Source organism: Lotus japonicus, chromosome 4 (assembly GCF_012489685.1).
Source record: "Lotus japonicus ecotype B-129 chromosome 4, LjGifu_v1.2".
Classification (NCBI taxonomy): Eukaryota; Viridiplantae; Streptophyta; class Magnoliopsida; order Fabales; family Fabaceae; genus Lotus; species Lotus japonicus.
Genome location: NC_080044.1, coordinates 67,756,190 through 68,021,679, shown reverse-complemented (window position 1 = coordinate 68,021,679; position 265,490 = coordinate 67,756,190). Strand labels below are relative to the sequence as shown.

General features: G+C 35.5%; 21 protein-coding genes and 2 long non-coding RNA genes across 39 annotated transcripts; 11 read left to right on the top strand and 12 right to left on the bottom strand.

Moving 5' to 3' along the window:
* Positions 1-15,642: 15,642 nt before the first annotated feature.
* Positions 15,643-25,160, bottom strand: LOC130710140 (putative inactive cadmium/zinc-transporting ATPase HMA3). Of its 4 annotated transcripts, none has more exons than XM_057559294.1 (10): positions 24,958-25,160; positions 24,345-24,571; positions 22,153-22,410; positions 20,331-20,428; positions 19,630-19,885; positions 19,401-19,538; positions 18,684-19,011; positions 18,315-18,517; positions 17,879-18,081; positions 15,643-17,582 (listed from the first exon to the last, which is right to left on the bottom strand). In XM_057559294.1, the coding sequence occupies exons 2-10, from the start codon at positions 24,535-24,537 to the stop codon at positions 16,083-16,085; spliced, it is 3,177 nt and encodes a 1,058-aa protein (XP_057415277.1). In that variant the 5' UTR covers positions 24,538-24,571; positions 24,958-25,160; the 3' UTR covers positions 15,643-16,082. The 4 variants fall into 4 exon arrangements, with proteins under 4 accessions (XP_057415277.1, XP_057415281.1, XP_057415278.1 ...); XM_057559298.1 differs by having other exon boundaries at positions 18,684-18,894; XM_057559295.1 differs by having other exon boundaries at positions 24,345-24,574; positions 24,958-25,111.
* Positions 25,161-31,002: 5,842 nt separating this feature from the next.
* LOC130713220 (uncharacterized) lies at positions 31,003-31,946 on the top strand. The gene is made up of 2 exons (XM_057563008.1): positions 31,003-31,888; positions 31,930-31,946. Exons 1-2 carry the CDS (start codon positions 31,012-31,014, stop codon positions 31,944-31,946), a joined length of 894 nt encoding a protein of 297 aa, XP_057418991.1. The 5' UTR covers positions 31,003-31,011.
* Positions 31,947-47,735: 15,789 nt separating this feature from the next.
* LOC130715116 (protein ROLLING AND ERECT LEAF 2-like) lies at positions 47,736-52,869 on the top strand. The gene is made up of 5 exons (XM_057565161.1): positions 47,736-48,527; positions 49,205-50,359; positions 50,789-51,000; positions 51,405-51,628; positions 51,899-52,869. Exons 2-5 carry the CDS (start codon positions 49,306-49,308, stop codon positions 52,584-52,586), a joined length of 2,178 nt encoding a protein of 725 aa, XP_057421144.1. The 5' UTR covers positions 47,736-48,527; positions 49,205-49,305; the 3' UTR covers positions 52,587-52,869.
* A 1,489-nt stretch (positions 52,870-54,358) lies between these two features.
* On the bottom strand, positions 54,359-58,365 carry LOC130714958 (mitochondrial outer membrane import complex protein METAXIN-like). Its single transcript, XM_057564944.1, has 6 exons — positions 58,119-58,365; positions 57,617-57,954; positions 57,409-57,485; positions 57,196-57,256; positions 56,120-56,282; positions 54,359-54,767 (listed from the first exon to the last, which is right to left on the bottom strand). The coding sequence occupies exons 1-6, from the start codon at positions 58,261-58,263 to the stop codon at positions 54,589-54,591; spliced, it is 963 nt and encodes a 320-aa protein (XP_057420927.1). The 5' UTR covers positions 58,264-58,365; the 3' UTR covers positions 54,359-54,588.
* A 3,576-nt stretch (positions 58,366-61,941) lies between these two features.
* On the top strand, positions 61,942-75,213 carry LOC130709980 (pumilio homolog 6, chloroplastic-like). Its single transcript, XM_057559117.1, has 11 exons — positions 61,942-62,098; positions 62,612-62,964; positions 63,064-63,230; positions 63,577-64,910; positions 65,009-65,150; positions 65,244-65,351; positions 66,066-66,278; positions 66,359-66,469; positions 67,254-67,448; positions 73,756-73,927; positions 74,817-75,213. Exons 2-11 carry the CDS (start codon positions 62,679-62,681, stop codon positions 74,837-74,839), a joined length of 2,751 nt encoding a protein of 916 aa, XP_057415100.1. The 5' UTR covers positions 61,942-62,098; positions 62,612-62,678; the 3' UTR covers positions 74,840-75,213.
* Positions 75,214-97,602: 22,389 nt separating this feature from the next.
* On the top strand, positions 97,603-98,425 carry LOC130714391 (uncharacterized). Its single transcript, XR_009011264.1, has 2 exons — positions 97,603-98,067; positions 98,143-98,425. It is a non-coding gene; the product is annotated as an uncharacterized LOC130714391 (long non-coding RNA).
* Positions 98,426-103,122: 4,697 nt separating this feature from the next.
* LOC130713218 (spermidine hydroxycinnamoyl transferase-like) lies at positions 103,123-115,939 on the top strand. Its single transcript, XM_057563007.1, has 6 exons — positions 103,123-103,470; positions 105,279-105,510; positions 105,578-105,777; positions 106,108-106,206; positions 106,250-106,274; positions 114,573-115,939. Exons 1-6 carry the CDS (start codon positions 103,123-103,125, stop codon positions 115,937-115,939), a joined length of 2,271 nt encoding a protein of 756 aa, XP_057418990.1.
* LOC130714956 (uncharacterized) lies at positions 108,154-110,994 on the top strand. Its single transcript, XR_009011528.1, has 6 exons — positions 108,154-108,207; positions 108,299-108,359; positions 108,442-108,494; positions 109,402-109,460; positions 110,685-110,779; positions 110,957-110,994. It is a non-coding gene; the product is annotated as an uncharacterized LOC130714956 (long non-coding RNA).
* Positions 115,940-117,971: 2,032 nt separating the features above from the next.
* On the top strand, positions 117,972-119,327 carry LOC130715652 (spermidine hydroxycinnamoyl transferase). Its single transcript, XM_057565770.1, has one exon. It carries the CDS (start codon positions 117,972-117,974, stop codon positions 119,325-119,327), a length of 1,356 nt encoding a protein of 451 aa, XP_057421753.1.
* Positions 119,328-124,188: 4,861 nt separating this feature from the next.
* On the top strand, positions 124,189-133,546 carry LOC130716253 (villin-4-like). Its single transcript, XM_057566461.1, has 24 exons — positions 124,189-124,605; positions 125,525-125,638; positions 125,823-125,922; positions 126,372-126,440; positions 126,550-126,786; positions 126,915-127,092; positions 127,181-127,313; positions 127,622-127,784; positions 127,873-128,020; positions 128,157-128,257; positions 128,740-128,895; positions 129,140-129,208; positions 129,313-129,381; positions 129,484-129,621; positions 129,748-129,876; positions 130,215-130,362; positions 130,479-130,489; positions 130,586-130,726; positions 131,076-131,201; positions 131,287-131,352; positions 132,166-132,493; positions 132,592-132,794; positions 132,935-133,100; positions 133,183-133,546. The coding sequence occupies exons 2-23, from the start codon at positions 125,583-125,585 to the stop codon at positions 133,046-133,048; spliced, it is 2,883 nt and encodes a 960-aa protein (XP_057422444.1). The 5' UTR covers positions 124,189-124,605; positions 125,525-125,582; the 3' UTR covers positions 133,049-133,100; positions 133,183-133,546.
* A 1,550-nt stretch (positions 133,547-135,096) lies between these two features.
* LOC130715136 (protein FAR1-RELATED SEQUENCE 5-like) lies at positions 135,097-138,658 on the bottom strand. 3 transcript variants are annotated; one of them, XR_009011559.1, is made up of 6 exons: positions 138,424-138,658; positions 136,043-138,177; positions 135,863-135,954; positions 135,703-135,777; positions 135,517-135,598; positions 135,097-135,436 (listed from the first exon to the last, which is right to left on the bottom strand). XR_009011559.1 is itself a non-coding variant. In XM_057565181.1 (5 exons), exons 2-4 carry the CDS (start codon positions 138,168-138,170, stop codon positions 135,709-135,711), a joined length of 2,289 nt encoding a protein of 762 aa, XP_057421164.1. In that variant the 5' UTR covers positions 138,171-138,177; positions 138,424-138,658; the 3' UTR covers positions 135,097-135,598; positions 135,703-135,708. The 3 variants fall into 3 exon arrangements, 2 of the variants coding, with proteins under 2 accessions (XP_057421164.1, XP_057421165.1); XM_057565181.1 differs by having other exon boundaries at positions 135,097-135,598; XM_057565182.1 differs by lacking the exons at positions 135,517-135,598; positions 135,703-135,777.
* Positions 138,659-140,763: 2,105 nt separating this feature from the next.
* On the top strand, positions 140,764-144,369 carry LOC130715139 (putative glucose-6-phosphate 1-epimerase). Of its 2 annotated transcripts, XM_057565190.1 has the most exons (9): positions 140,764-140,988; positions 141,061-141,138; positions 141,293-141,349; positions 141,913-142,073; positions 142,231-142,371; positions 143,123-143,225; positions 143,450-143,549; positions 143,889-143,893; positions 143,935-144,369. In XM_057565190.1, exons 1-9 carry the CDS (start codon positions 140,896-140,898, stop codon positions 144,088-144,090), a joined length of 894 nt encoding a protein of 297 aa, XP_057421173.1. In that variant the 5' UTR covers positions 140,764-140,895; the 3' UTR covers positions 144,091-144,369. The 2 variants fall into 2 exon arrangements, with proteins under 2 accessions (XP_057421173.1, XP_057421172.1); XM_057565189.1 differs by lacking the exon at positions 143,889-143,893 and having other exon boundaries at positions 140,768-140,988.
* Positions 144,370-144,799: 430 nt separating this feature from the next.
* On the bottom strand, positions 144,800-150,689 carry LOC130715137 (membrane-bound O-acyltransferase gup1-like). 6 transcript variants are annotated; one of them, XM_057565185.1, is made up of 20 exons: positions 150,438-150,689; positions 149,899-150,144; positions 149,743-149,801; positions 149,473-149,654; positions 149,331-149,379; positions 148,742-148,845; positions 148,592-148,656; positions 148,141-148,211; positions 147,583-147,642; positions 147,305-147,418; positions 146,774-146,898; positions 146,628-146,679; positions 146,451-146,513; positions 146,254-146,363; positions 146,081-146,173; positions 145,897-145,978; positions 145,727-145,807; positions 145,441-145,516; positions 145,318-145,367; positions 144,800-145,229 (listed from the first exon to the last, which is right to left on the bottom strand). In XM_057565185.1, exons 2-20 carry the CDS (start codon positions 150,026-150,028, stop codon positions 145,188-145,190), a joined length of 1,608 nt encoding a protein of 535 aa, XP_057421168.1. In that variant the 5' UTR covers positions 150,029-150,144; positions 150,438-150,689; the 3' UTR covers positions 144,800-145,187. The 6 variants fall into 6 exon arrangements, with proteins under 6 accessions (XP_057421168.1, XP_057421166.1, XP_057421170.1 ...); XM_057565183.1 differs by having other exon boundaries at positions 149,899-150,127; XM_057565187.1 differs by having other exon boundaries at positions 145,727-145,804; positions 149,899-150,127.
* Positions 150,690-151,294: 605 nt separating this feature from the next.
* LOC130710869 (glutamine--tRNA ligase) lies at positions 151,295-160,041 on the bottom strand. Its single transcript, XM_057560255.1, has 23 exons — positions 159,771-160,041; positions 159,633-159,683; positions 159,447-159,518; positions 159,124-159,223; positions 158,826-158,921; positions 157,904-157,965; positions 157,704-157,802; positions 157,521-157,613; positions 157,220-157,372; positions 157,065-157,120; positions 155,796-155,886; positions 155,627-155,713; positions 155,086-155,283; positions 154,900-154,998; positions 153,624-153,755; positions 153,388-153,524; positions 152,855-152,954; positions 152,683-152,778; positions 152,375-152,475; positions 152,185-152,290; positions 152,003-152,092; positions 151,778-151,907; positions 151,295-151,687 (listed from the first exon to the last, which is right to left on the bottom strand). Exons 1-23 carry the CDS (start codon positions 159,906-159,908, stop codon positions 151,593-151,595), a joined length of 2,382 nt encoding a protein of 793 aa, XP_057416238.1. The 5' UTR covers positions 159,909-160,041; the 3' UTR covers positions 151,295-151,592.
* Positions 160,042-165,730: 5,689 nt separating this feature from the next.
* LOC130715884 (uncharacterized) lies at positions 165,731-167,733 on the top strand. Of its 3 annotated transcripts, none has more exons than XM_057566035.1 (3): positions 165,731-165,978; positions 166,829-167,099; positions 167,315-167,733. In XM_057566035.1, the coding sequence occupies exons 2-3, from the start codon at positions 166,847-166,849 to the stop codon at positions 167,347-167,349; spliced, it is 288 nt and encodes a 95-aa protein (XP_057422018.1). In that variant the 5' UTR covers positions 165,731-165,978; positions 166,829-166,846; the 3' UTR covers positions 167,350-167,733. The 3 variants fall into 3 exon arrangements, with proteins under 3 accessions (XP_057422018.1, XP_057422019.1, XP_057422017.1); XM_057566036.1 differs by having other exon boundaries at positions 166,813-167,099; XM_057566034.1 differs by having other exon boundaries at positions 165,736-165,978; positions 166,810-167,099.
* A 2,446-nt stretch (positions 167,734-170,179) lies between these two features.
* Positions 170,180-172,715, top strand: LOC130714903 (peroxidase 16-like). Its single transcript, XM_057564880.1, has 4 exons — positions 170,180-170,442; positions 170,778-170,975; positions 171,404-171,569; positions 171,952-172,715. Exons 1-4 carry the CDS (start codon positions 170,230-170,232, stop codon positions 172,356-172,358), a joined length of 984 nt encoding a protein of 327 aa, XP_057420863.1. The 5' UTR covers positions 170,180-170,229; the 3' UTR covers positions 172,359-172,715.
* Positions 172,716-173,543: 828 nt separating this feature from the next.
* On the bottom strand, positions 173,544-176,664 carry LOC130715092 (uncharacterized). Of its 4 annotated transcripts, none has more exons than XM_057565133.1 (3): positions 176,249-176,664; positions 174,794-175,134; positions 173,544-174,317 (listed from the first exon to the last, which is right to left on the bottom strand). In XM_057565133.1, the coding sequence occupies exons 2-3, from the start codon at positions 174,830-174,832 to the stop codon at positions 173,697-173,699; spliced, it is 660 nt and encodes a 219-aa protein (XP_057421116.1). In that variant the 5' UTR covers positions 174,833-175,134; positions 176,249-176,664; the 3' UTR covers positions 173,544-173,696. The 4 variants fall into 4 exon arrangements, with proteins under 4 accessions (XP_057421116.1, XP_057421113.1, XP_057421114.1 ...); XM_057565130.1 differs by having other exon boundaries at positions 174,810-175,134; positions 176,249-176,662; XM_057565131.1 differs by having other exon boundaries at positions 174,810-175,095; positions 176,249-176,662.
* Positions 176,665-191,594: 14,930 nt separating this feature from the next.
* LOC130710192 (uncharacterized) lies at positions 191,595-192,294 on the bottom strand. Its single transcript, XM_057559373.1, has 2 exons — positions 191,933-192,294; positions 191,595-191,800 (listed from the first exon to the last, which is right to left on the bottom strand). The coding sequence occupies exons 1-2, from the start codon at positions 192,203-192,205 to the stop codon at positions 191,708-191,710; spliced, it is 366 nt and encodes a 121-aa protein (XP_057415356.1). The 5' UTR covers positions 192,206-192,294; the 3' UTR covers positions 191,595-191,707.
* A 1,188-nt stretch (positions 192,295-193,482) lies between these two features.
* On the bottom strand, positions 193,483-196,224 carry LOC130714444 (uncharacterized). The gene is made up of 3 exons (XM_057564341.1): positions 195,922-196,224; positions 195,598-195,768; positions 193,483-194,020 (listed from the first exon to the last, which is right to left on the bottom strand). Exons 1-3 carry the CDS (start codon positions 196,089-196,091, stop codon positions 193,771-193,773), a joined length of 591 nt encoding a protein of 196 aa, XP_057420324.1. The 5' UTR covers positions 196,092-196,224; the 3' UTR covers positions 193,483-193,770.
* A 3,279-nt stretch (positions 196,225-199,503) lies between these two features.
* On the bottom strand, positions 199,504-201,175 carry LOC130716304 (transcription factor bHLH146-like). Its single transcript, XM_057566509.1, has one exon. The coding sequence runs from the start codon at positions 200,767-200,769 to the stop codon at positions 200,149-200,151; it is 621 nt and encodes a 206-aa protein (XP_057422492.1). The 5' UTR covers positions 200,770-201,175; the 3' UTR covers positions 199,504-200,148.
* A 6,375-nt stretch (positions 201,176-207,550) lies between these two features.
* LOC130715133 (plasma membrane ATPase 4) lies at positions 207,551-214,087 on the bottom strand. The gene is made up of 16 exons (XM_057565177.1): positions 213,888-214,087; positions 212,121-212,240; positions 211,793-212,029; positions 210,892-211,653; positions 210,675-210,797; positions 210,490-210,594; positions 210,255-210,399; positions 209,985-210,149; positions 209,625-209,863; positions 209,500-209,532; positions 209,318-209,399; positions 209,059-209,219; positions 208,803-208,970; positions 208,493-208,675; positions 208,223-208,404; positions 207,551-208,019 (listed from the first exon to the last, which is right to left on the bottom strand). Exons 1-16 carry the CDS (start codon positions 213,945-213,947, stop codon positions 207,923-207,925), a joined length of 2,862 nt encoding a protein of 953 aa, XP_057421160.1. The 5' UTR covers positions 213,948-214,087; the 3' UTR covers positions 207,551-207,922.
* Positions 214,088-245,084: 30,997 nt separating this feature from the next.
* Positions 245,085-250,049, bottom strand: LOC130710156 (lysine--tRNA ligase, cytoplasmic-like). Its single transcript, XM_057559317.1, has 16 exons — positions 249,844-250,049; positions 249,675-249,750; positions 249,508-249,576; positions 249,256-249,421; positions 249,055-249,148; positions 248,740-248,825; positions 248,415-248,536; positions 248,271-248,330; positions 247,438-247,563; positions 247,071-247,353; positions 246,858-246,957; positions 246,614-246,770; positions 245,929-246,072; positions 245,774-245,842; positions 245,530-245,673; positions 245,085-245,450 (listed from the first exon to the last, which is right to left on the bottom strand). Exons 1-16 carry the CDS (start codon positions 249,900-249,902, stop codon positions 245,412-245,414), a joined length of 1,794 nt encoding a protein of 597 aa, XP_057415300.1. The 5' UTR covers positions 249,903-250,049; the 3' UTR covers positions 245,085-245,411.
* A 1,213-nt stretch (positions 250,050-251,262) lies between these two features.
* LOC130710157 (homogentisate phytyltransferase 1, chloroplastic) lies at positions 251,263-256,653 on the bottom strand. The gene is made up of 13 exons (XM_057559318.1): positions 256,408-256,653; positions 256,265-256,318; positions 255,866-256,143; positions 255,618-255,701; positions 255,448-255,522; positions 254,950-255,033; positions 254,775-254,864; positions 253,772-253,873; positions 253,358-253,453; positions 253,180-253,251; positions 253,001-253,096; positions 251,992-252,096; positions 251,263-251,576 (listed from the first exon to the last, which is right to left on the bottom strand). The coding sequence occupies exons 1-13, from the start codon at positions 256,475-256,477 to the stop codon at positions 251,535-251,537; spliced, it is 1,248 nt and encodes a 415-aa protein (XP_057415301.1). The 5' UTR covers positions 256,478-256,653; the 3' UTR covers positions 251,263-251,534.
* Positions 256,654-265,490: the final 8,837 nt, after the last annotated feature.

The following is a 265,490-nucleotide window of genomic DNA, read 5'->3' as shown; positions in this document are numbered from 1 at the left end:
GAAAATCGGGAGAGTGGTGGTGTCGTCCCATTCTCATGGTGTAGATAAGATTTTGTGGATGGGAGCAAATGACGGTCGTTACTCGACGTCCTCAACCTATGATCTCCTCGCCGGGAATGATGCTCATCTGTCCCGTTTCTGGAAGCTGCTTTGGAAATGTAGAGCTCTAGAGAAGGTGAGGTTCTTTTTATGGTTGGTCGTGAGGAAGGCACTTCTGGCGAACCAAAGGAGGCAGCGGTGCAATCTTGCTACGACGTCTGCATGTCGCCGTTGTGATGCCCCGGTAGAAGATGTGGAGCACATTTTGCATTCATGCCCAATCACTCAACAGGTTTGAGATCATTTTCGAGCCTTATTGCCTTCGATTCCAGGAAGCTTGGTGTTTCGAGCATGGTTGGTCTCTCACTTACAACACGCGGACCATGCTTTGGCTTGTGCAGTGATGTGGACCTTATGGACTTGAAGAAACAACGTCATCTTTGAGGCTACCCCGTGGACGATGGATGCGGTACTTCGGAAAATCCAGATTGCGGTAGTTGAGTTTCAGAGATGGGGCGTATGAATGGGAGTGGGGGGGACGCACTGGTAGCCTTGGGGAGCAACAAGGATGGTGTTGTGGAGCTTTGTACGGATGGAAGTATAGTGTCAGGGTCAAGTGTGGTTGGGGGCGGGGGTGTTATTGTGATCGAGAGGGACGATGGATTTCCAGGTTTGCGGTGTCCTTTGGGGTTGGTAATGCTTTCTTAGCCGAGGTGCGAGCTCATTATGAGGGATTGCGCCATGTGTGGGAATTGGGCTTTCGCAAGGTGGTGTGCTTTTTAGATTGTGCTGAGTTGGTTGAGGTGGTGATCGGTGGGGTCGCAGGATGTGACTCACTTCTTGCATAGGGACGTAATTCAGCAGGTTTGCGAGCTTCTTTTCGTAGTTGGCATGTTTTTGTGCGTTATCTTCCTCGGGGGTGAAACATGGTGGCATATGCACTAGCCAAGTTTGCCACTTGAGTTAACTACAGCTGGCGGGTTTTGAGATTGCCACCGTCAAACGTTGTGTCTCTGCTCTGTTCGGATGTTCTAGTTTAGTTTGTTTGTTGCAACAACAACAAAAAAAGACAGGGGAGTGAGAAACGTTTTAGGATTGGAGAGAGTTACTACCTTGCTTGTGATAATGTGATGATAAAGGAGAAATTTGGCGAAGGCTAATGGTGTATGAAGTGGTGGAGGAGATTGCCCTTAAGTATGCAAATTCTGAGTCGGTCTATTGGGGCATAAAATGGAAAAAGACAAAAGATGCACTCAGCTTATTTATTATAATTAATAATTATAAGAATTCAATAATTATTAATAAATATGTCAAAAAAATTTATTAATCACTTTTTAATTTATATTTTTTTTGAAAGAGAATATTTTAATTAATAATAATATAAAGCTTCATTAATATAATTAATAATATAAATATTAACTAATAAAATTAATAATTTTTTTTGACACATCGGAAAGGTAAATTGCCCCCTTTAGGGATTGAACACTAGACCTCCCCCACCCATTTCATATGTCTCTTAACTCTTATTTCTTGAGTTATCATTCGGGGACATAAAATTAATAATATAAGACATCACTAATTCCTAATTAATATTATCTTTAACTCTTAAATAATATTTTCATTTTCTTAAACTAATTGTAATTAATGCTCATATTGTCTTTTTGAAAGAATGCTTACATTATCACTATTCACTAATGTTAGGCAACATTCATGAAAGAGCCAGAAGCCCTAAACATCTACCCAATTCTCAATAACTTGAAAATGGAAAGCCAAGAGCATGGTTTTGCCTACGTTGGTAAGTTTCAAAACTGGCCCACCGTGATCCAGTTCACTTATCAACGTAGGATTTAATTTTTTTCTAATTTCTAGGTTCATATCAATTAATAATAAAAAAATTCATTTGATAAATATATATTACTTTCTAAAACACCATTTTCCCTTCTCACACTTTCTCCACCCCTCCACCGTGCTAGATCTTTCAACCATAATGGAGCCAACAACGGAGGCCAACATGTCGAGTTTGTGGCCCTGGCCCTAAGAGAAGAGGAAGGTGCCGAAGAAGACGACCTCGAAGACCAGAAGCTTCTCAGCCACGTTGAAACCGAATGGCTGCATGGTGGCATGAAGCCCGATCTGTGGTGGGGGATCAATTGACGTTGCGGCGGACTATTGTGGGTAAGGGTTCTTAATACCAATCAGCGCGAGGAATAAGAGAAAAGGAAGAACACAGTGGTGCGTGCGGCAGCATGCGATGGAGAGAAAACTCATATTTGAAAACTATCATTGTGTCTTAGCCATTTAATGTGACAAAGATCCAAATTAGAATGCACAACAACAACCACCACCTCAACATAAAATGGCAACGTGCAGATGCAATGTCATATGAAAGGGACTGAAAACTGAAGGATATATGAACAAACGGAAGCAATCGTTACCAGTAAAGCAACGTGCTTAAATCAATGTCATCTGAAAGGGATTGAAAACTTGTCACCACAAATTCACCCTTTGTTATGGTGCCAGTTTTGTCAAAGGCCTTGATATTAATTTTTGCAAGTGTTTCAAGATTTTCACCCCTTATATTAGAAGACTTGATGTAGCTGCTTTAGTGTAAGTACAAAAGTTGCAATTGGATTTGAAAGGACAAGTGCACATGGACACGCACTCACTAAAATCACAAGTGCAAAGCCAGTGCTTCTCATTATGTACTTTCAACATTAATGGAATAACAACCACAAGAGTGAATATGACTACAATAGCTGAAAACATTACCACCAAGAAATAAGAACAATGAAGTTGAATGCAGGCAAGAAAGGTATTAAAAAAATAGTAATGATCTCATTCATTTCTAAACATAAGAAAAGTATATGAAGTTACATATGATAACTTCAAGGACGATGTGCGACAACATGCGGCGACGTGCAACAGCGTGCAGCGGAGTGAAAACTCATATCTGAGAACCATCACTGTGCCTTAGCCATTTGATGTGACACTTATATTTTCCCATTGACCTTGAACTATAATGTCACCATAAACATAAATAGGGGAAAGGCATTCACCTATTTCAAACTCTGCTCTTGTGGATATCTTTTTGTTTCCAATGTAAAGGACTCTCTCATCAATTTTCGCACAAATTCCTTCTCTAGGAAAATTTTAAAATTCAGTCATCTTTTCTGGCTGTGGTTCAATGGAGAGAGACCTTTCATAATCAACAATTGCTTCAGCCAATGGATGGCTTGAATTGCTCTCAATGCTTGACACCCTGAAAAGTTGAGTTTGTTGAACTCATTATCCAACCATCTATTTGATCCATATTCAAAATAAGCTTAAAAATATTCTAACAAGATCTATCACCATAATTCACTAAATTCAATATGCTTTTCAAATAAATCTTAAAAACCCTTTGTTATGGTGCCAGTTTTGTCAAAAGCCATGATCTTAATTTTTGCAAGTGTTTCAAGATTTTCACCCCTTATATGAGAAGACCTGATGTAGCTGCTTTAGTGTAGGTACAAAAGTTGCAATTGGAGTTGAAAGACAAGTGCACATGGACACGCACTCACTAAAATCACCAGTGCAAAGTGAAGCTGGTGCTTCTCATTATGTATTTTCAACATTAATGGAATCAAAACCATAAGAGTGAATATGACTACAACAACTGAAAATATTACCACCAAGAAATAAGAACAATGAAGTTGAATGCAGGCAAGAAAGGTATGAAAAATTTAGTAATGACCTCATTCATTTCTAAACATAAGAAAAGTATATGAAGTTACATATGATAACTTCGAGGACGGCGTGCGACAACGTGCAACAGCATGCAGCTGAGAGAAAACCCATATCTGAGAACCATCACTATGCCTTAGCCATTTAATGTGACACTTATATTTTTCCATTGACCTTGAACTACAATGTCACCATAAACATAAATAGGGGAAAGTAATTCACCTATTTCAGACCCTTCTCTTGTGGATATCTTTTTGTTTCCAATGTAAATGTCTCTCTCATCAATTTTCCCATAGATTACTTCTCTAGGAAAATTTTAAAATTCAGTCACCTTTACTGGCTGTGGTTCAATGAAGAGAGACCTTCCATAATCAACCATTGCTTCAGCCAATGGATGGCTTGACTTGCTCTCAATGCTTGACACCCTGAAAAGCTGAATTTGTTGAACTCATTATCCAACCATCTATCTGATCCTTATTCAAAATAAGCTTTAAAATATTGCTAACAAGATCTATCACCATAATTCACTAAATTTAATTTGTTTTTTCAAATAAAGATTGACAAAGACAAAGGATGAACAAACGGAAGCAATCCTTACCAGTTATCGCTTTTGTCGGGCCGATTTTGACCTAAAAGTCTCCGTCGCAGAACCCTATCAATATTACAGTCAAAACGCTCGTAATTCCGCGTACATCGACGTCCAGACATGAATAAGGCCTAATATTTACTCTAATAAGAAATCAACTTTTATAAAGACATTATATCACATATAGCACAAGTAATTCATAGAATATTATTAAAATAATATGCCCTAAAACGGGTTCTTACATTCCATATCATGAAAATCTTCTTAATATATAAACTTACAAAAGCAAGCTTGTTGACATTATTGCTTATTGTGGAGTCAGCTACACTTATTCTATAACGATCTCTGATAAGCCTCCTACAAAACCAGCCCCTGAGTGTCCATGCTTGGCACAACATTCTTTCATGTAGCTCTTGCAACATCCACCAACTTATCTCTTGTCCAAACTAATACAAGCATACTGCATAATTGAGGATTCCACAGATTCTTTCAAAGATCCCACATTTCTGCAACAAGCACTCACTTCTCTCTCATTTAAACCCTCACAGTCAATTTCAGTAGGCAATTTGTGACATGTGTCTGAGAGGTTTCCACAACAAGAACCTTTTTTTTCCTCTTTCAAAGTTGAACATCCATGTTTGGAGGCTGAATGGACATGTCCATCGATGTCAATGGATATTTCACTTGACCCGTGCTTCTTAGAATCAGAATCATAACCTGATTTTTCATGCTGAATGCCATGGTCTTTCAGATTTTCACAAAGATGGATCAAGTGACAATGTTGAGAAGACTGTTGGATTTCTTTTTCATCATTTTCAGCACATTGGACATGACCCTCCGAGATATTAAGATGCTTAACACTTCTGCCTAGACTCGAATTTGAAAGGCGGGGTGGACTCTTAGAGGAGCATGTCTTGGTGGCACACTTCTGAGGCTGAGATATCTTTTTTGCTTTGTTTGAGCAACAATGCTCATGGCTATTATGTTGATGCAGATGCGGATGTTTGTGCTTATGCCCGTGATGATGGTGATGATGAGGGGAATAACCACCACCACATCCTTTTTTGTTGAACTCATTATCCAACCATCTATTTGATCCAACGTGTTCAAATCAATGTCATCTGAAAGGGATTGAAAACTTGTCACCACAAATTCACCCTTTGTTATAGTGCCAATTTTGTCAAAAGCCATGATCTTAATTTTTGCAAGTGTTTTAAGATTTTCACCCCCTTTTATAAGAAGACCCGATGTAGCTTCTTTAGTGTAGGCACAAAAAGTTGCAATTGGAGTTGAAAGGATAAGTGCACATGGACACGCACTCACTAAAATCATCAGTGCATAATGAAGCCAGTGCTTCTCACTATGTACTTTCAACAATACTGGAATCACACCCACAAGAGTTGATATGACTACAACAGCTGAAAACATTACCACCAAGAAATAAGAATAATGAAGTTGAATCTAGGCAAGAAAGGTATTAAAAAAATAGTAATGACCTCATTCATTTCTAAACATAAGAAAAGTATATGAAGTTACATATGATAACTTCAAGGACGGCGTGCGACAACGTGCGGCGGTGTGCAACAGCGTGCAACGGAGAGAAAACCCAGATCTGGGAACCATCACTGTGCCTTAGCCATTTAATGTGACACTTCTATTTTTCCATTGACCTTGAACTATAATATCACCATAAACATAAATAGGGGAAAGGCATTCACCTATTTCAGACCTTGCTCTTGTTGATATCTTTTTGTTTCCAATGTAAATGACTCTCTCATCAATTTTCCCACAGATTCCTTCTCTAGGAAAATTTAAAAATTTAGTCACCTTTTCTGACTGTGGTTCAATGGAGAGAGACCTTCCATAATTAATCATTGCTTCACCCAATGGATGGCTTGACTTTCTCTCAATGCTTGACACCTTGAAAAGCTAAATTTGTTGCACTCATTATCCAACCATCTATTTGATCCATATTCAAAATAAGCTTAAAAATATTGCTAACAAGATCTATTACCATAATTCACTAAATTGAATATGCTTTTCAAATAAAGATTGACAGAGACAAATGATGAACAAAGGGAAGTAATCCTTACCAGTAAAGCAATGTGCTCAAATCAATGTCATCTGAAAGGGATTGAAAATTTGTCACCACAAATTCACCCTTTGTTATAGTGCTAGTTTTGTCAAAAGCCGTGATCTTAATTTTTGCAAGTGTTTCAAGATTTTCACCCCATTTTATAAGACCCGATGTAGCTTCTTTAGTGTATGCGCAAAATGTTGCAATTGGAGTTGAAAGGACAAGTTCACATGGACACGCACTCACTAAAATTATCAGTGCAAAATGAAGCCAGTGCTTCAACATTATTGGAATCACACCCACAAGAGTTGATATGACTACAACATCTGAAAACATTACCACCAAGAAATAAGAACAATGAAGTTGAATGCAGGCAAGAAAGGAATGAAAAAAAATAGTAATGACCTCATTCATTTCTAAACATAAGAAAAGTATATAAAGTTACATAAGATACCTTCAAGGACGTGTGCTATGCGATAGAATTACATGAAGACAATAAAGAATATATTGATGGAGTAATAGAAGATTTGCATTGGAGTATTACAATTAATCGTAAAATACTTTTTGTTACTTTGCTGTCTTTCAAGGGTAGAATTTGTTGGGAAGAAAACTTAAGAGTATGTAAGTGATATTTTGCATAGACAAATACTTCTCATGCAACGTAGTGGTGAGTATATTTTTAATCAAGACTCATAAAAAAATATGGACAAAATCCACAAATAAATAAAATAATTGTGTTTCCACAAAATAAAAACAAACACATTCATCACAGGAAAAAAACTTCAAATTTTATATTTGTTTATATCTAAAATTTATTGTTTTCTTTTAATTCATACTTTTTCTTTCAATAAACATAATAAAAATAACACAAATTTAAATAAAAATATACACAATCGATAAACAAAAATGAATTCCCTCGTGCATCGCACGGGTCACAAATACTAGTTGTGTGTGTGTGTGTGAACAAAAATGAATTCCCTCGTGCATCTCACGGGTCACAAATACTAGTTGTGTGTGTGATGATCACTATAATTGTCACATGAAGATGATGGACTTAAATTTGCACTTTGCTCTAGGGTAAGGTGATGGGAAATTCAATACAATAACAACGACAATCTAAAAAGAGTAATATGCGGCGGATAATAATTTTTGCAACTTGCTAGAATCTATGAGGAATAATAATAAATAATTACAACAACTAATAATCACAATAAAGATACACAAATACTTTAACGTGAAATTTTTTCTCAAAATGAAAAGTAAAAAATCACGGGCACAAGTCAGTCAATCAAACTCCACTATGATCAAAATAAGGGTACATAAGAGTCTCAAATCACACCACAAATTATGCTAAACAACAAAGCAACAAACATAAAATTGAGAACCAAGAAAAACCAGAAAAACCATATTTCGTTGCTACTATATGAGGCTGATTTCTCCCACCTCAGACAACTTCTTTCCGATCCAACTATCCATATTGAAGTACCAGAAGTCACGAACATGTTGTCCAAATTTCAGCCCGATCCGACACAGAACAAAGTCGTAGTGATGAATCTCGTGCGACTGCTCAGAGTTTGTGCGAAAATCCTTTTCTTCTCTTCTCTCTCACTATTCTTTTGCCTCTTTTGCCAAAGTGAAATCTCTCTATCTTGCCCTAGTTTTACACATCTCCACTAGAGTAAGTGAGACAAGTGGACTTGACATATTTGAGCATTTTTTCACATAGAAAGGAAGGCCAAAATTCCAACAAATCTCTCAATCGCAACTCTATGGAGAGGACCACCAAACCGGAAATCTCACAACAAGTTTCAAACTTGCTTCTCAGTAATGCTTTAGCCATCATATCAACACCGTTATATATGTATGGACCTCGGCCAATTCCAACAACCCAGCACCCAATGTATCATGTATCCAATTAATGATACGTCACATAATGAATTTGGACCTAGAATGTAAAGTTTGATTCTTACCAAGATGAATCGCACCTTGACTATTATAAAATAGCAAGTATTTGTCCTGAACAAAACCAAGCTCCTAAAAGAATTTCTTCAACTAAATCAATTTTGTGCATGCTTTTGTAATAGTAATAAACTCTGCTTCAGTATTGGACAATTCAACACATCTCAGCAGTCATGCCACAACTCCCCCTACAAACTTAATCAAGTAGCCGGAAGTTGACCTTTGGAATCAATATCTACTACCATATCAGGATCTATATAGCTCACATGGGTATGCTTATCACCTCCAAAATAAAGCCTCAAACTAGTAGTACTACAAAAATTCCTCAAAATTCATTTTCATTATTTCAATGCTTTCTACCTTAATTTGACAAAAATCTACTTACTATACCAACAACATGCACTACATCCATAGCTAACAAAGCTAAGAGGTTACAAACTAATCCCTCAAAAGGGGATACAAATTAAATCAAAATTAATTATATTTAAATATTAATCAAATAATATATTCTTCACAATATCTTTTTGTAATTTATGACACTTTTTCTTGTTTTCAACATAAAAATATTCCTTAAAAAAAAACATAAAAATCATTAACAGTTCTGTCAATTAATATGTTATATTAAATATAACTATGTTAAAATAATTCATACTCTTAAAAAAAAACTATAATTTATAATGTAATTTTATTGTGGACTAAATTATTATATAGTTTACATTTTAAGAACACGGAAATAAATAATGATTTATTTTAGAGAAAAAGTTTGATGCACCGACGGTGTAAAGTTTTTTTACACCGTCAACCAATCAGATTTCAAGAATGTGAGAAAATCTCTTTTTATTTAATTTCATTAAGGTGAATTCTGTGGTGCCTCCTGGTTTTTGTGGGTGTGGTGCCTCCATGCCTATTTTCAAATAGAAACGTGACAGGTGTATCATTTTTTCTAATTTTTTCTTTTTCGTTTGTTTTTCTAAATCAAAAATAAATTATGTGTTTAATTTCAGGAAGGGTTTTTTAGCAAATAATTGAAAGTTACATCTGATTAGTTTGATTTTTACATGAATGAGATTTAGTTTGAAGATTGAAATAGATTGCTGGTTCATATTCTTTGTGTTCATCTTCAACTCCCCAATAACCCTAACTTCACACTTCTTCAGAAAGGAGGAACCCAAATAACATTATTCTTTGTCTTTCATTTTGATTCTCTTTCACCGATCAAGGATTAAGGTGCGTTTGTTTGTATTATCTTCGTTTAGGATTTAGGGTTTTCGTTTATTATGAAGTTGAATCGAAAGCTCTAATTCTGTTTTTTCCTTCTGGGTTTTCGTTTCAAATTCTTGTTGAAGTTGAATCGGCGAAGCTCTGAAGCGTCTCATAGAGGATCTTGCGGTGGTGGTGGAGTTGGTGAATTAAAGCTCCTCGACAAGGAAAGAAGAGAGGAACTGGCGAGGCTTCTCGAAGGTTGTAGCCTGTAGGAGAAGGTTTCGGCGACGACGTGGTCGATGATGATGGTTTGGAAGGTGGTGGCGTGATCGAGCTCGCAGATGTGGATGTTGGCCTCTGTTGTTCGCTTGAGTTTGGGAATTGGGTCGAGGAAGACCTCCTCCGCCCCAAAAGGGAAAGCTAGGTCTCAGTCATATGGGCAGACCTTCAATTGTGAGTGTTTTTCTATGGAGTAAGATCTAAAAGAAATTGTTTTTTATTTTTTGCATAGAACAAGAACAACACTACTTGGTTGGATCATCCACTGTTCTCCTCATTATAATTTGAGACACCTATTTGAGCTGCTCAATCTTTTAAGAATTGGGACTTGGTTAGGGGGAAACCGGAAAACTAAGTGGGCATTGGTTTTTCAGTTTTGATTGTTACTTGTTCCTTTCCCTAATGTGATATTTTGAACCTTTTCTTGTACTGTTAAGTGTAGAATAAGATGCGACTGATCTGAGATAGATTTTTGAACTCCTCTGACTTGAATTCTACACAGCTGTCTACATGCTACTTGAATTATATTGCACGATTATCATGGTCTTTTTAGTTATCATGGAGAGAAGCATTGGAACTGTTGTTACTCATGGCTTAATTAAATTGATAAAACTCAAGAGTGGGGAAGCTTATCTCAGTCCCACACTCTCACTGGTAGCTAAAGGTAGTTGATGGTGAATCATTTCTCTTGCAGCTAGTGGGTGTGCTTTTTCTTGCATTGTTCTACTATTGCTCATGGACAGTGTCGAGCAACAGTGTTTGTAAAAGAAAAAACATGGAGAGAGTTTGACCTCACAGTGTCAGTGTCACCATATTTGGCGCTGTTGGGGATGGGATCGCTCTCAACACAAAAGCATTTCAGAATGTCATCTATGGAGGTAACCAAAATAAGTCATTTATTGCACTTTCATTTAGTGAAGTAATCACCAATTTACCAATACAAACCCGATAAGTATTTCATTACACACTTTATTTCACTTTGTACTTCATCTATGGGGCATAAGTATCCACAACCAAAGTACAAGCTAAGTAATTTTTTAAACAGAGAAGCATTGTCACTTCTAATAATGAAGTTCCACTAAATAGTAAATACTTTATCTATGGAATTTTTGTGCACGTAAGTACATAACCGAACTAGTAAATCCTCATTAGCATTTTGTTCTGGTGCAGGGTCATACCAAGCTATTTGAAAAGGACACTATGAAGGAGGGTGTGTATGTTGCCCACGCATCTCATCCCAATTAGAACAGATTTTGGTTTTGTACTATGTAGTGAGCTTTTGTGCAGTGTTTGTTTCTCTGCCTGAACAGATTTAGAGGTTGTTTGCTTTGTTATAGAATTCTCTGTCACTGGTTCATGTGTAGTATAGTTAGAGTTGTTTTTGATTAACATGTAGCTCTTTTGTTTGTACCAATGAGAACTGGGGGATATGATTATACTAAAATTTGTTAAAGGACAAGTTTGAGGAAAAAAATGAGCATATTAGAACCCAGGTTCTCTTGCTATTGCTTGGGGTTGAGGCTTACTGCAAGTATTATGGGCTCAAGGAGGGAAATATTGTAGGAGTTACTTATGGGAAGCAGTTTCTTTTATAACCCCAGAAACTTCAATTTTATAGCTATATTAAAAGTTTGTGGCGGTTTCAAACCCCCACAATTTGTTCAAGACCTCCACTAAATGGCGTTAGCCTATACCACTGACGCTTTCAAAAATACACTGGCAACCTTCATCCTCTGGAATTCCAGGTTGCCAACCTTATAATTCATCACATTCATACACACAACCCACATTAAGTTAGAAAAGGAGAAAAAAATAATTCTTATAAGCCAAGCAATTGTATTTAATTATAGCACAAGGGTAATTACTAATTAGGGTTGAATTAGGGGAAAGACGCGGGTCATTTCCCACTCTTATTTTAAATAAAAAGAAGAATTTTACCGCTAACAAATTCATATATTAAATTAAATTTTCAAATAAAATGTATTTAGGTTATTCATTTTCTCATATAAAAACTTCAATTCATATGCCTTTTGAAAAATCAAATAAAGTTTTCAAAGATAATACTAGTAATATGTCTAATTTTTCTTCCATAAAAAAAGTCTAATTTTTCATATATTATATGAGTATTTATAAATACATATAAAAGATATAAAAAACATCATTGAAAATATATCAAAAATATTTATTTGCTAAATTAATATTTATTTGATCATTTTAATACCAGAATAATTTCAAAGTTTAATTTTACAATAAAGTTTTTAAAGTAATTTTAACATTTCAATAATTATTTGAATGAAGATTTGAAATTATTTTTAATTAAAAAATATGTGGTCACCACTAGGTCCAAAAGTTCCATAGAAACAATTAAATCAAACTTTGAACCCTAACAAGGTCCCAAGTCGACAACCTAAAAGTCCTTCCTTTATGTGTTCACTTCAATTGAACCCTAACCCTGGTAAAGTTCCAAAAAAACAATTAAACCATACTTTGAACCCTAAAAATAAGGGTTCTCGTGTGACAACCTAAAGGATTATTCCTGTATGTGTGTACTTCAACTAAACACTAACTCTAGTTGTCACCCTTGAGTTAGGAAGTTCCACATAAACAACTAAACCATACTTTGAACCCTAACAGTAAAGGTCATCATGTTGAAGACCTAAAATACTTTCCTTTATGTGTGTACTTCAACTGAACAATAACCTTAACCCTAACCCTTGGGACAAGAAGTTCCACGGAAACGACTGAACATGTTCTTCACGGATTCTAGATTGTTTCAGATGTTGTGCTCGGTGGCGGAGCTCTGTCATGGCTCCTAAGAGCGAGGTGGTCCTAGCCTCGAGCATAGGGGGAGTACATATAGTAGACAATCTGACGCTCAAGTCAGTCTGTGAGCAAAGAGAGAATCCACAAGTCTTAGAAAAACTTAAGAAATTCTAATTAAGAATGAATAACATATGTCTATGTTCTGAGTCTCTGACTCTCTACAAGTGTAAGTGAAGTCATTTAAGTGGAGCTTCTGAGCGCACAATTAGTCCATTATCAAATTTAGGGTTAATGATCAAATTAGTACTTAATTTTTTTAAGTGAGTTTGATTTTAGTGACGGATAAATGACGTTTATGGACAATCATTTTTATAATTACTGGGTGCTTTTTACTGCCACTAAAAATCATTTTTCCGCAGAATGACTAAAATGAAACTCATTACGAAATCAATGACTAATTTGACCATTAACCCTAAATTGACTTCAATTGAAAAAATTATTGAATTCAATTATTTTTCAAAATATACACAATATCAACATTTATTATTATTAAAATTTTGGTACAAATTCAATTTCAAAAACTTATTATTTAAATTAAGAAATTACGAAGACAGATTTTATTTATTTATTTGGAATTACTTTTTGGCTTAAATATGTTTCTTTTGGCAATCAAGGTTCAGGTTCTAGCGGTCTCAAACCGCCACTAATTACACAAAGATAGTTTTACAATTTTTTGAGCCACAAACTACCCGCTACATATTGTTCCATGCTACCACACTTGCTATACATTTCAATCAGCGCACAAGCGAGAAAACTATCTCCACCCACTCCTCTCTTCAAAGCACACGAATAAATTTGTCCTCCGACCTGAATTTGTCCACCATCATTAAACTCCTCCCACACACAAAAACATCCCAAATGCTTCAGAGCAATTCCCAGAGTCCACAAGTCCACCTATCATGGTCATCCAAGAAACAACATCTCTCTCATGCATATCACCAAACAGCTTGCACGCATAAAACATGAGACCGCATCTCACATGTATAAGCAAAATCCTGTTCCTCAAGATAGAAAAACAGATTAGAGTAAAAGGAAGCTATCTATTCATTTAGATGTCAATAGTTTAAATATACATCAGATGTATAACAGAATCCTATAATTGACAAGTGATAAGGAAGTTATCTATAAGGGATTCTATCATAAAGGAAACTGCATTCCTAAATACCAGCAACAGAATTACTAAGACCTGAATCTGTAGATCAGAATCTGTTATGTTAGACAATAGAAACTTCTATTCTTTAACTCCCCTGATCTCCAATGAAATGAATGTCAATCTCTATGTGTTTGATCTGGTATGCAGCACAGGATTGAAAGCTAGTGCCTTTGCAGTTTGCACTTAAATTGGTTTCCTTGGCATTGGCAACTTTAGCTCCTCTAATACGGACATAATGCACTTCACTTCAGCTGCCAAGTCCGCAAGTGCCTGGTACTCTGATTCAGTGCTTGACCGTGAGACAACTTTTTGCTTCCTTGATGACCATGCAATGAGAGACTCTCCAAGATAAACACAATTACCTGCCATTGATTTTCTATCCTCCAAACTTGTGGCCCAATCTGAATCAGAGAAGCCTGCCACATCTAAATCAGTTGAAGGTTTTATATGTAGGTAGTGATTTCAAAACTTGTTACTAAACATGACAATTTTATCTGAAACTAATTTTTTTATCAAGGAAAATCAAAGCTGCAAACCAGGCGTTAACTGAAAACAATGCAGCATAGAGCATAGCACATGCTCTCCCAATTTAGAACAAATGATGAACATAAACCTCAACATCAAGAAGAAAAAAAGTTGTATTACAATGCCCTTCCTCTCTCACACACACACAAAAAAAAACCCTACATTTACATAGTTCAACAGGGGCTTCTTTAATCAAATCGGAGAAGAAGAAAGAGTGAGTCAATAATAGAAGCATAGGGGCTTCAACATAAACCAAATGGTTCATCAAAAGAGCATAATAAAATTCCTAAACAGAGTTCAAACCAAACACCGAAATTTTTAAAAGAAAGTGCAATAAAGAGGATGCTCACCAATCTAGGTTTGGGAACTTTGATGATGAACCCTTCACCAGTAGAAGACGACGACGGTGTTAAGCGGCGGCGGCGACGACAGAGAGTTTCAGCAGAGAAACTACTTCACGGCTTGCAGAGGAGGAAGTGAATGGTATTAACGAAGGTGAACGACGTGCTGGAGCTTCTTAGGGTTTGCGTCGGAGGATGAGCTGCATCAAGGCCACCGAAGGTGCTCCAGGCCACTGCGTTCAGAAAAGGTTTCTTGGTGGAGGCGAACAACGGTTGTGCGAAAAAAAACCATGGTTGACAGATGAATCCCAGAAGAGAAGAAGGAGAAGAAGAAGAACAATTCCAATTTCCAATTGAGAGAGAAGATCGATGGTCACTGACTTTAAAAGTTACCAGGGTAAACTCACTCTTACATTTAGGTGAAGGGATCTATTAGCAAATAATAATAACTATATTTTCAGAAATAAAATTATAAAAAATACATTATAAAAATAAAATATACTTGCTGACTCATATAAATGATATAATATATGGGACTTTTCTATTGGTCCAACTAGGGGGAGGCACCATACCTGCATCTGGGAGGAGGCACCACAGCAGGCACCTTTCATTAATTGACATGACACATCCTTGAAATCTGATTGGTTGACGGTGTAAAAAAACTTTACACCGTCGGTGCATCAAAATTAAACTCTTTATTCTTTTTTTCGATACATCAGAAAAAGTGTATTAAAATTGAAAATAATATTTTTAAAGGAAACGTCTGGTGAACCGCTTCTGAAATCTTGTTTTGTCCAAGAAAACAAATACAACTCTAAGATTTGAATTTTAGATAAATAAAAACAAAAGCTAATTCTGGAAATTATAGTGTAAACAAAATGTGTCAAAGGTAGGAATCACCTAATCAGAGTGTGTCACCACATGCAACAAAACGTAACAGAAGTTATAGCTTTGATGTTAACATCTACCAGTATATTAGGCAACATACATGAAAGAGCCAGAAGCCCTTAACATCTACCCAAACAAGTGCTAAAAGGAGTGGTTTCCCTTCTCCTTACAAGCCCAATTCCCTTAACAAAAAACTTGAAAATGAAAAGCCAAGGTGCCCTACCAGAGCAATGTTTGTTTGCCCTGCAAAACCTTCAACTCATACCACAGGGCTGTTTATCCACCTTATTAAATGGAGGTCACAGACATGTTGTATTACATCCAACTACCTGTTCAAACAATATACAAGACTATTAACAGTATGTTGCCTGTATAAGCACTTACAGTTATTAATTTAAAGGGTTCCTTTCTTGTCATTCCACACCATGAAAATCTGCTAAATACAAACTTGTTCAAATCTTTTGCTTATTGTGGAGTCAGCTACACCTATTCTGTAATAATTTCTGATAAGCCTCCTACAAAACCAGCCCCTGAGTGTCCATGTCCATGTTTGGCACAGCATTCTTTCATGTAGCTCTTGCAACATCCACCAACTTCTCTCTTGTCCAAACTAATACAAGCATGCTGCACAATAGAGGATTCCGGGGACTCTTTCGAAGTGCCTTCATTTCTGCAACAAGCACTGACTTCTCTCTCACTTAAACCCTCACAGCCAAATTCAGCAAGCAATTTGTGACATGTAGCCGAGCGGTCTTCACAACAAGAAGAAGCTTTTATTTCCTCTTTCAAACTTAAACAACCATGCTTGGAGGCAACAGGCTCATCAGCGATGTCAATGGATATTTCACCAGTCCCATGCTTCTCAGAATCAGAATCACAACCTGATTTTTTATGCTGAATGCCATGGTCTTTCAGATTTTCACAATGATGGTTCACGTGACAATGTTGAGCAGACTGTTGGCTTTCTTTTTTACAAGAGACATTGAAATGGCTAAGAGAACAAATTGAAGCACTATCATGAGTAACCATGTCAACATTTTGGGTGTGGCAGTGTTTTTCCCCATGGGACTTGTGTCCTGAACAACTACTATGCTTGTTTGTTGTAACTGCACCATAACTTTCTGCATTTAGGATCAAATTGTGTGACTCCAAACAAGCCTTGCTTTCGGTATCATGCTTATGGACTCCATCTTGACTCTTGTCACATCTTCCATGATGGCAGTGATCTGATTCCTGGAATTCATCATTTCCCTTACATTGATCATGACCCTCCGTGGTATTAAGATGCTTAACACTTCCACATAAACTTGAATTTGAAGGGCAGGGTGGACTCTTAGGGGAGCATGTCTTGGAGGCACACTTCTGAGGCTGAGATATCTTTTTTGCATTGTCTGAGCAACAATGATCATGGCTTTCATGTTGATGCTGATGTTGGTGTTTATGCTGGTGATCATGGTTCTTATGCCCGTGATGATGGTGATGATGAGGGGAATTGCCACCACCACATCCATTTTTGTGGACATGTTTCTGAGTTGAAGTTTTACAACATTTTCCTCCATGCTTATGTCCTCTCTTCAGAATTAACATGCTGTTTAAGATGACCAAGAGACATGTTCCAACATCAGCAAGAACTGCTGCCCAAACAATTGGATGACCACCAATGGCCAAACCAACAATCGCAGCCTTAGTAATGACCGACAAGATAATATTTTCGATCACTTTCCTCCGAGCTTTTTTTGCAAGCTTAATGGCTTCTGGTACCTTCCTAATGTCATTTGACATGAGAATTATGTTGCCTGTCTCACTTGCCAGTGCAGAACCTGAAATTCCCATTGAGATTCCTATATCAGCTGTAGCCAATGCAGGCGCGTCATTAACACCATCTCCAATCATGGCTGTTGGGCCTTCAGTTTTTAACTCTGAGATGATTTTCACCTTGTCCTCTGGCAAAAGTTCTGCATGGACTAAATCCAGAGCATTTCCAAGCTGTAAATGAAATCAATGTTCCCATTAGTATTTATTTCAGGTTATATGACTCCAACTGATACATCATACATGGAAAGTAAATGTAACACTAGAGCATATTCAGATATTTACACATAAAAAAATGAATGGTCTTGTGACATCTTAAAACATTAAAAGTAAGTTCAATTCATCAGTCACAGCATATAAGTTCACTGTGTTTGAAAATATAGAATTTGATACTCATACTATGATATAGCCAAATTTTAGAACATAGCCATAATATATGCATAGGGGTTTAACCATGTAAAATCACATACCTGCTCCTGTGCTTGCATTGCGGCTGATTGACAATCCCCGGTGAGCATAGCGGTTTTGATTCCCAATGACTTAAGCTGCGCTATTGCTTCCTGAACCCCTGATCGGCAAGCATCGGATAGAGAAAAAAATCCAACTGGGCTCCCTTCAGAGTATATGTACCCAGTGGTCTTTCCTCTTTGATCTTCACCTTGTAAGGTCGGAACTACAAAACAAAAATCATTACAATGAAAACTTCATCCAGTTCCAGTAAACAGAAAAATTAATAAGGCTCCATGGTAATTGTTAGCTAGAAGGGATATTGAAATGAGTTATAATTTTAGTGTAATGAATCTCTCTCAATAGCAGTATAGTATCATGACCAGGTTTACACTTCTACTTTTAATTGACCTTAAAGAGTAATGTCACCATAAACATAAATAGGGGAATGGTGTTCACCTGATTCAGACCCTGCTCTTGTGGCAATTTTTTTGTTACCAATGAAAAGAACTCTCTCATCAATTTTCCCTCTGATTCCTTCTCCAGGAAAATTTTCAAATTCAGTCACCTTTTCTGGCTTTAGTTCAATAGAGAGAGACCTTCCATAATCAACCATTGCTTCCGCCAATGGATGACTTGACTTGCTCTCAATGCTTGACACCCTGAAAAGTTGAATTTGTTGAACTTATTATCCAACCATCTATTTGATCCATATTCAAAATAAGCTTAAAAAAATTCCTAACAAGATCTATCACCATAATTCACTAAATTGAATATGCATTTCAAGTAAAGATTGACAAATACAAAGGATGAAGAAACAATCCTTACCAGTAAAGCAATGTGCTCAAATCAATGTCATCTGAAAGGGATTGAAAACTTGTCACCACAAATTCACCCTTTGTTATAGTGCCAGTTTTGTCAAAAGCCATGGTCTTAATTTTGGCAAGTGTCTCAAGATTTTCACCCCCTTTGATGAGAAGACCCGATGTAGCTGCTTTAGTGTAGGCACAAAAAGTTGCAACTGGTGTTGAAAGTACAACTGCACATGGGCATGCACTCACTAAGATCACTAGTGCAAAATGAAGCCAGTGCTTCTCATTATGCACTTTAAACACTAATGGAATTACAGCTACAAGAGCTGATATGACTACCACAGCTGAAAATATTACCAGAAAGAAATTAGGACAGTGAAACTGAATAAAGGCAAGAAAGGAATAAAAAAGGAAAAGAAAAATATATTAAAGACCTATATAGCATCGACTCTGACACGACACTAACACCACGACATATGGCTAACCTCCAAAAAGTAGAACACCACTTATTCAAAGTCAAGACATGTTCATCTCTTCACAACGAAAACATAAAAACAATTTTCTAAGCTCTATGACAACCAGCTACAGAAAAAAATACACTATTTTGGTCTAACAAGTGTCGTGTCGGTGGTGGTGTCAACACCGTCACTCTTCATGGGTGAAGACTGTGATTGTAGATTAAACTTTTCAGGCTCAAGAGTGATTAAAGCAAATAGTCTTGAATTTAACTAACCTGGGGTATAAAACTTGGCAAACTTGTCAATCAATCTCTGAGTGCTGGTTTTACTGTTCTGAGCATCTTCCACAAGCTTTGCCATTTTAGCAACCACACAATCTTCAGCCAATGCAGTGGTTTTCACACTAATATAGCCTTTTAACCAATAAAAAGAAACATTAGTTTCACCAATGATACATATTTTCTCTTTTACCAATGATACATATATTGGAGATGAAAAGTTTACCATTTAAATTGATGGTGCCAGCCCAGACAGTAGAATCCCTTTGCTTGGCTACTGGGAATGATTCCCCAGTCAAATGTTTTTCATCAACTTCACAGTTTCCATCTGAAACAACCCCATCAATGGGTATCACCTCCCCTGCTTTAACTGCAATGATGGTGTTAACTTTCACTTCATCGGCATCCACAACTTCTCCTGTTTCAGCTATGACTGCTTTTTGAGGAGTTATGTTCATCAGTGATGACATTACTGCATTTGCCTGAATTCACAAAAATTGCAAATTTAAGAAGGTTTCCAATGCTGAATGTCAGAATTGAAGCAGAGGACCCTGCTTTTGTATTCTACAGCTAGAGGAGAAAATCACATGCAAACACAATACCAAAATGGACCAATTCATTGAGAATGTAAAATCAGTAAATCCCACTTTTTTCATAATTTTGTGTGAGCAATAAGGAAACAAGACTATGATTTTGACAGCTCAGAATTGTTCACAGTTGTGACAAACATTATACATGATTCTAATGGTAAAAAAAATGGTATGATTTTGAAATAATGTCATTTAAGTTATACAATAAGAAGCATCACCACTCATTTGATTAAGGCTTCACTGTATAATCTGGATCCACTAGTCTCTTGATAAATTAAAGAACAATACTAGAACTAGTGTTAACTGTTAAGCTTGAAAAATGAAATAACAAAAATACCTTGTAGCTTGCCCTTGTTTCTAGCCATTCTGCAATTGAGAATAGGAAAACAATGGTGGCGGCTTCCAAATAATCATTCATAGCAATTGTGCCAATCACTGTCAAATTAAAACACATTCAGTGGAACTGCAAATTAAAAATGCGTGGATGTTTTAATGATATCTTTAATGATTAATACATAAAGTTAACTATGCTCTAGTTAAACATAATTTTCTCATTTTAGATTTTTAGAGGTGTACATAGCCTGTTGTGGATGAATAATCTGAAGCAGGTTAAATATGTAACAAATATATTACATGCTTAACAAATAAATTGAAGACTTGACTTCACTGTATATGTTAATGTTTTTGAAAAATAAGGTCTTAATTATATTAAAGAAAACATCTTGAAAGAATTATTTTTATATGAGCATGCAGTGTCTATACTCTACAGTCACAAATCACAATCAAGCAAAAGTTTTAACTTAATATTAAAATAACTTGGCCCCAAAAAAATATTAAAATAACTTTAACACAACTTTTAATGTAAATTTTTTAATTTTAATATATCCTTGAACTTTCAAAAAAATTGCATCAACTCATATGCACTGTTAATTTCTCTACTTAATATTTGAGTATGTACACTACTTAAGAATTTCTCATCCAATTTGATTCCATCCTGGCATCACAAAAAGAAGTTAAAAACATCTTTGGTACCTGTGTCTTCACATGTTTAATAGATTACTACTAAGTAGCTAAGACATTCTAGAGGTCAAGCTTGACGCTTTCACATGAATTATAATACAAGGAGAGAGCCAGAATAGGCAACAAGACAGAAGAACTACTGCGAAGGACCGTTTCATTTAACACTTTTGTTTCTTAAAAAATGAATTTTGGATAGCATGTCAGTTTTATGAGCAAACGGCAAAGTTATTAATTTCCTTCTGGGAAAAGGCAGGCACGGATAAGTATGAGTATAGATGGATTTTCTTCTTCACAAGTCAATTTTGACACATTTTTTGCAAAATTCAAATTCTGTGGAGTTTTAGTGTTTTACATATAGAGAGTTTCATTTTTTTAGTTTTTATCTCTTATCAAAGGATAAGATTGCGGACAAAACATAAAAAAGCTATATATATCTTTCTTTTGAGTAAAAAAGACTTCTAAATTAAAATGGATTTAATTTTTATATATTGAGTTTACAGTTAATTATTTTACACCATATCCAATTATATCGTGTCATATTTTTTCTAGTACTTTCTTATTTATTTTATGATAGGGAAAAATACATAGTTGCTAGTGTAATTAAATTTTACTTTTTCTAGTATTTTCTTATTTACCCTACTAACCAATTAAATTTTAAAGATGGGCTAAAAAAATTAATTTAATTAGTTGATGTGATACATTTTAAAAATATGATTGACCAGCAGGCATATTCTACCCTTTCACATTATTTATTAAATTTTCTCAATTTAAATTCTAAAGGGGGAGGCATAAAAGAAAGAAAAAAAGTCAAAGAAGAAAAAAAGCCCTTTGTTCCCTTGTTAAAGTCATAGAAAATCATGCATATTGTTATGAACATTAATTTTGTAATGAGATTGTCTAAATTACCTATAAAAGTAATTTAATTTAATCTCTTCTTAGTAGATCAATAAAATCATTTATAAAAAATATTAAATTTCTTAACCACTTGTCTTAAATTCTATTAATGCACTTAAAATGGGACACGACCTTTTTTATAATTGCTCAAATTAAAAGACTCACTAGAACTATCATATTGCATGTATACTTCTATAATATAAGCACTAAGAAATAAGCATTAGAAAGTGCAATTGGTTAGTTACCTGCTATAATCATGAGAATGTTGATGTCAAGTCTTGCGTTCCGAAGTGAAGCAAAAGATTTTAAGATAATTGGGAATATGCCCGCAGCAACTGCTCCAAGTGCCAGAAATTTCAGTGGAGAATAAACATACTTGAGAAACGAAAGCAAAAGTAGCAACCCAGAAGCAATTGAATATGGACTTGGCCATCTCTTTTGGTGCTTTTCATTCCCATACACTCTAGCATTCGCTTCTAGCCTTGCTTGATTCAGAGCCTTAACTGTCACCACAACAACAATAATTTTAACTTTTAATTTCACTTTACAGAACCGGATTAAATTATAAGAAGGAGAAAATTTTACGGACCAAGAGATCATTCCCACATATATTCTCACAAATCACAATCTCAATATTTCACATGTATGATTGCGGAACATAAAAAATTAATTACATATTAATTGCATTTAAGATTGCAGGAAACAATTTATACATTTTGCAATTATAAATTCGAAATATTGAAAAAAAGGTGGTGAGAATAAGTAAAGGAGTTACGTACCCCAATAGTTTTGTCCTATTAGCTATTTGAGGAAACAACGTCTAACTAGAAATAATATGTAGAAAACAAGCTCATGAATAATAATAAAAAATTAATTCACCAAAGGAAACATTATAGTTTTTTAATAGGAACAAATTAAATACGACATTTAAATATTTTACATAGAAAAGCTTTGGGTTTAGTTCATGAATGTGATCGATGGCTTAGTAGAGTGAAAGGAACTCCCTATCTTCATTCATAAATTAGTGCAGAAATGCAAAAAAATGACCTTTTCCATCTTGGTGACCCACTAGAGTCACAAGTGGGGCCCACCAACATACTTCTTTTTATTCAAGCTATATATGAATGAATGCGATGGATTTAGTTATATATAGTAGCTATATTGTAGCGTAATGTGTTATCAAACTTATATAGTATCTGATGATGAAATGAAATCAGAATAGAAAGATGGAAAAATGATTTAATTGCAACAAAAAAAATGTTAATTTTTTATAACTATGGTATAAGAGCTAGGGGCTAAAGAGAGCACAATGTTTCAACTTTCAGGTCCCCGAATTCAATATTTTTATTACAAAAATTCAATTATTTTGTATTTCTTTCTTATCTTATAAATATTTATATATTAGTACCATATTTGTTCTTGTTCAGTCAATTTATGATGCAGGAATCAGGATGCTAGAATGGGGATGTAATTGGTATCAAGTACTCTAATAATGCATTTACTACTTCAATCGTCATTCCTCTGTCCAGGTGAGAAAGTAAGATAATTGGGGCATTTCGTTTTTTTTTTCACTATAATGTATCTTAAATATGAATTACTTGATTATGTGGTTAGAAGTTTCATAATCACTTCTAAGAAGAATTTATAAAAATGCAGCTTCTTTTTGGATTCCATGTCACTCCACCCCATCTAAACCGCCATTGCGCATTTTTAAAAGCAAAAGCATGCTTTGTGCAAAAAGATGATTGTAGTGCTCAATCTTATTTCTTGGAAGAAAAAGATCATGACGCAAAAGCCATACTTTCTTGTCCTAACTTTTGACACCGTTAGAGACATTGAATAAATTACTAATTAATTGTAAAAAAATTCTCAAAAAAAACATTTAATTATATAAAAATAAGGGAGAACCTAATATGCATCATTTTTAGGTGGTGTAATTTTACACCACCTACTTTGACTGGGTATAGCAGGTCAACACATTATATTTTTTAAGAAAAAACATCATTAAAAATTTGTCATATATTAAATATCTTTAAAAAAAGATGTGTTGACCTGTTATAGTAGGTTAAAAAAAGTGGTCTAAAATTAGACCACTTTAAAAGTAGCCCACATTAGGGGTCACCTAAAAATAAACTACAAAATTAAAGTTTCTCCCAAAATGAAGTTATGTAATGACACTTAATTTCCTGCTTAACAAGTATATTAGAATTTGAGACACTCAAAAAGCTAGTTTTATGGTGACAATTGTTATACCATATTCGGTGGTATCTCTAGTTTAATTTGTGGTGAAATTTGTTATACCAAATTTGCATTGATTCTCTCCCTCCCATGTGATAAACACAAAGTTGGTGGATGAAAAAAACAGAGTAACACACACACAAGATGGTTAAAACTTAAAATCATGATGATGATGGAGGAGGAAGAAGAAGAATCTTACCAATCTGGAGCTGAGAAATGATGAGACCGTCATGAACAACGATGACGGTTCGTGATGGTACGATGACAGAAACCTCTTTGATTCCTTCCAGAGGTTTCAGGATGCCCTCAATAAGCGGCACCTCAGAAGAACAACACAAACCCAAAACATCGAAGTAGCTTTTCTGCAGCTTCTTCTTCTCCTGGGAAGCCATCACTGCCACAAAATTTGCTACAGAATCAGATCACCTGCTACACAATTTCCCACAAATGACCCAGATCAATTCAGAGCCAAAATGAAGCTCTTTTTCAATTCAAAAGGCAAATTCTGAAGAAAAACTTTGTGACTTTGGTGTCTGAAAGAGCAAGAAATTTCATAAAAACAAAAGGGTCACTGAGAAGTTGAGAGGGAATGATTGAGAGAAGGGGAAATGGAGCTGATGAATCACAGGGAGGAAAGAGAAAAAAAAGGTGACAGGTTTCAGAAAAACAGAACAGGGAAATGAAAAGCGTGTTAAATAATTAAGAACGTTTCATAAATAAAAGTGTGTGTTTCGTGTGTGAGTGAAAGTGTGAAACATTGTGGAAAGTTTGGAAGAGAAACGTTTTAGGATTGAAGTGAATTATTATCATACCTTGTGATAATGTGATGATAAAGAGAAATTTGGCGAGGCTAATGGTGTGAAGTGGTGAAGGAGATTGCCATCTTAAGTAGGCCAAATTCTGAGTGGGGGGTATTGGGGTAGAAAAGGGAAAGAATAAAATCTGCACTAACTAGAGATTTGGAATTTGGGATAGAAGAGAGAAAAATGTTAGGAAATCGAAAAAATTCATTAATTTTTCTTTCTCTTTGTCAGAAGTTTTATTTTATTTTATTTTATTTTGGGTCTTCCTCTCGTGTCAATATAGGACAAGGGCGGTAGTGGAGGATCAATAAAATTAATGGAATCCACCTATGAATCCATTTTTGGTTTTTTTTTTTTTTCTTTTGATTATTTACAGTAAACTTAAGGGTCCGTTTAGTGACCAGGACATGATAGGATAGGACAAGATAATATTCATATCATGTTATTATCTGTTGTTTGTTGCGTCAGCATGATAGGATAACACTATCATGTCTCATATCCTATCTTGTCAATCATGTGTAAAAGTTATCATGAGGGGAGCTAGGATAGAACAGGATAGGATACCCGTTATATATTTTCTTTCAGTATCATAACTCCAAATTAATTTATTTTAATATTATATAATTTATAATTTATAATAATATTAATTAATAAAATATAAAAATATTAATTTAACTAAAATAAAAAATAAATAAAATTATTATTCATAAATAGTAAAATACTACTCACTTACAAATATTAATTTAATAATAATAATAGACTAATTTAATATTTTTATCTCCTATTATTTAAAAATTAATTATCTACTTATATAATAATTTAAATATAAAGTATTTTTGAAATAATAATATTTTTAATTTGGTTAATTTTTATTGTTTATCACGTGTCACAACTAAGTGAAAACCATTGATTACAAATATTGATTTTTTTAATAGTAATAGATTAATTTTTTATTTTCATCTCCTATTATTTAAAACTACTTATAAATTATTCTTAATTTTAAAAGTACTTCATATTTAAATTATAAATTTATAATTTAAATATAAAGTACTTTTGAAATAATAATATTCTTAATTTAGTTAACTTTTATTGTTAGTTATCACGTGTCATGACTAAATGAAAACCAATTTGTTAACGGCATAATTTTATTTACAATATATGCTATCTTCAAAACAATAAAATAGGCTAATTAATAAAATTTAAATTAATTTTATTTATTTTAAAATATAGTCTCATTCGTGAAAATGTAAATAAATTAAATTTAATAGAATGATCAATTTTTAAATGTATTTTTTATTCAAATATAAATCTGATACATTTTTCTTTATCATATCATATCCTTATCATATGCACCTCAAACACATGATATGATAAGAGTATTCTGCTCTTATCTTAACCTGTTGATATCCTGTTCACATATCATATCATATCATATCATATCATATCATATCCTAACCACCAAACGAGCCCTAAACGTGGTAAATAACCCAAAATACAGGTTCATGTAGCTTCTTTCATTTACTTCAACGGTGACATTCATTCATCACGTGGGGCATGAAATTTATAGTTTAGTTTAGGGTCTGTTCGGGGTAGTTGCGAGTTTTCAGTTTTTGGTTTTCAAATGCAATTTTAAAAACAAAACGTGTTCGGCAAAAATGGAGCTGAAGTGAGTTTTTATTGATTTTCAAAACCATTTTAGCCTGTTTTTTAAAACCACAAAATATGGTTTTGTGATTATGGCTTTTAGTTTCAACAGCATGTAACTTAATCACCATCACCACCCACCGCCATCACCACCACAACCACCTTCACCACCACTACCGCAGTCGCCACCACCACCACCACCGTGCCCGCCACCACATGCATCCTCCACCCATGTCACCAACATGATCATCACCATCGTTGTCGCCATCATCGCCGCCACCGTCGCCGCGTCCACCGCCACCACCTCCACATGCGTCCTCCACCCGTGCCACTGCCGCCACCACGGCTTTCACATTGTCACGTGCGCCACCACCACCCCCATCCTCATCGTTGCCACCACTACCACCACAACCTCCAACACCACCACCATCGCCGACTCCACTACAACCACCACCACCTCCACCACCACATCGCTGCCACCACCATCATCATCATGAACACCAGGTAACACCTCCTCCACCACCACATCTTCATTGCCACTACAATCACCACCACCACCTTCGACGTTGGCACCACCACCTGCACTATTACTTCCACTGGCATCACCACCCCCAACACGGCCACTGCCCCCACCTTCCACCACCACTGTCGCTTCTGCCACCACCACCCTCCACCACCATAACCGCCATTGTCACTGTCATTAGGTAACATCAAAACTCTACCACCGCTGCTATCCAACACTTCTATTATCGTGTCACCACTACCACTCATTGTCGTGAATTCATAAAGTTAATAATTGTTGTGACTATTGTGAATTTACAAAGTTAAAACAAAGTATTTTAAAACTCAAAACCACAAAAAAAAAAAATTTATAAAACTCTAAACTAGTTTTATTTTTTAAAAATTTCAAAACATAAAACCAAAAACCACCCGAACGGGGTGAGTGGAAACTATATGGTCTTGCAACACACAACAACAAAAGAAATGATAAAAAATCAAAGAAATAGTAGAAAAACAAAGGAAATAAAATATTTATTTTGAATCATATATGAGTAAAATTTACTCTAAGGAAACATTAAAATTAATTTTCATACAATCAACCATACATTAACTTGAAGAAACATTAATGAAAGATTAATTCTGACTTAAGTTAAATAATTTTAATTTATTTAATAATATTTATAATTACATATATACTAATTGTAAGATGATAAATATTAAATTTATTTTAAAATATTTTCTCTGAAAAGTATGTTAAAATAATGTTAATAATTAATATAAATATGATTAAAAAATAATATATACATATATATAAGAAAACTTTAATTATGCTATTGATTCAGTCAAGAGTTTTAAATTTGAAAATCATTGTTAAATATTAACAAAAATTTAAATTCATATACATATATAATTATATTCTTTTCCAAATGTAAAAAAAATATTTATATTATTAAATATATTAATTATTACTTTTTATACAATAAAATTATTTAACAATAATGTTGACAATCAACAATAACCAGACGAAAAAGTGTGAAAAATAATATATATTAAAACCACTTCAACCCTCTTTTATGAAGGAATCATGCGGTTGATTACCGCAGCAAAATATGAATTTTCTATATGAGATGTCTTGTGAGATCATACCTAGAAGTGAGCTAATTCTATGTAAAATTCTAGTTCATGTAGGACAGATGTTAAACACTTTGTCCAAGACAACGTGTATAACATACAAGAGATAAATCACAAAAGCAACACAAAAACAGTAAAGCAATAAAGAAGGACACAAAGAATTGATAACTCAGTTCGGTACCACGTCACCTACGTCTGGGGGCTTCCACCCGAGAAAGGAAATCCACTCTCAATAGTATTGGTACACCCGATCTTAGATGAACAAACCTTGTGTCCAAACCTTCCTGCCTAATATTACTCGTGTCTTTCTACTTAGTATTCCCTTAAGTATGAGACTCTCTCACTTTCTCTCAATCACTCATCATAGTCACTGAACATACAAACAATATAAAAAATAAGAGAGTACAACTCAATTAAAACAAACAAACTCTATGTCTTATAATGATCAATGGCGGCAGTAGAGTGGTGTACAAGAAAAACAATAAGGACTCACAAAACACAATTATTTGGTGCCCAACGAACACTCAACAACTAGGGTTGAAACTCCTTAAATTGTCATTCTTCATGCATTGTCTTCAATGGGCTTGAATGAGCTCAGAGCCCATAACATAAATATGAAATAAATCTTTTGCAAAGATTTTATCCCATAAATATTTTCTCCAAAAGGTAAAACAATAACAAATCTCTTTTTACTAGATTTGATCACAATAAAACAATCGCCACAGATACGCTCAAGAGCTACACGAAGCACAACTTGATGCGCACGGCAAATAAATCAAATCTTCTAGAAAACACATGGAATATTTCACAACACCGTGAAACACACATGACAGACATCGTGTTATAACATCTTATCCAACATCTTGTTTTAGCTAAGTGCAGTCAATCAACCATAAAAAAACAACATTATGCATGTGACCCTATAGGTATCTCTTACATCTGTAATATTTATATATAAATATTAAGCTACTAGTGCATATAATAACAACTCAATCCTCATTGCCTCTATAAAATTCACACCCAAACCCACATCGTCGCTTGAAGATGACACAACTAGTACCTCTTGCATTGCGAGCATTAGTGTCGCGATGTCATGTCTCTTCCCACAATCCAAATCGCGCCTAGACCTCCCCTTGACTTGTAACCTCCGTTTTAGCTAGGGATGACAATGGGTAGAGTCTGATTAGAGTATTATAGTACCCATCCTCATACCCGCGTTCTTAAAAATTACCCATACTCTTCCTCATATATAACTGCTCGGGTAGCAATTTGAATACTCGTTCTCGTACCCTCTGGGTACCTATATGCGCACGTACCCGTACCCAATACTCGATATTTAGTTAATCAAAATACAAATTTCACTATTTTTAATTTTCAATAAAAAATAAAAATAATTAATGAAATATATATAAGAAAATCCAAATACTTAACAAGTAAAATCAATCAAGTATAATTATTATAAAAGATTGCTTGGAGATTGTGGAGTCCTTATCATATAAGAGGCCCAGGTTTCATTTATGTTCCAATGACCTAGTTGTTATTCGCGAACTTCTGAAGCGGAATCGAGAAATGTCTGTGTGTCATATTCCCAGAGAAGCTAATACATCTGCTCATTGTTTAACTAGTATTGGAGCAAGCCTTTAGTTTGGTCTCTATAATATCGATGTTCATCCATAGAGGATTGACCCTTTTTTTGTTAGGGATTTTCTAAGCTTGTATTTTTTGATAGAATAGGATATTATTTATTCTCTTTGTAATTACGCCTGTAATTAGGGTTTAATATTTATTGTTAGTCAACTAGGTAAGTTGTATATATAGGGTATTTCATTATCAATAATAGTCATGGAAAATATTTCCTTCATGGTATCATTGAGCAGGTTCAGATCCCTCTCTATCTGACCTAGTTTTCTTTTTCCCTTCCTCTACCTCTCTCTCATCAACAGCCGCCGCCGCTCCCTCCAAGTGCAGCCGTCGCCACCTCCTCCTTCGCGCCGCCGGACACAGCCAGCCACCGCGCCCCTCCACGACGTCGTCGCTCCTTCTTGTTCATTCCCAGCGAACCACAGCCACCCGCCAGCCGCACGTCCAGAACGCCACCACGTTCGTTCGCACCGCCACGCCACCGCCCGCCGACGCCTGCCCGTCGACCGCCGGCCCCTCCCGCGCGCCTCCTTTCTCTCACAACGGACCCGCGCCGCCGCTCCTAGGGTTTGCCACCTCCTGCAACCCGGGTTGGATCTCCCAAGCAGATCCGACCCAACTCATTTTCGGGTCTGCCTATTGCTTCCGGTTCGCCAGCAACCGGTGTGAGCAGACCGGTCCGGTTCAATCCCACCCGGTCCAACCGCACAGCCAAAAAAAAAAAAAACAAAAAAAAACAAAATTTATTTTCTTTTATTTTTTGTTTAATTATTTTGTTTTGCAATTCCTATGGCTACCTCCGACTCGACCACTGGCTCTCCAACCGGCGACATCACTATGGTCCCTACGCCCACAGCGCCGTCGGCCTCCTCTCCCAAGCCAGATTTTCATCTGGCCCTTGCTGTCACTAATATCAAAAACAACATTCCTTTCAAACTCGAGATCGACAAGGATCATTATGCTATGTGGGCTGAATTGTTTGAAACTCATGCTCACGCCACTCAGGTGCTCCACCACATCATTCCTCAAGCTGACTTGGAGCCTCCTGCGCGCACCGATGCTTCCTATGCCCGGTGGGCTACTCTTGACTCTACTGTCAAACAGTGGATTTATTCCACCATCTCCTTTGACCTTCTCTCCACTGTTATGGAGAAAGGTTCTACTGCTATGGCTACTTGGAACCGTATCGCTTCTATGTTTGAGGACAATCAGAACTCCCGTGCTGTCGCCCTCGACCAGGATTTCATCTCCACTCGCATGGAGGATTTTCCTAATGTTTCGGCCTATTGTCAACGTCTGAAACATATCTCTGATCAGTTGAGGAATGTTGGTGCCCCTGTTAGTGATCATCGTCTTGTTCTCCAGTTGGTCTCTGGTCTCACTGAGCCTTTCCGTGGTGTTGCCACCCTGATCCGTCAGAGTGAGCCTTTGCCTCCTTTCCTCAAGGTCCGCTCCATGTTGATTCTAGAGGAATCTGGTCTCGCCAGGATGTCAGGTCCGGCCTCTCAGACTGCTTTGCACACCTCTGCTTCCCGTCCACCGGCCTCCGTTGACTCCTCTCAGCAGCGCCCCACCTACCGCAGCGATCAGGGCCACTCCAACCATCGTTATGGGTCAGGGCAAGATCGCAATTATCAGGGTGGTTCTGGTAAACCTAGGAAGAAAGGTGGCTCCCGTTATCCTGGATCATCTGGCTCCTCTGGTTCCTCTGCTGCATCTCCTCCACCCTGGCGCCCACCACCGCAGGCATCCTGGAATCCATGGGGTTGGGCTCCTCCCCCTGGTTGGGCTCCTTCCCCTTGGGGCATGCCTCCTTGTCCTTACCCCACATCTCAGTGGTCGCGTCCCATGGGTGTTCCGCAGCAACCCGGCGTTTTAGGTCCGCGTCCTCAGGCCTACACCGCTACTGCTTCTCCAGCACCCACTGATATCGCTGTTGCCATGCACACCATGTCCTTGACTCCTCCAGACACCACGTGGTACATGGACACTGGCGCCTCGTCCCATACTGCGGCATCTCAAGGTACTCTCACGTCTTATTCTAATTTAAGTCATTTAAATCAGAAACTGATAGTTGGTAGTGGTCAGGGCATTCCAATTCAGGGTTCAGGATACACTTCTATTCCTACCCCCCACAAACCTTTAGCACTCAATCATGTCTTGCACACTCCGCGAATTATTAAAAACTTAATTTCTGTGCGACAACTCACTATTGACAATAATGTTTCTGTTTCTTTTGATCCATTTGGATTCTCGGTGTCTGACTTCAAGACGGGGATGCCTCTCCTGAGATGTAACAGCCTCGGCGACCTCTACCCAGTCACTCGTTCCTCTCCCTTTGCTGGTCTTGCTTCTAGTGTCTGGCACAATCGACTTGGTCATCCAGCTTCCTCAGCTTTAAACCATCTTAGGAATAATAAACTTATTTTTTGTGAACCTTCGCGTTCTAGTTCTGTTTGTGACTCTTGTGTTTTAGGCAAACATGTCCGGTTGCCTTTTAGTTCATCTGCAACTATTACTTTGAGACCATTTGATATTTTGCATAGTGATTTATGGACGTCTCCTGTTTTAAGTACTGCTGGTCATCGTTATTACGTTTTGTTTTTGGATGATCACACTGATTTTTTATGGACGTTTCCGATTAGCAAGAAATCTCAGGTTTATGAAATGTTTACTACTCTTGCTACACTTATTAAAACACAATTTTCAGCAAATATTAAATGTCTTCAATGTGATAATGGACGTGAATATGACAATGAATCCTTTCATCGGTATTGTGATGCTAATGGCCTTACTTTTCGCTTCTCTTGCCCTCACACTTCTTCTCAAAACGGCAAAGCAGAACGGAAAATTCGCACCATTAACAACATGATCCGCACCCTCCTCGCTCATTCGTCAGTTCCTCCTTCATTTTGGCATCATGCCCTTCAAATGGCAACATATCTTCTGAACATTTTGCCACGCAAGACTCTTCAGAATGATTCTCCTACTCAGCTGTTGTATCATCGCGACCCTTCCTACTCCCACTTACGTGTCTTTGGTTGTCTATGTTTTCCTCTATTTCCTTCCGCTACAATAAACAAATTGCAACCACGATCGACTCCGTGTGTTTTTCTAGGGTATCCGATGAATCACAGAGGTTATAAATGTTATGATTTGTCACACAGAAAAATTTTAATATCGCGGCATGTCATTTTTTATGAAACCCGATTTCCCTTTGCTGACCTATCCTTGACTCCTGCCCCTTCTTATGAGTGTTTCACCGAGGACCTCCCTCCTTCCTTGATCCACCATTGGCAAACCGTATCCTCCCGCCCACCTGACCCTCCGGTCCAGCCGTCGAGTCCCACTGACTCTTCGCCTCCCTTATCGGCTCCCGTCTCCCCTACCGCTTCTCCCTCACCTTTGCCCTTGCCTCCGGTCCCTCCTGCACCACCCGTACGGACCATGACTACCCGTAGCATGCACGGCATTTCCAAACCTAAAAACCTTTTAGTCTTTCGGTCTCTATTGATGACCCGTCCATCTCACCCTTGCCTCGTAACCCAAAACAAGCCTTATCCGATCCAAATTGGAAGTCCGCTATGCAGTCTGAATTTAATGCTCTTATTCGAAATAATACGTGGGAGTTGGTTCCTCGTCCTTGTGATGTTAATGTTATTCGTTGCATGTGGATTTTTCGCCATAAAAAGCAGTCTAATGGTTTGTTTGAGCGGTATAAGGCTCGTCTTGTAGGTGATGGCAGGTCTCAGATTGCAGGTGTGGATTGTGATGAGACATTCAGCCCCGTGGTGAAACCGGCTACCATCCGGACAGTTCTCAGCATTGCTCTCTCCAGATCTTGGCCCATACATCAGTTGGATGTCCAGAATGCTTTCCTGCATGGTGATCTCCATGAGACTGTCTACATGCATCAGCCTTTGGGTTTCCGCGACCCTCACCACCCGGACTATGTCTGCCGTCTGAAGAAGTCCCTTTATGGTCTGAAACAGGCGCCTCGTGCTTGGTATCAGCGATTTGCTGATTATGTTTCCTCTATTGGATTCCGGCACAGCACTTCAGATCATTCTCTTTTCATCTTCCGGCAGGGTTCTGATATTGCCTACATACTTCTCTATGTTGATGACATCATCCTGGTTGCATCATCGCATGATCTCCGCAAATCCTTTATGGCACTTCTTGCATCCGAGTTTGCTATGAAGGATCTCGGTCCTCTGAGTTACTTTCTTGGCATCGCTGTCACTAGACATGCAGGTGGCCTTTTCCTCAGTCAGAGCACTTATGCTACTGAGATTATTGCTCGCGCCGGCATGGCCTCATGCAACCCTTCTGCTACACCGGTTGACACCAAGCAGAAGCTCAGTTCTTCCTCTGGGACTCCTTGTGAGGATGCCTCCCTATATCGGAGCCTTGCTGGTGCCCTACAGTACCTCACATTTACTCGTCCTGACATTTCCTATGCTGTTCAGCAGGTTTGCTTACATATGCATGCACCCCACACCGAGCACATGCTTGCCCTCAAGCGGGTTCTCCGCTATGTTCGTGGCACATTGACTCATGGGCTACATTTGTATCCCTCCCCGGTTGAAAAACTTGTTTCTTACACTGATGCTGACTGGGGGGGCTGTCCTGACACCAGACGCTCCACTTCTGGTTATTGTGTTTTCCTCGGTGACAATCTCATATCTTGGTCCTCCAAGCGGCAACCCACTCTCTCTCGCTCTAGTGCTGAAGCTGAGTATCGCGGTGTTGCTAATGTTGTCTCCGAGTCCTGCTGGATCCGCAATTTACTTCTGGAGCTTCATTTTCCTCTCTCTCAGGCAACATTGGTCCACTGTGACAATGTTAGTGCCATCTACCTCTCTGGGAATCCAGTGCACCATCAGCGTACCAAACATATTGAGATGGATATCCATTTTGTTCGGGAAAAGGTCGCGCGTGGCCAGGCTCGCGTCCTTCATGTTCCTTCCCGTCATCAGATTGCGGACATTTTCACCAAGGGCCTACCTCGGTTTCTTTTTGATGATTTTCGTTCCAGTCTCAGCGTCGGTGAACCTCCCGCTTCGACTGCGGGGGTGTGATAGAATAGGATATTATTTATTCTCTTTGTAATTACGCCTGTAATTAGGGTTTAATATTTATTGTTAGTCAACTAGGTAAGTTGTATATATAGGGTATTTCATTATCAATAATAGTCATGGAAAATATTTCCTTCATTTTTTGCTTTCTTTGTTTAATTTTTCCACTCCACATGTTTTTTTCAAAAGAAGTAAGTGAGAAAGTTATAGCTTTAAATTCTAAATTTTAAAATTTTTAATATAATCAATAATCATAAAGTTATAGGTTACTAACTTACTTATTTAAAAAATAAGTAGAATAAATTAATAACTATATGTAATATTAAGACATTATTTCCTAACAGTTTTTAAAGAGTGAGTTAGATATATAGTTATAGCTTTAAGCTCGTTAATATACAATCAATATATGTGTATATAATAAAAATAACTAATAATATATGTGTGCTGTTATGGGGGGTTGGATACTCTATAATATTGATACCCGCATCCATACCAATGACTTTTACAGGTATTTATCCATATCTATCTAAAGAGTTTTTACCCTATTCATAGTGAGCATTTTTTGTGAATACCCCATGATTTTGAGACCATTGGCATGATGGCATCCCAAGTTGTAGCTGCAACCTCTCCAGTAGAATAGAGGAACCAAGTGACAACTGTACCCATAGATGATGTTAGGTGATTTAGATTTTAGGTGTTTATGTTGTATTTCCTATATTAGTGTTGATTATTGGTTTTTACATTTGTGACGAATATGTTGCATTTAGTGTCTGATTTAAGACTAGAAGAAAACACTGAATTATCAATGACTTTTTACTGACGGTCTTAACTTTTTTTGCAAAATCTCGCTATTAACGTGTTTTAAAAAACAAAAGAAAATATTACTGACGACTAACGCTATCCTATTTTGGAGGCAATTTTTTTTTAGGGATTAGTTACCACCAAATTACTGACGGTTTTACTAATAGCCAAAGCTTTCAACATTTAAAACCGTCAGTACACTATAACTCCTCCTCCTCCTTCGTATAAATTATAAATAATGATGATTATAAAGACCGCAAAATGCTTCTTTTGTTGCGGGTAGAAATGTCACTTCGACATTTTTATTCTCAACTAAATGACTTTTTGTGCAGACCAAATGAATTATCATCAAAAAAGTCATCAGCAAGTTATATTGTGATGGAAAAAATGTTAATAATTACCAACAAAAAAAACGTCAGTACACTAGTGACGGATAAAACCGTCGGTAATTAACGACAGAAAAAGTTGTCAATAAGTTACTGAAAATTTTCAGAAACCGTCGAAAAAAGTACTGACGAGCCAAATAGCGACTACTTTTTAGCTAATTTGTAATTAACCATTATCAATGAATTTTTTGGCTTAGCCAAACTTTTGACCGTCAATAATAAACATTTTTTCTCGTAGTGCAATGAATGTAGTATCTAATGTAATCGATCCTTACCTCCCTCGGTTCTTCAAATAAAAAAAGTTAAATTTTAACACGTAGTGGGTGAGTCTATCCATTAATTCTTCATGTTTTAAGTCCAAGTAAACTCTAGCGTGATGGAGCATATTAGAAATTAATCATTTAAATGTGATTTATTCAACAACTTAAACTTTTGACATAATTTATTACTCACATAGTATCAGAGGTATCTAATATAACCAAGTATATATGAAGTATATCAAGTTCTACCTCCAAAAATCTCAGGAGGTGGTCTTGAAACACCATTATTGAGCGAGTGCAAGAATCAATATTGGTCAAGAGTCAAGACACTTTTTAAGATTCAATCAGTTATGAGTCACACTTATATATCTTCCGGATCAACAAAATAGTATACTCTTATTTTCATTCAAAAGGGGATCGATCTTACTTTCCCATACAAAAACGTGAAAAATCAAAGTGCCTACCTCAGCCTAGCTAGCTAGTGTTCAATTGGATTTTACGTAAATACAAAACACAGATGTAAAAGAGTACGAGACATTATTGAACATGAATTTTCTTAGCCGGTCTAATTTGAGGAAATTGAGTTATTATTATATATTTCAAAAAAAGAGTTAAAAAGAAGATAGTTAAAGCTAGAAACACTATGAAAAGGTATCATGGTGTGGTGCTTGCATGTGTGTGCCAGCCACGTATAGTGAGGTAGATATAGAACTGAAAGAATTGAATTCTCGTGCTGGATAGGGATCGAAATGAAATATGAGAAACTTCAGTGGTGGTAGGTAATGGCATTCGGTTCCGCATAACGTACGTCTTCCTCGACCAATTGTAAGAAGAAATCAGTTAGGCTACAATACTCTCTCTTTTTATTAGTATCGTAGCCTAACTCAATACTCTTGCCTCTCTTTTGATTTAACAACTTCTTCAATAAGAAAAAAAAATATGAAACTACAAAACTAGAGCATTTCTAGACAATAAAGGAGCAATAATATAAAAGAGCTTACACTGTCAATTAGCACCAAAGGGGGCAAATATTAATATATCGTTTTGCTAAATTTATCTAAAAAAATCTTAATTTAACAAGAAGAGATCATAAATTAATTTTAATGAATAATGATTATATGAAAGGTACCAAAAAGTAATTAATTAAATATGTCACTCATATTTTTTTTCTTTCAGTCTCTTTTCTTTCTCGCAATTCAAACAATCAAAAGTCACCTCACTTTATTTTTCTTTTTTATTGTATTTTTCTTCCTCTCATTTTCACTCATGTACTCATGTATCCAAACAAAGCATTAGAAAAATGTAAGCCCAAATTGCACGGAAAGGAAGACAACTACTATTTATGATATTTTTTGCAAAAGAAAATTTCATCAAACAAATAAAAAAATTAGACATCAAGGCCATTGCATCACGAAGGATCATCAAACCGAGGTCAGGACCCAGACAAAGGTAGAGAATGAATGAGATTCTTTGGCAAGAAAATCTGTGACATCAATTGCTACTTCTAAGATTGAATGAAAGAAAAAACAATAAAACCAAAACTAAATGAAAGGTCTCAACTAATCCTAAGTAAGAGGGACCAAACACAAAACACTGCAAAACACATAAAAGAACAAAATTGTAAAACATATTTCATCTATTCCTTATTAACGGTTTACTTAGAAGAATTTTTTTATACATATGTATATGCTCATTTAGCATTTTAAGAGAACATTAAATAACTGTTTTTAAGTAATGCCCTTGAGAGAATAATAAATGAGAAAAGATAGCATACATTAGAGGGTAAAATAGAAAAATAAATAGTATAGTTTATGAAAATCAAGAAAATTAATTACACTATTGAATAAGAATATAGGGTGGGAAATTTCAGCACAGTGGTGGATTTTATGGCGGAGGTGGTGAGGTAGGGGACACCCACGGTGGTGGCTGCGGTACAAGCATTGTTCTATGCTAATTGGGAGGCTCGTAATGAGTTGATCTTTCTGGGAAGAGCTTTCGAGGTGTGAGGCGTTCTGGCTCGGGCAGCGGCGCTTGATACGGCGAGAGGTGGTGTGCAGGCAGTTCTTGGTCCTGACCGTGAGCTTTCTTCATGATGGAGGAGAGGAGGATGTGGTAAAGCTTAACTTTGATGCGTCAGTGCGTGATGGTGAGGCGGGATTTGGAGTGGTGGCAAGCGATTGGGAGGGCGAGGTGTTGGCAGCAGCATCGTTTCCATGTCTGGTCCTATCCCCTCTCTTGGCGGAGGCAACGAGCTTCAGGTGGGCGATGATCTTACTATCGTAGCTGAGGTTTCGACGAGTTTTGTTTGAGACTGATTGCCCCCAACTGTATTAGAGCTGGTTGAGGAACGATGATGGATACTCTTACTTAGCATATTTGGTGTGGGATTGTCGTAGGCTTAGTTCTTCTTTTGATTACGTTTATGTTTTGTTTGTTAGACGTACTGATAATTTAGTTGCCGACTTTATAGCCAGGAACGCCTAAAGTTTTCCCAATGTTGTATGGGTAGAAGAGGTTTCACCGGACTTATGAACGATAGAATATTGATATCTTTGTCCGCTTCATCTTAATTCCAATTGCATGTTTATTATAAAGACCGAATTTCAAGAAAAATAATTATTATAAAAATACGCAACTATTTCTTAAACAAATAGCTAGTAACATTCCTCAAATACTTATTGACTATAAATTAAAAATGGAAGACGTTGAGCCTAGCTGATATGAAATGGAATCCAGACCTATTTTTACTAACCAAAGCTTCTTCTTTAAATCATATACAAAACTAATGTCCATTTGTTGACATTTTCTATTTCTATTTGGTATATTCTTTTATCTGTTGTGTAACCAAAGTTGATCCATGTCAGAACTCAGAAGTTTGAAGTTCATCTTTGTTTCACCGCCTGCTGCCAGCGGTTGCATATATACTTTTAAATTTTAATAACAACCAATCAAATGAAACCCCCTTTTCTTTGTGTTTATCAGAACCGAAAAGGAGTGATAGTAAAAGGTAAGAAACGAAAAATGTTTATTTAATAGAAACGAAAATAAATAAATAAATCATTTGAAAGTGGGCCTGTGAAAATCTTCCAATAAAAATTCACTCTACTATTTTATTCGAAATTCAAATACAGAAATCATAAAATTAATATTTTTTAGCTTTTTGTTTCAGTATTTTATACTTTAAATTTTTAAATATTAGACTTCATTCTTATTGTTTTCATCCTTTCCGTATTTTATTTATTTTCCTGACTTTTTTATTTGACTTGTACGGAATTTTTTTTTATTGCTTACCCAAGACAGCCAACAGACCGGCCCAACTAATTGTCAGACCCAAAATAAACCCCATTGGCCTTCCCTTTTCATTTTTCGATGTCCATCTTATTTATTTATTTTTTAAAAAGGAGAGTTTCTTTGATTGTTTTTATTTTTTTGAAAGGAAGAGCGTTTATTATTCTCATTTTTTTTTTTGTTCTCATCTGATAGTATTTATATTAAATTCACTTCACTAAAAACATAACATGTCTCAGTGCAGAATTATAAGTTAAATACCATTCTAGTACTTATAAAAATTATTAAATTGAATATTAATAAATCCACGTATTAAAGTACTTCACTCAAAATAACATGATACTATAGTTTTCTTTCTTTGAAATTCCTTAACTGGACTATCTTTTGACCACACGGTAGCACCCCTAATAATTAAACCCCTGTGGGGCATAAATAGCAAAAGAACAATGACAAAGATGCTTTAATGATTAATGCAGCTAAGTGGTTATAGTGGATTTTGGTTTGCAATCCACTATCTGTGGAATCTCTTATATATAGCACATATATATGCACAATGGACTTGTACCTGTCAGATCAACCATGTATATCTTGATTCGTTTTTTAGCTATGCTACAAATTAAATTTGTAGCTATGATTATTATTATTAAATAATGTGAATAATGTGTTCATCATGAGAGTATGACTCACCCGCACAGGCTGAACTAATAAGAACCAACACTGCTTTGTCATTCTCTAATAAAATATATTATTACTTTTTTCTTTTAAAAACTGATAAATCTGTTTAGAAGAAAATGATCTTCACTAGGGATGGCACCCGCGAGGGGCGGGGGCGGGGAGTGCCTCCTCCGTCCCCATCCCCGCGTCTCTTTCATGTCCCCATCCCCACTCTCCATTCCCGTGGCGGGGTGAATTTTCTCCCCATCCCCAATCCCCACCTCCCCACGGGTCCCCGCAGATCCCCATGGGGACCATTAACACAACATTAAAAATAAAATAAAACTAAATTAAATATAAAAATACTTAAATTTCCACGTGGACTACAAATAGTTAAATATGAAAATCACAAATGAGAATGGAACATGTCAAGTTCTATGAAAATATATAATGAAGTTCAAATAACATTTAATTTACTATTAAGGGTATTATTGATTTTTTACCTATGTATACAGGGCGGGGATTCGGCAGGCCGGGGAGGGTGATCCCCACCCCCATCCCCAAATTTATCTCGGGGGAATTTTTGTCCCCATCCCCATCTCCACAGGGAAAAATTCCCCAAGATCGGGGCCCCAAACGGGGCAGTCCCCACGGAGATCCCCATATGCAGGTAGAAATTGTCATCCCTAATCTTCACAACAAACCATTTTAAATGGATAGAAGATGATAACACATCCACCACATTCTGCCAATATGATTCTCGACATATCAATTCTGTTGAAAAACATTCAACAATGGCATATATGCATCCATGAATCATGATTTGGCTATGATGTGTTTGGCTCTACCACATTTTAAATCTAACAAACATTTATTAGTTAAGAATGAAAAAAATGAGCATCATGTTTACTGTACGTTTTGTAAAAAAAAATTGTTTTTAAAAATAGCAAAAGAGAAAAAATCATTTAATATGAACTTTTTTTAATTTTTTTTAGCAAGTATCTCCAACGTCTCTATTTTTTCCTGTATATTTTTACATTTAAATTTTAATTGCACCAACCTATTTAACCTATATTTAGGATTTGTTTGAGTAAGCGGTTGTGGGAATACGTGATTGTGACATAAGTGTTTATTCATAGTTAATTTGAGAAACTCATTAAAATAAGTTGAAAATATGTTATAAGTAAACATAAGTTATTATTTATAAGCTAATTTGAGAAAATGAGTTCAAAATAACGTATAGGTTAATCATAAGTTATTCTCACATACGTACAGTTTGGTAAGCAATTATGTCATACAAAATAAGCTGAATTACTCTTCCAAACGACACATTAATTAGTCTATCTATGTTCACTAAAATAGTGAGCTGTATTGAATTGACTCACTTTTTAACCATCTCAAATCTAAACCGATTATTTTAAAAGGTGATAACATGAAAAGTGTTTCTGATAACTTATCATGTAGACATATAAGCTAAGTTTCTTATAGTCTCCTATAATCCAACATAGTATTGCATATGCATTTTTTTATGCTTACTATATGAATTCTTATTTACTCCACTGCCTGCACGAAGGAAACATATAGGATTCATGTAGGCATTCTCCTTGCCAAACACGACGTCATCTATTTCATTTTACCCTTTTTTTACTTTGGGCAACTCTAATCCTCCACTTAAAAAAGTCGCGTAGAGCAATGGTGGGCTTTATTTCTTCAATATAATAATTTCTTTTTGACAAGTTTCAATATAATAATTAAAGATGCTTGCAACTTACTAAAAGGAAGAAAGAGACGACAAAAGTATAAGTATATTAATTGCTCACTACATGCGCAGGATAACGATAAATGAGAGATAATGTACTTAATTTATAATGCAGAACTAACCTATATAATTGATTGATATTGATATACATTTTTAGGATCCATTTTATTTTTACTAGCAGATGTTAAATTAAATCATATATATGGTACTTTTTTATGGTTAATCTTTGTTGATTTTTTTTGTTAAATCTTCTGTCAGTATTTTTTTATGGTAAAATTTATTCCATTATAAAAAACTTTAATGAGAGACAAGAAGAGGAGACAACCCAAATAAAAAATTGGGTCCAAAAATTACGTAGCAAAAAAATAAAAGCGCACCAAAGCAATATATACCAAACATAGGCCCCAACACAAAAGCAACCTAGAAAGTAAACTGCACAAAAAGAAGGCTTGTGAAGCTAGCCAAGAAACAAGCGAGCAAAACAACCCCACCCAAATACTAAGAAGTGAACATCATCCTAAGTTCTTCCTCCAACCCACGAATAGAGATCGCTCCCGGGGTACTCAAGACCTAAAACTTTCCGAAAAAGCAATGCCTTTTTAGATCTAGTAAAATACACCCCAGTAGAACCCGCATTATTTTAGGGTCCAGACTCTAGAACCTCTATAGAGATATAAACATCAAACAAACCATTCCCCCACATCCTCTGTCAGTATTTTCCAACAACTCAGTGTACTGTCAATGTCCCTTTCTTTCTTTCAAAAAATTGTCAATTTTTTACTGACTTTTTCCATGGCTGAGCCAATTATGTAAAAAAGAAAATAAACTTAAAATTCAATTTTTCGTCTGAAACCACTGGTTTTCATCGAATTAACTAGTTCACTCGGTGTTCTAAAAATGACAGTTTTACTTAATTTGTAAGTCTGACACAGTTTTAATTTCTACATCTGACACTGTTCTTCCATGCCACAAAATTATTAAAACGGTGTCATTTAAACTTAATTTGTAAGTTGGTAGTCATTTTTAAGTTTTTAATTCAAATATTAATTATTAATTGTTTCTTTTAATTTACTATGCTTATACTTTAAGTTGTACTATCACATAAATTTTTCTAATCTATATACTATAGAAAAGAAGAACTCTGTGAGACCCACTTAGATGAGTTGGCACTCCCAAGTTCACTCTCACCCACCCTCCTCTTTAGCTGACAAGTGTCAAGCTCTAATTCATTTTAACTAATTTATGGCCAGATTAATTTCTCCTTGATTTTAGTTTTATGCCCAATCATTGTCAAGCATTCAAATAATCTTGAAATAACTTATTAATTGTTGTTTGATGATTATTTAAACCGTTCATTAATGCTGAATCGAACATCTCCACTCATCACAAATTACTTATGGAATAATCACTCAAAATATTATTCTTTTTCGTATATTTTTTTAAAACTATCCTTTAATGCTAAAAACAAATTTTGGCTTTCGTTATACGATTTTTAATATTCTATTTTCTTATACGTATATTGCATTAATTCATTAGTATTCTTATTTCAAAAAAAATTGTTATACGGATATTTTTTTATGTTGTTCACACCGTTTTTCGCTCCAATTATAGAAGTTATATATCTGAAATAAATATTCAAATTTGCTTCGTTAAAAAAAATCAATATTCAAATTCAAATAGATTAAATCAATCAACCATAATTAATCTTTCTTTTTTTTTTCTTTATTTAAAGATAAATTATGCAAGATTTGCTTTAATTGGGATCAACCTGTATACAATGTTACCTTTAATTTTCTTTACAACAAATTAGGAAAAGTCAAGTTTTTATAATCCTATTTTTGTGGAGGAACCCACGTTTTTTTGGTATATGAGGAAACATATATTCGAATAATATCTAAACAATTAATTAAGGTTTGACTAAAATTTTAAAACCTGATTTGTATTTATGAAAAAATGAATTTTTTAAATGAATATCATAGAAGGATTATTCAATAAGTTTAAAAAAAATCTAATTTTAAGTAATCAGGTGGTTGCATCTATTATGGAAGATAAATTATGCAAGATATGCTCTATTATTGATCAACCAGTATTCAGTGTTACCTTTAATTTTCTTTACAACAACTTATGAAACTTCATTTTTTTACAATCCTATTTTTTGGAGGAAATCCACGTTTTAATGGTAAAAGTATGATTAATATTCGAATAAAATCTAAATAATAATGTGAAGAGTTTTATTCTATAATCAAAATAAGTTGGAACAACATAAATTTCGTAGATTAGGAAACCTAATATTGATATATTCACATTACCTTATTTATTTATTTATCATTCTTTCCCCTACATACGGTCTAAATTTCTTTTCCTCTGACCTATTTGTTACTTTGTAGTTTCTAAAAGGTTTGTTTAAAATTTTCAAATTATATACAATTTATATTTGTATTGGTTACTGATTATTACTCTTATATAAATTTTTTCCTTTGTAGGTTCTATAGCTCAAATATGCTTGATTGACAACAAGATCGGTTATGAAGTTTTTATCATTGATCATGGACTACAACTTCTAATAAGGGTTCATGTTGTTTTCATTGTTATGTTTATCTTATTTCAATTTCAATGTAATGCATTTCTTAAAAACTTGGTTCTTATTACTATTCAAATGTTGACATTGTGAGGTCTATACAACCTCATCAAATTAATATATTTGTTGTGGTCCATTCATCTACATGTTTGTAACATATATTCGGTTCCATATCTGTTCTACTTACTTAAAAGAGCTTAAACTAAGTCAAAACATATTTCTACTGATTCATATTTAGAATAAATTTAATCACCGTGTAACGCACGGGTAAAGAACACTAGTTTCTTATAGATAACACTGAAGAAGTCTCATTAATGTAAAGTACTATTAGGATATAATTGGACCAGATATATTAGTATGATTGCTCAACAACGTGTAGTGGACAAGTGTCACAAATCCACTACCTCTATTGTGTAAATTTTTGTGGCTTGAGCTGGGTAATTACAATAACATGATCAATTTGTAAATGACAGATTCACCATTTTCTGAATCTAAGGTCACAGTACTGGTTCGTTCTTATTAGTTATTAGTGTGTGGGAAAAATGGTGGAGACAAAGGCATGGTGGAGTTCAAATCAGTGCGTGTGAATGGAGACACAAAAATCCAATTAAAGTGATGTGTAAGAAGAAGTACATCACGTAATATGGTCGGGGTCTTGCTGAATCACCTTCCAATTCTGGTACTTGATTCATTATTTGTTGGAAAAATTATTGCTATTTCTATTCTACCTCTATATCATTGCTCCATTTACTTTGAAATTATTTTATTTATTATATCCAATTTTATAATACTTGTGTGAAGTAAAATAAAAAATTTAATCGGTATGTAATGGCTTAATTAATAGAAAAAATCTACACACAAAAAAACGAATGTCATGTTAAGCTCTTGAAATAAAAAAATAGCTATATGAAACCAGTATATAGTACAAAAGAAATGGAGAAAGTTTGGTAAATATCCTACAATCATATATACCCAAAAAAAAAGGAAAACATAAAATTGAAGAACTTATCTTGCACTGAAGGTATACCATTATCGTGAAGCTCTTCGTTTAGCACCGGTCACTCGGGTGATCCAACCGAGGGTGACCACGCCTCACATCCAGTGGTTTGCGCCAGCAAAGGGGTGGGTCAAGCTGAACTCGGATGGGGCTTACTCCTCCACGTCGCGTATGGCGGCCTGCGGAGGTGTGGTTAGGAACCATTTTGGGGCGTTTGTCATGGCGTATTCTAAGAAACTTGGTTCGTGCTCGGTGGTGCAGTCTGAGTTCTGGGGCATCCTTTGTGGCCTGCGTATGTTGGTGGAGAGAAGGTTCTCGCGGGTAGTGATTGAGTCTGACTCGTCGTCTTGTATTCGACTGGTCACGGTGGGTTGTGGGGAGTACCATCCATGTGCTGGCCTTGTTGGTGAAATTCGGCGGTTACTGCAACATTTTGAGCAAGTTAGTTGGGGACATGTTTTCCGGGAAGCTAATTCGGTTGCGGATGCCTTGGCAAAGCATGGGATGGGCCAGGAGTTTGGGTTACGAGTTTTTGATTCCTTGCCTAGTTTTTGTTCTGTTCCTTTTATGTCTGATAGTGCTTCTACCGTGTACTTTAGAGGCTTGTAGTTAGGGCTGCTGAGCCCGCCCAAATCATCGGAAAAAAATTATCTTGCACTGAGACTTATCTTGCATTGAGACTGTTTGTATATTTATAATTTTATCACTATTTTTTTCTTCAAATCTTCAAACAAGTAAAGTAATTACAAATGGTATTTTTTTAAGAAAAAACGAAGACAGTTCAGTGCTTATAGAGTTGTGATTTTTTTTAAGAGTAAACAGTGTTGTTAAATCAGGTTGGACCAGCCCAAGAAGCTATAACTTTTTGACTCAACCACAAAACATCAGCAATAGTTTTTAAGCATAACCTTAAAAAATAAAGGTAAGATATGTTTAATTTTAAGTTCATGTAAAATTATCAATTTTTTATTTTAATATACCTTATATAAATTTTAAAAATAGTATGCCAGCCTAGTATGGTCTTAGTCCCCTAAAAGCACCTGATTTTTGAAAATATTGTTTTTGCTTTTGATGGTGGAATAGTTCCAAAAAAAAATTCAATAGTTTCATTTTTTATCAGGAAAACACATATTTAAATAAAAAAAAAGTTAAAATTATATGAAATATTTTTCTATAAGTAAGCAGAGTAATAACTTTTTTTGTTTGTTTTGGTAATAAACTTCTAACCTGCTCTGTCAAAAAAAAACTTCTAACCTGCAAAAAGTTGCAAGAATTATCATAAGATTGGGCCTTAGGTACAGCCCATCAAGCAATCAAACTGGATCATGTGTCCAGACATATTGAACATGTCATTGGGATCACACAAAAACCAAGTCATTATGTTTCAGTGTACTTAAACCTTAAAAAAAAACGTTAATGGTTAAACCACTTCAAGTTTCAACTAACACAAGTCCAAGTCCAAGCTCACCATCAAGGTTTTGCACATATTCATCAAGTAATTAAAGGTACTGACCACCAAAAAAATCAATGGAAGCCTTAGATATAGGAGTAGTTTCTAAACAGCAACACACTCTATGGCCAAAGAATCAAGGACGTCCCATAACAATCACCTCTGTCTGTACTGATTGGTTGATCATGAAGCTTTAAAGGGTCATGAAATGAAGAAAGTACTACTACTATCAAATGGTTGTGTTTGTTCTTGTCTCTGGCAGGCAAAACTGCTATGCTTCTTTGCTCTCTCTGTACTTTCAACTAGCATAAGTCCAAGACCAAGCTAACCTGCAAGGTTTTTGTACATAATACATATCCATATAACTATTATGCTCGTTTCTTTACCCTCTCCGTCTTTCGGTGTAATTTTATTTACACATACATCTAATTTATTTTCACCAAATTAAAATATATATTTTAATTTTTTATTAAAACTTTAAATGAATCTAATTATTTCTCAAACGTGACATAATATGATTAGATGTTAGTGTAAAGTTGTTTTACACTGACTGTGCATCATAATTAAACCCTAAATTTAAATATGAAAAAATTTAAAATTGAAAAATGAAGAGGTATGATTGAATGTTTATGTAAATCTTTTTACATTGTCAGTGCATATAAACTAATTCCTTGTAACAAAAAAAAAACTAATTCCTTTTTTCAACACGAAAATAAAAATTTATTGAAAATATTCAAACTTTACACATAAAGATTGATATTTACATTAAAAAAAAATCTTCAGCTCTCTCATCAGTTCTTGAATCGGGTCGATCTGGAACAACTAGTTGTCCTTAAAATTAACATGTTGTATTTTAGAGCTTCTTGCATACCACTAATACCAGTGTCATCTTTACCTAGTGTGCGTTGTCTGGTATTTTAAATTTTCTTATTCTTATGCTTAGTTTTTTAATGCAAGATTTTACTAAATGAAGAAGATTCGAATCTTCAACCTATGAGAATTAGTAGAAAGTTAAACTCAGAACATGTAAATAGTGACAACCTCTTTAATGCAACTTCGAATATCAATTTGGTTTTCATGCTTTTAAGGAACTCCGTGATATCTTATGTCATTGGGAAAAAAGGTTTTAAGTTTGAAAAATTTATTAATTTGTTAATTTTTTTTTATTTTTTTGAAATTGACCTAAAATAAGAAATAGTAAAAGACATTGGAGTAATTGTGGCGGTGAAGAAGTTGTCGTATATTGTTTTTTGTTCTTTATTTTAAAATTTGTGTTTCTCTGTCTCTGTGTGTGTTTTGACCGTTGCTTTTTCTCAACGTCTCTCTCTGTTCCCCTCTCTGTCTCTCTCTCCCTGATCTCCTCTTCGCGACCAAAGCTTCTTCTCGTCTAGTTCGCTCCCGTCATCTTCAGGTACAGTTCTCCATTCTAAGCTTCACTCCACTTACCAAACCCAATAACTGTTCACTGCTTGTTATTATTTTCCCATTTTCTTCTCCTCCCACCATCACCATTTAGTTTCTTTTTATCATCAGTTCTTAACTGCAACAAATTGAGTGAAGCTGCATTAAGATTTTTGGTCAAATGGGTTACCTAATCTTATGTTTATCAACTCTTTTATAACCCCTTTTTATTCAAATTCCTTCTAGTAACTCCATTGGTTACAATTTAACTCATTTTTCTTCTAGTTTGTGAATTTATGTCTTCTTCTTCTTCTTAAGCTAATTTTCCTAATTTTATTATTTTCATTTCCAGTCATCTCTTTCATTGATGTATTCAGCTGGGTTTTGTCACATTGGCTAAAATGAAAAATTCCCACATCAAAAGTTCTATGCTTTCTTAATGTTTTCTAGTAATTGTGTTTGTGATAGAGCATAAATTAGGTTTCTGGAAAATAGAGAATGGAAGGGTAAGGCTTAAGGAATCTGAATCTCCATTACTTGTTTCTCTTGGCCAAGTCTATATTAGTATATTTTCATTACCCTACTGACTTGAAAATAAAGAAAAGCATCCAAACTTTATTAACATTCAACAGTAATGGTATTTAGTATATACATATTACATATATTGAAATTTTCCTATTTCTGCAGATTGATTTGTGGTAAATAAAAGGTTGTAGTTTGATTTCCATTTCAATGCAAGCTTGAGAAATTTGCATTAAGGGCTTAAGGAAAGCCAGAATCAATTAGAGATGGGATGTTCTCAATCAAAATTGGATAATGAAGAGGCAGTTCAGCTTTGTAAGGATAGGAAGCGATTCATCAAACAAGCTGTCGAGCAAAGAACTCAATTCGCTACTGGTCACATAGCATACATCCAATCTCTGAAGAGAGTTTCAGCTGCACTGCATGATTACTTTGAAGGAGATGATAAGCAAGCTGAGTTATCATTAGATTCATTCATAACCCCTTTGAAGAGAACACTTGAGTTTGGACCCAATTCAACTATGAAAGTGAATTGTCTTAGGGCTGGTGGTAATCCAGCAATTTCAGTTGAGGAAAGGCCTCAATCACCGGAAATGGTTCGAGTTGAAGCATATTCACCAATGCACCAGTTTGGTATTGATGGTTTCTTTACAATGCAATCCTCACCTGTGAATGCTTCAATTTTTGCTTATTCTCCCAATAACAGGCCAATTATCCCTTCACCACAACATTCCCAATGGGATTCCTTTTGGAATCCATTCACATCATTGGACTATTATGGTTACCCCATGGGAAATAGTCTTGACCACACTGTGGTGAATGATGATAGTAAAGGACTGAGGCAGGCCCGAGAAGATGAAGGAATACCAGACCTTGAAGAAGATGAAACTGAAAAAGAAGATTCTGTTGCAAAGAGAATTGTAGCAGAAGAAAAAACCAAAACTGACTCTTCCAAAGAAGAAGTCACAGTTGAAGATGTTGATGAACATGAGGAAGAGGAGGCAATAGGAGCTGAAACTAAAGCTGAGAATGGAATCTCAGATTCACAAGGCAATGCTAGTGAATGTTTCCAAGTATCAAAAGCTCAAAGTGCAGGTCATGTTGATTCCAGCCATCGGGAAATGGCAATTGGTAAGGAAGAAGCTAAGGAAGAAACACCTGGTTTTACTGTTTATGTAAACAGAAGGCCAACAAGCATGGGGGAAGTGATAAAGGATCTTGAAGCTCAATTCACAGTAGTCTGCAATGCAGCTAGTGATGTCTCAGCACTGTTAGATGCCAATAAAGATCAGTATTTATCGACATCTAGTGAACTTTCAGGTTTGATGGAATTATACCAATTATTATATCTTGACTTTGTTGAAAGTATTCTTGCATGATCCTGTATTTTGCAGTGTTCAGAATTGTGAGTTAAACCTCAAGTATCAAGCATAACATTCATTCTCAAAAAGTTATTTATGCAGGAGACATTAACATTTAGATGATGTGGGCAAATCTTGTTATTGACATTACCATGAATTTTTACTCTTGTTACTGTAGGGGAAAGTTATTAATGTTCATTTGACAACTGCATTTCTTTTCACCAAGTCAAACCACACCATAGAAATTGTACTTTTATTGTTTTAGATTACTTGTTCCTAAGTACTCAGCTTCTCATTTGATTTTTGTAGATAATTAATTTGTACTCTCTCATATCCAGTTGTAGTAATTTTTAAGGAATATAAATTTGAATTTATATTTCTTTTGCAGCATCAAAATTGTTGAATCCAGTAGCTCTTTTCCGCTCTGCTTCTTCACACTCTTCGCCATCAAGATTTTTAACGAATTCTTCTAACACAAGGGATGAAGGTTACAAGAGTACTGATGATCCATTAATGGAACATTGTGCGTTATCTTCTAGTCATCAGTCAACATTAGACAGGTTATATGCATGGGAGAAGAAGCTCTACAAGGAAGTTAGGGTATATCGCTGAGCTCCTATACATGAACGATTAAATGCATTTTGTCATTATTTCAATAAACATGCTGCTATGTAGACAATCCTATAGGGATAAACAAATCAATATTCACTCATGAAGCTATCAATCTAATAAAGGGAACTAACTAAACTTGCTTATAGTTATTACTATCATCCAAGAAATTTAGCTTCTCGTTCTTGGTAATATGAAAAATCAAATTACCTCTCTAACTGATGATTATAAATCTTTCCATTATACCAGGTGCCAGCTTCAACCTTATTCAATAATTTTACTCTCAGTGTATCTGATTATTATTGTTGTTACCTGGTCATCGTGCTTATTATGATTGCGCACAATTTCAATAATAGGAAAACTGATGATATGCTCCTTTTCTTCTTCTTCAACAGTCTGGAGCACGTGTTCGGCTTGCATATGAGAAGAAATGTCAGCAACTAAGGAACCGTGATGTAGAAGGAGAGGAACCCTCTTCTGTGGATAAAACAAGAGCTGCCATTAGAGATCTACAGACCCAGATAACAGTTTCAATGCACTCAATTGAAGCTATTTCCAAAAGAATTGAAACTCTAAGGGATGAAGAGTTGCATCCCCAACTTCTTGAATTGTTGCAACAGTACGTATGAAAATCATTACTCCCACACAACCTTCTGCCAAAATTTGAAGTATTTTCACTTTCATACCTCAATCATGCTGCTAATTTTGCATTTTGCTACATTTGACCCTTCTTTAGACAAACTAATGCTAGGGTATGTTGTGTACGAATACAACAATGCATAGTTATTCCAACATAGAATTAATTGTTAACCTATATCATTAATTTTGCGATACTTAGTAGTAGAACAATATATCATGCTTGCTGATTCTGACAATACATAAACTACAGGCTGGCACGGATGTGGAAAGTGATGGCGGAATGTCATCAGACACAGAAGATAGCCTTAGATGAAGCTAAGATTCTCCTAGCTTGCATTGAAGCTAAAAAACAGTGTGCCATGCCAATAGCTGATCCACAGAGGCTTGCTCGTTCATCCTCCAATCTTGAAATTGAGTTGAGGAATTGGCGAAACACCTTCGAGTCATGGATCAAATCTCAGAGATCCTACATTCATGCTCTAACCGGCTGGTTTCTCCGAGGTGTGAGATGTGAGCCTGAAGCATCGAAGTTAGCATGCTCTCCTCGAATGACCAGTGACTCTCACCCAATGTTTGGACTCTGTGTTCATTGGTCAAGGCGCCTAGATGCCATTCAAGAAACAGCAGTAGTTAATGGCATAGACTTTTTTGCAGCTGGTGTAGGGTCCCTCTATGCGCAACAGCTAAGAGAAGATTCTCGACGATCGAAAGAACCAAATGAGAAGAATATGGAAGTGGTGGAAGTTGGTCAAGTAGAAGAGGTGATGACTACTGAGCAAATGGCTGAGGTTGCTGTGAAGGTACTTTGTGCTGGAATGTCAAGTGCTATGAGCTCAATGGCAGAGTTTGCTATTGATTCTGCTAAGGGATACAATGAACTTGTTAAGCAATGGGAGAATGTGAAGTTGCAGCAGCATGCTTGTGAGACTGCAACATAGATGGATTACATTTTGTGGCTTATTTAATTTAGTTAGCTTAGCAATGGTGTTAGTCAATTTAATTTATTCTTGGGGGGTACATTTGGATGAAGGGGAGGGAAAGATTTTGTGCAAACCTCTCACTGTGAGTTTTTTTTTGAAATGAGGGAAATGAGGAATTTTGATGTACTTCTCAAGACCCTTCTTTAATTATTAGTTTTCATGAAAAAATGTAAGGTCACCCCAATTTGGGGAAAGAGACTTGTTATTTAATCTCCTACTTTGTTAGTTCTTTTTAAATTAATTCTGTAAGAAATATTTTAGTCAATTTCAAAACAAACTGATCCTAGAGTCCTCAATATTTGCAAATTAATGAAACAACTCATTGTAAGTTCATTGCAGGAGGGAATCTGCAGAAGTCTTGCTGCAGATGATACATTTTCAGTGAAAAGTTAGTACACAATCAATCCAGTTAGTACTAGACAGTCTTTCAGAGTATTATTTAGAACGTAGAGTGGAATTGCGCAATCAATCCACTGAAAAATTAAAAGAACATGCTTACCTCATAATTTTTAACTCTATCGTACCCTCCTTTTGTCATGCTTCCTGTGAAATTTTGACATGATAGAACCATGCATTTCCTGAGAAACATGTAAAAATAGTTTGAGAGGTTATAATTTAAAACTCTGGTAGTTATTGGTCAATTAGTAGTACTAGTTTGAAGTGTAATTATACATGTATTTGATGACAGAAGAATTAAGAAAAGCTTGGTGTGAAGGTTTATTAGAAATTTATTATTTGTGGTAACGAATGAAATGAATTGACAGGTTGTAATTTATTTGATAGGACAACAGCCAAAATCCTACCTGAATTGTTAGTTTCCTAATATCCCAAAGAGCTACTTAGTAATCACAATCTACCAAAAACCAGCCTAACAAAAGTGAATAAAATCTGTTCAGTTTGGTTCAGATCATGGGGTAGGTATAAAAAAATAAATCAGTTTTAAATAAAATGGCACTTTGCATAAATGTTTAAAAAGGGCTTTGATGAAGATGCATAAATAATAGCCACTTTTTTCCTGATTTCTTCTCATGGATGACAAGACTACAAAAAATAAAGGGCTCATGGTGTTCATTAGCTCGGTTTGATCCGACGAATCCATTCGTGTAATTGGTTTGAAATAGTTATGTTAATTGGTTTATTTTATGCTAAATTTGAGCCAAACTAATCGGTTCGGTTCTCAAATTTAAGTTTTTGAAGGACCAAAACAGATTTGAAAAGTCCACATGAACTAGTTGATAAATAAAAATGTCAGGTATTATGACGCCATGGACCATTTTAAATCAAGTAAATATTTTCAGGGACCAAAAAGGGAAATATTTTTTTCTGAGACCATTTTAAATTAAGATGTATAAGTCATAGCCAAAAAAACATACTCAACCTTCATTTTTTTTATTAAAACTTTCTTAGTAATATTCACACTTAATTATTTTGACCAAGACTTTCTTAGTTAATATTAATGCTTTCTCTTCTAGCCATTTCAATTTTTTTTTTCTTCCTATATGCCTCTTCTTTTCACATTATATCAATCATGATATCTCAGTTCTCAATTTTTTTATTCATTTATCACTGTGGATAAGAATGAAAATAAGATGTTTACGAAACATTAGTAATAATTCATTTACAACAAACTTTTCTTTTCTTTAACATCCTTTGTAAACTTATCTCTATTAAGAAAAGGGGAAAATGTCAGAAATCTTTAGCATCCCCATCTCAACTAATGCACAAAAAAATTGAATCTCCCTTCCAAAACATGTTTAAGCCGACAAATCCAAATGTTGAGTCAGGGCATGGTTCCTTTCCTATAACTCAGTAAACTAAACAGCAGCAGCATGTTCCAATGTTCAATCAACTAGTGTATACAAAAATGGATCATATTTTAGTAATTTGGAATGGATGGTAATTTTCTAAATTTCAATTTGCATTGTAAAAGAGGATAAAGGAGACAAATTGAGATGAACTTTCATTCATCGTAGTCATAACCAGCTTCATCTGCCTCCACACCATCATCATATGTAGTCATAAGTGTCAGGAAAACAACAATTGTAACCAACTGTGCAACCACAAAATACGTGGACCTTCTTTTATAGCTTTTCTCCTCCTTAGTTTTCTCCCTTTTGGGTTTGCTCTTAGGCTTTGAACCTGGTAAAAATATGACAAAATCAAACTTCATGAAGAGTACCAGCACATGAGTTTAAAACAGTAGATATATATTTTCTCACAAGGACTGCTAGCAGCACTCTTTTCTCTCTCTGACTGGTCTATTTACAAAATAATCAACATATTTCACTCACTTATTAAAAAATTTGTTGTCTTTTTTAAAAATTAAACCAATCATGTTGAAGTGTGTCAGAACTTAGAGGCTTGTTCAAAAGTGTGTTGCTAGCATTTCTCATTTCCTCATATAATTAGTGATATCCTAATAGCACAACATATTTTTGTCCAAAAAACTAAATAAGTACCAGTGCACCACAAATGGAAACTACTTCACTATGATATTAATATGTAGTGTTGTAACTTGAAAACTCACATGCTTCTCTATATTTTAAATTGTTCAATGTTCAGAAGGTTGAGCAGTCCTATTATTCACATTACGAAATTCTAATTTCTGGTTTTATTATGCAAAGCATGAGATGGATAGACAGGGTTAATGATCTATGGAATCATTGATCAAGTTCACCCGAATTAGTACGCAACTACCTTAATACCAGTGTTATGCATGGGATAAAAAATGATTTTAGTTAATAGGTAATATTGTGAACATGCCGACTGACATAAGTTAAAAAGTTTCAAGTGATGTTAAAAATTTAAATTATGTCCTTCACCATTAAAATAGATATTTGATTAAATTTAATTATGCAAATGAGAATGATTAACTTACTGTTGCCAAAGAAGTAAACTTTTTATCTTACCATAAACATGATATCAAAGTACTTATAACTAAAATTTGAATTCAATTTGAGTTTCGAAAAATTTGTACATAAAAAAATAGCTTTAGTCAATTGATTACGTGACTTTATCACGGATCTATGAATTTGGAGGGGTAAGAGTGTACCTATGGCATTGGTTTCCATTGCCTGTACTGTGTTTAATATAATAGCATATAGATAATAAACAACTAATTTAACCAGGAGATTCCACATCAGGAGTTGCTGAAAGATCACTCATTTTATGAGTTAATCACGCCCATGCTGTAACATCCTTAGTCACTGAAAACCTAAAAATTTCATAATACTCCACTTCATAGTTCATATTTTGAATTTTATGAAAAATTATTAGGAATAGTACTATCCTCAAGATATTATGCAAGGCCAATATATTTCCAGCCATTGTTTCTGATTATAATTGTTCTGTGGTATATGTAGTAACATCCCCCCTCCCAAACAGAAAAAGAAAGAAAAGGAAATGAAGTACCGGTTATGCTTATCAAGGCAATCCTATCAAACAAAACTAAAATAAAACTGTGCATCTACCAAATCCAGAAAATATCTTACTCTTAGTTGATTGACTTCTGGATGCTGATGATGATGCATTCGTATGAAAGTGTGGGCCAGAAGAAGGAGATGTATCAGCTTCTATAATTTCTGTCTTGCAATGTTCCACGTACCTAACTAAATTAGGGTGTTCCAAAAAATTGATCCGCATCATTGAAGATTCCTGAAGGTATGCCAATGCAGGATCCAGATTCCAGAGTTATAATTTTGTCAAAAGAAATGTCTTGTAGAAGAATGCAAAAGTAACAACTAAGTGTAAAGGATTACAAGGCTTAGGTATCGAACATGGCTTTCCTTGTTCGGTAAGTACTAACTACTAAGCATTGTATAAAATCAGATTATGCCTGAAAAATAACATATTTCTCAATAAGAACATTGGGAATGTAAAATCATGAAATTTCCGTTGGCTTAGTCATCTCACTAGAATAAGCCTAAGTTGCAAACTTCCCAACCAGTGAGCCTCATTGCAACTAACTTTTAATTTTTATGGACATTCTCATCAATTTTCCTATATTTCTTATACCAAATACCAAAGAGAAATACAAAAACCTCCAAATGGATCTGATGACACAAAATATCTATGTCAGCAGGTCTAGAAAGAATGGTGGAACTGAGAATGGTAGACAGATTGACAGCTTATAGCGCAGTCTTGAACAGCTTTTGGCCAGCATTACTGTGTTTTTAAGCTGAAAACTTCTCAGTATCAACTTTAATTTGTTTATAGAAACTGTAGTTAATTGACATTCATTAAATGCCAAAGTTTGGCAGGCAAGCATTAAACACACTTTATACATATATTCTCTAAATGAGTTCCCAAGCATAACTCCTTTTCTTAGTGTATCTTTCTTTCACCTAAACCTAACTTTTGCCTAATATGCTTTAGTGCTTCAGTCAGTGCCAAAAAAAAACGTTCAAGTTATTCTGTGAATCTAACCAACTTCATGATAAATTCCCGCTGTCAAACGTAACCATAACTACCTACCCTAATTTTGATTGACTGGGACAACCCAAGCAGCAACTAGATTATTCATAATTATCTAGAAATGAACATCAGAGAAATTGATAGTAACGCTTACAGGTAAAGCTTGAAGAACAATGAGTCCATGGGCGAGAAAAATAGCATCCAAGCTTGATGGTCTGCGTAAACCAAATAGAGCATGTGAATACATCAACAGAAGTTCAGAGTCAATAATTGCTCCAAAAATGAAAAATGAACTGCATGTTCTCACATATTGCTCTAACAAAATATGAGACCACAAATTCACATATAAGTCAGCCAGAGGAGTCACCTGTTCTCAAATAAGTAGTTCTGTTCCCCTAAACAATTCGACAGGGCCTCATACGCAGAGCTTGCTCTCCCGTAAATCTGTCCACCACCACTATAGCTATTCATAAATATCAAATACCAAATTAAAGAGAAAATCACATAAAACATTAAAACCACCATGCACAGAAAAACATGAAATCCTTGCACATAAGGCGAGAAGAGAAACCGACCTCTTTCATCTTCACTTGAGCATTGTCATCAGTGATCCCGAGTTTCAGCTTTACCGAACGAGCTTTCTGCTGGGAGAGAATCCTCCCCATGGGCCAGGGAAGATCAGAATAATAGATGCTATGAGCAGATGAGCTTTCACACCCAATCCAGAGTTCAAATGCAAGTGCATCAGCAAGCCAAGTGGTGAGAACTGCTTTTGTTGATATCCAATCAGGAAGGGAAGACACCCCACTGTCTAAATCAACTACCCCAACATCTTTCTTCAAACACTCAATGATGCCCTCTTTCTCATTGTTATAAGCCACACAGTCACCATACTCAAAGTAAGGAATTTGATCTAAACAAAACAAAACCATTGAAAAAACAAGGCAAGCATTAGTAAAATATATACCTACATGCCCAGAAGCAAAAAATGGTAAAAAATGAAACTTTATGAGATGGGAGTGATGACCAATGATCATGAAACAAGAAAAGGTAAAAGGGGGGAAATGGGGGTGTTACCGGAGTGAGGGTTGTTTAGGTGGAAATCCAATTGGAAGGGAACTTGAGCGAACTTGAGGTAGATGAAAGCGGAGAGGCATTGAGGGCAACCAGTTGGGAGACCAAAACAGGGCTTCCTCACAACCAGAGTGTTCAATTCCGCCATGAATCAACAGTTACTCGTGGGTTTAGGGTTCATGGGAATTGGGATTGTATCAAATTTCTTGTGGCGATTTTTTGTTTTTGTTGCTTTTGTTTGGTGATATGGGCCTGGAATTGGCCTTGCCTTGGGTTGATTTGGATTTTTTAGCACCAATTATTAATTTATTATGATGAGTTTTGTATTTTAGAAAACCCCCTCCTAATAACCAGTTAACCACTAAAGGGTTTTAGAAAATTTAATGGAGTGGTTTTTGTCTCTTAGATAAATTTAAGGATTTTATAATTTTATGATTAACTCTCGTGTCCCAGGCCGTTTCTTGCTAAAACCAAGATTGATCTCACACAGATATCTCATCAAATCCGCCTAACAAATGATCTTTCGGAAGTTCAAACTTTTGCCATACACTTATGAGAATAGCTTGTATATCATTTCAGTAACATATTATTTTATTAAGATCGCGTTCAACATGAAATGAACCAATTGACTAAATAAATTCGAATTAATTAGATTGATTTGGTTTGGATAATTGAGTTCACTGGATCGATGCCTCTATTAAAAACTAAATTGACACCTCAAGAATATCCACTTACTTTGTTTCCTATCTTTATTTTCTTTTCATATGAAACATTCAAAATTTCTTGCGATGTATATACTAGCCGCATTTGTTAACCTACACATACTGTGATGGTTAAAAACTGTCATCAACATGTACGTCCTCAAGAAAGGTTGCCCACGAATTGGAATTGTCAGTGACATGCTCGATAGGCCAGTAGAGGCTCACTCCTAGTAGGAGCAGGGACGGATTTATGTAGGAGAGTATTGGGGCATTTGCCCCTACTTGGTTTTAAAGTTTATTTGTTAGTAGTATAATATTGATAAAATGTTAATTATATTTTCACAGTTTATTTACCCCCATTAGATATCATACCAATTTATTTACACTATTTATATTTACCCCACTAGGTATTAAGTTTAGAATTAAGGTTGAAGTAAAGTGGAGAAAAGAGAGAAATAAGAAGAAAAGATAAAGAAAGTAAGAGATGTGATAAGTAATATGATCAGATGATAAAAGAGAAATCTATGAAAAATAAAGGTGAAAATAAAGTGAGAGTATAAATGAATCATACCTCTAAAGTTTATTAAAAGGTGAAAAACTTTACTAGTGCGTAACACATTGTTACTAATTAAAATTTTATTGAGTGTCAATTAATTTTTTTATACACTACTGTATTTTAAATATGTCTTTATTTATATTAAAAGTAGCTTTGAAAAATGCATCAATCTAAAGAGTTTTCTCCATATATTGTAAATTAAAAATGCATGAATTAAATATTTTTTCTTACTTATTTGTGGTTTTTAAAAATATAAAAGGGAATTAATTCTTTGTTTCTGAACACTCTCGTTGATTGATTGAAGTTTTTTTTTGAAATATAAAGATATAAATCAAAATTGAACAACATTGTTATAGCTACATTGAGAAGATTTTCATGCCCATATTGCGAGCGAGGACATTAATCCAGCTCCAAGGAAAAGCATACAATAAGACACTATCTGCAGCCTAAAATTACAACTCATTCTTTTGTTGAGAACATCGGCAACTATCAAGTCTACTAAAGCCATGTACACTAAAATCTTTGTTGACAACGAGTCTAAAATCCCTTCCGCCACGAGCGCGCCGGCACTGTAAGGGTTATACACTGAGCAATGCCGGTTCCAATGCCAATACCCACCGGCGTAGTCAGAGCAAAAAAACACGCCATGATTGTTGTTGATGAGGCCTTGAACTGTGCCTGTGAGATGCAGCCTCCAAGTGCAAACCCTTCAAAGAATTGATGGAAGGATAATGCAGCAATCAGAGGCCTTATGGTACAAGGACTCTGTGAAACTCTCAGAGACAACCCAATTATCACTTAATGTGATACAATCCCAAGCTCCAACACCATATATATATACACACACACACACACATGTGTATGCGTGCGTGTGTTTGCACAATTATAATACTCTCGAAAATTGACCCGAAAATCCCAGAAGAAGAAGAAGGGTGAGACTCTTTGGAACCAAAAAGTTCAGCAGTTATTGAAGAAGAGGTACCATTTTGCTTCTTCTCATCCATTCTCCTTGTATCTCCCCAAAAACCTCTGTATCAAAATCACTACCTGAACCACTTGAACCAAAGTGAAGTTATAGTCATTTTTTTTATACATAAAGACAATCCCATAAAGATACATCAACCACAGCTTGAGAAGGGCCTCAAAACCATAAAGCACAATTGTGTTTTTTTTTAATTGCATGAATTAAATATTTTTTTCTTACTTATTTGTGGTTTTTAAAAATATAAAAGAGAATTAATTATTTGTTTTTGAATACTCTTTCGTTGATTGATTGAAGTTATATATACGTGTATGTGTGTGCGTGCACGTGCGTGTGTTTAAAAATCTTAAATTCGTCACTGAGTAGGAGCGTCGAGGAATCTCCTCAAGAGAGATTGTCCACCGACTGAGATTTTACGAATCTCAGGGGATTCAAACTCTCAACCTATGGAGATGTGAGAGTTAAACCCGAAACCTAAAGTAAGTTATGTCAACCTGACGTGACGTATGTCAGATTAGGGGTGTTCGCGGATTGGATTGGATCGGTTTTGAGGAGAAAAATCATCCGATCCGATCTCATCGGTTTTATGATTTTGTCATCCAATGAATTTTTTACTAAATTCAAATCTGAACCAATCCGATCCAATCTATAGCGGTTTGGATTGGATTGGATTATTCGGTTTTTGTTTCACTTTTTTATATTTTGAAATTGTGTTGTATAAATTTTAAAAATATATAATATATGATACATAATTTATAATATTAATATAACATTCATAAATTATAACATAGTAACAAATTTTTAAATTGTGATTATAATTGTTTACTTTAATGCATGTATATAGTTCAAATAATTACTTGAACTTTTTTTATTAAAACGTAATTTTATAAATAAGCATGTGTGATATAATCAATATATAAACAATAAATATGTACTATGTAAGTGTAAATGGAATGATATATGTATAACTAAAAGTATACATATTTGTGAATGTTCAGTTTGGATTGGATTGGTTCGGTTTTGGAAATCAAATCCGAAATCCGATCCGATCCAATAAATAATTTCAGTTTTTTCAATTTTCAGTCCGTTCGGTTTTCGGTTTGATTGAATTTCGGTTTTTTTGATCGGTTTGTCGGTTTTATTTGAATTGGTTCGGTTATGAACACCCCTATGTCATATAACAATACAAATGATATCTTTCCTTCTCTCCCCTCCTTTTCTTTAAATCTATGTATGGATGTGGGTGTGAACGTAATGGCAACTAAACTTGTTTCCAAAATAGGAGGTGTTTGGCTTACTCTCCCATCCCATCCCATCCCATCCCCATATGGCATATATGCGTGATTAGCCATTTAGCCACTAGGTTAATTGGTTCCCACCCATGTCCTATTCTGTTTATGCCTCTATCAAATCTTACTCTACACAAGTACTCACCAAACCAAACCAAGGTCCAAAAGGCGCGACACGACACAAACCGAGAATTAGCAAAACGGTGTTTTTCTCACACAAACAAACAAAACCACTTTTTAAAATTAAAATCTTGTTGTACACATACACACTGCACTTTACCACCATCATCATATAATAATATCATTTCACATTCACATTAATATATGAATTCAGTCACACTCATCGTTATCTCTCTCTCTTTCTCTCTCAATTTCTTCTTCGAAACAGAATCTAGGGCTCCAAAACTCACTCAATTCTTCACCACTTTCCTCTGCGTCCAAACTCCGATACCACAGTTAGTCCCTTTTCTTCATACTTCAACTACTACTCATTCCTTACTCATCAATTTGCATGCATTCAATTTTGATTCTCCTTTTTCTTCCCCAATTATTGTGAATTGCACTGTTTTTTTTACTCTTATTGATGCAAAACTATGATTTGGTTATTGATTTTGGGAAATTGTGCTTGCTGGTTGATGTTACTTGTTTCATCACTGTCAAAGTTGATGGGGAGGAAAATATTTGGTTTCAATTTCACTTGGAATGCCCCAATTTACTATGAATGATTTCAGGAACAATACAATATCATAATTCAACTTTCTGTGAATTTTTTGAGTTTTTTTTTTGCATTATACTTCCTTAATTTCAAGTAAATTGTTATTTTTTCGGAATTATTCGCTTTTGTCAATGTTGTTTCATTAGTGTTCTTTGTTCTTGTGCTGTACTTGCTTACTTTTCTAATGTAATAAATTTGTCTGTCATTAGAAGTTTAGACTGATCCAATCCAACAATTTTTTGGTGCAATTTAGGAGACAAAATATGACATTTTTCATTGCCAAGACAAAATAAAGGGGAAATTAATCTTCCATTAGTAGTATGGCGACTGAGAGTCCGATTAGAATCTCGGAAGCCGGGGGGAAATGGCCAACTCTTAAGGAAGCTGCGACTTTCGGTTCACCGTCTCGTAACGTGGCGACGGAGGATTTGGCTGTTCTTTTGAAGAGCCATAGGTTTTGTGGCAATGGAAGGGATGCGGTGCCCAATCGCAGCGGTAGTGCACCTCCGAGCATGGAAGGGTCATTTATGGCCTCGAATAACCTCTTATCCCAGAACAAGGCCCAGAATGTGGACTTGCTAACTCTGAACAGAGCTATGAAAAAATGTGAGTCTGAAGACCAATTATTAACTGATCTTTCTTAATTGACAGGGCAATGATAGTCGTAGGCTTCTTACTACAGTAATTGGGGATTGTCTTTTGCAGATGATACTGGTAAAGATTCTTTTCATTTGTCACAAGGAACTCTTGCAACACCCAAGGAGGAGTCTGAGGATGATTCACCCCAACAGCCGTATGATGATGAGTTGGATAAGGCTAGTGGAATATGGCATAGACAGGATGCAGCTTCAGTGACATCTCAGCACAAAAATGTAGTCCTGATTAGTATTGTCATCAACTTCTGAATTTAAGAAATCAATTCAATTTCTGCATATAAAACATAGATTTAGGCCCATTTCTCATATCTTATTACATGTAACTACTTTAGTTGTTAGAACTTTGTCCTTTTTCTCAATTATTTTCTTTTCCTTTTGCCTCTGCGGCTACAGTGGGTACTTGTCACTGACTACTAATTCCTTTGTCTGTGGTACCTTTTCTTTCTTTCTTCATAAGTGGTTAACTTCATGGTATGAATGGAGTCAATCACTTTATTTTATTTTTGCCTCCGGATTATTTTTCTGATTGTGACTTTTTTTATATTAAAATTCAAATACTCAGGAAGATCTTCCCCACACCATGTCACCTGTATATAATAAGTCTCTTGGAGTGGTGGATGAAGTAATTGATTTAGATGCTGGTTCCAGCTCTTCTCAAGACCCTGCTGTCATCACACTAGATTCTGCAAAACCTACAGTAGGTGCAGATGATATAAGGCTGTCAACAAATGTTGATTCCCCTGCCCCTATCACAAGTTCATCATCTCTTGAATCCACTGGAAGTGTGGGCTTTAGTGACTTAGATGTTACAGTCATTGAATCTCAATTAAGGGCTCTTAGTGTATCTAATCTACCAAATTCAGAAAGGCAAAGTTGTGAAGATAAATGGAACAACAGCTGCCAGAATAAGTTGATTCAACATCAGCAACAAAACAATCCACGTGAAGTTCCTAGCACTAATTCTCAAAGTGAAAAATATACATTTGGTGGTACGGTACAGTTTATTCACAATCCCAGCAAGTTTTCCTCTGATGTCCATCCAGTATTGCAGTCATCAGGATTAACACCACCGTTACATGCCCCGGCAGCAGCTTATATGACCTCAACAAATCCATTTTATGGTAATTTGCAGGCTTCAGGTGTATATTCTCCACAATATGTAGGGGGCTACCCTTTTAATCCCGCGGCTGTTCCTCCATATTTTGCTGCATACCCTCCTCATGGTACTGTGCCATTTCTTGTTGATGGGGCTATTGGTTCCAGTTTTACTCTGCAAGCACCGGGGATTTCAACTGGGGGAAACATTTCACATGGAGCTGAAATGTTACCTGCAAGCAAGTTACTAGGACAATATGGATTTCCTCTGCAGCCTTCTTTTGGTGATTCTATGTACATGCAATATCACCAGCAACCTTTTGCGGAGGGATATGGTGTTTCTGGTCATCTGTTAACACCTAGACCGAGTGTTGGTAGCCAAAGTGACCCTTTTGATTCTCAAAAGTGGCCCAATAGTGGTGCTTATTTGGATGACAAAAAAGTGCATTATCAGGGAAATGGTGCGCATTTGAACTCTAGCAGAGGTGGGCTAATGATTCCCAGTTATTTTGGACACCCGCCAAATATGAGATTCGTAATGCAGAATCCAAGTTCCCCACTTTCTAGTCCAGTTTTACCGGCATACCAGGAAAGCAATCCTGGCCTTCCAGGAGGAAGGAATGAAATGAAAGTTTCCCCAGTTTCTGGTAGACATGGAGGTATATTATCTGGATGGCAAGGTCGAAGAACCTTTGACAGTGCTTATGACCCCAAAATTGTTAATTTTCTTGAAGATTTAAAATCTGGCAAAGGTCGCAGATTTGAGCTATCTGATATTATTGGTTATATTGTTGAATTTAGGCAAGTAATCTTTGAATTTATCTTTCCACTCCACCTATCACTTTGATCATTCCTTGGCTTTGGGTAGAAACTAAGTTCTCCATGGTTTTGAACTCCAGTGCTGATCAGCATGGGAGCCGATTTATCCAGCAGAAGTTGGAAACTTGTGGTGTTGAGGACAAGGCATTGGTGTTCAAAGAGGTTCTTCCACATGCTTCTAAGTTAATGACTGATGTATTTGGTAACTACGTAATCCAGAAGGTGTGTTATTGAAATGATATGCACTATCAGTAACCTACTTTATGGTTGTCCGGAATCTGTTATGTTCTAATTTGTACTTCCTCTTGTGCATAGTTCTTTGAGTATGGAAGCCCTAAGCAGAGGAAGGAACTTGCAAATCGACTTGTTGGTCAGATATTGCCTTTAAGTCTGCAGATGTATGGCTGTCGTGTAATCCAAAAGGTATGTAACTCATTGACTCATGTAGCTTTATGACTTCAGTATATATTTATTAATTAATGATCTGGAGATATACAGATCCAAATTACATATTTGCTAGAATTTCAGCTTTTTACAAATGGCAATATGACTTGTTAATTTATGTTTTTTTATCGTACCGAAGTTGTGGTTCCAAGTAATGACAGAATCAATGTCTTGCTATAGATAAAAACCTCAATTTGTGTAATACATGAAATTATCTATTATAGACTTATATTAACATAATATCTGCATGGTGTTGGTGAAATAGTGTCAATTTATGTTTTCTTATTATATAGAGAAGTTGTGGTTTCAAGTAATGATAGAATCAGTGTCTTCCAATGGATACAATCCTCAATTTGTGTAATACATGAAACTATCTAGTTATAGACTTATTTGTGTAATGATAAGAACCTTAGGAGAACCACACCACAAAAACTAGCTGTTGTAGTTGGAGAGCCCAAGGCCTTATAAACCCCACATTAGAATCCCATACTTCCAATGTGGGACTCAAGTCCCATACCTTGAAACTGGGTCCTAACATGTAACTTTCTTGTTTCTTTGGTTTCTTTCAAAGGGTGATTTGTTTGCTAGGGAAGAAAGTTGACAATAGAGGAAAGTTTTCGCTACAGCCTAAGAATCAAGCCTGGAATTGAGATCTTATATTATCATATTTGTTTCAATTCTGTGCCTGTGCAGGCACTTGAGGTTATTGATATTGAACAAAAAGTTCAGCTTGTTCATGAGCTAGATGGAAATGTTATGAGATGTGTTCGTGACCAAAATGGGAATCATGTAATACAGAAATGCATCGAATCTATTCCAACTGAAAAAATTGGTTTTATAATATCTGCCTTCCGTGGGCAAGTTCCTATTCTATCTATGCATCCTTATGGTTGCCGAGTCATACAGGTAAGGTTATTGAATTACCATAGAAGATATTGATTTATTCTTTGATTGCACATGTAGTCTGATGATAATAATTCTTGTAGAGAGTTATGGAGCATTGCTCAGATGAGGTCCAATGCCAGTTTATTGTGGATGAAATCTTGGAGTCATCTTGCTCTCTCGCTCAGGACCAGTATGGTAATTATGTTACTCAGGTTAGTTGCTATTTCTCTCCCTATTTATTAAAATATTGATTATTAGCAGTAGGTATTGATTATGATGCATAGTCGAAACTGAATCAAGTTGAAGGTACATGCCCTTTCTATCATTGCATAAATAGCAACATATGCAATGTGTGTATTACAGAACTAACCAGGTTTGTGGCTCCAAGCAACCTTACACTTTAACACCTATAGCAGTCATGCTGTGGCTTTAAAGTAGCATGATTTGTGTTACAAGTGTAGACTTTAGAGAGAGAGAAGTGAAGAGATGATCTAGGTCTGAAATTGTATTCTGATTTCTAATCTAACTTCTGACTAACTTTAATAGTCTTACCAGAATTATAAAACAGAAATGTCTCCGGTCTCTACCAGATTACAAGTAAGCAAGTAAACAATACACAAAATGTGAGACAAACGAAACTTTTAACAGAAATTGAGTCGCATGAATCATGATACATATCTCTACTAATTTGGAGGGTTCTAGCAGGTTTACATAGCTATTCACTTTTATACTTCTTTTATATACTACTTTGCACTTACTTTTGTTCCTAAGCTATCTTGAATTTTCTGTTTCCCCAATTACTTTTTATCATGGTGTTCAATGAATCTCAACTTTAACTGTAGGTTTCCATTTCCTTCTCCTCTTAGATAAATTCTGGGCTTCATATGGTTAATGTTTTGTATTTTGCACGGGGGATATTTTTGTGGTTTGTTGACCCCTATGACTGAATTTTTGTTTCATTTCCTCAATTATGATGCTCTGCCCATGTCATTGTAGCATGTGTTGGAGAGAGGCAAGCCTCAAGAAAGGAGCCAAATTATTGGCAGGCTGTCAGGACATATTGTAGAATTGAGCCAGCATAAGTTTGCATCAAATGTTGTTGAGAAATGTTTAGAGTATGGAGATACCACTGAGCGGCAGTTGTTGATTGCAGAGATTGTTGGGCATGATGAACAAAGTGATAATCTATTGGTAAGTCTAAAAATATTCTAGGATAAATCACATTTACATGGGGATTATATCCTTGAAACTGGAATGCAAAAAAGATTGCTATCTAGTTATTTGGAAAAAAGTTGTTAGTCAGAGTTTTGCTTGCTTTTTTTTATTTAGAAAATATTATTAGAAATTCTCAAGAATTAGGGTAGAATGAATTGATTTCATTGAACTATGCTGAGAATACATCAGTCATATATACAAGGCTAGAAAGCTATTTTAGGAAATACAATAACACCTATACAATCAGATCCCTATGATTAAGGGATATTTCCCTCATACACTATAATTGTAATATGCTAAATAAGGAAGTAAGACAACTAATAAAACACTGATTCTGACAGAAATAATACAGCTAATATAACAGATTCTAACACTCCCCCTCAAGCTGGTGAATAGGTATTCTCCATTACCAGCTTGGAAACAAACTTCTCAAAGCTGTTGCTATTCAGCCCCTTCGTTAGAATATCTGCAAGGTTGTCTTGTGAGGAGACATATGGAGTGCAGATCAGGCCACTATCTAATTTTTCTTTGATAAAATGTCTGTCAACTTCAATATGTTTGGTTCTATCATGCTGCACTGGGTTATGAGCTATGCTAATAGCAGATTTGTTATCACAATAAAGTCTCATTGGTTCATCCAACTTTATTCTCAAGTCTTCCAAGATGATCTTCAGCCACAATAGTTCACATATCCCTTGTGCCATTGCCCTGAACTCTGCTTCAGCACTGGATCTAGCCACCACAGTTTGTTTTTTACTCTTCCAAGTCACAAGATTCCCTCCAAGGAAAGTGCAATATCCTGTAGTCGACCTTCTATCCACAATCGACCCTGCATAGTCTGCATCTGTATATGCTTCAAGACTTACACTCCTATTCCGTTCAAACAGAATTCCCTTGCCTGGGGTTCCTTTCAAATATTGCACAATTCTTAGTGCAGCCTGTAAGTGAACCTCCTTCGGTTGGTGCATGAATTGGCTGACTAGACTCACAGCGAATGCAACATCAGGTCTAGTGTGAGATAAATATATCAGTCTACCAACTAGTCTTTGATACATTTCCTTGTCAACTGCAGTATCTTCTTCTGCATTTCCCAACTTCAGGTTTGGATCAATTGGTGTACTTGCAGGCTTGCATGCTGTCTTACCAGTCTCTTTCAACAAATCAGTGATGTATTTTTGTTGAGATATGAAGATTCCCTTTTTAGAATGGGCCACTTCAATTCCCAAAAAATACTTCAATTTTCCCAAGGTCTTAATTTCAAATTCCTTGGCTAGATGTTGGCTTAACAATTGTTGCTCCTCCTCATCATCACCTGTCACTATAATGTCATCCACATAAACCAGTAACACTGTTACTCCCCCTGACTTAGAGTGTTTAATGAACAGAGTATGGTCTCCTTGACTTTGTTTGAAGCCCAGACCTATCATAACTTTAGTAAACCTTCCAAACCATGCTCGTGGTGATTGTTTCAGCCCATACAATGCCATTTTAGCTTGCAAACAGTGTTGGCAGTGGTTTTTCCACCATATCCAGGGGGCAATTCCATGTAAATCTCCTCTTCGAGTTCTCCATGGAGGAATGCATTTTTAACATCAAATTGTTGCAAGTTCCAACCATAATTAGCCGCTAGAGATAATATCACCCTAACTGTATTCATTTTTGCAACTGGAGCAAATGTTTCCATGTAATCCACTCCATAAGTTTGAGTGAATCCCTTAGCTACTAACCTTGCTTTATATCTCTCAATGGATCCATCAGCCTTGTATTTTATAGTATATACCCACTTGCATCCTACTGGTTTTTTTCCCATTTGGGAGAGCAACCAAATCCCAGGTGCTATTCTTTTCTAATGCCTCCATTTCCAAGTCCATGGCTTGTTTCCATTTCCCATCAGTCAATGCCTCAGATAAGGAGGTAGGTGTGGTTGTAGTGTTTAGGCTTGTGAGGAAGGCTTTATGGGTTGGTGAGAAGTTTTTAAAGGATATGTAATTGGCTAGAGGGTAAAGTGGCTTGGTGGTACATTTCCTAGTCTCCTTCCTAAGAGCAATTGGAATATCTAGGTCCTCATGGAGTGGTGCTGAACTGGATTCGGGTTCCTGTACAGTTTGGAAATCAAAGGTTGATTCAGTGGAGATTAAAGGATCAAGGGTAGTTACCTCATGTAATGTTGGGTTGGATTCTTGGACATGGACAGATTCTGGAATGGCCTTTGTCTTCTTTGAATAAACCAGCTTTTTCTCAAATCTTACATCAGCATCAGCTCCATCTTGAGTGGACTTAGTGGGTTGAGCCTCTTTCCCAGAAGTTGTCTCCTTCTCAGAAGTTGTTACACTTCTAGTCCCTACTTCTGGTCCTAAACTTAAGTCAGGGAGCATAAGGAGATCATCTTCCTTTCTTGTATTCTCCCCCTGAAGATGATCTTGGTGGAAGTAACTTTCTTGCTCAAAAAAGGTGACATCTCTGGACACAAAGAATTTTTTGGATGGTGGGTGATAGCCTTTATATCCCTTTTGTGTGGATGAGTATCCTATGAAGACACATTTTAAGGCTCTAGGATCAAGTTTACCTCTATCACCACTGTGGACATGGATAAAAGATACACACCCAAATATTTTTGGAACAAGTTGATTGGATGTGGACACATTAGGATAGAAAGAGGACAGAACCTCCATAGGACTTTTTGAGGCTAGAATACTTGAAGGTAGTCTATTAATTAAATAACATGCAGTGAGAACAGCCTCCCCCCAAAACCTTTTAGGAACCTTATGTTGAAAAAGAAGAGCCCGAGTTTGGTCTAATAGGTGCCCATTTTTCCTCTCAGCAATCCCATTTTGTTGAGGTGTTTTGACACAAGATGATTCATGAATGATACCTTCCTTTTGAAAAAAGGAAATAAGCTCATGATTAAAGTAATCCTTGGCATTATCGGATCTGATCCTCTTAATGCTAACACCAAACTGATTTTTTACCATGGAGAAAAAATGTTGGACCACAGAGCTGACTTCGGACTTTTGTTTTAGTAAGAAAACCCATGTGACCCGAGTACAATCATCTATAAAGGTAAGGAACCAACGGGCACCAGAAACATTTGGGACATTTGAGGGACCCCACACATCAGTATGAATTAAATAGAAGGGGAAAGTGCTCATATTATTACTAACTGGAAAAGGTACACGCTTGTGCTTAGCAAGCTCACACACTTCACAATGAAGACTCTCCACATCTAATTTGCTAAAAAGGGAAGGGAATAACAATTTTATGACTCTAAAGGAAGGATGTCAAAGACGACAATGATGTAGGAGGACCTTCTCCTTGTTGGTCTTTATTGAATCAGAGAAAAAAGACTTGCAATTTTGTAGGTCTAGTGGCAGATTCGGGCTGTCCAAGTAATAAAGGCCATTCCATTCTCTAGCATGTCCAATCGTCCTCCCCGAGTGCTTGTCCTGCAGTATACAAGCATCGTCATAAAAAACAACAATACATGATAGGTCTTTTATGAGTTTTTTTATGGAAATCAGACTGACGGATAGTTTAGGGATATGAAGGACATTTTTAAGGGTTTTAGATGGGCTTATTTCAACTTCTCCTTGACCTGCTGCAGTCATCAGAGTGCCATCTACTGTGGATATTTTCTTATTGCTAGGGCAAGGGGTGTAAGAGGAGAAATGTTTAGGTAGGGGTGTCATGTGGTCAGTAGCCCCAGAGTCCAGTATCCAATATTGGTTATATTGTTTATCTGAGGCATTAAGTCCAAAAGAAAAAGGAAACTCACCAAACGTACCTGAATATGCTACAGAACAACTACCTGTTGGTTTATCCAACTTGTTGAGGAGCGATCTCATTTTCTCTAGATCACCCTGGTTAAGTTGAATCAATCCTCCTTTATTTTCTTCACTGGTTCCAGCAGCTACGTGCGCATGTCCTCCCTTTCTTGTGTTGTCTCCTTTTTTTCCCCACTCCCTATCTCGGTTTTGGGGCCCCCACTCTCTACTAGGTGGCTTTCCATACAGCTTCCAGCAATTCTCACGAGTGTGGCGAGGCCTGTTGCAGTTGGTACACCACACGCCTTCACCTTTCTTCTCCATATTGCTTATTCCCCCTTTTTTCTGATCTGCCATCATGGCCGAGACCCCAGAAGCTTTCATGGCTGAATTTTCCACAGTTGGGGTTTCTAGCATTACTCCCCTTCTGCTTTCTTCACTTCTGACCATAGCTACTACTTCATTAATTCTTGGAACTTTTTCTTTTCCGAGGATCTGGGCTCTCACTTGATCAAAATCAGAGTTAAGCCCAACCAAGAAATCATAGACTCTATCTTGCTCAATATACTCTTTGAGCATTGCTGAATCTGCTGGGCACTTGGCTTTTATGACCCTGTAATGATCTAACTCCATCCACAGTGATTTGAGTTGATTGGCGTACTCTGTAACAGCCTTGTTTCCCTGTTTTGCAGCCATAGTCTTCACCTTCACGTTATATATTTGAGCAGCATCTTTAGCTTTGGAGTATGTCTCCTCCATGGCCTTCCAAATCTCCTTTGCAGAATTAAGAAACATGCAAGTATCAGTGATTTCTGGGATCATTGAGTTCCATAGCCATGCCATGATCATAGAGTCCTCTTCGTCCCATTTTGTAAATTTGGGATCTCCTTCTTTAGGGGCATCACCAGTCAAGTGGTTAGCATTCCCTTTACCTTTCAGAGTTCTGCCAACAAGCTGGGACCATTTCAAGTAATTCTTCCCATTCAATCGGTAGGCAGTGTTGATGTTCTGCAGTTCTTCCTGAGTTTTCTGCACCACTTCATCAACTGGGTTCACCATGGCCACAGCAGTACAACAACCTCAATGCAGTGAGGATGTATTCTGAAAGGAATGATCAACAGCAATGAAGGCTGTACTAAAAAAGTATGATTGACAGCAATGAAGGCTGTCCTCTAGGGTTGCGCAGTCAGAGGCGGCTCCCAGAATTTGAGAGCTCTGATACCATGTCAAACAACCACTGATCCCAAAAGCTTAAGCTGTTGGGCATGGGCCACATGAATGGTTTTATATTATATTCTAACAGAAATGAAGAAGATAAAGTTCAAATGAGTGAAATGGCATATTGATTGATCTCTAAAGCAGCCCCTCACACACAAGGTCGCTGACATTCATTTGCTATTTGGCATTGCCAATAGATGGATCTCAAACTTCAACATTGGACGTGTCTTACTTGAGAGTCTGTTTTAAACATCAGTTTGCTTTTAATTCTTCTTTTTCTATCTAGAGTATTCCTCTATCTTTATGCTCATACATAACCAGTGCCATCCAGTCTTTGATTCTTGTTTTCCTCCATTGTGACTGCTTCTTAAAATGTATGTCTCCATGTCAGTAGGAGTTAATTTAAAAAGAGATACTTACCTTCTCAGAGTCACCCCCAGTTCACTATATGTTGTAGCTGGAACTTAATAGTTTAACCACGTTAGAAATCGTTGTGGCTACTGTTTTGCTGTTTTATTTGACTGATCTAGAATCTTCAAGGAATCAAGGTTCATTTTATATTTAATTTCGAATTTTCGATTGTCTTTGTATTGACTTAAACTACACTAAGATCCTTTTTCTACACTAATTATGTGCTGGAATCACTGATCCTTTCATGTTTTACGATATGATTATTGATCTTGCACATCTTATACAATGGTAGAAAGTTCTTGAGCATTGCAGTTTAAAGTGAGTTATGCAACTTGTCAAACAACCACTGATCCCAAAAGCTTAAGCTGTTGGGTATGGGCCACATGAATGGTTTTATATTATATTCTAACACGCCCCCTCACGCAAGAGCCCTTTGGGCTTGAAGCGTGGATAAATGCACAGGCCCACCTACCATGTGCTTAATTAAATTCCACTTTTTTATTAGAAAGTGAGGGGAGCAAGGATCGAACTCTAGACCTCTCGGCCATAGAGGCTCTGATACCATGTCAAGAATTAGGGTAGAATGAATTGATTTCATTGAACTATGCTGAGAATACATCAGTCATATATACAAGGCTAGAAAGCTATTTTAGGAAATACAATAACACCTATACAATCAGATCCCTATGATTAAGGGATATTTCCCTCATACACTATAATTGTAATATGCTAAATAAGGAAGTAAGACAACTAATAAAACACTGATTCTGACAGAAATAATACAGCTAATATAACAGATTCTAACACAACTAATAGGTTCATTTATAATTGGTGTGACTAAAGCATTTTGGGTTTGATACTCTTGCTCACTAACCCATGGATTTTCATTGCAGACTATGGTGAAAGACCAATTTGCAAATTATGTGGTACAGAAGGTTATTGAGATCTGTTCTGAAAATCAGAGAGCACTGTTGCTTTCTCGCATAAGAGCTCACACTCATGCTTTGAAGAAATACACTTACGGAAAACACATTGTGGCTCGGTTCGAACAGCTACTTGGAGAAGGTGTGTCCTCCTAGTACTATGCTTTATTTAGCTGGGCAATAAAGAATCCCTGGTTCTTTTACATAAAGCACTTTCACATTCTTCTGGTAATGTATATAAATGGGCTAAGTAGGCTGTTCCTGATAACATGCCTGAGCTTTGCCCAAGTGGCTTTGACTATATTTTATATGTTTGACTAAATAACATGGAATAAAAAATGATAATCTTGTTGGAGGTAAGATAATCAAGTAGAAGCACTCGTGAATTTCTGGATTAGACTCTTACCGTGTTGTAAAAGTATAGCATCTCATCAATGCCATTAGGATGATGAATGACAGTTAAGCTTCCTTCTATGCAAGGAACTAATGTTGAGAACATTTTGGGAATGGTAACTCGATTCAAACGATCTCAACTGTCAAAGTACCGAATTAGTTATATATGTAAGAAGTTTGATGCATCTGGTTTATATGCTCTAGCTTGAAGTGGGTGGTAGAAATAATGTTAGTAGGGTGTATAGTAATGTAATTATGGCAACTGTAAATCTTGGTGTATTTTTATCCTCCGATGTGTAATTCAAACACAGGATTCATTCTGTCTCTCATTTCTCTCACCCATCAATTATCTTCTACTAAATGATGGCAGGATTAAAAGATGTACTGCTAGTGCTAACCGAACATCTTGAAATCTATGTACTGCTAGTGCTACCTGAACATCTTGAAATCTTACTATCCCCGCCTAAATTTATCGAATGAGGAAATTTACTGTGTTTTAGACATCAATGGCAATGCCCCTCCAAACGAAAATATTAAATTAAATAAAATGAAGAAGAAAGTTGGAAAGTGCAAGAACCTCTCTCCCCCCTCACTAGGCTCCATCTTTTTGTATGCCTTATCATGTATTTTGCCTGCAGAATACCAAACATCTGGATCTTGATGGCAATAACGACGGTGCGCAATGCTTGTGTAACATGGAAACACAAAAGCTAACATGTATCTGTAACAGGAGATAGATATTAGATGAGATACTGATCCCAGGACCAGCTACTGAATAACCCTTTCCTTCCTATATACTTCTCCTGTGGCTTCATATGTGCTGCTGCCAGTTCCGACATTCATGGCTTCAAGAAACATTATGCATACATGTGGAACTTAATGTAAGTATATCATTCAAGTATGTTTGTGTATAATAATAATTTGGAAGGGAAACCCTTTGTGTAAATTTACTGGGTCAGCACTGCTTACTGTGGTTTTAATGGAGAAAGGACTTGGGATATCTGCTCTCTAGTCCTCATCACGTGTTAGATTTAACTGTGCACTATTAAGTGGTGTGTTTTATTGATGATACTGGCTATTATCAGAGTGAAAGTCAGGGTACCTAGTATAAGATAAGAAAAGATTCCATACTCCAAACAATTTGAGAACAAACCCAAACATCATCTTTTATTTGTTTGAGACTATTGCCTCTACCTAATTACAAAGGTAGCTAGCTACAAATGAATTGAACAGGTAGCCCCTACTCCTGTGTAAAACCAATATCCATAACTGTCCTTCGGGTGTTGCTGAAGACATTTAGCCTTACAATCGCTGCCAACACAAGTTTTGGCAATGCTTAAAACTGTTTTACATTCTTTGTTGGGATTGGGCCAAACACAATTTTTAATAAAATCTTAAAAATTAAGTTACTTATTTTTTTTACAAAGAAATATAAAAAAGTAACTTTTAAGGAAAAAGTTAAAAAAATGAGCTTTTTTGTAATAAGTTGTTGAGAGTAACCCTTATTCTACGTTGCAAGTTGCAACACCTTCCTCCTTTAAATGCGCAAGACTCCATCCTTCTCTTCTCTGATATGTTTCTCTTCTTTCTTTTTTCCTCTCCTCGTTGCTTTCTTTATTTTCTGTTGTGTACGTGGCTGGGTACGGGCTCCTTGTATTTCTTGTGAGTGGGGCTGTTTTTCTTGGTTTTTGATTTTTCATTGTTAGTGGTAGGTGTTCACCTAGTTCTAGGAAAAATTTTGATGGTACATGTTTCATATTAGTTTTTGATTTGAAAGCTTCTTAGATCAAAAAATTTCAAAGATTTGTAGCACGAACAATTAAAAGTTTAACTGTGAGTGGGGCTATTTTCTGTTTCATTGTTTCAATGGATTCTTTCGTAGATTGGAAAGCAATGAGGAGAGGAAAAAAAGAAAGAAGAGAAACATACCAATGCACAATATATATTTTTCAATTTATAAGTTTAAAATAAATTTAAAACTTTCAAAAATATTTTACTAAACAACTTTTAACTTAAAAGTAGCTTTTAAGCTATTAAAAAATGAAAACTAACAAACAGCTTATGTCTTTTTTTTAAAGCTCTTATTTTGAGCTTAAACTTAAAGTAACTTAAAAGCTGTAAAAAAGTTGGACCAAACGCTTATGTTGTCCCCCTCATGTAATGAGTTGCCATCCACCATGAGTCCATGACCATGTTCAATTGCATTCAAATAAATAAATAAAAAACATTGTTTGGAGTATGTAATCTTATCTTAATTTTGTGCGTGTGAAAATTGCATTTTAATTGAAATTTGGTTAATTCTAAAAGTAGTGAAAGCTAGAAAAAAAAAAAAAAGAGTAAGGGAATGGGGTCGAGCTAAAATCCCAAATATTCCACAAAAAAGGTATAAAATGAAATTAATTAAATTTACAATTAATGTCATGTCCCTTCCGCTCATGTAAAAACCTTTATAAGGTCATAAATAAAGAAAGCATATCATAGTTGAATAAAAACGTATTTTTTTTAATATGAAAGGCATGGTCAATGATATAATTATAAGGTCATAAATAAAGAAATGAAATCATATTATAGCTGAATAAAACCATATTTTGTAATTATGAAACGCATGGTCAATGATATAATCAATGTTGATCAGATTCAGTGCAATAATTTCTGTTTGTTCGAGTTGTTTTGGGAAAGAAATATTTTTTATTGAAAAAAAATTAATTAAGAGTTAAGACCGTTGAGCAAGCTTTTAGTATTAAAAATCATTCGTTCAAAAAAAAAGTATAAAAAAATCATAATCATAACGTAAAAGCAATAAAAAGTCATAAAATCAAATGCTTGTCAAAGCAATATTTATCTGTTTGTTTTACTTTATTAAAAAAACGCTTTTTAAAACATTGTGCTAAAAAAAATTAATTTTTTATTAAATATGTACCAAAAAGAAATTTATTAATTTTTTTCCTAAAAAAACAACACGTTTCTAAAACCCTAGAAAAAGTAGCTTGCATATCTCACACTGTCACACAGCAGCCAAACTCTCATCACTTATTAATAGGACCTATGATCATGGCAATCAGAAAACCCATCTAAGGAAGTCCTACACGAAATGATGAAGTTCGTGCTTTTCATTAGCTTTCTCCTACTTGCATCAGGTACACACATAAATGCACATCCTTGTATACTATTTGGTAATTGCTTTTGAATATAAAAATAATGATCGATGCATTGAGACTAACTCCAAACATAAAATCCTTGATCATCTTTTTTCTTACCAAAAGGAACTTGGAACATGGTCATGGTGGATGGCAACATATGTACAAGAGTCATAGGCATTGGCACAACCTGCACTGACCTCGGTTGCAGGCAGGATTGTTACAACCAGTTCAACCCTGTAGCAAGCAATGGATATTGTCAACCCGTAGCAGAGTTTGATCAGTGTATTTGTCGCTACATTTGCTAGCTAGTTTCATCGTCCCAAACAAAAAAAATGAAATAAAAAGTATTGTTTGAGGTTTGATTTGTTGCCAAAATTGATTCATTGCCATTGCAATTCAGATAAAAAAAAGTGGTGTTGGGAGTATTATTTGATGCAGATTAGTATCTAGGCTGGGTTTGGTTTGTTTGTTTTTTTTTGTTCTCCCTTGTGCGTTTGGAGTTCTTGTTTCTTGCTTTGGGAGTTTTTGTTTTGTTGTTTTGGGTTCTAGCACCCTTGTACCAGTTATTAATATATATCATTGCCTATCAAAAAAAGTTATACCCATGATATTCTAGTTGAGGGATTTCTTATTTTTCATAAAACTCGAATTTATGTCATTGTTTAAAGAAAATCAAACTAATCACATCACATGTCAAACGTTTCAGAATACTGCTTTATGGCACGAGATGAATTTCGTCTTGTGCCTTTTCCCCACTTTGATTGGTTCATGCAATTTAATTGTATTAATTGATCGACTCTCTTTTGCTGTTTGAGAATAATGATTGGTTTAAAATGTACTTCTTTGGATTCGTGGAAAGAAACTTTGAGCCAAAAATATTGTGCATTTCAGAATATTGTGTATTTAGAGGAAAATATATTTTATAATAACTGTCCACTTAGAATTTCAATAAAATATTAATTAATATTTTTTCCATATCTTATGAAAAAAATAAATCATTCCATTAAAAACAAAATTAGGAGAGATAAAAGTATAATTCAAATGGTAAATTAGGAAAATAAATTATATATTTTAAAAAATTAATAATATTAATTACATTTTTTAATATTCATGTATCTTCTTTTTCTAAGCAGTTATTTTGAAACGAGATATAATTTTTTTTTAAAGACAAATGTTAGTTGTTAGAAATGTTAGTAAATTAATCTCTCTATTGGGTTCGAACCCGAGACCCTTCACCCTTCAACCCATCCAACCCTTATGTCCCTAGCTCTTTCCACTTGAGTTATCTTTCGGGGACCGAGATATAAGTGTGAGGTGCGTAATTGCGTATGTAGTAAAGTCCTATATCATTTCATAAAAAAAAAACGTCCAATATATCAAGGAAATTTCTAATTTTTTTTTTGTTAGAAAGAGGTAAACAATAATTTTTTTCCTGCATCGGAAAAATAAAAACAAGAAATTTCTAATAAAGATTTGTACTTTCAGAAAAAATATACACTGACAGTGCATTATCAGTAAATTCAATTTTTATATTATCCTAAACAATCAGCGATGACATGATTTGAAAGATTCAACAATTTGGTATGACTATGAGTAATGTTAACCATTCAGTTTTCTAGTTTCTACTATCATTCAGCTGAATTTCCCACTTGATTGTGTACTTTGGCATAAAAACATTGATCATAAGGAGTGATTGTCATGACATCACACAAGTAAATTAAACACCCATGATAAAAATTATCTCGAATACCAACAATCCCCAAGTTAACCGTCAATAAGGCACTTTCTTTTAAAAAAATTAAAAAATATACAACTCAAAAAAAAGTTTTTGAAGACAGATATTTTTGGGCCGACCCACTAAAAACTAAAGATGAGCCCAATCCGCGTTTTTGCGGACGTATATTTTCCTGTTGAATTGGTCCTTTGTGCTACCAGAATTTTTGCCCTGGCAATCAATTTTTTGATATGGAACTTATGATTATGACCAATTGACCAAAAAAAAATGAGTATGACCATAAAAGGAGAATAAGGATTTGATTTCGTTCCCGACAAAAAAGGATTTGATTTCGTTAGTATCACTATAAATAGTACTCCCTCCGTTCCTGATCTTTTGTTGTTTAAGGTTATGCACATTGTTTAAGAGTGCAATTATTGATATATTTGCTGACATAAACACCCCTATTTAATGTTGAGTTAGAGTGAAGAGAGAGAATAATAATTATTGGTTAAAAAATTTGTTATGGTTTTGATTGGTGAAAATAAGTGGTGGTAGGTGAGAGAGATAATATTAAATGAGGGTAAACATGGAATAAATTGAGAAAAAATGTATTGGATTTATAAAACAACAAAAGTTTTGGAATTTAGGCCAAAAGTTAAAACAACAAAAGATTAGGAACGGAGGGAGCACTAATATATTTCCTTGAATACCATTAATTTCCACATTCGAAATTGAATCATCCAAATCAACCTGATTTGGTCTCGGATTAAAAATGTCCATAATAAGTGTCTCATTCTTACGTTCATTATTAGAATTAATAGCCCCCAAATTCCCGTTACAAATCAGAATTAACTGCTCATCATTAACTGTCTCATTCTTACTTTTATTCCGTAAGAAAAATAACTTCTATTAAAAAAAAATTAACGAAAGAAAAGAAATATAGTACTAGTTTTGAAGATACTTTTTTAATTGGAAGAAAAACCATCCGAACACGCTTTTATATAAAATATAAAACATTAAAGCAAAAAAAAGTCAATAGCGTAATTTTTTGAAATGAAGTCAATACCATAATTGAATGCTTATCAATGTAATATTCATCCGTTTGTCTGGCGTTTTTTAATAATACACATTTGAATTTAAAAAAAAAAAAACTTTTCTAAAAGGAATTAGAAGTTGTCCACGCCCACATCATTTATCTATAAATAGAACTCATGAATAGTGAAAATGATCAAGGCAAGCATCACAATTCACAAATCACATTCCACGAGAATATTATTTTTTCTACATAAAATGGCTAAGCTCATGTTTTTCACTCTCTTTCTCTTCTTTACATCAGGTACATACATACATGCATCCACATCTTGCTTACTATTGTTAGTTGCTTTTACAATGATTCTTTGAGACTAACATCAAAATTTTAAATCTCTTGTCATTTTTTGTTTTGAAGGAGTTTTGAACATGATCATGGTGGATGGTAACTCATTACACGAGGTGAATAACGATGCCAACAAGAAATGTCAAACAATTCTAAGCGTTGCCCCAACTTGTGTTGACAGCGATTGTAAGGCTAAATGCGCTCAACAGCATCCTTCGAATAGTTACGGATATTGTTTTTACACAGGAGTAGGACAACCTGTTCAATGTATTTGTACCTACCTTTGTAGTTAGGTAGTTACAACAGTACCAAACAAATTAAAGATTTATGGTGTTTGGTTGGTTGTTCTCAAAATTTGTTACACGCCATTGAAATTCAAATAAAAGAAGCATTGATTGAAGTGTTTAATCGTTGATGAATCTTTATATTTTTACAGTCTCGCTTGAATTAGAAATTAATAACAACTATATATAGTACTGGTGTAAAGACATACATCAAGTTAATTATATTTCATCATCTTACCGTATTATTACTAAAATTAAATAAAAAATGTAAAAAGTGAGATGATGAAATTTGGTTAGACCCATGTTTAAAAGTATTTTACATTTCCATATTTATTCGTGTACAAAATTCAAAGAAAGTTCACCGAGATTAATTTATTTAACAAATTATAGATACTCCTCCAACACTATTTATTTTTTAATTAATTATTATTTTTAAATTCAACATTCATTATTATATATCTAGAAGAACTTGTTATTTTGTAAAGTGTGAATAGTGTTAGTGTTATCTATTAAATAATTTGGAGGAGTTGGTTGCGGGAGACAAGTCTTATTGCCTAGGAAGACATGTCGTCCTAAGAATGTGAATTCAAGAGGCAAGAAAATGGAGGAACATGCTACTTTGATTGAAGAGAATTTTGAGTTGTCGGAAGAACTTTTATCTATTCCTATTGCATCAGAGGGGAACCAATTGATGGTCATTTCTTCCAAGCTTTAAGACTTAAGAGCCTCAGGGTGTTCTTACCATAACGAGGATTGCTTAAGCGATGGTTATATTGGAAATGATCTATGACTGTTCAAATGAGTAGTAGTTCAAGGTAGATATTAAGGTAGTTGTTGCAAAGCTCTTCGCATCTTCCTAAGTTTCTTTGGAGGGAAATTGGAGCTGGTTTATTTTTCCCTTTGGGTTTGTTCGACTGGTCACTTGTTATCCTTTGGATTTTTTTTTTCTTTGGTCCTTTACCAATTGGGTTGGTTTTTTTCATGTGATGATGCTTCTTCGTATATCCCTTGGTAGGCTATCTTTGGGCTAGCTTGTATAGCTTTTTGGTTGTCCGGTGCGAGTCTTCTTATTACGTTATTTGTTCTTGGGTTCTTTGAGGTTGTTTTATCGCTGCTCAGCGGCTAGCGATTGCATATACTCACTTTATTTCCTTTTTGCTTTCTAAAAAAATTGCTTATAGTGATTTGATATCAACATTTTAGTAATGTCTTAAAATAAAAAGGAAGTAAAACTATAAAACATACTATATATATAGGGTGTTTCTCATGAGTAGGGGTGGAAATGAGTCGGGTGACTTATCAAGGGCCTACGGCTTGGTTTGGCTTAACTCGTTTATTATAAAGGTTGGGCCTACGCTTTTTAAAAGACTTAATTAACTAAAAAGGCAAGACCCAAGCTATCAAAAAAACCTATTTGACTTAATAGACCGACTTAGTTATATAATATTATTTTTATTAAAAATATAAATAAATATAATAACTGAAATATACTTTAGAAACTCTACACCAAAATAATATACTATTTGGTTTTCATGTTTATATAAATCACATACCACTTCCTTATAGTTGTGTTTGTTTTAAATGAGTAAAGATTTTGTTCTTTGAAATACAATGATATACAGACAAATTTTATTATTTGAAAAAGAAATGTAATGATATATAAAAAGATATATTAGCCCGCTGGTCTATTAGCCAATGGTCTGCAACCCATTGACCTGCATAGATGTAATGATATATAAAACGACAGATTAACTCGTTGGTCTATTAGCCTATAGTCTGCGGCCCATTGACCTTCTTTAGATGTAATTGTCTATTAAATAAGTTTTAAACAGGCTTGTAGGCCAAGCAAGGCCTTGTAACAGTCCAAGTCAGACCTTAAAATTCGGCTTGTGAAAGGCCGCAAGCCAGACTTGGGCCACGAAAAAAGAATGCAGGTCAGGCTTAGGTCACGCAAAGCTTGGCTTGGCTTGACTTATTTCCACCCCTACTCATGAGAAATGTGATTTTATATGAGAAAATGAGAATAAATCACAACTGATGAATCTATTCATTAACGGTCCATATTAAAACAAATTAATAGTCATGTAATCATTTAAAAAATTCATGTGACTTTTAAAAAAAGTGACATGACTTCATGTTGTAAAACAAATTAATAGTCACGTTATATTCTTATTTTCTCATATAAAAACATGTTTCTCATAAGATACATTATATATATATATATATATATATATATATATATATTCGTTAAATTTTTCTAAAAATGTAATACCTCATATGCGTACCCAATATTAATATTATACTCGTATCCGTGCATCCTAGGTTATGTTTTCACTGACTTGTAAAACTATATGATGAATATAGAGAGATTCTTACCAACAAATCAACCCTCCAAAAACATATTTTTGGGCCAGCCCACAAGAAACTAAATACAACTCATGCCCATTCAATAAATTAAGTATTGATGTACACTTTGGAGACACAAAGCTCCACTCACCACATTTGTTGGTTTTATGTTATAACATCGGATCTTTGTCAAAATATAATTCATTATACACACACACACACATATATATATATATATATAATTTGGAGAGCATCAGCCCAAAAAATAATTCATTATAGATATATCTGTCTCAATCATATCATATTTGCTTGAATTTCGTTAATATTCCTATAAATCATGTGCTTCCTTGAATTCCATTGATTTCCGCATTGAAAATTGAATAATCAAAAACAATCCGATTTGACTATAGACTAGAAACGCCCACAACAATGGTCATTACTCTCATTACTAGAATTCATAGCCCCAAATTTTCCTCTAACAAGTCAGAATTAGAAAAAACATAAAAGCAGAAAAAAATAATAATAACATAATTAAAAGCTTATCAATGCAATATTTGTGTTTGTTTCACTTGTTTTTAAAAAAGGCTTTTAAAAAAATTAGAAGATGTAGCTTTCATATCTCCTACACCCACATCACTTATATATATATATAGGACTTATGAATACATAAAATATGTTCAAGTCAAACATCACAAAACACATCCAAGAAAAATACGTTTATTTGGACACACAAAATGGCAAAGTTTGTGTTTTTCATTCTCTTTCTCCTATTCATATTAGGTGTGTAAATCCATCCATTCTTACACATCTTATTTAACTATTATTGATTGTTTTTATGATGATCCATTGAGCTGATGAGTACTCTATCATGCTAACATCAAATTTTAAATCTTTGACAATTTTTTGTGACGTAGGAACGACTCAAAACATGGCGATACGACATGAGAAGGACATGGATGCACAAATTTGTAAAACAGTTATAAGCATTAGCACAACGTGTCTTTTCATGGACTGCAGAGCCAAATGTTATAAATACTTCCCTCGGGGAAGTGCAGGGGATTGTGTCAAAGGAGTTGGATCAGAAGGACAATTTATTGTTTCATGTACTTGTAGCCACATAGTTAACTTTCTATCCTCAAACAAATCAAATCAACTAAATTACAATGTTTGGATTTGTTCTGGAAAATGATTCTGTGTAATTGCAATTCAAATAAAAAAAACACTTTTGGAGTAGTATGTAGTTAGATCACTGGCTAATCTTCTCTATTTCTTCACATGTCGACCCTGACTCTACCATTGGGCTAAAACCTATTTTTCTCTTCTCACTAACGAAAGTATCTTAAATTCTTAATTAGTAGCATCAGCTCTACCGAAAGAAACCTCTCCAACGCACTAAGCCAAATTGGCTAAGTGTGGCTAAAATAGTGTCTCTTCACAACGCATGGTCACGTGCACATGACTTTCATAATTTTTTAATTGTGATGAATTTTTTTTGGTACATCCTATCTTAGGACTATATTATTTTCGATTCCAAAAAGTTGCAACTCTGACAAGTGTCACTCACTCATTCTATGTCTTTCTTCATAAGCTTTCTCTCTTATACTATAATTAGTTGTAGATGATGTCATATTTATATTTTCTGATTTTTTAGTAATTTAAATATTAAATAATTCCATATTTTTAAAAATACTTAATGTATTAATATTGCATTTAATAGTTACTAATGATATTAGAACAATTAATAAAAGTTAATTGTGACTTTTCTACATGTATGCAAACAAAATCTTTTTTTAATGATTATGGTTATTTTTTAAATTACAAAACAAAAAAAATTAAATGTATTATCTCTTACGTTCAAAATGATATCAAATATGCCATAAAAAATTGATATCAAATATTTTTAAAGAATTGATTTAAAAGTTAAGTCAAATTTTATATTTTATGTTTTGGTATATATACATCTCGAAGATGAAAATGATTTTGGTATATTGATTTGACACATAACAAATTAGAAAAAAGAGGAACTAGAATGTAACTAGGATTAGGAAAAAAAAAAGCTTAAATAGGTGATATACATATTTAAAAAAGAAAAGTGAGAGAAAAAATGAAAAAATTCTAATGCATACCGACAAAGTACTCTTATTCAATCCGTGCATGACACGATATCAATACTAGTTAGAAAGATAAATCAGACACTCCAAAGATTAAACTTATATATCTCTGGCTTCTACCACATTAACTATCTTTCAGAATGATATTAAACACACTTTTTAGTAAATAAAAATCACTTGCAAAGATTTTCTTTTTGTCAAACCCGAAGCAGACTGACATGGAAAGCTCAAGAAAAAAAATTCATTGGATCAAATATAAAGTGGATTAAAAAGATAAGTATTATAGCCCAACCAAGCCCAGTGAAGAAAAAAAGGAAAATAATAATAATTAAATTGAAAAATAAAAAGAAAAAAAAATCACAAATCTAGAAGATTCCCTCAACAGAAGCGGGTGCTTTTGGCGCCTCAGTAACAGACTCTATTCCCCAAACCATAACATAAAAATAGGCTTAGTTACAACGTTAGAAGCTATGTTGAGTAGCATTCTGGGTTTTAAATTCCCGGAACCTTCCGGGATTTAAATTCCTAGAATGCTACTCAACATGAAATATATTAAAAATGGGGGCATTTTGGACAATCCCCTCTTTAAAGTGGGGTGGAAAATTAGTTGATGGGGGTGAGAAATTTAATGCTCGAGATTCATATCACCAACAAATCAACCATCTGAACACAGATTTTTGGGCTAGCCCACTAGAAACTAAACACAAGTCCATGCTAATTCAATAAAGTATTGGAAGTTATGTGTGACACTCGGGGCTGACGAGGGCGGGGAGTGATCGCCGGTGTAGTGAGGCATGGACAAGAAGCGGCTCCTAGCAGGCTTCTAGGCGGAGGGGCACATGAACGAACCGATCTCGAACCCGAACAAGAGGTATTCCGAGATTGTGTAGGTATGAGACTATACAGTTGAGGAGGACATAAAAGATTTGATTGGTACTACTCATGACAACTAGATGCATCTTATTTTCGGGAACCTAACTCATGAAAACTCCAATGTTTAGTGTGCTTGCCTTGGAGCAATATTATGATTGATGACCTCGAGGGAAGTTTTCCCGGGAAGTTCACGAGTAAGGACAAAGTGAACTGAAAAGACTCGTGTTGTTACCGTGAGGGAAGTCGTCAGATCGGGATGTTACATTATGACAAAAAAATATTTAATTATATATATATATATATATATATGTATCAGTCATATCATATTCCCTCTTGAATTTTGTTAATAACCTTATAAATCATATGGTTCCTTGAATGCTTATTAAAAAAAATATACTTCCTTGAATTCCATTAATTCCCGCATTGAAAATTGAATAATCCAAAACAATCTGATCCGATTTGGCTATAGACTAGAAACGCCCACAATTAATAGCCCCCGATTCTCCTCCAACAAATCAGAATTAGAAAAAGCGTAAAAGCAGAAAAAAAAATAACAATAGCATAATTAAAAGCTTATCAATGCAATATTTGTGTTTGTTTGACTTATTTTTGAAAAACACTTAAAAAAAATTAAATTAAAAGATGTAGCTTTCATATCTCCCACACCCACGTCACTTATATATTAAGAGGACTTATGAATATGTAAATATGTTCAAGTCAAACATCACAAAACACATCCAAGAAAAATACGTCTAGTGGTATACAAAACATGGCGAAGTTTGTGTTTTTCATTCTCTTTATCTTATTCACATTAGGTGCGTATATCCATCCATTCTTACACATCTTGTTTAACTATTATTGATTGTTTTCACGATGATCCATTGAGTTGATGAGTACTCTATCAGACTAACATCAAATTTTGAAACTTTGACAATTTTTTATTATGTAGGAACGACTCAAAACATGGCGATACGACATGAGAAGGACACAGATATTGCACGAATTTGTAAAACAGTTATAAGCATTAGCACAACGTGTCTTTTCATGGACTGCAAGGCCAAATGTTATAAATACTTCTCTCGGGGAAGTGATGGGGATTGTGTCAAAGGAGTCGGATCAGAAGGACAATTTATTGTTTCATGTACTTGTAGCCACATATGCTAGTTAACTTTGTATCCTCAAACAAATCAAATCAACTAAATTACAATGTTTGGATTTGTTTTGAAAAATGATTCTGTGTAATTGCAATTCAAATAAAAAAAACACTTTTGGAGTAGTATGTAGTTAGATCACTGGTTAATCTTCTATATTTCTTCACATGTCGACCCTAACTCTATCTTTGGGCTAAAAGCTATTGTTCTCTCCTCACTAAGAAAGTATCTTAAATTCTTAATAAGTAGCATCAGCTCTACCGAAAGAAACCTCTCCAAGGCACTAAGCCAGATTGACTAAGTGTGGCTAAAATAGTGTCTCTTCACAACGCGTGCACATCACTTTCATAATTTTTTAATTGTGATGAATTTTTTTGGTATATCCTATCTAATCCTATTATATGATATACTATATACTATTTTCGAATCTAAAATGTTGCAACTCTGACAAGTGTCACTCACTCGTTCTATGTCTTTCTTCATAAACTTTCTCTTTTATACTATAACTAGTATGTATACTCGTGCTGATGCACGGGGGACATATTTCCTAGTATATAATAATTTGCTTTTAATATATAGAATTATTTATTTTGTATGAATGGACAAAAAATCTAAATATAATTTATTGTGTTTTTAATTTGTTTATGATATAATAATATAATATTTGTATGATTTTTGTTTTTATCCTTTTATTTTTGTTTTTCATTTCTCCAAATAAGATGATAGAAAATATGGATTACATATTAAATTACATTTTTTTTACACCATATCATTGTGATTTCCTAAACTCTAAATAAATACGGATGGGTATTCAAAATTTAAAGGATGCAATAATAATATTCTCTTATATAAAATACTATAATATATTTATGAAAAAGCAAGAACATTTAATTAAAAATCGCAATACATATCTCTGGTGGAAAAACACCACATTCCAGTAAAGCATACAAATTTTTTGGATATAAAATCCAATCAATCTAATTGTTCACCACCAAGATAAATAAAAAACACAATAATTTTTTTTTTCCATAATTGACTTCTAGTTGGTTTAATTTTTCACAAAATTAACTCGTTCATGACTCCAACATGAATAACATGTGGATCATCTTTGTGAATCCCGAACCAAACAGAATGATTCTCTGTAAGGTTATTCGCCTTTATGAATTTCTTTCACCCGTTCTTCAAAGTGTATTTAGACTCTCGCCTTAGGCTCCAAGCCAATGATTGGACTTTTGTTATTTTTAATTGAAAATATTTTAATGTAAACGTTCTTCCCCGTCAGATCCTATTTTCACAAGCAAATTATAATGCTTTTGTAGATCTATTCCTAAAAATATTTAAAAAGTCTAAATAAAAGTATAAAAGTTATATTAAAACATCTTTACTATCATACTTTTATTCCCTTTTATATATATTTCCTATTAAAATTTATGAAAAACACTACTTAAAATATTTAAGAAATATATTATTTTAAATATATGGATGACTCCCTTTAAATTTGTTTTAATATATGGATTTTTTTATATAAATGATAAATAAATACAAATATAATTTAATGTTTAATTAATATGATTATGATATCTTTTCGATGTACCAAAAACTAAAAAGCATTATTGGCCCCTGATGTTTAACTTTGTGCAAATCTTCCCCTACTCTATTTTTGTCGACGTTTCTACCCCTCATGTTTTCAAACAATGCACCGTCTACCCTCCGTCAGTCAGGCTTTCTCAGAAGAGGTTCCTGAGTGGATTGGAGAGATGAAGAGGAGTATATGAAGTTGATGATGATCAAGGAAATGATATAAATTAAATTTTCTTGATGTATATATCAATTATGTATGTAACTGAACTGGTTAAATGAATGTTTTACTACTTACAGGTAGTTTGAATCTCCCATGCCCCATTTTTCCAATTTCACTTGTAATTTCCACGTGGCAGGTCAAAAAAATATACAAAAAAGCGTTTTTTAACGTCTGACTGACGGAGGGGTAGATGGTGCACTGTTTGAAAACATGAGGGGTAGAAACATCGACAAAAATAGAGTAGGGGCAGAATTTGCACAAACTTGAAACATCAGAGGCCAAAAGTGTTTTTTAGCCAAAAAATAATAATATGATCATGATATAAAAATTGAATATGTAATAAATTGCATGATTTTTATTTTTCTATTTCGTTTTTCCCATATTTAAATAATTTTACATAATTAATAACATATAGAAGATGTGATATTTTTTTGGTACATCGGACTCATAAATTGCACCATCCAGGAATTGATCTCCGGGCCTCCCCCCTCAACCCATAAAATAATAATAGAATTTGCTCTTTTCTTATTTTTAATTGAAAATATTTTAATGTAAACGTTCTTCACCATCAGATTCTAGATTCACAATCAAATTGTAATGCATTCGTATATCTACTCCTAAAAATATTTAAAAAGTCTAAAAAATGTTTAAAAATTATATTAAAACATATTCTATTAGTTTCAACTTGAAGGTATTTTTATGCTAAATGTTCCCCATCGTATCAGCTTTTTAATATGTAACATAAACATCAACAAATATAGACTATATATTTTCAACCCCGTGTGGCAAACCTCTCTCTCTCTCTCTCTCCCTCCCTCCCTCCCTCCCTCTCTCTCTAATGTATAAACGACTTGTTATTCCAACAACTTGTTCATTTAGAAGTCGAATTAATCTATGTTGAGAGATTGTTATGCTAATTGGATGCTTGTAGAACTTTAATTTAGCGACTCAATAATTTATTTTTCTGTCTCATGGAAAAACTTAAACATAAAAAAATATAAGCTATATATGTTCATTTATTCCGATTGTCGTCAAAATTTCATATATATATGTACACACATTGAAACTTATGAAAAAAAAATATATTGTTGGTTATTTTTAACTTGAAAATATTTTAATATAAATGTAAGACCCCGTGGAATCTATATTTTCACAATCAAATTAAAATGGTTTTGCATATCTACTCTTAAATTTTTTTAAAAGTATAGAAAAAGTACTAAATGTTTATTAAAACTTTATCTATTAGTTTCAATCTAAAGTATTTTCATGCAAAATGTTCAACATGTAGGAGCTTTGTACTATATAATTAATAAATATAGACTAAAGATGTTAATTCTCCTCTAATCCCTCATGGGAGCCCTATATTCACAATCAAATTATAATGCTTCCATATATATACCCTTAAATTATTTACACAGGTTGGGAAGAGTACTAAAATTAAATTAAAACATATTTTATATTAATTTCAACTTGTTTTGACATAAAATTTTTCTACCCATATGAGCTTTATAATTTGTAACTTCAACATAAATAAAAGTTATATATGTTCATTTATTCCAATTCCAGTCAATATTTCATATTTATATATATATATATATATAACTTTAAACTTATGAAAAATAAATCTAAAATTATATTAAAAATTATTTTTGTTATTTTCAAATTTAACATATTTTAATATAATGGAATCTCTATTTTTACAATCAACTTAAAATGGTTATGTATATCTACTCTTAAAATTAACTAAAAGTCTGGGAATATTGCTAAAATTATATTAAAATATCTTCTATCAGTTTCAACTTGAAAGTATTTTCACGCAAAATGTTCCTCATTTAGGAGCTTTTTACTATATAATTAATAAATATAGACTAAATATGTTTATTCTTCTCTAATTCCCCGTGGGAGCCCTATATTCATAATCAAATTATAATGTTTTTGTATATCTACTTTTAAATTATTTAAAAAGTATGGAAACTTTACTAAAATTACATTAAAACATTTTATATTAGTTTTAACGGGAAAGTATTTTCATGCAAACTGTTCCTCATGTAGGAGCTTTGTAGGCTCCGGTTTTAGCTCTATGTATTGTGGGTTTTGTTGTAGGGTTTTTAGTCTGCTCGGCTTGAATCTATTCTTGCAGGGTAGATGTTGGGTTGTTTAGAGGTTTTTGGGAGGTTTTGTGGTGTTTGGGAGGTTGTTGTAGGACTAATATGTTTTGCCAGCTTTCGGTTGCCTTGGTTACTGTACCCATATTGAGAGGGGATATTTCTCAACTATCATATATATATATATATATTTCATTTTCAAAAAAAAAAACATATTTAACTTTAAACTTATGAAAAAAAAACTAAAATTATATTAAAATTTAAAATGCTCTTCCCCGTGGAATTTCTATTTTCACAATTAAATTAAAATGTTTATGTATATCTACTCTTAAAATTAATTAAAAGTATGAGAAAATTACTAATATTATACTAAAAAATTTTCTGTTAGTTTCAACTTGAAAGTATTTTCACGCCAAATGTTTCTCATGTAAGAGCTTTTTACTATATAAATAATAAATATAGACTAAATATGTTTATTTTTCTCTAATTCTCCGTAGGAGTCCTATATTCGCAATCAAATTGTTATTTTTTAAAAAAATTATTTTCAAAATTTTTAAAACTAATTTTCAAACAAAAGAATTTAAGAGATTAAAATAGTTGTTATTAATTTCCAATTCAAACACTTGTGTTATTTTTTTCCAATTCAAACGCTTGTATTATTCTTGTAACAAAAAAAATGCTCGTGTTAATAGCTGGCACAATTTAATGATAATAACTGGAAATAAATATAGCACCAAGTTTTTAAATTTAAATTAGAAGAAAAACAATAATTTAAAATTAGGGTGAAAGCAGGTTGATTTTATTATAGAAGAGGCGTGTAGTACAATATAAATGGTTTTTTTTAAGCTTTTAATTCCATTTCAATAAAAAGATTGGTTTCCCAAAAAATTAGTAACACTATAGTTATTTTACAGTGTTTAATTTCATCCCTTTCTCAAGATCTAGAAGAGTGGAGGAAAATGAAAAGAACAATAGCAATAAAAAAAACAACACTGGTAAACATGTAATTAAAGGATAATAAAGCAGGCCATTGAACAACTAAATCAAGTAAACTAAATTCCTCACATATAATTTTCCTTCACTGAAGTATTAAAATAAAAACTACTCTTGTTGCGCAACTCGATCACTTATTTACTTTGTTATATGACTTCACCCACGATTATGATATGAGTTACATGCCAAAACCACATAACTCCAGTACCAATATGATCAATGTCAATAGATTCTGGAAGGCATAAAAATTAAATACTTAAACTTTTCAGGCGATCGGTACTCAGGTAATCGAGCTTTCCTGCATGCCTCTCTTTTATCTGCATATTTCTAATTAAACGATAGAGGGATTGCATTGAATGTAAATCATTTAATTAGAGTACTAAAATTGGACTGCACCTAACTCGGGAAAAAAATATTTTAAAAGTCTGAAAAAAGTACTAAAATTATAACAAATAACAAAACATTTCTATTAGTATCAACTTGAAAGTATTTTCATGAAAAATGTTGCTCCTCGTATGAGCTTTTTAATATATAACTTAAACATAAAAACAAATATAAGTTTTTTTAATATGTAACTTAAACTTAAATGCGCCTGTGCTGCTACTTTTTATCTTCTTTTGCTTTTTGTTGTTTGATTTACTCTATCTTGTTGTATTATGGGCTGGGGTACCCCTTATACCTCCAATTTCTAATACAATTTGGCGTATAAAAAAAAAGTACTCCTTTTGAAATTAAGCATTTAATATAGTCCAAGCAATCACTAATTAAGTTTTAAATGTTCCTAATTCACTCCTTTTTCTTTGGTAAAAATTAAGTTAATCCCTTTTTTTTTGGTAAAAATTAAATCACTCCATTGCATTAGAAAGATGTGGAAACTGGAAAGTAAAAAACAATCGGTTGTGTGCGTGCAACGTGTGCCTTTACACATTATCAAAAATTTATTTAATAATTACATAATAAATTTGCATTTTCAAGTCTGGATTACATAATAAACTTGCATTTTTCCTAAAGACTTGTGCAGGTGAATCATAAATAATATAGGATGAAGATCGGTGATATATTTTAAAGTTCAATCTATCCCTCATGTAGTAGAGTTTGGCCCTTCTCACTTTCTTCTAGTCAATCACCTTTATCTCCTTTATGTTTGGTGAATACAGTGGAAATAGATTATGGATGTCAACCCAAGCCACCATCCTTCTAATTCTGAATGTTCAATTGAGGCCAGCATTACGCCTAGAAATAACAATACCTTTTATAATTGAAATACGCCTCTTATTTTCAGGAACTTCCATTGTACACTCTTAAGAGCAACCAACCCTTCATAATAGAAACACAAAGGACCCTCCACCCCAACCATAATTCCAGAATCAAAATTTGTGCCAAAATAAAAGGATCCGCTTTTAAATTCAGCTTTCTTGGATGCCTTTCTTTTGTCTGCGTATTTCTAATTAAAAGATTTAGGGATTGCATTGGATGTAAATCATTTAATTAGAGTACTGAAATTGGACTGCACCTAGATCTTTCTCCAAGCTTCTTCAATTACAAATATAAAGCATAAAAAAGTTAGAATTAAGATAATTATACGAAATGTTCCATGGTAGAAACAGAATTAATTAAGAAGGGAAAAATACATAAACCTCCTCACTTGGATTGGAGAACTGTTATTGAGAACCAAATGAAAACATGGTTAATAACAAATTTTTACCGTTAATTAATAATCACAATAAACAAAACACATTGACAAATATCAATTCAGTTACTTACTGTATATACCTCGAATAAACTTGGGATCCACCTTGTCAATTATAGAGCTAAGTTTGTAAAAGTTGGGGAGTTTTTTTGAAGCCACTGCCTTAGCTTGCTTGAATTCCATTCCATCATGAACAATGGTCATAAAACAAAGACTAAATCTGTACATTATTAGCATGAGTAGTAGAAACAGAGACTAAATCTGTATATTGTTAGCAAGGATGAAAAAATCAAACCTTTTGCTGCAATAACAGAAGCAAAACGTAACACCAACCTACAAAAACTCAAAGTTGTAGGGTTTCAAAATCTCAAACCACAAAGAACAAAGTAAAAGAATGAGGAAGAAGAACAATAGAGGAAGAAGAACGAAAGAGGAATAGTAGAACACACAAAAAATCAAACCTTTTGCTACACACAAAGAAGGAAAACTGAAAAACAAAACTCTAGTTTGGTTCCCAACAAAATAAATACAAATAAAAATGGTTAATTGAAAAACAAAGATAAGAAAGATTCAAGCAAGTGCTACGAATGCCACCATCAAGAAAACGCAGACTGTAGAAGATAGAAGGAGTCATGTTTTGAACCAAAACTTCATGTCTTATTTATAGGTGCAGCCTCATAAAATCTGTAAAAATGAGTTGGCAAAATAAACCAATCAATACAAAATGTGATAGAATCTAAATATTTAAACTCAAGTTGTTGTAAATTGTAGAGGTAATCAACACAAATAATGGCATTTGAGGCAATCAAGACCAGATATTTTGAATTTGAATTATCTCATTGGTCAGCTTGGGATGACAGTGGTTAGGTTCAACAACAAAATTCAATTTATAATTGATTGGTATTAAGAAAGGTGATGTTTACGAAATATTCAAAAGAAGCACATTATTTCAAGGAGTGGAAGATAAATGAGAGATTAATGGTGAATCAGATCTTTTAAATTTTTTTAGATGCTAAAACGTGATTGGTTTAGTGATAGGTGGTGGGATTTAAATTTGAATTAATAATTGAGGATAGATATATTATAGATTAAAAATGGTGAGTAATATATGATTGGCTAGGTTAGTGGTGACATTAAATATTGTGAACATATTTTTTAAATGGTTTAAGTTGTTAAATAGTGATTGGCTTAGAAATAGGTAGTGGATAATTAATGTGAGTGAATAATGAATGTTAGTCAAATGTTAGGTTAAAAAATTTCAAAAAATAAAATAATTTACATGGCTTATTACATGCTTACCCTTGAATAATACATCAAATAGCAATTGAGCCATTCCCAAGTTTCCTAAAATAGTAATATTAATTTCTTTTTGAATTAATTTATTCTTGGAAAAATGCTTGAAATCTATCCTAGTGTTTGCCAAGTGTCAATACTTTCCTTCTTCTAGGTTCTCTTTTATATTGTATTTAGATTAGTCGGTAGATGATGTCATATTTATATTTTCTGATTTTTTAGTAATTTGAATATTAAATAATTTCATATTTTCAAAAATACTTAATGTATTAATATTACATTTAATAGTTAATGACATTAGAATAATTAATAAAGTCAATTTTGACTTTTCTACGTGTATGCTAACAAAATATTTTTTTAATGATTATGGTTATTTTTTATATTACTAAAAGAAAATTAAATGTAATATTCAAAATGTTATCAAATAGGCCATAAAAAATTAATATCAAATATTTTTAAAGAAATGATTTAAAAGTTAAGTCAAAATTTATATTTTATGTTTTCGTATATACATCTTGAAGATGAAAATGATTTTGGTATATTGATTTGACGCATAACAAATTAGAGAAAAAAGGAACTAGAATGTAACTAGGATTAGAAAAAAAAACTTAAATAGGTGATATACATATTTAAAAAAGAAAAATGAGAGAAGAAATATGAAAAAAAGTATAAAGCATACCGACAAAGTACTCTTATTCAATCCGTGCATAACACGAGATCAATACTAGTTAGAAAGATAAATTACACCCTCTAAAGATTAAACTTATATGTCTCCGACTCTTACCACATGAGCTATCTTTTGGATCAAATATAAATTGGATAAAAAAGATAAGTATTATAGCCTAACCAAGCCGTAGTGAAGAAAAAAAGGAAAATAACAATAATAAAATTGAAAAAGAAAAAGAAAAAAATCACAAATCTAGAAGATTCCATCAACAGAAGCGGGTGCTATTGGCGCCTCAGTAACAGACTCTATTCCCCAAAGCGGAACATAAAAATAGACTTATTTACCCCGTTGGAAGCTATGTTGAGTAGCATTCCGAGTTTTAAATTCTCGGAACCTTCCGAGATTTAAATTCTCGGAATGCTACTCAACATGGAATATATTAAAAACGGGGGCATTATGGACAATCTCCACTTTAAAGTGGGATGAAATATTGGTTGATGGGGGCGGGAAATTTAATGCCCGAGATTCGTATCACCAACAAATCAACCATCTGAAAACAGATTTTTGGGCCAGTCCACAAGTAACTAAACAAAAGTCCATGCCAATTCAATAAAGTATTGGAAGTTATGACAACAAAATAATTCATCATATATTTAGTTTATTTTTATAATTTGGAGGGCGTCTGCCCAAAAATAAATTCATTATAGATATATTTGTATCAGTCATATCATATTCCCTTGAATTTTGTTAATAACCGTATAAATCATATGCTTCCTTGAATGCTTATAAAAAAAATGCTTCCTTGAATTCCATTAATTCCCGCATTGAAATTTGAATAATACAAAATAATCTGATCCGATTGGGCTATAGACTAGAAATGGCCACAACAACTCATTAGTTACTCTCATTACTAGAATTAATAGCCCCAGATTCTCATCTACTATATTAGAATTAGAACAAGCGTAAAAGCAGAAAAACAAATAATAGCATAATTAAATGCTTATCAATGCAATATTTGTGTTTGCTTGACTTATTTTTAGAAAATACTTAAAAAAAAAATTAAATTAGAAGATGTAGCTTTCATATCTCCCACACTCACATCACTTATATATTAATAGGACTTATGAATACGTAAATATGTTCAAGTCAAACATCACAAAACACATTCAAGGAATTTCTACATAAAAAATGGTGAAGTTTGTGTTTTTCATTCTCTTTCTCCTTTTCACATTAGGTGCGTATATCCATCCATTCTTACACATCTTGTTTAACTATTATTAATTGTTTTTGTGATGATCCATTGAGTTGATGACAATTTTTTGAATCTTTGATGACAATTTTTTTTATTATGAAGGAACGACTCAAAACATGGCGATACGAATTGAGAAGGACATTGATGCACAAATTTGTAAAACAGTTATAAGCATTGACTCAACATGTGATCTCAAGAAATGCAGGGCTAATTGTTTTAAAACCTTCCCTAAGGGAAGTGCTGGGGATTGTGTCAAAGGAGTTGGATCAGAAGGACAAGCAATTGCTTCATGTACTTGTCGCCACATATGCTAGTTAACTTTGTATCCTCAAACAAATCAAATCAACTAAATTACAATGTTTGGATTTGTTCTACAAATTGATTATGTGTGATTGTAATTCAAATAAAAAAATCACTTTAGGAGTATGTAATCAGATCACTGGTTAATCTTCTCTATTTTTTTTTTTGGTCAAATCTCTATTTCTTCATGTGACCACCCTGACTCTGTCTTTGGATTAAAGCCTATTGTTCTCTCCTCACTAACAAAAGCATCTTAAATTCTTAATAAGTAGCATCAACTCTTCCGAAAAAAACTCTTTTAGGAACACAAGTTCCCAAGGCACTAAGCGAGATTGGCTAAGTGTAGCTAAAATAGTGTCATCTTCACAACACCTTCACCACACTTGCACATCACTTCCATAATTTTGTATTGGTGATGATATTAAACACACTTTTTAGTAAATACAAATCACTTGCAAAACTCAAGAAAAAAAGGAAAATAATAATAATAACTAAATTGAAAAAGAAAAGCAAATCACAAATCTAGAAGATTCCCTCAACAGAAGAAGCGGGTGCTTTTGGCGCCTCAGTAACCGACCTCACTCACTCTCTGCGAATGTGATTCTGATTCTGATTCTGCTTCCACAAAAAGAGAGAATAAAGAGAGAGAAAGGGGAAAAAAATCAAATTAGGGTTACAAATTGGGATCGAAAGAAGAAGAAGAGGAATAATTTCAACTTTCAAACACAAGAGGATGACGAAGCAGCTTTGTGTTGTGTTCTCCGTTCTGTTCTTCCTGTTTATTACATCAGGTACCTTCAATTTTGTGTTCTTAATTACCTAATTTGAATCAGAAATAGTGATTTGATCTTCAAATTTTGGTGCAGGAACATGGAAGATGGTGAGTGGCAACCATTTGTGTGAAGCAGTTACAGGCATAGGCAGAAACTGCGTGGACATTGAGTGCAGGGCTCAGTGTAATCTCCGATACCCTCAGGGAAGTACTGGATTCTGTTTTTACATTGCTGAGTTTACTCAGTGTATTTGTCGCTTCAATTGCTAAATCAAATGCTCTGGGGTTTGTATTCGAAATCAATCAATTCTGTGTAATTGTAGCTAGTTATTTATGTATGGATCAATTGTTTATATCTTTTTATATTCTGATTTAAATTAGTTTCATGTTTGTTCATACTAAATTTTCATCGAATAGCACAAGTTGGCTAGGTTTCATCAACATTGCTAGTTTCCATTGAGAAAAAGACTCTCTGTTAAGCCAAAGTTTCACTGCGGGATCGATAATTGAACAAAATTTAGTATTTGGAAGTTAGATAGATAACTAGATATCCATGGAGCAATGTTGGCTGGACAATGTGATGTAAGATGTTCCAAGTTACATTCAGAGAAAGAACTTCAGGCGCACTCAAGGGGTGGAAATGGGCCGAGTGGCTCATCGGGGGCCTATAGCCTAGCCTACCAAAGGTCAGGTTTAGGTTTAGGTCGGGTTTATTTGCTTAAAAGATCAGGCTTAGACTTTTTAAAAAGCTTGACTAGCAAAAAAGGCTAGGCCTAGGCTTTAAAAAAACCTATTTGGCCCGATAGGCCGGCCCATTTACCAAATTATTTTTGTGATAATTTAATAAATATATTTTACTAATATATTAAAGAATTTTAATTGTAAAAAAAATTAATAAATTTAATATTATGTCTAAAAAATACAAAAATACTAAAAATTAAAAGAGAAGAAATCCTAAGATGAAAACCTAAATTGGAAATGTTCTCTCCTTTCGTCTTTCACTCTGTTAACTTTCACTCTCTCAGCCTCTCACCTAGCGTTGCTCTCCTCAAGGCCTAAAGCAACCACCACCAACCCGCCACTTCTCATCCGCCACCCACCGCCTCGCGCGACCACCTCAAGGCCTATTAGCCTCTTTAAGAGGATTTTTAGGTAAGTAGGCTTTCAAACAGGCTCGTAGGCTAGATCAGACCTCCTAGAAGGCCAGGTAGAGCCTTAAAATTTGGCCTAAGAAAGGCCACAGACCAGGGATTGAGCCGTGATGAAAGATTTTTTACCACTTTACGTTCGAATCTCTCAAGACTCAATTGTAGTATAGTAAAGGGTTTTGTCGTATCCACAAGGAGGTGTAATACTTATGTCGTTCAACAATTAACAAACTTAAATGATGGTTTCACAAAGAGATTGATTTTTGTTTGAACATGAAAATAAATGAAAAGCAAATAAACTAACGGAGAAACAACAGGCCCTAGTTTCATTTTGTAGCACTTTCATGAAAGAATGAATAAAAATGAGATTTTTGACTAAGCTTGAGATCTGGCTGATTCCGGCTGTCAACTTGTGTGAATTTTTGGAGGGTCTTAACGACCTCATTTGTGAAAACTTCTTTCATGAGAGTTGTAGCCCTTTAAGTTAAGAAATTTCTCGAAGTGGAATCAGGTCATTCCGACCTCTGTAGCTCGATATATTTGCGTTTTAGTGACCGTGGTTCTGGTTGTACGGTACCAGCGAATTAAGTGAATTGTTTTTCTTTTAATTCCGAGTTTGCTTGTAAATTTACTAAAAAGGACTTAGGTTTTAAGTGGTTCAGACCTGATTAAGTGTGTGATTAGTGGGTCAAGGTAGATATGGATTTAGGATTAAGTGAAAAGAAAGCAAAACCCTAGCCCATAGTGTGTGTAGCCGCGGGTTGCATGGGGGTATTAGGGGGGGGAACCTTGTTTCTTCTCTCATATCAGAATTAGAAACCCTACACACCTCTCTTACGTAAAACACAGAGGAGAAAAGAGAGCAACCGAGAGAGAAGGAGAGGAAGTCGCCGCCGTTCCAAGCCGCCAACCGACTTGTTTCATCTCACAAGTCGAATCAAACAAAATACCCTAGGTGATCAATCTAAGATATAACATGAAGATCAAGGGAAAACCACTAAATCAACAACTATAAACATGATTTATATGGAAGAGAATCTCATAGAGAGCATAAGTATCATACAACTACATCAAATTCCAACAAAAGAGAGATTAGCTATCTATTTTCATGGATAGCTTTACAAATAGAGAAGAAGAATGAGAAGAACCGAAATCGTCGCGATGTCTCGCCGCCGAATCTGATGCCCAAGCCTCTTCTTTAGCCTCCTAAGCATTTCTCTCTCTATGTTTCTCTAGTGTTTCCCCGTGTTTGGGTTATGTTCTGATCAAGTTGTCTTACCAGCTTCTTAAAAGAAGCTTTTTATAGTGAAAAAAACAGAGCACAGAGCGTTGGGCGGCCTGTTTTGGGCGTCAGGCGGCCAAATTACTTCAGGAGAAGGTTTCTAGCACCGCCTTGGGCGCTGGGCGGCCTCTACAAGCTGTTGGGCGCTAAGTACACCTTCAAACTCCTTTTTCATGCAAAAAAAACTTGCTCTTTTCCTTCAATCTTCAATCCTACAGTAAAATTTGAGATTAAAATCAAACTTAGACACATTCTAACCTAATGTTCAACTATCAATAAGTTATAATCAAAATAAGTAGGATTTGATCAAGATTTCTCATGAATTCATAAGGATAACTGCCTAAGTTGCTCATCGAAATTAGGTAAAATTGGCACTTATCAGGCCGCAAGTTTCGAATGCAGGTCAGGCCTAGGCCTCTCAAAGCCTAGCCTAGCCCAACCTATTTCCACCTCTAAGGCGCAGCCTACGTGCCAAATGACCCAACTGGAGAGATGTCGCATGCTTACGTGTTAAATAAAGTTGACTTGAACTTTTGAAAAAAAAAAGTTGAGTTGAACTTTAATTTTTTTTTTCCTTTACTTTTTTCGATTTCCACATGTATAATTAAATTTAACTAAAAATACATCATAACCCCTAATTAAGTAATTAACTCATCTTCATCTTGGTCATTCATCTCCAACATCTTCATTTTGGTCATTCATCTCCAACATCTTCATTTTTTGGCTTAAATAACTTTTTGGTCCTTGATACATAGACATGCCACATAAGCATGTCAAAAACTAAACTTCACTCATTACAAAAGAACGTGGTAGCATCAAACGTGTATACAAAATCGTTCGTTTCACAATCTTACTCTCACTCTGAGTCCCCAACGCTTCGATTATCCCTTTTTCTCTTTCTGTCTCTAACTCCTCCCTTCTCTCTCTCTCCCTAGCCCCTTTACCAAGGTTATGACATTGGCTACAATGAAGAAAATGGTTCGCTTACTCCCTCACTGCTGCAAGCTATATTCGACAAATAGAGGGCCTCCAATAACTCTGCGTCAAATGACGCAAGAATACGAGAAGAGGATGCAAGAGAAAAAGATGCAAGAAAAATGAGAAAAAGGTCGCAGTTAGCTTGAAGATGATCCTAGAGAAAAAGGTCGCAACTTTGCAAACTCGCTTAAAGATGATGCTAGAGAAAAAGGTTTGCGTCCATCGCTGCAAGAACACAAGAGGAGGATGCAAGAACACATGAAGAGGGTTCAATAATTGCCTAAAGTTCATCTCGAAGAAATAGGTCGTAGCTTTTCTGACTCGCTTAAAGATGTAACCATTGGCTGCAATGAAGAATGGGTTGATGTTAGCTTGGGACATGGGATTCAGGGAGATTGAAGTAGAGTCTAATTGTCAAAGGTTGGTTCTCTTGTTCATTAATTTAACCACTTAAATTAATATATATTAGTTACGTTGGTTGTGTTTAGTTTGTTCATTTATTAAAGAAAATCTAATATACATTTAATTCTTTATAAAAAAAAGGGGTTAATTGAGATTTTGGTCCCCAACCTTTTACATAATTCATCTGGACCTCATTAATTGACGTGGCAAGGCCATATCAGCTGTCGGAGCTTCGGCGTTGACCGAAACGACCGGAGGGACTAAAACCAAACATTTTGCAAAAGGATAAGGACTCATCCCAACCTTTACGCCAGCGAGGGACTAAAGCCATATTTATGTAAAAGGTTGGGACCAAAACTCAATTAACCCTAAAAAAAAGTTGTACATGTAAATCAATGTATGTCAACATGTTAAAAGTAATTTTTTTTTGAAAGGAACATGTTAAAAGTAATAAAGACATAATTACTGAAATGTATTTTTTTTTAGATAAGTCAAATATTGTATTCACACTTAGCACAAGGAGTGCTAAACCCAAATACAAAAAAGAGGAAACAAACCAGAAAAACTAGATGCACTCTAGAAGACCAACATACCAAAAGCTTCGACAACTAAAGCACAACAAGAACATGAAAACCAGCACACACCAAATTTCCCAACCAACAACACTAACAACCCACCAAACTCATGCTCAACCCCAATAAAAAACACACCCACCCAAGACAAAAAAGAGCCCGATTAGACAGAGTACACACACATCATCGGACGACCAAATCCCTTCATATTAGCTCTATTCCATTGCCACAATCTTCATTTGACCAATTCCAAAGCAGAAGACCAACAAACAGACTCCCCTCTAAATACCAAACCATTCCTAATCCCCCGAATTGTTCAAACTGTGGCAAACCAAATAGACAAAATACCCAAATGCTGAGACTCATTCCACCCAAATTTAAACTGCATAAAATGAGCTCGAATAGAATCAGGAAGCACCGTTTTAAATGATCTCATGGAATTCCAACGCTTTGATCTTATTTGACACATAAGCACGTCAAAAACCCACTCTCACTCTCACTCCCACTCTTACTCTAGGACGCTCTGATTTTCCTTCTCTATGTTTTTCTCTCTAACCCTTCCTTCTCCCTTTACACCATGGCCATGGCTTTGGCTGTGATGAAGAAGGTTCAGTTACTCCCCCCACTACTACAAGTTGTATTCCACAAATGGAGGGCCTCCGCGTACTCCACATAAAATAGTGGAAGGAATCATGAAGAGGATGAAAGAGGAGAAGATGAAGAGCGTGGAAGAGAAGAAGATGCAAGAACAACAAGAAAAAGGTCCCAGTTTGCTTGGAGATGATTCGGCAAGACAAAATGGTCGCAGCTTGTTTGGATTAAAAGGTCTGTATTCATGGCTGATAGAAGACGGGAAGAGGAGTCAAGAAAACAAGAAGAAGGTGCAAGAACACATAAAGAAGGTGCTAGAACTGCTAGAAGAAGAAAAAGGTCACAGTTTTCCAGATGATTCCAAAGAAAACGGTCTGCGTTCAGTGTTGCAAGAATACCATAGGAGGATGCAAGAAGACGGGGAGAGGTGGCAAGAACACGCGAAGAGGGTGCTTTAATTGGGTTGTTGATGGATAGAGGAATGTAAGAGACAATTGCAATTCATTCACTCAGGAACTTCATTCATGTGTGTTACAACTATGTTCCTTTTTTCAGCAATTTCTTCCAACCAAATCCTCAACGTTTTCTACTTGTATGGGAAAATTGCTATAGGCAACTTACACTGCCTTATCAATTGCTGACATTTTTAGTCAAAACTCAACCAGACTGTTCTCTTCTGCTAAGTACTTGGTTATCTTCCAGATTCTCACTACCTATCGTCGACCAAGTCAGGAAGCTTAGAGAGGAGCTTGAAGATTATGATGATGTAGTTTAGATAAAATAATACTCATTTGATTTTAGGTAGTAGCCAACATGTTTCAGTTTCTCATATCATTCCAATGTACTTCATCGAATCATTCCTAGCTAGTAAGCTTTTCCTATGTAGAAATATGTTTGTAAATGTGCTTGGGAAAAGGTTGGAAGAGGTGGAGTATTCAGGAACAATAGAGGGGATGATCTATTTTATTTCTTTAAGGCCTTTTGAAGATGATCACGGTTTTGAGGAGCGTTAGAAAATGAATGATCAAGTTCTTACCTTTTTGTTCAAAAGCCAACCCTCGTATCAAATCACTTATTTGGGTCAGTTTTTAAAAGGTTTTTGGTGGATAAAAGGTTGGAAGAGGCAGTTGCTGGATGAACTATTGCAGTTCATTCGATGAGGGAGTTCATAAATATGTTGTGCTACTATGTCTCTAGTTTCAGTAATTTCTTCTCACATAATCCTTGCCTTTTTCTGCCCGCAAGGGAAGAACGCGAAGTTGTCGAAGAACTCATCAACATGCTTGGGAGCCAGAAGAGCTAGAAGACGAAAATAAATGATATAACTTAAAGAAACTGCTTCTTTTCGATAATTAGTACTTGCCTAATCTGATATGAGAGCCTAAAGAAACTTGTCAGTATTTAGTTGTTAAAAAGTGAACTAGATAGGTTGATTAAAGGGAATACTATGTTACTATTGAATTCAAGAATGTCAACCGGGTTTTGGTCCTTCATAGAGGGTGCATAGGCCTGACTTGGCTTTAGATTAAATGACATGATGTAGTTTAGAAAAAATAATACTCTTTTGATTTTAGATTGTAGCCAACATGTTTCAGTTTCTCAGATCATTTCAATGTACTTCATCGATTAATTTGCTACAACTTATTGCTTTACTGTGTTCATATTAATATTTTGACTGTATTTGCATTTATCTGTTTAGTTGATACATTATCAGAAATCCAATTGAAGAGCATCTGTATCTCTTGGTGGAAGGTCTAGTAGTGTACCGGATAAATCCCAGAATTCTTGCAGCATGTATGTTAGTCCTGATCGTGTTCGTGTGAGGGGAAGATCTCGAGCTATTAATGCAATAGCATATAATTTCGAGAACACAAATACTAGGAACCTTTCAACTCCACTTTAATTATTAGGAAATTGTACCCAAAATCTATGACTCAAGATACAGCAAAACTGGGACCTTGCTTTTTTCTTCTCACATAATCCTTGCTTTTTTCTGCCCGTATGGGAAGAACCCGAAGTTGTCTAAGAGCTCATCAACATGCTTGGGAGGCACTGTGTTCATTTTTTTCTTTCTTTCGTCATTGATGAGATATTGTGGGTGTTTTTCATCCGCTTGCAACTATCCTGAAGAAAGGACATTACTATGATCATACTTCAAAATGTTGTAAGAAGTTTAATGTTCTTTTATTCTCATTTTCTTATCAGTGTTTCAGTAAACATATTGAATTGAGCTATCTTTTGATTTTTACTATTTCAGATCATGAAGTATTCTCGTGAATCAAATCTTCAAGCGATGATGTCTAAAAGGATAACGAAAGGATTTGAGCAAGCTACCCACATTGCCAGTTTTGGTTCGATGACAATGGTCCAGTCCATCATTTATGGGCGGTGGATAAACCGCTTCCAGGAGCAGCTCTGCACCACGGTGTATGGTTGGGAAAGCTATCTAATTGGTAACGTATATGGTGCCTTCAAGAGCTTCTCCACTGGTAACAAAGGCGGGATAGGCAGAGTAGTCAGGAACAGCTGAGGGGATGATCTATTCTATTTCTTTAGGGCCTCTTGAAGATGATCACGGTTTTGAGGAGCGTCAGAAAATGAATGACCAAGTTCTTACCTTTTTGTTCAAAAGCCATCCCTCGTATCAAATCACGCATTTGGGTCAGTTTTTAACTAGGTTTTTGGTGGATAAAAGGTTTGAAGAGGCAGTTGCTGGAAGAACTATTGCAGTTCATTCGATGAGGGAGTTCATTAATGTATTGTGCTACTACGTCTCTAGTTTCAGTAATTTCTTTTCACATAATCCTTGTTTTTTTCTACCCGTATGGGAAAGAACGCAAAGTTGTCGAATAACTCATCAACATGCTTGGGAAGCACTGTGTTCATTTTTTTCTTTCTTTCATCATCATTGATGAGATATTGTGGGTGTTTTTCATCAGTTTGCAACGGTCTTGAAGAAAGGACATTACTATGATCATACTTCAAAACGCTGTAATAAGTTTAATGTTCTTTTATTCTCATTTTCTTCTCAGTGTTTCAGTAAACATATTGAATTGAACTATCTTTTGATTTTTTCTCTGTTTCAGATCATGAAGTATTCTCGTGAATCAAATGTTCAAGCGATGATGTCCCGAAGGATAACGAAAGGATTTGAACAAGCTACCCACATTGCCAGTTTTGGTGGGGTGACAATGGTCCAGTCCATCATTTATGGGCGGTGGATAAACCGCTTCCATGAGCAGCTCTGCACAGAGTGTATGGTTGGGAAAGCTATCTAATTAGTAACGTAGATGGTGCCTTCAAGAGCTTCTCCATGGTTCACTCTCACCCACCTCCTCATTAGCTGACAAGTGTCAATCTCTAATTCATTATGACCAATTTATTGCAAGCCCATTTTTCCTAGATTTTAGTATTGAGGTCCATCATTGACAACCTATTGAATGATCATTATAAATCTCATTAATAGCTGATTTTATTTTATTTTTTCATCCATTATTCCTTAAATTTAGTTTATTAATTTTTTTAAACTCTCAATTAATATTGTAACAAAAGTCACCCCTCATCATTGACTACCTATGAAATAATCATTCAAATTATCAATTAATGTGTTTAAAAACGATTTTGCTGGCCATGATTCAAATTCAAATTTTATTAACTTTGTCAACATGTCAATTCAAATTTTGGAATATTAAATTGCTGATTAATTTTTTTCTGTACCGTCCATTAGTGCTGAACATGATTTTTAATTGTCGTTTATTTAAAAAAAAGAACTATCAATTAAGGTCATAACAAAAGTTAAAAACAGAAATTTTCTCAATATCTTATGTGATTAAAACCGTTTTTTGTGGCCAAGATTTAAATTCAAATTTTATTAATTTTAACAACCTTTCAATTCTAATTTGGAATATTCTTTTGGAGCAATATTCTCCTTCTTTTTTCACGGGCAGACATTATTAACCATAATTCTGACTCATTTATATATACTCCATATGTTATTCTTCACCTTCATCATTCCATCTATTTTCCAGCATCTAATAGCTTTGAAATAACATTTTTTCTGATTGATGCCAAAATTGAAGCCTCTAAGGAAAACTAGACTATTGTTGCAAAAGTGAATCGTTTATGGCTAAGTCCGAGCTTATATAGTTCGAAGTTGCCCTTTTCGATGAACATGTTTCTTATGGATGACAAGATATATCATTTTTTAATTAATCACCATTTTTTAATTTTGTTTTTTTATGGTTGGTAAATCTCTTACCTTCTCTACTTTTTAAATTTCAGGGTTGTAAGATTCACACTTAAGTTAGGAAGACTCTTATTTACCGATTCCAGTCTTTGCTAAGTGAAGGACACATATATCATATTTCATTCTTTGGTGTTGGTGAAAGCGGTCGTGATTTCCGCCCAACCTCGCATCCATTAAGATCAACTTTGATATACATACTTATGTACAATTGGTTCCTAACAAGGCTATTAACGTAAGGCATTACTCTTTCGTGCCACTTTGTGACATAATGTTTTAGACCTGGATACGTCTTTCCTTATAGGTATATTTTCTTTTGTAGCCTTTCACTACAAGAAAACAGGACATTTGCGGCGGACATCTTGCGGCGGTTATAAGCCAACCGCCGTTAAATATAATTTTGCGGCGGTTATTGTGGCGGTTTATGAAGCCGACGCTGTTTCTCAATGTTTGCGGCGGTTGATGAACAGGCAGCGGCGGTTTCCAGCTTATTATTTCAGTTTTTTATATTGTGTGTATTTTGCGGCGGTTGTATCAAGCAACCGCCGCAGTTGTCCCTTACGTTGCGGCGGTTGATTTGCTTTTAGTGGCGGTTTGGGGCTTTATTTTTATTTTAAAATCAATCCTAATTTTATCTCCGGCGGTTTCTCTTACCAACCGCCGCTGAATGCCCTAATTTTGGCTCCCCCCCTCTCGCTTTTCACTTTCCCTCTCGCTCATTCTCTTTCCCTCTCACTTGTTTTCTCAATTGAATCCCAAAAACCATCAAAGCCCTAATTTCTAACTTCTGGACTCACTGCGTTTCATCTCTGCTCAGGTTCGTTCCTCTCTTCTCTTCTCTTCTCTTCTCTTCTCTTCTCTCCTCTTCTCTGATTTAGGTTTTGCTTTTCAGAGTCGGTGGCCGTCTCGCACTCCAAGCTCCGATTCGTTCTTCCAGGCTCTGGTTCGTCCCTCTCTTTCTCTTATGTTCTCTTTTCTTCCCTTCCCTTCCCCTCCCTTCCCTTCCCTTCTTTGATTTGCGTTTTCTCTTTCAGATTTGGTGTGTTGGTGGTGGTTGTCTCGCACTCAACATCATTGTTCCTCTTCCAGGCTCTGGTTCGTGTCTCTCTTTCTCTTCTCTTTTCTTCCCTTCCCCTCCCTTCCCTTCCCTTCTTTGATTTTCGTTTTTCTCTTTCAGATTTGGTGTTGGTGGTGGCCCTCTCGCACTCAACATCATTGTTTGGACGCCAGGTACAACCCTCCCTCCTATTCTCTTCTTTGATTTCATTAATATAGTGCTTTCTTTCAAGTTATGTTCTTGGATAAACTACAATCAGCTTCTTTTTTTCATATGATTATCTTGATTTGTACATTAGGTTTTGGCAAGAACTGAATTGAAAAACTGGTTCGCCGAACTGAATTGAACTGGAAAATTGGTTCTCAATTTATAAAATTCACAAGACAAACCTACCTCAATAAATAAAAATTAATTCTATATATCTTTGCCATTATACATGGATTGGACATAATGGTAGTCTAACAGGATCACAAATTATGGGGAGGAGGGAGATGAGATAAACACGTCAAGAAGTGGTTTGAAGTTACTTCCTCCAAACTTCTAGACCAGAGTGATTTTTTCTTTAAATGTTTAATTCGGTGAATTGTTTTGCAGTTCGGTGAACCAGTTCTGATTTTGCAATTTAATTTAAAGATATGCTTGCTTATAAGTTATGTATCATATAGCTCTAATTTTTGCATCTGCAATGCATGTGATGGTTGCTGGTTATGGCGTGGATTGTGAGATTTTGTTTCCTAATTTTAAGGGGATGCTGGTGGATTTTAAGGCCTCGAAACTAATCTGGTTTTGGCTTATTACGATGTGGTTTTTGGCTAGTAAATAAGTTGTGCGTCCTTGGGCTTGGTTGAAGGACGTAAATTTGGTTTAAGCTAGCTGATGTTGAATTTGGTTGCAGATGAGAGGGCGCATGGTGTGGTGTTTTGGTTGGTATAAGATAGGGAAGCAAGGGAAATTTGGAGTGCTTTGGTTATTTATTTGGGCTTAGTGTGTTTATTTATTATCTTTATAAGTGTTGTGCTTGTATTGGTTGGTGGAAAGATAAAGCACAAATAATCTGAATTATATCCTTTGCTTTTTCAGTGTTAAGTTTCTCATTGTGTTTGTGACCTGTGTTCGTGACACTCTCTATTGTGGTTCAGGTACCTCACTTCTCCTTTTGATTCCTCTCTTCTTTAATTTGCTCTGATTATGGTATGTTTGTGTCTTATAATGTCCTTTTGCTAGTTGCCTTGTTCTGAGTTGAGTTGAATAGGGCATTTGTATTATTGATGTCAGAACTTCTGTACTGCCAAATTGCTTTCTAGTGTTGCATGTTTGGATTTGGTAATTTAACAAAGTGAAACTGAATGCTTTTGATTTAGTGAATCATTTAATTGGCGGTTAATACTTATTAGTTGCTATGCTTATTGCATATTAGTTTGCTGTTTTTTTTTTACAGCCAAGACCTATGTAGTAAATTACAACTTTGTTATATTTCTTACTACAGAAACTAAAGCAATGGATAAGTCATGGATTTCGATGCCCCGAAATTCACTTGCATATGAGCAAGGGGTTAAGAGTTTTTTAGATTTTGCTTTTGAACGTAGTTCTGTTGATGGCAAAATATTATGCCCATGTGTTCTATGTGAATGTAGAAAGTGGCAAATTAAGGATGTGGTATATGATCACTTAATTGTTAAGCAATTCCCGAAAAATTACACCTTCTGGTTTTACCATGGGGAGTCCGGTCATGTGGAAAATGAAAACGTTGGTAGGGAAAATGTTTCAAGTTCAGCACAAAACATTGTGACCAATGAAAATACTATCCAGAACATGTTGAATGAAGCTTTTGGAGTTGACAGACACCGTGTGAATGAACCAAATGAAGAATTCGCACAAGGTGAAGGAGAAATGTCAAATGTAGAGCAGCAAGGACATCAAGCTAGAGAGTTTTACGACTTAGCAAAAGATGGGGAACAACCATTGTATGAAGGGTGCACACGATTTTCTAAACTCTCTTTCATAGTGAAGTTGTATCATATCAAATGCCTATGTAAGATGACTGATAAGGCTATGACAATGATACTAGAACTACTACATGATGCATTTGAACATGCTAAGATTCCGAGTTCATTCTATGAGGCAAAGAAATCTATAACCAAGCTTGGATTGGGCTATGAAAAGATACATGCATGTCCAAGAAATTGTATGTTGTACTGGGGTGCAGATGAAAACCTGGAACAATGCAAAGTTTGTCAGAGATCTAGATGGAGGGAACCTGAGACAAATGGTGAGAATCAGGTGTCTGTTGATGAAAATGCCTACGATGATTGTTGCTTGTGAATTTGTTGGAGGTACCTTACAGATGACTTTGGTACTTGTAGGTTAGCGATGTAGGCTCCCCGAATGAAGTAAGGCGATCTTCATCCGCCAGTCATCAACCTGTAAACAATGGACCATCTACTTAGTTTTATGTAAGGTTTGTGAAATGATTTAAAATGTTGAAACTTAATTGGTTCATTGTATTGAATATGTCACTTTATCATTTTGGTGGAAAGTGATGAACTATGTTCCTTACAGTTTTGATTAATGTCATTGTACCTATGTTTTGATTTAAGTTAATTTAGTTTGTTTTCAATGAATGAATTTTCACCAGGTGAACATGTTCTAATGGGAGGGAGCAGCTTGTGTTTTGATGCTGTCTTGATTTTTTGGTACCTGATTGAGTCTCAAGGCTTGGTGCGTGGTTTGTTGCATCTGGTACTGTCCTTGGAGGCCATGCTTCTTGGAGTCTCAAGTCATGCTTTGTTTTGTTATTTTTGTTCAGTCATGGATTTTGTGTTAGGATCGCATTATGTTACTTCCAGACTTTGACGGGTTGTTGTTGCTTTTGTTATAAAACTTGTATTGACTAGTACTGATGTTTAGCATTGTATGTGTTGGCTGTTTAGCCTTGGACCCTCAATTGGGAGAGTTTGTTCCCATTAGCAATGTTATTTTGATATGGTTATCTATTTTGTTGTCATGAAAAATCAATGATTGAAATTTATTTAGAAAGCAGGGTTATTTTAAAATATAATTACAGCAAAAAAAAAATTAAAAAGAAAATAAAATAAAACTTACTGCGGCGGTTCAAACCGCCGCTAATGGCTAAAATCCTAATTCCCATACGTTCAATGTGCGGCGGTTCAAACCGCCGCTGAATACAAAATCATAGCATCCTAGGTGTATGTATCTGAGGCGGTTGCAACCGCCGCTAAAGTCAAAATGGTAACTTGCAGCGGTTGTTCCAGCGGTTTGGAAAACCGCCGCAAGAAGCGCTGCGACGCCTGTAAAGGAGGCGCTTTGACAACCGCCGCAAGATGCTTTTAGCGGCGGTTAGAACCGCCGCAAAATGGCCATTACAACCGCCGCAATTTGCACAGTTTGGTGTAGTGTTTTGATTTTTAAAATATAGTTCTTAATTTTCCTTAAATGTGTGTTTTTGTTTGAGCAGATGTAATTGGAATTCTCACTGGAGCAAGTTGTGTTTTTTCCTTATAGGACAAGTCATGTTTTTTCAATCCTATTTTTGGGTTAAAATCCACATTTTAATGGCAAATGAGAGAATGTATATTCAAATAAAATCTAAACAATTAATGTGAAAAGTTTTATTTTTTAAAACCACTAAATATAATTAATAGAATCACCATTTAGAAAAACGAAATAATATTCAATTTAATGTAGTGCATTTCCTTTAATAAAATTTGTGAATAAAAAATTTAGATTTGAATTTGAATTTGAAGTGAGTACTAAATATTAATTATTCCACCCAAATTTTGAGGAAATTTTCAAAACCTTATTCATATTAATGGAAAAAAAGTATTTTTTAAATGAATATGAGAGAAGAAATATTCAAACAGTTTTTATAAACATTCCAAGTTTAAGTAATCAAATGGTTGCATCTTTTATGAGCTTAAATCAATCAACCATAACTAATCTTTCTTTTTTTCATTACTTAAAGCTAAATTATGCAAGATTTGATCTACTTTTGATCAACCAATAGACAATGTTACCTTTAATTTTCTTTACAACAAATTAGGAAAAGTCATGTTTTACAATCCAATTTTTGGGTTAAAATCCACGTTTTAATAGTAAATGAGGGAATGTATATTCAAATAAAATCTAAACAATTACTGTGAATTTTTTTACTTTGTATGAAAATAATTTGGAAGAACATAAATTTCGTAGATTAAGGAACCTAATTCATTTATTATTTTTAAAATTGTAAAAAATAATTTTTCGATTTGAGTTTGAAATTTAAAATACTAACTAAATAATTGTAATTTGATCCAAAATTTCACTCGGATTTTAAATTATTTTGCTTAGACACAAAATATGTTCTTTTTCACCCTAAATAATTTGTCAATTCACTAATAATAACTAGTTGAGTTTCTTTTACTTTTTTAAGAAAATAAATATAATTTATAGAATCATCCCTTATATTAAGGAGTCAATATTTAATTTAAGTTAATGTGTTTCTTTTTTTAAAAATTGTAAAAATAAATTGTAATTTGAGTTTGAAATTTAAAATTAGTTATTTGGGTTTTTCCTATGGAGGTTTTTTTTTTATAGGCAAATGTTAGTGGTTATTTGTTAGTAATTACAAATTCTCCTCCTCAGGGTTCGAACCCTGGACCTCCATCTCCAACACCTATTTCTACCCTTAGCTCAACCATGTGAGCTACCCCTCCAACCCCTCCTATGAAGGTTTTAATGAGGCACAACTCTAAATGTGATTCCTTGGTTCGGTTGGTATTTGAAAATAACTTATCTATAAAAGGGTTGTTCTCATGAAATATTTCTTATTAATAATATTCCCTTTTGTTGTAAAAAAAATAGTACTAAATAATAGTAATTGGGGCCAAATATTCAGTCAGATTTTAAAATATTTTTCTTAAATGAGTACTATATATACTTATATTTAGATCACATGGTAAAAAACTTCAACGGGGAAAAACTTTTTACATAAAAAATAATTCATGTAAAAATTATTATTTTTTGCTAACTCTTCATTCACCTACAACGCTTATGTCTCATAGCTCTTACCACTTTTGCAACCCTTGGTAACAATTTTTCATCTAATTTAAATATGTTTTTCACAATTTTAAAAATATTTAGGATTAAATATATATATGAAATTTTTGTCAAATTTTGCAAGTTGTGTGATACTCATTGTGATTTTACTTGGTTGAATGCTCATTTTTGCGAGATCGTCAAATAATGAGATCGATATTCACAGTGCAACACACAGGGTAAAAAGAGTGAAACCACTCTCAACTCTTAAACACAAAAAAGTATTTGTCCGGCTGTCAGTGCTTATAAAAAAAAAACCATTGCTTATCAGTAGTGATTCATGTTCTACATTTTTCCATTACATCCCAACACCTACCACCTACTATCTGTGACAACATGAAACCGTCATGTAGAGGTGTTAAACAAAACAATGGTACATGAATGACTCTATTGTGAGAATGAAAGAACAGAAATTAAACCAACGTGCGAGGAACAAATTTAGATGGTGGAGGAGTTTTATTGCCTAAGCCAAGCTGCATGTACGCATTGCATTGCATTGTGTTTCAAGCTAAAATTCCGACACTTTTATGCAACAACCAACCATGAGAAATTCATTTCATCAAACAGCACACAGTATAGGGTAATAATATATACACACCTATTTTTTTATACACTTTATTTCCACCTATTTTTATTTCTATCTCTCTCTTCTAATCATCTATCACATCTTATACTTTCTCACTCTTACTTTTTCTTTTCTTTCTATCTCTCTCTTCCTCCACCTTATTCCACCTCATTTTGAGGTGTGAATAAATAATTATTGACACAGTATATATTTGCGGCAGAGCAGTACTAAGACATATATTATTTCTATACGGGGTTGTCTAAATGATCCATGATAAAATTTGAGTTAAATAACTCACCATCCAATCACATTGGAGATAAGTGAGTTGCAATTTCTATATTTTATTTATTAATTTATTTCCAACTCATTTATCTCCAATGTAATTGGATGGTGGATTATTTAACCCAAACTTTATCATAAGTCATTTAGACAACCCCTATTTCTACTAGTAATTTTTCCCAATGAGAAACCTACAATAACTATAAATAACACACGCTCCGATCCACCTTAATCTCTTCATCAATACCTTTGATCCCATAATTGCCAATCCTTCATGTTGTCAGTGAATTAATCAAGCAAACAAACATGTCAGTAACCTTCAAAGGCTCTTACACGGTGAAACCCATTGAACCAACATGGTACGGTCGCTTAGCCTTATCTGAATGGGGCCAAACAGGAGTTATAACTCATGTGCCAACCATCTACTTCTACCGCCCCTCACGTGACTCCTCCACCATGGCTACCACCTTGAGAGACTCTTTAAGCCGAGTCCTCGTCCCGTTTTATCCACTAGCTGGTCGTTTACAATGGACAGACGAAAACGACGGTCGTTTAGAGCTCGAGTGCAATGCAATGGGGGTTAAGTTCATCGAAGCAGAGTCCTCGCTAACATTAAACAACTTCGGTGACTTTTCATCTTCTTCAGAGTACCAACACCTCATCCCGAGCGTGGACTACACACTTCCGATTCACGTGTGGCCTTTGTTTCTAGTTCAGTTCACGAGGTTTGCATGTGGTGGCGTTTGTATCAGCTTCCAAGTCTCGCATGCGGTTGTGGATGGACCAAGCGCATTGCATTTCATTTCAGAGTGGGCCAGGCTCGCACGCGGCGAGCCTCTGCAAACGACGCCGTTTCTTGACCGGAAAGTGCTGCGTGCGGGGGAGCCTCCGTTAATGGAAGCAAACCAAGGTCAATGGACGTTCAATTTCAACCTCCCTACTCTACTTCTAGACAAAACAGAGGAAAAACAAGGGATGAAGAAAAAGAAGAAGAAAAACTCTTTGGCTACCCTTAAAGTGAGCAAAACCCAAGTTGAGAAATTGAGAAAGGAAGCAAATGAGGGTTTTGATGGTTCTACCAACGTACGTGGTTACACGAGGTACGAGGCTGTAACTGGACACATGTGGAGAAGTGCATGCAAAGCTAGGGAGCACAAACATGACCAACCAACGGCGTTGGGTGTGAGCGTTGACATGAGGCGTCGTGTACAACCTAATTTACCAAAAGGGTATTTCGGGAATGCAACTTTTGATGTGGTGGCTACAGGTGTTGCTGGCGACCTAGTTTCAAAGCCTTTGGGGTATGTGTCGGGGAGGATAAGGGAGGCGATTGAGAAGGTGGATGATGAGTACGTGAGGTCGGGGATTGAGTTCTTGAAAGAGCAGAGGGATTTGACAAAGTTTCAAGATTTTCATACGACGGAGAGTGAAAATGGAGCATTTTATGGGGACCCGAATCTTGGGGTGTTTAGCTGGTTGACGTTGCCGATTTATGGGGTTGATTTTGGGTGGGGGAAGGAGATTTTCATGGGTCCAGGAACACATGATTTTGATGGAGATTCTCTACTTCTTCCTGGTCCAGTTGAAGATGGATCTTTGCTCATTGCTATTTGTCTGCAAGAGATTCATATGGAGGCCTTTAAAAAGCATTTTTACGAAGGCATTATGTATATAAAATGACAAAAAAAGAACATTAAAAGACATTCTATAGGGAGAATGTGTTGCTGTTGTGCTTCTGTACTTTGAATAACCTGCACAAAGTAATGTGGAACTTAATTAAATGCAGAGTTGGATTATCTGAGAACCATATTAATTTCTTAAGCCATTTGTGTTGTGTATCTTGTTCATCATTGTTCATCTTGTGTTATGTATGAGATGATATTTCTCACAAGAGATTTAATTTAAATGTACAAATTTCATGATCGAAAAAAACTAGCTAGAGAATTTGATTCTCTTCTTGCACCTCTCCGGTATAATTTTGGCTTTTGATTAAATAGTTAAGATCAATAATGTCAATAAAAAATAATTCATCAAGTTAGACAGTTGATGGTAATTTGTATGCAGGGTTGGCGGTTGCATAGGCCGCATAGATAGTTAAATGTAAAATATTATATACCAATAAGGTTTGGAACGGGTTGAAAGACACTCACATTTTCATATATTTAGTCGAAAGTTTGATTTTGGAACGGTTGAAAGACACTCACATTTTCATATATTTAGTCGAAAGTTTGATTTCTGAACGGCATGTATGCAACAACAACTGACCATGAAAATAACTTGTTAAAAGAATAACTCATTTATGTGATCTCAAAACTTTAAGAGGATTAATCCAACAACAACTGACTATAGAGATAATTGATACACACCAAAAATATTATATGACTCACTTCTTGACTAAATATGTGATTATTGGAATTGCACAACCGCATTTCTTTCTCCTCTCATTTAATTTTCAGATATTATTGATTACATACGGGGATAGGTTCAGACACTCTTGTGACAAACAAATTTGTGAGAGTTTCAAACCAACACAATATGTGTGCATTTTATAAATATTGTAAAACGCAGATTCATTTTAGTAATTAAAAACTACCACAAATTCATATGTTATTTGAATGTTCCACTCGCTAGTATGTCTGATGTATCTCTAATATTTATTTTCATTATACCAAATTATTCTCACAGGCGATAGTTAGAGATTAACCCTCCCTAACTCTGAAATCACATTAAATGAGTATACATTTCCCAATAAATCTTTTACCATTTGGATACACTGATCACTTTAAGTGGCAGCCTGTTTCATGTTTCGAGTTTACCTAATTAAGAAAAAAAGTATCAAATTATGTTTATTATAACCAACACATGTTGGCTTAATTGGTAAGAACGAATTTTAATGGTGTAGATAACTTACTTTACCCTCCATATTGATCCTCTCACTTTAGACCATCCAAATATTTTTTCTTTCATATAATTTTTGCTCCTTTTATTCCTTTATATATATTTTTTGGATTTCCTATCACATCAAATATAATATCACTAATCTTTTTTTTTTCTCTTCTTATCTAATGCTTGGTGTGAGTAAAATTTAAGTATGAATGATTTACTTGGCTTTGTTTTGCCGCAGAGTTTTTATTTATTTACACTTATCTTTCTTTTACATCTCATTTTCACTTATATTCTCTTTATATCTCTCTTATTTTCTTATTACATTACATATCATATTTATCATTTTTTTTTCCTTTTATTTTCTACCCCGGGCCTTTGTGTAGAATGTGTAGAATTGAATGAAGTGTGTGAACATAGATTTATTGTTACCCGGAACTTTTCTACAAAGGTTAACGGGATGTGCGCGCTATGTGCGCACTCTATAAATTGTGATAAGAATGAAAGGCGATGAAAGAACAGAAAATTAACAAATTAATATAGAAGGTGATAGAGTTTTATTGCCTAAGCCAAGCTGCAAGCACGCATTGCATTGCATCGTGTTTCAAGCTAAAATTCCGACACTTTGATGCAACAACCAACCATCATAAAAATAATTCATTTCATCAAACAGAACACACAGCATTTGCGGCAGAGCAGTACTAAAACATTTTCTTCATCTTGTATTTTTTCACAATGTGAAAACTCCACTAACTATAAATAACACACTCTCCACCTTAATCTCTCCATCATCATTACCTTTGAATATCCCACAATCCCTCAACCAACCATGTCAGTAACCTTTAAAGGCTGTTACACCGTGAAGCCCATGGAACCAACATGGTGCGGTCGCTTAGCCTTATCTGAATGGGACCAAACTGGAATTATAACTCACGTGCCCACTATGTACTTCTACCGCCCCTCAGGTGACTCCTCCACCATCGCTGCCACCTTGAGAGACTCCTTAAGCCGAATCCTCGTGCCGTTTTATCCATTAGCCGGTCGTTTACAATGGACAGACGAAAACAACGGTCGTTTAGAGCTCGAGTGCAATGCCATGGGGGTTAAGTTCATCGAAGCAGAGTCCTCGCTAACATTAGACGACCTTGGTGACTTTTCACCTTGTTCAGAGTACCAACACCTCACCCCGAGTGTGGACTACACACTCCCAATTCACGAGTGGCCTTTGTTTCTAGTTCAGCTCACGAGGTTTGCATGTGGTGGCGTTTGTATCAGCCTCCAATTCTCACACGCGGTTGGGGATGGACCGAGCGCTCTTCACTTCATTTCAGAGTGGGCGAGGCTCACACGCGGCGAGCCTCTGCAAACGATGCCGTTTCTTGACCGGAAAGTGCTGCATGCGGGGGAGCCTCCGTTAATGAAAGCAAACCAGGGTGATAGGGGGTTCAAGCTCCCTAGTTTGCTTTTGGACAAAAAAGAAGAAAAACATAGGACAGAGAAGAAGAAGAAAAACTCTTTGGCTACCCTCAAAGTAAGCAAAAGCCAAGTTGAGAAATTGAGAAAGGAAGCAAACGCGAGTTTGGACGGTTCTAACAACGGTCGTGGTTACACGAGGTATGAGACTATAACTGGTCACATGTGGAGGAGTGCATGCAAAGCAAGGCGGCACATACATGACCAACCAACGCTGTTAGGTGTGAGTGTCGACGCGAGGCGTCGCATGCAACCTCCTCTACCAAAAGGGTATTTTGGGAACGCCTCTTTCGACGTGGTGGCTACCGGTGTTGCCGGTGATCTAGTGTCGAAGCCTTTGGGATATGCATCAGGGAGGATAAGGGAGGCGATTGAGAAGGTGAATGATGAGTACGTAAGGTCAGAGATTGAGTTCTTGAAAGGGCAGAGGGATTTGAAGAAGTTTCAAGATCTTCATGCCATTAGGAGTGAGGACGGGGATTTTTTTGGGGACCCAAACCTTTGTGTGGTTAGTTGGTTAGCGTTGCCGATCTATGGGGTTGATTTTGGGTGGGGAAAGGAGGTTTTCATGGGTCCAGGGACGCATGACTCTGATGGAGATTCTTTGCTTCTTCCTGGTCCAGATGGAGATGGATCTTTGCTCATTCCTATTTGTCTGCAAGAGATTCATATGGAGGCCTTTAAGAAGCATTTTTATGAAGGCATTATGTGAAATGACAAAAGAAAAATCCTTTAAAAGACATTATAAGGTGTCATAAGTTGTTGTGTTTCTGAACTTAAATTAACCTGCACAAAATAAGGTTTTTTTTTTTGAACGATGCACAAAATAAGGTGGAACTTAATTAAATGTGGATTTGGCTATGAGGGAACCATATTAATTTCTTTAACCATTGTGTGTTGTGTATCTTGTTCATATTGTTATGATATATGTAATGTATGATCATAATTCCCCCGCGAGATTTAATTTAACAGTCTTTCATTATTGAAGAATACTAGATGTTGGATTCTTTTCGTGAACTTCTCTTGTATAGTTTTGGTTTTGATTCAATAGCTAAATCAATCTCCATAAAAGTAAATTATTAAATTTGGTGCTTACTCCGGTATCCAAAAATTCAAATGAGTGTACCATACAGGAGTTATATGTACCAATTAAATGAATACACTTAATAAATGAGTGATGACTTGGTACCATTTCTAATTTGTACTCTTTCTTTTCAGTATTTACTCAATAAGACCCCACTTTTATTAAACAAACTCAATAAGACCCCACTTTTATTTCAAACACCTGATTCAAATGTTCTTGATGTTCTTCATCTTCTTCAAGCACCCATTACAGACCCACACATTCAATCTCTTCCATTTCCACTTTTTCACTCTTCTTCTTTTTCAATCTCACCCAAAACAAAACCTAAAAACCCTTTAAACCCAGAAATCGGGTAAATAGTCACATTGGTCCATGGATGTTCGCACCAACTTCAGAATCGTCACTGGATGAATTTTATTAGGCTCGCGGTCCCCAGATGTGGCAAAAAATAGTCATATTAGTCCCTGACGTTAAAATCCCCTAACGTCCGTTAACCCAATTAATAAAAGTCAACATTATCTTTCTAATTTTCTTTCACTTTGGTCCCTTTCTTCTTTCTTCCACCCTCTTCACCCCCTCCTTCCATCATTTTCACCAAAACCCACCTCCCATCATGCTTCAGAAACCCAGAACGTAAACCCACAAACCCAACTCAGATTTAACACCAAATCAACCCCCTTCACCACCAATATGAAGCTTTTCTCACCAAACACTGAAAACCCAACATCCATAGCCACACCCACCTTCCGTAACCGAACCAACCAGCCTCCTTCCTCATTCAAACCTCCGACCCAGATCTGGTTTATCCTTTCTCTCATTCCCCAAAGAGCAGTACCCAAATCCGGGTTTAGGGATTTGGTCACAGATCTGAGATTTATCTTCACCGAGGTCTGGTGTGAGGGGGGTGGTGACCGGAGAACTTGAATCAGGTGGTTGGTATTTTACTCATGGAGGGTAAATTTGGTGTTAAATTTGAGTTGGGTTTGTGTTAAATCTGGGAGAGAAGGTTTGGGCATGGTTGGTTGAAGAAGGAGAAGAAGAGTGTTGATGATGATGATATGAAAAAAAAGAAAAAAAAAAAGGGAATGGGTTGATGAAGAAGGGGAGGAGTTTTTTGTGAAGATGATGGAAGAAGGGGATGAAGATGAATAAAGTGAATATGAACAAGATGAAGATGAAGGAAGTGAAGATTGTTGGTTTACGTTCTGGGTTTCTGAAGCATGATGGGGGGTGGGTTTTGGTGAAAATGATGGAAGAAGGGGGTGGAAGAAAGAAGAAATGGACCAAAGTGAAAGAAAATTAGAAAGATAATGTTGACTTTTATTAATTGGGTTAACGGACGTTAGGGGATTTTAACGTCAGGGACTAATATGACTGTTTTTTGCCACATCTGGGGACCGCGAGCCTAATAAAATTCATCCAGGGACGATTCTGAAGTCGGTGCGAACATCCAGGGACCAATGTGACCATTTCTCCCAGAAATCCTTTAACCAACTTCTTTCTATTTTAATGGTTCAAGATGAAATTGACTCATACAGCTTCTCCGCTTTCCCCTTGATATCGACGGTTGAATAAAATTTGTCCCTTTATATGGGTTTTGAGGTTCAATTTTGAACCAGAACCATGTCGATTATCCAGGGCATGTCTTCCTTCAGTATGGATCTGGTGTTTTATAGGTGCTCTCTAGATATCAGTTGTGTCGTGGATCGGATTTGTTGTTTGGTTTTATTAATCGAGGGAGATAAATTATACGTTCTTTGTTTTGGGCTTTGAATTGAGTATTTTATGCCATTTTGGCATAATTTCCCATTTTAAATCAATGATCTTCTCTTCCAAGAAAAACTGAATCATCCTCAGTAGCGTAACAACCCAGATTTTATTTGGGTTTGTTGCATGTGTCAGCCAAACGATGATCTCATAAGAGGATTGAAATGATAATAATAATATTACGGGGCTGATTTAGAATTATAATAATTCTGTAACCTTAATTACTAAACAAAATAATATTTACAGATGTAATTATGCAATTGGTACATGTCATTTTTGTACCATACCCATAAAATTTTTCCTGTACCACAGAATCCACCATTAAATTTGATAGTTGATGGTGATTTGCATGGTTGCACATGGCCTAGTTGAATTTAAAATATTATATATTGAGAAGTTGCAGTTAAAATGTTGGGATTGACTCATTATCTTATCAGTTATTTGTATTTGATTTAAGAGGATTGTCTATGGGTTTAGATAAGACTATATCTTATCTAATGGGTTTAGTTAAGATAATGAGCCAATCCCAACAATCTCCACCTTGGCGAATTCTCGAACCCTCGTGAAGATCAACTGCTCAGCTTCTGAATCCTGATTTTCGGGACTGTGTTCTCCATTAAATCAAATCCTAATAAACTGAATATTTGGTCTCAAAATAAAATCTGTGGGCCCAAGATTTTCCTAATGAGCCAATTCCCAACAATCTCCACCTTGGCAAATTCCAAACTCCCTTGTGATGATCTGTTGCTTCAGTTTCTTGACTGCGATTTTTGGGATTGGTGGTGACTGGCTTGGTCAACATGTCCGCTGCACTCTGGCACTCGAACTCCACCTTACTCAACACCCTGTCCTGTGTCTGTTAGATATGTCAGTTTCTCCTCTCGCTGACTTCTGCAATCCTCATGGCCTTTATCTGTAGCGGAAGATATCCAACCTTGCACCGTCGTTCGCTCCACCGTGAGAAACGGAACACTCCACCTGACTACACCGTCAATGGATACTTTCGGCACACCAGCCTCGGTCCCGCGAACCAGGCTCTCTGATACCAATTGTTGAGAAAAGAAAGGCACAACTTGATTCAGACAGTACGATAGAGCGAGAAAGCACGAATAAACCACACAGAAAACTTTGGTCACGCAGTTCGGCCAATTGTGCCTACCTCTGCAGCTATAGAGTAGCTATAGCTCCCTTTATTGATTCTCAACAATCTCCCCCTCAAGTGCGAGTAACCACCACATTGTCATGGCCCCCATCTTCTTAACACTGTGAAACATGCATATAAGCTGGACACCCAAAAATTCTCAAATTTTCTAAATTAATGGGTTCACCCGTCCACACCTCCTCAGCAACCTTTTTATCCAATGAAGCTCTTGGAGACCTGTTGAATAAGTAGCAAGCCATGCTCATTGCCTCAGCCCAAAAACCTTTAGAAAGTCTTGCGTGCAATCGAAGACACCTTGCCTTCTCCGTGAGAGATCGATTCATCCTCTCAGCAACACCATTCTGCTGTGGTGTTTTCTTGACTGAATAATGCCTCTGGATACCATGTTCCTCACAAAACCTCTTGAACTTTGCATTTGTGTATTCTGTTCCGTTGTCTGACCGCAGATACTTGATTTTCCTCCCTATCTGATTTTCCACCTCAGCCTTCCACAACCTGAACTTCTCAAAGACTTCAGATTTATGCTTCATGAAATACACCTAGACTTTCCTAGAAAAATCATCAATAAAAGTTACAAAATACCGGGATCCACCAATAGAGACCTCTTTACTAGGCCCCCACACATCTGCAATAGCAATTTACCGGGATCCACCATTTGTATTTGATTTAAGAGGATTGTGATATGGGTTTAGAGGGACTCTATCTTATCTGATGGGTTTAGATAAGACTCTATCTTATCTTATGGGTTTAGATAAGATTATATCTTATCGGTTAAGATTATCTTATCTTGTAATACTAGAGTTAGTAGTGTCATATAAATAGATAAAACCTCTAACCCTAAAAGTGTGCTAGTGTGCACCAGGTGTGTGCGGAGTGCGCCGCAATTGGGCGGTGTGCAAGTGCGCCACAATTCAGCGGTGTGCGAGGGTACACAGCAATTGGGCAGTTGAGAGAAACTGCTATTGCAGATGTGTGAGACAATTAGGCAGTTGAGAGAAATTGCTATTGTAAACACAATTGATTATTGAGAATCAATAAAGGGAGTTATAGCTACTCTATAGCCGCAGAGGTAGGCACAATTGGCCGAACTGCGTGACCAAAGTTTTCTGTGTGGTTTATTCGTGCTTTTTCGCTCTATCGTACTGTCTGAATCAAGTTGTGCCTTTCTTTTCTCAACATAAAATATAATTGAAATCTTTTACCATTTAATCGACTGTTTGATTTTTAACCAGTGTGTATGAAAAATGATTTATTGGAAGATACCTAATCATTTAATACGGTCTCAGGGTCGGAGCTGTATCTATGTTTAACCTCTTTCATTTAAAATTAATATGAGAAATTAAATCAGTAGTTGTTGGTAAATCTCTTAAACAAAGTCTCATGTTCAAGTCTTGTAGATGAAGAAAATTATTTTCACGAGAGAGTTAATCTCACCATGATGTTAATGTTTCCGACTTGAACATAATTGTCTCCCATAGAGATACCTGTAAGCTCCAAAAGTATTTTTTAGCAAAAGTTGAGAAACCTTAATCTTAATATGTTGCCTAATATTTAATTAAGGAATTTCAATGGATTTTTTTGTGAAGACATGTTTTTTTTTTTTTGAATTCTTTGTGAAGACATGTTAAAATGAATAGAGTGAGGTGTAATAAAAATTGAACCTGTTATTGCATGAATGAATGAATTATGAGTGAACATTCATTCCCTGTTTCTCTGAGTCCAAAACCAATTCCTCACAATGCGGAGTTCAACTTGCTCCATTACCAGCCATTTTCAAGTCTTTCTCGGATCATCTCTGTCCTCTCTCCTCCTCCAAATTAAAAAAAAAAAACAAATTCAAACAAAGAAAAAAAAGTTGAAAATTTCACTAAATTTCAGAACTTGTTTACATGCATGCATATTCGTTGCATACCCAATGAAATCGAAGAATGAAGACAATGAGATTTCTCATCGTGTAGGTGATTGATTGTTGAAGAGGTACCTGTGTTTGTTTCATGCTCCTATTGTTGTTCCTATCACTATTATTTTGTCCTAATTCTTCCATCTAATTGCATTTAAGATACCCCATGAATGGTTAAATTTACAATGTGCTTGAACATGAAAAAGGCTGAGAATTGAGATTTGATCCAATTATTCAATGTCTGAGATTCCTGAATTTCAGTTTTTACAATTTATGTGTCTGTGTATTAGGGGTGCCTTTTGTTGTGGTTGGTGATAAGCATGTTTGGCATTGCTGTGTGTGCTGTGAATTTTGTATTGTTGGATTGCAAAGTATTTTCAGGCAACTTGATAATTTTATTAGTTATGGATGATGTGGTTCTTCTTTTGTAAAGGCCAAGATAAACAAGTTTTTCTCTGTCTCTAATTCCTTCTTTTAAACTCCTAATCGGGATGTCCACCGGGAAAAAGGTCTTGGGACTTTCAGTAGATAATTCTTCCAATTGTTGAGCTACCAAAATTTCAGAGATATGCTGGTGGTGAATGATGAAGGGTGCAGAATGTTTGACCTTTACTTGTTTTTATGTAGCTATTTGTATATGCTAAAGATGTGGCCAGAAGATTATTTGTGTAGTGAAAAACTTAGTATGTCTGTTAACTGAGATAAATTTAAGTAGGCAGTAGTTATTATTGTATCTCAGGGAGCATGACTGTTTACTTACAAGTAGCATAAAATGATTCTTATTATCAATTTGCTATACCAAAGGACCAATAAATTATGTTAACCTTCTATATCATCTATAAACAGAAAATGTTATTCTGAGCCAGATTTTCCTATATGGAAAAAGTTAAAGCATTCAAATTTACTTTTTTCACCCATTATCATGTCAGCTTCAGTCATAGACCACTTGGTGCTTACTTTTCTTGATTCCTTATATGATTCATGGCTTCTTTTCAGAGAAATTGTATGCTAAATTCAAGCTAGGTTGTGGAACACCAAAGAGTAGAAGAATAGTATGTCTATCTCTGTGAGAGATTTGGATCCAGCTTTCAAGGGAGCTGGACAAAAGGCGTATCCTGCACTAGTTGAAACTTGAAACTAATATATTGTACTGTTTATAAATTATCATATTTTCATACTGACATTAATTCATTCAAGCTTGCTTCTCCATTTGGCTGTGTATGTTTGGTCTTTATTTTTCACCTGTATACTTTCAAGTGCTTCTCAGTTTTTCTCCTTAACCATATATCTATAGCGGACTTGAAATATGGCGTATTGAGAATTTTAATCCGGTTCCCATTCCTCAGTCTTCTTATGGAAAGTTTTTCAACGGGGACTCATATGTGATTCTGAAGGTAAGCCATATATTCCATATGATTGTTCATTCAAAGAATGCTAGCCTCATGTTAGAATCCACTGTTGCAAGAAGCTTGTATTTTTGTTTAGTACTGTATTATATGAAGATTTGAATTTTAAAACCCAACCAGCTTTTCCCATGCCGAAAAATTGTATTGGTTTGCAATGACATGTAAGATCAATTATCGTATTGTTTATTTTTTTCTTCGTAGAACATTCAAGTAGTTTTCCTTGTGAGAAATTTAATATATAGATCTTTGGTTCAAATCTCTTTGTATTCCTCTGAATCACTTATGTGGGCTGAAATTTTGTTATTCTGTGTTTTTATGGATAAGCTTCAATACAGTAGATTTTATTTTTCTTAAGTTTCTTGCACTTCCTCCATTATATATGCAGCAATGTCTTTCATTAGTTTTAACTTTTTTCTTTTCCCTTCAACTCCATGTAGACAACCGCTTCAAAAAGTGGTGCTCTGCGCCATGATCTCCATTACTGGCTTGGTAAAGACACCAGTCAGGTAACTTTTGCTGTTTATAATTTCTATTCCCTTGAACCTGTTTTTGGTTTGGTATTTGACACAATTTCCTTCTGTTATTTGTTCACCGGTGATAATAACTATAAAATAGGATGAAGCTGGTGCTGCAGCTATCAAAACAGTTGAGTTGGATGCAGCTCTAGGAGGACGTGCTGTTCAGTATCGCGAAGTACAGGGTCGTGAGACGGATAAGTTCCTCTCATATTTCAAACCATGTATTATACCACAAGAAGGTGGAGCTGCCTCAGGTTTTAAACATGTTGAGGCTGAAGAACACAAGGCACGATTGTTTGTATGCAAAGGGAAACATGTTGTGCATGTTAAAGAGGCAAGTTTGACATTATTCCTATGCTATTCTAGTCTTGTATATATTATTGTGCTCAGTTTATATAGATAGGATGCATGTAAATAAACATTAATTTCTACTTGCTGATTAACTATTTGTGTTGGTTGTAGGTTCCTGCTGCTCGATCTTCACTCAACCATGATGATGTTTTTATCCTGGATACTGAGTCAAAAATCTTCCAATTTAATGGTTCTAACTCATCTATTCAAGAAAGGGCTAAAGCACTGGAAGTTGTCCAATTTATTAAGGACACCTACCATGATGGGAAATGCGATGTAGCTGCTGTTGGTAAGTGTACAAGTATATTCTATAGTTCTGAAGGTGGTTGGTTTCTTAGTATCACTAATTGGATGGATATACTTGAATTTGCATGAAGAGGATGGAAAGTTGATGGCTGATTCTGAAGCTGGAGAGTTCTGGGGTTTCTTTGGGGGCTTTGCTCCCCTTCCACGGAAAACAGTCAGTGATGATGATAAGCTACCTGATTCTCATCCTCCAAAGCTGCTTTGGTAATATTCTGTTTCAGTATATTCCTTTATTTTTTTAGCAAAGGGATATTTGGACTTCATTCATTAATGTTTAAATGTGTCTATAATTGTCCTCCTCCACTATTATTTTTATTCCCTTTCATCTGCAAACCTGTGTTGTCTATCAATGTAAGACTGCTATAAATATACTTTTCTTTTAGCCTAAAGATTTATAAGTTGATAACGCTGAATTATTGTGAGCTGTGACAACTAACAACTATATTGTTGAAATTATATTGATAGATTAGATTCTATAATGCTCTAGTTATAATGAATTATCACTTTTCCAGTGTTGAAAAGGGGAAGGCAGAACCCATTGAAACTGATTCTTTGACAAAGGAGTTACTGGACACAAACAAATGCTATATTCTAGATTGTGGGTTGGAAGTGTTTGCGTGGATCGGAAGAAACACACCACTCGATGAAAGAAAAAGTGCAAGTAGAGCTGCAGATGTAACATTTCTTGTTTCTTTCTCAGTATTGTTGAGAATTTTTGTTTGAAGTTTTAGTGAGTCCTGAATTTCTGTTGACTAACAAACAGGAGTTACTCAGTGACACTGATCGACCAAAATCCCAAATAATTCGTGTAATTGAAGGATTTGAAACCGTCATGTTCAGGTCCAAATTTGATTCTTGGCCTCAGACAACCAATGCAACAATGCCGGAAGAAGGTCGTGGCAAGGTCGCAGGTTAGTTTCAAAAACAATTTGTTGCTATTGGCCTGAATTGGTTTCTTCACCTTTGAATTGGTTTCATTAGCATCATATGCTCGATTATCATTGTATTTTTCTAATTATTTTTTTTGCCTTGTTTATGACATTCTAGCACTTCTAAAACGTCAAGGATTGGATGTCAAGGGCCTCGTGAAAGCTGATCCAGTAAAAGAAGAACCTCAACCCTTCATAGATTGCACAGGCCATTTGCAGGTACTTTCAAGCTTGACTAAAGCTCATTTAAAACCTTACTCTATTAGCCATTAGGTACAACCTCATTCTGGAACCTTACTCTTATTAGCCATTAGGTATAACCTCATTTAAAGCTCGACTAAAGCTCTTCTTCCGTTCTACGCATTATCCTTTTGTTTTGGGAGTCCGAGAATCGTCCCACATTCCACTATTCACTTCAAAATTATTGTTGAGACTCGAGGCATCAGAGTGATAGTAGTTTCCAGAGTTTTATGAAGGGTTGTAGACTTGTTCTTGATATCTTAGTGTGTTACCAATACTAGGTATTGTTTAATAAGCATTTGGTGACTATTGACTAGTATCCTATGAGAATTCAGAATGATGTTTGTATTTCTCCCTATTTGGGTGGACTGACTATCATTTGAGTATACTTAATTTCCTATTTTTCTGTTTTGCTTAATTGTTTATGTTGTTGATAAGAGCTTTACCATAACTGCACACAGGTTTGGCGTGTGAATGGTCAGGAAAAGATTCTTCTTGCAGCCAATGATCAGTCAAAATTGTATAGTGGAGATTGCTACATTTTTCAGTATTCATATCCTGGAGAAGATAGGGAGGAGTATCTTATAGGAACATGGATTGGAAAGAGTAGTGTCGAGGTGAAATATTTGTGGAGTTTTATTGTTCATGATGATTTTTTTATAAGTAAAATCATTCAAAATCATTGTTTGGAGTTGAAACAATACTAGTGAATCATAACTTATATTTCATCACACCGTACACAGCATTGTTAACTGTTTTGGAACCATCTAGTGTTGAATAAATGCATAACATAATTTAATTGGTCTTTCTATACATTTGCATTTACCTGCATTCCTTACATTCTTTCTTTGGTGAAATTAGGAAGAAAGACTTTCAGCTATTTCACTAGCAAGCAAAATGGTTGAGTCAATGAAGTTTATTCCATCCCAGGTAATTTTTCTTCAAATGTATTTTTTTTTTTTTCAATTTTTTGAGAGATTATTTGTGCTTGTTGCTTATGACTTATTGATGTTATCCATTGTAATTGATTGAAGGCTCGTATTTATGAAGGAAGTGAACCAATTCAATTTAATGCTATCCTCCAAAGCTTTATTGTTTTTAAGGTTTGTGGGATTTTGATATTGCGTATTCAAGAAAAAAACTTATTTTTGGTAATATAATTACTTTTTCTTTAGTACTGGTCATTTATTTCAATTGTCTATCAGGGTGGACTTAGTGAGGGATACAAGAATTACATTGCGGAGAAGGAAATTCCAGATGATACATACAGTGAGGACGGTGTTGCATTATTCCGCATCCAGGGATCTGGACCAGACAATATGCAAGCTATACAAGTGGAACCAGTATGCATCTTGTTTATTTATAGTGACCATCTCTATCCACTTACTATATGCAATTTACACTATTTAATGATACAGATTTTATGTATATAATCAATATTTTTCTTCCCATATTCTTTTGTCAAACAGGTTGCTTCCTCCTTGAATTCCTCTAATTGTTTCATACTTCATGATGGATCCACGGTTTTTACTTGGTCTGGAAGTTTTACAACTTCAGATGACCTGGAACTTGTTGAGAGAATGCTGGATTTGATTAAGGTATCTTACGTTCCAAGATGCATGATGTACTTAAATATGAAAATTTTGATTCGCCCAAACAAACTTCACAAGATTCTTTTTTCATTTATCAACATATTATGTTGGATTAGCTGAAAAAGTGTGGTATTTTATATGCTTGCATGTCAAAATGGTTAACTATACCGGTTGTTGCCAAACTTGCCATTTGGTCTGTATATGATTGTCTTAAAGTGATCCAGGGTTTTGGGTTCTATCCAGTAAGAAGCATTTCTTCCATGCCACATCACCCAAAATGGAAATTATGCTGATATTAAAAATGCATCACTTAATGAAAACATATGCTTGCCAATTGTCTGCAGCCAGAGTTACAAAGCAAGCCTCAAAAGGAAGGTGCAGAATCTGAACAATTTTGGGATTTGTTAAGAGGAAAAACTGAATATCCCAGTCAAAAGATTGCGAGGGACGCTGAAAATGATCCTCATCTATTTTCTTGCAACTACTCAGGAGGTAAGTACTACTTTCTTGTTAGTCTGGTAGATTTGTGACAGTTTCTTTCTTCTTGAAGACAAATGGCTGACTTGTTTATTACGGTTTCTTTCCCTTCCGGATTGACCAACGTGCAGGAAACTTGAAGGTGTGTACACCCACTGATCTATTGAATATTGATATGCATGTTTTTAGAATTGGATTTATTCTTCCGCCATACATTAATCTGAAGCGATGTTTGCAGGCGACAGAGATATACAACTTTTCCCAGGATGATTTGATGACAGAAGATATTTTCGTCTTGGATTGTCACTCTGAAATCTTTGTGTGGGTTGGCCAGGAGGTTGACCCCAAGAGTAGAATGCAGGCTCTAACAATTGGTGAGGTATAACTGGTAGTTGCTTTGGCAGGAAGCTAGAAACATAGTAGTTTAATTTTGTAACTAGTTTTTTAAAGTCTGTTATCAATCTAACTTCTTACCTGTTGGTTAAATGTTCTGTTTTTTTAGGTTTTTTAGTATGAATTTAACTATGCCAACTCAATTTTTCACTGCATGTTTGGGAGAGTTTCTTTCCTTCTTTATTTTTTGGAGGAATCAATCATTTTTCTAACGCTCTTGAGAAATTATTTTCTTAAAATAAGTTGAACCAAATATGCTCTCAATATCTTTTACATATTAATACTTCTGAAGTCAGAGGTATGCAATCCTTAACTTATTCTTTGGAAATGTACAGAAATTTCTTGAGGGTGATTTTCTTCTAGAAAAATTATCTCGTGTAGCTCCAATATATGTTGTCATGGAAGGTAGTGAGCCACCTTTCTTCACTCGCTTCTTTAAATGGGATTCTGCCAAATCTGCAGTAAGTTTTTCATTGCAATAGCATACTTAAGTAACTTCGAATAGTCTTAAAATTCTGACTTTTGATGATTCCTTTGTTTTGGTAGATGCTGGGAAACTCATTTCAAAGAAAACTCACAATCGTGAAAAATGGGGGCACTCCACCTTTGGTTGTAAGTCGTCTCTTCTTTGCTTCCGTTTTTTTAGAGTGAGGAGTAGCCACAAGGAACTCTTTTAGTCTGAATTTTCATATTATTTTGATAGCTTATGTTATACCTGTCTATAATAACTGTTTCGAGTAAGATGATTTGTATGGATAATGATTAATAGACTAGTTCTGTATGTTTAATGTCATAATATAAATATGAAATTATTAACAGTTGGAGCCATAGTCTAAGGGAGAGGGCCAAAATTCAAATCTCGAGTTGGTAATTGTTGAGAGGATCTCCTTGATGTGACAGTGCCCTGGAGATTTGTTTTACGCAATGCATGTGGGCTGTGGCATACCCTGGTGAAAAAAATAAGTAAATTCAGAAGGGTGGCATAAATATATGAATGAACCAACCAAGAGCCAGAAGACAGAAATAAAGGATATCACTTAAAGAAACTGCTTCTTTTCGACAATTAGTAGTTGCCTAATCTGATATGAGAGCTTACAGAAAATTATCAGTATTTAGTTGTGAGAAAGTGACCTGAATAGGTTGATTAAAGGGAATATTATCTTACTATTGAATTCAAGAATGTCAACTGGGTTCTGGTCCTTCATAGAAGTTGCATAGGTATGACTTGGCTTTAGATTAAATGACATGATGTAGTTTAGAAAAAATAATACTCTTTTGATTTTAGGTTGTAGCCAACATGTTTCAGTTTCTCAGATCATTCCAATGTACTACATCGATTAATTTGCTACAACTTATTGCTTTACTGTGTTCATATTAATATTTTGATTGTATTTGCATTTATCTGTTTGGTTGATACATTATCAGAAACCCAAACGAAGAGCATCCGTATCTCTTGGTGGAAGGTCTAGTAGTGTACCAGATAAATCTCAGCGTTCCCGCAGCATGTCTGTTAGTCCTGATCGTGTTCGTGTGAGAGGAAGATCTCCAGCTTTTAATGCACTGGCAGCTAATTTCGAGAACACAAATGCTAGGAACCTTTCAACTCCACCTCCAATTATTAGGAAATTGTACCCAAAATCTATGAGTCCAGATACAGCAAAACTGGGACCTAAGTCTTCAGCCATAGCTAGCATTAGTTCTACTTTTGAACCACCTTCAGCACGAGAAAAATTGATTCCTCGGTCACTTAAAGGTATGCAAAATAGATGAGTTCATCCAGATTTTATGTTCCTATCTGAATTTTATCTCATGCAAAATGCCTGTTCTCTTCTCTGGGCTGTTGTGATGTAGCGAGTTCAGGTGCCTCCAAATCAGACCCGGAGATAAGTGAAAAGGATGATTCTATGAGCAGCACAACAGAATCTCCTAATGTACAGGGAGATGTGAAAGAGGGTGAAGCTGAAGATGATGAAGGTCTCCCAGTTTACCCATATGAAAGTGTTAACACAGATTCTACAGATCCTGCAACAGACATTGACGTCACTAAACGAGAGGTATAATGAAAATGTTGTCTAGCTATAGCATCACCTTTTGTTGTTTTTTTTTTTTCAAACTCCAATCTTCGCAACTTGCATCTTATATTTAAAGTTTTCTTTCATTCTAGTTCTGACTTGTTTGAGCTTGGTGCTTGCAGGCTTATCTGTCACCTGAGGAGTTTCAAAAGCACTTAGGGATGACTAAGAAAGAATTTAACAAATTGCCAAAATGGAAACAGAACAAACTCAAAATGGCTGTTAATTTGTTTTGAGTTTTAAAAGTAAACTTTGCCTTCTGTTTGCTCCGCGTCATTGAAGTTCCAGGTAGAAGAATTTTGCATATCAAAGTTTACATATTTTTCATTATTATAGCTCAGGGAGCTTGATCTTGCTTTTTGTTTTGCAGTGAGAAACTGAACATATGGAAGTGAAAGGGACATCATCAGTGTTTTTTTTTTCACATTGCTGCTTCTGCTCCCAAGTAGCTTTTCATGATGAAAAGAGAAAATAGAGATTTTTCTTCGCAATGGTTTGATATTTACGGTTCTTCCTTCCTTGAGAGCTGCTTGGTACTAATTGTATAGGGCTAGAGTTGTTTATGAGCTTGTATTCTTGAGGTTCCTTCTTAATCATTATTTTTACATTCAAAATTGTTGTGGTGAAGCAATTGGCTTGCAATACTGAGGTTGTCCTGATAGTTGAGGCATGTACAGCAGAATGTAAGAGGCTAAAAGCCATTCAACTTGTTATTTATTTGGAAATAAAAGTTTGATTCCTTTTCTTTTTTATTACACTCATTCTTTTTCTTTCATGTCAACATTTCTTTTGCAGCATATATGGACCAAATTTTAATTTTTTCAGAACACTTATCTCATAAGAGCTACTTCTAATTGCTTCTCACAAAATCACTTCTCTCGCAAATGTGAAACACTATTGAGTTTTCAAACACATTCTTGGTTATTTGTAGAATAATCAAGCACTTGGTTTTACCTTCATTGGAAGGATTGATGATGTTGAATCAGTCCAGAAAGTAAATAAAATCATTTCAAGGGCTCATCATGCATTTTAGGATTGTGAATGCATTGAAATCAAGATCAATTTTGAGAGAAACATCTAGTATAGCATGTTTGGATTAACTTCTATTTCATTGTCATAATTAATTTTGATAAAATTGATTGTCGTAAAAGTGAATTAAAAATGAAGTGAATTAATGTAGGATAAGGTTGTGAAATTAAATTTTAAAATCTTACAAGTTCACTATATGTTTGCAGAAAAATTATTAACACTAGTTACCTGAGTTATGATATATACACATCTCTCCACTCTTTTTCCACCTTCATTTTCTATCTACCTCTTTTCTCTATCAATCAAATAACATATCACATCTTTACTTTCTCTCTTTTTTCTTCCTATCTCTCTCTTCCTCCACCTCTCCACACCTCAAAAATGAGGTGTGAAGATATAATTATTCCTAGTTACCTGAGTGAGATTAATTATATGCATTATATATATTGTTGTGACTCATGTACATCATAATTATAACAATAATAACACTCATATTCACCTTTCTTTTCTCTCTCTATATCTTTATTTCTGTCACATCACATATCACATATATCATTTATCTCTTTTCACTTCTAATCTCACTTTAGGTGTCTAAGAACGAAATTACATTAAGGATAGGAAAGTACAACTATAACATGATATGAACCTATCACCATCACGATCACTGAAAACATACTTAACAAAAATTTTAGTTGTGTTTGTAATTCTGTCAGCGCATATTCCAAGATAATTTGAATGTGTTTTTATTAATCATGTATTTTATGACATTGAAGTAAATGTGTTTTTGGTAAATTTGACTGTAAATGCAAACAATCAAACACAACTTTGCAGTTTACGTCCCATCAATAAATGCTGAAATTAATAACAAAAAATTATTAAAAAATGAAAAGAAAATGTTCTGGTCGGCCCAAACGATCTCTAAGCCCATAATTCTCCTCATCGGTTCAAATTATACTAGCAAAGACACAGCTACTTATCCAACTTTTGAGATGATAGAGAGGGAGGCATTAAGCAATAGAAACTCAAAAACTGATTACAAATTAAGCATCTTGGAGTGTCATATCATCCAATTTAAGGATGTCTGTTTCAGTTACCCTGTGCAAACCAGAACAACGAAATTCCAAAAGAACTAAGTCTTATCCCACTCTAACATTGGTCCTTTTTTAGTAAGATTTTTTCCAAATTCAAGAGCTTTCATTCAAGTTATGAGCTCCAACAAGTCATGATCAACATGGAAAATTTATGGGCTCAGATATTTTCCAAACTCGAGCAGTCATTCAAGTTATTAGCTCCAACAAGTCATAATCAACATGAGCTCCAAACTCAACTCAGTTACTGGCATAGATTTATACAAAGAAAATTTATGGGAAACAGAATTCATGGAATTCAAGTCATAACCTTCCTAATATAAAGAATCCAAATTTTGCAACCCAAATCTCAAAAATGGTATTGCATACAAACATCCCAAGAAAGAACCCAGTGAGCAATCTAAAAATACTCTTGTTGCAGTATATATCAGAACTGCAAGTGCTTTACAAAAATGCTGGTATTGACATGCTAAATCACTTTTGGGAGATTCCAAGGGCTTTGCAAACCTACATCAGCCAATATAAGTGCATCAGAACATATTCAACAGCAAAGTAAAAAACACAAAACATAATCACAGAACAATTACAGCTTCTCTCTAATTTTTCCTGGTTTTCTTGTCTATCTTGGGAAGTGAAATTTGGGGGTAACCAATTGTAATTACAAGAATCCTGCACATGTTAGAAATAATTACTTGAGTAAGAACAGACCAAAACTTATTAAACATGTCATAGTTCATATATTGATTGTCTGTGCATCTGACTTAAATAATTACATGAGCTCATTTCTTGTAACATGCTAGTGAGTGAAATGATCCAGTATATGAACCCCAAGTTGAGAGATGCTGTTCCTATTAGAGCATATAAAAATATTGTTAGCAAGACTATAATGTTGTGGGTAACAGAAAACAAATAAGAAAATTTAGATATATAAACCTTTAAAGGTGCAGCTACAGAAGCATGAGGAACACTGGAAGGCTCAACCATGGAGGAACCAACAGTACAAAAGTTCTCTTCTTTCCGTTGCTCTGTAATTAAAAATAAAAATAAATAAACCAATGCATTTAATTTGATATATACAATAAAATTTATGAAAAAAACCAATGAAATCATCACCTTTATTTTGCTTTGCTTTTGTGGTTGATCGTTTTCTTTTTTCAAAATGCCCTTTCTTGTGTGCACCAGACATTCCTTCAGTTTCTGCGGAAAGAGGGTTACAAATTGTAACATGCTCATCATCTTCATTTTGAGGACTAGTGTTCTCATTGGCTATTGCACTTGAATTCAAACTCTGCTTATTGATATGTTGATGCACACGCTCAACTCCAACATCAAGCAAGTTCCACATAATTTGCTGGGTTTCTTTGTGTCCTTGACTTTCCAAGACCAAATTATATAATGACTTCAGAATGGCATGGTGATAAAGAATACCAGCATCATCACCAGTAGTCATCGAATCAATGCAGTTAGAACTAGAATCTTCTTTTGAGCCCTTATGTGTGCGGTCATAAATCACGGACCTTGCATTTTTACTCCATCTTTTCAAGAAGTATTGGTCAGGTATTCTTAAAATACCTTTTATATTGTAAATCCGCAAAGCATGACTGCAAAGAATGCCCATAGAACTGAACTTTTGGCAATTACAATTGATCATTAAAGTGGACGAATCGAATGCTACGACATGCTTCTTATTAGGCATATGATTCAAAGTGACTTCATGATTTGACACATCATCACAAACACTAATCTCTATAGAAGTGCTTCCACCTGTTCCATCAAGGTATTCATTTAGAAAAAGTTTAAAAATCTTGTGAGTATATATCATAGATGCATGTCGCAAAGTCTCGCTGATATTTATAATTCGAGGAGGCATGCTCTGACTATTTTTGAATTCTTTCTCAGCCTCTAATTGCCGCCACTTTTTTACCATCTTTTCAAATGCCAATACGAATTGGGTGAGGGTAGTTGTTTTGCCTGCAATCTCACCCAATAAACTATTTTTACTCTCACTCCTTTGAGAAGACTCAATATCAGCAGAGAATACACCCTTGCTATAAGCAGTGCTCCATTTGTGACGAATTTTAAACATACTACTCAACCATTGATGATCATGAAGCTGATACTCATTTACCATCTCATTCCAAGTGCTTTCGAATTCTTCTTTAGAATCACAACCTGACATGCATTTTCTGAACAAACTTTGAAACTTATGGTTAGAATTAAGATTGCCTAAATGAGAAGGAGCAGTTTTAGCTACATGCGACAAACACAATTGATGAATTGTATTTGGCATCACCTCTTCAATTGCCTTACCCATAGCTGCATCTTGATCAGTGAAAATTGTTTTTGGTTGTTTGTTACCCATACTCTCCAAGAATACTTTAAACAACCAAGTAAAAGAAGCTGAGGTTTCATCAGATAATAAAGCACAACCAAACATGACATTTTGCCAATGATGATTGACACCAACAAATGGAGCACAAATCAAATTATATTTATTAGTACGATAAGTGGTGTCAAAAACCACAACATCTCCAAAGCAATCATAATCAACTTTAGATTTACCATCTCTCCAAAAGACATTAGTCAAACGTGATTCCTGGTCTAATTGCACACTATAGTAGAACATGGCATCTTGTGCTTGCCTACTTTGCAGCTGATTCAATAAAGATTGGGCATCTCCGGCTTCAATTAATTTTGGCTTTTCAGTGTAGACATGATTGTGCACATCTTTCATTGTTATGCCTAGCTCATCGACTCCACCAACCTCTTCCCCTAAATAACTCCGAACATTTGTAACTTTTATATCGCCATTCACTATGGACTTTATGAGACCTCCTTCTGATAATTTTCTCATAGAACGTAACAAGTGTCTTTGCTGAGGTGGGACAAAGTCATGGTTGTGATCCATTACCAACTTTGTAACTTTCCACACTCCATCCTTGGTAACACTAAATCGCACCATGGCTTTGCAATTTGTTCTTGAATCACCTCTTTCATAAGCTACTTCGCCTTCACGTTCATTATTCTTAAACCCTTGTTTAGAACAATAAAAATCTTTCAAGCGTATATTCTTTTTCTCACTATCATAATACAACATCCTCCCTTTTCTTACACTAAAACCCATTTTGAAGGCATGTTCTTGGTATAAGTTATATGCTTCCTCTAGGCTATGCACAACTTGACCAACACAAATTTCTTTTGTCTCATCAGTTTCAAGTGGTTGACATTCATTATCTTCCATATTTCTCCTAGATACAAAAATCAGAATAGTATTTTAATTTATGAAGCTTTTACTCTAAAAAGTATGACATAATATATATCAAAGTTGTTAATGATAGCAAATAACGGTGAATAGTGGAGTAGCAGTGAACCCCAAGACGCTACATTATAGCATTATTGCGCCGCTATAGCTTGGTATTAACAAGACAATGAGACAGTAAAAAAAGACAGAGAAGGTAAATTAAGGAAGTGGAAGACATGAAACAGAGGCATACCTAATAAATCCGATGAATTGGGGAGAAGTGGAAGGTCTTCAATGTAGACAACAAGGAGGAAGAAAAGGAGCGAATCGTGCAGGTAAGGGTTTTCAGGATTTTACACTCGTTGGAGATGATGGATTTGAGGAGAAGAGAGTGAGTCTTTGTTGCAGCGAACAAAGAGGACGAAGGGACAGAGAAAAACTGAGGAGGAGAAGTTAGAAAATTCGCACTCACCCTCTTTTCATTTCAAAGTAACTTGCACACTTTCTCATTAATCAAAAGGTTGAAATTAATATGGGTAGTTTTTTTTGTTAGATTAATATAATATGGGTTGATTAAAAATATTAGTAATGCGATCTACATAAATTTAAACTAATTAAAAAAATAAAAACTTGGAAAAATATATTAAAATAAATGTTGCTAACCCCTGATTTTTAATTTTTAATTATATGGAGAGAGAAAGTAAGAGATGTGATAGGTGATAAAAGGAGAGAGGTAGAAACAAAAATAGGTGGAAATGAAGTGTTTAAAAGATGAGGTGTGTATATATCACTACTCGTTGTGCTTGGAAAATGTTTTCTTCACACCTCATTTTGAGGTGGAAGGAGGTGGAGGATGAGAGAGATAGGGTGAAAAAAAAAAGTAAGAGAGAGAAAGTAAGAGATGATAATAGGAGAGATGTAGAAACAAAAATATGTGGAAATGAAGTGTTTAAAAGATGAGGTGTGTATATATCATTATCATTACTCGTTGTGCTTTGCTATTTTATTTAAGAGCATCTTTAACGGGTATTTTAGGATAGGTTATTGAGATAAGAACTAGTTGGTTGAATTTACAATTCATTTCAGGAAGTTAACGTGGAGTTCTTATTGACTATTTTTAAGATTCATTGCTTGTGGAACCAATTGGTTCTTATAATATATTTTTGATACAAAAGCAAAGAAATAAAAAAGAAAGCTTTCAACCTTGAGGGTGTAATGTAACACTAATATTGTTGACCAAAACGTCATGCAAGTCTGTAGGAGAAGAGATGTGAATTAAGAAGTCAATTGCAGACAAATGTCTCAACTTTGCAAGAGAATTTGCTGCCATGTTTCCTTCGCGAGACAAATGCTCTAAGAAATTTTTCACTACAACTGCAACAACTCTTTAATAGCACCAATTAACGATGTGAAATGATGTCAAAAAAGAACCACAACTCTTCCAAGATGGATCAGCAATAAGGAATTTGAAGAAGCCGCCATAGACAGTTATCTCTATTGCCAACAAATGTGCAAGTCTTGAAAAATGGCAAACAATTCAAAATCCTTGAAAAACCCTAGGAACTCAAAAATCTAAAAACCCAAACCACCTCCACATTCCTTGAACGAACCCCCTAAATCTAACCTGACCAAGATTATTAAGGGAGCTTTCGTTCATATTCAACGCAACTCAATCCAACGACAATCTTGGCCAAGCGATCCACCGAGGTAAAGAAATAAAAAAAATACATAAATATTGTGTGACTTAAGCCGGAAATAGGGATGGCAATGGGTCTCGGACCCATAGGGTACCCGCAAAAAATACCCACTATGGGTAGGGTAAAAACCCGCTAGATGGGTATGGGGTTGGGTATGGGTAATTACCCGCAAAAAGTAATGGGTATGGGTGCGGGTATGGGTACTATAGTACCCAACCCGCCCCATACCCGCACACACATATTATTATTATTATTATTATTATTATATGAACAAATTAACTTAAGTTATAGCTTTCAAACTTAGTTATTTTAGAAAATAGGTGACTATTTAAAGTATTCATAATCATTGCTAATTTACTCCCACTTATTTTAAAATTATTAAGTTAACAACCTACAACTTTAGGACTATATTATAAATCCAAAATTATAAAATTAAGTTATATCTTTCTTGCTTATTCGTTCTAAAAAAATATATTCTTATTTGAATGATTTTATTTGTTACGTAGATAATATTTTGTATTTATATTAGTGTTTTTTATTTAAAAAGTTAGTTGTATTTTTTGTTTTCTATTAACAAAAATAGTGAAAAATATATTTTGGTTAGCTAAATTACGGGTAATGGGCACGGGTACGGGCATATAGGTACCCAGAGGATACGGGGACGGGCATTCAAGTTGCTACCCACGCGGGTATGAGGACGGGTACGGGTAATTTTTTAAAACGCGGGTATGGGGATGGGTACTATAGTACCCTACCCAAACCCTACCCATTGACATCCCTAGCCGGAAAAGTAAAATAAGAAACCCTCATTAGAATAAAATATCTATGACTTGTAAATTGTTTATACGCACATGACATTTTGGGGGAAAATTAGTGGTAAGCAATCCATCCACTAATGTCTGTATCAATAGAAATGCTGTAACATGTGGAGAAAAAGAGTGAGAGAGAAGGAAACAAGAAAGAAATAAGATATTATTTCTTCTGGAAGGGGTGAGTGAGTGAAGAGGTAGCAACAGCCAACAGTTACTATGAGTAGCTACGACTTGCTGAAGGGCATCAATGGCCTCGACAAGATCCTTATTCGCGATGCGACTGCGACTGCGACTGGTTGCTCCGCCGAGGTCTCTTTCTTCTCTTCCTCCTCCTTCATCCATGCATTTTTGCTTCCATGATTTTTGTGATGTGATTTTCAGGTGTACTTGTACGGTGCTCATGTGACTTCATGGAAGAATGACCATGGGGAGGAGGAGTTGCTTTTTGTCAGTAGTAAGGTACAATATCAAACTCAGTATTTAAGGGCAGGGCTAGTAACAATTGTTTGAATATAGTCTATCAGTTTGTGATTATGTTTTTGGAAAATTCAACTCCAGTAATGAAGTTCATGATCTTTGATCCATCTTGTTTTATTAATATAATATTGTGCAGTCCATATTTGATCCTCCAAAGGCAATTCGTGGAGGAATTCCAATATGCTTTCCTCAAGTAAGTACTTCTCATGATAACATTTCTTTTTTGTCATGATAATACTACATAGACTTTTGTCGGGGACCAAGATGTTCCAGTTAATCAACAAGTCTCTAATAAAAACAATTAACAGTCCAAATAACTGAAACAAATTATAGAAAAGTCAATGGATAGGAAAGTTAGAAACAACTGCATACCTAGCTTTCAGCCGCCAATAGCAGAGCACTAAAGTACCCCTTGAACTGGAAATATGCTATTTGCTTGACCAATACTTTACTAAGCTAATAACTCTCAACATTTACGTTCATTGTTGATGTATGGTTGTGGACAATAACCAAAACAAGGAGATTCTTTACACATGAGCCTTCTAGATTTGGTTCATTCCTCCGTCACACTTAATCTACAATCAATCTAAGACCCTAAATAACAACAAAAACCAATTGAAATTTTGTAACTGAAATTTGTAGAATGTCTTCTGAATTTCTTCGCAATTTGAAAATGCCCTTCCAAAAACAAACAATTTTGTTTTTACAATGAGATCCCAGATTACACATTGACGGAAACTTGCTCTCTGATTGCAGTTTTCAAATCATGGTACACTTCCCTCGCATGGGTTTGCTAGAAACCGGTTCTGGACAATTGACAATGACCCTCCTCCTTTTCCAACAAATGCTTCGGAGACAGCCTTTGTTGATTTGATTCTTAAACCCTCAGAAGATGACATGAAGATTTGGCCTCACAGGTATAGATAATAAAATTTTAAAAGTTTGGCCTATATTTAAGAGCACATTTTATTAACTCATATTTTACTTCCTGATGTTATTTAACTCTTTTTATTTCATATTTTGAATACTTATATTATATTTCCTCCTGACGTCATATGCCCTTTTTGCATACAGTTTTGAGTTCCGTCGAAGGGTAGCCCTGGGACCTGGAGGAGATCTAATACTGAAATCTCGGATTAGGAACACAAACAACGAAGGGGAGCCATTTTCATTCACTTTTGCTAATCATACATATTTCTCTGTGTCAGATATAAGGTGAGTTCTTGAAATGTGTTTTATCTCACTTCAATATGAAAGTCTTGATAAATATGGTTATTATTATTTATAAATTTAACTTGTTGTAAAATTTACCTAGTTACTTTTGGATTTGATTGAAAACCAGTTCAAATCCACATAGTGAACAGCAAATCAAACTATGCTATCTTATCATGTGGGATGAGCTTGTTTTCACGACATAAATTGTGAAATGTTCCTTGTTAAGATTAGCAATTTTTTTTGTAGATATGAGAATGTGGGGTATTGACTTTTGAATCTCTAAAATTAACTGTGAATTTATGGCTTTTGGTATCTGAAACTGAAAGTGCAGAACGTGATACAAAATTCAGCGTTCCTACATAGAAATAGAAATCATTTGAAATCATAGTTTCTTGAGTTGAGCAGCATGCAAATCCCATGACTTTGTCCACATACAATTTTAAGTGTGTATTCATAGGCAGAATTTTGTATATCTGTGGATACATGTTGGCATTGTTTGATGATCCATGCAAGTGACCCCACCAATTAGGAATAGGCTTTTGCTGTCGTATATAGGCAAAAATGTGGCTTTAAATTTATTAAATATTCAGGTTGATCAAATTTATCAACATTTCTGGTGAAATCAGAATCTTTTGTTGTATGTATTTTGGCTTACTGTCAATTCACTGATTTATTTATTGTTGTGTTTAGGGCTATACTTGTAGTCTGCAGTTTTGAACTCCATTTAACTAGTTTGTTTGCTTTTATTCAGTGGAGTTCGGGTAGAGGGATTAAAGACACTGGATTATCTTGACAACTTGCAGAAAATGAAACGCTTTACAGAACATGGGGATGCTATAACATTTGCATCAGAAGTAAGACTGGTTTATCCTTTTCTACTTCGTTTTAAAAAGTGCAGATGCTGGTCTTACTATAGATATGGTAATGAAATAAGTAAACTTCTGTAGAATGTAATTTTGGTTTTATTAAGGTCAATTCAACTAACATTGAGGGACATGAATGTAGCCGATCCTGATGTGCTGGGGTTTCATAGGCTTCAGTGAGTGGAAACTGATGCTCTCTTTTCTTTATATGATAGGTTGACAGGATATATCTCAGCACTCCTGCAAAGATTTCAATTCTTGATCATGAGAAAAAGCGATCATTTGTGTTGCGTAAAGATGGTCTTCCTGATGCTGGTGACTATTATAAGGCTCCTCTTGTGTGCTTAGTTTGTGATATTGATGAATATTACTGGTGGAACAATATTATTTCAAGATATACCATTTAAGAATATAAATTTGAAAAGAATGGAACAGGATGGGGTAAAAAGTCAGGTTTCTTAGTGGAGTATAAGCTTATACTAGTTACCTGTTTTCATCTTCAAATTCTTCCTGTTAACCAAGTACAGTGTTAGATAAACATTTTTCTTACAATAACTTTAACTTTCTGTCCCTCGTTTAAAAAACCTTCAGTTGTACACATTTTTAATCTTTGTGTTGCTTTCAGATTTGACATCAGGAGTAATATTCACTAAGTGATTGTTTTCCTATTACTTTCCTCATTTGTTATTCATCTATGCAGTTGTGTCCTTGGGATAAGAAAGCAAAGTCTATGGCTGATTTTGGTGATGATGAGTATAAGCATATGGTTTGTGTGGAAGCTGCTGCTATTGAAAAACCCATCACTTTGAAACCAGGCGAAGAATGGAATGGAACTCTAGAGCTTTCAACTGTTTGATAGCTTCAATACTAATGTAATGGGATCTCTTCTTCTGTTAAAAAAAGTCCAAAATATCTATTATCACTTTATCAGACCCCAAGTGGGGATGAAAAACTAAAACTATGTTTGGATATTTTGTTGTATTCTATAATATTCCAAGTATCAGGATAGTATCACTTGTATGGCTATCCATAGTTTAAGGGATTTACCCCCTATCAAATAAATTGTATTGCCGGATGATGAATGATAGGCAGAAAATGTGCTTGCTCACAAATTTTTCCTTGGTTCTTCGATTAATTGTTCTTGTTGCATTTATTTTGCTTTGGTGGATAATTTTATCCTACCAACTTGATGCTTTCAACCTTTCATTACTGTTTTTTATGCGTCCTAAATAAGATTCTTGAAGTTAAAAGTTTTTTTCATCAACTTTTTCTCACTATATTATGTAAAGAAAACTCTGCAGATGATTACTTCCTATCACGATTACCCATTGTTGATTTGCAATTAACCCAAGGAGGAGTTCAATTGCCAGTAACTAAATCGTATTTTTAGCTGATGTAACATGTTCTGATAAATAAAATCCCTTTTTTAGCATTACTTTACAGGTTTCCTATCTTATAGTTTACCTACTTAATGTGCTGTTATTCGGGGTAAAAGGTTTTGCAAAATACTGGAGCTCACAAGAAGCGAATATAGCTCAGATCATAACTTCAAACAACATAAGGAATACAAGTAACAAACTAAACTTGCAGTAATGAGGTGTGAAGTTCAAAATTATAATGTTGCGTATCTCATGTAAAGTTGTAAACCAACCCTATTTTCAACAGAAGTGCCTTTTCATTTTCCTGGTCTTCTATGAACTATGATTTTTACATCACATGGATAACAAAATCCGAAGACATGGCTCCCAATTTTGATGGACAATTGAATGGGAAATCAATCAAAAAGGGCAAAAAACCATGCCCACAGGTACCTCCAAGCCAATCATGTTGTTCACTACCAGATTCGTGACACTCCTAGAACTAAACTACCGGATAAGTGACACTCCTAGAACTAAACGTGCATTCGCATTTTGCACATTTGCACAAATATTATGGTCAAAGTTATTGCCCGGTTCAAGGCAACCTTTGCTTTGCTTCATCTATGTGCAACATAATCTGCAAATATCCAGAACGAAGATTATTTACAAAAATGGGAGGAAAAAAACATTCAAAGGATGGAGAACACATGCTGAAAATTCCATACCTTTGTTCCAACGTAAAATGTTAAAAGCATGCCGCCAAGGACCGGCAACCCTATCAAATGGGATTTCTGAATTAATTTCACATTCATTGTATTTAACTTCAAATAAGTTAACAAGACACATACCTTCCTTTTGAAGGAAAGAAGAAAGCAACCAGTTAATGCCTCTTGGTCCAATAACAAAACCAACCAGATTTGCCACCTGCCAAGGACAAACGTCTCAATTAACTAAGATATTGACTATTATTGTTTAATAAACAAAATGTAACATAATCTACCAAAACAGAAATAATAACTACACGGCAAAGGAAAAAAAAAAAGAATGGTCACTCAAGTCATTGTGACTGAGAAAGAATAACTAAGAGTTGATTTATTCATATATGCTATAGCTTCCATGGGAACAAGGACAAACCATGAGGCAAGTAATTGTGACTGCACCAGCAACAGCACTGAGTTCACGAAATATGAATTCCCCAAAAGAATTTTCAGCCTGCTAATCAAATTTACCTCGATATTAGACATTAAGAGTCAAGATTTAGGACTACAGGAAAATTTAGAACAGAAAAGGAGGATATGCATTACCTGAAATGCTTTTGTAGCTGATTTAAAAACCAACTCAGGGATAAAGAATAAACATGTCAACCATGCCCATGAAAGAAGCTTCCTATGGTCCATGAAAATAGTCAAGTATAAAATATATGCGGTAAAAAAATGCGCAACTTCTACAAATCTAATGGACTATACTGATCATTAAGAGGGAGCATACCACTCTAAATCATGCCATATAGCAACAAATGTGAATACAACCCATACATTTAGTAGCTTTTTCCGAGATCCTCCTAGAGGAATGTACATATACCTGAAATTCTACCCAATCAAAATGTTAAGTTATTATTTGTGAAAATAAAACGGAAATCAAGGATAAAGAACCGATCGCACCTCACAAGCCACTTGTTAAAGGAAGCATGCCAATTTTTCCAAAAGCCTTCCAAGTTGTGGCAATTATTAATGCATTTTGGCATATTCTCCGGGGTCTCAATTCCGTTTACCTACAATAGAAACTTCAAAATTGAAGACTTTCTCCAAATTTGTATCTGGACATTTATGCTTAGAAGCTTAAATGACAAAGAACGTACCAGTGACCAGAAACGGAAGAAGCGCCAGATCAGTAAAAATTTTAGCCACATGAAGTTTAAGACCTGAAAAAAAAAATAATGAAGAATGAAAAAGCCTTATGCGGGTGGTTTGGTTGCACGTATCAATTTATGTCATTTGGCTCAGTAAAAGTTAATAGATAGACAGTATTCTCTTACCCCATATCCAATGATGAACACTTCCATAGGAGATAATTGCTTCCACAAACCACTAATTGATGAATAAAATATTTCAGCTATCAAAGGACAAAATTGGATTGAGAAATTAAATATTACAGCGCTTTACTGAGTACAGAAGCACTCACCTATTAGCAAAGGCATTATAATAGAATAGATGTGTCATTAATTCCACAAGGAGAAGACTTAAAACCCAACGGAAACCGTAGAGTATCACATTTCTAACTGAATTTGTATTCTGAGGAACATCTAGCTGCAAAAACATTAGAACCAGTACCATCAACAAAACACAAACAGCCATTCAAAAACACTGACAACAGTGAGCAACACAAGAAACATTCAGGACAAAAAAGAAGCATATCTGATTATGGCTCAACTGTAACAGCTTGATTGTATTATAGAAAATTCTTCAAAGTATATTGTTACATTTACATTTAACAATTGTTGATTAAAGTATCAAATTCCAGACAATAATGACAAATTTGGTTTCTTTTCCAATCCAAACAAATAATATCTTCCATAAGCTTCTATTTTGGAAAATAACAAGATGAGGGATGTAATTGATCAATAGAGGTTTCAGAGACCACAACCATGCAAACGTAATGAAAGCCAATCTTCAAGCATAAAAATAAAATAAAAAATAACTGACAGTCACAGACCTGTGAGGCAAAAGCATTGAAGCTAATTATTGGACCAGCAATATAAAGTGGTGCATACACCAAATAACAAAGGTATGTGATATATCCGAACTTGTCATCCTGTAGACTTCTCTCCTGGTAATGTAATTAAAATTATGAACCGGAAAACATGTCCCCACATGCACAACTGAAAGAATAACTATTTAAAGTAAGCACTAAAAGAAAGAAGCATAAAAAATAACTTAGCAACTACGATAAATTTCACCTCATGCTTGTTATTAAATAGCAGCCATTCTAACCTGTAAAGCTTGATAGCATGCTTTTCCTGATTTACAAATATGACAACGTTGTTGATGTTTCTGCAATCATCAACGAATAAATATTAGCAATCTTTTTATTAATCGCATGAATCAGTCAACAGATCAACAGCTCCATGACAGAATGTGCAGATACATTCATACTGCAAGTTAGTATTTTCAACCAATGCATTGCCTAACAAATTGACTAGTAAAGAAACCCGAGGACAGTCATAATAGGTTTTATATAAAGAAAAAGATTTCAATAAGGTTGTCCCCAGGCCAAAGTCAAATCTGTAGAAATATGCAAACGCGGCCACCTAATTAAACAAGTCAAGCCTTATGTAAGTTAAGTATAGAATTCAAGACGAAATTATTTAAATAGTAATTGAACATAATCTAAGTTCTATAGGATGTTAAAAAAATTATGCCTTTGAAGTAATATGAAATATTACTCTTCAGTAATGAAGTTTCAACATTTGTCCACAGCATCATAATAAATGGTCATCACCACAACCATATCAAGTTAAGAGACTATATATATCATAAAGAAAGTAATACCTCCTGATCAAAATGAGAATCTTGATTTCTCCAATGATAATCAAATCCAAAGCTTATCATGCGCAAAACAACTGTCACAAACAACTATGTTTAAATATAAAGAGAAATATATTGTTATATCGACATCACACAGTGGTATGCCAAATGCAAAGACATGCACATATAATTTATAAAATGCACATTAAAGAGAATTTGAAAATGTTGAGATCACCAAATTCTAATATTCTGGCCCGTAAGAGTTCTAAATAATAAACCAGGGTGACATGAAACCACTTTCAATGTGAGGAATGATTGAGTTAGCATAACTTCGTATGAATGCCGGTGATGAGAACAGTGTAACCAACAAGATGGGAAAAAAGAGGTTAGGGAAAAGATAGATAAGAACCACATATACATAGCAATTCTGACTTTGTATACAACAGGAATTCAATTAAATAAAGTAAACAAGTACCAAAGTTGAAACATATGTGCCACCTAAAACTGCCCCGGTAATTGTCCAAAAATCCCCATTGTGGTCTGCAATATAAATACATAAAATCTCAAGTGGGAGTAGAATTATTACTATACAATTTATCAATACAGTCGATTTGATGCAACTTACCCAAATATAGAGAATGAATATCCTTCATAAATCCGATTAGTGAGAAGGAAAAATATATTGTAACTCCAAACAACAAGTGGAAAGTACTTTTTCCGTGCAAATATCTGCAGAAAACCCATTTAAGTCTTTAGATGACAAGTAATTTATATAGCTTTCTAAATTTTAAGGAACATTTATGTTTTGGCCATTCTATCCAACCTATAAATGAGACCCTTCTATAATAACATACCCCTACCCTGAAGGAGAAAAGAGAATACAATTTTTATCACTTAGACATTTCTCTCACACCACAAAATTTTGGAGACTGCACTCTTTAAAGCTATCCTTCAAATAATTTACTAAAGAATTCTACTCTAGTAAAAAAAGTACTGATTTAAAAGATCCCTGATCACAACTTGCTCACCAAAGCACTCTTTTTTACACGTGTCGATCATGACCTGGCTCGGCAACCGTTCGATCAATTCAAGGGATGAAAGAAACAGAATACAACATTAGGGATATTTTTAAAAAGAGTGCTTATTGATCTTTTACAATAACTATCACACAATCAAATTGCAACTAAAACTTATTAATTATTCCACATACGCACCTTCACAATAAGAAAGTTAATAGTAGCTATTGAAAGGACAAATATGATGCTGCAGAGTGAAAAAACACAAAATTAGACTGAAGAAGTTAAAGAATGCCAATAGTGAAAGAAAGAACATCAAACTGAACTGTGCATTTCGTACCATGTTCCATGCAGATATGATAGGTAGACCAAAGAAAACAAAAGCCAGACAATAGACATTCCCCCCACTTTTAAATTAAAAAAAGCCCTCATCAAGGTGGCCAGCAGAGTGAAAATTCCAAAGACAAGACTAAGAACAGGTAAATTTCCTCGAAAATTCCTCCACTGAGCATCTGAGACATCCTTTACACAAAACAGAACAGGCATGCATTCAATCAGCGAAATACATAGAGATAAACTGGTCATAATGATGGAAGGAGCACAATCATACATTGAGGCGATGAGGTATGAGCCATCCTGGGCGTAAACCAAATAGTTGTTTGAAATGATCTATGAAAATCAAAACCAATGCTCACAATTAAGCAGGTGAGATGTACCCAGCAGTACAGAAACAATTATGGAAAAATGTCTGAAACAAGGGATATACCATGAGAGAGTTGAAGGGAACGTCTGATGATGATAACGTAGAAGATAAATGCATAAGTCACCAGAAAAAACAACTCCTTTTGCTGCCACTGTCCACTCCTACTGCCATTGTTGGTAACAGATGTGGCCATTTGCGATTTGACCTTAATTAAGAAACCAATGTCCTCTAATTAGCAACTCGGCACCGGCAATTTTGTGTTTCCCTGTTTCGGCAATCGGAGATTTTTAACCTCCATGAAAATAGAAACTAAAAAATCAAATTAAGTTTGCTGATAATAAAAGTTGAAATAATTTGGCGACATTTTATACTTATGTTTCTCTCCCTAATCCCTCCCACCTCTTTCCTTAGGCACAAAATGTAATGTATGACTATATCAAATCTACAATAGGGGAACAATGAGCAGCACAACGAAAATCATCAACAATATTGAGCACTTGTTACAACTCTATATTCTACATACCCAAATATACAGCAAGTTCACACAATCGTGAATTGAAAAGAGTACAAGTTAACGGTAGTGGGATGTAGGGATTTATTACCTCAGAAACACGCGTGCGTCTTCAGCGATGTAGCCAGCTACAGAGCAACTGATATTGCTATTTTCTTCGTCCAAGTTGCGATGCGATTTGCGACTTGATTTGTATCATGGATCTTCAACGATTGCTCTTGGGTTAGTTCATGTGTGCCATTTCATGTGGCTGATTTGACTCTGTGTTAGATGGAACTTGACCCAAACAAGGTGGCACGGTTCGCCATGGTGGTCAGAAACCAAAACCATTATGTTTGCAGGGACCAAGTATGGAATTAGCCAAATATAAAATTCTGGAGGCGGTAAATATAAAATTAGAGGGGTAAAGTAAATTTTACATCACACCATTAATAGTAATTACTTAATTTGAAAAGAGATGTAATTTGATGTTTCCAAAGTAATGGTTCATTGACTTGATGTCATCTATAGTTCCATCAAAATTGAATCTCAGATATTGCTCATACTTCAAGTTTAAACAGGCTCTTGCATAATGGGATATATGACAAGTAATAATATAAAACTATTTATGTGACATTTACTCAAAGCTTTTGAAATAATTGGTTCATTACCGCTTTATAAGGTATTATGTAGTGTGCCTACTTTATATGAAATTATGTAGTAGAAAATGAAATCATTTACTGTCTTGAAGTTAATTTAAAATTTAGTATAACTCCATTTGTATAACCAAGATACAATTTACGATTTTCTCACTCCAGGGTCCAAGGCAAATACCAATTTCAACAATCTTAACAGTTCAATTTGAATATCATGGTTATACTGTATATCAAGATTGGTTTATACAGACAATTAGCCGAATCAAACATTTGTTGTATATGACATCGCTGTTAAAATATTGTACTTACTAAATGGAAAAGTGCAATACTCTCATTCACACTACTCATTTTAGGATTGATGTGATGCCACTTTTACAACAAAAAATGGCATGAAAATAACAAAAATGTTAGTATTACTTCCCCGGGAGTAAACAGCTATACTCACCAGACAAAACCACCTCAAAAATAACCACACCAGAGGTTAATTAAAGAACTCGGAACTTCTTATTGATCCCTTATAATGTACATATTTAAGCAAAAAAGTGATTCTACATCATAAATATTTGAACATATCTGCCGTGTTCTCCTTTCATTTTCTCCATACATGAATCCTATTTTCCACCTTTAGTATAGCTGTCCTTTAAGGTGACCGTCCTATTAAAAACAAGCTTCTCTGAACTAGAGTCCTTGTCGACCACGAAATAGCCTGGAATTGCAGATATAAGGATTGTGTATTTAAGCAAAAAAGAATGGAATAAGGATCAAACTAAAGAAAATAAGTAGTCAAAGTAAGTACCTAATCTTTCAAATTGGAAACTGTCCCCAACTTTGGAACCCTGGAGTGAAGACCCACCATATGCATTTGGAATTACGACTTTGGAATGAGGGTTTAGGTCGCCGAGCCAGTTTTCAAGTTCAGCGGGATTCTATTGCAGTGATTTAAAAAAAAGGAGCAGGTAAAAATCATTAGAAACAAAAATATAAACGTGAAAGAGAGTACTGGGACATGAAGATAGCTAACCTCTGATAGGAAAAGCCTCTCAAACAGCCTGACTTCCACCTTTAACGGCTCAACTCCGGAAGAAGGTTGAGCAACCCAATGGAGAACACCCTGTAAACAGTTTTTTTGCATAGATCACCAATCTGATCTTAAACTCTTGGAGACATTAATTTAAATCAACAGACTTTACAACGTTACTAAACCTTAGGCTTTGTCTTCTTTGAAGGATCATACTCAGCCCGAATTTCTACAATAGTCTCATTATCTTCAGCTAGAATAACTTCAGTGCACTTTATAGGAAATGCATATCTGCACAGAACAGCAAAATTTTGAATATTGGACCTATAACTTCTCATGCACGTATCACAGTATTGATTTGTTCAGTCAACTAACCTGAGGATCACAGATTTACCGGGAGCAAGGCCATAATAATCTTTTGAATCTTGCATCCGAAAATCCGAGCGTTCAATATATACAACATTCGAAAATGGAATCTGCGAACAAATGCATGACAAAAATAAGAAACATAAAAACATAAGGCTATAACAACATAAAAGTCAATACCATGATAAGGATTAAAGTTGAGTAAAAAAATTGAGTAAAGGTGAGTCCCTAATTGACAAAATTGACTACAAGTGATTTAGTAACAAGAGTTTCTAAAACCTTAGTAGTCCCTTAAAGAATCACAAGACAAATTTCACCTTGTAGAAAGCAGATGGATCATCAGCTTGAGCATCAGGCCATTTCTTGGCATCAACCTCAATTGCTGAGTTGGCTTCAAGGTTAGTAATAACAACCTTACAAAACAGAGCCGATTAGTCTAGAGCTAGATAAAAGTCAAACAATATCCTGCCGAAAGAATGCAAAATATACCTTGAGTGGATGAAGGACAACCATTGTTCGAGGAGATGTTCTGTTCAATTCTTCCCTAACATGATATTCAAGGCGTTCCACAGATATCAAAGTGCCATCACTGCAGCAGAAGGAAGAAAATATTTTTAATTAAATTAACTAAATAATGCAAGTTCAGCTCTGCCACGACAGTATTTTAATGCAAAAAAAGTAAATGCATATGATGCTGTGACTTTTATCACACACAAAGAGATGATGAGCATAAACCTTTTTTTGTACACAATATGAGAAGATGTCCAAAGACATAATAAACATGCAACTACAGAATTCGTATAGCTAAGAAAATTAGAAATCATTCATGTGTACTATCAACATATTCTATAATAATTCTGCAAAATCAGGGATTGAAAGAGACTTAAATAGTTATTAATTTCATGTAGATACCAAATTCAAATGTCTACAAACTTTCAACATCTTGGAAAACTCGGAAATGGTAGAGCGAAAGTCTTGGAAAAATTTAGATACGGATTTAAGTGTGAAGTTTCATATCCAACCTTCTAGTGATTCCAATTCCTCGGACAAAAGAGTTGATCGCTGTTGAAGTGAAACCTCTACGCCGCAACCCAGCTAGTGTCATCAGCCGAGGATCATCCCACCCATCAACCCACTTCTCTGTAACTAGACGGTTTAGCTTCAACAAAAAATAATCCAGAATTAGGGAAAGGAAAAGTAAAAGCATTATAACAAAGAACACAATACATTATTACAATGTCCAAGATTGTTTCCTCACCTTACGCTTCGACATAACTGTGTTAGAGACATTCAACCTTGAATATTCCCATACATAAGGTTGGTAAATGTCTAATGCATGCAACAACCAATAGTATGACGCACGACGTGTCTCAAATTCCAGTGTACACAGCTGCAAGAGATATTTGTAATTTAGATATAGATAATGACAACAAACAACAAATGTTATCACTCATAGCATGCACTAACACAATTGGCAGATAATACTCAATCAGAGTGCTATTTGTCAGGAACAAAGCATATAGACAAGAAAGCCACTGATTAAACATTTTTTTGGCCAGATGCAATAGCAATATATAAATGACAGAATTATATTTCTTGACACAAAAAATACTAAGTGATTTAAAAAAACTAGCAGTTCAGGACTAACAGAAAATTAGAAGGACTAGATGATAAGAAACCACTTATACCATAAGTTAGAGCACAGGGTGAGACAAGAGAATAAACATTAAATCAACTTAATGAAAGCGAGTATAACTGAATCCGCCAGGAAGTCAAGCAATCTCAACATATGGCGAAAGTGCGCAAAACATTTGTCAAATTAGGCAAAACAAAAAATATGACACGTCTAAAAGATGTGGAGAGTAAAACTAAATACTTTAGGTCAGCGAATTAAATCACCCTATAACTTCATCAATCACCAGCATAACAACACTTGAAATCAACAGGTATACATCCCAATAAAAAAAGCCAAACAAACTTCGTGTAGCATTCTGTATGCATAAATTGTTATATTAAGACCAGTCACAATCGCTTGAATCACTGCATCAACCATAGCTATTAATAGTACATAACTCAGCAGTAAAAAGGCTCCAACTGCTATATTGATAAATGAACAGCACACTGTGTACTGCACACTAGTATAAACAGCACACATTATATCGTATTTGGTTTGTTTGATAAACATTCAAAATCACAGGAATATGTACATATTTGATAACATAACTCCAACCAAATATTCTTCAGATGTCTAACTTGGCAACAACAAAATATCAACAAAAGCTTAAAATATAAATATATCAATGTAGGAGGATAGTTTAGGACTCAAGCTGCCTAGGCATCAACATAAGATATACACATATTATCTTCTTAACTAAAGGGGACATCATCATAAAGAAGATCATATCATAGCTAATAATATTTAGTATAAAAATTAGGAGAGCATGACAATCAAAGAATAACAGTCGACTTTAAGTATCAAGTAGCAAATACCAAAATAGGTAACATAAAAGAACTCAGGTTGAAAGAAAACTTACTGAATGTGTGATATTCTCTAGGGAATCCACAATGCAGTGAGCATAATCATAACTTGGATAGATACACCATTTGTCTCCAGCATGAGGGTGTGGTGTAAACTAAAGACAGAGAGCATTCATATACCATAAGATAACATAGTCAACTTTGAGTTTTGAGTAATCAAACATATCTAGCTGTGCTCTTACCTTAATTCGGTATGCAATAAGGTCATACATATTGTAATTATCGCTCTGCATGTCTTGCTTCATTCTAAGTGTGGCTTTTCCTTCGTCTATAAGACCGCGCCTCATATCCTCAAAGAGTTTCAGAGATTCTGATATTGGTCTGTCTCTCCAAGGACTGTTCAATTTCTTCTCTCTGTACTCCTTTATCTCATCCGGAGTCTACAACCAAATAATTCTAGTAAATGATGTTTATTTTTGTTGCAACAATGCAAATTGTATAACTTGATGTAACATTCTCATCCTCCATGAGTAATTCCACAATAACTATGACATAATTCAATACAATTGAGATTTTCATAATACATAGCAGAAAGTAAACTACCATATGGCTTTTAATTAGTGCTTTGATTGAGTCAACTATAGCTGATGCATATATTTACACCCAAAGGAGAGAAACAATACCGGTGAAACATGTAATAAAGCAAATGAACTAATGAAGTAATAAAGTACTGAACATGCTGAACATTTGTAGTAATAAGTTATTACATGTTTGAATACCAACCTGATGATCAACATAAGCATGGCCCTTTCTTATGAGCTCCACTGCTAACTCATACAATTCTTGGAAATAATCACTTGTATAAGTAATCTGTAAAAAGTATAAAGCTGTTAAAGATCTAAACAGCTAGGTTGGAAGAGAGCAAGTGGTGCTAATAAAAAAACCAGCATACCTTAAACGGTTTCCAACCCATCCACTGGACAATTTCTTCAATGTGATTAATGTACTCTTTCTTTTCTGCTTCAGGATTTGTATCATCATACCTGGAAGGACAATAAAGCATCGAACTTAGAACGAACAACATCATATTGAAGGTCCATTCCAATGACAAAGACCTAATGAAAGTTTCAAAGGCATTTTATAGAAAATAGTAAAAGCTAAACATCAAAAACTATTAGGTTAAAGGAGATGCCATAAGATGCTTAACATTCATTGACCTGAATGAACACATCTGGGATTTTTTCATAAAATGGTAATAATAGAGAAAATGTAATCTCCTTTATGCTTTTAATACAACATAATGGATGTAAATAGGTCATACATTCATTGCCATAACAGCTCACTCAGAAGTTTATTGCCATTTGATAGATTAAAATTGTAATCAAGAATTAGGATAGTTTCTAACAAGTGTCTACAATGAAAATGGATGCCAAATATTTTTTAAGATATGCATGAAGTGTCAAACCCGGTTAATCATTATTTGCACCGGTCAAAGCACATTAGTTCCACTATGGCCCATGAATGATTTCATAAGAATGGTTGATTTGGTGCAGAGGATGTTAAGAAAGAACGCAAAAAAAGTCAACAGTCCACATTTGACATTTGTAACAGAGGGCCTTTGAGCCAACCCAGCTTTCTATTCTCAATAATTTTACATAAAAGCCTGTCTGTAAAACAGGATTCCTTACTTCTAGCCTAGATTCTGAAGTGCGAGGACGTGCCACTAATCAAGTGTAAGTTTTCCCAATGTTTTCCCCAAAATATCGACATTAGCCAAGTGCAGCTATGTCGTCAATCTCAGCAAGTAAGAAAAATTGCAACCCAAAAGGATAAAAAGATTGCTCCTGTGCAATAAGACTATCAAGATTGCAACCTATGTTCATTCGTACAGAAAAAAAAAAATTCTTGCACATGACCAGAGTGCAGATATAAAAAATCAAAGAGAGCTTTCAACATATATACATACTGAAAAGATCCAGAGAGAACTCTGATTTTAATACAAATCTAGACGGATTGTTACCGGCTCACAATGGTCACCTATCAACTATTTTAAACTACAAACTAGAATCTCATATGTACAAGATGCTAAAACATTGATAAACAACACCTTAATGTTTCATGTCCCAAGGAGCAACTTCTATCTCTTTCCGCATAAGAGACACTGGTGACTCTAACAATATATCAAGAGGAAAGTTAAAGTTGATAAATAAAAAATACACACCTCAGGTAGCAGCCACCATCTCTGTCTTTCGCCAATCCAAAATCAATAAACATTGCCTGAGCAATAATTAAGTTTTTGTTTTAAAATTAATAAGAAATCACTGAAAAAATATGATTATTAAGTATAACAATTAATATGTGAAACACGTTGCATACCTTGGCATGACCAATATGCAAATATCCATTTGGTTCTGGTGGAAAGCGAGTCAAAACTTTTCCACCTGTTGCTTTCAAGTGTTTGTCAAGAAGGGCCTTTGTATTGCAGCATCTCAGAATACTACCATCACTAAAAGGTACTTCAGTATGCACCTGAAATCAACATGATCCTCGTTACATGTTGTAGATGCAAGTTAAAGAAAAAAGAAAATTTCAAAGTAAGGAATGAAGGATTAGGTTCACAACATGAAAATAATAGAATGAGAATGCAATTAATTTTCAAAGTAAGGAAATTAAATACCTTTAAATTTTCCTCCGGATTAGGGAAAATCAAAAATGGATTAAGATCTTCTTCAGGAACCTTTTCAGCAGTCACAACAGGTGCTGCCTTATCCTTTGTAAGCATATAAGTAGGATATCAAACAACTTGTGAGCCATGTCCTAATAAAAGTAAAAGAAAAACAGCATCGAACTAAAAACTCACCTCCACTTTAGCAGGTTTCTCCTTCTTTTTTGAAGGCTTTTCATCATCTGCTGCTGTCCTATCACCAAGAAGCTCATATAGTTTTGCATCAAAAAGTTGCTGTCACACAAATAAAAAATGCTAAGCAACTAAATGATATTAACAAACCTCGAATAAAAGATAAACTATAAAACATATTAACTTAATTTAGCAGATATCACCTTTGCAACTTTTGCATCACCCCATGGGAGCCTCTTCCGCACATGCCCAAGTAACTCACCAACTAAAAATTTAGAAAGTGAATTATGAAAGTTTATTAGTGCTGAACAGATTGGTAGCTCAATATCAAAGGGAAAATTATCACATAAGGAGCACATCAAGAAATAGAATACACCTTACACCGTTTGAATTCCTATAGAAAAGTGCATCAAGAAATATAAAAACTAATATAAATGTAAATTTGAAAGTTAAAAGGTGTATATAGTTGCAGGAATGGAATAATCTTCATACAAATGTAAATTTGAAAGCTAAACCACATAATATTGATGTTTTAAAAATTGGACTGGTGAATGAACCAATGAAGACATCGGTTAATTGGTTTAACCGCGGTCAAACCAATAATAGTTACTAACATTTTTATAAGGTATATAATTTCAAGTCATAAACTAACATAGAATATAAGAACTCAAGGCAAGGGCAGTTGGGTGCACACGCAGGGTCCGGGAAGGGATCCGACCATTATAAGAACCAACATAAATTATAAGAACTCAAGATATGTAAAATTTTAATTTAATATAAAGACCTTATTATATGTTTTCAAGATAAAAATTAAGAATAGGCTAATAATAGGTATCTATTCGCAAATCTTATACATGTATCTTTTCTTTATCTAAAACAGGTTTCTATATTAAATTGACCAGTTCAAAGTTCAAACTGGTTTTAAACTGGTTCTCTACCGGTTTTTAGCTCGTTAGATTGTTTGGATTATCTGGATCAGTAAACGAACCCATACACTGATTAAGCCAACTGTTAAGGTCAAATTTTTTCATCATTGCATCATCATTTAAATTTTTTATTTCAACGTGATCAAATATATGAGAATTAAATTATTAAAATCATTAGGAGTCAAAACTTAAGAGCTACCATTTGTTCGATAACGCAGCTCCAAAATTGTAGCCTTGTTCTCCTCAACAACTTCATTAACAGCATGCTTGATATCATCTGTGGAAACCTCAACACCTGCTCATGTGTGCAAAAGAATCAGCAAGGTGGACACTGGATAACTCAAAAGAAATTGAAACCCTATCTAACTGAAGAGAAGCAGAACTATCAGAACAAATACAAATTGCTGAAGCTCTACCAGAGCACTTAAACACAAATGAACTACCATGCAAAGTAAAATTATGGCCAAACTAAGGAGACTAAAGTTTTTGTAGCATACCAACACCACAAGCTTCTTCAAACTTATTCAAATCAAGACTCTCCGAACCCGTGGCAGCAAGAAAAGATAATGCTGCATCTAACTGCGCAGTTGTTTTCACCTGCAATGATAATACAATTGACATGTAGAATAAATTAACTGCAATAGTTCTTCTAAACTAAAAAAAGACAGTACATCTTAATTCTTAACGGGAAAATCGACAACCAAACAAAGAAACGTAGCATGGAAACATATAAGAACATGAAATAAACAGCTAATATGATAGCACACGCCAATCCTATCACATACAACAACAACAACAAACAGCAATCTATTGAGCACACCTTCGACGAAACAACGTACTGAAGCAGCGTCGGGCGATGAGGCAACGCATTTCCAGGGTACTTCGTCGCAGCCTGCCACATAAATCAATGGCAAGGACCATATCAACAAACAATAAATCATAAATTTAACATAGAAACAGGTTCATGCAAATTGCAAAGACATATATATATATATATATACAGTACCGTGTAAAGCAGATTTCCAACCGTTCTGCTACACCCATCGGCAACACCAGCCTAAAACAACCACAACGCATGAATGAATAAGAGAACGCAAAAATAGAAACGAATTGAATTCACAAATCGTGAAGCATTTGTGGATACCTCGGTGATGACGGAGGTGAGATTGGTGGTGACTTTGTTGTTGGCGACGGTGTTACGGGCGGTGCGTTCGTCCAAGCCGATCTTGAGAAAGAGCTCGAAGCACTTCTCCTTCTCGGCGTTATCTTCCTTGGTCGGCATCGTCGGCGAAAATGGGTTCCGATTGAAGGTAGAGGGAATTTAGGGTTTTGCAGAGAGAGAGAGAGTAGAGTGTAACTGTAAGAAAATAGAGAATCGTTACTGTTTGGGAATATAGTGTAGAAAATAGCGTTTAGATTCTGCTGCTATAGTTGAGATTCTTCAGTTGGTTAAAAAGTAAAATTTCTTATATTGTTATTTTTCATAAATAAAAATAAGCATATAGGAGTAGTATATAATATAACTTCGATTTCATAAAAATAAAAAAAAAACATATAACTTGTAATTAAAAAAATAAAATCAATTTCGTGTACTTCACTCTTACTCGTATCTTTTTTTCTTTTTCAACACGTATCATATTATTCTGGCTGGATAAGGAGTGTGCAAACTTTTGACCATTACTACAACTTGGGCTTCAAGCCATGTTTTTTATTTTTCTATTAACTTGGGCTTCATTGGGATTGTTATTTAGGTATTAACAATGGATAAAGGACAGAATTCTTTCAAAGATTCAAGGGTGGAAAGGTACCTTGCTCAATCAAGCCGGAAAGGAAATTCTTATCAAAGCTGTTCTTCAGGCGATTCCCACTTATGCAATGGCAATCTTAAAATTCCCAAAAAATTTTTGTGCTCAAATTTGCTCAAAGATTGCCCAATTCTGGTGGAAGGGGAAAAAAGATAGGGGCATCCATTGGAGAAAATGGACACACCTAACCCTGAGGAAAGATGAAGGTGGTATGGGATTTAAAAATATGGAACAAATGAATCAATCTTTGTTAGCAAAGCAAGCCTGGAGAATTTATCAGGAGCCTAATGCTTTGTGGGTGCAAGTTCTGAAAGGTTTATATTTTCCCCAGTCAGATTTCCTATCAAGCAACAGAGGGAGACTTTCTTCTTGGGTCTGGTCAAGTATGCTGCATGGGAGAGATTTACTGCTAGAACATGGTCAGTGGAATATTGGTTCTGGGATTCTTATTGATTCCACCAAGCATAGGTGGCTTGCCAATGGTCAAAGACTCCAAGAAGGACCTAGAGCCATGAAGGTGAGTGAGCTAATCGACCATGAGGCCCACCGGTGGAATGTGGATTTTTTACACCAACATGTTCCTTCAACAGAGATAGGAAAGATTCTGCAGACCCCCTTCAGTGTCACAGGAGCTGAAGATTGTTTATTCTGGCCTTATGCCCCTTCTGGTTGCTATTCTGTCAAGTCAGGTTATAGGGTGGCTAACAATGCTGCGTCACAGTCCCTCATGGCCTCCTCTTCTTCTCACCCCTCCAAGTTCCTCTGGCAAACAATTTGGGGGGCAAGGATCCCACAAAAGATTAAGACTTTTGTATGGAAGACTTGTAGCGGAGCTCTCCCAGTGAAACTTAACCTGAAAAAACGAAATTTGGGTAGAGATGATTCTTGTTCAATTTGTGGGATTGGAATAGAAGACATAAACCATACCTTCTTAGGGTGTGATTGGACTAGGCCAGTTTGGTTTGGGAGTCCCCTATCTCTGATTTTTCAAAATTCACAAAATGTCCTCTTCTCTTCTTGGTTAGAGCAAAGTTTTAAAATTCTTTATGAACGTGATCCAGGAGCTGAACATTCTATTGCACTCTTGTGCATAATCCTTTGGGAAATATGGAAGATGAGGAATAAAGCTTGCTTTGAAGGGGTGAATCCCAATCCTGCAAGATGTCTACTCAATGCTTCTTCTCTTCACAGTGAATTTTTGACTGCATTCCACTCTGAAAACCACTCCCAACCGACTAATAGACAATCTGCAGCAGACAAAAATTGGAAAAAACCTCCACCACATTTTCTCAAATGCAATACTGATGCCGCTTTTTCACAACACACAAGGAAAGCTTTTGGGGCCTATGTTTTTAGAGATGAGCTTGGCTCAATTATTTGTGGTGCTTCAAAGAAATTGTATGCCCATAAACCCCTCTTGGCAGAAGCCATCATTTTAAGAGAGGCAGTCCAAATTGCACAAAATCTTGAGCTGCAAAAGGTCCATTTTGAATCTGATTGTTTATCCCTGATAGAAGCCTGCAATGGTCAAAGACAGATCAAAGAAATCTCAAATATTTTGCATGACATTTCTACTTGGAAGAGAAGATTTCCATTCTGGTTTTTTACCTGGACTCCCAGAGAGGGAAACGTTGTAGCCCACACTGTTGCCCAGCTTGCAGGATCTGCCAATCTCCCACCTTTATGGCTGTGGAATCCTCCTCCTGAATTACACCATTTGTTAAACAAGGATCAGAATTCTTAGTAGCTCTCTAGCCAAAGAACTGATTTTCCACTCAAGTTTATTTTCCCTCACGGGTTCTCCTTGAGTACCAGATGTTAGCTTTATGGATCTGGTTTCCTTGTGAACTTTCTTTGGTCTATTTCAAGAAAAGGAACACATGCTTTAGTTATTGTACTTAAGGTACCTGTCCCTAGAAGCTATTAGGTGTTTCTCTCTTGCAGAGCCTTTTGCTTTTGACTCTATCTTTTGGCTTTTTACTCGGTGTATGTGTCTACCCGAGACAGCTAAGCGAGCTACGTGTTTTTTGTCATATTGTTTAGCTACGCCACATTAGCTGTTTGTTTTGGGCCTTGCCTTGTATTTGTTCTGGGTTCAACCCACATGGAATGAAAATTCTTCTATTGACCAAAAAAAAAAAAAGGATTGGGACTGTGCGATGCACGGGACTTTCATACGTAATTTTATCTGATTTTATGACTCGTTGAATTTTATATAAGCGACTGACTGAACATACATTGCCACTTTCATATATTACATTATCACCCCCAAAACATCATGCAATACCCAGAATATCCACATGCACCTCACGAGCATCTGAACATGTGATTAAACTTTTTGCCACTTTCTTGGGTTTTTCAGGTGCAAGTATCTGAAACTGTCTTTTTTCCATATGGAACAATTAAGATTCATGTAGCTTTGCCATGCTTACAAACAAATGGTACTATGAAACAAGTAGTAACTTAGTAGCCTTTACCAATGAACTATTAAACATATTGCAAACAGGGCCGGCCCTGGGCCTGTGCAAGCAGGCCCACAGCCCAGGGCCTCCAAAAAAAATTCCCAAAGGCTACGATTTCTAAGTGGTTGCCTAAAATCCTTAGGCAACAGCTTAGAAACCGTAGCCTTTTATGAGACCTGGGTTCTACCCACAGTAAGAGGGAATCGTTGCCTTTTCAGACTGTTGGCCACGATTTTTTGACTGGGGCACACGCCCGTGGCCTTTTCTCCAAAAATTACCCCACTTTACTAAATAAATTTTTTCCCACAACTTTTTGCTAAATAAATATATCTTTTTACATTATTGAGAAAAAAAATCGTGGATATGACGTTTTGTTTATGTTCTTCTACCTAATTCACTAAATAAATAGATAATGTTTTTTAAAAAAATTATTCGGGGTCCATTTTTATTATTTATCCAGGGTCTCCAAAATGTTGGACCGGCCCTAATTGCAAACAATATATTGGGTTCCATGTCCATTCATAAACTGAGCACTTGAATCCCTTTACTTTTGCTGTTAACCAGTTCCAGGACCTGAACTGGATTAGATCTCATGCTTTCACTGCATCCAAGTTATCATCCCTGAAAATGATACTGTTATGTTGGATCCACATGGTCCATACTGCTGCCATTCATGTTGTTTTCAATCCCCTTCTCTGGAAAACATTCTTTGGGTATGCCACATATGTTTTCAATCCCCTTTGGACTCACTTTAATCGGTTTGGAAGGGCATACGGCTTCCGAGATATAAATCTCAAAATGTTAAAAAGGGTGTTAAAACATGGTGGGGTGAGAAATTGAACACCTTCAGTTCAATTCATTAGCTTTTCAGTGAAAAAAACTTAATTTTGTGAATAGTCCCAAAAAAATAACGTAGCTCACTATCTAGGCCCAACCGTCCAAACCCACCCAAAACTTGTTTCAACCCACTCTTACCCGAACCAACCAATCCGAAGCTAGCCTGATAAATACTAATTCTGCTTTTTTGGGTGGATTGAAATCGGCCCGAACCCTCCTGCTACTCATGCCTTACAAACATTGCCACTGATTCAAAGAGTTTTTGAGCTATCTCCTTTTCCCACAAGCAACACAAAATGCAAACAATCTTAGCTAAGCTAGGTGACTGAGCCAATGGGTAACAACACATGTGAAAACAGTTTTAGCAGATTTCTTACTGTCGCTGATTGTTCACTCTATCTTGCAATATGTTCATGGCTAGTTCATCATCAAGTAAAAGTTCATCAATTTCATAGGAAGAAGTTAACGAGTAAAGAGATGATGCATTGCTCTGATACTACTCTCCTCAAATACCATCAAAAAGAGAAACTTATCAAATCATCACGAGACATAATCCGTAGCTTCCCTTTAGATACAGAGTCAAAATAGTAGAAGAAATGAAACAGCAAATCCAACTATAAAACTTAGCAACCTCATGGCACTATCTAAAACTAACATTCGATTACTAAGAACCTTGAAATGCACTCCCAAGTCAGGTCAAAACTTTAAAAAACAAACATTAATTTGAAGCAAGAAAATTCAAGAGTGCAAGAACACTAATTCAAGAACTAAACCAAAATGCAATTTTATTACTGAGATAGTGTATCACAATAAGATAATTTATTGTAAAAATATTATAAGATATTTTTTAATTTTCTAACATTCCCTCTCCAGGGTAAGTTATTTTAGCTTTAAGATTGTTGCAAATATACCCTTTAGAAAAAAGAAAAAACTAATGAGAATCACCATTTCCATTGCTATAGAAAAGAGGAGAAAAGAAGAGAAACAATTGCCATTGCCTAAGAGAAGAAGAGAAAACAACGTAGAGTAGTAGGGGAACTCATCCTTATTAAAAACCTTTTGCGGTGAAAATCTTTGTATGGTTGTTCGCAGGAGAAAAAATGTGGCATCACATTGCTATGAATAGAGGAAGGGAGAAGGAGACGAAGAGTGTGATTCACGCATAAATTGGATGACAGTTGTTGGCAACACGACTCGCTTTACCTAGGCTTGTACTCAAGTGGAACATCATCACTTGTTAGACTTTTACTCCTTTGATCTCAGTCTTTTGTTAGGGCTTATACTCAAATGGAATGACATTAGTTGTTAGGCTTTTGCTCTTTTTTAGCCCCACAAGCCTATACAATTTGATTTGTTGGAATGTCATGCGCAGAAAATGACGACGTAAGGGACGATAACGCATATGAATTGCAGCGCGTGAGCTCATGCGCACTGACGATTGCTTTAAGTGAATAAATCTGAAACACAACATAAGTTCCAAACTTTGAGAAATGATACTAACTCTTGCTCTTTTATTTCTTAAAATTAAAATTCATGTATGTCAACAAATTGGGGGTGAGCTCGCTCTTACTATTATTTTTGAAATACACAGTAGACACTGACCAGTAATTGTCACTAGTAATAGTAGTTAGTTAACTTAACCTTGGCCAATGTCACCATTTAATATTGGTTCTGAACTTTCCAATGCAGCAAGAGCATCGTTTCTATCGGCCTTAGACCATGGCAATGTGGAAACTGGGATTTCTTGCAATAAGAGGAGAAGCCATTTAGACCATGGCACTGTGAAACTGAGTTTTCTTGTAGTGTCCAGTTTCCCAAACTAGACGTTCTAACTCTGCCACGTCCTGTGACTCCTCTCAATTTTTTCCCTTATTGCATTATTTCTATTTCATATGTTTTGGTCCCTAGAAACATGTAGGATATTGGTTTTAGTCCCTGAAAAATATCTTTTTTTAATCCCTCAAAATATAGGATATTGCGTGCGTTACCCAAACTCTAGAGTTTTTGTTAAACCCTCTCAGATTTCATAAGGTACGCTCGAGCACCCCACCGGAAACGTTGAATCCTCTGCCTTGTGACCGCCGTTCACACCGCCGTCCGCCGATCTGGTCAGCCGTCTTTGACTTGCTCTTGTTCACGACGCACGGGCACGGCTTCACCTCTTCCTTCACCGCTTCACGCACGACTTCACCAGTTCACCTCTGTAACGTCTCTGTTCTCAATTGCTCCCTCCACCAAGCAGAAGCAGGTAAAACTTCTTAATCTCTGTCCTCTGACTCTGATTCTCTGAATCTCTGTGAAGTGTGAATCACTGAATTGTGGAAGCATGCATGTATTGTGGAGGCGGTGTGTGAATCACTGAAAATCAAGCTTCAATGGCATGTATTGTAAAAACCAGTTTACAAATAAAAACCATGAATTGTAAATTGTATTCAAACTGATGTACAATACATGAGGCCGTGTGTGTGTGTGTGTGTGTGTGAATTGTGATGAATTGTACTCATGTACTGATGTTTCTAGACTATGGAAATTGTGCATAAATGTATAATGTATTGAATGGTGAGATTTAAGAGAATATTAAATTGTGCTTTCTAGACTATGTAAATTGAAATTCTGATGCTCATGAGAGTTGCTAGGACTGAATCATATTTCAGGGAGTTTTTGTCTGGTTGGCTCAATTTGGCATTGAAAATACTTTGCTTAAACATGTAATAGTCTATTATTCCTTTTTATATTATGAAATTAAAACTGCAACGAAGTGCCTGTTTTCTTAAACAATTACATGATTATAATGGTAAAAAATAAGTTTGTATTTTGTAAATCTTACTGTCAAGTGCTATACAAAGTGCCCTGTTAAGCTGATCTGTGAATATAAAGCTGATATGCATGCATGGACTTGCTTTTGAAAAGGATACTACATTTTGATTGTTTTTGCTTGGGCTTTAATTTGAGCTTGATTTCAACTAGTTATCATGTGCATGCACAACTAACTCCCTGTTAGTTTCTGTCTGATTTTTCCTCTCTATTTTCCTGAGTTCATGATATAATATGTGTATTTGGACTTTGTCTGGTCTCTTAGTAGTCCATTTTTTAAAAAGCAATTTCAAAGGGGTGCGATGGGAAGTGAAGAGGCAAGAGATCCATTCAAAGGGGTGGATTGGAAAGCTGTCGGTGGTGAGATGCAGGAAAACCCTAGCGTTCAACCACCTATCAAGAAACGACTCCCAAAGAAAGTGAGGCAAATACCGGACTACTATTTCCTTCCTCGATGGCCACTATCCTCTGCCATGTTGTTCTGTGGTGCTTGTATTGCCGGTGGAATCGGTGCTGGAATGCTTCTGGAAGCCTGGATTGATAAGAAAGTGAAAGGTAAAATAATTTTGTTCTCTTTTTCATTTCAATTAAACTTGAAAAAATATACTCGGATCATTTAGTTCTTAACAAAATCTGCTCTGACAATGGTCATAACTATGTATGGTGTGTTGTTGTTTAGTTGTCTGAAAACTAGTGTGTTTATTCTTATTTGTTTAAATTTCATTCCAAATTTGATATTGGTGTCATGGTCTCTTATTTTGATATTGCAGAGGATGGAGGGATTATATGGGAATTTGACAAATAAAATCTTGATCTCGGTACAACCAATGTCACATAAATTGATCTCTTGAGCAACCCTCAAATTTCTCCTCAATTGTAAGTTTAGGGGATTAGTGTAACTCAGAAGTTTTTTTGTTGGTGCTGAGGACTCAATTGATTGGATAGTTGATAGAATTAGGAAAGAAGATTACTTGTTTATAAAGGTTCAAATGTGTTAAATTTTTTCTTCTTCTTCTTCATTGCTTTATTAGTGATATTCCTTGCAACTTAATTGCTTTTAAGAACTCAGACTGCTTTTACGTTGTGTTTGAAATTGATGGAAAGGATGGAATCTAGTGGAATGTAATGATATCAGGTTCTGTTTTGATTATTCAAAATATGATGGTATGGATGAGAACATGGAGAAATACATTCTGTTTCCATTCCATCTATGAGATTAGTGTTGGCATCCTAAACCGTCTCTCACTTAGCACCCTCATGTTGTGCATAGTTGTTTACAGCCTAACACTCCATATTCTAGAGTAAAATATAATGTTTCAAAAATTAAACTTTGGCATTCAAATTTTGTTTCTACCTGCTTTCCAAATTATAGATTTTTTAATATAGAATAAAGTTTAGGAAATTGCATCAAGCTTGTTTATTGTGACATGGGTTAAAGGATAGTGGAAGGAGTGCACGTTCTCAACTCATGACATGGCTCATCATTTCGATGAAATTCGCATCAAACCCCGCCCAACAAAGGTACGAATATGTGTTTGGGAGGCACCACCTATGGGTTTCCTCAAATTCAATGTAGATGGTTCATCAAAAGGAAACTCGGGGCCTAGTGGGGTGGGTGGTGTGGTTTGAAATCATGCCAAGGAGTTTGTGGGGATGTTCTTGATGGATACTGGTCAGGCTTGAGCCTATGAAGCAGAGGTAAGGGCCATTCTATCAGCGCTGAAATTATGCGGTCAATTTTCCCTTAGCTCGGTAATTATTGAAAGTGACTCCTCATTAGCAGTGAGGTGAGTAAATTGCAAATCTAATCGGCCTATTAAGCTTATGTATGAGTTAAGGATGATTGATTTGCTTATACGAGAGGTTTCTCGCTTAGGTGTTTCTCATGTATTTAGAGAAGCTAATGATTTAGCTGATCACTTAGCAAAAGAGGGTTGTGGTAGGACTCATCCTTTGTGGAGTCTCTTACCTTAGCTCTTAGCATATAGAGCGGTTGTTAATCCTACTTGAGAAGGATGGTCTCAAGCTCTTTTTCATTAATAATCTATTTCGTTTAAAAAAAATATTTTAGCTAGAAACTAGATTCCTAGAGTTATTGGCTTATAAAACAAATTCGAAGTATAGACTTACTTTTGGTTTTAGTCCTCACATTTTTATTTATTTATTTTAGTGGTCATTGTTTCTTCATGCATCATGTAAGGTGACATGGATGTTTGACATATTATAAATGGGAGGTGACATGTTAGCTGACTCTATTTTTAAATTTATTCATCGGTTTCCGTGTTTTCTTTCATTTCCCCTTTCCTTCCACCAAACCAAATATAAAATTAGAGTCATCTACAACTTCAAATAAATAATCACTTTTTTTGTGCTGTTTTTGGTTGAAGTGCAGCGAATAAAACCGCTGTGAAGTACGGAAATAAAAATTAAAAGATTGCAGTCCAGTCCTTCTAAACCGTCGCAAGAATGCTGACAAAACTAAAAGAAACAGTGAGCTGCTTCCTCATAGGCAAAAGTCATAAGGATTATCACCCAAAAAACAATGCATCAATTTCAAATTGAACCTCAAAGCACAAACAATTGCTATGAGTTCTGCTATTCCAGTGATAAAAAGTGTATCCAGGGGCAAGAATGGTAGCAAATGTTGGACAAAAAGTTTAAATTATGTGGGATCAGAACTAACCGGTTCAGACAAAATATGCTTAGAAATTAGTTTAGATATTGAATAAAATATAGTTTTATTAAAAATATGATTTTTCTAAATATTTTGACATTCTAAAAAATTTGACATGTTCTCACCAGTTCAATAACACACACATTGTGCTCGTTGTTGTACCGGTTCAACAAGTTCTTGGCCGGTTATCACCCATTCGAAGATCTAGTTTTCAAAACTAATACCTTCAAATATATATATATATATATATATATATATATATATATATAGTAATTTTGCATAAATATATCTGTTTACCTAGTCAGTTCATAAATTAATTTTCCTTTCACTGTCATGCACATGCTTATCCTTAGTCGTGCACTCCAACTACCCCGTTGATTAGTTATTCATGCAATATAATAATAGATATATAACAGTAAACTCTCTGGACTCTGGGCACCCAGTGATCACTCGTCAAGAACAGACTGTAAACGCAGTTAAGATGCTTCACGCAACTATACCTTCAATTTTAAAGGCTTGTTTGTGTCAATGTTATAATGCCTCTTCAATTATGATAACAATTGGACACATATACTTATATCAGTATAGCCAGACTGTCAGATAATTAATGTAACATAACTTTGTGTTTTGACTCCCATCAATCATTCTCCAATTATGACCCCCTTTTTATGCCGCTTCACTTGTTGTTTGTTATTAATCAAATAGATGCATGTCAACTATAGAAATCAGTCCAAGTAGAATATGCTTGATTCTTCATAAGCAAAGTATCAGGTTTGATTCGAGTCATGTGTATGGAAAATTCACGTTGGGAGATCGTCTTAGCAAGATGTGAATGTTCCTGTCTCGAACAAGATGTCTGGTGGAAGCTACATTTATTTTACAAAATAATATATGTCAAGACAAGTAAACAACTAATCAAGTTGGAGGTTATGATAACTATATATAAGTGGATGTTGATAGATGTTAACTACAACTTGTAACCATTAGCATCATCAAAACAAAAAGTTAGGCATGGAACCTAGTTCAAGGTTTGTGGTCTTGTCCTTGCTTGTTCTAGTGACTATTACTACAACAAGCTCAGCACAGCTCACTCGTGGCTTCTACAACAACATATGCCCCAATGTTGAGCAGTTGGTTCGTTCTGCAGTGCAGCAGAAATTCCAACAGACCTTTGTCACTGCCCCTGCTACCCTCAGACTCTTCTTCCATGATTGCTTAGTTCGGGTATATAATTTGTTATCATATGGTTAATTTGAGTTCACATTGCTCTATCTGAACCTTATTTATGTGATAATAATATATGCACACAATTCTGATACCAGTTAAAGGTAACATGAACAGAATTTCAATGTGATGTAAAAAGCATTCCGTTCACTTTTTATCTTGAAGTATTTGCACACCATAGTCCTATACAATGTGTCCACGTTTTGTGAATATATGGATTGTGCTCAAAGACTTTTTCCTGTTAAATTCTAATCAGCTTTGTGCATATTTGCTTATTCTTGTTCATTGGTGTATATTTTGTATCTGTGCTCATAACAAAACTTGTTTGTGCACAGGGCTGTGATGCATCTGTTTTGCTTTCATCACCAAACAATAACGCAGAGAAGGATCATCCTGATGATATATCACTTGCTGGTGACGGCTTCGACACGGTGGTTAAGGCCAAGGCAGCTGTTGATAGGGATGCTCGGTGCCGAAACAAAGTCTCTTGTGCTGACATACTCGCCCTGGCTACTAGGGATGTTGTGAACTTGGTATTGTTTCATCACTTGCTTTGTGACTGTATGTGTTACTTTGCTTTGTGGTTTGGATCAACTTACTTTTTCTCAAAATCAATTATGGCATCCAGAAGCTACTCATTCATAAGCTAATTTTAGTAGTTTTTCTCCATGTTTGATTTTGGCTTTAAAACCAACTGTAGAAAGATTTTCAAACATGTTACAAGCCAATTTTTGAGCCAATCCCAAGAATGTACATTAAGCACTATTACTCTTTACAGAGCAAAGGCTTCAAACAAACAACAAAATTCTTCTAGTTTACAATTCTTAATTTCCAAGTTTATGCCCAACAATATTGCATACTTGCATCATGCATGCTAAACATCTTTTTCTATATTGAACTCTGATCACATTGTGTGGCATTGCATTTACTAGTAATAATCCTATGATATATAATGTTGCAGGCAGGGGGGGCATTTTATAATGTTGAATTGGGAAGGCGTGATGGGAGAGTATCTACTAAAGCTAGTGTTCAACGCCAGCTTCCTGGTCCTGATTTCAATTTTAATCAGCTAAATGCTATCTTTAGCAAAATTGGCCTTTCCCAGAAAGATATGGTTGCATTATCAGGTAATTTTCCTAGCAGAAAGTAGGGTGAGGTTGTGTTTTCTTCAACCATATACATCCTTGACTCTGAGATAAGAATTTGGATTCTCTGCAGCCGCTGCAGCGGCAAAACTACAAGTATTTAAAACTTTTGACTAATTAATCTGAACCATTTAATATAAGAATTAAAAACTAAGAATTTGTAGCAGGGTATAGAAAATAGCTGCAAAGGGTCCATGTTGTTTTCAAAAGATAATGTGTTTTAGTGTATGTTTGGAAATCCTTTTACAATTGATTATAAAGCCATAATCTATTACGGATATAGACTTTCGTGAGTGGTTTCTAAGTGTCGAAATTGATTCTGAGAAAAAAATAAGTTGATGAAAACATGCTATTAATATGTTAGGTGCACATACAATTGGATTCTCTCACTGCAGTCGCTTCTCAAAGAGAATCTACAGGTTCAGCCCCAGAAACACAGTTGACCCAACACTGAATTTACAGTATGCTTTCCAGCTTAGGCAGATGTGCCCTTTAAAAGTTGATCCAAGAATTGCCATAAACATGGACCCTGTCACGCCTCGAAAGTTTGACAATCAATACTACAAGAATCTGCAGCAAGGGAAGGGTCTCTTCACTTCTGATCAGGTTCTGTTTACAGATGCAAGGACAAAGCCCACGGTCAACTTGTTTGCATCAAGTGAACAAGCTTTTCAGAGTGCTTTTGCTGATGCTATGACTAAGTTGGGAAGGTTTGGTGTTAAAACTGGAAATCAAGGTGAAATTAGGATTGATTGCAGCAGGCCCAACTAGAAAAGTACTGTTGTGGATGGTACCGTGATTCCTTTTGGGGGGATTTATATGAGTTGTTTCTATTTGATAATTCATTGTTCTGTTAATAAAGGATAGAGTTCATTGAGCTCTTTTTGTATCTTCAAGCTTTTGGTTAAAAAGAGAGGATAATTTTTTTCTTCTACTGAAATGGAACATGTATATGCTTGATTCTCCTTAAATAAGGTCTTGTGTTTGTGTTCGAGGCTTGTGTATGAAAAAAACCTCCTTCATAATATGAATGTTCTTGACCCAGCAAGATTGTCTATCATGGAGATACTTATATTAGACAACAAAAAAAAAAGTGTGGTTGCATTAATAAAGGATGGAATTCTTTGAGCTCTTTTTGTATTTTCAAGCAGTTAGTTCAAGAAATCATATCTTCTGTCATAGATAATCATATCATACCTTCCACTAAGCATTTTAGCAGAATCCATTTTTGGTCATGCCTATTCTCTACTAACATGCTCATATTAATTATATTATTATTATTATTATATTTTAAACACTTCATATTCTACTTTAATCTAACAAATTCCCTTTTTTTTTTTGGAGTCTAACAAAAACTATTTGTAGGCGAGGCTTTCATCTGCCGTATGATATGTGATGCACCCAAAAATGTAAGGCATAAATACTTATAATTTTAACTAGAATCTAGAATAAAAATAGTTATAATTTTCGTCCTTTTAAAGACATTCTAATTTTAACTACAAAAACTAGATTGCTTTGAAGGATAGTCTTTATTGTGTGTATTTAACCCCACTTATGCATCCTTTAAAGCAAAGTGTACTAAATAGGAGTGGTTGCCTTCATGAAAGTGTTAGCATTACTTGTAACTATGAATCTATGATTTTTCTACACCTTTTCCTACCTCCTATGCAACTTCATCTATTTCACTTCTTTTTACTATTACATCTCGCATTTCATTTTTTTTCTCTTCCTATGTCTCTTGTCTTCCAAGTTTCACCTATTACAGGAAAAAATCTACAGTGCTCCACAGTATATACTACTTCTATTAATATAATGATACCTGTCCTTTTATGGTTAATTTTTCTTATTTTAATTTTTTTTAAACTAAAAATACAAAATAACTAAATGTATGTGAAAATAGGAGTACTGAATCTTCAATATTACATGAATACTGATTATTAATTGACCATAAAGTCATCAGCAGAAAAGACACCCAGAAGAGTGTATAAACTATTTCATTTATTGGAATAAAGTGGAAATTAATCTAGGAATGTGAATACATGACCCATCAAAATTCTGTGGTCAATGTATAGATGAAAGGATACAATTACAAACAAACAAGTTAAAATGTTATTTAAGCTGTAGACCTTTTGAAAGCCAATGTTCCCCTTTCTTTTCCTGAGTCAATTTCACATTGGAGCTACTAATGGGGGTGGTTGTGTCACTGCATTCTCCTACTCTATCTGATCTAAGGTCTGATTTGAAGGAGGCACTTGAATTTAGCTCTCTAGTTTTCCCATTTGGTGAGTCTAATTGAGAAAGATGAGAGTTCTTAACCATGCTTCCTCCTATGCTTAGTGTCAAATCCACTTCCATATCTTCATCTGAGCCACAAGCACTTATTTTACTACTCTGAAATGCATTATGAGAGCTAGGTCCTGCATCACCTTCTTCAAAACCACAAACTCCAGTAAAATTATCTTCTTCAGCAGGCTTTTCCAAATCAAAACCTCTTTCCATTTTGTTGGTCTCTCCAGAGTCACTTCCACTCCTTTCTCTTGAGCCTAGATCCTCTCTCAATCTATGAACATGGAAAGAAAATTGTGTTGTTTGATGTTGGTGTTCAATTGAATGAGGATGGCTAACATTTATGACACTCATGGGGTTCCAAATTCTCTGTTGTCTAATTTCTCCTTTGAGCTCATCCATCAGCATCTTTTGCACACTGTATACCCTGTGTAGTTCTCTTACCTGCAAAGTCCATATTCTCATAATTGCTAACCAGTTAAAGATTGCAGATCATAATGCTTCTTAACACAGGATTGGGACTGATGTTTCACATGTGTGACTGCTTGGACTTGTTAACAAATAATTTATAAAGGTCATAGTCATAGAATGATATAAACATGGCCACATATATGATGTCAAAGAATGAGTAACTTTATAAAGTTCTGAATCAGTATGTTCATTATGAAAGCATTATGGTTCCATTTTCACTTTACATGCAGAATGAAGCATAGTGTGGCCTCCAAAGAGAATCAAAGATAACGGCAATGGAAAGCCTCTCCTTATAATACTCATGAACTTAAAGCTGATAAAAGCCTAATAGGGCACCTGCTTGACCCTGTGATTATTGTTTTCATGTAATGTAACATGTGAGAAACAAATTGAATGGTAACCTGAATTTTGTATTTGCTAAGATGGGAAGTTCAATCATAGTATCATACCACATCTTGAGGATACCTGGTGTTTAAAGATGTCCTCATGCCTCTGCATTGTCTTCTTGATGGATTCTATATTGTTTCTCTCATCCATGGGACCTTGCAATTTATTGATTCCAATCCTGTGACAAAATTTGGATTTTGATCGAGCGCAAGGGCGTCGTGTGATCCATATAGCCGACCTCACTTAGGGGGATGAGGCTTTTGTTCTTGTTGTCGTTGTTGCAGTCCTGTGACAGTGATAGGTTAGCTGTCCTTTGCTCTGATAATGCTCCCAGGCATCCACTCCACCCCAGCTAAGTTATTTGCTAGAAGATTTATGGAATATTCAGTTTTGGTTACCATTCCTAAAAAGAAAATGAATTTTTTTTATTTTTTCTCTTGCTATCATCATACAACCAACTTCTACATTCTGTAAGAGTAAAAGAAAAAGCATGTTCGTAATTTTTTTTAATGCTAATTGATGGAGTACTTATGACCTCTCAAGCTACAGTGTGAAGGTGAAGACAAATTTAAGTTTGACCAAAAACATAAAAGATTAACAGAAACTGGAAACTCAGGCTTTACCTATTGTTGAGACCCTAGCTAACTGGTAGATTAACCATATATACCTGATACCACATTCAGTTTCATGGCAAGAGACTGAAATGAAGATTGAACAGGATCAGAATCATGATAATAAGCTGGCATTATCCTGCAAGATTCTGTCTCTGCCCTTTTTGGGGCCTGGATGCAGGCAATATATAGGAAAGTTTCTAGCTTGTTTCACTTTAGGAACAAAAAGTGGAGAGAGGGGTGACAAGTAGAATTTGCATTGAAATTTTCAAATGTGCAATCAAAGACATAGGAGCAGCATGTAACATAAAATATAGATTTAGGCAAGTTGGAACCAACTAATTAAAATGTGGGTCTGAGATTGTATGATGACAGAAGCATTATGGAGGCATTAGCCATGAGGACCTTAACAGTGGTCATCATCTCCTACTCCTACAACTTCTTACACACTGGCCTCAGAAAAGTGCCCACTTTTCCTTGTTCCTTATAAAGCTAGGCTCTTAAGTCACCTTGCTTTCTATTATGTTATTCTTGAAATTTTTTGTTTCACCATGGATAGATAATTGATATTTGGTATCACTTCCATGAGAATTAAGAGCTTGTTTGGATGTAGACCAACAAAAGGCACTTATTGAAGCTTATCCAATGCTTTGTTTAGTAGATAAGCTTCGATAAGTGAATTTTTTGCCTGCACCCATACTTGATCTAAAACTACAAAAAAAAATGGCATATGAAATGCTTTAGGAGTATTACATCTTAGAACGGCAACACCTTCTTCACACAGACATATTTGGAGACTCAGCAACAAAGAAAGAAAGAAAAGGAAAAACTGTTTTCATTAGGATTTGACACCGAATTCAAGTTAAAGGAAAGAATAAAGATATCTGTGAGATGTAGCTCTAATACCTGTGATAAGAAGTACCCAAATTTCTGCTTTCTCTTATGAGGGACATTGAACACTCCTTCATGCCAGCATCTATGCATGAGTCAGCCTTACTCATTGGACCAATACTAATATTAAAAGAGAACAATGCTCTCATGATTCTCCTTGAATCATTTCCAAGACAGAGGATGGATCAATCCAAACAGTGCAGTACCACCTGGGGAATCTGGAGAAAGCTCATAGACAGCACCAAATCTCTTGACAGGTAAGAAACATTAATCAACCCTTTACTAGGAAACAACAAAGGAAACAGCTCAAATTTAAAACTATAATCAAGGGGTTAGTTAATAATTCAGGCTTGACAGGCTGTGAGGGAAGGAGGCAAGAGAAAAGCTGGAGTAGCAATGTGTCTCATATGAATGAGTGAGTGACTATGTGATATTTAGAGAGAGAAAGATGTGTGTTCATACTATAAATGAATATTGTATTTGAAATGGAAAATGATAAGTACACATCCGTATAGTGTAGACATTCAACTGACAACGAAAGTGAGAAAGAAAGAAAATAGAGAGAAGTCATGGATATAATATATGATCAAAGAGAGAGTAAAAGAGAAAAATTGAGTGTCTTTCGGATGTGTGCACTGTATGTATGTCTAAGTATCATTACTGATTTGAAATATTTACAATAGTTAATTATAATGCAGTAAGGATACTTAGACACTCAAACAATGTAGACCCCTTAAAGACTCCTCATTTTTCTCTTCATTTTTTTTTATCACATTCATCCTATATCACAACATTAATTTTTTTTATTCTCTTCTTTTCTCGCTTAAATATTTATTAGGTGTCTGCATTATACGGATGGTAGCACTAATTTCATTGTATTGTCTAGTGTGTACATTTGAGAAAGGATAGGGTAGAGGGGACCACAAAGTTGTGAGACAAAAAGAGATGACACTCCTAAACATGAGCCAGTGTAGGCCAAAGAACAAGACATTCCAGACAAGGTCTTGCAAGAAGGACTTAATCAAGATATGCATGAGCAATGAAAGTTGGTGCTTCTTTCCTATAGCACTAGAATCTTTTTTTTTCTCTCTCTCTCTCTCTCTCTCTATCTAAAATCTTTCTAGTTTGGAAATTCTACAATTGGGATTTGATTATTCTTTCCGTACATGCAGAACAATCCTGCTTTGTGGTTGAGGTTTCATCAGAATACTAATTTGAGTGTTTTATTGGGATTCTAGTAAATTCAATTGGCTTGGGATTTGAAATTGATAGTGACTATTTCCAACTTGATATAATGGATGGTGATGCAAAATAATCACAATTAGTTCTGTTCAGAGGATAGGATTATCCTCATCCTTCTTCTTTATCCATGGGAAAATTCACAAAAAAATGAAAGAAAAAAGAGAAAATGACAATATTTTTTTTGTCCCGCTATATACAAAACCTCACTTTTCATCATGGTTGAGTTGTTATCAACTCCAACCAATTGATCAAGTTCTATATACACCAAGAGGTGGCGCACATAAATAGTTGTCAAAATCAAAGATGAGATTTATATCCAGCTTGACTTAAGACAGATTCTCTCTGCTGTCATGAGTTACTCAATTACTCTCAGCAATTGCATGATCATGTACGGGAACAAAACCAAGATATATACCTCAATTATTTTACTAGTTTGCTCAGGTCCATGCATAACTTTTCTTTCTTTAGTTTAGGGTAAAAATCAGATCCACACATATGACATGTGTGTGTGAATCACCTAACTTTATTACATAACATTATTCTTTCACAGCTTCTGATTAAGGAAAATGATGGTTGTTGGAGAATCTTAAAAATATTTTTATTTTTGACAAAATCATTTCAAAATGATTATATGAAGGTTCAAGAATTGTTTCAAAAAAAAAGAATTGTTTCAAAAAATTGATTTTAATTTCAAAACTAGTTTGACGAAACTAAAGATAGTAATTTCATATGTAAAGATAATCACTTGTAGAATTTTATAACTAAATTTCATAACATTACCATTAAAGTCCTTTTTAAAATGAATACATCTAAACTTAAATTACTTTAGATGATCCTAATCCTTGAGATATGCACCTAAAGAACAGTCCTCCTAGATTTCAACTTGCAGTGGCATCTTCAAATTGGATTGGATTAGGAAAGGCACGCTTTGTAGCCTTGCAAAGGCACAAGCCGTAAAGAGAGTAGACCCACCCACCACCACTCATTCTATAGTTTTATACCCTTTATTAATTCAGTTCTATTGTACTATCTTCACTCACTACTCACTATACACTCAGTATAATATATTAATTAGTAACTAACAATAGTACCGACACTCATGATAATACAAATTAATAACAGATTCTTTTCTTAGGATGAATCCAAATGAATACATAGTTTCTCATCCCATAAATCTTCGCATCCCTAATTGCTGTTTTTGTTCTCTTGTTTAATTTCTTGGCTTTCTATGTGTATACTAGTTCATGATTATTATAGCTTTTAAGGTTTGTTTGGTTCAATAGGGGGTAGAGGAGAAATTAGTGAAAATAATACCTTCACAGCAAAATTCCTAGAGAAATAATTATAATGATGAATGATGTGATAGGAAAATAAAAAAAAATGATATAAAAGATAAATATTGTGTGAATATATTAAAATTGATGAAATGAGTCACACGATATAGTTTCATGGGATGACTCATTTAATCATGAGTATGACGTGATAACTGTTCACCTCATCCATTAACTATGAGGTCGGGGTCGATCAATCCACACCTATAAAAATGAGACGCATTTTGTGATTAGACGTTTATTGATTAGTGTGAATACCACACAAAAAGAATTTACCATCAATGTAGGTGTTTTCAACCTAATCATATATGGCTTAGCTTGTTCGGACATGCATGCCATCATACACCATAAATCTGTATATGGGTGCACATGGATCGGATAGATCCAATGAACCCGCCTAGAGTTGGATAAGCGGGTAGAAGTTCGTGGGCTGGCCCACGTGTTATAGTCCGGAAAATAGAGGACCGCTAAAATGCGGATCTATGAGGGCAAAAAAGGGTAAGAGAGGCTCGCGGGCCGGCCTGTGAAATTGCGGACTAGTGCGGGCGGGCTGTAGCCCAAAAAATAGAGGACAGTTAAAATGCGGGGCTGGCCAACCCGCGTACCCAGCTCTAAACCGCCCGATCCAATCCGATTCAATGAAAAAATTGCGGGTTAGATTGGGCAAACAGATCAATCAAACGGATTTTATTACAATCTAATCAACTTCGAATATCAGATATCGGATTTAATAACAATCAACCCAACCCAACCTGAAATCCAAACATACAATAAATTTAATATATATTTTTAATAATTTTACCTAACCTACGTGTAAATTCTAAAATTGTAACACCCCGATTTCGGTGGCGTCACTTTAGTAACCAAAGAAATAACTTAAGCGGAAAAACGTGAATTATTTTTTTTTTGATAATAAAATGAAAGACTGAAAGAAAATAAACTTCTCGACAAAAGGTAAAAGAAAACTAATATACATCTACATAAATATATACATGCCCACACTAGTACCAGCCACATCGCGAGTAACCTCAAGCGACGGGTGACAGAAAAAGGTAACGCCCGAAGGCAATATTTACAAACCAAGGTAAAACCTGTGTCCGCAACACCCTACCTCAAAAACTGAGAACAAATTGGCCCAGTGGCCTAAAGAAAAGACCTCCCTAGTCCAACCAGCTCTCTGTGATCTTCATAAGAAAACCACACAAAAAGCTACCGGCAGGAAACTACCCTGTCCCAAAACTGAAAACATGACGGTCAGAGCATCGACACAACTCCTACACTAATCCCTACTCGAGGAGCCCACCCTAGCACTCGATCCTACATGCTAGCGCGGTCGTCGTCCGAATCTACATCCAGGACGACTAGGTCGACATACACAACGCTGCCCTCTCTGTCCACCCTGATGCGCTCCTGCACTGGCCTCTCGGGCTCGGGGCCCGGAACGAGATCCGCGACGACAGCAGCAACAGTAGACGGACTAGACTCCGTCGAAACCTCACCCACTGACACCTCCTCAGAAGGGTCCTCCTCATCCGAAGATGGTGGTGGTGGTGGTGGTCCTCCCAAGCCGGGTCCACAATGCACACCAGGCGGCAAGTTGAAGCTCACTATGTGTCTCCTCATCACCCCCTCCGTCAAGCGTCCGAATCGGTCAACACGGTCCTCCATAACCCGACCGGTGTAGGTCGCACGGTGGCCTATGGAGTCGACCACCCATGCACCTGGGTCGTCCTGATCAAGCATCTCGTACCTGGTTCCTCCCCGAGGGGCTGACCATCGTAAACCAATCCGCCATACTCATCTGACAAATGGCGTAGTCCGCCCAAACACACACAGCAGACGCGAGGGTCAACTCCAGAGAATTATATAAATAATAAAACCAGATATAATATAGGATAATAAATATTTGCCTCTCAGGCTTATAATTTTAGGGATGACTTCCTAGGGTTGCAAGTATCATAATGAATATAAGCAATCATAAAACAAATAGCATGCCTCAAATATGATAAACAGGTACCAATCACACTCAGCAACTAAGTCAGCATGTATGTTGCATGAAATGCAATGCTGGGTAACAAAATGCATTCCGGAAGAAGGATGGACATCAACGAGGCGGCCCTAACACCAGCCACGGTGGGTACCTTCCTGCTCGCGTGTCTCTTACACCACACAAAAGTAGTCAGATCAGCAGTGAACCCGTAGGTCTGCCATTCCGTCTGCTACTGAGGACCACCGTAGTGTCCTAAATATGGAAATCCGGGTCTTATGACCATTTTGGAATCCACCGAGGTCCGGTATCACGCCGTGTATTAACCTCAAAATGAGTGCATGAATGCAAGTGATTAGCCAAACAACGTCTCCGACCTCACCCGACACGTCGCCACGTGTTCTAAATAACTTAAGGTCTCTAAAAAAAATACCCTAAGGCAAATGTCGATTCTGCGACAAAATGAATTAATCAAAAGAAGAAGAAGATACTTTGGAACTCATGGTTCCCGGCTAAACTTTAGATAGCCAATCAATAAACTGCTCATCGAGCGAAAAGGTACCGAAGTACTTGGAAACTTATAGTCTCCGGCTAAACTTTAGATAGCCAAACATTAAACTGCTCATCGAGCAAAAGAGTTTTCAACATACTCGAAGACTTGTATATATCCTCAAAACGTGGACTCGACGACACTTCTCATATTTCCCAAACTAATATTCAGGCTCTAAGCTCTTATCTAAGGGTATTATTATTGTTCAAAGGATTTAGAAATTGATTAATGTCTTATGAGTTTTCCGTGATAAAATAGTTTTCATTTTAATCTTATAATACTTCCTAAGAGTTTTCAGAGATCCCATAATCTCAAATAATTCCCTGAGAAGGTCTCGATCCATTAAAACATAACAAGGTCCGAACTCCGTTCGTCCTTTAAAACTCTCTCAAAATCTCATAAAAATTTGGCATGACCTGCCCGTAATCCTCACTCCTCAGAATCTCAGGTACAAGTGGAATAGCATAAATAAAACAGCTCAGTCAAAAGCATAAACAGCATATTCCAACACATCCTAAGTTAACCATGTAGCACGTAGCATGTGAATCATTTAGCACACAATATCATGGCATCAAATACTCAGCAAGGTCGGCCGAAGCCTCAGAGAACAATTCAGACATTTAGCAATTTAGTGCATAACACATAAATCAAGTCGAATTTGTCGACCCCTAAAGCATTATCTAGTAATTCAGAGAGTAGCCCTCACCGGTGGGTCTTCCAGCTTCCTCCTCCAAGTGTCCTTCACGCTCTTCTCCTTGTTCTCCAGGAATCTCCTCAAAAGAACCTTAAGCAAAAATCACAGAAATCAACACCAAGAGTCAGAAACTCAGCAATCAAAGAGTCCTAGGGTCACACGGTACACTACAACCTCCGTGGTACGACAATCTAACGCGTTAAGACAAGTTTTCGAAAAATCGGATTCTTCCCCCCCCCCCTTGATATAGCTCTCGGCCACTTCCTTTAATTGGGAGGGTCGATTTTTCTTCCCCCCCCTTGATATAGCTCTCGGCCACTTCCTAGGTTAACATAAGCCGTAACTAAGACGGTTCTAAGCTCGGAAAAATTTTCGGATCGAAAACTGATATAGGGGTAGTTTGGTCATTATTTTTAGCTCAAAATTTCAAAATTGGATTTTCGAAAAACAAATTGGATGAGGACGTCCACAACGACGTTTATGACGACAAATCCTACTAGCACTAAGCCAGGTCGATAGATTTCAGCCCAAAGGTTGCGACTTTGCCGAAAAATGGGTATTTAAGGTAGAAATTGATCCCGGCGGCATTTCGTCGACATTTGACAAAATCTAATCCGCAGAACACGCTCAGGAGCATGCAGGGAAGAAGTTTAGACACTGAAATCAGCGTATTTGAACAGTTTTTCAAAAACCTCAAAATTTTGAACTCAGAAAGACGTAGGAGAAGTGGACGGAAACGACGATTCGAAGGAGAGTATAGTTTACCTACCTCGAGGTCTTCGATTAGCGACGATCGGTGAAGCAAACGGGCAAGAAACGACGAAGATCCGGATCTCTCTCTCTCTCTTGATGCTCGCGGGTTTGGGGAGGGGAAATGGGTATTTTTTTTTGCAAAAAATCAAATTTTCAAGCTATTTATAGGTTTTGGAAAAAACGGAAAAATGATTTTTTTGCGATTCCGATTTTTCCTGCGCGTTCCTCTGCGCATTCTAAGATAGGTTCTGGCGACAGAATTCCAGAACTCAAAACAGGATTCTTGGAATTAAACCAAAAGATCCAAAATCGGCATAAGTCGGTGTAAGTCGGTTTATCCCGAAAAACTACTTTTTGCAGTGATCGTCGGATGAGAAAACTTCCTTCTGAAGAAAGATTAGGAATGACGAGAGAAATAGGAGAACGCGGGTGGAATCTTCTTTTGCAGCTCCGAATAGAAAAAGTCTTCATCGTCTGTCGATCTTAGGTTTTCTCGAACTATCAGGGATTCCGTTTCGGCAAACTTCCGAGAATTGGAATTTGACGTTCGTACTTTCCAGGATTTCGCATCGAAATAATTGTTTAAGGACGGAAAAGAGAAGTTCTAACATTTCTCTGAGGATTTTTGGAATTAGTTTCCATCGTGTCCTAAAGCGTAAATTAACTATTCACTAATACCTTTGACCTAGGATTAAGCGTATGTTAGTCGTGCTATAACTCTTATCGGTTTTTCGATAATTCTTGGACTTTTCCTGAACCTTTTTCCTTCACAAATTTATCTTAATCAAATAAACTCTTTTATTTTATTCACTTATCCAAAGCTTTAAAACTTGGGCCTTACAAAAATCCAAATTTTATTTCATAGTTTCAAGTTTGAAATTCTTCACTCTTTGTTTCAATTTTATTTGACATGTCGGAGAATGAAGACATCTAAATTTTAAGTGTCATGTCATTGTCATATTGATTAACTTGATTGTTTGTCGTAGTTATTTTTCATGGTATTTGACTATATATCATTTATGTGATATTATTTCATGCTATTGAGTACAATGTTTTGTGCCTTTTTATGTTATTTGGTACTATAATAGATTTACGAACATTTTCTGATTTTTTTTCATTATTTCATATTTATTATTATTTTAATATAGCGATCTCACAAAATCCAACCCAACTCAACCCAAACAATTTTGATTGGTTCAAACCTTAATTAGCCTCAAAATTCATCCAACCCAACCCAGATCACATTCATTTATCCTCACTTTTTGCTTGGGTCAAAATTTATCCTCACTTCATGCATGTACTATGTAGCTCGCATGTTATACGGCTGGATAAGGTATGACAACAAAACGTTGTATTACTTGGGATCCAAAATTTATATGGATGGCAATTGTCACTCACCGAATGGTTTTCAGTACACTATATAAGGATTTGGGTTGCATGCTGTCCACTGCAAGTGCAGCTCATTGGATTATAATCATGCGTATCACGTTTGTTTTTAACATGTATTTACTATTTATATCTTATTAAACTCTCATCTTAATTTAATGATTCATTAATTACTGCATTACTGCGTAAAAAAAGTGACTGCACACAAATTCGGATCTCCCCTGCCAACAGAGTGCAGAGGACCTATGGTCACTTTAGGATGGTCACTTTCTTCCAATTAGACTATAACCACGCTAATACTTGAAGAAGTTGAGAAATGGACTTTAACCATAAGAAGATTTTCATTTTTATTTATGTCAAAATGAGTAGGAATATCCATATACATTGATGATAACTAGTATCCAAACATGGTGAGGTAACTGGTTGAGGCAGTTGACTCTGATTGAGGCATATATTAGTTTGGTATTGGTTCACTCATGAACAACTGAACAAGGGATAAAAATAAATAAGCATGGTTCTGATAGCACTATTCTGTAAATTAAAGAAGGTTTAAAAGAACTACCCTTCTAGATATTGAAGCAGGTAGGAAGAGGTTGCATCCAATTCAGTTCCCACATCCAATGCATCAGATTCGTTGGATCACTGTTGAGTGTTTTAGATTACTTCTCGACCAATAAGATAAAATTAAATTGAAAAATGTATTGGATATACTTAAAAGGACAAAAGGAATCTCCCCATTTTGTGACCATGGCTTATCTTTTAATTTCTTTGTACCCTCTCTCCATTAAGCTCTTAGCAGGGTCTTTCCAAGCTATAGATATAGTGCATGCTAAACGTAGTGCAAACAATGTAGCCCACATTTTGGCTTCACTAGCGATTAGTTATCCATCGAGTTGTTGGTGGGATGGTTTTCCCCTAGCTATTGACCAGGCTCTTCTTGTAGACTCAGCTTTTGCTTTTTAATCAATATATGACGTATTGACCCTAAAAAAAACAATCTAATCAAGGTGTTTGGTTTGATTACTTTTAGTGAAGGTTTCTCGTTTGATTTGCCAACATTCTTATTGTGACTCTATATTCTTTGATCATTTTATAGCACATGCCGTTGCTCTTGGCATAAGAATTAGAACTAGGAGGTATTATTTATTTTCTTCGTTTGGCATTTACTGAATAATTCTTACTGCAACTCAAAAATCACAAAAGTTGGTGTTGTTTAAGCAAGCCTCACATGGAGGAATCATTTAGTTAAGATTGGATTATGATTAAGAAATGAAGAAACAGCGGACAAAAATCTGCACGTTTGATTGCAATGTTTTCTTTTTGTGCTGGGGCAGGCCAATCTGTTTATTTGAGGTTAATAAAAGAGAAAATCGAAACAATAAGTCATTTGTATAGATCTTTATTATATTCTTATGATGATTCAAATTTTCAATGAGTTTAGGAGGGAGAAAACATCTTATATATGCTGCTTTCTTGATGATGAACATGTAAATTGAATTGAAATATAAAAAAATTACATTAAACAAATAAAAAAAAGGTTCTGGGCTTTTGCCCTCACAATTAGCAAAAAGAAAAAAGGTAAACATGTTAGGACAACCGAGTAAGAGTATTTAAATTCATATATTCAAAGATGGGTTTTCTCTTTTGTTTTAAGCTCTGCTAGGGTTTCTCTACAAGCTTGAAGATAGGAAGAGTTTCTTCACCAGATCTGCTGGTTTTCTTCACCTTTGTTCGCACAAGAGGTGTTTTCTGTGTACCCCGGGTACTCCCTTTCTCCACTGTTCGTTACCGCTCCCGTAATGGAAGAAGGTAGGGATAGTGAAATATGTTTTACTGGTAGAAAAGACCAGATTTTCAGTCCTCGATCCACCTCTGATACACCAATGGAGGAGCCCCCCCCTGGTGGGGAACCAAGCTCTGGAACAATAGATGGAGCTACTCTAGATCTACTACCTGAAGAAGGAAATAGTTTGGAGTTAGCAAAACGAACACTTATAGGTAAGCTGCTAACGGATAAAACTGTGAACAAGAGTGTCATGAAATCCATGCTCCTCAAGGCATGGAACTACCAATCTGGAGTGCAAATGACAGATATGGGAGTCAATAGCATCCTCTTCACTTTCAAGGAAGAAGGGATGGCCAAGCGGGTTTTTGAGGAGGGCCCGTGGAACATCTTAGGCAACATGCTCAGTTTACAACAATGGGTACCTGAACTTTCAGTTTTTGAGGTGAGTTTCAACCACATGGCTTTTTGGGTACAAATACATGGCTTACCCTTAGACTTGATGAACCTACCAAACATGAGGAAGATAGCACAAATGATAGGTGACCCTATCTCCATTGAAGATCCCAGGGTGGGTGGGAAGCTCCTAAGGACTTTTACGAGAGCTAAGGTTTTCATTGACACAGCAAAGCCCTTGGCCACGGGTTTCTGGGTTCCCCGCAAAAGCTTACCAAAGATCTGGGTCTACTTGAAGTATGAAAGACTTCAAGGCTTTTGTTACAGTTGCGGTATAGTGGGCCATGAACAAAGATCGTGCAAGGCCCCAAGATCTATGGCAATCCAGAACCCAAACACCCCCAAATACAACCAAAGCTTGGGCGTTTCGTCTGCAAGATCTCTAACTTCAATAGCAGGGGAGAAGAGCGACTGGTATGATGTTGAGTCCCAGGGCAACAAAAGGCAAGCAGAGGACAGACCTAAAGACCAGGAGAGTGTGGAATTAAGGCTATGGAAACTAAAACTGAGAAATGCAACCCAAGAGAAAGGGAAAGCACAGGAAAAAGCCCAAAATGAGCCCAGAGATGCAGCTAAGGGTCAGGCCCACCCTACATCTAACCATGTTCTAGCCACAGAGGAGAATGAGGAAGAATGTTGCCAGTGCCATAACTCCATACAAGAACACTTTGAGGAAGAGGCTTCTGAAGGAGAAAACACTGAAGAGGATAGTTGCTTATGCCATAATAGAATCCCTCCTGAGCCTCTAGATAGCCACAATACTGAACCTGAAGTTAGAGCTGAGGCCTTCAGCAATGTTAGTACAAGGCAAAATCCACCAGCCATGCTGAAGGAACAAGAGCAGGGTAGAGGCTCACACACTTCACATATACCAGAATCTCTAATCTCTGTCACTAGAAGGTCGTTGGGGAGTTTGAGGCCTAGCCCTGGCTTGGGACCAGAATCCTTAGACCTTCTGAGAGTTGAAAAGGAGTTCATAGGCTTGAGAGAAGATCCAATCATCTTGGACTACCCAAGTCCCTCCAAGGGTGGAACCTCTTCCTTTGGAGCTACCCTAACAACAGAGGAGATCCTCAAAGCAAAGGGCAAATGCTTCACTTTTGACCCAAAACATGACAACCTGCACAGGGATACCACAACCAGGGTTAGAACAAACAGAAATACAAATGAGCACCCAAAGCAGAACATAGGTGAATTAATCAATAACACCTATTATGTGGAAATGCCGGAGGACATATGCACTCGAAAGCTCCAAAATTTCAACATCCTAGACAACTACTGGGAGTCTAAACTAGTCACAAGGTTCAAAGAAAATGTCACACTAAAAAGGATCAGAAGCAACTCAGAAGAGGAAGATGACTTCAACCAAGACCAAGAAGGACCCAAGAGAAGGCTGTTGATAGCACCCCACGACAACAAAAACTCTGTTCTGAAGAACCCCACTATGGCTGAGGAGGCGGGCCTACCCATGCCCCCACCTCCTAGATGAGTATCCTCAGTTGGAATTGTCGTGGGATGGCGGCTCCCGCGACAATTCTCGAGCTTAAGGACTTATGCAAACAAGTCCAGCCGTCTCTCCTTTTTTTAATGGAAACCAGAGCTCCACTAGAAAGGGGAGAGCGTATGAGATCCACTCTTAATTTCTCCCATAGCCATTGTGTAGAAGCACAGGGTCTCTCGGGAGGTCTGTGCCTTTTTTGGTCTGCCCCTTTCTCAATTGAGATTCTGCTTTCTGGTTCTAACTTCATCCATACAAGAATTACAGATAAGGGTAATAACAAAATCTGGCTTGGTACCTTCATCTATGCAAGCCCTATTTTTACTCAGAGGAAAACTATGTGGCCCACTATTGTCAATCTTAATACGGATACTACCATTCCTTGGGGTTGTTTTGGGGATTTTAATGAAATCTTGGAGCAAAGTGAGAAGGAGGGTTTGAGGGAACAAAGCAGAGCTAGACTTGATAGTTTCAGGAGCTTTCTGGATACTGCCAATTTAATGGACCTCTCACTCAAGGGGTGTCGTTTCACCTGGCTAAGTAACCCAAGGAACGGTTTTGTCACTAAAGAACGAATTGATAGGGTCCTAGTCAATTGGAATTGGAGGCTGTGTTATCCCAATGCCATTGCCACTGCTTTGCCCATTATTAGCTCGGACCACACTCCTATCCACACCCTAGTCCAACCAAAGGTTAATATGCAGAAAAATTTCAAATTTGAGGCCTTTTGGGCTGAACATGAGGAATGTCATTCTATTATTAATACAGGTTGGATTTGCAATGAAGGAGAGGAAGGAGGGTCCCCGGTTTGGAACAACCTGCTCAAGAGATTCAAGTCCTGCAAAAGTTCCCTGCAAGCTTGGAGCAAAGACAAATTCAAGCGTGCTGACAAAGAGATCTGGAACCTAAAGAGGAAACTCCAAGATATGCAGAATAGAGCTCTCACAGGTGAAGAATGGGAGGACTTCAGGGAAACCCAAAACCGCATAAAGACTCTGTGGAAACAGGAGGAGGCCTATTGGGGACAGAGGTCTCGGGTAAAATGGCTCAATTGGGGGGATAAAAATACTAGGTTTTTTCACGCCTCAACAATACAAAGAAGGGACAAAAATTTCATCTCCAGAATCAAGGATTCGCAAGATCAGTGGGTCGAGGGGCAAGAACAAATCACTGAAGTTATCTACGAACACTTCTCTGACATCTTTCGCTCCTCCGGGAGCACCCACATTGAGGAGTGCCTTGAAAATGTTCCCATCTTAATTTCATCAGATCTAAATAGCGAACTAATGAAACCTGTTACAGAAGGAGAAATTAAATCTGCAGTTTTTGCTCTTGGAGACATGAAGGCCCCTGGAATGGACGGTTTCAATGGGCTGTTCTTCCAAAAGAATTGGGACACCATAAATTCAGAAGTCTGCAGCGCCATCTTTTCCTTCTTCCGGGGTGGTGACATCCCAAAAGAATTGAATGAGACTCTTGTCACCTTGATCCCGAAGGTGCCCTTCCCGGAGAGTTGCTCCCATTTCAGACCAATCAGCTGTTGTAATTTCTTGTTTAAAGTCGTCACAAGGATCATTGTAACCAGACTCAAGCCGTTTATGAATTCACTTATCTCTCCTTTCCAGAGTGCTTTTATCAAAGGGCGACAGATCCAAGATAATGTTATAATTGTTCAAGAGGCCTTCCACTTCATCAAAACAGCCCCACTTGGTGTTGAGGATCAAATCATCATCAAGCTTGATATGAATAAGGCCTATGATAGGCTCGAATGGGTTTTCCTTGAAAAGGCTCTTGGGAAGTTTGGTTTCTGCCGTGAATGGATCTGTTTAGTGATGAGGCTGGTAAAGGGGGTTAGCTACAGATTTAAAGTCAATGGTTCTATTGGGAGGAATCTTATACCAGAAAGGGGGCTCAGACAAGGTGACCCCCTTTCACCCTATCTCTTCATTTTGGCTATGGAGGTGTTGTCTCACAATTTGTCCAAAAGTCTTGAGCTTGGCACCTTACAAGGCTTCCAGATGCGCCCTACCTGCCCCACCTTGACCCACCTTTTTTTCGCCGACGATGCAATCTTGTTCGCAAAAGCTAAGGACTCGGAGCTCTATGAGTTAAACAGGATTCTCAACACCTTCTCTAAGGCGTCGGGCCAGCGTATCAATATTCAGAAGTCCGGTCTTATGGGGGGAAAGAGTATGCAAAGAATCCGTAAGGATCATTTGGCCAGCATCTTAGGAATCCAGGTATGGGATAAACCTGATATGTACCTTGGTCTCCCAGCTGATTGGGGTAGATCAAAAACAGCCTCTCTACAGTGGATAAAGGATCGGGTCTTTAACAAAATTCAAGGGTGGAGGGGCAATCTGTTGAATCAAGCTGGGAAGGAAATCTTAATCAAAGCAGTCCTCCAAGCAATCCCGTCATATGCAATGTCCATCCTAAAATTTCCAAAGACCTTTAGCAGCCAACTTTGTTCAAAAATCGCCCAATTCTGGTGGAAAGGGAATAAATCTAGGGGTATCCACTGGCGGAAGTGGGAAATTCTAACGTACAGAAAGGATGAGGGAGGTATGGGGTTTAAGGATTTTGAAAGCTTGAACCTAGCACTTTTAGGGAAACAAGCTTGGAGGATCCTTCAAGAACCTGATGCTCTGTGGGCCCTGGTCCTAAAAGGACTCTACTTTCCAAGCAACAACATCATCATGGTAAAGAAAAGAAGACAGTCTTCCTGGCTTTGGGCTAGCATATTGCAAGGCAGGGACCTCCTTCTCTCCCAGGGTCAGTGGGTTATAGGGGATGGTAACACAGTGGAAGTTTCAGGCCACAGATGGGTTTCAGCTAACTCCTTAATTCAAGGAGGCCCTCCAGGTACAAAGGTCAAGGACCTAATCAACAAGGAGAACTGTTGCTGGGATGTCCAAAAGGTTAGAACTGTTCTGCCTAGCACAGAAATTAGCAAAGTTCTCCAGACTCCGCTCCGCTACACGGAGGGACCTGATGAGCTTATCTGGCCCTACAGATCTTCAGGGACTTATGAGGTCAAATCTGGTTATCGCCAAGCCTACGCGTCCAGAAATCCAGTGGAGAACAGAGTTTCCAACTCAGATGGCCCTTCTAGCTTCCTTTGGAGGAATATTTGGAAAGCGATATTACCAAATAAAATTAAGAACTTCCTCTGGAAGTTATGTCATAATGCAGTGCCTTTAAAGGGGAACCTTATTAGGAGAGGATGTGGCACTGATGGTTCTTGCCCGATCTGTGGTTTGGAAGTGGAAGACTTGGGCCACTGTTTCTTCTCTTGTCAGTGGACAAGACCCATCTGGTTTGGGGGCTTGTTAAACTTTGATAGTACCACCTTTGGCCATGATTCTTTTGCTCACTGGCTCGAATCAAAAATTCACAGCCTCTCTCAAAGGATTGAAGGTCCAGATGGGGCTCTAGCCTACATTGGCTATTCCCTATGGGAGATCTGGAAAATGCGCAACAATTTAGTCTTCAGAGGCCACAGACCCTGCCCCCACAACTGCCTAAAGATAATTAACTTGGCACACGCAGAATTCAAGGAGCTTGGCCCTGGCCCTCAGTCCCATACAAGGACCGAGCAGATCCCACCAAGTAAGAGAGTCTACCAGTGGAGAAGACCCCCCACCAATTTTGTGAAGTGCAATACAGATGCTGCTTTGAACAACCACAACAACAGGGCAACAGGGAGCATGTTATTTAGAGATGGTAAAGGAGATCTTACCTTTGGCTCTACCAAGGTTTTCTGCACAACAAAGCCCCTCCTTGCTGAAGCTTTAGCCCTCAGAGAAGCTACCCTTACAGCAGCTAACATGAATATCGAGAAGGTCCTTTTCGAGTCTGATAACCAGCAGCTTATTGAGGCCTGCCTGAGAAGGAAACAAGTAGGTTCGATCAAAAACATAATTCAGGACATTTTTACTTGGAAGAGGAGATTCCCCCTTTGGGGTTTCACTTGGACTGGTAGATCTGGTAACGCTAGTGCGCATGCTCTTGCCTACCTTGCTATGCATGGCAATCTCCCCCACCATTGGTTTTGGAACCCCCCTTCTGAATTGAGGAGAGCCCTGGTCAGAGACAAGCAAGCTTCCCAGGAATATATAGTAAGGAATTTTTCTACCAGAGGCCTTACAGGATCGTTGAACATCCTCAGACAGGAGAACAGAGAACCTTTCATCCCGCCTTAGAGGGAGTTTCCCCTCTTCCAGCTCCGTGCCAGTGGTAGTGTGTCGTTTGGAGTTAGCTGTGGTGCCTTGTTCTTGCTTTGAAGACATGTTTTTTTGGTGAATCTGCAGTCCTTCCCTCTTTTCTTTCCAGTTAGTGGTAGACAAGTCAATTTTGGGGAAGGCCTCCAGATTCAAGTGTCCCACCACAAGTGTCCAAGGCTTTATGTTTCTTTATTATCTCCACTGGCTCTCTCGCTGGTAGTGGTCCCTCCTGTCTGTAACAATTGCTGGCATAGCCATGTGTTTTCTTTTAATCTGTTTGGCTGTGTAGGATCAGCTCTTTGTTTGTTTCTTTGGGCCTAGGCCTTTTGATCAATATTCATTAATCTTTGACCAAAAATAAAAAAGAGTATTTAAATTCTTAGTCCATACTAATTAAATTGTAGATTTGATGGTATAAACAAGGATAAATAATTTTTTTATAATGTACTTTCGATCGGGTTCAATCTGTCACTTTTAATAATTGTGACTGACATCCATTAAGTTTATTTAGTAGTGTAAACTTAAGCCAAGTAAAACATATTTCGTAAATGAATTAGATCAAGAACATTTTAATAGTTTGCTTGGATTAAAAAAAAGGTTCAATCTTTTTTTCTACAAAAACGTTCAAACTTTAAATGATTCATAAAATCTTGTAGATATTACAAATCAACCAATACATAATTATAAATAATTTGATAACATTTTGATTGTTGTTATTATTATATTAGTTTTCTTTTATTGTTGCTATTATAATCTTAAAATTATATGGTTTATTTAAAGATTGAAGCATAATACATAAAGAATGTAATGTATTTAGATATATAAAGTCATGACCTATTTATATTTCTCATTACAAAATAAGCTTTCAAATAAACTTAAAAAAAAACCTTTTTAGCTGTTTGATTTTTAAAAACTTTATGTCAAACCTTATTTTTTTTTGTCAATGGAGAAAGTTTCATTAATTGAGAAGGGCCATGCCCCAGTACAAAAACAAATTGTCAAAGTAATCTCAATAACCGGGATAAAGCCCAAAGAGAGAGAGGCCAAAAGCCCGGGATACAACAATCGGCAGCTGAAAAACAGGAAAAAGAAAATAAAGCCCTGCAGCAAGCTGTTAGATTCCGACAATAAACTAACTTCAATTTTTAGAAAGTCTTGTCCAAAAAAAAAACTTTCATGGTCTTGACTCTCAACACTCTTCTTAATCTTCAACTTGAAAGTGGATACACATTGTTTATTGGACTTTAATGTCTCCATGGATGTTGAGAAAATAACATTTGATTTATTTGGTGGAAGATATGCAAATTTTGTTCAACATGATAACAAGATAGTGCAAATGTGTCTAATGATGAAAATGAAAACTAAATGTATAGCAGCACTGTTTTTTTTGGGTACTGAAATGTATAGCAGCATAAGGCACCATTTCATTGTAGTAGTCAGTACAGGCAATTCTCATGCTTTGAGAGTCATGGGGTTGGAGAGATGATTTCTACATTAGAAACAAGATTGCTTCTGTTTCAATTATAGTATCTCAAAATAGATCAAATACTTGGTCACCATGGTCACACTACAATTCCTTTAAACATGTATTTAATACTCTCTATACAAGTATTTAAAACCTTCCTGTACTGCTAGTAGTCATCATCATCATCATCATTTTTTGACCTGAAGAATCTCCTCACAACTGCAGCACCAGCACCAAGTAGCATAAACAGAACTATAGTATCAAATCCACCTCCAACGCCTACAGCTACACTGGGACCGGGTGCAAAGAAAGAAAATGGAGACCATCCCCAGCCACCATACGAAGGCACACCATAACCATAGCCATATCCACCGACTAGGGGAGGTGCCACTCGAGGATTGACATATGTATTGGTCCTGTCGATTGACATAAACTTCAGAAACAATATTCCCATGGTGGACAGGGGAAACATTACACGATCCTTTGGTTATATGAATGATAACAATATGTTGTTCCAGAGCAAAAGTTCTATCCAAGCATAAAACACATTTCTTTCCTTTCAATACAATGTCTAATGATAATAATCTAGGATATGAGTAATATATTCCAACTGCAATAAAATAGAAAAGACCTACCTATTATGAACACAATGCAACTCTTTATGTTTTTATATGGAAACCTTTAAATGAAAATCTGTTAGAGGTAAAACACTATACGAAAAGAGAGAATAACAATTTACTTATACATGACTAATCAATACATAGACACAACTCAACCAGACCAACCTATGCCACTAGCTACTTATACTAGTTACATACATACTTTACTAGGCAAGGGAAAGGATCCTCATATGCCTCTAGAAGATAGATTATTACGAGCTATATTTGGGATTCAAGTTTCCCCTTCAAAGGAAACTTGTCTACAACTACCTATAGGTGGTATTGTGGTAGGGGCCGAGTTATTGATGAGAGATGGAACTGCAAAAGAGGGTGGCTCTTGTTATAATCCTAAAACAATTCATACATAAATTTCACAAAACTGAGAAATCAAAGTAGGTTATAAAGTGGCCGGAGAAATGGAAATAGAAGGTATCCTTTCAAAGATTATGGCTAGACATTTTATTTGCAAGATGGAAGACCTAATGACGTATGATAGGAAACTACCCCTTAAAGAAATGAATAGGTGAAATGAAGGTTTGGGTCCTTAAGTGTGTGTTTAGGGGAGGGCAAGAGGGGGGATGGGGGACAATTTGTAATAATCTCTTCCCTTGATGTGAAGTTCGAAATTCCCCAAAACCCTCCAATTTGGAGGAACTAATTAATATACTAAACAAGGGGTATGGAGGAGTCTTGGGGGGTAAGAAATACTCCAAACCCCTCCTCCCCTTTCTAAAATCTCCCAAACAAGGGGAGGGCTTCTCATAAGCCTTCCCCTTCTCATCCCTTCCCTCCCGTCCAAAACTCGACTAACAAATACATCCTAAGGGATTCCGTGTTTACAATTATAAATCTAATCATATTAAAGGAATAACTAACGGCTTAACCAGAGGATGTTCCCAACTCTTTCAATTGCTCATTTGAGAACTACAACCTTTGGCCCTGGAACTGAATCACTTCCTCGTATATGAGAAGAACCTCCCAGGAAGTTTAGTTAGACTTAATCAGAAATTTCACTTTATTGATTGATTACTGACTAGTATTAGCACATATTGGGAGCAAACTGATATGTGTGTCTATAAGAGAAATGTAGCATTTTAATTCTACAGAAACCAAATTTGGAAGAGCAACATATGATCTAGTTTCACTTAACTGTTATCAAAATTGGAGTGGAGGTGTCAAAATCATAAAATGGTGAGAAACCAACATAATATTCAGTCTATCCACTATACTGAAAGATATATGACCTTCATTCAAACGATTCACACTCAACATAAAGATGAGTATCAGTAAAGTTGATTAGCTATAGTCAATTCCTCCCTCCCAGAAATTTATACCTGGAATTGTTGTTGATTCTTGGTGCGGAGCGAGGCGCGGATGACTTGAAGGACTGACCTCCAATTCTACCACCAGATTTGGCAGCTGATGCATCATGAACTGAGCCCAGTGTTAACACCCCGGCAGCCAGTGCAGCTATTGCCAACTTTGCTAACTTGTTTTCATTTTTACTGCCAACACAACACAACAACCATGAATTAATTTGCTGATTTTCCAATAGCTAGGGTCAAATTAATCCGAGCAAAACATGAATGAAACTAGTAAACATATATAAAATACCAAATATTGGTTGAAACTAGCTGAAATAGAGTGATACAACATACCTTGGAGGAGTTGGAGACTTTTGTTGGGAACTGCTGCAATAGATGGTTTTAAGTGAAGTACTAGAAGGATGAAGGGTTCTGAAATTTGAGGTTGTTAATGGAGTAAGGGTGTTTGTAAGGAAGCTTTGATGTGAGGAGGCAATGCTTATACCTACGCCTGTGTTGCACATTTTTAACTACTAAGGCAAGAAAAATGGTTTTGCTTTCAGATGATGGTACTTCGAATTTAGATGAGTTTTAGAAGATTGTTGTTGTTGTTGTTGTTTCAGATGACTAATTATTTAACGAAGAATAAACGAACCAAATCCAGGTATCTTCCAGAATTTTAAGAATGTTCACCCTTTTTTCTCTGGTTGTCAACTTGCCACGAGGCACCATGTTCACTTGGTGTTAGAATTCTTATGGATATTTATATTTAAAAAATATTTATTTATTTATTATTATTGATTAATAAATATACATTGGGGTGTCTAAAAAGACCCATATACATTTTATATTTTTATGTATAATGCTCTTAATAAGAAATAGGAATACAGGTTAACACATGCAAATAGGAATACAGCGTAATTATAAATTATAGCTTCTCGGTAAAATTAAGTGGCTTTTGAGGTGAAAGTCCATGTGTTGTATGGATCTTAAAGACCACATTAATCTCCTTAAGAATCTATTATTTATATTGAGAATCGCTTAAATTGTGTTAAGAATCAATTAGTCACTTTAATAATTATTTTAATCATCTTATTTGATTTAATTTCTTTTTAGAATGACACATTATTCAGGATGGACAAGAATCCTATGAGGAATAATCAATATGGAGCGAGTGGCAACATGCAAAATACCATAGACCAAATTCGGCTTTGATGACCTCCAGTGATCCAAAAATGGCTTTGATCAAATATGATCGTCCCAAAACAAGAATCAGTTGGGTCTATAAATTGACCCGATCAATATTTAGGGTCGCGTGAGGGACAACTGAAACTCATCCTAACTCGTCCCTTATACACCCCCTACTTGATTCATTCAATCTTCTCTTCATCAGAGTATCTGGGTCCATGCCAACCAAGCTCTTGAAACTCGTCGCCATCGCAGACAAGAAGCTTGGGTTCCAAGCATGAAGAAGAACTCTATTCACCTTGATCCACACCAGGAAGCTTGACCTTCTTGACATCATGCTATACGGGCATATAGATGAAAATTTCTCAAACAAGAAGCCTCGTGCCTATCGAAGCAAGCTTTATTTCTCTTCCTCGCTTTCAATTTCAAGCAATACTTCCTTGGCCCCCAATTGTTTCACCTCGATCGAAGTTAGTCCATTGCTCCACATGTAATCTTGTACGCTTTCAATGCTTTGAATACTCCCATGAGTTGCAACTACAGTGCCTTCGAGTGATAAACAAAGCTATAGTCCTTTGTCTCTGAGGTGTTCATTCTTCCCTTCGTGACCCATTTTCTTCATTTTATAACGAATCTCTGCATCGCCTCTTCAAATTTATTCCCTTCAACCATCCACCTTCTGCGTGGGGCAAATCTTCTTGGGTATTTTGCTTTCTTCGCTAGTGAAAAACAATCTTAACTTCAGTCCATTGAAGCGTCGAATGGCCTTCCAAGCCTCCTCCATGCTTTCATATCTGACAAAACCAAACCTGAATCTTCTCCTTTTCCATATGCTCATTTGCACGAAAAAGTCATTCACCCAGGCTACCTTATTGAAAGATGCTCCTTATGTCATCTGTTGATACATTATCTCCTATCCATCTATAAGGATGGGACATCCCCCAACTTGTTTCTATGTCGTCTTTTTTCCATACTCCCGATGTTTGCTTCCCCATCCTCCTTCGTTTTTTTTTTTGGTAAGCCAAAATATTGTATTCATACCCATCCTCCTTCGTATATACTCCTCTCTTCCCTCCTCCTTTCCACACATACCGCCTTGCAGCTTCCCCTAACCCTTCATAGAGTATTCATGAAAAAAATTCAATGTTAGATTTGTCCCTTTTAAAATCATCATTATGACATTACCCTAAAGATAAAGTGTAAATAAAAAAAAAGTAAAACTTGATTTTAATAGGAGTTGTCTTTTTTTTGCTGCATTGGAAAAACTACAAAAGGGTTAAGGAATAAAAGCATAATCACTCAGCATAAGAGTCATAATCTCCAGCTGAGGATTGTCCCATACATGGACACCAGGTTGCAAACTTTCCGCACCCAAACGAGCCAGACGGTCTGCCACCCTGTTGGCAATCCTGTTAACAGGTTGCAACACCACAATCCAGTCTCTAAGAAGTCAATTGTTGATGTCCTGAAGCACTGGCATGAACCGGATCCTCTCTTGATCGCCAAGGGATGAGATCAACTCTTGACAATCAACCTCGCATATGAGGTTCCTGAAGCCACGCTGCCACCCACACTCCAATCCATCACGGAGCGCCGTAGCTTCCGCCAGGAGCGGGTTACCGCCGGTTTCAAAGGAGATGAAGCCACCCATCCATGTTCCCTTGCTGTCACGGAACACACCACCGCCACTAAATCACTAGTGAGATAATTTTAACTATTTTAATTTATTTTAGTTTAATTATAATCAAATATGTGTCATTTAAAATTTAATTAAAAATGACATGGATAATGTCATGTCAACGTTTACCTGCCACTCAGCAAGCTCGCCGAAGCTTCATCCTTCGGCGATGATTATATGCAAATAGGCTGCAATCGTGGGATCATAAGCACAATATTTTTCGGTGAGGAACCAAACACAAATGACCTTAGATTGTTAGGAAGTTGAAGTAATAGGATATACTCCAAATGAAAAACGCGTGATATAATACACCAAACACGTGCGTTTTATATAATCTGTAAAGGGCACACATCGTTAACCATCAACTTAATGCTAATTATATTCCTAACAAAGATTTTCTGACTTGATCAAAGAGCTGACTAACAACTTTGTAAATCGTATTCAAAGACTCGCCTCTTTTTTCTGTTTCTTTTTTATCTCCTCAAGAAGAACACATGGTGAAATGTTATATTTTATGAGAAGAGCAAGACAGAAGATAATCAAAATCGACATGTCCGCCCAAAATAAAAACTAAAAATTGAAAATGAAAATGCTACATTTGTAAGTAAAAAAGAAAAGAAAATGTTAGTGGTAATTTGAGTCCTGAGTCGGGCTAATGTTCACTAGGGGTAGAATTGGATCGATATATGTTAGGAGCGATTTTTAACCGTTGTTAATATTTGCAGCGGTTTCAATTGGATGTGGTCAATAATTATATAATAATTATATGTTTACGGTAAATTTTGTGGTACCCTGAAATTGTTTTGGGTACGGTGCCCGACTAGATGAAATTGTGAAATTGAAGGGCGGAGAAAAAGAGAAGATTAGATCTTTTAGCTTTTGTTGAAATCTTAGACGTCGTGTCGGTTTTTGCAGCTCTTTTTAAGTCAGAATCTAGTGGTGGAAATAGAAATATATGCGATGTAAGAATTAGAGAGTTATTGACCACAATAAGAGTGAGATATGGAAATTGGTGTTTGGCGAACGACAAGATAATGAGATAATCTACTAAAATGTTCATGAATGATGGTACAAGAGGCTTTTAGAAGTGAAAAAAATTGGAGATAAATAGGTTTTACATTATTTAAGGTACCGTACCCTCATTTAAATTAAGGTACCACAGCAAACACCTATGTTTACATATAATCACTTAATGTTTAAACCCATCTCATGGGTTAAAAGAATTTACATTCTTTTTTGGTTTTGGAAGATATTCCCACAATCGACAACTATAAAATTAATTTCTCAAGGCTTGGGATTCATATTAAGTGAGTATACATCTTTCAACAAATTATTTTCCATATGCACAACCTAGGCTTTGGACTAGATACTTAAAGAATTCAACTATCTATCACCTACCTTATTGGTAAAATTTCTATTTTCTAAAATACAAAAGGCTACTAAGTACTAACTACTAAGCCAGCCTCATGGAAATTTGTATCATCATTTTTTACCTGCTAGCAACCTATGGCCTTGGTATACAAAATGAACACTCAGATTAACAAAACTGCATTGTCAAAGTCATCCATCAAGTTTGAAAACCATATGCAACAAACTTAATTTCAATTAACATACCTTGGTTACCATGGTTTCTTCAACAATTAACATACCTTGAATTGAACATAATATATAGTTTCTATGACTTTGTGGAAATGCAAGATATATATAATATTAAATCAACTTGTCTCTGCTACCAGGCATTGAAGAACATTCACCTGCATTTGCAAACACCTTACATAACTCTCTAGTTCACCAACCATGTCTTCATCACAAATCTCTTCTCCTCCAGGTACCAACTTTCTCAGGCTCTTCAATTGCTCCTCCTCATCTTCAATTTCTTCTCTGCCTAAACCCTTTTCCAGTTCTGGCATCTCTGACTCTGATTGAGACTTTGAAGTTGAACTAGAGTTTGCACAGAAATCCACAGGGACAATTTCATTTTGGTCACAAATCCTTGATGAACCTTCTTCAGTACTAGACTCACTTTTAAGAAAGCTTGTGTTTGCAGCAGCTACATTTTCATTGACATCATGATCCTTTTGAAGCTTGAGTTTAAGACCTTCACTCCATGCAAAACCTTGTGCTGAGAACACCATTGCCATGTCCACTTCATACTTAACATTCTTCTTGACATCACAATCTCTGCAGCTATCTTCTGCAGAAGTAGGACTCTTTGCCTTTATCTTCATCAATGCTGGAACTAAGTAGTTCAAATAATTTCTAGCAAATAAAGATTGCACTACTTTGCTTGGTTCCAATGAATAAACGCGTCTGCGTTTAGATGATTGTGTCTCCATTTAAGACAACAATCAAAAAAGCCCTTTTGTTTTGGAAGGGTTTAAAGAAGAAGAAGAATGGTTAGTGATAGTGGAATGAAGATCAAGTTTTTTTATACTAGTGGTGGTTATGGTGAGATGATGGTTAATGATGAAGCTAGTTCAAGTTATATAGGCTCAGGAACTGAAGTTAGGAAGTTTCCTTTACATAGGAGGGAAGGGTGCAAAATAGTTGAAGTAATTAGGAAATTCAATTTTCATTACTACAGAATGAAAGTAAGAAAGAACACAAAAGAGTGCAGAAAGAAGAGCACAGTGCTAGCTTAGAAACAGAGTCCTGGGTGTGAGAGTGATTATAGGAGTCAGAATTGACACAAGCACACGGCACAAAGATTTGTGTGCAACAAAATGGTGGAAGTGGTCTATTTATTTTAAGAAAAATGTTAGGAAGACTCTATTTTTAGCATATTCTCTTGTTAATCGGTTGAAATTTAGTCTAATAAAAATATTTATCCACTTTCAATTACTAATCACATAAATTTCAACCAATTAATGAGAAAGTATTGGAAATAAAGTGTTAAAATGAGTGTTTGTAGTGTTACTCTTCATTTTGAATGGCACATGGCCTCACATGCTTGATGCTCCTTGCTTTTGAAATGAGAACTCTCTCCCTCTCTCTCCCATGTGCACTAGAAAACAAAATACACCAAAACCCCACTATAAATGCCCTCACATGAGTACATGAGTCTTTACTCTACTCTTTACCTTTGCTCTTCCAGGGTCTCACCTGCATGTAAACCTTTTCCCCTCATTTCAAATCAACCAGCTCATCCTACTCTACCCCTTTTGCAGTGCTCTCTCTACAGTTTTCCAATTTTCCCTTTTCAAATTGTTTTCCATTAGGTATGTGGAGACATGATTCTAGTAGCCATGGTTTCAAATTCTCACTGCCATAGAAATGAAAGTTTGTTTGGATTTAGTTTCTCACTTAATAAAATTAGTTATAGTAAACGTAAGTTAAAAATAAAGTGATTTATATTTGAATACATGTATAAAAAAATATAGTATACGACCATGTTTGGAAAGTAAAATCAATTCTATAATTGATTGAAATGGTATTTGAGTGTACCGGTAGAATTGTATCATCTCACCACAACATATAATTATTTATGAGTCAAACATAATTTACATCTAAATTTCGTAACATATTTCATAAATGCATTTAAATATAAATGACATCATTTTAAGTCATGGTTACTACATTGGTAAAATCAATTATTATCAAATTCAATTCATCTAACGTACGTTGATCCAAACACACATATGTGTGTGTTGGAAAAATACAAGTGAACCAAACATCTAGCGCAATTGAGTACTCTAGGACTGTAATTGATTTTTCAAATGAATCTCAAACATCTATCTATATGCGTGTTGGAAAAATACAAGTGAATCCACATCAAGTAGGAATTCACGTCAAATTAAAGCAACATTTAACATATAGTTATTTTTTAAAGAATAGATTCATGTCTAGTATTGTCAGACTTGAAACCGAACATACCCTATATTTTTCATTCAAAATTGATTTTACTTATCTGAATTGATTATTATTTTTCCAACATGAAACCAAACATCCACTTAATGCATGTATGGAAACACGGTGTATAAACTCGATGAAACAAAAATATCACGTCTAACAACCCCAAAAACTAAAGAAAATTGCTTTTGATGTCCACCATGACTTTTCACCGTATATCCAAACAAGCATTTAGCATCTCAAATTCTCAATACAAAGTGAACCAACTATCCCAAATCAATAATATGAAAATGAGTTTATATACTTCCAAACACGAACACTTCGAAATTGAAAGGATACACAAATTGAAAATCCTACCTACTCTAGTGCGATGCGATGATTACAAAGCAACGATGATATAAAGCTTGGAGTCATGGTAATGAATTAAAGTCAAAATATTGTCTTTATTGAGAAAAAGCGAAAGCTTGGAGTCAGAGGTTTATGAGGAAGCTGGATATATAAAACTTGATGAAATCTTTGACCATCTTAATTACTGATAATCACTCATCCTATGACTATATATGAGGAGAGTATCCCATTGTTTATAACCAAAACAGGAAACTAAAATGACAAGAACTACTAAAGATTAGAAAATAAGAATATAAAGCAGAAGAAAAAGAAGATAATGAAGAAAGTTAATTCAGAAGTCCATTTTTTAGGTGTGCAGGATCATATAGATATAAAAAAATTAGTAAACCACACTACAGTAAAAACACATTTGGACACCGATATTTGAAACCGCTATAAAATTGTGAAACTGTCAATAAATGCATTTTTTTCAAGGTTGCAACTTTGTTGCGGTTTTAAACTGCCACAAAAATCGGTGTCTTGACACCTTTTGGTGGTCCAAGAATCACCTGTAAAAAGTATGAAGGATGTGTTATTTTTCCGCAAAGTCTAATTAAGGAGAAATAAATGCTACTAACCAACCTATGATAGTTTGTGACTTTGTGGGACAAGTATGCATGTGCAGAGTCTGAGATATAATAGTGTAAGGTATACGCTTCTGATTCTCAGATAATAATTGTTACTAGTGATGTTATTCTACCTGAGGCAGAAAATATTCATTTGTATTTACTATTTAGTGGTTGTGTTCTTTTTTCTTTTGTTGGTAGGGCCATTTAATTTGCAATATGATACTCCGTAAATATTTAAGTAGTGTTGATAACTTGCACCTCATTTTTGGTTTTGCCTAGCGTGGGTCCCGTGGTTCAGTTAATTTTTCACCGTTCGATTTAATGTTTTTTTAAATTCATGGATGAGATTAGTTAACATTAAAAAAATCATTTGTTGGTTTTACAAAAACACCCCCTATCAGTCTACCCATACTAAGTTGTCGGTTTTACTGTTCGTTCTCCCATCCATGCCCTGTTCCAGTTCCTCCATCTACATCGCCGACCACCGTCGCCACCACAAACGACGAAGCAACCACCTGAAGCCTTCTCTTTATCACACCCTTCTCCTTGCCTTACAGCTCTAAGTCTCTAACTGCCATCTCCGGAAATCAATCTCTCTCTAGGATCAAACTCGCTTCTCCGAAAGTTGGATCTTTTAATTGGGTTTCTTCATGTCCAGGTTCCAGAATCCAGATTCAAGAACCTACGTTCCTATACTATAAACCAACCAAAACGATTTTTTTGAGAAAAAAATATAAAATCATAGAGTTCAACACTGTTTATTTCAATCAAATTAATTATTATGAACTTCAAGGATAGAAATGCCAAATTAGTGTAAAATTTGTCCTCTGCACCACTGGACAAGCAACATTGTATCATTATACCAATTTGTCTCATAAGTCCACTTGAGGTACTTGACGAGAAACAGAGATGGAAGAAGCTTGGAGAAAAGCTTTGGGATATGGAAGAAATACCTCTGATCACCCTTAGTTCCTTTTTGCAGTTTTCTTCTTCTTCGATCTGATCTTTGACCTCTAAATTTTTATATTTGACTTCAATCTCTAATTTCCGATATCTGATTTTCGATCTACGACTTAGATCTCTGTTTTTCGATCTCCGACTTCGATTTATATTCTCCAATTTCCGATTTTCGACTTTCTACATCAACGTGTCTTCTTGCTTGTTGATTTCCATGGATGGATCTTCAACACCACTGCATTTCCCTCTCTTTCTCTTTCTTTCCCAGTAGATCTGCAAAGTGGAGATCTATCTTCACATGTGTGCAAGATCTCTATGAATTGGCTAGGTAGGGGAACAGAGGAGGAAAAAACGGAGGAAGTGGTGGAGTGGCAGAGCTGTTGGAGTGATGGGTTGAGACAGGCGCGATCTGTCATGGCTCACCGGAGACAGATGGGAAGGGCAGTGAAAGTGAGAGAAAAGGAGAAGGATGGAAAGTAAAAAGGAAAAATAGACAATTTGGTAATTTAAGTGTGGAATAGTAACTACACCACCGTGGTTCATTTTGAAAAGCACCCACGGTAGGTGCAGCCCTCATTTTTGGGACGATTTTTTACTGGGGTTGTCTAAATGACCAATAATAAAGTTTGAGTTAAATAACCAATCATCTAATTACATTGGAGATAAATGAGTTGGAAATAAGTTAATAAATAAAATATAGAAATTCCAACTTACTTATGTCCAATGTGATTGGATGATGAGTTATTTAACCCAAACTTTATCATGAGTGATTTAAACAATCCATTTTTTACTATACAAAATAAAAAGTTTTTTGATAAAACATGTTTTTTTAGCGGTTTTAGACTACATGTCACGCGTGATTCATAATATAGAGTGGTTCACCCATTTTTTCGTTTAATTTGCCATGTCAAAATTCAAAAGCAAGTAGTATCCATTTATCCGTACCAGCTGGAAACAAATTAAATGAGGCATTAATAAACATTAACTGAACGTTGGACTAGTATATGCATTGACGAGTCATACACAATTAAGAGGTAAGTGAGAGTGTCTGGGCTAAGGTTATTGATTGATCTATGACAATAGTAATACTCGTGAATTGTGAGGATGAATGAATAGGTAAAACAATATTGTAGTTAGCTTTTGCTAAAGTGTAAAATAAATTGATTTACTTTACCAAAGCTTTAACTAATCCATTGCTAACTTTAAGCAAAAACAGAGTGCTATAGATCATCTACTAACACAACTTTCATATTAAAGAACGAGAATCAAATGCATAATATTTTGATGAGAATTGATTTATCATTATCAACTTAGTCAAAATGTGGTTGTAAAAAAAAACTTAGCCAATGTATTGGTTAATCAATTACTAACTTCTTTTTTTGAACTCAACTTATCAATGACAATGATATAGAGTATAGACAGTCATGATAGGAACTTGGTTTTACAACCGTAGAACATGTGTTTGTAACTAAAATGGATTGAAAAGAAATAGAAGATATGGTTGGATTTTGAGGGACAGCAACGGCAACTTCACTCCACTGATAAAGTTACGTTTTTTTTTTCGTACTTTAGCTTAATTTTCGGTGGGATAGTTGAATAGTGGCATCACGTGCAAACTATATATGCAACTTGACATATTAATGGGAACAGTTGCAGCTAGCTACTATAATCACAAACTCGATCATGCTACCCTACCCTATGAAAATATGAAAATAATGTAAATGAATAGGTCGAGTGGAGTGTGGTAGAAGTTGAAGCATGATAGAGTCTCGCATTTAACATGTTATGCTGTTATAGGTTCGAGCATCCACTCGTTCACTTGAAGTGAGGTTAATGCAAGGCTATTGTACATAAATACTCATCGAGGCTAACGATTTTTTTTTCTTTGGAATGACTATGAGACACAATCGTCCCTTAACCCTAATTATATATATAAAAGAATATGAACCCTAGAAATGATAGGCACCGATTGCTCCACGTTCTTCAATTCATTCAGGATCTATCAATGTATGTCTGTACGGGTTATACATTTTTTCGGTGGAGGATATTGATGCGGACAACAACCTAGTGCTTTGCTTTTTCACTAGCTAGCTCGATCATGTGAGAGGCAACAAACAAAACCAGAAAAAGATAGACAACAAAACAGTGTTTGCCTCCTAAGTTTGTTTTGTTAAGTTTAGGAAATTTCACAAATCAATCTCTATCACATATCTAGCTAGACACGGGGTAAGTCTCCAACTAAAGTACTACTACATAAAACAAATAATGTTCATGTGTGAATGTGAATTTGTCACAGTTAAAATTTGCCACACATAGTTGAATGAATAAAATACTAATCTCATTAAAATGTTTATGACTTTCATTAAAAAAAATGTGTATGACAATTTCCAACCATATTAAAATTTCTAACCTCCACAAATTCATACCTCATGATAAATAGCAAAATAGACATGTTTTGGAGAAGGATTTTTAAGATACTATAAGGTACACATTATCAAATATCAATGTTTTAGCATGGAGTTTGAAGTGCTTAGGTTGTGTTTGTTTCCGTTTGAGGTCACATTTACAGATGGGAATTCCCAATATCTATTTCCAGTACAATGTGGAAGGAGGATATCCATCCGTTTTTGGATCAACTCAACATTAAAACAAACTCAGAATGATTGGATAATATGATGAGAAAAGAACTAGTGAATAACGACTTTTGACCAACAAAAAAATAGTGTATATTTCTAGGAGTTGAATGTGTTTTTTTGGCACTTTCTGTTCAACCCATGTTTTCAAAACACACCCGTGGATAAACTAGTTCACACAATTATAGGAAATAAAGAAAAACACACCGACATAAGAAATGAGGAATTTTCCGAATGGAAGAACTCCTAGAAAAAATATCTGGTATTGAAGTAAAGAATTAGTGTATGTTCCAAAAGATTATAGCTCTATCATCAAGAATATTGAGGTGCACTTGCTTAGTCAAGATTATAGCTCTGGCAAAATTTTGAATCAAATGTCTTTTATTTCTCAGATGTCTTTGGCTTCAAAGAGAACACAACCCTTTTTCACTCATCAAACTAGTATCTATAGACAATAAGCTCCATTGATGTGGTATAAGACTCAATATTCTAGAAAGTATAAGACTTCCAAAAGCTAAGTAAAGTGTGAGTATGACACCAACACCACTATTGACACAAAAACACTAGTAAACACAATCTCCCTAGCTTCTTTATGGGTTAGATTTTATCTGTAATCATTCATAAATGCATACCTTATTAAATTGCCTATTGTTAATCTTTCCTGATCAGTACTTCCTATAGGAAAGCAAAAAAAATAAAATAGACTGAAACAGGCTTCAAAATTTTGCATGGAGATGCATAAACCTTCCAAAAACTATTCACCCCCTTTAAAAAATCCCATTATCGACATTATCAGATTGTAGCCATCTGCAGGCATACAATTAAAGTGGAGAGCTAAGAAATGACAAAATCACCCAAACCATCAGAATGCAGGGGCAAAAGCAAGTACTGAAACTAACACTAGTTTGCTCCTATGTAAAAATAAGGCAAAGACATTCATTCAGCCAGAACTCTGAAAATACATGAAAAATGGTAAAAATAAACAGACTGGGAAAGCAATATCACAAGTCTAACTCTCCCTCTTCCTAGTAAGCATCAAAACAGTTATCTCATCAAATTCTGGCCCTTCTGCTATCTACAGTTTAGTGATTTTCTCATACGGTGTAGTGCTGCTGGATAGTATCAATATCAAGACCCTTCAGCTTCACCACAGACTCCACATGTCCCTTAAGAGTGTGAAGCTCGCGAAGCCTGTAGTGTAGAGAAGAAACAAAATTCACGTATTAGAACTATAACAATAACATCTGGATTTAAATCTTCATATAGTATTCGATTATAGTAGTGGATAGTTTGGAAACCATTTTACAATTGATTCTGAGTAAAGACAAGTTGGTCCAAACATGCTAGTAATCTCAGAAGTAAAGTACTCAAGGGTGGTGTGGTTAATTTCTTACCTTGCAACTTCTGCTCTTCTCTTGGCCTGCTCAGCAATCTCAGAGAGTTCTCTGTAACTGCTCTTTTCATTGAAAATGCCAGAAGTCTCTGGTGGTTGAAGTCCATGCAGAGTCCTCTGAGCAAGAGCCCACTGAGCTTCGCGCTCCTCTTTTCCGTAGTCTTTCTTGGTGGTGAAGGCAGTCTGTCATGCATTTTGAAACAACAATTCATATGCATTCTCATGAAAATCTTTCACTCTTTGAGAAAGAGAAAAGCTGATTAACAAGTACCTTGTTTTCTAGCATATTTAACCAAGCCTTGCCACTCAAAATGTAGCGGATGGCGAACTTCATCAAATCAAGAGGTACATAGAAAACAATACTGTAGAGCCAGATGACTCCTGCCCAACCCCAACCAATCCCTTTGACCTTTGCAAAACCCCAGTCAGCATATACTGCTATGATTGTAGCAATCTGCAAAATCATATAGTCAAAATATTATTCATTTCACATTTCTCTCATGTGAATTGTGAGAAGAAAACTCATTTAGTTGCATGCCTACAAACAACTCTGAAAGAGTAAATGGAAGTATCATCCTTACCAGTTGAGCAATAATGAAAGCAACGACTAATAGCAATCCAGGGCGTTCAACAAACGACCAGCCACGGGAACGCGTTACAAATATCAGAGCCTGGCTAACTATACTGACTTGCAGATACAGAGCAGACATCATTTCATCATGAGTCAGGTGTCTAACTCCAAATTTGTCCTGCAAAAAGATAATCAAGGGTAGGTTATATATTTGATGAAAAACAAAATACAAAATATTGAGTATAGGCCACTGGAATGTTCCTTACAGGGAAGAAGTGGGTTTCGTGCATTGCCCAGAAGAAAATGACAGTCATCAGTGCTAAATAACTTCCAAGAACAACCCCAGTAGCAAATATTTCATTCAGTTTCCAACTATCAGGCAAGGGAGATGGCTTCACCCTATCTTTTGAAATTGTCATGATTGTTCCTGTTAGTATGATAACTACTGTGTCAGACCTCCATTGCCAATCAGAATAGTCATGAAGAGAGTTCAAGTTTAAAAGGAATATTTGCAAAGAGCCTTACCGTCATTTAGAACGGCAATAATCAAAACCATAAAAGGAGAGAAGTCAAATTTCCAGATCAGTGCAATGAACATGAAACCAAACTGCATTCAGGGGAAAAAGTTGAGAACCCAAACTAATGAATATTTTTCACATTTTTTTCATCAAGAATTATATACAGTGAAAATATTATTATCTACTTACCACTATACGGATAGTGATAGATACTGCATATATCTGAAATACAAAGAAAATAACACAAACAGTATTAGTTCGGAAACAGAGAGCAAAAGAGACTATGTTCATGAAGAAAGCAGACAGCAACCAACCGTATAGTTCTTCATTCTTTGGAAAATAGCTCGGCTAGTTAAGACTGCACTAACAATAACACTCAATCCAGGTTCAGTCAAAACAATATCAGAGGCACCCCTTGCAGCATCAGTAGCATCAGCAACAGCAATTCCAATATCAGCCCTCTTCAAAGCAGGAGCATCATTGACACCATCACCAGTCATTCCACAAATGTGCTTCCTCTCTTGCAACTTCTTCACAATTTCATATTTGTGCTCTGTAGGTGTAAATAAGAGATGATAAGGACAAAATTAAGAAATATAACATTTCAAAGAACAAAAGGAGAAGGAATGAAGATAAACAAAAATCATCAAAATGAAATGGTGAAGAACATGAACCTGGAAATACTCCAGCAAAACCATCTGCTTTCTCAATCAACTCTTCTACGGGAAGTGCGGCAATGCTGGCATCTTTATCCTGGCCAAGCAAGGTAGAAGATGGGTACATATTAGTTCCCATCCCGAGTCTCCGGCCAGTCTCCTTAGCTATGGCAAGTTGATCACCTGGAGAGTAGAACACGAGCAAGGATATTAACTTGCGGATACTTGATAATAAGTACTATCGCAAAGAAGAGAGACATAGATAAAAGGGGGAATTAGAGTAGGTACCAGTAATCATCTTGACATTAACACCAAGATGAAGAGCTCTACGAATAGTCTCAGCACTATCATGTCTAGGGGGGTCAAACAATGACAACAAACCAACAAACTGCCAAGGCCCACCAGCGCTTTCTTTTGTTTTCTCAGGAACTTCCTGCAGAAGTAGCACAGATGAGCAAGGGGCTCAGTGAAGGAAATCCAAAGTTTCAACATAAACTTCATACATGAAACTAGCAATACAAACCTGTCTAGACACAGCAAGGGAACGAAGCCCTCTTTCTGCAAACTTGTCAATCATAGCATGAACCTTCTTCTTAGTATCTTCCCTGAGGTTACACAGCGTCATGATCTGTGCACCACATAAATGTTAGCATCAATTGTGTGACTGGAAATCTAACCAACACTAAACAAACTGAATCTTGAGGTTACCTGCTCAGGAGCACCTTTGCTTGCCCTGTGCCAATTTCCTTGAGAATCAATGTATGTTAAAGCAGTTCTCTTGTCAACAGGGTTAAATGGTAAGAAGTGCACCTCTCTTACCCCAGCCCTTGCCTGCATAGTGCGCACAGATTTGATCAATATAATCAGTCACATCAACAATTTTCTAGCAATGAACTAAAAGTAAAGCAATAGTTGATGGTCAAACCTCTTTTGGGTCAGCAAGTGTTCCAACAACAGCAGCATCTATTGCATCCTGGTTTTCAGTCCTGGAAGCCCTTGCAGCAAGGAGCAGTACATGTTCCTTGTCCACACCCTTTTCGAAGACTTCAATCAAGTTCTTGTCAACAGTAAGCTTGTTAAGCGTTAGAGTACCCGTCTTGTCACTGCAAAGAACATCCATACCAGCCATTTCTTCAATGGCAGTCATTCGCTTGGTGATAGCACCTTGCTGAGAGAGCCTGTGAGAACCAATGGCCATTGTCACAGACAACACAGTGGGCATAGCAATGGGAATTCCTCCAATCAAGAGGACCAAAAGGTTGTCAATTCCGTCTCTATATTTACGGTCCTGAATCGGGTACATGACTATGATCTCAGCTATCATACCAACTGCAATGGAACAAATACAGAAGTTTCCAATTGCTGTAAGCACCTTCTGGAAATGTCCAACTTGGTTAGTACTATCCACCAGGTGAGCTGCTTTCCCGAAAAATGTGTGGACACCAGTTGCAATGACAATAGCTTCAATTTCACCCTGTTTGCAAGTTGATCCAGAGAAAACCTCATCCCCAGGATTCTTGTTCACAGGAAGTGACTCTCCAGTCAAAGCAGATTGATCAATTTTTAAAGGATCACCCTCAAGAAGACGGGCATCAGCAGGAACAATATCACCTAGTTTGATGCTTATGATGTCTCCAGGGACAAGAACTGCAGCTTCTTGCTCAGACCATTTACCATCTCTAAGAACCTATGAGAATTTGGAGTCAGATATTAAATCAAACACTTGAATAACATTTAACTTGTAACAAAACAAGGTCTCATTAACCACACATATCTTTAGGGTCATATGCATACACAGCTACTAGGTGCAGGACACAGACACATACCTTTGTCTTGGGAGCAAGACCAGCCATGAGAGCAGCTGCAGCATTACCAGCATTGTTTTCTTCAATGAAACTGATGGTGGAGTTGATCACCAGCAAGCAAATAATACCCAGAAAATCTTGCCAATCTGGGGGCTTCCCACCACCATTTGCAAGAGCAATTGCCATAATGGCTGCCATTTCCATGACCCATGAAAGAGGATTCCACATGAACCCAAGAAACTTGAGCAGTTTGCTTTCCTATATCATTGAAATCATTACCAATCAGTAATTGCATTTCATTAACAGTATAATCTTGGATATGTTAACCAATGTTCAAAAAGCTAGGAACCTTTTTCTCCTCTAGCTTGTTTGGCCCAAATATTTGAAGCCGACTGGCTCCTTCCTCCGAAGACAAACCTTCTGGGGTACATTTCAACTGCTGGAACACTTCCTCAACAGGGATACGTTCCTGTAAATCATCAAAAAGTTTATAAAATATTTAGAAACCTGACTTATCATATTTACATGATAGTTTACATTAATGACCTGATATATTATTGATATGAAACATGTTAGGGACCATTCACTCAAGCATAGCTATATCAACAACTTAGGACCTTGTTTTATTAAAGAAGAAGCAATTTATTTCCACCTCAATTTATGTGACAAGGATTGTACAAAAGTTAGGATTGTGCAGCAGACAACGGTTGAGTGTGTGTTTGGTTCTCAAATCAGAATCAATTATGATAGATCAAGTTTGAAATAACTCATTTTGAAGAATTGATTTCAGAACCAAAATCACTAATCAATTTTTCTCATAATTGTAGTCAAAGATAAATCGTTTCATTTTCAACTCACTTATACTAATTTTACAAAATCTGTTTTACCCGAAATCAATTGAATCATGAGCCAAACAGGCCCTTGAACTGAGCTCCGTGACTCATGGTTCAGAGCATCACGTTCATCAAACCTCAGCCAATCACAAAAAGCGTTGACTAATCATGCTGTGGACACACCACCCAAGAAAAGGGTACGTGTCAGACGACAGGGTAAGCATCCCTCCATGTGAGACACCTTGTACATCTATAATTCAACTAGATGCTATGGACCCTGTTTTAAACCATACCTTTTAATGCAAAAAAAACTCCTTTGAAATGACAGTAAAACTTTTGTTACAAAATCACACAAAAGTACAAATCTCCCTTAATAATAGATAGGTATGGTTGAAAATTGCAAGAGAGGTTGAGGGTAAATTGGACAAATAGATTAAGTGAAAAAGCTATGGACCCTGTTGTGTCAGAAAATTCAGAATCGTTAATTCATAAATGTGAGAGTAACTATGAAAACGGTTGATCAGATAGAGGCAAAATGCTCAGAAATTAAAGTGAAAAAAAATAATAGAAGTACCACGGAAAAGTACTTCAAATTCTCATGCCAAACGAGGTGCAGACATAGAAAAAGACATATGAATAGACATTGAAAAATAAATCATATACACATCTAGACAAATAGAGAAAATTAAAATAATCTGCATCGAAAATTGAAAACTATCTCCCCCTACCACCACACCATATGCTTAGATCCACTGATGACTGATCCATCCTTTATATTAACATAAAATTACCTACTAAAGTTCATCTGTTTGGCACCAGAGAAAATCAAGGACAAAATTTTCCCAGAAAAAAAAAAAGTAGCATTGATTGATTCCAAAGGTGAAAACCAAAACCCCTTTGGAATCAATCAAGCCATGTCCCTTTCATAACATGTTACCTCCCCAAAACTCACAGTACTTTAGCTAGTTTATTCCTTAATTTTCTCAACAGTGAAACAGACCAATCAGAAAAAGATTCAAACAGAGATAACAAAAAATTTCACTACCCCATAAGAAAAATCCAGTCAGAAATCAAAATCAATGGTTCAAATGACTGGGAAAAGTTGATTGCTACGAAATCTGAACATCAGGTGAGAAAAAAAAAAGTAATCTTGAAATCACAGTCAAAAAGAGTAAACGAGAAAAAATCGAAACTTTCCACAGATTTCGCAGCAGAAATGAAAACCCAACAGCAGAATTGGAATTTAACGAGAGAAAAAAAAAGTGGGTTTGTGGAAATTATACCAGATCAACAGTCTCGTTCTTGATTTCCTCAAGGGAAATCATCTTGTTGTCGGTGGCCATGGTTGCTGAGAGATTGTGAAATCAATCAATGGAAGAATGGAAGGAAAAAGGAGAGCTACTAGGCTAGGGTCATGGGGAATTTGTGTGACTCTTGCAGAGGTGAGTGATTGAAGAAGGTGAGGGTAGAAGCACCCCCAAATGGGTGTGCTTTTATACTGTGAGAGAGAGAGAAGAGAGAGAGAGAGAAATTAATGTGATTTTATTTTCCACAAAATTTATGATGTTGACTATGGTGATTTCTTGGACTTCAAACCCTCTCACTCTATTCTATCCCTAACCGTTGTGGTTCTCATATTATTTTATCTTTTATCATGAATTTTTTTTTTCACAAGGCATCAAATAGAAAATGAAAAAACAATGGCAAGTAATTAGTTTTTGAAATTAATGATCATTAATTGCTAAAACAATGGTAATTGGTTTTTGAAATTAATGATAATTAATTTTTTTAGAAAAAAATTTGATGCATAAATTTCATTTACACATGCATTTAATTGTTTTTCAATATGTTAGTAATATATTTTTAGTTAAATTAAAATTAAAAAAAAATTGTAACCGTTGATCATATATAATATGATTGGGTTGATGTGTAAATTTTTTTTACATTTACTGTGTATATAAGTTAATTTTTTAATGGAAATATTAATGATAATTAGTTGTTTTTTTTATAGGCATGATAATTAGTTGGTGACTATCTATCAATGTATTTTTATAAAAATAATTATAGGATTTAATTTATTTAATATTTATATTTATTACAGAAATTAGTGTGAAAATTAATAATATTTATGTTTTGGGTACATATTATGAATATTTATTTAATTCCATGTAGGATGTTTTGGTATTTTAGTGCTTTTAATGTTTTACCATTTAATTTTAAAAAAAATTAATAGTAAATAATTAGAAAAATAATTCGTGAAGGGATTGGTTTCTTGTACCATAAAATCATTATGGTAACTCTCGTTAACACATTGCTTATGCTACTTATTTTGGCACTTAGAGTTCCTATAAGGCTCTAAGAGCATCTCCAATGTTAGTTCTTAGCATTATTCATGTAGGCCAATATTGTCACATGTGCTTAAGCAACTCTCAAACAATTTTGCTCCAACCATGAGTTCTTAATTCTTAATTCTTACAACTATTCATTTGGTCTCACCAACCACATTATTTATACGTTTTATTTTCATTAAGTAATAAAACAAAACTCATAAAATAATAAAGTAATTTGGATGAGAGAGAAAAAATATTTTTTTATGCTAAGAACTCAAAAAGTAAAACTCATTATATAAGAACTGAGTTCTTATTTTTAAGAACTAAAACCTCTATGTCAGCACCTCAAATGGTTAAGAACTTAGTTCTTAACTCAAAAATAAGAACTAAGAACCTTGCATTGAAGATGCTCTAACAAAGAGTTAGACATTAACCACTTTTAAGGTGTAAATAAGATATGATTTTCTACCTCTCTCAAATGTTGAAATTTATCAACACATGGGTTGGGTTGGAAAGGTCAATGGATCAATCTTTCTTAATGTGTTAAATTTTTGTCACTTAATCATCTTTTTTTCTAGTTTCATCAACGACAATGGCGGGGGGTATGGGGTGGTGGTGGCAAAGGGTAATAGGTGGCAACAATGGCAGAGGGTAGTGGGTGAGGACAATGGTCTAGGGTGTCATGTAGCAATGGTGGTGAAGACTAATGAATGGAGATGGTGGTGGTCGTGGTGGGGGTGGATGTTGACTAGTGGTGATAAGGGTGGTGGTGGGAATATGGTGGTGTGGGGAGGATGTCGGGTGGTGGTAGAGATGATGGTGGTGGTGAAAATGGGGTGGAGGATGTTAGATGGAAATGATTGTGGAAGAGAATGCTTGTAATGGTGGAGGTGGTAGGTGTGAGACAATGGCAGTGATGAAAGGTGTCAAGTATTAGGTGGTGGTGGTGGTGGAAGCGTCGATGGAGAATGTCAAGTATGGTGGCGGTGGGAGTGGGCACGTAGTGGCGATGGTGATGGCAATAACAATGTAGGTTGTTAAGGGATACACAAAACAATTGAGATGAATGTATTGGATGTAATTAGAACTAAATATCATAATGACAAAACTTATTTTTGTGGTTTAAAATATTTTGGGTGAAACCATTTTGAAATTAATGCTTTGTTTGATATAGGAGATGAAGAAATAATATAGAAGATGAGTATGGTAACCTGCGATTGATAGTACATTTTTTAGGTTTTTGGTATGATAGAAATAAAAGAAGAAGAATGATGTGTATACTATCATCTCAGCCGGTTGTATAAAAGTTAGAAGAGAAAATATTATTTTCCTATGAAATGACATTCTTACCTTAAACATATAAATATTTATAAGTGAGTATGATAATTGATCGTAAAATGGGTAGAAATTTCACAACTCTGTCCTGCCTCTCTCCAATTTGTAGAGAACTCAAAAATGGTGGTCCCCACGTAACCTCACCCCACTCATATGTCTCTTTTTTGCACCGAATGATGTTACCTACTCCCAGCCTCTCTCACATAACTTTCTTTTTGATAATGTTTATCTCAAAAGTCTTCACTACCAAACAATGTGTGGGTAATAAATATACTTCACCTATGTTTTTTATCTAACACATTTTATTTTAAAATTCACATTTAAAAACCAAAATTTGAAAGTTCGCAAGTAACTTGAATGTGCGCTCAGCTAACAACTAATTGTGTCAAGTTTTGTAGATATAGAAAATGTTAGCAAGTATCACAAAGCATGTATATCAATCGACATGGCGTTGTTAGTGGAATGTAGCTACATTAACTATTGAATATAGATAATTTTGTCGCTTAAAGTAATCATATATGGGTTGAATATGATTGTCGATCTCATTCGATGATACATATAATTTAATAAAAGAACATTTCCCAGTGATGAGAAAGAAATTTAAAATGTTAGTTCAAATGATGCATTGGTATATAACTAAAGGAAAATGCTCAAAGGCACGAGAGTTCTCAGTCACAACAAGGCACGAACCAATAATTTGATGACACTTGTAAACATTTTTTGGAGCTTTCTCTTTCCTCCGTTTTTTCCTCGTTTGTTACAGCTTTATGTTTTTCATAGCTTTTAATTCTGATCAACAAAACCTATCTTTCTTGACATGCTTGGACTCAGCTTTATGGGTTTCAACTTCCTCTCCTCTGCCATGCTTCACGGTGCCTATGAGCTCGAAGCTCTTGACGTTTCCGGATGATTTTGAGACCAAAACCTTCTGATCTACGCCAAGCACCACTGCTTGTCCAAATGGAATCTTGAATCCCACTGTAGCCGCGACACCACAGATCGCACTCCCTAGCCTCTGCTGAATCACACGATGAACCAGTGTTGTTAGCGTTGGGGCTGAGGTTTTGTATTTGGCCGTGGTTTTGGTTCTGATGGTGGTTCTTGTGGTGGTTGGGGCTGAGGTCGCCGCAAAGCTCAATCGACGCTGCCTCGCCATCTTCCAGTTCTCTATTCCGCTAGCGGCACCATCCTCGTCGCCTACCACCGCCTCGCCCTCGCTGCCGACACCTTCATTGTTAAGGTCGTTGTGATCCAGTAGAGGATTGAGTGGTAGCCATTGAAGAACGATAAGATAGAAAGAGGAAAAGTTAATGAGAGAAAAGATATATATAATTGATGATTTTAAGGAATTTCTGTTTTATTATATTTAAATAATCAAAAGAAAAACAAAAAAAGGACTCTTGTGCTTGCTCGTGCACAGAAGTCTCGTACCAAATAGCGGTACTCATAACTAAATACTAATCAATATTAATATCATAATCATTATATATAATCTATATATCTATATATATATGTAAAGCTCACTTGAGCTATAAGTATTAAATGCATTAAAAAATAAAGTTAAACAAATTAAATTTCTATTCAACTTTCAATATAATGTAACTTTTGAAACATGTCAATCTTTTTATTTTTTGACTTTACACATGCCAATATGATGTAACCTTTGAATTAAATTATGTAATAATTTTTTTATTAAATACATTAAATATAAAGATTGAAAACTGAAAGAAATTAACTAGAGACTATTTTGCTACCTATATTAAATAATAAAATTATTTCTTTATTTCAGGAAAAAAATCATCAAGTATAAAAAAAAATACATTAAATCAAATGGCAGTACTATATATTAAATAGTAAAAATAGAAAATTCCTTAAATAATAAAAAACTCATGTTTGTTCTCATCTATATATATATATATATATATATATGTAAAGCACACTTGTATTTTTGCATGCAATTAATGTATTAAACCATAAAAGCTCACATACCTTTATATTAAATACATTAAAAAATAAAAATTTAATAAAGTAAAAACTGAAAAAATTGTATTATAAAAACCTATTCAATTACTTATATTAAATAACAAAATTCATAGACTTAAAATTGACTTGAGCTTTGCATTTGACAAATTTAAAAAATCAAAATAAAAAAATAATATTCATTAATAAATAATTTAGATAAAATACTTTTAAAATAAAAAAATTTCTATCAATATATATCTATCTATATTGTACTTGGGGCTCTTATTTCTCAAAGTAATTATATATATATATATATATTTGGTTTTTCCAAAAAGAAAATATCTATCTATCTATATATATTAGTAAAGCTCACTTGAGCTAAGTATTAAGTACAAATACACATATGTATTAAACCATAAAAGCTCACATACCTTTATATTAAATACATTAAAAAATAAAAAATTTAATAAACTAAAAACTGAAAAAAATTGTATTATAAAAACCTATTCAACTACTTATATTAAATAACAACATTCATAGACTTAAAATTGACTTGAGTTTTGCATTTGACAAATTTAAAAAATCAAAATAAAAAACAAAATAACATTTATTAATAAATAATTTAGATAAAATACTTTTAAAATAAAAAAAAATAATCAATATATATCTATCTATATTGTACTTGGGGCTCTTATTTCCCAAAGTAATTATATATATATATATATATATATTTGGTTTTTCCAAAAAAAAATATCTATCTATCTATATATATTAGTAAAGCTCACTTGAGCTAAGTATTAAGTACAAATACACGTGAGAACCTACATACATTAGTAAAAAAATTGGTGTTTTAATGAGATAGCTTAGTGAGTGAATGAACAGGTAGTGGAAACTTGTGCACTAATGATTTCAGTTTTAAACTTAATAAATATCAAATGTATAAGCAAAAGAGTAACATTCATGACAAAAGTGTAACAGACCACAAAGTTATATTTGCAAATGGTTTTAGCATAGTACCTTAAATTAAAATCAAATTTAATGTTAATTTCAACTATCTACATTAAATAAATAAAAAATGAAATGTATTATATTGAACCATGCATCTATTATATCTCTATATAAACAAACCAGTGAAATCACTCACAAACTCAAATTATTCATATTTCTTGGACTTCAGCGGCTGGTGAGAAAAAAATGACAATTGTCTCTAACTACTTCAACAAGTATGTCATTTTTAATTATTTTAGTTAATTTCAAAATTGTTTTTTTTAAATTACTCATTCTTATTTCTTTATTGCAGGAGAAAGATCATCAACAACAACAAGAAACACACATTACTTAGTGATATATCCCCGTTGCAGATGATTGGAAAATAAAACTGTGAGTTTCACATATATGGTAATTTACTAAACAATTCTTCTCATTCAATTGAAATCATAGAAATATATCATCATTTATATATTTATATGGCACAAATCAGTAACAAAGTGTGAGCCACATAAATTTATATACTGCACTAGAAAGATAAGTGTAAAATGTAGTACTCACTATATTCTTGATAAGAAATAGGAATCTTTCACTCCTCAATATTGTCATATTATGGAAAAAAATAGCAACTTAATCATTCAAAGGGAACAAATGACGTCCATCTTGCAGTTAGATAGAATCTATTTTTATGTTCGTGAAAGTGATTTTAAAAGAACTTTTATGCCATCAGCAATGGTAAACAACCACATCAATCTTGATAAAAAAAATTAGCACAACTGATAACATCATTGCAACGACTAAATCAATATTAGAAAAAAAATAGTAGACTACCACGTTCATTTCAATACTAATCTAATTAAGTAATTAAATTTCTTTTATATCAAAAAAAAACTACTCTCATTTCAATCTCAATAGAAATCTACCTATTTTTTCTTCTGATGAAGCAACAAAAAAAATATCTACTTGTTTGATCCTTTTTTCCCTTATTAGAGAAAGAAAGTGTGAGAATATCATAACTCAATTATATTTAATTATACACATATTCTAAATATTCTTCTAAATAATAGATTTCTTACCTTTCTACAAATTTAAATATTACAATTAAAAAATACAAATTAAAAACGAACCCGTGCAACGCACGGGTTTAATTTCTAGTATATATGTAAAGGAGACTTGAGGTTTTGCATGTATTAAATGCATTAAACCATAAAGCTCTCATACATTTATATTAAATATATTAAAAAATAAAAAAATATTAAATATATTAAAAACTGAAAAAAAAATTATATAATAAAAAACTATTCAACTACTAAAATAAAATAACAACATTCATAAACTTAAAATTGACTTGGACTTTGCATTTGACAAATATTAAAAATTAAAATTAAATATTAAATATTTATTAATAAATAATTTAGATAAAAAAAATTTAAAATAAAAAAATTATATCTATCCATCTATATCTTTATGTATTTGTGACTTTGCTTAAAGTGATTGTATGACTACTAAAAAAATTGCTTATTGCAAAAGAAATGTTTAGCATTAAATAAGTTATGTGATATAAATAAAAATAAGTTATGTGATATAAGATCATTGTGATGCTCATTTAAATACAATAACTAAAACTCTTGGTTTCCTGTAACCACCATTTTAAAATAATCAATTTCTAAAAGGATTTTGTAATTTTATAAATTTAATTGCTTTAAGAATAAATTAAAAATGAAAAACTTCCATTCTCCATTATCCGTTAATGAATAGCTCATTCTTAGAGGTGAGTCTTTTCTTCTTCCACTACTCTATGGTCATTGAGAATGCAGTTGGAATTCCATATAATTGAAACTCCGCTTATCAAAAAAAATAATTAATACGGAGTAATAATAATAATTGAAACTCCAACCAATCCTTTCGTCTTCAAAAATTCTTATTATTCTCACTCTCATGCTATTTAAGCTAATTATATCAATTGCCAATTCTTCATGTTTCTATTCATCCCCTTCTCAACTTGCGTTGTCAATTATTTGTATAATATTCAAGTTGTTTTTCATACACGGTTTGTCTACCCTCTACTCAATTCACCATTTTAATTTTAGGATAAAGACGATTCACTTACACAGTGTAACACATGGTACCAGTTGTCCCCTCTGTCCTCTTATCAATTTACCGGCCATTTTAATTTCAGGAGAAAGAAGAAGCAGTAGCAGGTTCAATGACCATCTCTCTTGAATGCTCAAAGCATGTATCATACTAGAAACACAAGAAGAATCAAATTAAAGCTATGCTACTAATTAATTAGTATAGAAAAGAAATTCTTCTATCTTGATTTCGCCCCCCAAATAATTTGAATTTTTTTTACTGCATTCAACCCTCAAATATGGCTTCTAATCATAAGTTTTTTTCACTTTTAGAATTATGTTATTGCCAAATTTAGGTTTCGTGAGGAGTGATATAGATTGGTTGATGAAATGGAGCCTGATCAGTTTCAGCGGACAATAAGACCATATGGTTTGATGATCGTTGCAACGTACTTACAGAGGTGTTTGAGCAAAGATCCAAAGCAACAATATGGATTTTATTCAAATAGGATTGAGTTTTATTCAAATCTTTGTCTTTGAGTATTGATATGATGATCTTTTTCATTTTTCATACTTAATATTTTCATCAAAACATGTATATATGTTATATATATACATATATATATATACATATATATATATACATATATATATATATACATGCATCCCCTTCATCCCCTTCATAGTGGTTTGATATTATTTGGATTGTAAATTTTGTTGCCCAAAATTAAAAGTAATGACCCATGAATAAACATAGAATTAAAATATCAGTACATTACATTTTGATATTTGGAGTATTTTGTGTCGCAAATGACTCTTTCTCTATAATATATCTAAAAGAAGAGTTTGATTGTATACTTTGACTTATATTCTCACCTTTTTTTGCTTTCAGTAAATAATTATACTCAAATTTTTATGGACCAAATGCACTATAGGGTTGCCATGGGAGCTTATTATGTTTTGGTATGTACAAGATACTAAGTCAATTGTTATTTTTTTTTTCTTATAGCAATCTTGGTTTTCAAATTCATCTTACGTCAAGGATATGATTCTTTTCTATTACTCCATTTTTCTTACTTCTCTTTTGATATTTATTTCTTTCCCGATTAGCGATTTTGGGAGCGTATCAAGTGAGAGCAATGTTTATCGTGAGAGATGAGAACATTAAATCGTGATCATTATATTTTAATATTGACCATTGATCTTAGATCAAATTGTCACGATTTAATGCTCTCATCTCTCACAATAAACATTGTTCTCACTTGATACGCTCCCTAGCGATTTCAATATATATATATATATATATATATAGTTGTTTTTTTTTCATATGCAAGGGTTATGTCAAGGCATGAATTGTCTCATATTCTATTGCTGTAAAACGATTTCATGTCTTATGAAATTTTTTAATAAATATAAAATAACAGCAAGAATATATATCATTTCAACATCTATATGAGCCTACAAGTGGTTCACTTAAATAAGTTGTGGTAGAACTTATCTAAATTTACCAAATCAGTTTTATAATGAAGATTCTCTTAGAGAAATAGAAATACGGGCTCCTTAAATTTAAATTACATAGTTGATCGATGACATCAAGTGTTATATTATTCATATGATTTAAGGGACAAAATATTATTACAAGAGTTCGTGTGAGATGGATAAAGGAAAACATAATATAATCGAACAAAAATTCATGTATTCGGTGAAGTTCTTAAGATCTTGATATTTAATAGGATATCTAAAATATTGTATGCATCTAAAAATAGGAATATTAATTATGTTACTCATGAACATTAATCCAGTCATAGGAAGGCGCAATGGTAAAAGATTAATTATCAAACATATAGAAGAATGGATAATAATAGATGAAAAATACTTACAAGAAACAATCACATCGATACCAAAACCCTTATCCCATGGATAGCTCTTACCACAAATTATGTAAGTGGCATTTTATCTAAGAAGAAAATAATTCACAGTAAAAATGTTACAACAAAAAATATATTATTGTTGAGAATAATTCACCAAAAGGATGAAAATATTATTGAGTAAGATAAAATATATGCACAATATACTTTTTTGGCCACAAATGTATTATTTTGTTAAATATATTGTTAAATAATGAATTTTGTCAATATTATTACATTTAATATATTTATATACTCTTAATCTTCTTTCATTTAATAATTAGTTTACCTTTAAACAAAACTATGTGTGTTTTACAAAGATATATAATTAGAAAAACTTAAAAATAAGCCTGTGCAACGCACGGGTTTAATTTCTAGTATATACATAAAACTCACTTGAACCAATGCATTAAATACATTAAAAAATATATTTTTACATTAAATAATAAAAATAAATAAAAATAACTACCTTTACATTAATAACTATATTAATTAGTTTTTAATATTTTTATATTTATTAGTAATTATAAAACTTTCCAATTTTTACATATTAAATTAAGATTAATATCTGTTAAAAAAAAGATTAATATTAGTTTTATTCTAATTATTATTCACATTTTGAGGAGTTTTTAAAATATTAAATAAAATTTATTAATATTTTTAATGTATTAAAGTTAAGTATATATTACACAACCCCCCCCCCGAGTTTAGACAAATACATAATCATATATATTAATCAAAATAACTTAATGAATATTAAATTTCAAAAAGAAAACTTAATGAATTTTATATTATTGAATTGTTAAAATTACTTAATGCTAATTATTAAATTTGATTAATATTTTACTTCCCGTGTACCAAAAAGAGTAGTATTTATTTAAATGTCTCAATTATTATGTTTTATAATTAAAAATATTTAATTTTTTTTTTTTACACTGGAAAGCTAACGGAGAAGCAAAAAGAAAACAGGAAGGCTAGCGCCAGGACACCTATCCTTCGAAAACCAAATACTCCAGCTCCGTTGGGAATTAACCAACTCTCGGAACACCCATACAATGGTTAAAACTTAAAACTATAATAACTTTTGTACAATATTAAAAAAATTACGGTTTAAATAAGTTTTTGTCCCTGCAAAATACATCATTTTTTTCCACCCCTAGAAAATATTTTTCTTGCTTAACATCCTTAAAACATTATACAGTACGCTTTATTTTTAGTCATTTTCTTCACATTTTCCATCCAAACACAATAATTATTAACATAATAATCATTTAACTCATGTCACGTGTAATTCCATTTAATTTGGATGGAAAATGTGGTCGCAAGAACTAAAAACAAAACATATAATTTTTTGAGGATGTTAAACACAAAATATTTTCAGGAACGAAAATTAAAGACGATGTATTTTGCAGGACTAAAAACTTATTTAAGCCAAACAAAACTACAAATATGCAACGGGTATCATTTCTATTAAAATGTTAAAATTTACTTTTAAATGGATCTATTATTTTTTTTTAGAGAAAAAGTTTGATGCACCGACAGTGTAAAGTTTGATGCACCGACAGTGTAAAGTTTTCTCACATCTTTAAAATTTGATTGATTGATTTTACACCGTCGGTGCATATAAATTAAACTTTTTTTTAAATGGGAATGGATCTATTATGGCAGTCAGGTAGTGGACTAGTTGTGCCCATTTTGAAATATCTTCATTTTTTTTTGTGTTACGTAATTATCTTTGTTGCTTTGATAGTTACTCGAGGGTCGAAAAACCAAATTAAAAATAAGTGTTTGATTTTTCATATTACGCAATGAATTTGAAATCCTACTTTTCAAGTATTTTTTTATGATGATAAGAAAAGATACCATGAATCAAGCAGGGTGATGGAATCGATTGTTGAAGTACATGAACAATTAATAGTGCAATATTTTCGGATTTTTGTTCGGCAGTGTTACATTGCTATCTAGCAAGATTTTTATTATTGTTTAGGTTGTTGCACCGTGGGTGAATTTTTTTTACACAGGTATTTAATTAATTTCTGAGACAACAAAAATTTATTTTTATTTTTAAAAATAAAAATAAATGTAATTATTTAGTCATATGTGACATAAATGATTGAGTATCCGTGTAAAACTGTTTTATTCTAAGAATGCATGCATTGATATTTGTACTCAAAATTAATTGTATTATTTTGTATAACTTTTACATGAAAATTTTAGTATAAAACAAACTCGTTCATATCAAGTTAAATAGCCAGTTTGTGGACATGGAGGTTTGTGGACATGGAGGTGACGATAGAGGAGAGGGAAATCATCAAGGTAAGACTGCTGGAGTTTACTGTTTTTTTAGCTGGCTCTTAAACATCTCTCTTGTGAGCATTTGGATTCTTTGACGATCCCTAGTGAGATGCCTAAAACACTCTTATTCGGAGATTTGAACATGGTCAGTTCGAAGGAGGAGAAGCAGGGTGGTCGTGGTTGATTATGAATCACTTTAGGGATGCTATACAGAGTTGTGGTCTCTTTGATTTGTGGTATGGAGGGTATCCCTTTGCTTAGTGTAATAAGCATAAGAGGTCTCGTAGTATTATGGCCTGGTGTGTTTGGATAGGTTATGTGCTTCTACGTACCGTGTTGTCCAAGGGTTTTGCATTTGGATAAACATAGTTTAGATCATATGACTATTTTGATTGTTCTACTGCCTCGCCCACCTATGATGAGGGGTAGCTATGAGAAGAATTCAACGTTTTGAAGAATGTTGACTTCGTGATGAAGATTATGATGGGTGGTTCGTGAGCCTCAAGGGAGGGGTATTGGCGGATCTGTACTTGAAAGCTACCAATTGCCTTGTTGATCTTGCCTATTGGGCTAAGCACCTTTATTGACGTCCCTAGTCAAATAAAGGGCACCAAAGAGGAGCTGCAATAGTTGGTAGGTTAGGAAGAGGATGATGGTTTATGTGAGAGAATTAAGATGCTAGTCGCTAGATGATCGATGATTTGCTAGAGAGTGAGGAGATTTGGTAAGCTCAAAGATCTATGCGCTAGCTACGACTTAAATGTGAGATTAGAACTCAAATTTTTCCATCAAAAAGCTTCTCACAGAAATGAGAAGGTCAAGGTGGAGTCCGTTAAAGATGATGACGATATATTGGAACTACTTTTTCTAAGGCGGATGAGATAGTCGAAATGATAACTGGTTTTATGAGGGGCTCTTTTCTTCTTCCACTCCCACAGAAGCTACAAAATTTTGTAAGGTGGTTGAGGGTATAATGAAAGATGATATGAGGACGATAGACATGAATGTTGAATACAATGGAACAAACATGAATCTATTTTTAATCATTTATGATTAGATATAACAATCATTGTTATGAATAAAATCTAAGCAAGTGATGGAAGATAGGAGAAAAGAGGAGTAAGAGGTAGAGAGAAGCAAGACTCGGAGAAAAGGTGGAATGAGACTCGGAGAAAATGTGGAATGAGGATGAGTTGCTTGTTGCAACCTCCTCTATATTTATAGTATTATTAGATGATCAAGTATACATGGGCCTGACTCATACGGTCATCATATTCATAACCATGGCCGTGTAGAGAAGTTTTGGGGCCTAAGGCGAAAATGTTGAAGTGATGAAAAAAAATTCTTTCTTTAGAGAAGAAACAATGAGTGAAGAGCAAACTTATATAATACTATATTATATATATATAAGTGATTAAAAACCTAAATGTTATGAATGACACAATTTAATATTTTTAGTTTTCGAAATGTATAAACAACAACTATTTAATTTATTTATTAATTTTTCGGAAAAATGTAAATTTGCCAATACAAAATAATACTACTAATAACTACCAAAGTTGCACGTCCCATGTTGAACTTTTAAGTTCTCACATTACATTAATTACATTATCCATGTTACGATTAATGTTGCATAATTTTTTATTGTTTCATTACTCTATCAAGTCTCAATAATATATCTTATATAGTATATATATATACAAAATATTTTTGGGGCCTTATATATTCTAGGGGGCCTTAGGCAATTGCCTACTTTTCCTAGCCCCCTACACGACCCTGTTCATAACAGTCAGGATTTATTTATATATTCTCATAAAATATATTTATATATCATGCAAAAATATAATTAGCTACTAGCACAAATGTTAGGGTTTAATTTTATAATTCAGTTAAAAAAACAATGTTCGGAAAACATTTTATAATTATTTTCGTCTTAAAAAAAATGTATTTTATACTAATTTTTGTGAGGAGTTTAATATAAAGAAATAAATGAATAAGAACAAAATATATTGACTTTTGATCAAGTTGGTCGGCAAGGCGATTTTCAGAGTTCCGATGCACAATAATTGGCGATTTGTGGTCCCCACTCGGTGCAGCTTCTTTTTCTTTCAACTCCATCCATCCAATGGTACCACGCCACGTCATCCTCCACCGTTGATCGTTCCAACGCCCGTTTTTCGTTTTCAGAATGGAATCACATGTGCGCAAGTGCATTGTATGTATGTCCCCCTGCGCCGTCAAATATATCATGAACGGCTTCTTCATTTTCTTTTTAAATTTTTTCCTTGAATTTATTATTATTATTTTTTTCGCAAGATATTCCTCACACCAGTAAGAAACTAATTTCCGAAGCTTTAAGATCACGTTAAATAGGTAAATCTATTTCAACAAATATTTCATCATATACATATTGAAGTAAATGAGTAAATGATTAGACTCTAGATTGCACCTTAACGTTATTTTATTAAAAAATTATTGACCCAATGGGAAATTAAGAACATTGCTGCCTGAAAGGGTTGTTAATTCTGTTAGTTTTTGGATAGTTATTATTCGGATCGGAGATTGAGTTATTTGCTTATTGTTTTTTATCTTCGTATATATGGTTCACGTATATGCTATATAAACATTATTGTAAGTGTAAAATACACTCACCCCCTCAAGATTTGCAAGAATGACACTCCACCCAATTCTTTTTAAAAATCTACACACCACCCCATTTTTTATAAAGGCAAATTTTAGTGACGAAAACAAATTTCTCACTACTAAAAACTAATTACTAATTAGTAAAAATTTAATGCATATACACTATCATACATTAATTTATGAAAATAATTTTACTGAATTAAATTTAAAAAAACCATCCACTCTGTCTGTTAAGTCCACGTCCCATCTATCTCCAAATCATATTTCTCACCACAAACGGCCACCACCAAGCCTTTACTCCCTTTAACACGGCTCCACTGTCCCACAATGTGAAACCCCATGGCACCTCCATGCCTCAAAGTTTTGTTGCGACCTGAACCCCAGAACGTGAATCGCACATCCCTAAAGCCACTTGTTCAACTACTTCTTGTGAATTTCACCCCTTTAAGTTGTGAGCGAACGCTCTGTTGGTCTTAGATATTGTTGGATTTTGTTAAAAACGATGCTCCACCGCCTCGTTGGGCTCTAATAACCTCAGATCCACTTCATATTTTCATAATTTTGTTTCTCTATTTTCTTCACCCATTTGTGTTGCTTTTTTGGCCTACAACCCAATTTTGAAAATTGGAGGTATAAAGAGATTATTTTGATTAAAATTGAATTATTACCAAATATGAAAACACAAGCATGTTTCACTATGTTCGAGATATGGTTTGTAAATCGGGCAGGTGTGCTATTGCATAATTTGCATTATGAATTTACGGAGGAAAAACGCGATTGAGAGAATGAGGAGGATTGTGATGTTTTCATTTTTAAATTTATTGGATTATATTGATTTTTTTTTTTGAAATTATTGATTAACAATTTAAATAATAACTAATTATTAATGAAAAATATTTTTCGTCACGAAATTTGCCTCTATATAAAATGGGGTGGGATGTAGATTTTAGATAAGAATGGGGTGGAGTGTAATTCTAACAAACCTTAAGGGGAGTGAGTGTACTTTACTCTTATTGTAATTGGTCTCACATTTTTGTACAGATATTTAGTCATATTAAAAATCATGATTAAGCAAATTCATTTCACTTGATATGCCAAATATAAAAGTGATGGTAACTAAACTACATCAACAAACGTGTCACCAAGAGAAGCAAATACATGAGCTGCCAAATTACAGTGTCATTCTGAATATGATGGGTGTCATCATTTCTGAATATGATGGATACTAATTAAGTACTCCAAATCCAAATCGTTAGCTCATCGTACTCAAATTAAATTATGTTTGTTTCGGCTTAATTTAAAAAAAAATCAAAATAAATGGTCTTTTAATTAAAAAAGACATATGTGTGAACTATAGGATATATGGTCTCCTAATCAACAAGGGCATACATGTATTAACAGAAAAACAAAACAAAACAAAAGACAAGACCTAGCTAGGTATGAACTCTCTCATTGGGATACGTCTGCTCTACTAAGTTTTACATGCTCAATATATTTAAAGAGAGAGCACAGAATTTCATCATGAGATTTCGTTCTCATGTCTTCATGTTGCAACAAATAAGTAGGAGTAGTAAATTACAACGACTATATGCTACCTCCCTAACCACTAAACGATCCTTATATTATACTGAAACCCGGGCGATTAACCAAAATAATGGCAAAAAAATTTGTGTAGTAATGCATATATATGGCATATATATCCACTTGATAGTCAACTTTGAGTACAAACTATATGTACATAATGCTATTTCTAGTAAACATGACAAAACGACAAACATTTAGGAGAGTTGTTTATTTTAAAAAGGTGCTTATTGAATATTGATTGAAATTCCAGCCACGTACGCCTTTTTGAAGTAAATAAAAATGCATTTTTTCATATGAACTCAGAATAAACATTTTTAAAAGTGATTTTAATAATTGTATCCCTAAAAGTGATTTTACTTTATTTTACCCAAATAACATTCATTTTTTAAAAATCACTGTTACACATTATTCATAAAGACAAATTTATTATTTTTAACTTATTACTATCACTTATAATACAATTTTCAACTTTTTTTTTATGGAATATAAAATTTTCAACTTTAACTAGTGATAAATTGGTTTTCAGTCTCAAATTGAAATATTTTATCCCAAAATGATGTCACAATGAAATTTTGACACAACAATTAAACTTATCATGTAATTTTGTAACGGACACCTTTTTAAATTGATATGAGGAAATTTTAATAGCGAGATAAAAATTTAAGATATCATTTAAAGATAGATCCTTCGATCACAACTAAATTCATACGCATACACTTGGAATATTGAAATTTAAATAGAAATAACATTTTTTTTTTGTCTTAATCAAGGTATCTCCACAGCCGACAGCCATGAGACTCAAAACAAATATTTTAGTGTATGTTTGAATATTGGTTACTTTCAATCTAAGAGCTCTCGTTTGGATATGATTTTTTGAAGCTTATTTACCAAAAAAATACATTTTTTTTTTGCATTTAAAAGGATACTAAATCATAAAGTTTTGTTATTTTTTTAATTTTATAGTATAAACTAACATTCAATTATGGGTGCCAACAAAAAGTCCAAACATAACTTCTTAGTCAATGAGTTCTTACATTACCTTCTTATGCCATTTAAATTCCATTTGTTGATGTCTGTACTGAAACCTTTTTAGGTCATAGTTGTCATATTTTTCTTTGAACAAAAATCATTTGCATTCATATTCACCTACCCATTACCATACAACATATAATCTTTGCCACTCATTGTTACGTTATTCTTTCATTTGTCTTTGAGTTTACTAGTCCAAAAAGATAACCTCAGCCTAGTTGCTGCGTCCAAGACAAAGGATTTCAATGAACCGTAGAAATCCAGCACACGTAATTAGAACTCTAGGTTTACTAATTTCTTTAAGGTGATTAATCTACAAGAATGCGTGTGTATCTATATATTATGAATATTCACTGATATTGACATGAACAGGCAGGCTGTCTTTAATGTGAATTTTAGAAAATTGATATTTGCGCAAATGACTCAAATATGAATACAATCAAATTATGTAAAACAAAGAAGAGTATAATTCATTTGCACATGCATATAGACAAATAAAATTTCCTCCCAAATTAAGAAGATAGAGTGGGGGATCGATCAATGATCCATATTGCCTTAATATTCGAACATGGCTGAAACTTATCAAGTACGACAAATTACAGCAAAGCCACTCTTGTTGTGGTGATTGAAAGGTGATCATCGAGGTTCATATACATTATTATAACTTGTAATTTGTTAACTATGTATATATTCAGTCAACTCAAGCTTATTTGCTTTGGTCGGCTTTGCCATGTATGTGTGTCTCCAAATAGGAATCATGGGCAATTCTGCTATCGAGGATAACCATTGAAGTGAGTGCTTAAACTAAACAATTAATCATATATATGGTCATATGAACACAATGATTTGATCGGCGCTTAGTTATCAAATAAACTATTCTACCTGCGGTGATTACTATAAGATTCAAGTTGAATTGAAGATATATAGTCCTTTTCATTTTTAAAACAACTATATAAATTAAATTTTGCGTTACTTTTTTCTTACAAAAGTATAATGAATTGTCTAACATTTTTCCTTCTCAATGAGTAGTAAGTATGGTAAGACGATCAACCACCACCCATATGAGTGTTTCGAGGAAAGGGAACGACTGAGCTACGAGCATTGTTGTTGAGGATGAGGATACTTGAATTTGATAAAATATATCTATATTTCATTGATTAATACATGACTGAAAACTACAATATATATAGACCAACAAATAGATAAAAAAAAACTAAATCTATCTAAACATATCTCTATCTAAATATATATTATCTCTATTTAAATATATACTAATCTAAAATAGAGAAACAAAACAAAACTATATCTCTATGAGATAACCCTAATAATAAACTATATCTTAACAGATATTCAACACTCCCCCTCAAGCTAAATCTTACTTAGTTTTAAGCTTGTAACAAATCTAGCCCAAGAAGAAAATTATCTGAATAAATATCCCTTAATAGTGACGATCTTGGCGAATCTCTGAATTTAATAACCTTTCGAACTTCTAGTAAATCCATGAGCCGGCAAAAGACAACTTCTCATACTTCAAATTGAATAATCTTTCGAACTTCTGCTAAATCCATGGGTAGGCAAAAGACAACTTCTCATACTTGATCTGGCTGAAATTAATGCAAGACAAAAACTAATTCATCTGGAGTGTCGTAGGGTAGTTGAGCCAGCAAACAAGGGCGAAAAACCAGCAACAATACGCTCGAAAACAAAACAAGGCTGAAGCAACCACTCACCAACAACAACCACACAAAAATAAAACATACTTGAGGTCGATGGATTGATGGCTTCTAAGACAAACAATGGTGTCAACTTTGACACAAACAACTCTCAAACATTAGAGAGTGGGTCAGCGCAACTCGCAACTGAAACTCTAAAACCAGAACCAATAAATCTCAACTAGAGAGTGGGTCAGCGCAACTCGCAGCTGAAGCCCTAAAACTAGAAAACCAAACAATCGAGACAAAACAAACGAAGGTGACACTGTCACCTTCAAAACCAAACCAAACCAAATTGCATAAAGTCAACCAAGATCATTGTAATAAGAGCATCTCGAACCATGAGACGCAAACTAAGAACTCAAACAGCGAGAAACATCGCAACTGAGGAAACGTGACATACCCACGAACCAAACTGGAAGAGGAAGTCCGGATCACAACTGTGGCACCACAACACGCGTCAAAATAGAGGATCCTTAAAACCAAACCTGGCTGATACACAAAGAGGACCAGCGAGAACAAAGCAGCGGAGTTGTGAGGGGCGCGTGGACTTCACACGCAGAGAGATGGGAGGCGTGTGGCTTGGAATCTGGCGGCGGTGACAATATCCAACACTTCCCCTCAAGCTATAGCATATATGTCATATGCATAGCTTGTAGCAATTATAACTTGAGAAGTCACTGCTACTGGGGAAAGAAATTCCCAAAAACAGTCCAAAAATCATTTCCAACTCCAAAACCACAATTGTGCCAACCAAAACCAAGAAACCAAAAAACTAGAGCAAACCCACACACTAACTGAGAATTGGACTGGACCAAAGAGCCACGTGGTGCTTCATTCCGACATCATCAGAAACTTCCAATATCACCACTTGTCTTGAACCAGAACTAAATTGATGTTGGTTGAACTCTCAATCACTGTGAACACATAAATTATGTATAACTGATTTTGAAATTGCCAAAGATGTACAGATCTTTTTTGTAGTTCCCACACCGAAAAATTCAACATCTGAGTTAGCAAAGAATGAAATTGACGAAGAAATCAGAGGAACATAATTTGCATCTTCAAGCATAACTGATGTTGATTGCTCCATGGCAGAATTGGAGATCGCAGAAGAATTGATCACTGGAACCGAACGAGGAAGGTACGACGAACCGTTCTGGGCAAGCGCCACCGAAAACAGAGGTCGGGAAGGCGGTGCGTGCTTCTCACACACCGATGACGAGCTATCACTCGCCTACAAAGAGGTGGCGTGTGGAAGCGCATGACGAAAAATCTAGTGGCGGCGCTTCAGGAAAAACTGTGATCCTTGTGTTGCGACTCCAATGGACATGTCTCCTATCAATTATGATTAACTTTGAAAAACGACGATGGAAGGATGTTGACGGGGGCTGCTAAGAAACAAGGGTCACTAGGGTTTCAAGACGAGGGGGAGTGTATTCAGAAAGAAACCAGGCCGTAAGAAAATGGCTAGAACTAACAAGCGGAAGCAAAGTATGCAAAAAAAAATCCAACGAGATTTGGAAAGTCACCATGAGGGGGGACGAGCCCCCCCACAGCGGTTGCGCCAATAGGATCGAAACTCGCTCTAATAAGAAGGAGAAAATTCAGGAAAAGTCTAAGGATTGCATCATGATCGATAAAAGTTATAGCACGATCGTTGTACGCTTAAACCTAGGGCGAAAACCCTAGTAAATAGCTAGTTTTCTCTTAAAGGCACGATGGGAACTAATTCCAAAAATCTTCAGAGAAATGTTAGAACTTCTCTTATTCCATATATAACAATCGTTTCAAGGCGAAACTCTAGGATCTACGAACGACCGATTCCAATCATCGGAAGTTTGCCGAAACCAAAACCCTGATAGTTCAAAAACCCTAGAATCAACCGACAATGAAGACTTTTTTTTATTCAGAGCTTCAAATGAAGATTCTACACGCGTACACCCATTTCTCTTGATGATTTCAATCTTTCTTCAGAAGGAAGTTTTCTATTCCGACATCCGATGCAAAAAGTAACTTATCGGGTAAATTAGTTTTACACCGACTTTGCATTAGTCACTTAAAATACTAGGAAACCTCTTTTGAGTTTTGGATTTATGTCGCCAAAACCTATCTTAGAATTCACGGAGAATGAAGCCGGAAAAATCAGATTCGCGAAACTTTCATTTTCCCGCGTTTTGCCAACCTCTATATATAGCAAGAAAAGGAGAAAAAATGGCAAAACTTCACCATTTTCTCTCCCAAAACCCGCGAGCTTCACCAAGAGAGGAGGAAGAAGAGCTTTTGTTCATTTCTTGCTTGATCGTTGATTCGACAGTTGCTGCTTGAAGGTATCGAGGTATAGTCGCTAATCCTTACCTCTGATCGTCTTTTCCATAGCTTTTCTCTATGTCTTTCTGTGCTCATAGTTTTGAGGTTTTTGCAAAACTATCATGATAATTCCATTTTTGATTCTAAACATCTTCCCTACGTTCTCCTGAGTATGTTTAGCTAATAATACTGCGCCGATTCTCGAAAAACTACCGTCGAGTTTCAATTCTGCTTAAAATACCCATTTTGGGGCAAAGCTTCGTCCTTTGGGCTGAAAACTATCGCCTTAGCTTAGTGCTAGTAGGATTAGTTGTCATAAACGTCGTTGGTGACATCCCCATCCAATTTGCTTTTTGAAATTTCAGTTTTGAATTTCTGAGCTAAAAATATTGACCAAAATACCCCTGCGACAGTTTTTGATCCGATAATTTTTCCGAGTTTAGAATACCCTTAGTTACGGCTAGTGATAGCATAGGAACCAAGTTTGATCGAAGAAAAATCGAACCACCTAATTACCTAAAGTGGTCGAGCACCCTAAGGGGGGAGGGGGAAAATTCCTTTTTCAAAAACTTGTCCTTTCGCGCTAGATTATCGTACCTCGGAGTATGTACTACTTCGTGTAACCTTAGTGAGTATTGATTACTGAGTTTCTGATAGGTTTTGATGGAATTCTGTGGTTTTACTCTAAAGGTGCTTTTGAGGATTTTCCCGAGGAACCAGGCTTTGCTTGTGAGGAAGAGTTAGAGGACAACCCTGGAGAACCTACAGGTGAGGGCTACTCACTGAATCTTAAGTTAATGCTTAGGGTCGATGCTTTCGACATTGATTTACTGTTTATGCACTTGTTTGTGTTTGATTGGAAAAATGTTTTCTGAGGCTTCGGCTGACAATGTAGATGATTCATCTACTCACTGTTTTTGAGATTGACTTACATGCTATGTGCTATGTGGGTAATCTAGGATGTGTGGTGCATGCCTTATATGCTAAGTGCTACGTGATTATTCTAGAATGTGTTGATATATGACATGTTTGTTGACGGTGTTGATGTAATTATGTCTTTCGCTGATATCTGTGTTTCTGAGTAGTGAGAATAGCGGGCAGGTCATGCCGATTTTATTTTGAGATTTTGAGAAAGTTTGATAGGACGAATGAGATTCGGGCCTTGTTATGGTGTTTCATGGATCGAGACATTCTCTGGAGTCATTTGGGGATTAGGAGATCCCGAGAACTTATAAGATTTGCGATAAGACTAAAAGGATATTATTTTGTAAAGAAAACTCATAAGACATTAAACAACCTCTAAATCTTCAAATAATGATAATAAACTCGAAAGGAAGCTTAGGATGCAAATCTTAGTTTTGGAAAACGAGAAGTGTCGTCGGATCCAAGTGTTGAGATATTGATAAGTTTTGAGTATGTTGATACTCTTGTGCTCTGGGAGCAGTTGTGTTGTTGGGCTATCCGGGGGATAAGTCCGGGAAACAGGTAGTTTCCGAGTATGTTGATACTCTTTGCTCGTTGAGCAGTTGTGACCATCGGATGGAGATGAGTCGGATGATTTGGAGATCATCATGAGTTATGTGTTGTTGAGAAGAAGTGTCTTTTGTCGCAGAATCGACTTTACCTTAGGGTAAGCTTCTAGAGACTTTAATTTACCTAGAACACGTGGCGACGTGTCGAGTGAGGTCGGAGACGTTGTTTGACTAATCATCCTGCATTCATGCAACATTAATGAGGTATTAACACGAGACGGACTTCGGACCTCGGTGGATTCCAAAATGGTCATAAGACCCGGATTTCCGCGAAAGAGCGTTTGTAGACGACTCTTAGTAGCAGACCGAAATGGCAGACCTTCGGGTTTACTGCTGATCTGACTACCGTTGTTGTTGGAGTAAGAGGCACGCGGGCCGAAATGGTCCCACTGTGGCTGGTGTTAGGGCTGATCCGTTTGATGTCCATCCCTTTCCGGAATGCATTTGGTTAACTGGGTTAACCGTCATTTGCATATCATGCAACATGCATACTAATTTAGTTGCCGAGTGTGATTGTTACTTGTTAATCCTATTTGGAACATGTTAATTGCTATTATTGTCGTTATGTTCATTGTGGAATATGTAACCCTAGGATGCTATCTCTAGCTATAAGCCTAAGTGGCTATCTCTTATCTGTACCTATTGGGTTTATTATTTACATAATTCTTTGGAGTTGACCCTCGCGTCTTCTGTGTGTGTTTTGGCGGACAACGCCTTTTGTCAGATGTCCACAGCGGACTGGTTCAAAATGGTCCACCCTTCGGGGGGGGGGGATTAGATACGAGATGATAGACCAGGATGACCACGGTTCGTGGGTGGTTGACCCCGCTAGCCATCGTGCGACGTACTCGGGGGGATCATGGAGGATCGTGTGGATAGTGGAGGACACTTGGTAGAGGGAGTGTTGAGGAGGTGCACCGTCAGTTTCAACCTGCCGCCCGGCGTGCATTGCGGACCAGGAGCAGGAGGACCACCACCACCACCGTTATCTTCAGATGAGGAGGACCCCTCAGAGGAGGAGCCGGTGGGAGTGACTTCTTCAGAGTCTAGCTCACCTGCCGTAGCGATCGTTGATGATCAGGATTCGGGCCCTAAGCCCGTGAGTCCAGCACCGGAGCGTATCGCTGTGGCGAGAGGAGGACGGGTAGTGTACCTAGACTTGGTCGTTCTGGATTCAGATTCAGACGACGATCATGCTAGCACGTAGGTTTAGTGCTGGTGTGAGCTCCTCGAGATAGGATTAGTGTAGGAGTAGAGTCTTAGCTCTGACTGTCATTTGTTTCTTTGGGGACAGGGTAGTTTCCCACCTATAGCTTTTTGTGTGGTTTCTTTACGGAAATCACAGAGAGTTGGTTGGACTCAGGAAGCTTTGTTTTAGGCCGATGGGCCAACTTATTCTCATTTTTGAAGGTTTGTGTTGCGGACACTTAACCTTACCCTTTGGGTTGTACATATTGCCTACGGGCGCTACTTTTCTCACTTCCCGTCACTGGAGGTTTACTCGTGACGTGGTTAGCTACTTACAGCGGGGGCTGTGATTTATATTGTATATTAGTTCTGTTGTCTTCGCATTTGCGTTTTATTTATTTCAGTCTTGTTTATATCGACGAAAAAAAAATTTCACGTTTTTCCGCATTAAGTTTATTTTTGGTTACTAAAGTGACGCCACCGAAATCGGGGTGTTACATTGTGGTATCAGAGCACGGTTGAGTCTTTTGGGAGTTGTTGGGGAATAGGTCTTCTGTGCTAGGTTGTGTGACTCTGCAAAGAGTGAAAATTGATTGTCTGCAAGCGATTTTTCGCTTAGAATTGATTGAAGTTATTGCTTAATCATATTGTATAGTTGTGCTAGATGCTATCTTATGATAAGTACTAACTGTTTGTTTCACTTAACAGAACATGGTGAATACTAACCAGTTAGCTGAGATGATGGCCACTATTGCCCAAGCTGTGACAGCGCAAGCGAACGATAATGCTATGAGGCGTGCTGTTGAAGAAGCACGTGATCAGCATCAGCGCCAGAGGGAAGTAACTCTGGACCAGAACAAAGGCCTGAATGATTTCAGGAGGCAAAACCCACCAAAGTTCTCTGGTGGTACTGACCCAGACACAGCGGATCTCTGGATCCAGGAAATCGAGAAGATTTTCGGTGTTTTGCAGACTGTTGAGGGTGCCAAAGTGGGCATGGCGACTTATCTACTGCTCGGTGATGCCGAGTACTGGTGGAAGGGCACCAGGGGGATCATGGAAGCCAACCATGAAGAGATCAACTGGAACTCTTTCCAGACCGTATTCTTGGAGAAGTATTTTCCAACAAGTGCCCGGGATGAGAGGGAGGCACAGTTCCTGACACTCCGTCAAGGAGGTATGTCTGTACCAGAATTTGCTTCGAAGCTGGAGTCTTTGGCGAAGCATTTTCAATTCTTTAATGATCATGTTGACGAGCGCTACATGTGCAAGCGCTTCATTAATGGACTGAGGCCTGATATTGAGGACTCAGTGAGGCCGCTGGGAATCATGCGTTTCCAGTCTTTGGTTGAGAAAGCCACGGAAGTGAGCGCTACATGATCAGGATTCGGGCCCTAAGCACGTGAGTCCAGCACCGGAGCGTATCTCTGTGGCGAGAGGAGGACGGGTAGTGTACCTAGACTTGGTCGTTCTGGATTCAGATTCAGACGACGATCATGCTAGCACGTAGGTTTTGTGCTGGTGTGAGCTCCTCGAGATAGGATTAGTGTAGGAGTAGAGTCTTAGCTCTGACTGTCATTTGTTTCTTTGGGGACAAGGTAGTTTCCCACCTATAGCTTTTTGTGTGGTTTCTTTACGGAAATCACAGAGAGTTGGTTGGACTTAGGAAGCTTTGTTTTAGGCCGATGGGCCAACTTATTCTCATTTTTGAAGGTTTGTGTTGCGGACACTTAACCTTACCCTTCGGGTTGTACATATTGCCTACGGGCGCTACTTTTCTCACTTCCCGTCACTGAAGGTTTACTCGTGACGTGGTTAGCTACTTACAGCGGGGGCTGTGATTTATATTGTATATTAGTTCTGTTGTCTTCGAATTTGCGTTTTATTTATTTCAGTCTTGTTTATATCGACGAAAAAAAAATATTCACGTTTTTCCGCATTAAGTTTATTTTTGGTTACTAAAGTGACGCCACCAAAATCGGGGTGTTACAGTGTACTGGGGTGGTTGGGGTGGTTGAGAGTGAAGTCTATGTGTTGTAACAATTTTCACATAGTGGTTATTCTCTGGTTGTCGGTTTTGACAACGTCTGTGGTTTTTTCTCCGGTTTTGGAGTTTCCACGTTATATTCTTGTGTTGTTGAATGCGCTCCTGGTGTATTTTACTTCTTCAGCTGTGTTATTTCCTAGCAAAGTGCCTAGCTATGAGGCCTCTAATTTGGTCGATGTCCTCACTCCAACTATATAGGCACATGTGACGCTTTTGATTCTTGATTTTCTTGAGTGTTGGATTAGTGTTCTTTGCAGGTTAACTCGGTGGAGCATCTCGGAGTAGCAGCATCACTGTCCGTACAACGACCTTGTCCTCGGACTCAACAGAAAGGCTTGTAGCCCAACTATTATTTTCCCTCGAGACACTCATATAAGTTGTTGATCATCGTAGGATGATCAATTGACCCCTCCTAGAGGAACTATTATAACCACTTGTGCGCCCAGTCATCTGCTGAACGCGCCGGAAGATGCGACCTCAACAAACTCTTGACGGATACGTAGAAGACATTATCAATAGAGGAGGAGCAGCATGATGACTTTGAATAATTGGCATCCTCGCGAACTCCATCACAACTCTGAGTCGAGGAGGAGCAGCCAGATCAGTAGAGACCCATTGAAATGCTCGTCTTCACCATTGTTCCAATCCCTATGTTTGGGTCGGTGCAAAACCAATCACCGCAAAGAATTGAGAAGTGCATTGAGCATATAGAGAAATCTAGAAACATCCACAAAATCAATTAAGCAACCCTCCCCACATATATGACTCCTCAAGCGCAGTAAAGACCTCTTTGTGTAGACGTCTGCCAACATGCCCGAGACCAATCCTGATTTTTTATGCCACAAACTGTCCATAGATCTAGACCTAAGACGGCTGCTCGAAGAAAAGGCGAACGAGTGACGAGAAGAGAAAGAAAGTAAGACAAGAAATCGTCGATCCTTTGAAGGCTGAAGTGATAAGAGAAGTACGATAACCACATGGCTCTCCAACATCATGCTGGTGAAGAAATCAAGCGACAAGTGGTTAGTGGTGCATGTGTGTGGATCGAGCATGCCTCATTTTTGTTTCCCTTTTCGAGCCTTGACTCATTAGTGGACAATTCATCAGACTATCGTTGCCTATCCTTCATGAACGCCTATTGGAGATACAATGAGATCCTCATGTACCACCCATATGAGGAGAAAACAACGTTCGTCACCGACCAGGGCACCTATTGTTAGTTACACCATGAAGTAACTCGGATTAAAAAAAATGCAGGTGCAACTTACCTATGAACAGTGACGAAGGTTTTCCGCGATATGTTGGTAACGAACATTTGGGGTGTATTTTATCGACATCATAGTCAAAACAACGAAAGGAGGAGACCATACACGCGACCTAGGAGCCATTTTAAGTCCGCTAAGGATAATTGTCAGACGCTAAATCCGGAGAAGTGCACCTTTAGCGTGAAAGCTTTTTTTTTGAAAGGCACCTTTAGCGTGAAAGCGGATTTATGCTTAACTAAAAAGGAATACAAGTGAATCTAGACAAACACTAAACAATTTTTAATGGATATTATATTTTTAAAATATAAATAAATATTACATATCATTATTTGATTTATCCATAATTTGACATATTAACATATTCATGAGGTCAGTATTACACAATTCAACTGTTGAATTTATTAAATGTGTATATTTAAAAAGAATGTCTTATAATTAAACAATCGCACTTTATCGTTAACAAAATAATAAAATTAAAAGAAAATAAGCATTGGCCAAGTAGTATGCTATGAGCAAGTTTCTTTGAATGAGTTTGACTGTGATATTTGTTTGTTTGTTTGATTTCTTGTACGTTTCATTTTTCCTCTTCCGGTGACGTGAACAGAGAGCATAATTTCTCTGGTCCAAACCTAATCGTGCTTGCCTCACACAAAAATGGACCAAAGAAATGTGTGTGTCCCTTGAGCTTCCACTAATCTCATTTTCATTCCTCCACCCCCTCACATCCAAACAAACGCAATTTAATTACCCATCGGGTACATGAGAGGACACACACTCGTTGCCACTGCTCAGGATAACAAATGCCAAATGGTGTGTTTTCTTGTCACTCATTTCATACATCCATAATTCAATATCATATTGACATGCTCTACTCTTTCTTTTTAAGTTCTTGCCTTCACCCAACTAATAATTCTTGCACCATCGTCTTGTGAGATTGAAATCATATGTTTCTAAAGCGTCTCTTTCTCAATCTAACCAATAAAATCATTATGTTAGATTGAAATTAAGGGCATAGCTAGAATTTTAGTCGAGGGCAGCTAAAATTAAGTAGAGCATACAAAAATTCTTGAATTAAAAAAACTTTTCATCCTTATAAAATCAAGGTTAAAAATCATTTTTGGCCCCTGATGTTTCAAGTTTGTGCAAATTCTGCCCCTACTCTATTTTTGTCGACGTTTCTACCCCTCATGTCTTCAAACAGTGCACCGTCTACCCCTCCGTCAGTCAGGTTTTCTCATGAGAGGTTCCTGAGTAGATTTGAGAGATGAAGAGGAGTATATGATGATCAAGAAAATAATATAAAATAAATTTACTTGATGTATATATCAATTATATATGTAACTGAACTGGTTAAATGCATGTTTTGTTACTTACAGGTCTTGAGTTTGAATCTCTCATGCCCCTTTTTCCAATTTCACTTGTAATTTCCATGTGGCAGCTCCAAAAAATATATTAAAAAAAGTCAAATCAGCTCATTCCGTTAGTTTTTTAACGTCTGACTGACGGAGGGGTAGACGGTGCACTGTTTGAAAACATGAGGGGTAGAAACATCGACAAAAATAGAGTAGGGGCAGAATTTGCACAAACTTAAAACATCAAGGGCCAAAATTGCTTTTTAGCCTAAAATCAATGGATTGACACATCTAACTGTCAAGACCCGAGTTTGAGTCTCACTTTCCAAAGATGTACATGAGTTTGAATCACTAACAGACATAAATTCTAAAATGTGGACATTCCTATACAGGGGGAAATCCTTTGAGAGCATGTCATGCTCAACCTTCGCTTATAGCTGCATCACTCATGTTATTTTTGTTTTAATCGATGTGTTAAAGATTTCACTAATGGAATATAAAATTGAGATGTTATTTGAGAACCTAAGATCTTAATATGTCATAGATGTCTATTAACCATAATTAAAAAAAAAGATAATATTAGAATACTTCTTGTACAAGTTCTGATAATTTCCTTTATCTTTTTTTAATCTATCATCAGCTTTTGATTAGCTGTGCGGGTGCCTAATAGTCACTATACTCATGCAAGTATGGCTCTTACCCAACTAAAGGCAATTTGTTGTTTACTTTTCTTTTTCAACGTCTATTGGGCCTAGTTATAGGATGTTTGGATCTAGTTGAATTAACTGAGATGTCAATAAAATTGAACCTACTAATTGTAGCTTTTAACAATACGTTGATGTCTGCAATTGTGAAGATTCCTTGCACTTTCTTAATTGTTTTGGCATTGCAAACTCATAGCAAGCTTGGAAATTTTTCTAAATTGATTCTATAGATAAAATTAATTTTAGGAAGAAGTTTCTTCTGAGTTCATGTTTGGAAATATGTTAAAAAACTATGGTGAAACTAAAATCATGATGGATAGAAACAAAAGCTTAGTAAAGTTACTTTTGTTCACCATAATTTTGATTTCACCGTTGCTTCCAAACAAGTTTTTAAAGATCCACCTCCGATTGTGAGAATGTATTATAGGGGGAAAGAAGCAGATTCCAAACCCAGAAAATGAAATTAATAATAATGGATGACAGAGAAAGAAAAGGCAAGATGGAGTTATTGCCTGTAGTAGGCAAAGCACATGACACATCCAATAGGAATTTCTGGTGAGCATATAAGCACTTAATTTTGTCTACCTATCATCTGTTGGAGTCATGTCATTACCCTCTTTTCATTTTGGAAGATTCCTACACTCCGGTATGGAACTATATATGGTATTGTTCAGGAAGATATAGGAAAAGAAATTAAAAAGAAGTGAAGTTGTTGAAGATCATTCATTGGTTTTCTATTAAGTAGATAGATACTTTGAATGACTCTGATGACTTTGAAAGTGTGAAGCACATCGAATCTACTTTTTTCTTCTTTTCAAGTGGCTCATTATTTTTCTTGCTCTCTAATGCCATTTAGATATTCCACTACACAAGCTCCCACTTTTTTCTCCCCCTTTCAGCAATGCCTCTCAAATGGTCAGATGAAATGCCAAACATGACCGATGATCAATCCATTGAAGCATGCACAACTAGATATTGTAATTATTGTAGATAGGGGTCCACAAAGGTTTTAATTTCAACCCTTGGAATTTTTGTGGTAATGTGGCAAATGGTGTGATTAAATTCAATAATAAACTCAAACCACACACAATGTCAATGGCATACAGGGAAAGAAATAGGGAATGGCAACTAAACTTGCCATGAGCCAAGGCAAAGATACACTTGATTGGTTATTGACAAAAGAAAAAGGGTGAATGAATTTCTATGATTCTTATAATCTGATTCCCACAAACTTATCCTATAATATTATGAGGGCTGAATAATTCTTTGTTTCTATAGTTTTTTTAGCCTCCCGTGAAACTCATGTGAAAGTGGGTCTTTGGGGAAATTGAACAAAGATTTGACTGAGTATATAAATATAGAGCCTTCTTGAGTCTGCTGTGAATTGTTAGAAGGATAATACTTCACCAACCTCACAAGTCACAAATGACCAGAATAAATGTGAAACCAGGCCACTCAGCCATCAATACAATTATTACATATAAGGGTATAATTGAGAAAATATTAATAATATTAGGTTGAATTACTAAATAAACTGATAAATAAAGAAGAACTTTATTTATTTATTCTCTCAACAAATATATAGGATGAGAAGTAGTATTATGTTTGTGTGTGAACCATGTGAGTGTTTTTTCCCAACCACTTGACTTTTTGATGGCTTTCACATGACGAAGTTAATTATCATGGAGTCTCCTGAATGCTGGCAGCTCACTTTGCTTTGATTTGTAGTCAAATAGTATCATTCTTCTCTACGTAATTTTTGGTCAATTACTATATTTATATATGCATACGTTTTTTTTTTGGTCAATTATATGCATACGGTCCATGTTCACATTTTTGCTTCTTAGTAGTTAGTGTGGGGACTCTGGGCCGGAGATAGACCCACACACAACTTTAGAGGTCCATGTTTGAGTTATGCCAACACTTGTTTTTTTTTTCTCCAACCTTTGTCAACTATTGCCACTTCTCTTTCTCTTAACCTCCATCAGACTTTAGAAAAAAGAAAAACTTGAAATCTGATCCTAATTAAATTGAATTTTTCAAAGCTTTTAACGGCAAAAATATGCTTATCAATTTCTAAAAGATTTTAATGACAATAAGAAAACTTGAATGAGCATCTATAGGATGCTTGCATCTTTTTCACATAGGTTGCATGAGTGAAACCAAACCAACCCAACTAGTGAAACACCATTTCGCCTACTCAAATATTTTCACATGTTTTGGATATGCTCAAAAACCGGTATGGAAATTTCAACTGCAATCTGAAACATGAAAAATGAGCTGGTAGTGAAGTTACAATGGTAAAGTCATCAGAAGAAAGAACCCCTCCAACCAACCCTTTTCTTAAAGGGACCAGCAATGGCAAACTACTAGTCAAATTAATAATAAAATAATTCCCCCCTGGTCATTTTGAATTTCTCAAGTTTCTGAAAACAACGTAGGGAAGAAATATGAACCTATCGACCTCGAGGAAAAATGGATTTATATCAGAAAACCAACATGAGCAACATATCTGAACAAATCACTTTTCTACACCTGCGTTTAGTTGAAGGATCAATCTTGAGGTTTCATGGCAGGGAAGAGAAGTACTTCCTGTCACCCAAAAGGAACGAAAATTGTTAGAAGTTGCAAAAACAAAGTGAGCATGAAGAGTAACAGAGAAGCGAAGAACCTTAATATTCTGAGAATCAGTCAGTATCATCGTCAGCCGATCAATACCCAAACCCCAACCCCCAGTTGGTGGCAGACCATACTCTAGAGCTGTACAAAATGTTTCGTCTAAGGCCATTGCTTCATCATCGCCTGATTGCCGATCCTGTCATGAAGGAGCACACACCACTTACTCGTCATGCATTAAAAATAATTTGAGCAGGGAATCAATTGAGTAAGTTAATAGTTAAATCATATCTCTTTACCTTGAGTTGTTCAGCAAATCTCTGACGTTGTACTACAGGGTCATTCAATTCAGTGTATGCATTGCAAAGCTGAAAAGTATCAAAAACAGTGATAAGAATAAGGAAGTTTTTTTTTTTGGGTTTTAATATTAATCAACTAAGTTTCATGAACTTACTTCATGCTTATTAACAAACAATTCAAAGCGTTCTGTCAAGCCTGGTTTTGATCTGTGCCACTTCGCCAAAGGACTCATTATCTCAGGATGGTTTATGATGAATGTAGGATTCACACACGTTTCTTCCAAAAAGTGCCCTACAAGCTGCAATATACAAGAAAAATGAAGATCCAGATGAACTCGAATTTAAAGCATTTCAAGCAGATGATCATAATTAAGTTCTAAGTGCTATCCAAATATACAACTGCAAAAAAGTGTGAGAGCTGCATCCAGTCATCACTCAATTTGCAGCCACCTTTCCCATAGGAATAATTCCAACTCATTTTAACAGAATGAGCTCATAACTGGATATTTGAGCTATATTAGTGGAGTGGTTATTTGTTTATCATCAAGACTAGAAAATCGATTATCTTAACTCCTCCCCTCCCCCCTCCTGACAGAAAAAATAGTCTCTGCCCTCTTTGCCAACTAGAACCAGATTTCCATTTCTATATGAAGTACAGCAGATCATACCAAATTTTATCCAATTTTTGAACTCTTTATGTTCATATTAGTTAATCACCCTATGAATCAATTAAAACTTTTGCAACATTTCAACAAGGAAAAAGAAGCTACAATCTGCTATAGCAAAGCAGGAAAAATTGAAAATAAAGAATATTATAAGCCAAAAAAGAAAGTAGATTACTTTATCCAGCAAGCGAGTGGTTGTTTCAGGGGGAGGGCATTTGATGTCATACTTCAAGCAAGCATTCTTCAGATATTGATTAGTTTCCTCACTAGACAAGTCCTTGGGAATACTGAGGCCTGCCATTTTCTCTAGTTCCTCAATCATATCAATCCTTCTGTAACAATCAAAAACCCAAAATGAATCATTTCAAATATAATAGAGTTTAGAACCACCACCGTTGATGAGCAAATTTAAACCACACCTGAAGGGTGGAGTGAAGTCTATTTCAATAGGATCCTTATCAATCCCCTCTGCATGATACTTGATTTTGTAGCTTCCTTTTGTGAGTTCCTTAACCATGCCTATTTAAATTTTTCCCATCAAGAGATTAACTAGATGACTCCGAAGAGGATAAAAACATGAAGATAAAATAAGAAAAATAAGATAGCAATCAAAAGACCTTAAAACTTCCTACCACTCAACATTTGTTCTGTTATCTCCATTAAGTCGTTGTAGTCCATATAAGCCATATAAAACTCGCAGGTAGTGAACTCAGGATTATGTGTCAAATCTATACCCTCATTTCTAAACTGTTTACCAATTTCATATACACGATCCAGCCCACCAACAACAAGCTCCTTAAGATAAAGTTCTGGAGCAATTCTCATGTACAACCTCATGTTAAGATCATTGTGATGAGTAACGAATGGACGGGCTGCTGCTCCACCAGCAATCATGTTCATCATAGGTGTTTCAACCTGAAAGCAGGGAAAACAGTATGTGAACGGAAGGAAAGAAACTTAAGGCAGCTGGCATCATCATACTTCAACATTGGTACAAACCTCCAAAAAATCAAGGTCATCAAGGAACCTCCTGATGTAAGAGATGATTTTACATCTGGTCTTAAATATCTCTCGAACCTCTGGATTCAACATCAAATCCAAATGGCGTAAACGATACCTTGTTTCCTAAGAAAGAAAATTAGACCGGAAGATAAAAGTACCACTGTTAGTAGATGAGTGATATACTTAACTGAAAGAACACAGAAGATATGAAATCCCTCTCTCCCACCTCACATCAAAACCCACCATTCTTAATTAGAGAGGTGTTTTCCCATCAAAAGCCAAAATGGCAGGGGAGGGGAAATGTTCCTGCTATTGATGAATGGTTCGTTGAAGAATATGATTGAGAATACTCATTTAGGAGTAAAAATAGGAGTTTTCTGTTAGATTTTTAATAGAAAGCAATGTGTAAACTTGGGAAGATCCTAGTATAATATTGAGAAAAAGTTAGAGCTGTCTGTCTTAGTTCAAGACTTTAAGCTCAATTATTAAACTTGACATGAAAACATCCATGCTCTCATGAATAACAAAAACTTCTTTTTTGCAAGGCAAATAGGAAAATGAAAGCCAATCACACAAGAGAATAGTGAGAGATAGTGGCCAATATCATCTAACTCAACTCGTTCCTTATCCCTATCCCCGGACACAAAAGGATGAAGGTATACTGCATGCACACTAACACTTTCTCTTAGTAACACCAGTATTTCCACCTAATTACTATCTGCTAAAAAATAGTTCCTAAAACATAAGATAGTATATTGCACAAAAGATTTTGCAAAAATAATCAAGAAAAATGAAAAATTTTATCAAAGTAGATTTCATGCCAATAATACCTGATCCTTCAAAATGTATGTTTCAGGATTCCTGGTACTTCCTGGGATCCATGCGCTTTTCTACAGATAATAAATGAAATAACAATGCCATTATGCATGAAGTTTAAACAGCATCAATCAATCACCAACAGAAATAAATTTCACCTTCAAATTTGCATTATCAGCAGCAGCAGCAGCAGACTTTGCCCTTGGCATCATATGTAAACAATGAGACAGCACTACAAAAGTCTTGGGGAAAATACTAAGCTCCCCTTTCTTACTTTTCCCTAAACAATTGAACAGGGGAAAAAAAGGGTTAACATATGTACAGCAACTGTTATTCACCTCATTACAAGCACTTATAGTCTAAATGATCGGATAGAAGAACAAGGGAGATTGGATTTTAAGTGAAAGAAAGACCGCCCTATAAGGAAATAAAGTCAAGAAAATGAATATTAGAACAAACTAAAAAGTGAGTAACATCTCAAACCTGGAAATCCAGTGATACCAACAATATCCCCACGCTTCACATTAGAATGGAATTTGGAAAACTCAACCTCACCCAAATCAGATTTACTGCACCCGAGAGATATAACTTGCTTTAGTCCTATGAAAGAAAAATATAAAGGAAAAACATATATAGGATCTATATTTGCTGGAAAACCACACAGCTACCCTTAACTTAGTTAGACCACCAATGTAAGAAGGGAATAGGATACCACAGAACACGACAGTACAATGTTATATCTTTTGTTATGATTCTCCTATATTGGCAGTAAAGATAAAAGTAGCAACTTTTGGGTACCTTGCATCAGCCATAACCTGAACCTTGAGGCCACCACCATGAAGATCATAAAAGACAAGCTTTGCACCCGAAGTACGTTTGTGCATAATTCGGCCTGCAGCAGAGAAAGAAAACTACAATCAACATATAAAACAGCAACATAACGAAATTCACCCCTGCCCCCAAAAAAGGTCAAAAGTCAAAACAGAAATCGTTGAGTACCAGCCAAAGACACAGAGACATCTTCAACGTGCTCCCCATCGCTCAACCCTCCATATTTGCTGATGTATTGCTCAATGGACATAGAGACCGCGAATTTGTGCGGGTACGGGTTATTCCCTTCCGCCTTGTGGGCAGCAAGATACTTAAGCCTGTTCTCATGGTATTGCTGCAGTAAGTTAAACCAAATTATCAGTTACTGCATAGAGTGAAATCACAACTGAAAATCATTACAATGACAGCAGAGGAACTAACCGTTGGGTCCATATCATCGTCATCGGCAGAAGCAGGTTTGTTAGATTGAGCACGTTGCAGTTCAGCAGCCTAAAAAAGCAAAAGAATTGCATTGACATTTAAATTGCACACCATTAGGATTTAAGACCAAGAGAAGAAAATGGAGGGAAGAAAGTAGAATTAATTACCTTTTTGGCCTTTTCTTCCTCCTTGCGCTTTCTCTCCTCTTCTCTCTGCTTGTTCTTGAGTTCCCGCTTCAATGCACTGCACGCAAAAGGAAATGAAGCAATGAATGAATGAAATGTGAATTCAGATTGAGCCAATGCGAAAGCGGAAGCATTGATGAAGAACACTCACTTTTTGCTGAGGTTTTCGCCGGCGCCGGAAGCTGCAGGCTCCGATGAGGGAGGTTCCATCGTCAGAACAGTGAACGGCAACGCAGATGAAATGAGACAAAACAGTAACTAGGGTTTATGACTTTGCAGTTTGCACTACTATACGAGTGTGTGTTTGTAACTGATATATGATACGACGTCGTTGCTGTTGATGTTTGGCCAGCATTTATGATGTTTATTACTATAAGTTTAATTAAATAACTATTTATTAAAAATATAAAAAACAGATCAAACAAATATTTTATTAATTCTTTAAAAAAAAAACACCCTAAATCATAATTCAAGGACTGCGGCTAAATGTGAGAGACATACTCACTTCATGCGATATCATAATCTTAAGGAGATTAGTCTCACAGCTATCAACTATGGAGATACATTAATGCAACCAAAAAAGGAGTCTACTACTAATTAATGTTTTTGAGAATTATCAATAGTGGTTAACCTGATGACATTTATCCTAGTAAATGGCATGATCGACCCAATGTGTAGAGGCTGAGTATCACTAGCATAGACCAACCCGATAACATTTGTCATAGTACATGGCAACACCATGTCACAGAACGACCTGAGGAGTTTGCCTTGGCAGATGGTCTATGCCATATGCTAGGACACGACTCAACAAGTTGAGAGACTCATGCACGGGTAGATCCAAGAAAAAAAATGAAAGGAGTGAAAATTTAACACATTAAATAAAATCAATCATCACTAGTTGAAAGAGACAATCTAATTTTTTTAGGAAGTCGGATTTAGCGTTTGAATACTATTATTATACAAATGGAAGTTTTTCTCTTTGGGGCGACTGCCCCATTTGCCACAACCTAGGCCGGCCTCTGCACCTATGGCACCCGTCGACTTTTCCAAGTAAGATGACTTATTTGAAAATATTCGAGCCACCTTACATCGTCTTTCATGCTCGAATCTCACAAGGTAAACAATCCTCTGCCTATAATAGAATGGCACGCTCGAGGAGGAACATAGCAGACGATAGAACTAAGATCAATCATTCCCTCGATTGTGGGAAGTTGCATTCAACTAAGACAATTGGAGGGCTCACAGTAACCTGCGTTGAACCTAGATTCCGAGCGACCTTGACACAACCTAGGACACTCCAACCTTTTTCTTATATGAACAGAGACAAATCGAACAAAACTACACACACTTTCTAACTAAAACTCTAATACCTTCTTTATTATTATTCTTCTCATGTTTCCTCTATTAGAATAGGTACAATACAATCATGCTTTTTTTTTTTTGGTCAAACAATACAATCATGCTAAAATGTTTAAATAAGTATTTCTCCAAGTTTGGGCTTACAGAAGAGAGCTGTCCAATTTCTATGTATACATAGGATGAAAATGAAGAGCTGTTAGACTGCCCAAAATTTAAAGAGAGTAATAATAATGCTTGAATCACGAGTTTTTCAGTTATTTCATTTTTTCAGTAATAGGCTTTTTGAAAAGAAAAGAAAAAACATTGGAGAAACCCCTGACAGCCAATTAAGAAAAATCCATCCTAAAAGAAAATAATTCTTCATTTACAATTTCAATTAAAAACTTTAAACTACGGCTAATGTAGAGACTCAAAGCTGGCCTGTGAAAAATGTAGCACTATTCAAACAAAACTTATTCTCAAGTCAACATTGCTGCTGCATCCTCATCTAACCAAAGGTATGAGCAAGTACTCTGCGTAAAATAGCTGCAATAAGAAACAAGACATCAATACAAGGTCATGTTCCACTTTATATGTGAAAAGACTGGATATCTTGCAAAAAATTTGAATAAATATACAGATATCCTCTTATTTTCCTATTTACTTACCCAAAAAAAATCTGCACTTTTAACGGTGTTTTATAATTCACCAGAAGATAAAACTAGACCAATCTATAATTAGGTACATCATCTTAGTCGAAGAAATTCACGTTCACAAAAATAATTTCACTGTAGCTAGTATACCACTGTTTTTTGCATTTCAATTGCAACTTGGAAGTGTCTAGAAATCAAACTACTATTCTTTCTCAAAACAAGGGGAAAGTAATCAGATATTTCTTTTGAATAATGGCCTTAATGTTGAACTTCTCAAATGGTAAATAGTAATTAAGGTTGATGAATACCTTCCAGATAAACATGTAGAAGGATGTGATGGAAGCTTTACTTCTCAAATCTACAGATTTGGCACGATAAAAGAGAATTGCAGCAAGAACAGCGTGTCCCAAACCCTACAATATTCGCACAGAATCAATTTCAAACAATGCTGGAATGTTTAAACAAGTTTACATGCACATGATATCGATCTGTAAAACAATAGACCTAAGCTTTCTCCTGAAACAATGCCACCTTTAAAGATCAATTTATAGCTTTAACATTAATATCAAGATTATAAAGTTGGAACATTCTATGCAGCAGACAGCATTTCTAGGGAGATATCTCCTATTTCAGTATAAATATCTCGTTATCTACCACATTATAGTGAACAAAAAGGAGTCTGCAGCACTACAGTACTTTATACCAAAGGACCTTCAGTTCTTCCAGAGATATTTGTGAATAAAAGCATTGCAAAATGCTGATATTAAGAAACCAATATACAGTAAAAAAGCAGTACTTTATATTGATATTGATATGAAGGATGTGTTACATAAGATAAAATGCCTAATCTTAACTAAATAAAACAGTAACACATGATATCATAGGTATGGTCAGTTAATAGAATAATAGTTAGTTAGCCGGTTAGATGCGAGACGTGTTGCTTATAAATAGGAAGAGGGGTTGAGAGGGAGGGGTATCTAGTCATTTGAGAAATTATAGGGCCTTTGGGCATTAAGAGGCTCGGCAGACCCTCTATGTTCTGCTACTTGGATATGTAATCAAGGGAGGATTTCCCTATTTTCAGCAATAAAGATATTAGTTCCTATCATGAAATTAGGTGTTTTATCCGATCCTAAAAAATAATCTAAATTATTTTAAATTACAACAAAATATGATCAAGATATTATAACATATTTTTAATACATTCTAATAGTTGTTAATTGAAATAACAACCCCATCCCCCCCGCTGCATAACAAATAACTTGAGTGGAAGAAGGATAAGCAGCCTATACATACAATAACGAATTAGCATATTACCGTGACGATTTTACTCCATAGGCAAGGAGATGCTGCTCCCACCACGAGGGCGACTCCATAAGCCATTTCAAGAAGGGCAACACAAATCCAGAATACCTGGCAAAGATTAGTTAGGAACACCAGGGATACACAGGATGGTACAACTAATTCTGTTGAGATGTTGCATTTGAAGAACATACCCGCTTCTGACCTAAACGTACTGAAAAAGATTGGATGCCAAATATTTTATCACCATCTATGTCAGGTATATCCTATGTAAAGCCAGTAGAAGATTTAGATTAGGTACACATATTGAATTTGAACCAGATATTTGATTTTGAAAACAAACACATATTCTAAGAAATTAGAGGCCTTTACCTTGAACAATGCTATAACTACAGAGAAGAAGCTCATGAATGCAGTAGCAAAAATCAGTGGTCTTGAAAAGAGAGCCGGTCTCTTGAATACAAATGTCTGTACATTATTACATGCATTAGCAACCAAAAAATATCAGACTTCTGGGATGATAAATTTGTTGAACGGAAAGTTAAACTACACTAACCAGACACCATGTTACCAACTCTACTATTGTTGAGATGCAACTGTTCCTTTTATTTTATTTTCCCTTTATATTCCTTACTTTAATTAATACTATTGGAGGGTTATTCAGTATTAATTAATACATTAAACTCAGGATAAAGATTTGCAATTGCTGTTATACGTAAAAAAGCTAATACATGCTCATCCAGCACTAGAAGGCTTAAAAAAAGACCGTTAGCTATAGGACATAACCTGCATGTGAAGGAAAAATGCAAGTTGAACTATAACTGCCCGAACAGCCAGAATGCACATTGCCGCAACCACTGCAAATCTTTTCCATCTCAACCAGGGAACCTGAAATTTTTCAAGACACAAAAAGTTGCGAAAACGCAGCCATCACCATCAAATAACTTTTCGTAATGAGGCTTTACTTATGAGTGTCTTTGTTAGAGATATATTGTAAAACCATTTATGAGTCTTTATCAAATAGCTTAAGTTTTTGGGATAGTTGACTTATGATATGGTATTAGGGCCCTATGACTGAGTGATCTAGGTTTGATCCTTGCCACCCCCCTCTTCTAGTGAAAAGTTGCTTCAGCACAACATAAGCGGACCAGTACATTGTCCTTGCTCTAAGCCCAAAGGGCTCTTGCATGAAATAGCATGTTAGGGATGGATATGACAAATCATTCATTTATCTTTACCTAATAGTTTAAGCTTTGAGGATAGGTGATTTGTTACAGTTTTCAAAAGTACAATATCTGTTGGCCTGCAAGCTTAAACACGGGTAGAGTAAAATCTATCAGATAATACATGTGGGAATAAATTGAGTAGTACTCAAAACAAGAAAAAATATAAAATATTTTACCTGAGCAAAATCAAAATCAAATAATACAGTTAGTTTGTTATCAATCTATTAAGAATTTACTACTTGAATTAATTGTTATTGCTAAAATATGAATCTCACGTTATAACAAACCTATTACATCCTAGTGTAACACATTATGTACTCTTAAATCACACCTTCAACTCAATTAGTTTTCTACCTACAAGGAAAAATAAAAGGAAAGGATATTACTTCACATTTAATGCCATGAGATTTTACAATACATGTACCCTGCTGAGTCCTGAACAAGTATGATTCTGCTCATGTAAATTTTTTAAATGAAGACATTGTATCATAACTGTTACATGATTATGTCTTAAATAATATGAGGGGTGAAAGAAAGTTTATATGCAATCCAAAAGAACTCACATCGATTGAATAAGCAGTTCCTAGCATAAAACTGATGAAAAGAGCCCAGAACAATGGCCATGAACCAACAACCCAGCCAAGCCAAAAACTCTGTAAAAGAGCATAAACAATAAGCCTCTTTCTACGCTGTCAATTAGGTTCATCTCGAAAAGTATAATGGATGAATCTATATCACCAGAATTGAAAAAGATGCAACAATAATGACACCAGTGTTAAAGGAATATTCCCCAGATGCCAATGGAAGATATGGCTTGTTTATCTGCAGTAAAACATGTGGCACAGATCAATAATAAGACAACCCATAAGGAAGTTATCTGCAGTAAAACATGTGGCACAGATCAATAATAAGACAACCCATAAGGAAGTTCCCCAGAAAATATTGTAAATTATAAGGTTGCATGCTTTCTTGACCACATCAGAGGCTACAATAACTGGGCAAGCTTGATAAACTAATATATAAACCAGAGTTTGGTGGTCAGAATAATATAAACTAGTCAAATTGTTGTGTGTTAGCAAAGACTCTTGTATACACCTAGTCTGTATATGTTTATATGTTTCTGAATATCAAACTTTAGATAAATGAGACAACTTTTTTTTTACTGGAACAATTCAGATGATCAAATGACACAAAAAATAGTTCATATGTGTTACATAGAAATAGCAAGTTTCATACCTTGTCTATTTCAACATCAGACAATTGATTCAGACCAACAATGTAGATATTCATAAACAGGGCAGCTACCACAGCCTGAAACACCAAAAGCCCAAAAAGTATTAAAGAATCTAGTAGAAGAGAGGAAAGCAATGGCTACTCAAAGAAAAATAACATATTTAGGGTCTCACCTCTAACAGACCAGTAAAAAATAGTGGAGATACATCTGATAATCTCTCCACTGCAAGGAGAGACACAGAAATTATGCTCAATGCCTGCCCAAACAAAGATAAAATTGGCCCTTTTAAATCATTCAGAACATCATGATTATCCAAAAAAGTGGTTCACACAGCTAATTTGTATAAGTTTTAATTAACCATAACAAATTAACAATTGAGGATTAGTTCTGAAAGTAACTCTAGAATAGATTGAACTTAACTGTGCCAATAACTGTGTGTGGCCTAGAAAACCTGTAGAAAGCATCCAAGGAATTTTTGACACTGCCCAAAACATCTTTGGGATCTAAAGCATCAGGTTCAGATTCAAAAGATTTTCCAGGGGCTGCTTTCACAACATATTTCCTATTGCATTCTTGATACATAGACCCTCCTCCAATGCCTTTGGACTGATGGTTCAGACTCAGCCGCCGGAGCCTCAAAAGGTTGTATTCTTTTGGAATATTCCATTTGAGCCAAGAAGCTCTTGGTGCATTAGAACCTAGAAAAACACCAAATGGTGAGTGTCAGTACAATACAAGTAATACAAACAATAGTGAAATTGTTGAATCAATCCACAATGAAATGATTAGCTAAATGCAGTAGTGAAATGAGAGACCCACTTTCAGTGTGATTGTTGATGCAATTTTTGGTCTGCCAGCGATTTCCACCTACCACTGGCAATAGATTATCGTGTTAATAATCAGCAATCAAACAATAATGCAATGAAAAATGGAAGCAAATTAGAAAACCCAGATTGAGATACCAGTGGTGGTTGAAGATCCAACAAGCATAGAATCCATGGCTATGTATTCAGTGTTGAGGGGCAATGGCATGCAATTGCAAGAGCATTGACTATGCTTCGCTTCACAAACTCACCTGAAGAGGAAGAAACCAGAATAGATTTTTCAGAGCATTCGCTAGCACACGTTGCTCCTTTGTTTGTCTATTCTGGTCAATATCATAAAGCGCCAATGTTCAGCTTTGACAGAAACACATGACATCGGAATTCGTAAACTATATATAAGCATTAAATAGATGAAGAGTGACGATATTAATTCAAGTGAAATTTATATATGGTGTGATAAAAAAATGAAAGGTAGAGAAAAATGTGGGGTATATGTGATGTCAAGCTGTACTATATGACACGACAGTTTTTTGTCGCGTCATGCACAATTTGTGTTTTCTAGCTGTTCAAACCGCTTGAAAGTATAAGCCGACACAAATTGTAAAACCCTGAAATTAACACTACAAGCGGTTCAAAACCGCCATAAACTGACAACGTGCATTACACGACAGACACTCTGTCTTGTAGTGCAGCATTTTCCATGTGATGTCTCATGTCTGTATTGTTTGACATCGGTTATTCAAGTAACATATGTCTTAAATAAGAGTTCGAAGTCGAGTGGACTAATGAAATAAACCAAGAGTTTAGGTTCGGCTAATGAAATAAACCCCACTCGGTGTTCCTTTGGTTTTTCATTTTGCGCCAACCAAAATGTGAAAACGCACCAACGCATCAATGAAGACTCGAGTTTATCACATTGACTCACCTTTAACACAAATACAAACATATATTTAGGGCTTGTTTGTGAGTTGGGTTTTGAAGGATATAAAAAAATAAGAGGCTTGTGATAAGTCTTCCCCTCATTTTAAAGTTTTTTAAGAATGGCGTAAGGGTTTGGATAGCTTTTTGAAAATCTTCAAAAAGTGGCGAAGGCAAAAATTAAGGTTAAGGGGACCAAAACTAGGGAGTTCTGCCATATAAATAAAACCAAAATTTTTAGGCAAATGACATACAAACCACTTGGATAAGCAAGGGCTGGGAAGAAAAAAAAGAGAGCAGTACTATCACGCTTAAAAGATCCACTCACCATAAACGAAAACACCCATAATCTGCTTCGAAGATCTCATTGAATAAGACAAAAAAACATGGTATTCTAATATTCTTTATATTTGTGTTAGTTAAAGCTATATTTATATAAAAAAATGCTTATCATTAAGAAAAAACATGTTGGCATAGTGGTGTTGGTACTCAATTTAGACTAAGGTTTTGTTGAATTTTAAGCTTTCAAATAAGGGGAGGTTTACGTTTCACTTTAACCCCTCAAAGTTAGTTCATTCTCTCCCTAGAGATTTATAGGGAGGGAATGATAAGATTTTGATGAGTAGGGAGTGGAGGGCAAGTGAAGGAGAGAGAAGTAAATTCGTCCTTTGTTTACAAGTTTTAAATTCCTCTAGATCTTCAAAATTGGGAAAACTCTGTAAAGCAACTAAATAATGGTCTTAGAGAGGCTCTCAAGAGTTTTTAAAAGCTCCACAAACTCCTTTCTTATTTTTTAAATCTCTCAAATAAGGGGATGACTTCTCAGAATTCTCTCATTCCCCTCTATTCTCATTTGAAACTCAACTCACAACACACACTCTTAAGTTTTGTTTGGTTTACCGTTTGCATCAACATAGATGGAAAAGCAAACATTCCATCAATCAAGAAACAAAATTTTATGACATCGACTCAACCGTGTATTTGAGCCCAAAACCAAACGATATATATTTTCCGTACTCAAATGGGCTCTAATACATATTTGGAAACTCATTTAAAAACTAGAAAAAGCCAAAATCATGATAAATAGGAGCACACAAATATAAAGAAAGTTATTTATGTTTACTGTAATTGTATTTTAAAAGTTTAAATTGTTGGGTAAAGGTTAAATGAATGGTTTGCACATGCGCATCTACCATGTGTTTAAATTTCACTTTTTAAGGGGAGCAATTATCAAACTCTAAACCGCTAAATTATAGAAACTCTAATACCATGTCAAACAACCAATTATTCTAAAAACTTAAGTCATTGGGTAAGAATTGATTTTATTCTATATTCTAATAACCATAACATCATGCATGCTCCCTCCTCTATCATAATTTTGTCTGGTATGTAAGATATTTGCAGTTTTAAAATGGAAAAAAGATTCGCTTCTGCACTCAACAACATATTATATTACTACTTTTGGATTTGCATCCACCAAAATTCAAGTGCTGGCTTCTTTGCTTGTTTTCTTCTTTACCATAAAGACATCTCCATTAGGTAGGTTGAACAGAGCTAAAATTTCATGCAGCCAACTGTCGTCCTCTGTCATTTAATGGAGTTACCGAATTAGGTTTACAAATTCAGTGTGCTATATTTGGATAAACTAAATTCGCAGTGGCTAAAATTGTATTTGCCATTAACTAAACTAAATTGTAGTGGATCGGAAGTCCTTTTCTTCTAAATATATCTATATCATTTATTCGTTTGACTCTCTCCACCAAGGATGTTGACACACAGCAAACAACTTAATGTCTATTTAATTTATATTAGCATGAGAATTTATAACATCTAACTTCACCTTAAAAAAACAATTTGAAGACTACTCTCGCTCTATATATCTTTAACGCAGTCCAGAGGAGGAGGGGAGACATGGAGCTGGAATTTATAGGATTGAATATTTGCGGAGTGACACTATATGAAAGATCTTCAAAAAACTGATATAGAATAGATTATGATAACATGCATATTAAAATTTGGGAGGTTCAACTCTATTATAATTTAAAGATGAGGGTTGTTCTACCACTTATAAGAACCTATCTTAGTTATATCTCTTGTACTTATGAGACTTCAAACTTTTTCTTTCATAAAATCAATTTTGACAACTGAAAATTTGTTTACTTAAATTTTTTCTCTTAATTGATTCTGAATTAAAAAAATATAATTTTTTTTTTCTAAACATGTGCTTAAATATTTAAAGAAGAAAGAGTAATTAGGTGAGATTTTATAAATTATACGTTAAATTTGTGTTTAGTTTCTAACTTTTAAAGTGGAATCAAATTGAGCTCATTCTGTTGAAAACAAATTTTGCAGTTGATTCCTCTCATATGAAGAATGAAGAAAAACTCAAAGCGAATTGAATAGTGAAGGTTTTCTTGTAATCATCTTTGATTTTAATTACTCAGTGGCAAACAAATACAAAAGCAAAAGCAAAAGCAAAAATAGAGATATGTGCAATTAATGCACTCACTTATCAGAGTTGGGAGCAATTGACAAACTTAGAAGAACAAGCGAGTTTGCAATCCCTGCTAAAAATGAAGAAAGTTACCAGTCAGAGTAAGGACTATGAATTTAAGCTAGGCGTATATATGTAGTACACTCAATTGCGTGTATAACTTTGTTTGAATTCCTTCTACATTATCTTAAACCAAATAAGTAACACTTTAGTTCACTTGAAAAAGACAATTTAATTACTATTGATCACCAATAAGAAAAGCGTACAGAACCAGCAATTATTGGTACACAAACGTTAAAACTCTACGGAAATAATAATGAATGGTCTCACATGGATGCTGAATTCGCTTTTAATTTTGGATATTTCTATATGTGGTTAGCCTGGTCGGTAGCAGCCAATTTTATTGGTTAACTCTTATACTAATTGCTGAAATATAATGCATATTTTCTCATTCAGAATTTGCTCAATAAACATACTTTTATTTTGTTCTATCAATTGTAACAGCCACTTTTTATGACCCAAAGTGATGAAATTCATATATAAATCCCAAAGCACTACATATCCATGAAATATCAAAGTCGCATCAATATCTCCGGAATCCCGACCGTTATGGATGAGTAGTTTTGGCTCGAACCTTCCACCATTGCAGGAAACAGTTCCCTTCAGGACATGGTTTAATGGACTGCAGCGTCTGCGACGAGACATTTTACCAATTGCTGTTTTATATATGGTGGACTTGGAGATGGTGTAAAGATCATGCATTCATCGACAACCACTGGGCTGTTAATTTTGTCCTCTGTTTTTCAACGATCTTTGCCAAATGAGTCAAATAAGACTTCTCATTTTTATTTTTGAGTTTTATGCAAAACACTATATTATGCTACTTTGAGTCACAAAAATGAGTGCTGATAGGTGTTGCCAGTCTTAACCAGTTCATTTATGAGCAGGAGCAACATTCACATTATAGTGTGATTAACTCTCTTAGTGATGATCTTTTCTATCCATATATAAGACTCAAACTTGAAATCTTACGTAAAGAAAATCAAGCATATACCACTTGAATCAACCACTCGTTAGTATTTTTTCTTTAATGAAAAGAGTAATGATACTCATGTATACCTTATATTGAGACATCTAATAAACATCTCATCTATCTCTCTTTCCTGTCATATATCACATCTATAATTAATTCACTTCTTTTCATTTTTCACTCTTGATGTATTTGGACTATATTGATGTTTATAAATCATTTTCCTTACGAAAATTGTCTTGGATATTTCTCAAACCCTTATGCAGTGAAGTGTGTAGGTGGCTCATCACGAGCTTCTATCTCTTCCGTACACAGGCTCAAAAATATTTTTTACTTTATATCATTCCATTTTACCTTAACTCTTCCATCTCCCTCAAAAGGTATACATCTTTTTTGGGTGCCATTCTAATATTTAATAAAATAAAAACATAGCCATATATCAGATTCATTTCAGAATCATAAGAGAATGCAAATTTCATAAAGATAATGAAATGCAAACTTTTTTTTTTTGGGTAAACAAAATTGAATTATAGAGGTATTAGGGGTACTCAACCCATGGTTTATACAAAGGATCTCAGCTAACTAAAGTGAAGAACACAATAGAGAGTATAAGTAACAGAAGAATGAAAACAGGTTTCACTTCAGTGCTTTGAGCTATTTCTTAGTGGCATTTGCACTAACTTCTATATTAGTAAAACTTGTCCCCACTCTTCCATCAAATAGGTGACAATTAGACAAATCCCTCTTAACTTCTATACTTGACATGATTCAAAAAGAAAAATTAAAATACAATTTAACATGTTTGGATTGTACACAAAAAGGGTAATAGAATAGTAGTAGCACTTTCTGATGGGCCGATGAACTAGACATCTCGTGTCCCTTTTTTCTGATTTCTTCATTCAGAAGAGCTTCTTTAACAGTGCTAAGACTCATCTTCCCATTAGTAGTAGTAGCACTTTTTGATGGGCCGATGAACTAGGCATCTCGTGTCCCTTTCTTCTGATTTCTTCATTCAGAAGAGCTTCTTTAACAGTGCTAAGACTCATCTTCCCATTAGTGGAGTTACTCAGAGATACCACCAATGTCTCCCAACTGTCTGGCAATGAACTAAGCAACAACAATGCAAGTAACTCATCAGATAAGTCAATCTCTATAGTTGTCAAATGATTCACAATATTCTGGAAACTGCTCATATGCTCAACAACTGAAGAACCATCCATGTACTTCAGATTTACCAATCTCCGGAATAGAAATACCTTGTTCTGTGCATTTTTGGACTCAAACATGTCCTTCAATTTCTTCCACAAACTGTGGGCATTAGTCTCACTAGCCACATGATGATAGATACTCTGGTCTATCCATTGCATGATCATACCAATAGTTTTCCTGTTTGTCTTTGTTCATTCGGCATCAGATTTATCTACTGGTTTAGTACCATCTCCGTCAATCGGCTCATACATAAGCTTTAGTTGTTGAGTCACGGGGGAGAAGCCAACATAGAAATTTCCATAAATCATATGACCGGAGCAAGTCAAGAGGAAGTTCAAGGACAAGAAAAGATATCAAGTGCTTCAATTGTAACAGAATGGGACACGTGCAAAGAGAGTGTATGTTGTTGATTTTGCTGCCTTATTTCATGTTACTCCTCATCGTGAGTATTTTACATTCTACACTGCTGAAGACTTTTGGCAGGTGAAGATGGATAAACCAGGGAATCGTCACATTGGGCTTACATGAGCACACCAAAGTGGATTGGACACCACATCTTTCACCCAAAACCTTAAGGCAATGGGTGTATGAGTCCTCTCACTTATAAAGTGCTCATCACTCTTCTAATCTTCCAATGTGAGACTTCTTTACTCACACTTGAATTTTCAACAATCTCCCCCTCAAGTGTGAGCCCATCTCAAGCGGAAACCTCAAATTACTTGCACCGCTGTTGGATTAACATCAATGGGATACGCCGCCTAGCCACCATTGCTAGGAGGATTTTCGACACAAGGAGTCGTCACCATGATCACACTAACCATCGGCTCTGATACCACTGTTGCGCCGCAAGAGGATAAATCGGGGGATCGTCACATTGGGCTTACATGAGCACACCAAAGTGGATTGGACACCACATCTTTCACCCAAAACCTTAAGGCAATGGGTGCATGAGTCCTCTCACTTATAAAGTGTTCATCTCTCCTCTAACCATCCAATGTGAGACTTTTTACTCACACTTGATATCCCAACACATTCTACAAAAATATATCGGTGACAGTATATGATTATAAATGGAAACAAGGAGCAATAAATCCTGTCATTACCTCTCTTTAATGGTTCAAAAATCCTATTGGTATTGGTAATCTATAACATTAATGTTGTGAAGACCACAAATAATAACAATTGACATAAAAGTTAGTAATAGGTTAGACCCATGTCATAGCTAATTTTCCGCTACTGATCTTAGGGTTTGTTTGGATGTCAACTTATTAGAGTTTATTGTAGCTTATCTGCTTAAAAAAAGCACTAAATAAGCTTCAATAATTTTTTTTTTTTTGCTTACATCCAAATGAGCTATAAATCTCTTGGCCTTCTCTCTTTTTTTTAGATTCATAAAGAGAGCATCCACTAGTGAGACTACTCTCCTAATGGTTTTTCCAATACACAATACTCGAATCTTAGAACTCTTTTTCCCTTCTCTTTTAGTTAACCATACATTGGATATGTTTTAAAATCATGACAAGTGCAGCCTCACACATGGACCCATAATAAATACACATCTAAAACATGCAAATTTGCATCAGTATAAAGGAAAGTACTGCACTATCAATGCTGTACAATTTTCTGTTATCCCCACCCTTAAAGTTGGGTATATCATAAAGGACAAAAAATAGTACAACTTCTGCCCTCATTGTTTTTGCAGCAGAGGGAAGATCTCACTTTAGATTTAGTACACTATGAAAGAGTAAAAGATTTGTTGTTACAATTAAACACATGCTATGACATAAATTATCTGTCAAAAACTCATCTATTTTAGTCACCTCCAAAATACAAAGTCAATTTATGCAAGAATGTTTTAGTGTTTTCTGATACCTTTTTCAACTACCATTTGGAAAATAAGCTTACTATAATTAACTACTACTGGTTTTACAAACCCTCTCATCAAATTGTCCACTTTCAGGTATTCCAGGTCATTCAAATCACAAGTGTAAGTTAGTGGACACAATTGGGGAAGAACCAAATTGAATGCCTCCAAATGCATGTATTGTTGTGTTTCCGTATTCTGTTAATATAATTAATGCCAACTTCCTTGCTTTGATCAAGAGCATGTCACTGTCATGCCAAAACTTATATGCTTGAACAAATAATTCATAGTACCATTTTGATTGCAATAAAACGTGGGGTTGTGGGTAAGGTGTAAATCATAACTTAACAAAATCACCACTATTGCTAATTTTTGTGGAAAAATTGAATTCCAATATGAGGCTGCTTTAGTTCTTTGAGTTGTTTGGTAACAGAGAGTGAAATAACATCATGTATTATCACATTCAAATGCAATAACACACAAACAATCCCATTGACAGAACCATATGCAGTCACATGGGCAGAGAAAGTAACAAAACATGTGATCATTTTTTGAGATAGAAAGCAGAAACAAACAAACATACACTTAGTTAGATGTTATTTTCATGGTTGCTAGGGTAACGAAAAACAAACAAGCTAGCTTCAACTGTGTGTTTGGATTAAAGTTTTTATGTCAACTTGAGTTTAGAAAACTGAATTTGGTAATTAAAAGTGAGATATTATAATTTGTAACGAGATTTATGTTTAAATATTTTTCTTTCTAAAATAATTCTACAAAATGAAATTCGTTTGGATTATACAAGTTAATAGTACTTTTAAGTGAGTGCATAATGATAAAATTAAGTTAATAATTAACAACTTTTACAAAGAAGCTGGACATCTGTTGGGTTGGACTTTTGGTTTAAATTCAATATTCCATTGAACTGATCAATGTATGTGAAAATTAAAACCCTGAAAATGTTGGCATAATATTAAATTAATATGTGAATGAACAAAAGTTAACTTTTGAAAAGGCTAATCCATACACATTCTAATTAAGGTATTTCAGTTATATGAGGGGAAAGGAATATGTTGCATTAAGCAAACATAAGAAGGATTTTGCTATTGTTCATAGAATTACTTGCCCTTTTACACACATGAACACAATGGTACAATAGAGAGGAAACGCAGGCACATTATAGATAGAAATGATGTGGGATATTATACATGTTATTTCCCACCTATCCATTCTTCTTTCTTCAAGACAGAATTATCATCTATTGTCACAGGTGGAAATGATGTCTATACACTATACAGGGCTTGGGCCTCACGCTCTCTGCAAACTGTGGTGATCCAGTTGATGGTACCAGTTCTACTTGACATCATCTTCACTAGGCATTATATTTCCTAGCTAGAGACCTTTTAACTATTTTCTTAAAAACAAGGACATAAGGAAAAGACCAAACAAAACCATGTAATCCCTCGGGTTTTTGGGTTAGACGTACCCTTGGATCTTTCATGCTGATTCGCCACAGGCCCAATAATAGGGGGTAATGGGCTACAACAGACCATGTATGTAGAGTTTACCTGAGTAATGCAGAGATCATAACAGCGTTCTGAAACTTCATTTTTCTGGTTAAGCAAATTATATTTATTTATATTTTCAACTCCTACTAGTTTTCTTAATATGATTCTTTCAAGAAAATAACTATTTTGTCTTTATAAATA

Bases quoted from the DNA above. Each gene is read 5' to 3' on its own strand.
- LOC130710156 (XM_057559317.1), bottom strand. From the start codon at position 249,902: ATGGAACCTCCCTCATCGGAGCCTGCAGCTTCCGGCGCCGGCGAAAAC. The intron at 248,537-248,739 runs GTTTGAGATGTT...TCAATTGTTTAG, and splicing joins TGGTATCACTGGATTTCCAG to GGAAAAGTAAGAAAGGGGAG. The intron at 246,073-246,613 runs GTAATCTACTTT...TGTATATTGCAG, and splicing joins CCACTCGCTTGCTGGATAAA to CTTGTAGGGCACTTTTTGGA.
- LOC130714444 (XM_057564341.1), bottom strand. From the start codon at position 196,091: ATGTGCAACACAGGCGTAGGTATAAGCATTGCCTCCTCACATCAAAGC. The intron at 195,769-195,921 runs GTATGTTGTATC...TTGTGTTGGCAG, and splicing joins AAGTCTCCAACTCCTCCAAG to TAAAAATGAAAACAAGTTAG. The intron at 194,021-195,597 runs GTATAAATTTCT...GTCAATCGACAG, and splicing joins AGAATCAACAACAATTCCAG to GACCAATACATATGTCAATC.
- LOC130710140 (XM_057559294.1), bottom strand. From the start codon at position 24,537: ATGGCTTCCCAGGAGAAGAAGAAGCTGCAGAAAAGCTACTTCGATGTT. The intron at 18,082-18,314 runs GTGAACACCATT...TTTGTTTTGTAG, and splicing joins AAGAGCAGGGTCTGAATCAG to TTCCGACCTTACAAGGTGAA. The intron at 17,583-17,878 runs GTATGTGATTTT...TTTCATTTACAG, and splicing joins CAATGCAAGCACAGGAGCAG to CTTGGAAATGCTCTGGATTT.
- LOC130715137 (XM_057565185.1), bottom strand. From the start codon at position 150,028: ATGGCCACATCTGTTACCAACAATGGCAGTAGGAGTGGACAGTGGCAG. The intron at 145,979-146,080 runs GTATGCTCCCTC...CATGGACCATAG, and splicing joins ATATGGCATGATTTAGAGTG to GAAGCTTCTTTCATGGGCAT. The intron at 145,808-145,896 runs GTAATGCATATC...AAATTTGATTAG, and splicing joins CAGCTACAAAAGCATTTCAG to CAGGCTGAAAATTCTTTTGG.
- LOC130715884 (XM_057566035.1), top strand. From the start codon at position 166,847: ATGGGAAGTGAAGAGGCAAGAGATCCATTCAAAGGGGTGGATTGGAAA. The intron at 167,100-167,314 runs GTAAAATAATTT...TTGATATTGCAG, and splicing joins GATTGATAAGAAAGTGAAAG to AGGATGGAGGGATTATATGG.
- LOC130710869 (XM_057560255.1), bottom strand. From the start codon at position 159,908: ATGCCGACCAAGGAAGATAACGCCGAGAAGGAGAAGTGCTTCGAGCTC. The intron at 157,373-157,520 runs GTATTTAATTTC...TGTTGATTTCAG, and splicing joins ATCCGGAGGAAAATTTAAAG to GTGCATACTGAAGTACCTTT. The intron at 152,291-152,374 runs GTTAGTTGACTG...TGTTCTGTGCAG, and splicing joins GGTAAATCTGTGATCCTCAG to ATATGCATTTCCTATAAAGT.
- LOC130715116 (XM_057565161.1), top strand. From the start codon at position 49,306: ATGGGATGTTCTCAATCAAAATTGGATAATGAAGAGGCAGTTCAGCTT. The intron at 50,360-50,788 runs GTTTGATGGAAT...TTTCTTTTGCAG, and splicing joins GACATCTAGTGAACTTTCAG to CATCAAAATTGTTGAATCCA. The intron at 51,001-51,404 runs GTATATCGCTGA...CTTCTTCAACAG, and splicing joins AGCTCTACAAGGAAGTTAGG to TCTGGAGCACGTGTTCGGCT.
- LOC130715139 (XM_057565190.1), top strand. From the start codon at position 140,896: ATGAGTAGCTACGACTTGCTGAAGGGCATCAATGGCCTCGACAAGATC. The intron at 141,139-141,292 runs GTACAATATCAA...AATATTGTGCAG, and splicing joins TGCTTTTTGTCAGTAGTAAG to TCCATATTTGATCCTCCAAA. The intron at 142,372-143,122 runs GTGAGTTCTTGA...GCTTTTATTCAG, and splicing joins TTCTCTGTGTCAGATATAAG to TGGAGTTCGGGTAGAGGGAT.
- LOC130715652 (XM_057565770.1), top strand. From the start codon at position 117,972: ATGTCAGTAACCTTTAAAGGCTGTTACACCGTGAAGCCCATGGAACCA.
- LOC130715133 (XM_057565177.1), bottom strand. From the start codon at position 213,947: ATGGCCACCGACAACAAGATGATTTCCCTTGAGGAAATCAAGAACGAG. The intron at 209,864-209,984 runs GTTCATGTTCTT...TTACACCTACAG, and splicing joins TTTTGCTGGAGTATTTCCAG to AGCACAAATATGAAATTGTG. The intron at 209,220-209,317 runs GTAAGGCTCTTT...TCATACTAACAG, and splicing joins TATTGCCGTTCTAAATGACG to GAACAATCATGACAATTTCA.
- LOC130716304 (XM_057566509.1), bottom strand. From the start codon at position 200,769: ATGGAGACACAATCATCTAAACGCAGACGCGTTTATTCATTGGAACCA.
- LOC130710157 (XM_057559318.1), bottom strand. From the start codon at position 256,477: ATGCCATTGCCCCTCAACACTGAATACATAGCCATGGATTCTATGCTT. The intron at 255,034-255,447 runs GTATGAAACTTG...GTTTTACTGCAG, and splicing joins CTGATGTTGAAATAGACAAG to ATAAACAAGCCATATCTTCC. The intron at 251,577-251,991 runs GTATTCATCAAC...TTCTTATTGCAG, and splicing joins TCTACATGTTTATCTGGAAG to CTATTTTACGCAGAGTACTT.
- LOC130709980 (XM_057559117.1), top strand. From the start codon at position 62,679: ATGGCGACTGAGAGTCCGATTAGAATCTCGGAAGCCGGGGGGAAATGG. The intron at 65,151-65,243 runs GTGTGTTATTGA...TCTTGTGCATAG, and splicing joins GTAACTACGTAATCCAGAAG to TTCTTTGAGTATGGAAGCCC. The intron at 66,279-66,358 runs GTAAGGTTATTG...TAATTCTTGTAG, and splicing joins ATGGTTGCCGAGTCATACAG to AGAGTTATGGAGCATTGCTC.
- LOC130713220 (XM_057563008.1), top strand. From the start codon at position 31,012: ATGGAGAAAGGTTCTACTGCTATGGCTACTTGGAACCGTATCGCTTCT.
- LOC130710192 (XM_057559373.1), bottom strand. From the start codon at position 192,205: ATGTCTTCAAAGCAAGAACAAGGCACCACAGCTAACTCCAAACGACAC. The intron at 191,801-191,932 runs GTAGGCAAGAGC...TTTCCTTCTCAG, and splicing joins AGATTGCCATGCATAGCAAG to GCAGGCCTCAATAAGCTGCT.
- LOC130714903 (XM_057564880.1), top strand. From the start codon at position 170,230: ATGGAACCTAGTTCAAGGTTTGTGGTCTTGTCCTTGCTTGTTCTAGTG. The intron at 170,443-170,777 runs GTATATAATTTG...GTTTGTGCACAG, and splicing joins TCCATGATTGCTTAGTTCGG to GGCTGTGATGCATCTGTTTT. The intron at 170,976-171,403 runs GTATTGTTTCAT...ATAATGTTGCAG, and splicing joins CTAGGGATGTTGTGAACTTG to GCAGGGGGGGCATTTTATAA.
- LOC130713218 (XM_057563007.1), top strand. From the start codon at position 103,123: ATGAAGAGGATGAAAGAGGAGAAGATGAAGAGCGTGGAAGAGAAGAAG. The intron at 103,471-105,278 runs GTGCTTTAATTG...TTACTATTTCAG, and splicing joins GGCAAGAACACGCGAAGAGG to ATCATGAAGTATTCTCGTGA. The intron at 105,778-106,107 runs GTATTGTGCTAC...TCTCTGTTTCAG, and splicing joins CGATGAGGGAGTTCATTAAT to ATCATGAAGTATTCTCGTGA.
- LOC130715136 (XM_057565181.1), bottom strand. From the start codon at position 138,170: ATGGAAGATAATGAATGTCAACCACTTGAAACTGATGAGACAAAAGAA. The intron at 135,955-136,042 runs GTGATGATTTCA...TTTTAATTACAG, and splicing joins AAAAGCAAAGCAAAATAAAG to AGCAACGGAAAGAAGAGAAC. The intron at 135,778-135,862 runs GTTTATATATCT...ATGCTCTAATAG, and splicing joins CTGTAGCTGCACCTTTAAAG to GAACAGCATCTCTCAACTTG.
- LOC130715092 (XM_057565130.1), bottom strand. From the start codon at position 174,881: ATGGATGAGAGAAACAATATAGAATCCATCAAGAAGACAATGCAGAGG. The intron at 174,318-174,809 runs GTATCCTCAAGA...TGGACTTTGCAG, and splicing joins AGGACATCTTTAAACACCAG to GTAAGAGAACTACACAGGGT.
- LOC130716253 (XM_057566461.1), top strand. From the start codon at position 125,583: ATGTCTATCTCTGTGAGAGATTTGGATCCAGCTTTCAAGGGAGCTGGA. The intron at 127,093-127,180 runs GTAAGTGTACAA...ATTTGCATGAAG, and splicing joins ATGCGATGTAGCTGCTGTTG to AGGATGGAAAGTTGATGGCT. The intron at 129,622-129,747 runs GTATGCATCTTG...TTTGTCAAACAG, and splicing joins AAGCTATACAAGTGGAACCA to GTTGCTTCCTCCTTGAATTC.
- LOC130714958 (XM_057564944.1), bottom strand. From the start codon at position 58,263: ATGGCGGAATTGAACACTCTGGTTGTGAGGAAGCCCTGTTTTGGTCTC. The intron at 56,283-57,195 runs GTAAGCGTTACT...GCATACCTTCAG, and splicing joins TTGTTCTTCAAGCTTTACCT to GAATCTTCAATGATGCGGAT. The intron at 54,768-56,119 runs GTAAGATATTTT...TATTTTTACCAG, and splicing joins CAGAAGTCAATCAACTAAGA to GTTCAAAGCCTAAGAGCAAA.